Genomic DNA, 288,358 nt, shown 5'->3' with positions numbered 1-288,358 from the left:
AGAAGAGAGGCAGATGAAGTGATGCCCTCATCATGGCTAGTGTCTACCAGCCTGTGGGGGTTAGGGTTATGATCTGGGGTTGGTCAGGTTCAGCAACGTTATGTTCCCAAAGAATGAGTTCAGGTTATTCCATCAATGGAGTTTTTGTTTCCCCTGATAGCATGGGCATGCTCCAAGATGACGATGTCAGGATTCATGAAGCTCACATTGAGAATGAGTGGATCAGGGAGCATGAGATGGATTGTCCTCCACAGAGTCCAGACCTCAGCCCCATTGAGAATCTTTGGGATGCTGTGGAGAAGACTTTGCACAGCAGTCTGACTCTCCCATCATCAACATAAGATCTTGGTGAAAAATTAACACAACTCTGGACAGAAATAAATGCCGTGACATTGCAGAAGCTTATTGAAACGATGCCACAGCGGATGCATGCTGTAATCAAAGCTAAAGGCGGTCCAATGAAACATTAGTGTGTGACTGTATTTGTGTTTTCCACTGAAGGTTGACTGAGAGAGGTTATGAAAGCTAGTTCAGCTGCAACAATTAACAACTAGTAAGTCAGATTTTTTTTTTCCTACAACAAAAACAGAATAAACACAAAATGCTAAAAACAAAACAGGATGACAACTTGCAAGATTAACTTCAAAAGTGGAATAAATACAGAATACTCAAATATTAGAACTATTAAGAGCCTTCTCTTCTACAGTAGTAGCAGTGTAACAATGTTGTATAATAAGCTAAGTTCCGGTAATATATTTGTTTTGTAATATCAAGTGAATAACGGACAAACTAGACACCGTTTTTTTATTTATCTAACCATTTGGTTCGTTGAGAATAATAGTCTCTTTTGAGCATCTTGGCAAATACCAACCCGTTACTTAAAAACTGTACTTGACTAGCTTATTTTAGAAATTGAATAATATTTTCAGCATTAGGCTTGTTGCTAAATGTTTAAATGAACAGTCAAATATAGAGAGATAAGATCCACATGAGCCAAAGTGCCGAAAAACCTGGGTGTGTTTTTGTTTACATCGAGTTGTAGCTAAACGTTAGCTAAGTAGCGAGCTATTGTGTAGCAAAACGGTACAGGCACACAAAACGAGACTTAAAAAATATCCATGAGTCAATATTTGGCTAGTAAGAATAGTTTATAGGAGAAATTAAGCAAGTTTTGGTCACATTGAGGAAAAAACACCTACCGGGATGTTCTCTTCCGTGATTCAAATCCAGTAACGGAGCCCGCCGCTTCTTTTCTTCTTCGGTGGTGGTTGGCGGACATGTGTTCTTACCGCCCCCTGCTGGAGTCATGCATGGGCTTTTTTTTTAAATTACAGTAAATCCCCATTACTGGAACAATCCTAAACAAATCTAAGTTACTTAATAATCCTTCCATTTCCTAAGTGACATTTACCCCACTATAAAATTAGTGGACACTCTCACAAACTGCTTAACATAATGGACATTTCATTTTATTCACTCTCGTGCGGCTTTATCAGTTCGAGACGCCAGAAAGTCATTCCTACTCACTGCAATAATGCTGTACAGTGACTGCCCTCTGTGCAAGGAATTATCTTCTGAGAACTTTGCATATTAAGTCCTTCCCTACCTTCCCTAAGAGGGCCAAACAGTGTCAAACAGATACCTCAGATCATTTGTTCCCTCAGCTGTCAGGTTTCTAAATAAGCTTTAGGCTTGTAATCTTGCACTGTAGGCTCCATATATGGTCATGACAACACACCTGATGACATTTATTATTTATATCTGTTTTTATGTATTGTACTGTACTGTTTTATAGTATGAATTTCATTGTTGACTGTTGTTGCAAATCAAATGGCTCAAATTGGGACAACAAAGACAAGACTTTCTAAACTAAGTAATCTTTCAGGTTCAGTTATAATTTGCACTGATTTTTATCATATACTCCAAGTTTTAAGTGCACATTTGTTTGTTTCATGATATGTAAACTGCTGCAACACTGCATTTTCCCCTAAAAGATCTGTAAAGTACTCTGCATATATCTTTGATTATATCAATGTGAACCTCCATAAATATATTTTTAACCACGTAGAGCTGCAAGTCACATGTATAAGTCACTACATTCAGGTCTCACTAATTGCAAGTGTTTGGGCGTACTATGAGAAAAATATTGTGGGATGTTCAGTCGTGTAACTTCTTTAAATTTTCAGATTGTTTTAGCAAAATTCATGTGGTTTTGCATAGAAGTGAAAAACTAAAGCAAGAACAGCAACATCACTAGAGGACGCATTAATAGTAAGTTCTTTAGATTTATGTAACTACTTTTATCTAGCCAGGAAATAATTACACGTCGGATTCATGCCATTCATCTACTTTAAAACTATGTACATGAGTAAAAAAAGACATCCTACTTGCTTACCCTCATAATGCCCTCCCAGTTGCCATACATCTTTTGTCCTCTGAGGTCAAAAATGACCTCACCTGATTTGATTTGATGCATATAGTATAAATTATCAAATCTGTGTTGCACCTCTAGTCTTACATCAGTCCAACCCATTACCACAAATTTTACCCTTCATTTTGAATTTAGGGCCAAATAGACCTTGTTTACATGAACATACAACTGCAAAAGATTTTTTTGGAGTCAAAACGACCCCAGGACAACAGGAGGGTTAAAAGATGTCATATCCTGAAATATTTTGAAGGAAATGACAAAATATGCTTTTAACATGTGAATATAAGCATCTTTATTGTACAAACTGTCAGAAATGCCACAGTATCAAAAGATGTAAAATTTTACCCTCATCTTAGGTCACAATTTGCACTTTGAAATGTGCCACACAAATATGCTATACGAGGGCTATTAAAAGCAAACTGTAACCAATATTCAATAATATCTAATTCATGTGCTTTATTTTAAAATCAAAAAGTCAATATGGAGGACAAAAGTGAACCATCCATTCTGTTTAACTCTTGGACCATTAAAAGAAAAAGAAAAAACACTGTACTGTTGCCAGTAATCAGAGAGGATCAGTGACAGGCATCATCACTCCTTGTTTTTCTGCTTTTCTTTCCTCTCCTGTGCTTTCCGTTTCTGTCTGCCCAGCTGTCTGAAGTACAGTCTCTTGGGGTTCAGACCGTAAGCCTTCAGTCTCTGTCTACTGAACTCCCGGCCACCTATTGTCACCCCGGTGCTTCCACCTTGTGAACGCTTGTGGTTCTTTTTGGGCCATTTTGGCCTTTCAGTCCTGTTTTTCACTTCATCCGGCTGATCTGCTGCCTCCTCTGCAGAAATCTCGGGTACCTCCTCCTGTTTAATCCTTTTCTTTGGAATCAGGAACTCCTCGTCCTTCTCCTCCGTGTCATCCTCTGCCTCCTGAAGAGACTGGCCAAGCATCTCTTCTGCAGACTCCATCGTGGAGACTTCGTCATCTTCTGCTCCTGTTCCTTGCTTCTCGGCGTTCTTCAGACGATCCCTTCGCTTCTTCCCCACCTTGGTCTTAGCCTCTGTCAGGTCTTTAGCTTCTCTGTAGGTTAAAAAAAAAAACAGATAAATTGTCACATATTGATGCAGGAGTGATACCTCCGATATAAATTATGTGCCATTTGTCACACTCACTCAGAATAAACAGAGCTCAGGATTTCTTTCTTCTTCCTTTCATTCTGTGCTTTTATTTTGTAGTTCCTTAAATCACTCATCTCTTCTTTCTCAGATCTGAAAGAACAAAGAGAGTAAGTGTAGTAAAACAGCTTTAGATAAACAGATGCAACACTTGAGCCACTTTAAGAGCCCATACCTGAACATGCACGTCTTCTTCAGAGAGGACCAGCGGTTCAATTCACCGTCGTTAGCGTTTAAAATCTGTGGGAAGAAGCAGTCGGTCGTTAGTTGGTCGGAGAAACTACATTCACTGCTGCTGCGTCGTCTGATCACCGTGTGGTCTGCTCAGAGAGAAGATTAAGCGGAGATCATTCCCTGGTCAGAGCTGTCCCCGGAGGGAAGCAATACCAGATCAGTCACCACAACGCTCATCACAGCAGCATTATTAGAAACATTCAGTCAGCCTGCATCATCTATTGCTCATTAGAATTAACAGTTCAGGCCAACTAAATCTCCACACAGTAACAGTCCAATCACAGCTGAGCAACTTGGGACTTGTCAAGCTTTTAAAAAAAAAAAAAAAAAAAAAAAAAAAAAAAAAAGTCAAAAATATTTAAATACAAATGACTTGCATAAAATCCAGTGGGGGGAAAAAAAGTTTTCAGACACCCTTAAAATTTTACACTCAAATATAATGAAACATTTTTTTTAAAAAAAATCTTTTGTGCTTCAAAATGTGGGGCTGCGTTAGACAAATATATATATTTTTTTATTTACAAGAAAAACTAAATTCTACCAAAATAACCCAATTTCTTATTTTTATGGAACCAATCAATTTTAAGTCTTTAAGTGTATGGAGTGTCTGAATTTTTTTCCACCACTGTACAGTACTCCTAAAAAAACAAAACAAAACAAAAAAAAAAAAAACATTTAAATTATCTTTGAGTTTTTATAACTTGACTAAAAACTGAGGTTAAATTAAGGTACTAAGTTGAAATCACTAAATATTTTACTGTTTAATGATTTTAACTTGAAAGCTCAAAAACAATGTACATTTGATCTTTAAATCAATACGGTTAGGGGTGTGAAAAGCTGCAGTGTGTGCAGAAAATGTAAACAAAGCCGTTACATGCATCATGATATTGATCAGTTTACGGTATTCATACAACTACAGTAACAACTAACGGTCATTAGCTCACACTGAAACACAACCCGGTAGGAAAAAACTGGTGAAAACGTAAACTCTAAGTCTGACTTACGCTTGGGAGCCATAATGAAGTTAGCAAATGTAGTATAATCCAATGTGGCGGAAAATGTAAACAAAACCGTCTTATACTGAATACTGTATGTAACCAACTAGTTTCACTAAACCAGTTCTGACGCAACGATGCATGTTAAACCAAGGACCGGCCCGTAATCAGTTCCGACGTAACAGCAAAATGACGCAAGTCGAGGACGTCATAAACTGACAACCTCCTGTATTAGCTTTATGTGAACATGTAAGCCCTCTTTAAACAAAAAGAAAAAAAAAACACTTAAAATGGTCATAAACCAGGCTTTTTAGCCAACTCACACTAAACATGACATTACTCAGGTTGATAAATGTTGTATAGCCAACAGTATTGTAAACATGTCTTGTGTGTAAATGTTTCGTAGGTGAAGCCCAAACAGCTAAGAGGTGCAGGTTACAGTGAACCATCAGTTATTGGGAGCAGAAAATGCTCCACTTCTCACCTCATCAGTGGTCAGACCGAAGTCGTTGGCCAGAACCTGCCTGTAGCGGAACCTGCATGGAAGATCATCGATGATGTCCTCGTAGTCCAGCTTATAGTACTCATCCAGGTACTGCTCAAAGCTCTTCTCCTCTGAAACACACACGGTCTGTTAGTAATTAACTACAACCCATCATTCAAGTTTCACTCACAGGATGTTCGCTGGCACTTACGAGGATCAAATACAGGCTTGTTTTTAGTGATGACCTCCGCAAAGTGAGACTTCTTCTTCCTTTTGCCCATCTGTGGCATGTCCTCTTTCTTCATCTTCTTCCTCTCCTTTTTCTTCTTCTTCTTGGAGGCAGTTTGCTGGCTGGGGTCAAAGTCAGCATCCATCTGCAGAAGCAGAATTTACAGAAAGAGGACGGTTAAATCAGGATGAAATGAAAGAAATATCATCCAATCGACCTTCGTAAGAGAATCAAATGATTTTGGTAAAACTTAGTTTGCTCACAATGAAGTTTTCATCGTTGCAGTGAGGCTCATCAGCATCATACTCCTCTTCCTCCTCACCGTACTCCTCCTCTCGCCCCTCTCCTGTCCAAGTGTCCCAGTTCCAGTGCTCTGGAACAAACAAATAGCCGTGGGTTGCACCATCAGAAACATTTACAGTATAATTCCTGTTGCTATGAAGGGATCCGAATCCCATGAGATCATCTGCATTACTTCTGCATTCAGATAAAACAGACACATTCAATGCTGCCTCAGCTTACCCTCCAGTTCATCATCGTCCTCAAACTGAGGCTTCTCTCCTTCTTCTTCTCCGTAGTACTCATCTCCAAAATATTTCTGCCAAACACAAACCGCTGGTCAATTTAACTGTGACTACAGTTTGCTTTCTGCTGGTTGAAATGCTGGATTTCTCAAATGGGAAGCAGCTGCACTCAAAGTAATCAACCCAACGCAATGCAGCTGGAAAACAACAACAGCCAATCAGATAATAACTGACAGCGTGTTTAGCTCCGCCTCCCCTTAGATACTGTTGCTGCGAGTGTCAAGCTCTGTTCTGGTGTTGCACATATGCAGGTAGCAGTGCAGTGATAAATGAGGCACATTTCTCCCTGAAAGTAGCAGTAATTTGTGAAAGAATTGATCTTTTATTTTAGTCAGAGCTACACAAAAGCAAACTTCTCATTTCCAGACATTTATTTTTCCTTTTCTTAGCAAAGTCATATGACAACGGCAGATCTTATCAGCTGTAATAGGCCAGCTAATTAGGCTATGTGTGTGTGTGTGTGTGTGTGTGTGTGTGTGTGTGTGTGTGTGTGTGTGTGTATGTATATGTATATATATATATATATATATATATATATATATATATATATATATATATACACATATACATACACACACACACACATATATATATATATACACATAGAAATAAGCAAAAGTAATACAGAACGTGTCAATAGTGCAATGTAATATATATTTACAGTGCGGAGTGTAAATTTCACTTCCATGGAGACAGCTTTCCTTTTCTTCAAAGCACTGCCATCAGAAAAGTCTGACTTATGGTTGGAAGTTATAATGAAGGGCAAAAATTTAGCGATTGTAGCACAATCCAAGGTGGTGAGACAAAGCTGTCTAATAGTGTCGCATGACGACGTATTCATCTGTTCTGCTTGCAAACTAGTTCCACATAACCAGTTCCGACGTAACGACGAAACGCCGTAGGTTGAGGACGTCGTAAACCGAGGACCCCCTGTACTACAGAGCAAATTATAGAAGAAATTATTCTATGGAAAATGTGACCTATCTGCTTGGATTCAGGGAAAGTTCATTATTAAAAGGAAGAAATGGATGATCTTTGACACAGTGGAAGATGTTTATGGATAAACTGACACAATCCAAGATAGAGGACTTGTTCACATCCTTCCTTGATAATAGACAATCACTGACTGGAGTTTTAGGTTTAGTCAAACTTGCTTTCTGGCGCAGCTCTGTGTTGTAACTAGGGTTACTAAGCCGGGACTTGAGAATTACTTTTTGGGAAGGGTTTAGCTGTTATTCCATCACAAAAGCACACTAGGGGCAAATTGCACAAAAATCCTAACTGCGTGTTGTTGTATGTTTCACTATTGTATGTATACTGACCTGCATTAGCTGGTCGTGTTGTTTCGGATCGAAGTCTCCGTCCAAGTCAGCTTGACTAAAAGCCAGCTGCTCGTTGCCCGTCAGCTCCTGGAGCATCTTCAGCTTCTCCATGATCTCATTTCTCTTCAGGTTCTTCAGCTGCTTCAGCTGCTCCTGCTTCTGTTCTTTCTCCTGAAATATTCATTGGGACAGACGTTCATATTAGGATAATGAATGAAAGAAGCAGAAAAAGTATATGAGTTTGGCTTGGTTAAACTTTTTTAAACACCATGCCCACCTTTTGCTTCCTTTCTTTTATTTCCTCCCTTTTGCGTTTTCTGCGGTCATCCTTTGAGCGTACAGACGTGGCGATGTTGCGGGGATACGTCTTGACCTGCTGAGAGTCGGGTTCTTCGAAGCGGAAGTTGTAGCTTCTCTCAAAGTCTTCCTGACGCTCCAAGAAGGACTCCCCCTCCTCCTCAGAATCCTCCACATCATCCTGGACCACCTCGTCGTAGGTTGGGATCCTGAAAGCAGCCAGAACATGTGGTGTCAAAGCAGGGACGATATGAATGCTACAGCTTTCTTATATTTCTTTACTTCTTCAGCAACATACCGTTCATCATCCTCGTCTTCATCCAGGTAGCCTTTGTTTAGCACATAATCTCTCAGGAAACACTCCTTCTCATCCAGCTCCGGGTCATTCCAGTAGTCTCTCAAGTATTTCTGTCTCGACACAAATCAGTCTCATTATTAGCACAGTATTTTCTTTCATCCATATTTAATTTCCAGCACTCCCTCCAATCTAAATATACACTCACCATGTCCTTCACTTCATCCGGACCCTCCAGCTCAGCCTGACCCTTCAGCCAGTCCACATAATCTGCCTCTTCTTTATCCTGCAAACACACACAGACAAGTTCATTTCAACCTGTAAAACTCCAAATGAGGAGCAGCTGGTAGCAGCTTCTAACCTTTTCTTCCTGTGTTTTGATTCTCCTGGTCAGCAGCTGGGTTGCTCCTCCTCCCTCACCGCCTTCGTCAGCAGCATCATCATCATCATCACTGTCCTGGATGAACTTCCGGAAGCTGCACAGAGGTTTTTGATTTCCATAAACAGTTTACAGGTACGTCTGCATGACACCTGCAGAATGTCTCATCTTACCTTTCCTTCAGCTCCCTCTGCTCCTGCATGTAGCTCGGAGAGGCTGCTCTCTTTAAAGGAAAACAAATGTTATTAATGAAGCAGATGCTACCAGTGATTTCTAAAAGGAACTAATTATTTGGTAACTTTGTCTACCTCTCTTCTCCTGGCAGCTTCCTCGTCATCACTGTCATCATCATCTTCATATTTGCTGTAAAATGAAAGCAAAATTGCTCAGCATTGAGGCACATCTTTCCTTTCTCAGTGCAGTTTACATCGGCTGCTCCACCTGTCATATTATACCATTTATTCCATCTGTATAGTTCTTTCGGAGTTTGTTTCTGTTAAAAGAGAGTTTTTTTCTTCCCACTATCACTAAAGAGCTGCGCAATGGGAATCTTTGCATTTGCTTGGTTTATGGACTTTACGATGTAAAACGCTCTGAAATAATTTATGTTGTGAACTGATGCTATATAAGTAAAACTAATTTGAATTGAACTGAATGGAACAGATCCTTGTTTTTATTTCCACGTCTGAATCCATGAATATATCACTCCTACTTTCAATCTTAGCTTCATACTGGGTACGTTCTTGCTCTTCATAAATGTAGCAGAAAAATAAACAATTATCATCCACTTTCAAAACAATCTTGACATTACATTTGTAGATAAACAACTGAGATCATTTTTTGCCGTCTATTTCAAACAAACTCTATTTTTTCAATCTGGCTTAAGGCCTAAGAATATGACCATTGCTGTTACTTCTGTAAGTATTAATAATACGGCTGGGCAATTTATGGAAAATATCTAATTGAAACTTTACAGACAGATATTACAATTTGATTTGCAATATTTATTTTTTTTAAAGGCAAGCTTAAGTTCAATATTTACTGAAACAAAAGCAGGACTGTTTCAGTAGGAGGACACTGAGAGTTTGTAAAACCACTGACAGTGCAGTTTAAACCCAGTGAGGGTTAGAGGTGGTATTCATGGGCAGACAGTTCCACTCAAAGCTTTAGCTGCAGATTTATCACTGGACATAGTTATGGGACAACACCATTACCTATTACTACTACTAATAATAATTTTACTTATATAGCACCCTTTAGAACAGCATTCACAAAGTGCTTTGACAGTTAAAACATGCAACACAGACAATCAAACAAGACATGAGGAGACAAGTCAGAGCAGTCAATTAAAATAAATAGTAAAAATTATAATAAATTATATGAATTATTAGCTAGATTAGTAATCAAAACAAAAAAAGGAACTAGGCAGTTCAAACATTTAAGAATAAGATTGAGGGTTAAAAGTTAGAAATTAAAAATCAAAAAAAGTCAGAGAATTAAAAAATTTGAGAGGCAACATCACACCAAAGAACCAGACAGTTAAAAGTAAAATAGTAAAACAGAGAAAAAGTAAACAACAGAGAACATCTAAAATAAACAGGACACAATACAAAATAAAACACTGAAACAAATTAAAGCTAAAAGTAAATCTTACATAAAAGCAAGGTTGTAAAAGTGGGTTTTCAGAAGTGACTTAAAAGAAATTACTGACTCCGCAAGCCTCATCTCCTCAGGCAATTTTTTTATATTAAAAAACTGGGTTTCCCTGCCCTGTCAACAACATGTGATCAGTAGTTGTTCCTATTTATTTGTTAAAATACTTTACCAAACACATGCTCACTCACCCTTCCTTTTCCAGTATCACTTTACGTTCATAGTCCTTCAGATACATGGGCTTTACTGCTTTCTTCGAGGTTGAAGGCTTCGCATCACTGGTGGATGCTTCTGAAAACAACACATCAAACCACTTGATTATAAAAAAGATTAACAAAACTATGAGCGCAAAACCAGCGATTAGATTCCACACTCACCTTCTGTGTAGAACTTGGCATCTTTCTCATAGATCTTGGGGTCTTTCTTCTTCAACAGTGACAATGTTCTGTAAAAATCCCTCTCAACTTCAGGGTCCAGTTCCTGAGAGGGGGTGAAATAAAAGACAGATCAAACACTGATGTGTGTGACGTGTCACTGATATAACTGTGTTACTGTGTTGTGATGTGGAAACAGGAGATGCTAACCACTTCGCTGTCATCAGAGCTGGACTCAGACGACTCAGAGTCACTGTCATCATCTCGATCTCCGTATCGATCCTTCACTGCACAAAGAAAACACACATTAAAGTCACATATCGCAAAGAAAAGAAAAAAGCAACACTGTTGGTGGCTGCACTTTCCCACGTTGGCTAGTTAGCATGACGCTAGTTAACGGTGACACTTACGTCTCTGCAGCTCCTCTTTCTGTCGGTATTTGTCATATTTCTGCGCGAACTGAGAGTTGATTTTCAGTTCCGACTTTCCTGACATATTTTTTTTACTGAAACAAGCCGCTTTATGTTCTCTATATATCACAGGTTTACAGCAGAGTACAGAAATAATCCCTGCTGCTGGACGCGCATGTTCACTGATGAACCACGTGGTTTCCGGTGTACAAATCGGACATGACGTCATTTGACCAGCAGGGGGCGACGTGATTTAATTTTCTCATTAAATTATAATCTGCTGTAAATTCTGTCGTGTTTCGAGTCACTAATGTTGCTTTTTACATTCATAACTTTCTCATATCATTATTTTTTTTAAAAATCTGTTTGGGCTTTTTAAATCTTTTGCTTTTCTATATTGTCTTTCTATGTTTATGATGGTTTCTATTGCTTGTATTATTTATATGTTTTAATTAATTTTGACATATTGCAGTTTTTAGTTTTGCCTCTGTTGTCATTTTGTTTTCACTTCATGTTGATTTGACATTAATTTTGCCTCCCTGTGTTTGGCCTCTCGTTATCTTGCCCTTTGTGCATTCTGCTTTTGCTTTATCTGTTAAAAAACTTTGTAAACAGTGCCTGCAAATAAGTATTATTTTCACAGCTGTTTGGCCTATAAAATGTAAATAGTGCCCACGATGACGTCTTCAAATGTTTTGTTTTGTCCACAACCCAAAGATATTCAGTTTACCGTCATACTAGAGGAAGGAAAGCATTAAAAATATATATATTTAAGAAGCTGGAATCAGAGGATTTAGACTTTTTTCTTAAAAAAAAATCAACTAACTGATTATTAAAACATTTTTTTTTCTCCTTTAATTTCAACTGCATTGATTAAGGACAACCTATGGTAAAAAAAAAAATTAATAAATTAAAAAAAACATGTTTCCATAAGGTGCTTTTATTTTTTAGATTTAATAACCTATTTAGGTTTTTTATTAATTTATTTATCCATTTATTTATTTATTGTTTTTTTTTAAGAAATGTGTGTGTTTTTTAAAATTTTTTATAGCATTTTATTTGGATTTGAATTTTCACATGCCAAATACTGATGTTCCATCAAACCTGAACAGATCTCTTTGGAAAGCATTGCTAAGGATTACTAAGGGTTTCAGTGTCTTTTAAAAAAAAACAACAAAAAAAAAAAAAAAACATGCCATAGTCACCATAGCTTTAAATCTGCAGCCCACCATGACAATAATGACAGCAAATCTCCAAACACTGAAAGCTAACAGTAAAATACAACTTTTGTCTAACTGAAAATGAAGTTTGATAAAATAAAGCAATGAAATTTGAGTCTCCCAGCAGTTCACAACATCAGTAAAGTGTGTTAGTAATTAACACATAAGGGTCAATATACAAATGTGGGATGTTTTGTAACATAGTTGACATTTTTGTTGTTTTCAGGCCTAAAATCAGCATGGCCCCTATAACCAAACACCACGGCATTTTTACAGAAAGATAAGCACACATTTGTAAATACAAGCACATGTTTAACAAAGCAAGATCAGAATGTGTCTATATGATATTTCCTAATGTGGTATATGTTTGACTCTGAACACCTGAACCAGATATATAACCTTTTGAACCTTATTTCCCTGGCTGAAAAAGCCCCCAAAAATATCCCAAAATCACTAAAAATGTAAATAAAGTGAAGATTTCAGGAGGAGTTGATGTCTGAAACTCCACAACTGTAAAAAAAAAGTGTGGATTCTGAGATGGTAAACTGTAAAATCTATGAGCGTCTGATCCACTACGAACAGCTTTGATCGAATGTCGTCAGTAGCGTGATTGGTCAGGCTGTCATCTCGTGATCAGTGTGTACCTTTCAAATAAGGCTGGTCTTTCTCTGCAGCAAAACACAGTCTGAGCAAAGGTCAGTGATGGTCCAGGGTCTGCTCAGCCAGCTGACGGTGTTGGGTATTCAGGATCAGGTGGCAGTTATGTCGTATCCTCACCTGTTCAGGAAATGATTGGCCTTAACCCTGTAAAACCCACTGTTGCAAAAATACAGCATCACTTTTATTTTTGAAATAATTATTTTCTATTATATATATATATATATATATATATATATATATATATATATATATATATATATATATATATATATATATATATATATATATATATATATATATATATATATATATATATATATATATATATATATATATATATATATATATATATATATATATATATATATATATATATATATATATATATATATATATATATATATATATATATATATATATATATATATATATATATATATATATATATATATATATATATATATATCGTCTATGCAAACAAAAATAAATTCTGTCCCAGAACTGGGTGTTAGGAACAATGTGTGTCTTGTATTAAAGTTACATCAGGAAGGTTCACACTGATCAATGATGTTTATAATCACATAGAGTATAAAGCTTTTCCTCTGAGGGATAAATGACCTGAAAGCCTGTTTGTTTTGTTATCTGTGTGTTTATCTAAATGTTTATAGATGTGTCACAACATCTTTTCATTTGCATCATCATCCCAAAACTTCCACTTTTCCTCAGCCTTGAACTTCGCACGTGTATTTTGGAGGGTCTGACATGTGCAGGGTCACAGAGCTACCTCCGATAGCTGGGAAAATGCATCATAGAGGGATTTTTGAAGTCCATGGGATATATCTTACATACATTTTTATTAAAAGGGAAAAAAACTAATGTTTTTTTGTGCTCATTATGATCATGTCTTTACAAATTCTAAAGTTATTTATTATGGAAACAATCACTTATTAATAAAAAAATGACTGGATATCATTAAAATGTCAACTAAATAACCGTCCAAATTTAATAACAACCACCTTCTAATTAGCTAAACAATAATAAAATGAGTTTATTCAAAAATAGTTTTGATTGTGTTCTTTTTATTACATTGAGATAATCATGGCAGATATTTCTGTTTTGGCAATTTATCAAATTTTATATGGAAAATAGCAAATTGTATCTGTGTCCCAGAAATCACTTTCCACTAAGTTCCCCATTACAAAAACACCTCTCTAGGAAGTGTGTTAATTCCAGATCACATGACCTGCTCCACATGATGTCATTTCCTCCTGAAGAACAGACTGGCCAGACTCTAAGGCTTTCTGAGTTATTTAATATAAAGTAGTGTGTGAGATTACTACAATATCTTTAGAAATAACTTTCAATTTCAATTTTATTCAGTTGTATATATAATATTTAGAAGAATCTTTCTGTAAAACTGCCATGTGGTGTTTGGTTATAGGCAGCCATGTTGATTTTAGGCCTGAAAACAGCAAAAAAGTCAACTGTGATACCTGTCAACTATGTTACAAAAAGTCCCGCAATTATTGATCCAGCTGCTGTTATAGCTTCTCTTAAAACATCCACAAAAGATGGACTGGAAAGACTGAAAAAAAAACCCCACGGTCAATGTAATTTTAAGTATGCATTATCTTGAGAGAAAATAATACAGAGCTTGAACATCAAAATTTTTGCTTCTGTGAGAATGTGTGAAAGCAAACATGTCTGAGTCATGGGAGCCTTTCTACCCTTCTGTTCTGTTCTGTTTGTACAAATACAGTTCAGCTAAATGTGCTATATTAATGTTTCTTTTAAACCACCTCAACCTCAATTTCCTATTTAGTCAATTAGACAGACAATGCTCTGTTAAAATTGTTTATTGATCAACATGTTAAAAAAGGAAATGCTGCCAAACTATGAAAGTTTTTCTTAATGTACAAACTTTTAAAAAGATTCTTCATGCTTTCATATACGGGTTCTTGTCTTTTAATTTCACGTGTATATAAATAAAGATAAAGGAAAGACTACCCAGGTTCATTGTTTTGCTCTTTCTCCTACTCGTGGTCTCACACCGTTGGAGAATTTCTAAGAAACGGAATGGTTTTGCTTTTCGTTGTGACGTAGACACCTTCTTGGAATTAGGTCATGTTTTCAGTGGAAGAGCTACAAAAGCACAGCTTTTTTTCCCCGAAAAAAAAGAAAGAAAAAAAAGATCTCATGTTACCAGTCACGTTTGCATGCTACAAAAAATATGGCATTAATAACAACTGTGAGCAGGAAAGTAAAATATACATACAGTAGGAAGGCTTTACATGGAAAGGAAAAAGAAAAAAGCTCGGCTTCTGGGAGATCAACAAATAAAGCAAAGCACTGCTGCACTTTTCTTGAACTCTGTTAGATTTATGTGGAAAAAGTGGGTGAAAAAACAATCCATAGGTTGTCTGTAAACTGAATGCATGAAGGCTACTTTGCAAGTGAGCAGTGAAGGTGAAAAATTTGGATAAAAGTAGAAAAATATACAGCTAAGATGTGAAACATTTGGATAAACAATCGCTGGAAGGAATGGAACTTCTGCAACTCCAAGCATGAATTTAAATTAATGTAAATACGATGGCTAAATACATACAAATCCAAGCACAAGTGTTCAAAAACCACCCAGAGTATTGGTTCTATAATAAATAGAAGCATTTATTTATGTACAGCAAATGTTTAAAGGCTAAAACAACATGACCAAAAACAGTTGAGAACAAATATGTACATTTATGAACATTATATTTACATGCTTCATCTGCACTGTTAGTCTGTGAATGTAAAAAAACACTTACTGTACAGCTTCACTAGCACTCGTCTCTCATTGTAAACAGGCAGACACGCTGATTTTTATACAAAGTTCAATAGCACCAACATCTGAACAAATTATGTCATTAACAAGGCACACATTTGTCTGCAACACAAACAACTGAGCTCAAACAGCGACTGTAAAGTCTGTGTTTTCGTGAAACAGCGCAGCACATGGCATTCTTTCATCAGGAATGCTGGTATAAGGCAAGCTGGTCTTAAGGGAGCACATAAATATACATGTGTCATGGCAGAGAGCATTGGACACGGCTCTATTGCTCACACATGGTTGCATCAAAGCTTTTTGGCCTTCAAGGAATGTGCTGCTCCTCCTGGAAGGGGGCATAGGGAAGGGAAATTTAAAGATAGCTAATCGCAAATCCAAAGATTGGAGCTGGAAAAGCATCATCCGAAGCTACACACAGCTGCTGAAGGTCCTTTCTGGCCACGTGGTGATATGTGGAATCTGAAGGCTATCACACAGTAAAGTATAATCAACGCACAAACGCATTGTTTGCTGTGTTTCCTCTGAGGTTAACGACAGCAGTGACTTTAGGTCCCTTAGATTATATTTTTGCTCAACTGCTGAGAAGGTTGCCGATGTCAAAATTATACACACACATTGTTTTGAGACGTATTGAGGTCACACTGGTTACACTAGCACATGGATAACTCTCACACTTGACTACTAGATTTTGAACTTTAAAGGAAAAGCTGGACATTTTGGGAAATACACTTAGGAATCCTTCCATAATAATTCTCTACATTGAAATTTCCCCCTTTCCATTGATAAAAAAAAAATCTCAACAAAAAAAATGGATTTACAAATGACTACAAAGGCTCTAACTGGTATTTCGTTGTTTCTGCAGACTTTAAACTGCAGGTTTTACGTCAGTGAAGTGATGCAGCAATGCCAAGTTAAATTCTAAATTTGTAACTGCTACAGAAACCTATATATATATATATAATTGTTAATAATTGTTGGTTTGTGTAATGTGCATGTGCCTAAAACAACAACAACAATGGCTTTTATATATATATATATATATATATATATGTATATATATATATATATATATATATATATATATATATATATATATATATATATATATATATATATATATATATATATATATATATATAAAAGCCATTGTTGTTGTTGTTTTAGGCACATGCACATTACACAAACCAACAATAGGCACAGGAAACTGAGGTGGGACTGTGGTATGTCCACTCAGATACACATAAACAAGAATTAAAAAAAAAAAAACTGTACCTAAGAATGCATTTGAAAAAAATCAATTTAAATGACCTAAATATGCTGTTTGCATGTTGATGAGATTCCCAAATGTAGAGGAAAATGTTCATTTTGCAATATATTTAAACTAGTGTGGAGAAGTCTTTCACTGTCTGTATGGTGAATATTATGATTAGCAGATTAGCTTAGCTGAGCAAAAGACAACAATGAAATTGGTTTTGCCCAAAGCTAACAAACTCCCCCACTACCTTAAAAACTAACACATCTTATTTGTTTATTCCACAAAAAAGAACATCAATACTGTAATGAGGCATGACAAGTGATGCTTAGTGGTAATATTATTCCCACTGAACAGAGCTTGGTTGGCTACTTAGTCTCTGAACTAAGCTAAGCCAGCAGGCTAGCAGGTGTTAGCTTATCTTCTCATCTAACTGTCAGAAAGAACACAAATTAGCAGGTGCATTTCCCAAAATGTTGAGCTTGTTGTTTAAATTTGATTCAGTGATACTGTTTGTCAGGACTTGTTTTCAGTGAACGGCGAGAAAACATAGAGTAATAGTTAGTCTGTTACCACAAATTAGACAAGAAGATTCCCATCAGGAGCAAAAGATGTGAGGCAATTAGCTTAGCTTAGCATAAAAGACTGGTAACAGAGGGAAATGGCTAGCTTGACTGTCCAAATGGGCCAAACCTGTGTGGTTTTCGAATTTTGTCTGTGATTTGATTTAGAAACAAGACATAACGGACAGAGCTACGCTATTGTAGTTGCTTCCTGCTGCTTCCAATCTTTATGCTAAGCTAAGCTAATCACCTCCTGGCTCCAGCCTTACATTTAATGCACAAACATAAGAGTGGTATCACATCTTCTCATCTAACTTTAGGCTTAAAAAGTAACTATGCCTGCTCCAAAATGCAAAACTATTATTTTAAATTACAAATAGTGCAAGATATAATAATGTTCCATCAACAGCTTGTCGTTTTCTACTAAGCAGTGATATTTACAGAACTTATTACTGATGTCTTGGCACGAGTTTGACAAATTAACAATTTAGAAGTTGAATCAAATGTACTAAGCTAAAATTATGCATGAAAAGCAAGATATGCAGTTTTAAGACAGTTCTCCAGTTTATAGTAAAGTTAAAAAGAATAGACTGAGGATTTGGTATGTTTTCTTGAGGGATAAAACATCAAATGTTAACTTAAAGGAAATAAAATGTTTCAGCCTGATATTTCCACTGCAGAGCGCTTGTTCTTCTGTGAGGATATAGCGGTTGAAGGCTATCAGATACAGGCTTTGAATTCCGTATCTTTGTGCTGTGTGAGGTAAAAATGCTGAAGGACATTAAAGGTAGCTTATCGTCAAGGCTCCTCCTTCCGCTCTGGCCGACACGTTTCAGTTTTCTGTGAAGGCTGGATTGTCTGCCTCCTCATCCAAGCTCACAACTTGTCTCTGACAGAACAGCAAAGCAAATGGATGTTACATATTTAAACTAGTGCAGCTTCTATCTGCTCATTGCAACAAAATAGTTTGCTTTTATCTACTGTATAAGCGGGAATAAATTTTAATTAATTCCGATATTGTAGAAGTAACTCCTGTCAGACTTACTTTTGGGTAGGAGTAACCATCAGGGCTGTGGCTCCTCCAAATGTGCACTTGGTCCTCTGTGGTTTTCTGATAAACGGGGTTATCAAAGTGAATTGTATTGGTGTTCTTCAACCTGTAATTCCTCCACAGCAGAACACCTCCAACAGCCACCAGACAAAGGACTGCTATTTGATAGAGAGAGATCCAGAGAAATGTGACACATGATTACTGGCTGTTATTATTTCAAATAGCTGATTTGTTCTGAGTAGCAGCAGCTGCTAAAACAACTTACCCAGAGGTAAGACGATGTAAAGAGCTATCGGGGTGCTGGAGGCAGTCTTGGATATGGCTTCTGCAAATTTATGCACGACATCTGCACGGAAGGTAAGCACAGCAATGTGAGTTAATGATACATAGAGCCGATGTGCATGAGGGCAGCCAGTCACAGGGCTGAGAGCAATGCACTCAGCAAAACAGAAATGATCTTAAACATGCACTTTGGCAACTTGCCTGTAGAGGTGAACAGAGGCTCTGTGGTGGTCTGGATGGGTTCAAGCTTCTTTGGTTCAGGTGTTGTGGTTCTGACTGGAGGCTTTGTGGTTTGCAGCACTGGCTTAGCGACGGTGCTGGTGATTATGACAGGCACTGGGGTGGTGGTGCGGACCTGGGGTTTCGGTGTGGTACTAGGTAGCACTGGCGGCCGACGAGGGGGGCGGGTAGACGAAACTTGAGGTTGCTCAGGAGCTGCAGTTGTTGGCACAGCTGGTAATGTATAGAAACAAAGAAGGATGGCTTGAGATAATGAAAATATTCTATTCAAAAGACAGGAATGACTTTGTTATGACTTTGTTTTCTGATTTTCACCATTTACATACCAGGCACACATGTCCTCATATCCCTGGCCAGCATCATGTTGTCTGGACAGACGCAGGTATATTTGGGAGGATGTCTGCCCACTTGAGGAGCTGCCAGGCACAAGAATTCACAGCCGCCATTGTTCACCCGACACCAGTCCCTGCCTGCAATGGAAAAAACAATTGAACTGTTTTACATCTTTTGAATCCATTATCAACATTATCAGTTTGACATTTTGGTAAATGCGCTTACTTCTTGCTGAGAGCTTAATGAAAGGATTGCTACCAGTCCAATGTGTTAATGTTAGATATAAGCTAATGAATTATGCTACAAGCCAGTTAGCTTAGCTTGGCACAAAGACTAGAAGTAGGAAGAAAGAGCAAAACCTGACTCTTTCCAGGGGTAACAAAATCTATCTACCAGCATCAAGTGTTGGGTTATAGCAGCCAAGATTGGTCTTGGTCTCGACATTGTTCTCAATACCACTTTTTCAAGGTCACATCTTTGAATCAAATGCATTTTTAATGGTTCCTGTCATTGTATTAGACAAAGACAACTTTGGCTTTTTGTTCAAGACCACAATTGGAGGAAATTTCCTGTGCATGGTCTGGATTATCTGTTTAAACATCATCTCCATCACACGCACTCCAAGAAACTGAATGCTGAAGACAAGAGGAGCAGCCAGAAATTTGGTAATTATTGCTACCTAAACCACAAATGTTAATCTGCCAAACAGTGTCTAAAAGAAAACACATAACAGTCTGTCTATTCTGCAAAGCTTACTAAGTTGGCTGGGACCAACTTAACGTAGCAGGAAGCATAAAGTAAGGCAAGCTAGGCTAACATGCCACCATCACCAGTTTGCCTTCCAACTCTACCTGTCTGTTTTAACTGGCTGGTGGGGAATCCAAGCTGTTTACTGTCATCCCCAAATCACATAGCACATGCCTCATGGCCGGTTAATGACACAAGAGTTTCATGCTTTGAAAGACTTTTAAACAGGTGAAGGAATCTACAACACCACTTTTCAGGTACTCATGTCCTGTGAGGTGGTTTTTCCACCAGTAACACCTGGAGCTGTGTGAGTCTTGGGTCATTAACGTGCCAATACCCATGTAATTTAAAGGTGAGAATAAACCTCAGAATCCCTATCAGTCAGTTAGAACTCAGAAAGCCTCATATAGATGAAAGGTGACACATCTTCACAAACCAAAATGACCAGAAATCTCTGTACAAAAGAGATTTAGTGAGTATTATCCTCTGTATATAAAGTATGTTTCAGGGAGCTGGTTTCAGTGTTGCAATGGCTTACATGTTTCACATTTTGTCTCAAGTGTGTCACACAGTGTGAGACTCATTGGCCCCACATGACCCCTCACAGATATGGTCTCAGTACACTCTTGTTTTGGTCATGACTTTAAGTTGAAATGGTTTTAACTACAACACTACCTGCAGCTGTAAAGCTCATAATTTGCTGGAAATATACAGAAAGTAACCATTTCTCATTTTTTATCCTGTTTCAAGTATATCTAATGAGTTACTTTTATGCTCAAAATGGGATATAAGGAGTGTATATATATATATATATATATATATATATATATATATATATATATATATACACACACACACATATATATATATATATATATATATATATATATATATATATATATATATATATATATATATATATATATATATATATATATATATATATATATATATACACTCTTATTTGGGTTCCATTAGAGGCCTGGTGTATGGAGCCAACCATGCAATGCAATGGAAAGGTGTAGTATTGATGAATCATTGCAGGTATTATGAGATCTTCACCAACTAATTCACTCACACTGTAGTGTTTTAGTGGTGTAACTCTCTTACCAGCAGGTTGCTTAAGGTTATGGTAGAGAATGATGTCGTCTGGTGATGACAGATGCTCCGCCAGCGGAGCGATGTCATCACCCGTCAGCCTGTTTGCACTGAGGATGGCGCTATTACTGACATCTGTCCAGAACACTCTTTCCTAGAAGCACAGAAACAACAATGCTTGATGATCTGAAAAGGTTACATGTGCAGTGAGGAGTTTTGGGATATTGTATTTGGCAGGTCTGGATAGATATCTACCTCGAACACAGTGAGTCCCAGTGGGTGAGCTAGCTTGTGTTCATCGATGATGAGTGTGTGTCGACCACCGCCCTGCACATCGATACTGGAGAGGGTATGCAGCTTAGAGTCCACCCAGTAGAGTCGCTGGTTCAACATGTCTGGGGAGGAAGAAAGCAGGTTGGGGTGGTGGGTGGGGGGGTTAACAGGTCAGACCGGACTGATCACTGGTATTTGTGTTCACATGAAAAGATAAGCAACAACCTGAAACCAGAGAGAGGTAAGTGCTTGAGTTTACCCAATGTGATGCCATTAGGCCACTCGATGTTGTCAGTGACCAGAGCAGTGCGGTCTACTCCGTTAAGACCTCCCTTCTCAATCTTAGCTGGATTCCCCCAGTCAGTCCAGTAAACGAAGCTGAGAAGTAAAAAAAATATTGGAAATGAAAATGCTCAAATACATTGTATACATGCACTTCTACTGGTGCTGTTAGCTTACTTGCTGTGGGGGTCGACCACAATAGCGCGGGGTTTCAGTAAGTTTTGGCGGAATAGAGTTTTGCGGCGGCTGCCGTCAGCAGTGACCACCGAGATAGTGCTGCGAACGCTGTCAGTCCAGTAGAGGTTACCATGGATCCAGTCGAAGGCAATTCCTTCAGGAGCATCAATATCACTATCGATCACTGTACGGTGAAGACTGGAGTCTTCAGCTGAGTCCATCGATGCTCTGAGTTAAAAGTAAAAACAGGCATCAAACAGACGAAAAGTAAAAAAGAAACACACATTTCATTCTGATTTCATTTTTGGTCAAACCTGTAAATCTTCTTCTGGGAGATGTCTGACCAGTAGAGCTCCTTGGTGGCCATGTTCATGTCCAGAGCCACAACGTTCTTTAGACGGGGGATAACTCTTGTGTATTCACTTTTGTCCAGAGTCATCTTTCTGACTTCATGACGATTGGTGAAGAAAAGGTAGGCGATTGTACCTAAAACATCAGAGTAGAAAGGTTTTACTTCTATTATTAGTCTCCTGATTGTTTTAAGTCAAAACAAAATTTTACATATGAACCCTAGCACTGGTTTGGGCTACAGCGAGCTTCTATTAATTTCCAATCCATTTGTGATGTCATGTCACCACAAACTGATCAATGAAACAGAGACAGCTAGCCCTAAGAAGATCATCTACTTTGTGTGATGTGGGATGAACACAGCACAAGGTGTATGAAAGCTGCTTTTCACGTGGAATAACATGAATCAAAAGTAACATTCTGAGGGAATCAGCTAGGCGACATAGGAGCCACTTGAGTGAAATGCAAACTGAACATGGTTTTGTTCTGAATAGATGAATTTAGGATGTCCCCCGAAAGAGGTTTCAGCCCTAGATAAAAGAACATCACCAGCAACAAAATGATAAAAATGGACAATTTTACCACTTTTGTTCATTTGAGTTTCATTTACTCAAGGATTTGTTTATCAAATGTCAGAAAAATAAGAGAAATGCATAGATTTCTGTCAAATAGGGTAACACAAATTTATTGTCTCTAAGTAGACCAGTTATGGTTATTGATGTGTAGAGTTTTTTGAGTCAGGAAAACCCCTGGAATAACAACTGATCCTTTAGAAAAATTAAAATACAATGCACATTGGTTGTATCACAGTTTATATTTCTTAAATAGAAAATGTAAATCCAGTTCTTGTTCCTCTTTCATATGTAGCCAAGAACATTCAATGAAAGTTCATTATTTATTTAGTTATTTCTACTAATGGAACCAGACACATAACATTTGATAAGATTACTCATCATCTGTCAACATCGAACTGTTACATAATAATGAAAAAAATGTGGTGCAGAACAGTGGGAGCTCGTACTCACCTATGGCCTTGCAGGCTTTGGTCGCTGGGTCAACTTGGTAACCCTCCTCACACTCGCATTTGTAGCTGCCCATTTGGTTGATACAGATTTGACTGCAGGTATCTGGGTTGGCGCATTCATCGATATCTGATTTAAAGAAATAAGAGACTTAGAATCAAATGGAGCAAAGGTGAGTCGCTGTGTCCATGAGAATTACGAAAAACATCTTTATCTGAAAGCAGTAGGTGACAGGGACAGGTTTGCATCAGATTAAACAGTTCATTGGCATCATTTGTTAATCAGAGTGAAGTTCATGTTAGATAATAGGACAGTAAGTAGAACATGGATGGTTCATTTTTTTTTGTGCTGTAACTGTGTCAGTTACCTTCACAGCGTTTGGTGTCAGTTAGTCTATAACCAGAAGGACACAAGCACTCATAGCCGATCTTTAGGTCTTTGCAAATATGAGAGCAGCCGCCATTGTTGTACAGGCACTCATTGGATCCTGCAGTGGAAGAAGAAAAGGGTTTGAGCTATGGAACTGCAGACACCCTCATTAAATACATCAAAGCAGCAATTAAGCAGACAGTTATGAATGAGGGGGCCTCTGTACTCACCACATTCCCTAAGAGGCTCATCTGACCAATCCCTGCAATCACGCCTCTTGTCACACACCTTCTCCATGCTAATACACTCCCCACTGCGGCACTTAAACCGGGTTGGGCCCTCACAGTGGATTGCTGTGCATGAAACATAGAAATAAAACAGATAACACAGGCATAGATTAGAGATTCTGCAGTTCATTTGGCTGCCAAAGGTAGGAGGTGTACAGAAGGAGACTCATACCATTGACGCATCCATTTTCATCACTCATGTCCCTGCAGTCATACTGACGGTCGCACTGGCGGCTGCCATGGATGCAAGAACCATCACCGCATTGAAACTCATCAGGACGGCAGGTGGTTTGAGCTATAGGGATGCAGAAAGAGGTGATGATTTGAAAATAATATGGGCAGGTAATGAACAGGAAAAGCAGATGGTGAAGGATTGAGCAATCATACCACAGTTAGCTTCATCGGATCGATCATGGCAGTCAGCACCTCCATCACACTTCCAGCTACCATGGATGCACTCTCCACTGCCACAACGGAACTCCAGGGAGGAGCATGCGTGGGGAGGAGAGGTGGGAGTCTTTGCGCCACAGTTCTGGGGCCATTCGTCCGAGCCATCGAGGCAGTCGACGTCACCGTCGCAGGCCCACAGGCGAGGAACGCAAACAGAGTTGTTGCACTGAAACGATGCGCCGCTGCAGGTGGTGGGCGGGCAGGAGGCCTCGTCGCTGACATCGTCACAGTCTGCCTCATCGTCACACACGAACGAGGACGACACACATTGGCCATTCGAGCAGCGGAACTCCGAGTCTGTGCACTGCCTGGGCGCTAAAACAGATGAGATGAGATAGATTCTGTCAGAGGAATGAAAACTAGCCAGTAGATTCTCGGAGCAATGTCACAAAGCAAAGTGCTTATGATTAGGAAATGCTAAGACTAATGCCTAACTGCAACTAGTCTTTCATTGCCAGACCATTCTCCAGGGCTGACACAGTGCCATGTAGAATGGTCTGTCTGCACCTCATTACTATTCCGCTACAGGAGGCAAAAACACTGGCTCGTTTGTTTTTCTTTAAACCCACAAAATGGTGACATGCAGATAGTAGAAACTGAGAAGAAAGTCATGTTAAATGCTTGGCGAATGGAGTGCTTATACCCGCAAACTACATCCAGCGAGTCAGACTAAACTTACCACAGCTCTTCTCATCAACTCCATTCTCACAGTCGGCTTTTCCATCGCAGCGCCAGATGCTCGGTATACACTGGTTAAGGCGGTCTGCGCAGCTGAACTCTGTCGGTTTACATGTTTTAGCCGCTGGGAGGGAAAATACACAGGAAATGGTAACTGAGTTTGAGTCTTTGACTGAGGGATTATGAGATCTCTATGACAATGTAAACCATATTTATAACCGGTCTCACATAAGATGGTACTCACAGCAGGTACCAGGAAGTTCGTCTGTGCCGTCTCCACAGTCATCTGTACCATCGCACACCCATCTCATTGTGATACATTTCCCAATTCCACACTGGAACTGGTTGGGTCCACATGTTGTGAATGCATCTGTGACAGACAGGTGCAAACACACAGTTCAGCTCAGTGGAAGATTCTTTAGTTATCACCAATCAATGATTCCACTGAAACATTGTTATGACTGCAAATGAATCAGACAAGGCTATAAATGGCTACAGTTGTGATAACAGCTCTGTGGTGCAATCATTTTTACAGGGACTTGCTGATTTTTTAGTAGCATTGCTTACTATCTTTACCATCAAGGTTTAGACTGCTAAAATGGTACATTGCTGATGACATTAGGTATTTGATTAAAAACAAAAATAATGCAATAACTGAAATTTTGACTTGATCACGATGCAAACATGGATAGATATAGGACTGTAAATGTTACTACAACTCATCCTGAGAATATATGAACCAAGTTTCTTCAATAGTTGACCCTCACAGTGGCACTACAAAAGAAATCACAACATCTTCAGTGTTCATCCCCTGGCAATTAAGAATATATCACTTCAGCTAGTACAGTGGTGCCTGAAAGTTTATGAACCTGTCTGACCTAATGCATCATCAGCATTTCACAGAAGTCCTGAAAGTAGATTAAAAAAAATTGTTGCCTGTTGTCATTAGGCTGGAAAAAGTTACCAAAGCATCTCTGAAGAGTTTGGACTGCACCAATATACAGTCAGGTAGACTGTGTGCCAATTCAGGGCCATTGTTATCTCCATAGGAGTGGTCAACAAACATCAATCCAAGATCAAGGTGTGTAACAGTCTGCAGGCCCACAAAGGACTGGGGGTAACGTCTGAGCGACTAAAGGCCTCTCTGACATTGGCTCATGTTAATAATCATGAGTCTACCATTAAGAGAACACTGAACAACAATGCTGCCCATGACACGGCTAAATACAAAATGCTACTGCTCTTTAAAAAGTGCACAAACATTGAATTCCAGCAAAAGAACCTGATTCTGTCTGTGAAACATGGTGGTAGTATCATGGTTTGTATATGTTTATCTTCATCTGGCTCTATGTCAATAATGGAACAATGAATTCTGAATTTTGCCAGTACATTCTTAAGGAATAAGTCAAGACATCTGTCTGTCAAATAAATCTTGAGAGAAAGTGGGTCGTGTTGCAAGACAACAACCTAAAGCATACAAGTCTACCAATGAATGACCAAGTCAAGGTCCCTACCTCATACTGACAGAACCGTTGTAGAAAGACCTGGAGGGAAAAGCTAATGAAAGGAAACCCACCAGCATCACAGAGGTGAAGCTGTTCTGAAGGACAAATGGACTAATTTAGTAAAGTCGATGTTCAGAGCCAATCAAAAGTTACCAGAAACATGTGGCTGCAGTTGTTGCTGCAGAAGGGGGTCATTGAAGCAAAACATGAGATACTTCTGCCACTCACAGATATGTAATTAATAAATGAATGAATAATTGGTTAATTGGGCTGTAGACATTGAGATATTTCACATCAGCCTCTGGGGGGCATGAATGTAAAAAACCAATGAACCTCCTGGTGCATGCTTCCAGGGGAGTGTGAGTCCAGGAGGTAAATACTCTTGAATGACGCACACGTGACTGAACTAACACATGTGTGCGTGTATTTGCTTGTTTAAATAAGGCAGATAAATGGTTGAACTGCAAGTCAAACAGAGATATGTACAGTATCTATGTAAGTAGCCCGGCCTGCTTTTATGAGCCGTTATCAGGGAGCCGCTGATATGGTAGCTTCATAACCACAGTGGCAATCCTATTTTCAGGCATTTATGATCCCTGCCAGCAAAAGTGCCAAAGACACACAGTCACTCCCCCAACCCCCATCTTTAATGGATCCAATGAAGCCGCTGAACTGGAAGAACCAGTTAGACTGTACATGAAAGAAACAGCACTTCATGAAAATGCACTGGAGGCCATTCCTCCCTCCGGCCCTGGGGGCTCAAAACCCCATATGTCCACCTGCTTCTGACAGGGGCCAGAGGGAGGTATTTAACAGTAATACCCCCAGCAGCTCAGCAATTATCATCCTCATAGTCCCATACAGGAAAAGAAAAAACTCGCCTTTACCATAAATTTCTAATTAAATATTTATTTGTTAGCATTTACATTTCCATAGGTGCCCCTTAAGACCTCATGAACAGACGAATCATAAATTATGCATCCCAAAAAAGTATGTTTCAGCTTAGAAAACCATAATGGCCTCATAGTAAAGTCAACCATCCGCGTCATGGTTAATGTTTTAGCAGTTGTTAAAAAAAAAAAAGCGGGAGACGTTATTTCTTTGAACTTTAGCAGGTTAAGGAAATTACTTTACCGCCGTTGTAGTATTTTATATGACTCCATGATTATAAACCGTCATGTTTGGGAGTGTTTAGCTATTCATTTCTTTATGACTCCATATAGAAGGTGTGTCTTATTGCCCTTGCTGTAAAGATTAGAACCGGTTTAATATTGGCAAACTCAGTCGTATCAAAAGGATTTCCTTGAGGGTTACAAAAAAGGAAAGAAAAATGGGACAGTATTCTGAAATGGTTCTCAGGCTTTTCTTTCCCTTGAAAGTGATGCATGCATGGTGGAAGTTTTTCACTTTATCGCTCAGCTATTTTTCCCTGAAACCACTGACATGTTACCCAAATACAAGTTCATGCTGGTTATTTACTTAATAGGCTTAAAGTTCAGACCTTGACAGACTGGACGGAATGACAGCATTATTGACAGATGTGCTTGTGTTTGTCGCCAGTTGTCTGGCATCTGATGTGTTTAGCTAAATGACTACAGTGTCAAAGAGCTCATACCGTATATTTTCCAGTATCTCATCTCATAGTCCAAAAGCGGACAGAAAAACAGATAAACACAGCTTTTGGAAAGATGTATGGCCCCTTTCGTTGGACTAAACCACTAAAATCTGTATCACAGCTACATATTTAGAAGGTTTTTCATTAACAACATCCCCAGTTGCCTTAAAATGACTTAGAAGTAACTCTACATCTAGAATGTGCAGATCTATGAGGTTTCTGTCTAAACTTACTCTCATTACAGCTCAGTACACCAGCTCACCTATAGCAAGTTGCAGTATTTTGATGAATTCAGCTATACAGCTTTGAGACAGAAACATGATAGGTCAAGTTAATACCTCACTCTAGAAGTAACTGGATTGGTTCTATGGGCTTGTTACATAGAAAAATAAGTCTGAATCCATGTTTTTCAGTTTCATCCATGGCATTAAGTGCTTATTTTGCTTATTCTGTGCCTTGCAACATAAGAAAACACCACATGGACATATTCACAAGGTTAAAAACTTGATTTTCACAGGAGGATTTCTCGGTCTTTTGGCTAAGATCAAGTGTAGTATCTGTTCTTGTATATTTCCCCGAAGCGGGATCAATAAAGGATCTATCTATCTATCTATCTATCTATCTATCTATCTATCTATCTATCTATCTATCTATCTATCTATCTATCTATCTATCTATCTAAAATAGTGCATTTTGGCAACACAAATAAGGATTTTCTGTCTAAATCTGAACATAGATGACTATTTCACAACATCTTTGCGACTGGTGTGGAAATGTGAATGGGTGACAACCAGTTCCAACATGTTTCAACACACCATTTCCCAGAACCAGCATACTGGGAACAGGTCTGACGGTGATTGTACAACCCCAAAACTAAAGGAATGCAGCTTCTAAACAATGTCTGTATTTGTGCTGGAGGATGAGTTGGAGGGCTTCCATTCATTTGCGCAGCATTCGGGCAGTTCGACCTCCTGCAAACATGCTGGCTATTGCATCATGTGGGAAGAATAAGTGCACCTGTAATACTGGCTGGGACCCAATTCATCCAACTGTTGGCACTTTGGTTTTCCTTTTCTCTTATTTTGATATTCAACTGATATAAAATGCAAGTGGCGCCCATTTCTGTCATTGTAAACAGCTTCCAAAACCGGCTTTTCAGAAACCCCGCTTGACATCTTTTACACAGACTGTATTCACACATGCTCGAAGCTCATTGGCTGCCAGGAGCTGAGCGCCAGTAAATGAAAAGAGACAAACATGCTGCTTCATTCAAAAGCCGGCAAAGGGGAAGAAATGGTAAGATTACAACTGAAAACTACAGAAATGGAAGAAAAATGTTGAACAAAATATCAAAAGTGACTAATAGAGGGGTCTGACTTTTAGATTACAGCAGAAAATGAGGCTGAGTCGCTGTGGAGGTTTTTTTTTTCCTAGAAATTTCCCAGTGAAAGAAAAAAAGGGAGAGTGGGAGAGATTTGACCTACATTCTGGGAGAAGTGCGCCCTCCCCCCATCACCTTGCATCCGGTGCTGTCAGGGAAGTGGGCAATTTAAACCCAAACACACTCAATACCCCCCATAAATCTAATTAATGATCTGATTTTTTAAACCATATTCCAAGGAAACATCATCGAGTTGGAGCTCAGCAGTTTTTTCCAAATCAAAAATAATGTATAAATTACATAATGTGGTGGAAAAAAATGAAATGCATCCAGGTTGGAACTTACTTGTCTGAACAAGGGAGCAGAAGAGAAGCAGCAGTGAGGCGCAACACGGCAGTCTCATGTTTTTCTGGAAGATGCAGCTAAAAGTCTCTGGTTCTAAGTGTGAGTAAAGTGACTGTTGCTCACTCTCTCCCTGCAGCAGTAGCAGTGAATGTGGTGGTCGTTGCCTCCTCTGCTGCGGTAAGAGATGCTCCTTGCTGCTTGATCTGATGCTCCTGCTCACTGTAACTGTTTGACAACAACATCAGACTCATTTCAATGTGGTCCAGGGTGGGTGGAGCCCTGAGGGGGCCCTGGGAGGGGAGGCGGGCCCTGGAGTGGTGTGATTTCTGAGGCACTCAGCCCCAACAATTGTGAGGCGGAGCTCCCGAGGAGATGGATTTTACTATGAGTTTAACCCTTTCAGATGGACGCATGCATACAGTATCTGGATGTATTAGTTTCACTGGAGCTGCATGTTAAACAGGGGCGTAGCAGGGAGGGCTGGAGGACCTGGATGGAAATACCACGGGGTGGCTCTAAGGGAGTGTTAGAGGGGAAAATAGACACAACATTACCATGACAAAATACACTCTTTTGAGTAAAAAGTCATAATGTTAATTGTGCACCACTTATAGCTCCATCAGTTATTTGAGTTTCACATTATACTTTAAATATAAAACTTAAGGGGTTCTGCAAATTAAATTTTTTTAACTTAAACTTTTACACATTTTCAAACTGAAAATATTATAAAATAGGATATTCATTTCTAAAAATATTATGCCATCACCTTTCTAGAAATAAATTCTAGAAAAAAAATTTTTAAACTTAAAACATTACAACTTTTCTCTCGAAATCATTCCACTTTTTAGAAATAAAATTTTCTTCCATGAAAAGAAAAAATTGGAACTTAAAATATTACAGCTTTTCCTCTAGAAGTCATTCCACTTTTGTCCTCAAACTTTTTTTTAGAAACTTCAGAAATATCATTTTCTTCCACCAAAAGAGTATCATTTTAAAAAGATCTTACCAATTTCTGTCCAAAATATTACATCTTATTTCTAGGATTTGTGCCATTTGATTTCTCAAAATACTATTGCATCATTTCTCTAGAAATCCTACCACTTTTGTCTAATATTCTCCCCAAACTTTTCATTTCTTTCCCTCTCAAAATATTCTAAAATAGGATATTTCTCTCTCAAAAATTTATTCCATTACTTTTCTAGAAGTAGAACTTTCTTCCATCAAAGCACAACTACTTTAAAAAACACCTTGCCAATTTCTTTCCTGAAATATTATAACATTTTCAAGGAATTGTAACATTTTCCCCCTCTGAATTCTATGACTGCTTCTTTAAGGAAACTGGACGACTTTGTTTCTCAAACTACTGCATTGTTTTCCTCAGAATAAAGAATTACAACTTTTGCTGTTGATTTTATTTTTAATTAATAAAATCACTTTTTTCAAGATATTACTACTTATTGACTCTTCTCTCAGAATGCTATGGCATTTTATCAATAAATGGAATATTTTCCTCAAATATTGTGACTTTTTTTTCAGAAATTGTACCAGTTTTGATCAGAATTGACAACTTGTTTTTCTCAAAACATTTTTTTAAAAACTGTATCACTTTCCCACAAAACATACAAGTATATACAACAGGCTATTTCACTCTTTCTAATAAAATGCTGGCTGTAAAGTAATTTGCATGGTTTTTCTGCACATACCTGCTTCCAGAATTGAGGTCTGTGACCTCTCATAAAACTACATGTTTATGTTATGAGTTCAAAGTGTCCAACTCCTGTGGATCCATAGTTTAAATGAGATTTACATCAGAGATAAAGCACAGCAAAGATAAAAACAACAACCTTGAACTAAGCAGAAAGAGAAGCACTGCGGATAAACCGCAGAGATAGTTTGTAATTGAAAACAGTTAAATATTCCAGATGTTTCTTTGGACACGTTTAAGGGAAGAGACGCAGGAACTTTGGCACAAGTTTGAAAAACAAGAAGCTGAAGCACTTTGAGAGGAGCACGGTTGGTCGTAGTGATAAGTAAATACACCGACCCTGTTCCTATCACCCCTACTTCCCCCCAACAGTCTTTGACCGGTTCTGTTTTGTCACGTTTGACCTTCGGCGTTACGGCAACACTGAGAAATCCGCACAAACAGTTGGAATTTCAAAGAAACCTTCGAGCCGCACGAGTATGTGTGGTTGAACTGAGGTATTCTGAAGGTGAAAAACAAAACACTGGATCTGTTACTATCTCAGTCATCCAGTCAGTAATTACAGGACTCTGTTTATCTCTGCCTTGCCTCACTGGAGCTACAAATGGATGGAAACGTTTGTTGCCAGAGATCAAATATACCCAGCCAGCATGGTGTCTGCTTAAAGAGTGATGTGCTGAATTTCTGCAGCTGCTGTCCTTAAAATGCAACCTGATCGCTATGGAAGCCAGACGTACTGACAAATACAGAAATAATTATCATCTATGTTGAACATACATGTCAAATATTAACATTCTTTTGGCAACAGTGCCCTCAAACAAGCTTTTCCACCAACAGGGCCACAGATAACGTCAGAGAGCTGCCATATTCTGTGTGAGTGTCTCTCCTGAGGTCATTCCCTACAGCATCTATCAGGTTAAAGTCTGAGCCTTCACATTGTCCTCGAGGACACTTTGATACACCAAACAGCAAATAGCCTCAAAATCACAATGCTCCCTCTGATATAGTTGACTGTTAGGATGATTTTTTCCTGTTGGTATTTAGCTGGTGACCTTTTTACACTACACATTGTGCTGAATATTCTCCCCAGGTAATTTAACCATGATCCATCCAACTATCCACTGTGATTTTCAAATGCTAGACTCAAAAATAAAAGATGTAAACCAGCTCCAGAGACTCCTTTAAGCACTCAGCTGTTGCTCCGTGCTTCCTCTTTAACTCACTGTGTAATTTAGTGCCGGTGTTGGAGTCGCCACAGCAGTAAATCATCGCCACGTGCAACGATCAGTTTCACAGATGACTTTCTAACCCGTTCCAGTGTTGTCCAATTCAGCTGTTTTTGATGGTAAGTCTCCTGTGGTAGCAAGGCTCTCATCACCAGATTCATCTCAAAATGTTTTGGTTTTTTTGAAAAATAGAGTTGCTCTAACTTACACGTCCAATCTGCTTAAAATGTTTGGATTTGTTTGAATGAATGTCATTAGCCTGGAGGTTCACATACTTTTCCCAATACAATGATTTATGTGCTATCAGGGGAATATATTCTAAGTGTTCATGCCTGTAAATCAGCTCTGACCTTATTTTAAGATTACAAATTACTTTCTTTCTTGCCACTGTATTAGTGGATCAGCCTCAGCAACAAAACTACTCACAGATGAAGTGGGTATCAAGCAGTCAGTCAACAGTCAGTTATTAAAGGAAAAATGTGCTATATGAACAACTTTGACAAGAATTAAACTGTCACTTGGTCAGAGCATCTCTAAAGCAGCAGGTCTTGCCAAGTGTTTCCAGCAGTTAGTTTCTACCAAAAGTTGTCCAAGGAAGCAACCAGTGAACCAGTGACAGTGTTATGGGCCCCAGAGGCTAATAGATGTATGTAGGGAGTGAAAGCTGACCTGTGTGGTCTAATTCCACAACACAGCTACTGCAGCTCAAACTGCTGAAAAAAACTTAATCGAACGAACCAAGTTTCTTTTACATAATGTGGATGACCAGATGTGTGCACGTCCTTTACCTGCAGAAAGGATGGGAACAGAATGCATTATAGGAAGAAGGAAAGCCAAGAGAGGTTGTGAAGCGTGATGTTCTGTTGGGAAATTTTGCATTCATGTGGAAGTTACTTTGACACATACAATCTACCTAAACATTATGACACTATGTACTCCCCTTTATGGCAGCAGTACTCTCTGATGGCCTCTTTTATCAGGATAATGCTCCTTGCCACACTGCAAACATTGTTCAGGAATGGTTAGAAGAACATGACCAAGAGCTCAAAGTGTTCAAATGGCCTCCAAATTCCCCAGATCTCAATCTGATTGTACATCTGGGTAATGTGCTGGAAAAAACAGTTCCATCCATGAAGGCTCCAGCTCACCATTTCAGGGACTTAAAGGATCTGCTCCCAACATCTTAGTACTTGATACCATAGGACACCTTCAGAAGTCTGGAGAGTCCAGGCCTCAGTGGGTCAGAGATGTTTTGGAGGTGGGTTTAATGTTATGGTGGATTGGTGTATATTTATATCTGTAAAGCACAAAATCACAAATTTACATCAAAAAATCTCATTTGATGAATTTCTTTTCTCTAATCTTTGCTTTTTTATGCACAATATTGCATCAAATATTACGGAAATTCATGAAGCAAACAACCACTCCTTTAAAAAATAAAAGCTACACATCAGAATATTTCAGAGTTTTTTTCAGCTCCGAGGAAACATCCTCAACATTTTCTGTCCAGCGCTTGAACCCACCCACCTCTCACCCCACTGTACTTTGCTGCGCTTAACAAGAACTGACAAGGAATTTTCCGGCCTCTGCTATAACTGGGTCCTATGGGTGAGCGGCTGTGAATGAGGAAAGTTTTCTAATCTGTGCCCGAATTAACCTCCTACTTCCTGATTATTCAGTGTCCCCATCCCAAAATATGCACAGCACAGGGGCGGTACATGTTCTCTTTGACTCTTTATGAAACGCTGGATGAACAGATGGGTCACACCGTGGAAAGACAGGCATCCGTAATGACAGAAACAAGGTGAGCTCCTCTCGCTGTCGTTTGCTCATGAGAGTCAAACACACCCCTTTCTGTCTCTTTCATTACTCATAGTCTCTACTTCATCACCTCAGTTTCTGTAAACTATTTCTGGTTCTTCCAGTCTGCATGCCCCCACAGCCCTTTTCACATCACTAGCCCTGAAAAAACAAACAGTCTTCTTGGTAACAGTTTTTCTATCCTCGCCAGAAGGTTAAATCAGGTTCTCCCAGATGTTGCAAAGCAAGTTTTTGGCTTCTACCTCTGAAAGACAGAAAACCAGACCAGCCAGGGATACGCTGGAAGTAGAATTAGATGTCAAAGAAGGACAGATGTCTGTTTTAATGTCTACATTAAATATTTCAGACACATTTATGTGTGTGTGTGTCTGTGTGTGTTCAATGATTCATCTTCTTTTTCCACAAGAAGAGGGACACATTTCTGGATTTTCTGACTGTCGTTATGGATGAGAAGTGGCTGCATTGGTAGGGAGTGTGTCTTAATATAGATATATTTCTTGGGAGACCCAAAGACATTTTGTTGAAAGGCAATGAAACAAGAAAAGACAATAGCCGTGGGGTTTCAATCATTTAGTTCAGAGAGTTCAGATTTCTCCCAGCACGAGAGCGAATATCCTATAACACACAAGGACTGTAATACAAATAGATCTAAACTGAGGTGGTTTATAGCAGAAACTGCAAATGAATCCTGAAAAAATGGCAACCACAACTGTACAAACACTCGCTCATGAGTCTGCTGGGAGACTCAGGCTGAGGTGAGCGTTCCTCGAAATTCAGCCTTCAGGAATCATCCACGCAGCAGATTCATAGCAGATATAACCCCACATGTTTGTTCAGGTGTTCAGGCATGTGCCCCCGAGATTTCAGCAAAGTCACGTGAGGGAAGGGAGGATGTGGGCGTGTCGGGGTTGAATTTCTGAGAAGTGGGGATACTGTGGAAATCGCAAGAAGAACCCCAAATGGCTGTGTAGCTGCCAGAGGGTAACCGACATGTGAACACACACATGCTGAGTCAGTTGCAACATCTGCAGTCGTGACATTGTGTTGTGATTAAGTATGCATGAAAAAGTTGGCAAACACAACAAACAGACAAGTCATTTAGAAAGAGTTGTGGATACGTAGCTGAAATAGCTTTCTAAAAGTAATACATTCAACCCAGGTTTATTTCTATGGTGCCCAAATCCAGAGTGCAAAAAGTCAACTCATAGCACATCCAATATTATGGAGAGAATCCCAACAAATTCAATGATTAGCGTTGAGCAAGCTCTTTGGAAACAGTGAGAACTGTAGCAAAACCAGGCTCAGGGAAGGCGGCCATCTGCCTTGACCAGTTGGGATGAGGATAAAGGACAGAGACAAAAGAAGAGCAGTAAAAAAAGAAAAAAGAAAACAATAAATGTGTAAAAGAAGTAATAAACATTTGAAAAAGTGGGCCTGAAGTATTAAATTGGGGAAAAAGCTGGGATAGCTGGTAAATGACTGAAATAATTAGCTGAACTGAATAGTGGCATGGCTAAAACTAAGTCGAAACAAAACAACGTAAGCTAAAAAATACTGGATAGATGGTTGAAATAGCAAAGAGAACTAAAATAACTGAAACTATGGACAGCTTAATGGCTTAAGTAAAATGATATACTGAATGGTGACTTATCCAAAACTAGCTATGGGTAAAACAAAAACATTAGCTAAAAAAAATACTGAACAAATGCTTGAAATAGCAAAGAAAGAGTGAGCTGAAATGAATATAAAAGCTGAAGTAAAATGATAAATTTAAATTGATTAGTCAGTTAAATATAGTCAGAGTTAAGGAAATTAGCTTGATGGAAAGAGAAAACTGGAAAACCAGGTTCAGGGAGGGCAGTCATCTGCCTCGACCAGTTGGGGTGAGGGTAAAGGGAAGAGAGAAAAGAAGAAAAGCAAAAAAAAAAAAAAAAAAAAACCCAGACAAGAAACACAAAAGAAAACAATAAATGTATAAAAGAAGTACAGAAACATTGCAAAAAGTGGGCTTGAAGTATTAAATTGTGAAAAAGCTGGGATAACTGGTAAATGATTGAAATAATTAGCTTATCAAAACGATGCCACAGCGAATGAGTGCCACAATCAAAGGTAAAGGCAGTCCAACAAAATATTAGTGTGTGCGACTTCTGTTTTGGACAGACAGTGCATAAACAAGACTAACATGTGGACATGACCTGCTCTCACGAGGCCATCTAGTGGACAAATGCAGCAAGTACAAGCGTGTTGAAGTGCATTTTGGACTGAACACAGCGAAGACCACAGATTTATTATGAGATGCCTTTATTGTACTTTTTGGAATCCAGTGACACCGACACGAGAAAATGGTCCTATCCCTCCCTCCCTTTACATACACAACCTGAGAGGGAGGGGCTGCAGGGTGGGATGTACCGTGATCCCGCTTGTAGTCTTAAATTAAATACAGAGATAATAGTGAAGACACATCCAGGTGCATTTCCACAGACACGCACGACATGCATTCAAAAAGGGACTTCAACAAACGCAGTGACTCCTGGTTCACATGTACGCTTTGTCTTAAAGTAAAAGACAACAAAATTAATACCACTTAAAAAACAGCTGTTTTTATGGCCCACGATCAGTCTATAATAATTCAGGCTCTGTCAATTTTCCACTTACAGGAGAAAACGAAAAAGGCAAAGAGACACACTACTATTCATACTGGGGAAATGGTTTAAATATGAAAGTGGATGGGTCATAGCTTTTATATTTTAGTTGTTTTTTTTAATTGATTTTTACTTAATGGTATACTTTAATGAGAATACAACTGTCTCACTAAAAATCAGCTCATCTAGGTAAAACTAGGCCTCTCCACTGACTGACCCTCTGCTGTATCTAAGTAAAATATATAAAGTCCAGTCAAGGGCTCAGTGGGCCGTTGGTCCAATCAGAACTGGTTCACTTCAGTCCTCCTCGCTGCCACTGGCCGAACGCTCCTGAAACAAACAAAAAGGAACAAAGATTTACTTTTGCTTGCTAATACGAGTACTTAGAGACCACACGGGTGGGGTGTCAATGAAAAGAACTACAACATTAAATATTACGATCTAATAATCCCAACTGTAAGTCATATGTAAATGCTACCAAGTCTGACATAGTATGATTGCTTTTGTCATGATTTATGTCTCAGGCATGAGATCAAATTTGAACAAAATTTGTGTAAAAAGGCTGTATGTCTAAAAGGGGCCAAGTTATTTTTATCATCACCACAGACAAGAAAGTGCAAATGTCTTTCCTCATCTTATAGTACTCATACTTTCTATCTAGATGAATACTGGTTCAATATTTATCCACCGTTTGGAACATTCTTTTGGGGGGGGGGGGACACAAAAAACAGGGTTATACCTAATGATCATTTTTATTATCAATTAATCCGGCATTTTAAAACTATATTTCATCAATAAAATTCACAGTGAAGTCTAAGATCATGATAAAGCTCCTGTTTTCTCAGTTCAATACATAAAGCCAGCCATTTCACAGTAGCTGAAAACGGAGACAAGCAGCAAATGGATAACCAGAGAATGCTGAGATATTCTACTAGTCATCCCTTTAAAACACACTCCAAAAGTTACTGAATGATCGCCTGTTAGAGCTGTACGAGCTCCTCTTTGTTTCAACAAATTGGAACAATCGCTGTGTTGACAAGTTGCAGTTTACTTCCATATATGTCCAGATTTCAACTTTTGAATATAAAACTCCATTACTGCATCCTTTTGTCCTATTAAGGCCCCTACACACTGCGATTTTCAGCCGTCCCAGACCAAAGATAACAATCGTGAGAGAAACGTGGTGATATCTTTGGTCTTGGCTCTAAATCGGTGTTCTACATCACACTGTGAGACAAGTTCAAGGACGGCTGTTGTCATGGTTTTGCCACAAAAGACGAGCTGCGATAAAATTCTGACAGTGTCAGAAATTTGGGGTGATCATCTCAGTGTGAATGCTGCTGCGACCTACGACAACTAACCAATAGAAATGCAGTATGAAATGACGTTAAACCCAAACAGATGATTTGCGGCAACAATAGCAAAATGCATCAAAACAAGTATGTGGGATTTAAACAAAGAAGACAGCCTAGTAGAGTTGTGGCAGCAGGAGCATTGTCTTTTTGACGTGTCCTCCAGCTCCCACCACAACCAGACAAAAAACAATGAAGCATGGAAGGATATAGCGGCAGAATTGTAGCTGCCAGGTTAATAATAATAATAATAATAATAATAATAATAATAATAATAATAATAATAATAATAATAATAATAAATTTTATTTATAAGCACCTTTCTTGACACCCAAGGTCACTTTACAAAAAAACAAATACAGCAGAACAGATAAGAACCATACAAAAGGATAAAAAAAAAAAAAAACATATATGAAGAAAGAGGCAGTTAGAGAGAATAAATAAATAGTCTTGAATAGATGAGTTTTCAGTTTGGATTTGAAAAGAGGCAGAGAGTCAATACTTCGAATGTCCAGTGGGAGTGAGTTCCAGAGTTTGGGAGCAGAGCGGTTAGTAACCTAACATTAGCGGCTAGCAAACACACACACACCCACACACATAGTGGCCACAGCACTTAGTTCCTGTTTCGCTAGTTTGTGATTGTAGGTGCTCCATTTATACTTCGGTTGTTTATTTTTCATGGATGGACGGTGCACGCTTATGACGCTTATTCTTGCACATTCACGTTGACTCACGTACATCGTAAGCTGAGGCTCAGCTGCCTTTTCATCGTGCAATCTGCACAGAGCAAACTTCACGTCGCGCCGAAAGACTATTAGATTCATGTTGTACAGCGTAGCAAGCCGTGGCTTTATAAGATAAGGCTTTTAGACATCTGTGTGACATACTGTCCTAATTAGCCAATGAATTTGTAAGTTATGGCTAAAAACGTCTGTTGGCAGGTGACCTTGACCATCAGACTTCAAGGTGTTTGGAAGAGAGATGCAGATACGAACAACCAAAAAAAGTCATCTGGTGCAGAGGCATAAAAAAACCCGTTTGTACATGTATGACGTAGGGCTGCATTAAAAGAACAGTATGTTGAACATTGTTGGAAAAATTAAGGATAATGTAGGTGCAAAATTCAACTATATAACATTTGTGTTGTCCTTTTTAGATGTTTTAAAACAGTAATGTCACACAGCTTTAAAATGCCTCCGATGCATCTTGTGCCTGATTCTTCTCACCTCTTCCTGTTCCTCCTCGCTGTCGTCGTCGCTCACCACGGGTTTAGCTCGGGCGCCGCGGCCCCTTCGTCGCTGTCCTTTGCCTCCTCGCTCTCCCTTCTCTTTCCGGCTCAGTTTAATCTTCACCTTCACTGAACGAGCTGGTGGGAATTGAAAAGATGACAATCAACTTAATGTTAGAGCGCCCATCACTGCAGATACCGTTAAAGCTTCAGCAAGTTCCTGATACTCACATTCAGACTCTGAACCTTCATCGACCTCCTCCTCCTCTTCCTCGCTCTCCTCTCCCTCGCTTTCGTCGTCCTTCTCGATCTTCTGCCTCACGCTGGTGAAGACGGACTGGAGCACAATGGAATCCTCGTAGATCTGAAAGGTTTACACAAACAGAGTTAGAGAGAGATTTAAGACAGAGAATAAATAAAAGTTAATTTGAACAAATGCCAAATATATTAAACCCTGGTGAGCTTCTGTCTTCACTCACCAGAGATCCCTCCAGGTTAAAAGTCTGGGCATTCTGACACAGCAGCATCACGTCCTTCTCCAGGTCGTTGAGGCTGCGATACTTGTGGCTGCGGATCCTCTCCTGATGGGTTGGACAGAAAAAACAAAGAAGTCAGACGTGAAGCTGGCAAAAATTTCAATAAAAATCCACGTGGAAAGCGATGAGGTTGCTTTCTGTCACCTTGATCTTCCTGAAGTCCACTGGTTTGCGGATGAGCTCGTAGTACTCTGGCAGCTCTTTGCGAGAGGGGAGCTGGATGAAGACCTCACTCAGCTGTCGGCCATTACTGCAGAGACAAAAACACAGTTATATGTACAGTTTCCGGCTCGTCTACTGATAATATGCTTGCAGAGATACTGTCGCCTCCTCACCCATCCTTATATTTGATGACAGCGTCGACGATCTTCTTCATCTTCTTGGTGAGAGACGGAGGGTTGGGGGAGAGCTTCTCTGCAGGAGGGCGACCACGCTTCTTGGCTTTCTTTACCTCCTCGTCCTTGTCTCGACCGCGGCCGCTGCTGGAGCTTGGCGTGGCCGGGCCGCCGTCGTGGTCACGGTCTCTCTTGCGCTTTCTGGTGGTCTTTTTGTGGCGTACTTCCTCTTCGATGTCCTCTAGATTTCCTTCTTCTATGGCCTGTGGTGACAACGAACACCGTAAAAAAACCCAACTCATTTTCCATTGATTTTACAAAGTCACACTTTGATGAAGCTTCAGTAGCTGTACATCATCCCACCTTCAGCCACTGTTTCTCCGTGAGAGAGTCGCTGTAGTCCACCTCCTTGCGCTGGCGGGATCCTCGGCCAAACATCTTCTCCTCCTCCTCTTCGCAGGTTAACCTCTCAACCTCGGCGTCGTCTTTTAAGATCCAGCCTGGCAGATCGTCCTCCTCCATGAGGCGAGGTTTCCTCTTAGGGTTGCGGGCTTCCTCGCGGCGTCTGTCTAGATCCATGCGCTGGTATAAAAACAACGCAGTGGTGAGTTAGTGGAGTCGGATTCTAAAAACATCAAGTACAGGGGGGGTCCTTGACTTACGTTGGAGTTACGTTCCTACAGATTCCTGTAAGTCGATTTTTGCCGCAAGTCGGAATTCCGAAGAAAATGTAAACAAAGCTGTTACATGCATCACGACATTGATCAGTTCTTCATAAAAGACATGAATACCACTGATTTTCATGCATGCGAGTCATTTTACAAGATGATAACAGAATATGCTGGACTGTTTTTACACCTCGATCTAGTAATGTCGATGTTCGTTTATGTTTCACCCTGTTCGGAACGTTTTTATTAAATCTAATTTCACTTCCATGGTGTGTTGCCCTTAAGGCAGAATTATCGATGTACTTTTAGTTTGAGAAAGCCTTTATTTTGCAGTTGTCTGTTGACAGTTGTCACTTTCTGTCCGCTAATTGATGTTTAGCTTTACACATGTATGTGCTTTTCTGGATGCAAGGCTCTCTACTTTGTAAACACCACAGAGGCAATGTCCTAAGTAATTAACTTCATTTTTGGACTCACTGGTTAAGTTAAAAGGATTTATTTACATGTATTTATGTTGTTTTATTCTATTTTTGTTGCAGTTTTCACTCTGTCTGTAATGCGGATCAAGAGCCACAGTAAAGAAGTTAAGTTTGCTAAGACTCACGATTCATTTTGCAAGCATGAGTTTAACTAGTTGGATAGCTGCAGCTTTCACCATCACCATTTTCTTTGCCATCAGAAGAGTCTGACATATGCCTGCGAGCCATAATGGAGGGCAAAAAGTTAGCGAATGTAGCACAATTCAAGGTGGTGCACAACCAGAGAATGTAAACAAAGCCGTCTTATGGTGCCACAAGACGACGTATTTGCGCCACTCGCCAACTAGTTCCACGTAACCAGTTCCGCCGTCGTAAACCGAGGACCCCCTGAATCTACTAGCTGCTATGGACTAACCATAAACTGTTCAAACTCCTCTTCACTTCTGGCAATCATCTGATTGACAGTCTCATCATCGGGCACTTCGTCTTCCTCCTGCATATGAATGAAAAAAGGTGAATGAGAAGAGGCTGACTGCAGATTTATGTGGCACCTCAGAGCCAAGTCTCTGAAATAATGCCTCTCAAGTGTACAAAAAGACATCAAGTGATTTAATGCATACTACTGTCTGTCCTAATAAGCATTGTGACTGTAAGCAGCATCTGCATTCCACTAACTAAAAAGATAACCTTAAAAAAGGTAAATAAAGCAAAGAATATATTTTGCAGGACAAAAGTTAAAAGCAGAAGGAGAGGAAAAAAAGGAGCAGGAATAAAAGGCATAAAAAGGGAAAAGCTTTCATGTGAGTGTGAAAGATAAAGTATCATATTAACCATCAAAGGTTTGTGCAGAAGCAGAAATACATAAAGGAGAAAAGGAGAAGTCTGGATTGATGAAAGCTCACAAATCCTGAGAAAAGAGGGAAATAAGGGAAGGAGACAGAGGGGGAGAAAAAAAAGGAGAGAATGAAGAGGTGGGGCAGCGCACAGGCGGATGTGGGTGGGTGGGCGATGTGGGAACAGGTTCAGATCACACCCACCCACGCCCCCCTAGTGCGGCAGCCTCCTCGAGCCCCGACCTCGTCCTGCTCCTCGTGCTCCAGAATGGCCTGTAAGAAGGCCCGGCGCTCAAAGCCTGAGGACTTCTGGTCGAACATGCCGGCCTGGATGACCTTCTGGTCCACGTTCAGCTTGTACTTGGCCGCTGCCAGGATCTTTTCCTCCACGCTGTTGACGGTGCACAGGCGGAGCACGCGCACCTCGTTTTGCTGACCGATACGGTGGGCTCTGTCCTGGGCCTGCAAGTCCTGCACGAGTGTTCACAGATGATTAGCTCAGGTGGAAATATACTGACGATGGAAAATGTATGCAGAGAGTGAAGGCTTCATCTCCCGACAGTCCTTGCACACACACAGTACCTGATGAGGATTCCAGTCACTGTCAAAAATGATGACAGTGTCAGCAGACTGCAGGTTCAGGCCCAGACCTCCAGCCCTGGTACTGAGCAGGAACACAAAGTACTCAGAGGCTGGGTCATTGAATGTCTTCAGCAGCATGCCACGATCCTCTGCTTTGGTGGTTCCTATGGAAAGAGATTATGTGTGTAAGTGTTAATAGTAAATCCCAATTGTTCCATATAATCAGCTGACATTACAGGCTACTCAAGTGTTTCTATTTATTGCTTTGAAACTGTGCAGGAAGTTTCTGAAAGCTTTAAGACACAAAACCTTTGCTGAAGAATGGCCATTATCTATTACAGGGGGTCCTTGACTTACGTCAGAGTTACGTTCCTACAGATTCCTGTAAGTCGATTTTTGCCGCAAGTCGGAATTCCGAAGAAAATGAAAACAAAGCGTTACGTGCATCACGTTATGATCAGCTCTTCGAAAAAGTCATGCATCACAATAACTTTCATGTAGGAGTCATTTTACAAAAAGATAACAGAATATTGTAATGGACTGATATTGTTGTTGATGTTTAAGTTTCAATGTTTATTGTTCAGTTCCAGATTTACCTAATGTCAGTGAAGGTGTCATGTTTAGTTAGCTCACCTCTGATTGGCGGAGAGTCAGCAGTAGTGTGTGTGCTGAGCAAGAGAGCTGGGAACAGCGGCTAATTCTGGAGCTAAGTTATCGGGTTTTTATAGTTATTCTGGCGTTGGCTACGGCCCACAGTAGCCTGTGAAGGTTCAAAAAACGACCAGAGAACCAGATAAAGTCTCACTCATTCATCACAGAGGGTCACTACAATGTGTTGACCTGTTTTTAAAACTTTACCGATATTCGTATGTGTTTGGCCCTGTTCCAAGCGTTTTATTCTATCTAATTTCACCTTCATGGAGATGGTTTTCCTTTTCTTCGAAGCACTGCCATCAGAAGAGTCTCACGTACACTTGGGAGCCATAATGAAGGGCAAAAAGTTAGCGACTGTAGCACAATTCAAGGTGGTATACAAGCGGCGAATGTAAACAAAGCCGTCTTATAATGTCGCGTGACGACGTAATCATCCGTTCCGCTCGTCAATTAGTTCCACATAACCAGTTACAACGTCACGCCATACGTTACACTGAAAACCGGCCCATAACCAGTTCCGACGTAACAACGAAACGCCGTAGGTCGCTGATGTCGTAAACTGAGGACCTCCTGTAATCTACAAGTCAACAGCAAAGACATTAGTTTGATAGAGGTTTGATTTGTGACAAGTGGCTAACAGCCAATGTTAGCCTATTCAGAGGTTCAGAGGCGTCTCACCATCCAGACGCAGGTACTTGAAGTTGCGGTAAGCGAAGTAGTCCTCCATGATGGTCATGAGGGAGGTCATCTGACAGAAGAGCAGCACTTTGTGGTCGGTGGCCCTCAGCTTGGGCAGGATACGATCCAGCAGCTCAAACTTTCCAGAGGAGCGGTACAGGTCAGGGCTGCAGAGGAAAAAAGGGACAATATGAAGAGGAATGATCCACTTTGAAACATATATCCACACAATACACACATGTGCAAGAGAATAAAGATTTGAAGTTCACATACCCGGACACGATTCCACCAGAATATCCAAGATGCTCAGAGAAAGACTCCTGTAAATCAAACAAGGAAAGATTTTGATTAGTTTTTGCCACCTGCTTTTTATTTAACTCTTCTATTCATCGTGTTTAAAGTGGCAGAGTTTGGGCTTGGTACCTCAATGTGCTGGAACATGTAGGGGTGGTTGCAAATCTTCCTCAACTGCATGATAGTGTTCATCAGGGTCTTCGTGCCACCTTTACCCTGGAAAATTTACAAGAAGAACAAACAAACAGAATAATCACCTTGTGGCAGGCATTATTTTTAAACCTTAAAGTAACATTTATTGTGCTATACTATAATGTCCAAAAAATACAGTTTTACTGCTGTCATTTGAAGGCTTCATCTTCTTACCTTCTTGTCTTTTTCTGACCCATCTGTGAGTAAGACTCCCTTGGCCTGCATGTGTCTGTACAAAACCCTCTGGAGAGCAGACATGTCGCACTTGATCACGTACTCCACCTAGAAAAACAGCAATAAGGGAAGAGCTCAGAAGTGCCGCCAAATTATTTAAAAACACAATATGTCGATACATAGTTCCAATGAGCAACTGATGTGTGAATTAACTAGTTAGTTAAAGGTAATGATAATACAGTGGAAAGAAATAGCTCAATGTAATGTAAACCTGTTGAAATTATTACAAAAAAAGAAGAAAAATGCTGCTGAAGTAGCTAAAATCAATGGAAATATGGTTTAAATTACTTTTTAAAATGGCTAAGAGTTAGGTAACAGTCATGAAAAAAACTTTAAAATAGCTAAAAGTGATAAAATTCAGCTGCAATAGTTGCATTTGTTAGTTAAAAATAAAGAGAAATCATTAGAAATAGTCAGAAAAGAATAAAAATTAATATCATATATTTTAAAATAATGTATTAACCATTGAAACACTTGTAATTTTGGATAAATGGTTAATGCTCATCTTCTGCCAGTCCAAGTGGCAACAGTGTGAATGCAATTTTGATCTAACCAACTTAAACAGTGAGAATTCAATGGTGTGGAATAAAAGAAAAGATCCAACTTTAAAATTTTTTTTTTTTTTAATGTAATCAAGGACTGTGTGGTTCCACAAAACAAACAAGGTTTGAACACAGATTTAGAGTGATAAAATTCATGCAGGAGCAAATCATACAGTAATGTTGAAAGTAGCCTGACCTTCTCTGGCAGCTGGGCCTCGACTTCTTTCTTGAGTCGGCGCAGCAAGAAAGGTCGGAGCACTTTGTGTAAACGTCGAATGATCAGGATGGTCTCTTCTTCGTTCAGGTCAACCTTGAGGTAAAAGAAAAGCAAACGTTTATTTTTAAAATACTACCTGGTATGTTAAAATGCTTAAAAGCTACATCAAACCAAACCGTAACTCACCTTCTCTCCAGTCATGGCGAAGGGAGCGTTGAACCACTGTTCGAAGGTGCTGCAGCTCTTGAAAATGGTGGGCAGCAGGAAGTTGAGCAGGGCCCAGAGCTCAGGCAGCTTGTTCTGCAGCGGAGTTCCTGTGAGCAGCAAACGCCGTGGGGCCAAGTAGTGTGTGTTCAAGACCTGAGTGAGCTTACAGTGATGGTTCTTCATACGATGACCTTCGTCCACGATCATGTACTTCCAGCGGAGCTTTGGGAGGAAGACATTGTATATTTAGAGCGAATCTATCACTAATGATTAAACATTTAATGCATTTTGGATGGTGGAGAGTTTCTTTACCTTTGCTAGCACTTGCTTGTCTTTAATAATGTACTCGTACGTGGTAAGCAGCACGTTGAACTTGCCGCTACGCAAGATTGGAACGAATGAACGGCGAGCAGCTGGAGACCCCTGAAAGTGAACATAAACAATTTCTATTTATTTTTAACAGAACTAAATAGTTTAAGCACAAGAATTAAAAAGAATTGGCCTTGGTTTAAACTATGTTTGTCACGACAGCAGCATGATGTGACTATAGCACTGACACAATATTAGAAAAAAAAAGGTGCCACAGACCTTGTAGGAGACCTTCACGACTGATGGCGCCCACTTATCAAACTCGTACACCCAGTTTGATAAAGTTCTGAAAACAAAAGACACAACTTTAATTATTCTACTCCACAACAGCTCTGTGTACGTGCATTTTTTGTTTATTTGTAACTGAGAAATAAGGAGGGACTTACGAGAGAGGTACAATGATGAGGAAGGGCCCGTTGAGGCGCTTGAACTCCATGAGGTAAGTAATAAGGGCGATGGTCTGGATTGTTTTTCCCAGACCCATCTCATCAGCCAAGATGCCGTTCAAGTTGTTGTTGTAAAGTGACACCAGCCATTCCAGACCTTTGATCTGAGCGGTGAACAGGTAAAGTTAGCTTCGGTTTACTCTCATTTAAACCATGTAGTTAGATTCCATTACATGAGGGAGCAACACTAATTCCCATTCAAGAACATTCAACTCTGATCCTGGTTACCTGGTATTGCTTGAGCTGCCCATTGACCAGCAGTGAGGACTGTTTATCCACTTTCTCAGTGACCGCGTGAGCCACAGCGTAGTAGGACTGCAGGCCTCGGTTGAAGCTTGCATTGCCGTACTCGTCGTCTACATCCTGCTTGGCGTGTCTGATGGAGGCAGGAGGGGAGACAAAATACAGTCAGATGTTTGTGGACGAAGGAAAGAAAACAAGATCCAAAGATAAATCACTTGCAGGAATGTATCTTTCTATGACCAAATCTGTGACCTAACTAACTGATTACACATCAAGGACGATATTGAAGCTGATGATAACACGGTTATCTTACTCAATGATGTGCCGGACATCCACTTCTGACACGTCTTCACTGTCAGGGTCAGGAATCTTCTTCTTCTCCTCTGTCGGGGCTGCAGAGTGCTGAGGGTGCTCCTCTTCCTCCTCCTGACAAAAGAAAACACAAATGGAGCCAACTGTGCAACATGGAGTCAAAATGATCACAGCGATATATCATAATGTTTGAAAGCAGTTATGTACCTCCTCCTCCTCCTCTTCATCTGAACCACTATCTTCACTGTCTGAGCGTGGTGCCACTTCGTATCTGCAGAGGAACAATGTGTTATTGACAAGGTTAGAAACAACTAGAGATGCAAAGATGCTGCTGGAGGACAACTATAATGTTATTAAAACATTGCCTTGACGTTATGACATATAATGCTCCATGATGTATTTTAACTTTCAACCTTTAATCCAGGATACTTGCTTTTAGAATTACAATCAGAAAATGTTTTAATGACAAAGCTAACATGTCAAACCCTTGTTTTTTTTGGTGAAACTGAAGTGTTGCATTCTACATTAACTACAGAAGGTCCTCGATTTACGACGTCCTCGACTTACGGTGTTTCGTCAGTATGCCGGAACAGATTCAGTGGAACTAACTGGCGAGCGTAGCCGACGAATACGTCGTCACGTGGCGAGCGGATGAATATCCTATGTACAGTAGTGACGTGGCGCTATAAGACGGCTTTGTTTACATTTGCCGCCACGTTGGATTATGCTACATTCGCTAACTTCATTATGGCTTCCAAGCGTAAGTCAGAGTTACAGTTTAATTTTTCGCTGGTATTTTCCTACCAAGTTGTGTTTCAGTGTGAGCTAATGACTGTTTTCATTACTGTAGCTGTACAAATACTGTAAATTCACCGGAGTTCCGACTTAGGGCAAAAATCAACTTACGTCACACCACAGGAACGGAACTCTGACATAAGTCGAGGACCCCCTGTACTCCCCTTGTAAAAGTCACTCGCTTTATATGCACAATACGCAGACATGACACCTACCCTGGATTCATTTCAAGCCAGGTCTCCAGCTGGCCAGCCTTCGGTGCATCAACGCCCGTCAGGATCTTTCCGCTGTCCACATGGATGACCTTAACTGGTAGGTCACTCATTTGACTTGTCTCATCTAGAGGCTGAAAGGAGAAAGCAGAAAATAACATTGTAAAATAGTCAAGTCAAAAAGTCACAACGCCTTATTGGAGGCCATCCTTCAACGTTATGTTCTTCTTTTAAACTCACCTCTCCATCAGGTCCAAGACCAGGAGCACCACCCTCTGGAGCCTCGGGCTTCTGGACGCATAAACAATTTAAGTCAGTGTGACAAGAAAAGGTAAAATGTAAAAAGAGACACATTACATTTACCCTCAGTTAATACTTACCTTCTTTTTCTTCTTCTTCTTCTTCTCTTTGAGGGCTTGAGCGGCTTTGTGAGCACGCACCAACTCAGTGAGGTTGGCCACGTACTCGTCTGTCTGCTGTAGCAGGTAGGCCAGACGCTTGTCTTTCTTCTGGTCAATAAGTTTACGGTACCCTTCTTCATCTTCAGCCTGGGAACAAATTCACAGAGAGGTCAGATCCTTGTGCTGGACAAAACAGACAGCTAATATCCACCGAATGGCAGATACAGACTCATGATGTGTCTCACCATCAGCCTCCGCATTCTCTCCTTTTCAATGCGCTCATTCTCTTTCTTCTGCTCGCGCTCGGTGTTGGCATGATAAGTGGCGACAGCTTTGGTGGCCTTCTGGATCTTCGCTGTGATCGAGCGGTGGTACTCCTTAAAGTCCTTGGCGTGCTGCAGGATGCTATTGAGGTATTCCTGTCAAAAAAGCGAACATAAAGCTGTTGGCAAATTTTGTAGATAACTTTAATTTGCACTTCTTTTGTCAACTGTTAACATTATCACTGTTACAAAACAGTATTCTGCTGCAACTTAAATCATAAAACAAATAGTGACACCAAAAATAGGACTTGGGCATTATTAACTACAAGAAAACGACACAAAACAAGTAATTTAATGCATTTACCCTGAAATACACCCACCACAGTCTATCCACATCTGTCTTTTACCACTACATACCTGGTGTTTCTGGCGGCGTTTACGCTCTTGTTCGATCTTCTGCTGCTTCTCGAGCTTCTCAGTGATACGAGCTTCACGTAAAGACTGGCGTTTGCTGCGCTTGTAGGCTTTAGCGTTGAGGGCAGTTTCCAAAGCAGTATCACGACGCATGCAGACCACCACCTCCTGACGCAGCTGTGAGCACACAAAACATTGACACTGTAAGTATTCCACTGGGGAAAATAATGACGACTTGCCAGTGAACGGTGAATAAATAAGCATTTGGGATTATGAATATTTCTTGCAGATAATTTCATTTACCTGTCTCTGGAAGTTAAGCAGCCTCAGGGCTTTGAGCTCGATGGTGGCTTTGGTGCGCAGGTCACCAGCTAGGGAGCCAGGCAGGTTCTCCAGCTCCTGTATACGGTGAGCAATACGAGCCTGTAGCCTGAAAATAAATAGAGCAAAAAATTAGGACATAGATGAAATATTCAACCCAATGTTTTCTCCGATTCTGGCTTCATAGCAGGAACTTATACAGTGGTCCCTCGTCTATCGCTGGGGTTACATTCCAGATTCCCCTGCGATAGGCGAAAATCCTCGATGTAGTGACCATATTTATTTTACTATTTATATATATTTTAAGGATTTATAAACCCTCCCCACACTCTTGTAAATGCATTTTATTTCGATTTAATGTTCTTTTATTGTTTTATTATTTTACATATTTTTTTATATTGTTTACATTTTTAAGGCTAGAATATGCTTATTTTACCGCTAAAATAATTAAAATAATATATAAAAATACCTATATAACGTAAAATCCCGCAATATAGCGAAAAATCCGTGATACCAAATACAATTTAAAAATCCGTGAGACTGCGAAAAGTGAACCGCAATACGGCGAGGGACCACTGTTTTACAAACCAAATCAATTTGTTATTGCTAAATTTCCTTCCAAAAGTTGGAGTGAAACACTTTTGTTTTCTTTTTAACATGCATATGATTTATCTGAGAGTGTTAATCTAATAGTACAACTATAAAAGTGCAACTTCGTGGTCAACAGCAGCTTCTACAGTAATCGCTACAAAAGATAAACAGCCGTGGAATGGAAATTTTGGACAAGATTCAAACTTTGATGAATACTCTTCATCAACCAATAAATTATTTACCCACATTGACCTTTAATTAATTTCACACTAAAATTAAATCAGCTTTTATGGGCTCAAATATATAATCATGAAGGATAACCAAAGCGCCCTTTAATTATATTAAGTGGCTTTTAAAATGGAATCCTCTTCATGTTTGGCATTGCTACAAATTATTTATATAAAGACTCTGACGGTCATTACTCATTAGCTTAAAATGTATAAATGTTGTGGTGCTATGCAACAGAGAAAAACATTTAATAACATATTAACATAACAGAGCTTTATTCAAATAAGGAACCAGATTGTGTCCTTACAACTCTGTGCTATATCGTAACTTAAGAAGAAATATTTGGTGTATGATTGATCATTCGTCTCCCTTTCTCACCTGTGCTCTCTCTCCTGGAGGATCTCCACTGGGTCCAGCCCGCGGGGTTTCTGGATGGGGGTGATGCGGTTTTGTTTCTGGTGTAGCATCATGGGAGGGGGCTGTGCAGGTTGCCCCGGGGACTGTGTCTGAGGGGGCATTACTGGGGAGGCAGCGGGAGGCACGGAGGGGGGAGCAGGAGAGGGTCTGCCAGTAGGCTGAGGTGGAATCAGTTTCTGAGGAGGGTTGGAAGGGGCAGCAGCATTCACCATTGGTCCTAGAAGAGATGAATTTAGAAGAGATTTTTTTATTTGGTAGATTTTACTGGTGACAGAATTGGGCATATACATAAAAATACAAAGGGTGGAAGTTAGTGTGAAGACCAAGTTTACCTTCAGGCCATGGCTTAGGGGGTCCATTGGTAGGCTGGCCTTGCATACCTGGGGGAACACCTGCTGGTCCAGGAGGCGCCATATTGGGACCTACCATACCTAAAACAAAACAAAAATTACAGATTAATATTGAAAAAATGCAATTTTTAAATACAATTTCTAATTATTGAACAACTAAAAGACAATATCATGTTCAGTCACTAGTAGGGGTGGGGGAAATTCCCGATTCCTAGATGCCTCGCGATTCGGACGTGGACGAACCTGAATCGATTCACAAACGTCCAAACTTTGATTATTTAAATCTGTTAATTAAAGTAACACAGAAGGTTCTAAATAATATGAAATTAAGAAGTGCGGTACACATCATCTTCGGGACGCTTTGGGATGCGCACCTGGAGTGGACACGTTGACACATGCACAGAGGAAAACAAACATGGCTGACCGCCACCTACCTCGCTGTGAGATCTAAACAGCTTCTTCTAATTTAAAAGCAGACGTGTGGAAACACTTCGGCTTCTACAACGTCGACGGCGGAAGCGAACGAGACAAGAGCCATGTTATATGTAAGCTGTGCTGCGCTAAAATAAAATACTTTGGCAACACAACAAACATGAGAAGCCATGCAACTCGATTCCACCTGGCGGAGGAGTCGAGGAGACGGCAGACTGTTGCTGCTGTGGCTACTAGCGCCGCTACCGAGCCAGAGAACAATCGAATTCAACTCTTGTTTCTTATTACAAATGCACTTTTTTAAAAATTGCAAGTGATGATTGCTTATTCAGTGAAACAAAAAGAAATGTGTTACGAAAAAGTGCATCAACATACATAAATAAAAGATGCATCAATAATCATTTTAAAATCAAATCATAGCCTCTGAATTGTAATCGATCTCTGTTAAGCTGTCAAATATTCTGCCCTCTTGCATAAAGTTAAGACTATGTTAGGAGCCTCATTACAAAAATACCCTGATTAGTCTTCCTTAACTCACCGTGTGGTCTATTGTAGTTGGCCTGAGCAGGTCCTGGCCCAGCACCCGGCCCACCTCCAGGCCCTGTAGAGGGTGGCATATTAGGCATCGGCTGCGGCTGCATCCCTGGCATGGGCCTCTTCCCCTGCACAGCCATTTGCAGGTGCTCTGGTAGGGGCTGACTGCGTGCCAGCATCTTGTAGGCCATAATCTGGGCCCTGAGTTGGTGCAGCTGGTTCTGGTTAAAAGGAGTGGGTCCACCTGCGCCGCCGGGTCCGGCTCCTGCACCAGGGGGTCCACCCGGGCCCTGTGGACCACCACGGTTGGGCTGACCCATACCTTGGTTAGGGTCCCCACTGCCCTCCATAGGGCCCGACCCAGGGCCAGAAGGACCTCCGGGCATCATGGGACCAGATGGAGGGCCGTTGGCGGGAACTGGGCTGGGTGCATGTTCTGAACCTCCCAATGGAGAGGGGTAACCTGGGGACAGAACAGAGGCATGATGGTTATGATCAAACATGATTCAGGCACTGTGTGGAGATAGTTTTAAACTAAGCCAACACCAAATAGAAGTTCAGTCACAGGCGGTTTAGGTTACACATCCATAAGGGTCACAAGATACGCTTTACATCTCCCTTTCTAAGTCTCATTTTACAGCTCCCACGTACCTCCCTCTAGTCATATCCTCTTTTACTGTCTGACTGTGTTGTTGTGTGGATGCAGCTGTCTTTGTTGTTATCTGAAAGGGGAAGTCCCTGAGCCCCGCCCACTGCTGCTGAACGAACAGCAACACAAGAGGAGAAACCGGCTGGATGAGTTCACACAGACACACAGCATCTGACCGAATTAACCGTTCCTCCTGCATGTAGCTCGTCGAGGATAAGAATCCTTCAATCCACTCTTTCTTCACCCAATGTGTGTGAACTATGTGCACAATCCAGGTTACCTGACAAGCAGCAGACTACTACCACCACTCATATATTTACAGGAATATACAGCATTTACTCAGGTTTCATCTTTTCAGTGTGAACCTGTGACACAGTCTAAATGTTTGCCAAAGAATTAGACTGTATTTGTGGGTGGATGGAGGTGTATGTGGATCCAGGAGAAGATATAAGGATGCATTCTTCATAGGAATGGCCCAGTATTGCCATAAAAATATAATGTCGGTCAATATCGTTATAAATATTTTTTTGCCTATCATGAAAACCGATAAAATAATGCTGGGATTTCGCCTGTATTTACCGGACTCATAAAGGGAGGGACGGAGGGAGAGTGTGAACTGTTGTTTGAGACAATTTTTTAAAAAAGGCAAAAATATGGCTTTTCTAAAACTTAACTTGAAGTAGTTTTCTCATTTTGCACAGACAATGTTTACATTTTAAAGCCTTGTTGCATTTGAGAATGCATCCAATAAAATTAGGCATGATGTGTTAATTCCACAACAGGAGATATGTGATGTCACCTACAATTAGTCAAATAGTCAAACAGCCCACACATATCGGTATCGACTGATATCGGAATCAGAAATTGAGAGTTGGACAATATCGGCATATCAGTTGTTGGCAAAAAAGCCAATATCGGACATCCCTAATTCATAAATAAGTCAAGAAATGCATTTAAATTAAATAATATTACATGTAAGGTGAATTGCGTTTCTTTTAGTGCTATGTGACAAATAAATAACTAATAATCACTGCACCAAAAAAAGAAGCAAAAAGTCCACTTCATGCAGTAAAGTTCAGAGTCTCTCTGTCTCTCCTCATCACTGAAGACTTGGGCCAGCGTTTTGCTTGCAAGCCCATCGCAAAAATATCAGACATCAGAATGAAATCTAGGACCAAGTACAACTTTAAAATCATAGTTTCTGAATGTTTAGAGTTTTAAGAATGAAGTGTAGCATTCTTGTTACGCTTCATTGAAACATTTCTCAGTTTCAGTTCATTATGAAACTTCGGCAGAGAAAATGAGATAATGAAAAACCCTGCAGCCAATGTAAAATACAATTGTGGGTGACGTGTTACCTTGGGAATGTTGGTCCATTGGGCTTGGAGGTGGTCCCATCCCACTGTGTCCTCCCGGTCTCATGCCCATACCCTTCATCTGGCCATAGCGAGGGTCATCAGGCATTCCCTTCTCGTGCATGGCTTCCATGGGCTGCATGAAGCATACAGAACAATGAAGAATAAGACAACTATGAAGAGACTATCTTAGTTTGTAGGCTTGAAATGTGAAAGACGTAAACTCCAGGGGGTGCATTTTGATCAGGACTGTCAATAACAGATACAAAACAAATCCGAAGACAAGACAGAACCGGTGAAAAGTTAGTTGTTACTGAATAATCAGTCAAAGTCTGTTGGACAAAGAGTAAACAAAGGAATAAAACTGGTTTTGTACTTTGTGCATCTGGTGCATGTTGTCCTGAGGATATCCTGAGGGTCCCTGTGGTGGGTGGGGGTGTCCCGATCCTGGAGGTCCTGGACTTGGACCCATCATGCTGTGGGCCGAGCCCGGCGAGGGACCCGGACTTGGTCCCATCATACCTCCTGGAGATGGCCCTGGGCCTGGGGAGGGACCGGGCCGAGGTGTCCCTCCCATCGGGGGATCAGGAGTGGACATCTCTCAGGGGAAACTGGGAATGTGTGGCAGCAGCAAGTACCCCTATAGAGAGATAAAGTAAGACAATGATCAGAACATATGTGCATGGTTCTTCATTTACCCTGGTTTTTCCCACATAGATGAAGTGCCTCCTAAAGGAGATTTTAGACAAGCTCAGAGGAAAATAATCAATGCATCGTAGTCAAAATTGTGGGGGTGAAAAGGAATCAGTATTATTCATAAAATGTATTTTGTGCTATTAAATAGTCAGAAATAACAGGAAAATGCATATATTTTTGTCAAAGTTGGTAGCACAGACTCATTCCATTATTGGATGTGGAAAATCATCACTTAAAGGACCAATCTGAGTACAGAAAAACTCCCATTTAAAGAAATATTTTGCCTTTAGAACAGCAGTTGAAGTCCAAATTCAATATTTTAGAAATGCACCAACTTGCAGAATAACAGTAGAGAAAGTTTATGAATTCCAGAAAACAATTCAAATGTAAAATGTACACTTCCACAAATTAAATATGACAAATTTACAATAACATGACAGAGTCAAGAAGGAAATAACAATGTTAGAGCACAGAATCTAATTATGTTTTGCCTTTTTTTGCTTGATGAGGAAGTTCAATGTTTTACTGATCATCAGAATTGTTCCAGCCGTATTTTAGATGACAGTCATACATATTCAATAACATATAATTAAGAGTTTCTCTAAAAGTGGACCCTGAAAGCAGCTTTGCATGACATCTACAGACAATTGTGGATGTTAAATAATTATTTCAGGAAAGCGATGCTGCCTTTGTGTCTGTCAGATTCTATTGTTTGGTGCGTTGCAAAGTTACCACACAATTAAATAAATTAAATACACAAGAGGAAACACCTCTAAATCACATCTGATTGACACATAATAATTTTTTTCTTATGCTGTTGCAGGATTTAAATGTCCAAACATGAAACCAAGGTTATTCAAACTGTGACAGATGGTTGCTGAAAGTAGCTGGAACACTCTCATAACTTACACATATGCATATCTGATTTGTACAATCAACCAAATCACCGAAAGGATGTTAACTGTATCTAGAAAAGTTTCACAAAGACCATGAGTTGCCAAGAAGTGATCTTAACTGTCACTTCACAGGACAAAATTATGATCAAAAAACCTCTGTAGATGAGGCCTTATTCAACCACACACAACCCTGTCTGTACACCAACAGCAGTCTATTATTATTACATTTGCGAGAGAACATCTGCACAAAGCAAAAACTTTTCCAGTCCAGTTCTTACAATGTTTACATTTTTAAGGCAGTAACAATTAGGTTAGCTATTATTAGCATCCGGAGCTTTGCTAACGCTAGCAGGGCCTAGCCGGATTTTCTACTTTACGCTACTCTGTGTCAATAAAAGCCGTCATTTCAACTTCCCCTTTCTCGTGATATAACACAAGTTTGCTGGTGTTCACTTGACAGCCGGTTCAGTCGCAAAATGACACTAAAATGAAGGCGAAAGCCACAAAGAACACGAACCCGACTCTGTCTCTTGTGCTAACTAAAAGCCCGAACTAACACAACAACATAACGACGGCGGCTAGCGGGCTAACTAGCTAGTCGGGTTAGCATAGCCGGCCATGCTCTCCCAGGCCAATTAGAGAGAAAAAATCGCTGTTGTGCGAGATGTTTCGGGAGATGCGGCGACATGTGAAAGGTCAGAACATCCCACATCGCCGGAGTTGATTGATCCAACGCGCCTCCCGTACCCTTGGCTCAGTGCTGCGCTCTTAGCACATTTCCAAAACCAATTTTCATTCATTGCACACTGTCGCGCCACAGCAGCGCTACTGTAATGTCGGTCTCTTTTTTTTCCCTCTCTTAACAAAAAAAGCCCATATAAAAGCAGATCTATCCTCCGACGGCGGCGCAAAACACACACAAAACCCTCCTCATCCAACAGCTAAATGATCGTGGACTTACACGAGCGGCGAAAGTTGATGTTTGGACGCTCACCGGTTGCAACGTCTCTCGGTTTTTCCTCCTAGCCCAGAAACAAAGAGCGACCTACCCTAGTCGTTTTTTTCCTTCACCCCCCTCTCTCGGCAGATTGTATCGCAGGGACCGGCCTGTGCGGCTCCGCAGCGCCCCCTTCCACCGCCTCGCTTCCCGCAAGCACAGCTTAGGCTTTACAGGCAGGAATGAAAGGACGAGACGCCGGCGTGGGGGATGGGAGCTCCGGTTAGACACGATATTGTGGAAGAAATCATAAGAAATATGATTTTAAACTGCGCGGATATCGACGTGGAAATGCTAAAACACTGCCATACGTGCAGATAGACTCAATTAACCAGGCCGAGGCACCCATGGGCGGAGATTCTGTGTGAACATCAAGAGGAACTGGGTGTCCTCCCTCGGGAAATTTTGAGCGTAAAATCCTGAATTCTGGTGAATTTTGTGCACCAAGTTGTTCCATTTCTACATCAATTTATGGTGGTGGTTTATATTTATGTAGAAGAAACACAAAAAATGAGGCACCACGTGACAAATAGAAATAAAATGGAAAACAATGCAAGTATTGTTTTGCTTTCAAATATTAATTCTCCCAACGATCAAGTTTTCTTATTTTGCGTTTTTCCCGATGATTCAACACATGTATGATCTGCCCTCTTTTTGTGTCATTTGTTTGGGGAAGTGACCTAATTAAATGCACATGTGGCACCTATTCACAATGCATTTCAATTAATAACCCCCTGGACTTTAATATCTCTGGTTTTTCGGCATTATTTCTGCTCATATTCAAATCTTGATGCACAATCAGACCTAATTGCACATATCTATATTTGTCATCTTATACTTGTAGGTCCTCACCTGCAATGTTCCCTGTAATTTTTCATGAGTCTGAGCAAACACAAACTCCCTGAGCGTCCCTTGGACCACTGTGAGCAACATCAGACGTGTGCACTGTGGTCACACCAGCATCACATCCATTCAAGTTACATGGTTCATTAAAAGAATCAAATTACAGCATTTACATTTCTGTTAAAACACTTTGTCAACAGGAGCCAGTTGAAGGCTGCAGTGATTTTAGTGACACTACAATGTATAAGAGTGAAGTTATTGAATATTTGTCTCTCTTTACTGTTGCAGCGGTTTTGCAAATTGCAGACGGACCCTGTTCACTCCATAGACACCAATGTTATTCCTGTAGCTTGAAAGACAGCTACTTTTGATTAAACTGGGCTTGTAGCACATTGTCTGCCTTGCTACAATGGGAAAGAGGCACCGTTTATGTTTTGACAACCTATATCTAACGAGTTATTGATGCTGGAAGTCCGAATCTGTGAATATCTTTCCAACTTTACTGAACTTGGGGCCACTACCACCTAAGGAGTGATATATTTAATTTTGAAAAAAGCATTTAGCCATACTTAAAGCTTTAAGTGCTTTATTAACACGGAACTAAAAATTTTGTATTGTTTTATGATCACAGGTTCTGTCTGAAAAGAGGTGGCATCATTTTAAACAGTGAAATCAAACTAACAAAATGTAATGACCAACCAGTGAGCAATACTGGATTCTGCAAAAACATAAACAACTTTTTAAAAAAAATCTAAATCTTATCTTAACACAGTTAACGTATTAACTTATTTATGTGTGTATGCATGTATTTATTGATTTATTTAGTACTGTTAACATAGAGTTCTGAGTGAGTTTTTCTTAAGATAGGCAAAGGCCATTTATTGATTACATATAGGCTGTTAAATGTTTATTAAAAACTAAAAAGCATTTTTAAAAAAACAACTTAGGCATTTATTGAGTCACTAAAATACTGTAGAGTACAGATCACATCAGCATGATTATAAGCATCCTCTGGTAAATTAACAACCAGATACTGATGTCTCTCACCATATGGACTTCAGGAGATGACTGGGGGATGATAAACTGTGACCTACTGGTTGGGTTCTCTCTGTTCTCATGTTTCTTACATGTTTGTCCCCTGACAGCTGGGTCCTAATGTTTTTTGAGCAATACACCATACTATGACATTTTTACAATGATGGTTCTACTATGAAGCCAGTTTGACATGTTCAGGTGTTCTTTGTGTGAAAACTCAGAGATTTCAGGTATCAGAAGGTGGTTTTCAACTTTCTTTGTTAACTTTCTGCTTCAACTTTAAACTAAATTTCCTTCACTAACCCAGCCCTCTGGACTTCCAGGAAGCTGTGTTCCTATTGGCTGTCCAGGTGGCTGATTGGTGTTATCAGGAACACCTGAGCAGCTCAGTGTTATCAGGAACACCTGAGCAGCTCAGTGTCTTCCTGCTTTATGTGGCTGCAGACAAACATTTCCTCTGCTTCTGTTCACCACTGAACCGAGTTTGGCTCCATTGCTTTAGTTAGTTCTTTAGGCGTTGGCTTGCAGCTTCCAGCAGTAAAATTGTCTTTAATGTGTTTCTTGGTGTGTTGTAGGGCTTTGTACTGGATAGTTGTCTTGGTAAATGTGGTTCTTTAGCCACAGTTAGCACATGGTGCTAATGTGTGCAGTGATTAGTGGATTTGGTGCAGCTGAGTTGTGTCTTTATCTTGGCTGTAGTGAGTCTTCAGAGGTTTTTGATCAGACACCATCTCTATTCTTGTTTGTGAACCAAGGTTGGTTGTCCAGAAGGTAAGAGTTCCTGTCCTGATTCTCTGTTCTCAGAGGTTCTCTGGTAGGCTGCAGGAGACTTTAGCATTTGGGTTGTGCTAGTTTGGTTTTTGTAAGGTTTCATTTGGACGACTATCTTGAGGCCCCTCCATGTGGTTTAGTGAGGTTTTCTGGAACAGTTCTACATAGCAACCTGCAGCAGAAAAGACTTTGAGAGTTTTTAGGAAGTTCTGGAGACCAGACTGTAGAGCAGCAGAAACATTTGTCAGCAGTTTGAGCAGGAGAAGGTGAGCTTCAGAGTAGAAATGAGACGGAAACCTTCTTGACCCGTGTGGTGAGGTCCTGTACCAAGAGTTTGAGCAGGTTGTGAAGAGTCTGTAGTTCTTTGGTCTGAAAGTACAAGAAGAGTTGACTCATTAAAGGAGAAAACAGGAGATATTGTTGCTTTTTCTGTCACTCTGCAGTTTCCTTAGACTGAATATCAAGTTTATATTTTAAATGATTTACTATTTGACCCCAAGAAGACTTCAATAAACTCCCTCCATCCCCTGGACACGACATAGTTTATTACCATGTTAAATCTTTTTTTTTAAATGTTTTTGAGTTTTAATCATAGTTTTAGCATAGTTTTTTTTCTCTTTGCTTGTTTAGTTTTGTCATCTGTGTAAAAGGTGCTAAACAAATAAAGATGAATTGATAAACTGAATAACTGACTAACTCATGATTGTGACAACAGAAGTATTTTCATTGTGATTTAAGGGTTTATTTCATTTTTAAGGTTGGGGTTAAAATCTTGACAGAAAATTAAAGAAATAAACTACATAACAAAAAGGGAAAAAAATTTAATACAATAAAACTTTCAAAATGTTTTATTATTAAAAAGTATTTTTTAAATGTATAATATTCTTCTTGTTTAATTGAATTTTTTAAATGTTTAATATTCTTCTTGTATTTTTTAAATGTGTAATTATAGAAAATATTTTATTTGTAATTTTTAATGTTTGTATTTTAAAAATATTGTTTGATTTCATACCTACATGTATTGTATCTTGTTTAATTATCTAATTCAATATTTTGTCTGTTTAATATAGGTAAACATTAAATACAATTAAATGATATTAAACGGACAAAATATTGATATTGAAAAATTACAGATAAAATATTTTATTTTTATTAAACATTTAAAAAAAACCAAAACATTTAATTAGATTATTAAATCTTTAAAAAGACAAAACATTTAATTAAAAAATTTAATGTTTAATTAGAAAATTACATCTCAAAGACAATAAAACTTCAAATAGGAATTAAACAGAAAATACAATGAAGCATTTCAAAAGAAAATTAAACATTAAAAGGTGGTAAAACATTTAAAAAGAAAAACCTTAAAGATTTAATCGAAAAATTAAACATTGGGAAAGAAAGAAAAATTCAAACAAGCCAATAAAATATTTGAAAAAACAAACATTAAAAAGACAAAACATTTCGAAATCAAATCAGACAATAGAAAAGAATAAAAGGTGAGAAAAGAGCAAAACTAAACATTTAAGAAGAATCAAACTAAAGACAAAACATTTGGAAAGACACCAGTTAGACTTTAGAAGATCAAATTAAACAGAAGAGACAAAACGATCAAAAAGAGTTCTTGGTTTGATTGTGGACAGATTTACTAAGTGCTCATTTCAGAAAACTGCTTTCCAGATACAATCTACTAGTAGTTGAAGGCATCAATCAAACTAATGTTACCTTCTGATCTCCACAAACTTTACTGTTCAGTGAAGAGAATCAAAGTTTGTTCAGGATTTCTAAAAAACCCACAGGTGAAAGTCTGAGAAGAACTCAGATGGATGGTCTAAATGTGAAATCAAGACTCATGGTCACAAGTTTTAAGGTTTCTGTTAACCAGAAAGTTCAAACTAACACAGAAGTACTGAGAAACTTTGAAGATTTCAGTCCTCAGACTGTCTAAAGGTTCAAACTAACAGAGAACTACTCAGGAACTTTTAAAATTTCAGTCCTCAGACTGTCTGAAGGTTCAAACTAACAGAGAAGTACTGAGAAACTTTTAAAACTTCAGGCCTCAGACTGTCTGAAGGTTCAAACTAACAGAGAACTACTCAGGAACTTAGAGGATATCAGTCCTTGGACTGTCTGAAAGTTAAATCTAACAGAGAACTACTGTGGGACTGAGAAAATTTCAGCCCTCAGACTGTCTGAAGGTTCAAACTAACAGAGAACTACTCAGGAACTTAGAGGATATCAGTCCTTGGACTGTCTGAAGGTTCAAACTAACAGAGAACTACTGTTGGACTTAGAAAATTTCACCCCTCAGACTGTGTGAAAGCTCAGGTCCTGAGGACTCGGGAGGTGTGGAGGCTTTGGAAAGTCTTGGAACTGAGGGTTCCACCCTCCAGCACAAAGGCTGAAGTCCAACCTCCGGAGAAAAACCGTCGAGTCGAGACTCGAGTTAAAAAAAAAACTCGAAAACGACAAAAAATAGATGATAAATGCGCAAAAAAAAGAAGAATTAGTATCTGAGCGAGTAGCTCAGGAGGATAAGAGGATAGACTACCAACTGGAAGGTCGCCGGTTCAAGACCCACAACCGGCAATTTTCTTTCTTTGTCTTTGTCAGGATTTTGAGAAAAACTTAAGAAGGGTCTGGTCTTGAACCAGCGACCTGCAGCTCCATAGGCAAATCCTTAACTCACTGAGCTACAGATCAGATACAAAGAAATAAATTCGTCGTCCCTTTGACATCGTAGTTTCCGAAGTGACCACATGGGTGGAGCCAAGGCGGAGTCTGGGTGGAGTCAGGGCGGAGAGTAGGCGGGGAGGTGGGTGGTGGCCTCCCCCCTCTACTCCCCCACCTCCCCCCACCGCCCACCACACCTTCCCCCGCCCGACGAGTTTTTCGAGTCTCCACGAGTTCTTCGAGTCTCAACAGGTTTTCCCGAGTTTCTGGAGTTTCCACCAGGTCCGAGGCAGAACAAGTTGTCATGAAGAGGTGTTGAAGTCGGCCAGGATGGACTGACTTTTTACAGCAACTAGAAGGAAGACCACTAGAAGAGCAGGTCTTTAACCACCATCCATAAAATCCATGGAGTCTCTCCAGAGAAATGAAAGAAGGTCAACTTTTATCAACCTCCATCCAGATGTTCAACTTGATATCTTTGACATTTTTAGCACCACAAACCTTTAGTATCACACTTTATTATCAGTTATTAGGACTTTAATGGAATCCACCAGCAGATTTAGTTTTTGTTGACAAACTTTATTCTTGTCGTCGTGGGACTGCAGTATTTAAAACTCTTCCTTCTATTTGACCTCATGTTTATTAGTTTTAGTGGAGAAAGTTATTTTAGTTGTCGATTAGTCTCTTAAAAACCAAGTAATAAATTGGATTAGTCAAGAGGTTTAAATTTCTTACTTTGTCATAGTTTAAATATGACAAAAAATATAAAAATAAAGTGTCTTGAGACAATTTGACCTGTATTTGGCGTTATATAAATAAAATTGAATTTAAATTGTATGTATCTTGTAATGTTGGAGTAATTCAGCCATATATGTTGGAAAACACATTTTCTTTTTCCATTAATCTGTTGTTTTCTCCAGCAATTCATTTCTTGTTTTGGTTTATAAAATGTCAAACCCAAATATATTCAGTTTACTGTCATCAAAACCAAAAAGATTTACATTCATGATGCAGGAATCAGGCAGTTTTTCACTTTTTATCTTAGTTTAGTCAGAAAGATAGTTGATAATGTGTGAATTGTTGCAGCTTGTGAGCTGTGGAAGGTTTTTAATCTTTGGGGCCGAGTGTCAGAAAACATTTAGAAACCAACATCAATGAAACACAAAGATTTGAACATCATTTGCACGACAATGTCTAATTAAAGGACATTTATTTCCAACGTAAATGTGTGATATTCATCCTCTGGAGCTTTCTCTTCACATCGTCTTCCACCTGAACTAATTTGGTCGGGAGCATGTGCAACAAACATTTGAAAAACTGCACTTTAACATCAATGAATGACACTGAAGTTTAATCGCTACATAAATGAGACTGAGTCTGGATGTGCTGCTCTGTCATTAACTCCTAAGTTTAGGTAAAGTTCAAACAAAAGAGTTCAGATAAGACTTGAGAATGAGCTTATTTTGAACAAACATCTCAGACTTTCTGAGCTTCAGCACCTCTAGCAAGATATTTTAACAACAAGCAACTCAAGAGATCCAGAAGTTGGAGAGAGTTAGCTTTAGCTGAGCCAAAGAACATGTGGGATGCTAACCTAGCAAACATTTCAGACTTTTCTCTGTGAATTCTGAGAAATAATTTACTATTTAATGACAGAGCTCCACATCTTAACTCAGTCTCATTAAAACAGACTCTAATTCAGTGTCATCCATCCATATTAAAGTGCAGTTACCCAAAATATTTGTTGCATGAGCTCCAACAAAACCTGTCCAGGTAGAAGGCCACTTTGACAAACAGGAAGTGGAAGATTCCAAGCAGATTTATAGAAGGGGGAACCGGACTGTACTAAGTGTGGTTGAGTATAGAGGGGTGTTTTGTGGGTTTTTAAGGCTGATAATGATTATTAGTGAGACATTTGGAGTAGATATTCATTTGCAGTAAATGAAAGTATTTATAATCTTGGAGTTAAACTTAGAAGAACATAAACTTTAACAGAAAACTTTGTTGATACGTTTTTGTTTTGTTTACAGATGTTAAGTTAAAGGAGTTTTATTCGTGACGTATAACCAATCAAATCACTCCAGAAGACAGAGCGACCACAGGTAGATAAAGATTCAGAGCCAAAGTAGCGCCATTTTTAAATGTATTTATTACCGTAAATCGGTAAAAAATAAAATACTGATAATCAGTAAAATCAGTCATCCAAAGTTGTTTAAATCAATCCAACTGGACTTTAAGAAGGTTCCTTGAAGACGTTTCACCTCTCATCCAAGAGGCTTCTTCAGTTCTGGTGGTGGTTGATGTTGCCTTAGCTTATAACCTCTGTGAGGTGTGGTCAGTGTTATTCACATTCCGACGACCATTGCCAAGGCCAGTCAGCCCACAATTACTACAATTCTACAATGTATGTCTCTTTGCTTTGACTTGTTATTTGTACAATATACGATGTATATGATGGCGTTTTTTCATACCAAAGGCTATACTATGATGTTTTCTAAGAGACATACGATGCCACTCTGTTTGTTCTGGCCCTGGGTCACTGCACTCCTCCTCTGTTGTTTTCTGGATTGTACTCAGCTGCATGTCTTCGTCCACCCGGCCTCCGTTGACTCGTCCCGCCTGCCGTCTCTGGAGCTGAAGCTGGATTGGAACAGACCAAAGTACAGTCCAATCACGATGCCAGCTGCCTCTCAAAAGGCTCCTTCATCTGGCAGGTGGCGGCACTTCTTCTGAGGAGAAGCAGAGCTGGCCCGGCAGAACTTTGGAGATGTGTTCCAGTGGTTGGTGGATGTGTGGGGAGATAGAGAGGGACCTTTGAATTGTTCAGAAAGGAAAACAGGGAACCCTTTGGTAGTTTCAGTTTAGGGTGCTACTGTGGTGTGTTTTTGTTTTTTTGTTTTTTCGTATTGATTATCTTTTACGTTGTTCCTGGTTGGAATGCCCATCAATGTCAACATGAAGCTCACGTTTAGTTCTGTTTATTTATTTTTATTTTACTAACACCCATTTGTTTTTAACCCCCTCACATGTGTTGTTGTAAACTTACTCTTTCAAATAAATTCTCGTCTAACCCTCTGGAAACCAGCGTTTGGACTATTTTTGTGTTGCTCCTCACCTACTGACAGCTGTGGACTAAAGGCTATACTGTGACGTTTTTAGAGCCACATGCTATACTATGATGTTTGTTGGGCGACACGCTATACTATAGGCTTTTTTAATTGACATATTACTGTGACTTTTTTTGTTTTAGTTTTTTTTGGTTTTTTTAGCAACATATAAGAATTCGAACAATTTTAAAAGTTACTATACTTTTACTTGTGCAATGAAATTATTATTCTATGGCATTTTTTAGATGACATATTATACTCTGATGTTTTCTTGAATTACATACTATTTTGACAATATACTGCACTATGACATTTTTTGAACCACATATCATACATGACAATTTTAGGCAACATCCTATCATTTTGCAATTTTTGAACCACATAATAATCTATGTTTTGTTTTTTTTTCTTGCCAACATGCTGTACTATGAACTACAGGCCATACTATGTTATTCTTGAGTAAAGTATACTATACTTTGACGTTTTCTGAACTACATCCTATACTATGGCGTTATACACAGAGTGCTTTGGTTACATGTTGATTTATAATCTAGATTTTCTTCTGTTTTGTTTTTTGACAGGATTACCACAGACCTGACCGTGAACACCGTCGACACCCACCTCAGGGAGACGCTGTCTAAGATCTCAAGGCTACTTGGTCGTGGTCTTTCTGGCACGTACTCTTCCAAGATGAGCCGGGAAGTTTAACACTGATGGAATGACACCAGGTCTAAGCTGACAAACTTCCAATTCCTCCTCAACCCATAGTCTCTGGGAAACCTACATGGAGTAAGAAAAGTAGACAGAGAAGTAATTAAGTCTGTACACAACATATTAAAAAGAAATCATGCTAATAAATTAAGTACAAAGAACCGAATTCGCCAATATACTGGAGACCAGAGCTATTTAATTTGATAAGTATAACCTTGTTTAGTAACATTTCAATTATTTGAGAGCAGTCCTAAAGAATTGCCTGTAATCCCAATCATAAAATGGGTTTGGAGGAAGAACATAGATGGTAATCTGGATATACATGAGTTAGGCTTTATAACTACTATTGGTAATATTGGTGGTAGCAATAGCAGTGGCTAGTGGCTAACTAGTTAGCTCTCATAGACTGGAAGTTCTCAACAAGATTTCATAATGAAAAAAGAGCCAAAAACTATTCTTACCTATGAAAATTCATTCCAAGTTTCCTTGTCTCAATCGTATGACGTAGTGTGTAACTGTATGCAGCACAGTGAGCCGGCATACTTGTTGTTTCCGTTTTCACGCCGTCTACATCAACGGAATGCACTGAAACTTTGCCCCCACTAGCTTAGCCTCGCCGTAGCACGCAGCTCAAAGGGGCGTGTCCTATCTACTCATTCATATCTATGAGAACAACGGTAGCTGCACATAAGGACGCCTGTCAATGACGTTGATTAGCTGCGTAAATACCATTATATACAGTCTATGGTAAATACGTATGTGAATCGCATCATTGGCTGCAGCAGCCAGTCACCGGTCACTCACTGACTCACATTGAAAAATAGCACAGAATGAATTGTTACGTGTTTATTTTATTTAAAATTTAGGTTGGATTTTTAATTTTTTTTTTTTGTGCGCAGCCCAGATTTTCTGTGCGTGGAGACCGTGTCAGCAGTGCGCAATTGCGCACGCGCGCAGCTTAGAGGGAACAGTGCTCACCTGTTGCAGCATTCAGGGATGAATTTGTAGTGCAGTCTAACCTCTATTTTTGTGTTCCATTCATAGAATAATAACACAGAACAATGTTGAGCATTTATGGATTACTTCATACAAAAGTCATTTGTTTTCTTTTTGTTTTCTTGTCAAAACTCGAAGGATTTGCACAAAGGTTGACGTGAGACATCACTGAAGGCAAGACAGGGACATTAGGAGGAACTGGGTGTTCTCCCTTGGGAAATTTTGAGCGTAAAATCCTGAATTCTGGTGAATTTTGTGTACCAACATTTTCCATTTCGACATCAGTTCACGGTGGTGGCTTTTATTTATTTCACATAATGTGACAAATAGAAATAAAATGAAAAAAATGCAGTAAATCTTTCAAATATTCATTCTCCCAATGATCGAGTTTTTTTATTTTGCATTTTTCCTGATGGTTCAACACACATATCTGCTCTGTTCTCGTTTTGTGTCCTTTGTTTGGGGAAGTGACCTAATAAAATGCACATGTGGCACTTATTCACAATAATGACCAGTTATTTCATTTTTCTTAATTAATAACCCCCCGTACTTTAATATCTCATTGGTGTTTCAGCATTATTTCTGTTCATATTCAAAAACTTGATGAACAATCAGAACATATTGCACGTAGCTATGACATACTGAAAAAAAAAACATGCCCCTGTCGGAGGCATTGATGATTCTATGAGTACTAAATGTTAAAGCAGTTCATGGTTTATTGATGAGCACGTATCCCTCCTGAAAGATAAGCCTATGGTGGTGGTGGAACTGTGTACAGTTTTCGATGTTATGTCAGTATTGCTGTTGTCAGAACTTGTATTTGTAAGCTTGAAAAGCACCATTCAGCAATGGAGGAACTGGTTTCATTGTTCGTTAATCAGCCAGATACTTGAACAAATTTGTTGCCTGGTCTTCAAAATGGTGGAAATGCATAAAAAAGAGGCACGATTTGTGTTTAATATCATGCAAAACAAAGAATACAAGGACATTTTATTCTATGAGAAAGTACAACCAGCATTTATCCTTTAAAAATAAGATCAGGTTTTAGAAAATAAATGTTTTGTCAATCAACTATCCAAACTGATAAATTAAATAGCCCATTGCTTGTGTCCTCTTTAGTACTTCAGTGTACCACTCTTTAATATAGGTCCCTTTAATATTGCTTTTCATTGACTTAAAAGTGTGCAATATCCTGTTATATTATACTTACAGTTACCTGCATAAAGCAGACCATACTACACAATTACCTAAATAGTAGGGTGGAATATTTAATTTCATAGGCAGATGACAAATTAAAGGAAAACCCAACAAAACATTTCTTAGGAAAGTGCTGTACCACTAGAATGGTTTCAGTGTACCTTGTCATTGACTCTCTAGGTCTCTGAAATTTACTGAGATGGTGAACATCATTCGTCTAAAAGATTTTACTTGGTATTTGATCATGGAGTGCACTATCTAACACTCTGGTCAAGAAATCTCCCGTAGGTGTTCAGTGGGATTGAGGATTTAATGACTGTGAAGGCCATAGAATTGGATTTACCTTATCAAACCATTACATGATCCCTTCTGCCCAATGGATTGGACTATTGTCAAGCCAGAGGATACCACTCCCATCAGGACAGAAATGCTTCATTACTGAATAAAGATCATCAATCAGAACAAATGTATATTTATTGCAGTGACCCTTCCCCCTAAGGGGTCAAGTGGACCCAAACCATACCAGCAAAATGACCCCTACAGTACAACAGAATCATCGGTTCACCTCAGGTTTTCCCTTTAATCTGTCACCGCTCTGTAACCCTGGCATTCAGGCATACTTTTTAACTGTCTTTGTATTTTGCATAATAGCAAATTATTCTCCCCTTGCAGGTTGGAGGCCCTTTGACATGTGACTGATCAGCTTAAGAACAAGTGAGGTCAAAGCTGTGTCAGTGTCCTTAAGCCGCACTGTACACAATCCCATGCCAAGGAGCTCTTCGCACTATGTTGGTTGGTAGAAAACAAAGGAAGAAGATCGCAAAGACTGGCTTAGGTTGGATTTCTCAGAGATGACCCTCCACTGGTTGGCCTCGCAGGTTTGGAGACACCGTGTGGCGGGTGTCACCCTGATCTTGGGGGTTACTTTTCTTCTTATACTTGTGGGTACTCACCTATTGCAGCATTCAGGGTAAGTAACAGGATGAATTTGTAGTGCAGTCTAACCTCCATTCGTGGAATAAAAACACAGAACAATGTCAAGCATTGACAAATCACTTCATACAAAAGTAATTTGTTGTTCTTTTTGGTTTCTTGTCAAAGCTCTAATGATTTTCACAAAGGCTGGAGTGAGACGTCATTGAAGGAAAGACAGGAACTAGCCGTCAATGCCAAGCAAAGACCTGCTAACTTATACCAAGACCACAAAGAGAGAAGGGTCACTCCGTCCTTGGCTGCACAGGCTAAAAAGGACTCCATACACTTCACTTGGTCATACATTCCACCTGTTGTATTCCTGAAAACACACAAGACAGGAGGCAGCACTGTCCAAAATGTGCTGTTCCGCATGGGAGAGAAGGACGGAGCCACTTTTGCTTTCCCCTATTACACCTACCAGTTCAGCTATCCAGATAAGTAGGCAAATGTAACTATGTTTAGATACATAGGTCCTGAATTTTGATGTCACATGCACCACCATCAAACAATATGGAATACTGTACGGCTTTTATTTCCTCTGTTTTCAGATTCAGGGCAGATTTTGTGGATGAGTTGCCAGAAGGTTCTTCCAATTTTGACATCCTTTGTAGCCACATGCGTCTGGACATAGAAGAGCTGAGACCCATGATGCTACCAAACACCATCTACGTCACCATCCTTCGTGATCCTGTACTGACATTTGAGTCTGTTTTCTCTTGTTACACCTCAACTGTTCCTGCATTCACCTTAGCCAAAAAGGCAGCAGAGCACAGATCAGCGTTGTCGATGTTCCTGGAGTCACCAGAGTCATTCTGGGATCCTAAAGAGCCTCGTAATGGCCTTGCAAAGAATCCCATGAGCTTTGATTTAGGTCTTGACGGCCAGAAGTGGGACTCCTGGCCGACTGACCTGACTCAGCTGGAGGAAACCTTCCAGCTGGTTATGATCGCAGAGCACTTTGATGAGTCCCTGGTCCTCCTGGGGGCTCTGCTGAAGCTGGAGTTGGAGGAATTAGCCTACGTACACTTCAACACTCGCTCTGCTCAGGATCTGACTCCACTGGATGATATAACCAAAGCCAAGATACGAGCCTGGAACAGGATGGACGTGCTGCTTTATGACTTTTTCCTCCATTTGTTCTGGGAGAAGGCAGCACGGTATGGTATGGAGAGGTTAAAGAAAGACGTGGCTCGACTGAGGGCTTCCACTGACAGAATCAGGCAGAAATGTGTGTCTAGAAAAGAAGTGCCACCTGGGGAACTGGAGGACTTATTAAGACCCGTGCAGACTGATTCAGCCACCATCCTGGGATATCATGTTCAGGGAAACCTGACCAAACAGGATCAGGGATTCTGTATGAGGTTTGTGCTGCCTGAACGTCACTACCATGCACATCTGTATTTCCAGCAGTATGGCCGGGCCATGAGGCCTGTGCCGACAGCGTAATCCATGCAAGGGATTGCATGAAAATTACAACTGTGAAAGGCATTCAGAAAAGGGGGAAGCTTGTGTATTTTTAATTTCTATGCATGAGAGAGTAGTTTATATTTTATGGTAGAGGGTGTTTCATCTGTTTCTATTCCAGAATTATGCTTGTTTTCATTATTCTAGTAAAAATGACTCAAGCGTCAAGCATTGTTTGGGTCACTCATATGGCGGCTGTAATAGGCCGAACCATTTAGCAGGTCTTTGTTAAACAAGACTAAGAGTTCATGGCCATGCTAGTAGCTCTGGGAGGCAGCAGTGCTGTAAAGACCCCCGGTAGTGAAAATCAAATTTTTTTACCTTAAGATTTCTATATAGTGCTTTTTTTTTATATGCACCATGAGGGAAATAAACCGTTATCAACCCCGTGGCTGAGCATTTCACTCTTGAGACTGCAACGTATTGATGACAGTCTCAAAAACAGACTTCTAGAGTTTCATAAATAACAAACTAAAGGAATCAATCCTGCCAACTTGCATGGTGAAGTTTTCTGCATCATCATTCTTCAGAATCAGTTTCTGGTTCCAACATATGTGGCTGAATAACCCCAGTATTATTATAATTTTGTGTAGTTAGATGCACAGTGTTTGAGCAGGTAGGAAGGTGAGCTAGTGTGCTTGAGCTGCAGCGAGGGGAGAGGGATGTATAGAGCAAGAGACGGGACTTCATAGATCTGCATATTGTAAAGGAAACAACTGTGTAGTTACATTTAAGACATTTTTAAGGCAGGAAGGGATTATTTATATGGAAAAAACGTCTAAATGCCCTACACTGATAGAGAGAGAGGCGTTTTTAGGGTTTAATCAATGAAAGAGGAGAGAACTTAATCATTTTCTTATTCAGTAAACTCTTTATTTAAATAAAAGCCGAGAAAAACAATCCAGCCTTTAAGAATAATTTCAGTAAGTTTTGTAATTTTTCCTTTTTTTCTTAACTTTACAAGTTTCATACCCACAAAAGACTTCTTTCAGTATTTCTTTTAAGAGTCACATGTTCCCAAGAATTCAATTTTCTAATCCATCCAAAGTGCAGCATCCCATCACATGATCTGAAGCAGTGAGAGGCTGTGTGTCAACGCTTGCTTGAACTTTGCCTCTAGGATGAATATGCGGTTTGATATTCCTTCATGTAAACCGATAAAGTAAAATCACCCCTTGTACCTTTTTCTGGCTGAATTAGCATAGTTCGAGATGACGACAGAAAAAAAAATCAGAATTCAAAGTCCTCCAATGGAATGATATTAAAACGATAAATAAAAATACAAATGTGCACAAACCAGCAATAAAAATATAGTAGTGTTATTACTGCTACCTGACTGCTTCATTCTACAAAACCTTGAAGGAGTCGCTCCAGCTGATTGCTTGTGAACGTTGAGGACATTTGTTGTTCTTACACTCAGTAGTTGCCACACAGTGTAAATGTCACACTTATCTTTTATCAATAAACACCCCTCAGGGCACATTTGATCTTCATATTCATAAAAGAACAAACTCATCCATGCTGTTGTTAGTGTCGACTCTTTTCAGTTCGTTCTTCCTCCGTATGTAGGTGATGTTGTTTGTTGTTGTGCTGCTTCCCGGCACCTCCTCCTGACGTTCTCCTTCTGAGAATATAAACATGGGATACGTCCCTGCAGATGTGGTCAGAGCCTGTGGGAGACAGAATGAAAAATAACTCAAGTGGCCAATCGTCAGCTTCGTTAAATGACATTGGCGTCTAACCACCGTGTCTGCAACAAGACAAATATACACCAGGTCTGATAAAAATCCTATTACGTGGTCCAAAAGCTATACAGCAGCATTTCCACAAAGCTCAGCTTTCATGTATAAAGACTCAAACACTTACCTCATTAACAGCTGTGCACAATGATTCAAACTCCCTTTGTCCTTTTGCATAGAATCCTATGGTACAGCTGGGGTCCATGCGAGAGAAAGACATCTTCCTTGGATATTTACAGTGAAATGACTGCAAAGGGAGTGGAGAGAAAATAGATCTCATTACATTCAGAGACAAAACTCCTGTAGCTCTAATTTGGATGTTATTGAGTCAACATTTATGCTACAGCTAGTTTACATTGACCAGGGATGTTTGTTCCTCAATGAGGTACTACTGAGGCTACAAGGAAGTACTGTGGACAAACTTAACCAATCTGAATAAACAGAAATTTGATCACTATTTAATTAAAAATACACATCTACATATTGAGTCAGGCTGGCGGGTGAAAACAATTAGCTAAATTTAATGGACAAATTGTTGAAACAGCTAAAAGTAATGAGGGAATGGCTGAAACAGAGGGCATAAAAATGGATGAAGAGTTGAAAAAGTTGGTTAAAAGTAAATGGTCTGCACTGACACTGCCATTCAAAAGTTTGGGGTCACTTAGAAATGTCCTTATTTTTGAAAGAAAAACATTTTCAATTAAGATAACATTAAATTAATCAGAAATCCAGTCCAGACATTGTTAATGTGGTAAATGACTATTGTAGCTGGCAACAGCTGATTTTTAATGGAATATCTCCATAGGGTTACAGAGGAACATTTTCAGCAACCATCACTCCTGTGTTCTAATGCTACATTGTGTTAGCTAATGGTGTTGAAAGGCTCATTGATGATTAAAAATTTTTTGTGCAATTATGTTAGCACATGAATAAAAGTATGGGTTTTTATGGAAAACATGAAATTGTCTGGATGACCCCAAACTTTTGAACGGTAGTGTATGCACACATCGCACACCACTGACGACAGAGCAGCCATGTAAGGTGCCATCAACTTTGGATTCAATGTTTTGCCCAAGGACACTTCGACATGTGGAGGGGCAGGGGATTTAACTGACAACCTTGCGATTAGTGGACACCCCACTCATTCATCTGAGCCACAGTCGCCACAAGTAATGGATAAGTTTTTGAAATGTCTCATTTCTTAGGACAAGTTAAACAAACCAAAACACTGACGGTTAAACTATAGTTGGGAGAAGATTCTGGGGGTCTATTAACCAGAACCTAACCTTAACCCAGGCTTATTACTTTTGATGAAATTGTTCTTTATTTAACCTTTTTCTAACAAGGAGGTATCTTGAGCTTAAAGTCTCTTTTTGAGGGAGACCGGATCGATCCTGACAACAGACATGGAACAAACGTCAAACACATTAAACCACAGACAGACTGAAAACAGAAAACTAAATCCAGCCTAGGTATAGCAGTTGGAATCCTCAGTTACACATCATGATGAGAACTTTGAACTCTCACAGAGAGACAAAATCATTAACCTGTAATGTGCTTTGAGGGTTATTCCAAGAACAGAGTGCAAAATAGGAGAAGTGCCCTGTATAGCAGTCATGTAGATGAGCAAAAATCAGACAGTTGTTGGTAGATGATAGAAAATGACACAAGTAAGAAGGGAGTTTACCCAGTATTGCTTTGTAAGTAAAAATGTACCAGTGCTGCTGTCTGCTTAGGCTAAATGAGGGCCTAACCTCAACCTTACCGCAACCTAACTTGACTACTTGTGTTATAGTAGTCAATGTCTTGGTCTTGTCTTGGAATCAACCACATTTTTGTTCTGTCTTGCCCGTACAATTGAAATTTTCTTACTGTTAGCAGCCCCTTGAATGTCCCTGCCCCTATTCGCATACACTCCAAGAATGTAACATACAGGAGAACAAGCTGTAGTTGTCTGGGAGGAGATGTCAGTCAGATCTGTTATGACAAAGTTTTGCTACCTAAACCGCAAAGAGTTCATCTGCAAAACAGCACCCTAATTAAAGTACAACAGTATGTAAATTCTGCAATGCTAACTGACTTCAGGCCGTCTTGATTTGGCTGAAACCCCTCAAAGTCTTGGTCTGGTCTGATCTAGGTACACTCTGGTCTCGGTCATGACTTTAGGTGGCCACCATTGCTTCCTACACCCAAGGCTTGGAGTCAAAAGTTTATCATGCAAAAATATTTAAATAGAATATAAAATACTGGGAAGTACTTCAAAAGTTCATCTCAAAAAGCTGTGTGAGTATGTGTGGAAACCATTGATTTCATGACTGAGAACAGCTGTCAGAAGAGGAAGTGAAAGAAGAGAAATGATACCTCATACCTCCAAGGGAAAGTTCTTCTTTGTTGTATCCACTGTGGGCTGACAGTAGTGAGGGTCGAGGTACAGCAGATGGTCATCTTTTTCACAGCAGAGCCAGAGGAAGACAAAAAAAAAAATGAAAGGACTGACATCAAACAGCTGAGCACAATAATCACGATGTGCTGAGCATACCCTGGAAGCCAACGAAGAACAAAGAGTGCTTCGGTTTGCCGCCAATGATTCCAATGCAGCATTGTAACATCAGGAGTCTCTGTGGAAAAAACACACACAGAACGTTTTGGTTTTCATTGTAGCTGCAAGGCATCTTTTTTTGTTGCTTTTTTTATGCTTCTGAGCATCTCTGTCTGGATGACATTGATTTTTCCTGAACTCTGCAACCACTCAGTTGGCAGAAAGAAACAATGCAATAAGTTACTTTTGCTGAAAACTCACCGGAACAAGCACCACACTGAGAGACACTTATTTATAAATTACTCAGTTTACACAGATTTCATGCATAAAAATAAAGTTTCAATACTTTGACACAGCTGATGTAGGAGGGATTGAGATCATGTCCACCAAGTCGGACAGGAACCAGGATGATGACAGACTTCCAGGGTTGAGGAGAAGGCCGCTCGCACAACCTTCTCACATCCTTCAAGTAGACTGAACACATAAAGAAGGAAAGACATATAAAGAGGCATGTTGTCTAAATGGCTCAATAAATCCTCACAACTTCAATGCAGGCAACTGATTGAACAACCAACAAAAGGATTACAGAGCTGTACTGTAAAGTAAAATTCTTTCATTCATTCAACAGCAGACTCATTTCACCAAAATGCACCACAGGAAATCATTCTTGGCTGTGCCATCTAACTATACAATTCCTCACTCAGTGTCAGATACTACTATTTAAATCAGCTGGAACAAGCACCACCTTTTCACCAATTCCTTTCAGGACTATATTCTCTATGAGCAACAGGTTATAAATTCTCAGCTGAGTCTGACTATGTACATCTGCAAACTTGTTGAGCTGCATGTTAGTAATGCCACTGAGCAAAGCTGTACAGACAGTTCAAATTATGGTATCAGTCAGATAAAACTAGACGATAAAGCAGCATGTGGCAGTGATTGACAGGTTGCTACTGTACTGTACTATTTTCAGTCAGATCCACCTTTCACTCATCACACCTGATCTTAAAACAAAGACAGCGACGGCCACTTTTCCAACACCAAGACTTAAAAATGACAATCAAAGAAAACCAATGGGTGACGTCACCGTGGCTACATCCATCTTTTATATTGTCTATGATAATGACAGTGTTCATTTTGTCCTAAACTGTCTTTATTAACGAAACAAGAATAAACATGCTAGAGTAAATTAAATTGCAGAGGAAAGTCTAATTAATTATGAAGCACCAAAGGAAATGTGTGTGTCCTTCAGAACAGAGCAAACACTCTAATGACAGTAAATACTTACTGGTGCAATCTTGTGCAACATACACAACTAGACTGGGAAGGTCCGCTGAAGCTGCCACAGCTTTCCTGCAACAGAATTACATTTATTGTTACAGCTTGATAAAAGCTCTTCAGCATAACCGAACTTCTACAATACCACTTAAATTCTCACCGGAGAATATGTGCCACGATGGAAGGACCATACCAGTCCCCAGCCTTCTTCCCTGAGCTCTGTCCCAACTCCACGAGCTGGTGTATCCCAAGAGGAGCTGAAGGGTGATCCGCAAACCAGGATATCATACTTCTGTGTGTAGCCTCCATAGGTCTGTCCAGGAGGGAACCCAGGCTCAGTTTTCGACCTCTGGTATTTGCCCTTTCGTTTAATTTCGATCCATATTCTGTACTGTCTGAAGGGCGAAGCAGCTCCATGTCATCTTTAACCGCATGGTGACTCACAGACCAAGTCCAACCTAAAGAAGATATAAAGAAGTTATATGCGTAATGTGAGATGTTAAATAAATAAAGCTCCGATACAAGACATTTCAAACAGATAATCATGTGACCTGGATAGAGTGCTTTGTATTTTGCTTCAGTGAACAGTAGAAATCGGTTTTCATTTTTAATGTTGGGAAATTCTGTTGTTACAGCAGCAGGATATTCAACAAAGGGGTAAACAAAAAGACAACACAGAATATTAGGGTAGGGTATAGAGTGAAGGTAACATAAAATAAGAATATAAAAAATATAATATAGAAAGAAAAAAAATTAACAAAATATACAAGAATATACAAAAGTGATGCAGAAATGTGCAAATGAGAAAGTGCTTAGATGTGCAAATGACATAAGTAGGTGCAGATGAGCTACCAGATATGATGAATGGCGTTAGAATGTAAAGTGTCCAGTGTGTACAGTGGTTTAATCAGCAGGCAACTTGACTTTGACTGGACTGTTGGATTTGTGTGTGTTGTTACCTGGTGGCATCAGGTGTAGGATCAGGCCTTGTGCCAGCAGCATCTGGCCTGTTCGCAGAACACATCCCCAACCGCTGTCTGTGGTCAACGAGCAGCCAGCCAGCAGAGGGAAACCCCGTCTGTACGTTAACCAAAGCAGAGATACAAAGGAGCGACGGAAATGCTCCTTCTCCCCTGACACAGACACAGAAAATGTATTCAAATTTCCTCCTTGCTTTTACAGTCACATAAAATACATAATTTCAGATCTATTTTCCAGACTGCTGAAGCAAGAGGGCGCCTCACTTTCATCCTTGAGCTCATAGGACTTTCCAAGCATGTACACAGGAGAGCTCTTGCTGAATTTAGATTTCTGCTTCAAGGACCAGCCTGATACAATAAAAGAAAAGGAGAAACTGTTTTAACACAGAGAGCAGAGATCAGTACTAACAAAATACTGTCTCAATGTCACTTAGATGAGACTGACCATATTTCACACTGTTCCATGCCGAGACCAACTTGGACTTCAGTTTGCCTCTGTCCTCCGCCTCCTGGTCATCCCGGCTCACTTCTTGGCCCTGAGGCCCTGCAGACTCAGAGGAGAGGAAGAGCCAGTCATCGGGGAGGCCATCAGAAGACTGGCTCTCGCAGCGAGCAAACGAGGTGCTTGGATTCATAACAACTGGCGATGACCACGAGAAGAATGGCTCCTCATCACCATAGCAGCCTACATGGATACAGTCAAGAAAAAAACCCCAACACAGACCAATTCTCAGTATACGCACAAGACACAAGCAACCAAGCAAGTACTGCGACGGCATCTGATTAATGCCAACCACAGCAAAGTCAATAATTCTCTGTGGCGGTAAGTAAAGACAGACAACATGTGACTGGACCCTGTGACTTAAGGAATGTCAGACATGTCAATTTAGGAGGAACAGGAGAGCTGCTAGTTTTCTGTTCTCACCAACATCTGGCCTGATACATCGTAGCGGCAACATGTAGTCGACATATATTAATATGTGCAACTGCAATAGAAAGTATGTATCAGAAGTGAGCAAGGTGCTTAATTCAAATGAAAAATACTGATACAACAATATAAAAATGCATTACAAGCAAAGTCCTACATTTGAAATACTACTTCGGAAAAGAATATACATATTTTCTACAAAATGTACAAAAAATTATTGGACTGCAGGAAAATGGCCCATGTGACTGTACTGTGGCATCACCACATAAGCAGAACTTTACTGTGGTAGTTTACTTCAGAAACAGCTGGGTAGTTTAGTCCTGTGGCCTCTAACCTAAAAGGAAGGCACCTAAAAGGGGTGAGTAGATAAATCTAAGGGGATGAGAGATGATATATGACATAAGAACGGAGAAAAACATTCTACCAGACCAATTAGTATTCATTTTTCAGAAGTTCCCTTAGCTGTCTATTTTTTACTGATATTCAGACAAAACAACCTGAATCTTTTAGAGGAGAAATCCTTTACGATCACAATGTATATTATCTAACAATTTATATGTCTGTATGGTGTCACAAGTCAAAAAGGTTGGGAACCACTCTTTAATATTTAAAAATGCACTGCATCTTGTAAGATTATTACATGGTTTTATATAGACTGATGACCACAATGGAAAAAAATGCAATATTTCTCTCAAATATCTGTCAGAATTATGGCCACTTCCTATGAAAATTACTGTTTCACTTTGTAACATGTCTGTCTGGTGTTTGTATTGGCTAGAAGACACATTATGAGTGAAAAAACTTTTCTACTTTGAAGCTGTGTTTAGCCTCCTGGGATTTCATATGAAACAGATGTATGGAACCAATCCTGTCAGCTTGCAGGGTGGGAATTTCTGTATCATTATTTTGTCACAGATTTAGTTACAGCGTTTGAGCAGAGCTGGAGCTCCTAATAGGGAATGGAGAGAGAGGAAGGAACTTCATGAATCTGCACATTCTAAAGGAGGCAATGCTGTAGTTATTCCAAAGCCATTTTAAGGCAGGAAGAAAGAATTTTTTTAATGGACAAAAAGTCTAAATGTGTAACTTTGGTACACATGGATGAATTATTAGATGTAAATCAATGACCATAAAGGGACTTTAAGTTAAACACTAACCACATTCACACTGCTATCATGCACACAATGATAACATACGAGTGCTAAACAGGTTTCGTTGTTTTTTGTTTTTTTTTTTTTAATTTCGGGGAGGATGCTTTAAAAAAATTTTTTTTAAGAAGGGCAGTCCAATGCTGCTGTGGTAGGAAGGGATTATTTTCGTGAGAAAAACATATTACGTACAAATATGGAACTCTGATACACAGAGATATGTTTTCAGGGTTTAAACCAATGACTGTCGGACTTTAAAAGCATAAATTACCATAAAACTGAAAAAAAAAAATTAAATCTCACTATCTGAGTACTGCTTAACACTGAGTGTAATAAAATTAAGAATATCTGGCCAAAATGCAATTTTCATTGCCTTTGCATGCCAAAGCAAAAATATCAAAGACCCATGTGGGAAAAAAATAACATTACAATAAAATTCAATCACGTTAAAGGTAAAATATTCAATTTATGTAGCTCTTCGGTTCTTCTAAGTTATCGGAGTACAGTGTGTTTACAATGAACGGCATGCTTCCTGAAAATACATCACGGACAACTCTGTCAGTCATTCCAAAAATTTAAGTTACTAATTACATGAGTTAAAGTGATGAAATATCACTTTTATTTAAGCATTTGTCATACAAAAAGAGACACAGAGGAGCCATGGCGTGTTTAATTAATGCATACATTTTCAGGTTTACCTTCATTGTGGCATCTTCATTCTGTCTTCATTAATTAGAAAGAGTCGTTGAATACTTATATTGAAGATATTGGCGTGTTTTTCTCTCTCTTAGTGTCACTTCTGCTCGCTCCCCGAACTCCTCTGACTAAAGCGGATCAGAGAAAAGTCATTTACTTCCTGTTTATGCCGGTCACGTGTCGGCGCTGTTGTGATTGGCCAACGGACGACCAATCACAGCGAGCTTCGATCAGGCTCGTAGATGTTCAATGACGTTTGAGACCAAAGCAGTCAGACAGACAAACTGAGGGTTTCTCTGCATTTTATTACATCTCTGCACTACAGGCTTTTTTGCATTGATTTTTCACAACAGTGGCTGATGGACAACAACAGTCAGAGTAACAGTTGTTGTAAAAACACTTGGACAAAGATGGACGTGACGGCAATATCACAACTTCAGACTCATGGTATGACAAGTCAAAACTGCACAAGATGGGTTAGCCTCACAGATTTTGGTAGTTTTCTCGGTCTAGATGTAAAAGTCATAAATTAATGTCAGTAGTAAAGACAGTTTTCAATTAAATAAAACAAGTTTAATAAATAGAATGAATAAAAAACCAAAATAGAAATATATGACAATGTAAATAAAAATATTTGACACGACATAAAGTGCAATTTTCTCACATCACACACAAAACCACTGGTGTTTAAAGTCCAAACATTGGGTTAATGTGACTTTAAACTACTACATTATAAACAAAGGATAAAAGAAAGACTGTTTTCTGGGACTGATCTGTGTTCATCATCAAATGAATTCTGCATCAGAATTATGACGTATGGAGTGGGAGGATCTACAGGCAAACTACGTCAGACTACATATAAAATGTACACGAATCCTTCTTTGTACCTCTGGTGCCGTACAGTGTGGTCCACAAGGTGGCAGTCTAGGACAGGTCTGGTGCCTGATGTCCCAAAAGATCATTTTTAACACACAACAACAAACAAGAACTCACTGCTAAGATGCTCTTGACAAACCTACTCCTGGCTTTGTATATCATCTACTACGATTTCACAGACAAGGAGGCTCTGTTTCATGGAACTGGGCACTCTTGGATTGCATATTGTTGTACATGTAAGTACAAAAACAACAAAAACTTCACATTATCCCTAAATAAAAAAAAAAACAAAAAACACTGGCACTTTCCATCACACGAAACAATAAACTGCATAAATAGAAAAGAATGAGTGAAAGAGCGTACTCTCCTCTAAGTGCTACTTTCATTATGCTTCTTTGTCTCTTTATGACCCTCTAAACACGCTTATATATGCACTTAATAGCCTAAAATATATAATTGCACATTTCACTATGATCAGCAGAAAACAAAATGTGTTTGCCTGGCTTATTGCAACCCTTTCCCCTTGTTTTTTTCTCCCTCTTGTCTCGAGCACAATGTAAACGTAGTAATTGGGGACACCAAAAAAGTGGCATCGTTAGCACATTGCATAGTGTCCCTGTGCAAGTTCATCTTATTTACCTCTTTCAGTCCCACTGAAATTCAGCCCTTAAACAGATCTGAAGCGGATCCTCCCTCCATTCCCAAGCATTTTGGTATCTTGGTCCATTTTCCAGTATGTTGGTTGTATTTTTCAGTGCATGATATGAAAAATCTTCCTGTGCCTGATCCCTTTTAGCAACTGAAACGTGTCGTACTGAACTAAACAATGGCACTAGAGCTGATCTGAAATGTGAAATCTGTAATGCCCATTTTAAAACAGAATCCTACCTGTTTACACACAAGTTTGCATGTGTTCGGTTGAAAAGGTGTTCACAGTGTTTTCTACCTTAAGGTCTGCTGTATATTTTTCATCTTCTTTTTAAATATTCTGTCATTTTCCATGTACAGCGTCAAACATGCATCGGGACGTACGCATCGACTATATACAACATATCGTGATGAACATACAGTACATACACAGGTCTACATTGGGACACCATGTGCACACATTTTCCAACAGATGCATCTGTGTTTACATCTTATATGTCTACATGTCATCTTTTTGGTGTTTTTTTTTTTTCTTGCTTCAGGCATTTCTGTCTTCCCGTCTTTTAAAGTCATGATATGTCAGTGTGATGCTACAGTAAAAAGGCATTACATGGGAGAGTCTCACTCTTTGTGCAGCTTCTCTGATCATGAATGATACTTGGAGCTGCGACTGTTTCCTTTATCAGACTGGAGCGTACCGGCGCTGGCTGCCGTCTGAGCCCCCCGGCGGACTCCCCCAGTCGAAGCCTCTGTTTTCCCCGCCGCGCCTCCCCGCTTCTCCTCACTCGACTTGGAGGTGTCTTTTACCTTCCCCCCCTCTTTCATAGGCCCGAGCACTGTTTTGGCCACAGTTGTGAGCTGGGTAACAAAGCTGCCTTTATCCCCAGGAGACATGGGCCGGGACTTGCTGGAGCACGGCGAGGCTGCATTAGAGGAGGGAGACATGGGATTCTCCTCCAGGACCTCCAGGTGTGCCCTCTCCTCTTTGGCCCCTCTGTAGCTGTGTGTTGGCTCTTTGTGTCTGCCTACTGCGTGGGTTGGAACCTGGGTTGGAACTGGGGGTGCAGGTCCTTTCATCTTGGTTGTGTCAGTAGCTTTATCACCGATGCCTCCTTTCTCTACTGCATCTGTGCCTTTACGTTGCTTGGACTGCTCTGTAGATGACGCTTTCTGCATGTAGCCTTTGTCTGCAGTAGCTTTCCCTTTCTCCTCAGGCTTCTCCTGAGCTTTAGTTGCAGGCCCAGTGTCTGTTTGTGCACTCTGCTGCTTAGTATCCTTTTGTCCCTTTGTTGTGCCCAGAGTGGAGACTTTCTCACTGGGTTTACTCTTGGTTGCTTCAGAACTTGAGGTGGTTACATTTTGAGATTTGGTCACAGGACTGGGCTTGCTTTCTGTGGATGAGGCACTAGACTTGATGTCAACTGCTTTTGCGCTACTCCTCACAACCTCAGCAGTAGATAATTTACTTGCGTCAACAACACCGGTTTTAGGTTCTGCTTTAGGAGCGGTGCTCTCAGTTTGTGACCCAGTGAGCTCAGACGCTGTGGTTTGAGTATCTTTCTCCCTTGTTGTTAGAAGTGTGTCACGGCTGAGCGGTGACTCCTGCCTTCCCAGCCTCCTCACGGGCTTCAGGCCTCCGATCTCTCCTCCCATGGGCGGAGAGGGGGAGGAAGATGATGAGGGAGACGGGGGAGCAGGTCCGTTCTCTCCCTCCATCTCCAGCAGACTTTGCAGACTGTGCTCGCAATGGAAGGACTCTCTCCTGTAGTCCCCATGTGTCACCTCCAGGCTATGCTTGCGTAACGACACCCCTCCCATGAGAGGAGAAGGCGACGATGACGAGGAGGAGGAGGAAGGCAAGATCGGTGCTCCTAGCTTCTCTGCAGACTGCACCCGCTGCAGCAAGGGGGACCTGGGCGGCTCGGCGCTCTTGGGGCGAGGGCGGGCGACAGGAGGTGAGGAGTGCAGCTTAGCGGGGAACATCTGCGTGGTGTTGGAGCTGCCGACAGTGTGGCCGGTGAGCGGCGGAGGAGAGGAGGTGGTCGGGGACGGGGTGTGAGCCAGAGGCGACAGGGGGATGTTGCCGGCAGATTTGCAACGAGCAGAGCGGTACTGGCGGTGAAGTTTGGGAGACAGGCCGTGCAGGGAGCTGGGCCTCATGTGGTGGGAGGCTGCGGGCGAGTTGGGAGTGCTGGACGCTGGAGAGCTGCTCTGGGATGAGGTGCCTGAGGAGGGAAGAGGATATTTGATTTTTTTTGTTCTAAAAATTGTCTTTCTATGCTGTTGGGAATTCAATTTATTACAATTTTGTCACTAAGTGCTGCTCAATAGGAAATTGTTGGGTTTCTCCTTGTAATATTATAAGGCCTTGACCTTCCAATGTGCTGTGAAGGTCATACAGGAAGGTGTATATATATATATATATATATATATATATATATATATATATATATATATATATATATATATATATATATATAAAAATAAAAAAAACAGGGTCAGTAGTGCAGCAGTGGTATTATTATTAATTATGGTACTAGTAATATATAAAATATCATATATATTTTTTATTATTCTTTTGTTATGGTTACACAAAGTTTATCGGCCTCCCAGTTGTTGTGCGGAACTTTTGCTGAGAGCTCCTGTACCCTTACGTGCACTTTTAGTCACCCCACGGCGTCCTATCAATGTGTTTTTCCTTACCGCCCTTACCTCTGGCCGAGATTGTGCAGTTGTGATTTGTGTCTTAATGTTATGTAATTCCACTTACGAGTTCCCTTTCCATTTCTGATATGTGCATCTGTAGGAGCCGAAGTTTATAAGATGTACAATTTTGTGTTTTTTCCTGTCGACTGTAAAGGTATGTGTTCCACCTTGTACTGTACATCTACTGTATGCCCAGTGACTGTTTCTCGCCTTACGCAGCTGCCATTTTTGTTCATGTATTTGAAAGGAGAGGAGCCCAAGTTTATAAGACGGACAATTTTGTGTGTCTTTTTGTCTACTGTAAAGAGAGAATAAACAGAGATCGCTTCCAATGAGATCTATGTGTCAGCTAAATTCACAATGCAGAAAAAAGCCACCGGTTACATATGTATGTATATATGTATATAACATTACAATATGCATACATAGCATGCATGCTACTCTAATCTTTAAAACATTTATATAAACCGGGCAACTTTAGAGCTTGCTCTAGTGATGAAGAAGTGTACTCGAGGTCAGTGAAACGCTGCTGCTGGAATTTCTGAAACACATTTTAATTAGCAGCCTTCTTCTTCACCACATTATCCAGGATTTTGCAACACTGGTTTGCCCACTACATTCCAGTACTAAAGACTGCTCCATAGTTCTCAGCCCAATGTTGCAGCCTAACCAAAAGCAGTGCTTCTTCCACGAACAATTTGGAGCTAATTTTTATAAAGGAAAACATAAAATATCAAAGCATTTAATACACCCACTATCTGTTTTTGCTTTCATGTATTTATTTTTTAGGCCCGACTAGCTAATAACAGGCACACGTAATCTCAGCCTTTCATACTAACCCAGATAAGAGGATTCCAGGGTTGAGCGGTAACTCTGAGTGGGCGAACGGGCCGAGAGGCTGTGGGTGGGGGAACCAGGCAGACTGTCTCCGGAAGATAGAGAACGATTTAAAGAGGAGAGGCTCCGGCTGGTGTGGAGCAGGTTGGATTGCTTGGTGATTTTCCGAAACAGGGAACTGCGCTTCTTACTGAAAGACAAAAACAAACAATGTGAGGAGAATAAAGGCATTTAAAAGCTAAAAGGAGAATGTACTCTGGTGAAAAAGTGCATCTATTTTGCAGCAACGCACTCTTGCCCCTCCTTGGCTCCTGCCCTCTTGCTGCGTCGGGCCATCTTGGATTTATAGCTGGACTTGCGGGCTGGACCAACTTTTATAGAGGTGTTCTCAAAGGGAGTAGTTGTAACTGTCACCTTGTTTCCACTCTGAAGATGATATATATTTACACGAATTTAAATGAATCATATTATTTTTGAAGAAAATATAGAAATATAGTTTCAAAATTAGATATTTTTAACTTTACACTGATCTCCCTTACCTTGAGGATGAGCTCCACTACCTCAGTATGGACCAGACCATGAACTGACTCCCCGTTTACATGAGTGATAAGGTCACCAGCACTGAGTCCTGCATCCTGGGCAGGACCTCCATCCTCAACATGCTGTAAGTAGAACAGGAGATTTAATGTAACAGATTCGGCCACTGAGACAGATCAGTTCTAATACCCATTACATAGCATGCGGTATTCCACAAGGTTCTATACTTGGACCACACCACTTTTCATTTTCAGCCATATTTTGCAACAACATTAAGTCAAATTTCCTATATATGCAGATGATACTCAACTGTGCATCGCTAGACTGTCTTAAAAATGTTAAATTCCAAATTAAATGGGAGAAATTGAATAATAAGTAATGATGCTGGTTGAAAGAGTTCTGAATTAACTTAAAACAGGCTCAATCTCAGGCAAAGTCTTAATTATTGTCATAGTGATGATCATAATTACTCAAACTTCAGTATGCATATTGACTATGTCAGTAAAATGAACTTAACTGATTAATTAAAGATTAAGACTCAGATTAGCCTAATTAACTTAACAATGTTTTGTTTTTTCTTCATGACTGAAAGAGATGTAGCTTCCTTTAACATCTACAATAGACTCTCAAGTGGTCTGCAGTCATTTCATTCATTAGTATACATTGTTTTATTCATTGAAAGTTGATTTTGTGTTTTATTTTATTCCTCTAACCTGTTTTCTTGCATTTTAATATTTCTGGTTAGCACTTTTTAATTTGCATGTTTTTGATTTGTAGGAAAGGTGCTACAAAAAAGGTTTTAGACATTAGTAAACATATTTCTCCTTCAGTGTGCTGAACAGAATCATCAAGATCTCTGCATGCCGTTCGCTCTGCCTGCTCACCCAGACCATGTGATGCACGCTGTACACATCACTGTCTCCCATGTAGACTCTGATGGCTCGGAGAGTGAAACCATACTTCTTCCCAGAGCGGTGGATGGTGATTGGAGAATGCAGGATGTTGACCATGGGGGAGTAGTCTCGGCTCGGGGAGGAGTCACGAGAAGAGGGGTTGGATGAGAGGGAGCGAGGAGACATGGGGCTGGCCAGAGGGGAGGCGCCATGCTGCTCCACTAAAGAGAGACATGATGGAGGAGGAATTACATGACAGCATTAAATGTCTGTTAAGTCACTGCTAACTAACTATTAAGTTACCGCTAATGCAACCCACACATTTCCTGCTGCTGCAGCTTCTCACTGGAAATATTTAACCGCTGAAACACAAGTTAACTTATATCATGAAGTAGTCAGATAATTCCCTGCTTTTGTTACCAGCATTGTTTATTTAAAAATGGATCGACAAAACTAGACAACTGTCACGTTTCTCACATTCGACTTCTCAACAAAGTGACTAACTTTCACCCTCACTGTGCTGCCATGTGCAGCATAACATGAGACCCGGGTTGCTCAAAAAATGATGGAAAAAGTACAATTACTGCCCAGCTTCTTTATTTAAATAATAGTTTGTTTTGCTGCTCACAGAATTCTGTGAAATTCGGGTCATTCCCACTCAATTCACTGAATGCCCCACACCTGATCATCTGCAACATTATGGCACTTCAAACATTACTCCATAGACTGGCATGAAGAAAATGCCGCAAAAATAGACATGAATCCACCCCTCTTTAAGAACTTTTAACTCAAAAACTAATGTTGCCTATGACCCCTGAATTTACAAATGTTTTACTTAATAATATTCATATGCACAGAAAAAAAAATCTGACAAATATGAGATGATCAGTCGTGAACTTTTTTTAAAATTTGCTGAATTGAGGTGGAATGATCCATTAGCTATTAAACCATGCTGGCTCTTGCTTCCAGTAAACACAGATGCTGCCAAACCAACCACTCACTAATGCAGTGCAACGCATGCTTTTACCTGCAGGGATGATGACAGACAGCGCAGTAGCAGAGGCGGATTTGATAACTTTGGTTCCTGGTCGCGAGTTTCGTTTTTCTCCCTCAACTGAGAGCTGCTGGTGGCGAGCTCTTCGCAGTACCAGGTCTGTAGTGGCCCCTCTGGGCCCCAGAGGGTCCGGAAGCCCCAGAATGGTAGCACTGATTGGCAGCGGCAGTGATGCATCAGCGGGTCGCAAAAGTTTGTCTGGTAGAGACATGAAAGCCAACAGTAAATAAATGCTGATCTCATCTGTTTAAATCAAATATGTTTAGGTTTTGATGTGCTGCTTCGTCTCTTCTTACCTGTGAAGCCGTTGCTGTCTTTAAGGAAAGACCTCAGATCGCCTTGAGATGAGATGGCACCCATTGCTCCTTCCAGGGAAGTACCCCTTGCTTTCATTGGAGGTTGTTTGCTTGGAACAGGCAGCTCAGAGTCCAGCTCCAGAGGGGAGGCCAGGCGGTACGTATCCATGAGGGCGGAAAAACGTCTTCGGGCTCCAGACGGCGGGCTGGAATCGCTCTCAGTGAAGGAGGACTCAGAGCAGGACAAGCGCTTCCTAAAAGAGCAAAACAGCAATACTTTAGGTACACAGAGCATATATCCTAATACTTCCCTGTTATGTGATAAATAAATACAGTGGAACACGCTGATGCACCTGTTTTTTCTCTATTTCATTTGATTGTATGTTTTGTCTCATTTGTATGATGCTGTTATTGGTGTTATACATTTCATCATTATTTTTTTGTGATACTGAAAACAAGTACTTGATAAAAATACACTGAAACTATCCGATTCTATCCTCTGCACTCACATCTCAGGGGAGCCCGTCCTCCAGCTCTTGTCTCTGAGGGTGACACTTCCTAGGCTTTCTCTCTTGGCCACTCGATCCTCTCTGGGGACTTTGTGCTCCCGTAGAGTCACTGTGTGGGGTTTATGCTCCAGCTGGGACAGATGCTCCATGCTGCTGTACACCTTCAGGTCCACACAACATTATAGTTAGCATTTTTGGACAATGATAGTGTTTTTCCAGGCAAAAGGTGTCAGGTCCTGACCTTGCTGAAGCGAGGAGAGCAGGATGAGAAGCGATGAATCTCCACGGGCTCGTCGTCATTGGTATCGTCTTCGTCGTATGACTGCACATGATGGTAGCGCTCAGAGCGTGCTGGTGATGACAAGCAGCAAGACATCAAATCAAGAAGAGCACAAATTATAATCACACACATTTCCATCTAATGGCATTGGCCCATATTCCATGAGACTAAAGCAGTCGAAGTCTCCCCCGCTGGCCTTCTGATGCATCCAAGTTTAAAAATGTGCACTACGCTAATAAATACTTTCCTGCATCTAGCATAGTTCTCCTAATAACATGAGTGCTGTAATGAGGGTGGTGGAGAGCGGGATGATTCAGAAGATGCTGAGCTGTTTTGATGACTAAGAATTTCCCAAGCTGCCAGAGCTCTGTGTTTCCGATCCCGGAATCAAAGTTTCCCAGGGCATCCTGTGTTCCCAGAGGGAAACTTACTGTCAAAATAACTGGTGTCTTCCTCCGACTCCAGGTGAGGGATGAACTCTGCCTTCTGTCTCAGCAGGCTGTTCCAGTCCACCTCTGTGAAGAATGAGTGCTGCTTCACTTCAAAAGCACCACCTTGAGGGCAGAGAAAAGGAAAGGAAAGGATGTATTCATAGAGAAGGAGCAGAGGAAAGACAGACAAGTAGTAACTGCAGCCCTGAAGGATCTAGAGGTATTTCAACCATGACAGAAGTTGACGTATTTGGGTAAACTGAACCTGGAAGCCAACATGCAGGATGACACTTAGTGTTCTAGGTCATCAAAGATGACCAGAGGGGTCCTTCCACTGGTAGAGGAAGTATTCAGAACTTTAACTGTGATAAAAGTAGTAACACCACACTGTAAAAACACTCCATTACAAGTAAACTCCTGCGTGAAACATTGTAGTTTTGGTTTATTCAGAAAATCTAGAAAATGTATTGAAAGCAGTAAAAAAATTGACTTTCACAGTGTTACATATCATATCAATTTAGTTTAGGGATGGAACTAATGACTGTTGCTGAATGATCGATCTGGTGATTATTTTCTCAAATGACTGATTGTTTATTTGTAAAAGTTCAGAAAATTCTGAGAAATGACAATATTGTTTACCAGAGTCCAAAGTGACACAACATCAATGCAGCGTTTATTAAACCAACAGTGACAACCTCAAAATAATTACCCAAAATGAAAAGAAAAGGCTACAAATCCTCACTTTTAAGAAACTGGAATCATGAAGGTTGAGGAATATTAATATGAAAAGACTTTTTTTACATTATTATAAGAATAGCTGCAGGTAATTTTTTTGTGAATTGACACATGATTTCAGCTCTGTTGGTATATACAGCAAATATGCAGTTTAATTTATGAGCCTGTCATATGTTTCGGATACCAAATCCTTGGCTGTCAAATGCATGTATTGGAGAAAAACATGTATATTTCATACTCAAGTAAGCGTCCACAAACTTGCACTTAGTTACAGTTCTTTTGCAAGTACAGCAGCCAAACAGATCATGGAAAAATTGTGGAATAGCTCAACTAATGTGACTAAGCAGACAAAACTGACATAATGAGTCAGCTGTAATATCTGAACACCACAGACTGGAATTGAAAGTGCAGGGAAATTAGTCAGCAAGTGAGTGGAGAAAGCTCAACAGAAAAGTAACAGAGCGTTGTAATTATTAGCTCTTATTCTAAATAAATCATAGGAAAGAAACTACGAAATATTAGCGGTTGCAATCTGTGGTATGAAATAACCTTCTCCTTTGAATTTAATTGAAATGAATGCACATGGGGAGTATCTAAAAAGCATAAAAGCTAGAACCATGTCCTGTTGGTGACTGACCTGTGCCCAGCCGAACCAGTGGATTTGTCTGCAGCAGGGAGGAGATCAGGTGTTGGGCATCGACTGGAAGAGCTTCATCTCCTTCAGGCCACACGATGTCGTCTAACAGATACAGCAGAGAGAGAAGAGGGCAGGAGGAAACACATTTTTTGTTGAAAAAGTGACAATATTGTGTGGAAGACAAGAAGCACAGTTTATCTATTAGCTATGTGCGGTGTGTGTAACATCTCTTTGATCGCTCACCTGTAATGACTTGTCCAAACAGTTCCTCCGGAGTGTCTCCAAAGAAAGGCACGCATCCGACTAGAAACTCATACAGGATGATGCCCATGGCCCACCAGTCCACCGGCTTCCCATAACCCTGACGAAGAATAACCTCTGGGGCGATATACTCTGGAGTTCCATATACCTAAAAGAAAAAATACACCTGATTTGCTTTTGCTAGATTTTCTGTGAATAACCTGCAACCTCGTCTCAGTTGCAGCTATGTGCATTTGTGCAACTAATACCATTTATGTCTCATCTAAAGTAACTGTTCTTAAACCGCTGACCCTGAGTAAGACACACACACAGTACATATGGAGCATGCGTATTTAAGTCCAACCTCGAGATGCCAAGAAAACATCAAAGCCCCAGCGAGCGTTTTCATGTGCAGATGGGCATGCACTGAATGCTAACAGATTCCTGGCTGCCATGATGTATACACAAGAAATAATGAGGCTTAGACTCAAAGCATGAGCCCTGAATGAAAGGCTCCAGAAAATGAACCTTACCTAAAAGAGGAATGATTACAATAACTGAGGAAATACTGGCCTATTGTTCTGCCAACTGTTAGCGGCCTCATTTTGTCACGCTTCAGATATGCCTGCCGCACAATGATGGGGAATATCTTTGCATAGAAATGAACACACCAAAGGGCATTTCATACTGAAACTTTGCTGGGATCGTATTGTATTTGAACTGTCTACACTGGAATATTGCGAAAAAGGACACGACTGACAGCTTCCCTGCATATCTGAGTGTTGATTTGAATTCATTTGAATTTTCTGAATACTAACATTAACTACAAGTGCAGAGATGTTAAAAAGGCTTCGATAAATACGTAGTTCTAACATATCACTGATACAAGGAGTTTTTGTCATTGAGAATTCAACGCTGCTCTCTGTCTTTGCCATACCTGTTTATCCAAAAACTCCCGAGTATCCTTCTCGATGTGTCCTTCATACAAGTTGGTGGTCAGACTCATCAGACCCATCTTAGACAGGCCGAAGTCAGTCAGTTTAATGTGGCCCATTGAGGTAATCAGGAGGCTGAGGACAGAAACAGCAGAGTTAAAAAGCTTTGTTTGCTCTTTTAACCCTCGTGTCATCCTGCGAGTCAAAATTGACCCATTTTAAAGTTTGAAAATGTGAAAAAAAAATATATTTTCACAGTGAAATTTCTGATGTCCACATTTTCAACATTTTTGGGAAATCTTTGAACATTTTTTGGTGGAAAAAAGAAATGTTAAAAATGTTTCTTAAGAACATTCACAAAAAAATCAACCAAACTCCAGTGGATTTCGCTGGATTTTGGTTGATTTTTATGTGAATGTTCTTAAAGAAAATATTAGAAGTTTTACTGATATATATGTAATCACTTTAGATATTTTTAGGTTTTTTTGGAAGATTTTTACTCATTTTTTGAAAATATTTACAAGGATTTTCTTGCCAAATTTTGGGGATTTTTTCAAAATAAAACTTTTAAGGAATTACTGGAATTTTCTTCCTGAAGGTTTTGCAAATTTTCAGGAATTTGGGGATTTTTTTTTGCTGAATATTTGGATTTTTTTCAGACAAGAAAAACTATATTTTTTGGTGCCCGTAAATGAGGACAACAGGAGGGTTAAAACAGCAACATAATAGCAATAGAATAGTGTTTGTTTCATCTCTTTGGTGAAAACTCTCCGTCTTACTTGTCAGGCTTGAGGTCCCGGTGTACGATGCCATAGTTGTGTAAGTACTCCAGCGCCAGGACTGTTTCTGCAAAGTACATGCGTGCCATTTCCACAGGCAGAGCCCCGATGTTCTTCAGCAGAGTGGCACAGTCCCCACCTGCCAGCACAATTCATGATTTGATTAATCCTGCTGCTGACAGTAGCAATTACCGTGAATGTCTCCCGGTACCTCTTGTCCTCGACTATTTTAGTTTCCATTTAGGCCACTGAGCAACAAGCACAACAGGACGCAATCAAGAAATCTTGGTGAGTGCAGTTCTGTGGAGCACGATGAATCTGCTTTGCATCATTCTTGCATGGAATATTCAAGGATATCCAGCACTTCAGTATGCATTTCACTCTCACTGGGAATTTGCACTATATTTGCCCATCTGACCAACCAGACTGAAAATAGAAAAACTCATGAGCAGCCCATGCCAAGGCTCAGATAAATAAACAGTAGCAGAAGCAGTATTATTAGACCTTTCCCTGTGGTGGGAGCATGGCTCTTGGAAGGGGATTGCCAGTCGAACACTCCAGACTTACATATCTCAAGATTTTTTCATATTGAGGCTGAAATATACTGACTTTAATGATGCCGTGATTTATCCATCAGCACCACGATCACGTTTGTGCTTTTGTGTGAAACATCTCCACAGCTATTGGGTGCAATTGCTAAGAAATTTGGCTTAGATCTTAATGTTCTCAGCTACATTTAGAATGCACACAGTATGGTTTAAAATGGGCTTAAAACTGGGGTAGGCAGTATTTTAATGGCATCATTTGGCCAAAAAAATATCTATCAGAGTATTGTAATTCAAGTAGTCTGAGAAGAAAGTAGACTTTTGTACCTCCTCTCAGCTCCATTTTCAAATTGTAAAAAATCTAGGAGATTTCAGCCAATCACAGAGCTGATCAGATGAGATAGTATAAATAATCCAAAATGAGATTAGAATGAAATGAATGCTGACTTTGAGTTTGATTATTACTTTTAGAACAGAGAGGGAAGAGCTGCAGGATTAGGACTGTGTTTTTTAAAATTCTCACATTTTGTTGTTGTTTTTCTTGAATGTGCAACTTTAAAACGAGCATGTAGCTTAAATTTGGTTTACTGCTGTGCTATTTATTTCTTAATTTGTCAGTCAAATGTACAAAATTTAAAACTGTTCATATAGAATGAGTCAAAGCGCAGTTCTAGACAGGATATTTAGCTAAAGAATATATACATTCCCACCAGCAGGCTGTTCCAGTGTGTGCACCTACACATCTCCATCCCTACATCCTCACCTTCTACGTACTCCATGACCATGCAGAGGTGCCGACGGGTTTCGAATGAGCAGAACATGGAGACGACGAAGGGATTCTCTGCGAAGGTCAGGATGTCTCTTTCCACAAAGGCCTGCTGGATTTGATTCCTCAGGATCAAGTTTTGCTTGTTGATCTTCTTCATGGCAAACCGCTGGCGCGTCTCCAGATGACGCACCAAGTACACAGCACTGGTTCACACAGAGACACATACACATGTATTATTTTCGCCTTATTGGTTACTCTTTGTTGCTTGCAGAAAACATTTGGGTCAATATGTAAGTCCATGGGGTAAATATTGCATACATTTCTATTAAAACAAACAAAAAAAATATCATGCTTTTTATGTTCATTATGATCATGTCTTTACAAATTCCAGAATTATTTATTATGGAAACAGTCACTTATTAATAAAAAATGACTGGATATCACTAAAATGTCACCTAAAAAACCGTCCCAATTTAATAACAACCACCTTCTAATTAGCTCAATAATAATAAAATGAGCTTATTCAAAAATTGTTTTGATTGTGTTCTTTTGATTAAGTTGAGATAATCATGACAGATATTTTATTTTAGCAATGTATCAAATTTTATATGGAAAATAACAGATCGTATCTGTGTCCGAGAAATCACTTTCAACTAAGTTCCCCATTACAAAAACACCTCTCAAGGAAGTGTGTTAATTCCAGATCACATGACCTGCTCCACATGATGTCATTTCCTCCTGAAGAAAAGACTGACCAGACTCCAAGGCTTTCTGAGTTATTTAATATAAAGTAGTGTGTGAGTCAAGAGTGGATTTATGGCATGTCAACAGGTTTACTACAATATCTTTAGAAATAACTTTCACTTTCAATTTTACTCAGTTGTATATATAATATTTAGAAGAATCTTTCTGTGAAAATGCCATGTGGTGTTTGGTTATAGGTGTTGATTTTAGGCCTGAAAACAGCAAAAATGTCAACTATGACACCTGACAACTATGTTACAAAAAGTCCCACAATTATATATTGACCCATTTGTATCCATGACAGAGCAACAAATGTAAAAAGAAATCATTCGCATGTAAACACATTCCTGACTCACCCATATGCTCCATTACTGATGAGCTTTATGGTCTGGAAATCTGCTTCTCCTGGTGGTTTCATGGCTCTCATCTTACCCTGTGGATCAAAGATCACACTGCAGTAATTAAATATGATCCAGTGTGAAGACTCTGTCACCAGTAAACCTATGTCTGCTTCAAATATTAAATATTAAAATCATCTGCATCACCTCTCAACTTTCTCTTTGGTGATTCATATTCAAATCGTCTGTACAGATTTCCAAAAAGCTGCTTCAATTTAAGTCTCTACTTTCCTTTCTCTTCCCTGATTTTCTCTTTTGTCTACTTAGCTTAATTTTGACATTTGGAGTTGTGCCTAATGCTGAAGGGACGGCCCTGAGCTTCAAGTGGAGGGATATCCTGTTTTCAGAGGCTCAGCATAAATTAGATGGATAAAAGCACGTATGCCAAGTCATTAGCAGATGAAGCAGACATTTTCACTGAGAGCAACAACCACCTTGGCAGGCCAGAATTTATACTGTCTGAAAGAGCAAGAAAAGCCCTGAGCACTGGAGAAAAACGACCCCAGTGAGGTAATGTTTGGGATCTCACCTCTGTTGAGTCATCTGTTTCAGGCGTTACTGGTCCCTCGCTGTCGTAACTGTCAAGGTTGACCATGTCTGGGGACAAACATTCGCCCGGTTAAATCAGCTGACTGTAATTTTATTTTACAATAAGAGCTTCTGTCCCTGTCCCTCACCTTCGATCGGGTCTCTGGTCAGCCCCAGTTGGCTGATGATGTAACGAGGAATGTCTGTTTTCATCAGATGACCCTCCTTGGCGTGGTCCTCGGCTGCCTCCAGCAGATGGTAAAACTCCTCAGGGTTAAACTCCTGGAGAACAGAGCATTAGGACATTAAGTCATTGGTGTAAAAGGGTTGACACACACACACACACACAATTTTTTTATAACTAGTGATACACAACGATAAAAGCATCATCTCTGGTATTAGCTGATAACGGCTTTAAAATCAAATAGCAGCTTTGGCCAAAAATAAGCACTGACAGACTGATAAAGACAGTTTTGTTTGAAAATGTTCCATAAATACTTCTTTATAGGGACAATAAAGTCCCATTTAGGCGCTAAAACCTCGTCACTCCATCCCTTGGTGCCTCCTTGTGTTTGCTCCCAGTCTAAGTTTAGCTACTTTTTGCCCCAGGTTCCAGTTGTCCTCCCACTGTCAGTCTCCACCCCTGCAACTCTTTTTGTTCGTCGCCACGTTCACCTGCCATCAGGCGGCACACACTTCAGGATTCCCACACCAGCCATTCACCAGCAACAGCTTCCTCATCTCCAGATTCCCTGCCCTGATTTCCCTCATCATCACAAAAACTGCTTTACAATAGAGCCTTTTAAGCTTGGCAGCTTACTTTGTGTTTTGCATTTGGGTCCATAAAAGCCATCAGCTATAACACATTGTATTTATTTGTGTATCTGCCAGTGGGCCAGCACACCAGGAGAAAGCATAATAACATTTTAATTCCACTGCAGGAGAGACCTGATGTTCTCTGCTGTTAGGAGTAAAATATATATGCATGTATCAGCATCAGCAGTCAGCCAAAAGAGATTGAAAATGACATATCAGATATCACTAAAAATCCAATATCATACATCCAGGAATAACGTAATTTTATATGATCCACACTAATTGTACCACTGGTGCAATTCCTGGCTGCTGCTACCAACACTGCCAAAAACATGCAGTGAATGTTGCACATTGTCATTCAAATGCAGCCGTATGCAGATTAAATTTAGACAGATGAATCAGTTCTCCATGTTTCGGCTGTCACTCATAATGAAAAACCACGGCAGCGTGTCATGACTCATGCAGGGTGCACAACTGACACCCTGTTATGAAACACAGTCACACTGGGCTTTGTGGACAAACACACTCATCCTCAGACTGGAAGGCAGCTGAGCAGCGGGAGGCCATGGCCTGGTGTAAGTCATACTGTGGCTGGGTAAATTCTAATCTAAATGCAAATGTCTTCACCTCATTCAGACAGACTGGACCGACTCTTATACTAGCGTGTTTGCTTGTTTTGATTTTCTCCCCCTGCTGTGTAACACATCAGCCTGCTTAAATGCTTATAATGGGCTAACAAATGAGAATCTGAGCTCATGTTTATTTAAAGGAAATCAATTTGCCTTAAGTCACAGGAGCTGAGAAATGTTGTGTAATGAATAGTGGGGCTGGAGGAGGATTGTGATCATTGCAGCACAACTGTGTCAACGGGTAAATACTGAGAAGTACGATCTTACCAAACACTCCAAAAGCCTTGCAGGTCTGGAGATGATGATGAGAAGCTTTTTCACCAACTCTGTGACGAAGGCTACCTCAGTGCTCTCTGAACGCTCAAAGGCCTGACAGACAGACAAACAGAGAAGATATATATGTTAACATTTTCAAAGTTTATGAAAGCTGTGATTAATACTAATATACTAGCGCAGGCAGAGAAAATCTGTCAGTCATAAAGAAAGGCAGGAAGACAGAGTGACAAAGCAACAAGCGTTCAAACAGCTGTGAGACATGAGAAAATCTGATCCCCCAAAAACAACAGATAGAATCAACCCCGCCCCAGGCAGCCAACAGTAATCTAATCAAACCGTCAAAATGGAGATGGTGATGAAATTCCCTGATAACTGTTATCAGCTCTGGTGAATCACAAGCACAATTAGCCTCCATTTGCCACAGCTATTTCAATCTGACTCTCTACAAAGGCATCATGTGTTTGAATTAAATTAAAAAACGCTTGAACTGAATCTATCCATCAGTAATCCTCCACAGCACCACGTCATTGTGGATATTATTATATTATAGGTTGCCTGATAAATGTTCACCACAAATTAAATTTTATGTAGTTCAGCTGTATTACCTGGGTTTTATCCCCATTTTGTTAAAGCAAAGCAAATCAGGTTTTTAATGCAACTAAATCAAAAATGTAATACTAAATATATTCACCTCAAAACTGTAACAAAAAGCTTGAAATATTTCATCATCACAAACAGTTATACAAACTTTTTTAGATGCTTTTTAAGCTGCTTAATGTGATCCACCATGAATTGTTTATTCTAGTCAGAATCTGATCAAACATAAGAAAACAAAAGTACAAAGCTGACCTGATCATGATCGTACAATGTCAGTTTTCCGTACTTGACACTTGATACTTGGGCCAGTCAAAAGTCTTTGTTGTTCTTACATGAATTGTTGCCATTATTCGTCATTTGAACTCACATCATGAAGCAGCTTCTCCAGATTTTCCTGCAGCTCGAAGAAGTAGACGGAGGTGATGAGGCCCTCGCGGGCTTTGGTCAGGCAGTCTCTGGACAGCTCAGCGATCTGGTGGTGGATGAAACTGAGCACTCCGTCGGCCAGCGGTAGAACATTTTCAGGTGAAAACGCCTGCATGAACTCGGCCAGCCTCCCTTCCATCTGCGCTGTGGCCTTGTGCAGGACAAAGGGTGGGCGACATCAGAGGAAAAATGGGGGAGAGCAGAAGAAGAAATGACAGAGATTAGGTTTAGAAAAGGATTTGGTTTCTTTAGAAGAGCCAGAGCTATGTGACAGAGAGCTCAGTAAGCTGTTTCATTTGTGATTCAGACAGTGTGGCTCTGCTGCTTTACACCGGCTAAAACACAATGTCTTTTATTCCCAGTGGACTCGTGTAGGAACAAGTCCAAAGGGCTTTTACCTCAGATAACCTCCAAACTATAATGCCCAACTTCCTATAGCTTGATTTTTATCACTGTTGAAGCTTTCAGCCCATTTCCTTTTAAAGCAGCCCGCAAAGAGAGTGACAGAGAGGAAAAATTAGTCTTTATTTAACTGTTCATAGCTGTGGCAGTAGTCATAAGTGCAGTGAATAAACTTCATTTTCTCTCTGACCGCGTGAACAGGGCTTGGCAGCATCACATAATCTTGTTTGCTATGGTTTAGCAGCCCCCGTGGCTCCTTTTTTTTGGATGTATGATATTAGAAATTTGTACGCAGAAATCTCTGAATGTGCTTAATCATAAATTATATCTCCTTATTTCTGTAATTTTTGATCTCTGGATTGACGGGATTAGTTATAGTTATTGAAAAATTGAAAATGCTCTGTAGGCTTAAGCATAGGCTTACAGTTGAATGTATTCTTATAGAAGATGATGCTCATCATGGAGCAGCTTTGGATGTGTATTAGTATGTGTGTAAGTGCGTGTGTGTGTGTGTGTGTGTTACCTTTGGAAAGCGTTCTTTGTAGACATGGTTCATCATGACTATCTCATTGTCGTAGCAGGAGGAGGAGCGTCCTGGGCTGCAGGGAGAAAGAGGGTAAAAGATGTGACTTTTCTGGCCAAGAAAGCAGTTATGCACTGTGTCCACTGTAATAAGGGACATGTCTAAACTGTGCTCAAGATCAAATTTGTTCTTAAATCATAAAAATCAGAAAATATTTCATCTTCATTTGCTAAAAAAATGGGTAAAATGCAATGAAAACAGAACATTTCAAGCTTATAATTGAAAATAGTACAAAGAAAACATATCAAATGTTGACACTGAGAAATGCTATTGTTTTTTAAAACAACATATAAATTGAATGCTAGAAACCCATCTCATTAAAGTTAGGACAGGGGCATAAAAAAAAACCTGTGAAAGTTGTGTAATACTAAAAACAGCTGGTGGAACATTTCACAAGGAGTTTAACTAATAAAAAGAGGGTCGTAAAAAGTCTTTTAGCACTGAACATAGAGAGGGTTACATCACTCTGGGCAACTAGTTAAACAATTTAACGTGCTGTTCAATGTAAAGTTGTATTAAATTTGGAGATTTCTTTATCTATAATGCACAATATCACAAAAGATTCAGAAAATTTAGGGAAATCAAGGTGCAAGGACCAAAACCAATATTGACTGGCTGTGATGTTGGGGTCTGCAGAAAGCAAGATTTTTGTCGTAAAAATCTCTGCAATGTCTCAAGAAAACTTCTAAAAACCATCAAAGTTCCTCACTGCATCCACAAATGTAAGTTAAGATTCTACCACACAAACAAAACAACATGCATAAACAAGCACCTCAAACGCGTCGCCTTCTCTGGGCCTGAGCTCTTTTAAGGTGGACTGAGGTTTAGAGGAAAACTGTCCTGTGGTCTGATCAATCACAACATGAAAGTCTTTTTGCAAATGGTGGACGCCCTTTCCCTCTGGGCTAAAGACGAGAAGAAACAGCTCAACTTTGTTATCAGCGCACAGTTGAAAAGCCAGCATCTGTGCTGATACGGGGATGCATTAGTGCACATGGCAACGTGCACATCTGTGAAGCACCCATTAATGCTGGATGATACATACAAGCTTGGGAGTAACACATGCTGCCATCCAGTCAATGTCTTTATCAGCGAAGGTCTTGCTTATTTCAGAAAGACGATGCAAAAACACATTCTGCACATCGTGAAAGAGTCCAGGTGCTAAACTAGCCTGCCTGCAGTCACCCACTGATGACATATTCTGCATTATGAAAAGAAAAATACAACAAAGGAGACCCTGAATGGTTGAGCTGATTTAATCCTATACCAACTAAGAGTGGGAAAACATTTTTACTGTTCACACTTTTGCAATGCTTGAAGGGTTTTGTTCAAGGAAGAGCTGATACAACCGTTTATAAGGACAGGTGAATGATCTGTGATTGTCACCATTAGGTTTCCTGAAGAGCAGAGCTGGAGCTCCAGCAGTGCCTGGCTCCTCATAACTCCCAGTTAATACAAAAACAACCGAAGATGGGGAGTGTGAGTGGAGCTGAGGCGACAGCATCCACCTGTCACTGAAATTGGCCTCTTTCTTAAGTATGCATAACTTTAAGCCTTAATGCAGACAATTGATTTAAATGGTGATATAAATTCACCTCTTTATAGTTGTGTGCTATTAAGACCAAAATCGTTTTTTATTCCTGACTATAAACATGTTTATTTCTGCTGTAAAGTTGTACATTTTAACATGAGAATCTATGGGTAGTGAATCACTTTAGGAGCCAACCTCGAGTGGACATTTGAGGAACTGCAGTTTGTGGCACTTGTTGCCACCTGGATGCAAAACAGTGCTTAGTATACACCTGTCCTAGCTTTTTTTAAAGGTGTTGATGGCATTAAAATTAGAAAATGTACTTGTTTAAAAAAATCTAGATTTCTCAGTTTCAACATCTGATATGGTGCCTTTGTACTATTTTCAATGAAATATTGGGTTTCAATGATTTTTAAATTATAATGTTGCTATTTACATTTTACACAATGTCACAGCTTTTTAGGAAATGGTGCTGTATTGCTTCATAAAAGAAATGATCCTTAATAAAGTGACATGAAGAAACATTTTAAAGTAAAAAAAAATTAAGTCAATTATTTGTAATTATTAAGCACTGAACATGTTATGAAATATAAATCTATTGTAATTATTTCAGCTCAATGCAGCCCTCTTGGTCTGATATGACCATAAGCCTGTGGATGTTAATATTCTAAGATTCTATTTAAAAAAAAAAATCAGAAAAACTACATTACAAATAGTTACAAGTTTTAAGAGATGTGTTATAAGCTTTTTATTTGTAAGAAGAATGTGTTATTTCTTCTGTAAAAGGGAACTCAGCCCATCGTACAAACCGGGAAATAGAAGAAGAGGTTATATAAAACCATTACTAAGATCACCCAGGGGCGACCCTGTAAATCTGCTTTGACAGAGTCCTTTTAAAAAGAGGATCGTGCTTTTGGGCTGCAGAAGCCGCTGTTTAATCTCATGGGTGCTGCTGCTGCTTCTGCTGCTGCTGCTGCTGACCTGAGACTGCGGGATCGTGGACGCATGTGGGGAGAACAGCGTCCCCCGTCTTCATCCGTGATGCTCTCGGTGCTGCCAAAGTGCTTGGATAAGAAGTGGAGCTCATCCATGGTGGGCTGGAAGGGCAGCTGGTGCAGACGCTCCTGAGAGGAGCTGGAGGACTGGAGAGCAGAGGGTGGAGGAGGAAGAGGAAGCAGACGAGGACGGGGAGAGAATTAGGAGGATGGGGGAGTGGAGGGTGGAGCCGGGCCCAGAGTTGGCAGATGAGGAAAGGAAACAAGAATATTTGTGTGCACAGTTAGAGTTGGAAGGATCAAAGAGGAAAAGTGCCAGAAAATTAATGGGAACAAAACTTCAGCAGACGACGTGCAGCAACAGAAGCATAATAAGTGAAACACATCGTGCTCTGGAAGTTGAATTATTTCAGAGTCTTGTGCAGTTACAGCCATCAGTCCACATGGACCCAGACTCCATGAGGACAAACCTACAAATTAAACATTAGTAAAGCTGTCCAATAAGCCTCAAGGCCACACCTGTAAATCTGTCTGTCACATTACATTCGTCTTTCTACTTCATTTGCCTTCATCGGAGCAATAAGATTAAACCTTAACCCCCCAGTTACTAGGGGGGACTAGTTACTAGTCAGATGCCCAGTTCATAGCATCTGACTAAATTTGGCTAAATTACTGTGGAGCTCTGATGTATCACACGCCAACTTCTCCTCTCTGTGCGCCACGTTTTTTCGTGACCCTCTCATCCCACCAGCCTGGCTCTCATCTTTTTCCCCTCCTGTTCTCCTCCCCCCATCCATCTAACCCTGCATCCACAGCCAGATGGAAGCGAGGAACCGGGCCTCTGACGTCACGGTTACGCAACAAGTCACACACCAAAAGAGCAGGGAGGGGAAGAAGAAAGAGAAGTGATGGGCTGGAAATGGATCAAGTTTTAAACGTACCTCCTGTGTGTGTTTTTAGCGAGACATTTTGGCACAGAAAATCAAGGCTGCTTTATACTTTAAAGAATGCTGAACATTGATGCTGCAGTAAAATGAAATCTGGATGTAAAAGAGGGATCTAGAGATTAAAAAGCATCTGTTGCAAATACAGCTATTCATGTTCACATTTTTAGCTCCCTGTCGCTGTGAATGAATTCAAGATCCAAGCATCAAAATCACCCCAAATATGTTCTTATGAAGGGGTTGTTTTGAAACACTGTATGAAATTACAATACAATACCATTGACCTCTCAGTGTTTAATTCGCTTTGGTCCAGTTTGCATTTGTTCTGTTGCTTGGAGGACTGAGGATTCAACCATTTATCCATAACATGTTGACTGACTGTTTTGCTACTTTTATCTGTCTCCGCTGGTTATCCACTGTCTATCCAGTCACTAACAATTTCTTATTGACATTTATCAGACTATTTAAGCCAGACTTGTAGCTATTTTTAGCTTTACAATATAATTTATACACACAAGCAATCAGATTTTGGGTATAAAACACACAAAAACTCAAACATAACACAGTCTAGAGTGTGGTTGGGGTCAATAGGAGCTTTCAAAATATAGAGTATGGTGCCAGTCTACTTTATGAGAAAACTGATTTTGAAATCATGTTTTTGCATTTGTGGCCAATATTTGAACAAGCATTGAGCATTGTCACTGGACCAAAAGAAAAATTGTGGTTTTCCAACTCATAAGCCTTTACTTGTTTTGGTGAATTGAGGTGGAATGAAATTGTTGTATTCGACTGCATTACTTTTAGCTATGTGTACTAAATAAACTCGGGGTATTATTTCAATCAAACTTTCCACATACATCGAATGACAAAAGTACTCCCTCGGGTGTTCGCAGTCCTGGTTGGAAAGCTCTGAGTTATGCATAATGGATTAGAATGGAAAAGAAGTGAAGGTATTTACCGTTGAGCTGGGAGTGTTGGTGCCATATCCAGAGGAGGGCAAAGATGCTAAAGACCATCGTCGTCCATCCGCCCTGCAGAGAACACAAATATCACATTATTTAAAGCTCAGTGTGGTGCATAAATTTAGCCATAAAACCAACACATATAAGCTGCTTTGAATGTTCTTTTGTTGCATGGGGCAGTAACACAAAGCCCTGACCCTATTTCACATACTACAGGGACATATTTCAGTTTCAGCTGCACAGAAAAAAAACAACTCACTCAGCAAACCAATGACTTATAATACATCCAGGTCTCCCTGGAGCCTTCCTTAGTGAAGGGAACACAGAGGACTCATTCAGTGTGTTTCTGTATGCCTCAGTCGCACAGTGACAGGCAGGCAGACGGATTTGATAAATGAGGACAGAGGATTTACAGGAGCATCAGGCTGCCAGAGCTTCTGCTCACAACACTGACTGAAGAGAAACAGAGCTAAATAACAGTTTAATTGGCCTTCTGCACGTGCATTTCTGCCTTTAGAACACACAAGAATGAAGTCTTCCTCTTGTTAATACACACATCTTGTAGCCTCACCACTGAACTAAGAATTCCTAAAGTGAAAAACACATTCAATCATCGTTAGCAATAATGGACAAAAGGTGCTCCAATGTGCACGAATTAATCCTCCAATGTGAAGAAGTATGATGTTTCCTTCACCAAAACCATTATTTTCTATATTTGTGTGCTTTACTTGTAAAACACTTGTAAAGAGTGTGAAGTTGAAACAGGTAATGAGACTTCTTCAAAGTGCTGTTAAGGAGCTGGAGGTACATTATTGTCTATTATACTATTGCGTCCTGTAGCATTAAGATTTTCACTCACTGGAAGTAATGTCTAGTCACTTGAGACACATTCCCTGCAGTCAGATCATTTCTATTTCACTAACGGTGTGAGCATCACTTTGCTGCACCTGTGTTGAATAGGATATGCCACTTATTAGGTGGAATGCCAGTATTCGGATCTCAAAATTAATCTTCGGATACCACCACAACGACAGAATATTCGGATATTCTGGTCCAGCCCAAGTTGCTTGACCTGCAGTGTTTAGGTGGGTGGTACATATCAAACATCCACATGAATGTCAGGACTCAAGGTTTCCCAGCAGAACGTTGCATTCTAACAAGACGATTGGTGTTATTCCCTTCACCTGTCAGTGGTCATAATGTTGTGGCTCGTCGGTGTATAGTGAACGCAGCAACAACTATTTGTAACCCAACTTTCTACTTTAGAAGCTTCAAGTAGAAACAGATGCACACCAGTGTACACACACATCCCTCCTGCTTCCTTGCTACAGCAGTGTGAATAAACACCGAGGTGCTGTGAATGTAATGGCCTGGTCCAGTCATACATGAGTCAGCTTGCTGCCAGGCTGTTGTTGCGATGCTCCCCAGGATGTGTGAGACCTTTCAACACAACGGATCCACACCTCTTCTTCTCTGATGCTCACTTGTCCTCCCTTTTGTCTCACTCCGATGTGACTCCTGTGTGTCTCACTTCTGTCCCCTCCCCCCTCACATCTCTGGCACCAATACAACACTGAGTAAACAGTATAATATAGGTTTAAAGCAGAGACCTTCTGGAGGAGGCGAAGGAGAAGTGTGCCGGGTTGCTGGGAGAGAAGTTTCGTGGGCTGTCCAGAGGGCTGCTTCCTGGTGAAACAAGAGAGGTAAAAAGGATCAGACACAGGAGTTGGAGAAGTGTTAGAACATAGAAATAAAGGCTCACATAACTTTGTGAGGTGCAGCACTAAAGCAGACTAAGACAGACCCTCTGGTTCAATATGACATTGTGACTTTTCATAATAATTGGGTAAAGCTTTGGGGTGGAAAATGGTGTGAAATTGATTAAGGTTTTTTCCAAACCATAAGGGCCTGTCATTGATTTTCAGACTGTTGTAGCCTAAGATTTATACTTGTGCTGCCCTGCGCTGTGAGCAGAAGTGTTTTGATTAATGAACTGAGAAATCTGACTGGGGACTTTTTCACAGGTAAATCAATCGAACCAACAAATTCTAGGAGACGTCCTTAGTAGAATATACACAATCCTCTTTCTTTTATCAGACTCCACAGTTTTGGGCGTCTGAAAGTGTGTGACATCACACTACACCATTTTTTTCACTTTTTCAGAACAGATACAACACTTATAAAGCACTTCATAGCAATTACTTATAATTGTTCCTATTGATATGAATACAAATAATAAAAGAGATGAAAAGTAGTTGCTGCTGCCTGCTTTTGGCACTGAAGAGGGTTAAGTTTGTTCTTTTGTTTGGTTTTATGATCAATAGAAAGTTTGTTTTTGTCTGATCTTTGAGGTAAAGTGATTGAAGTTTATCATGTTTCAGTTACAGCTGAGCCACCTATTTCTTCTTCTTTGGTGAAATATCACAATTTGATGCTCATTTTTGGTTATTTTTCCTTATGGAACGTCCGATTAAGGTGCCACATCACATATGATTAGTTGAGAAACCATTTGAACGTCTTGGTTTTTACAGTTTTTTGTTGGTAACTGGTGAATTCTGGAGATTTTTTAAGAGAAAACATGACTTTCAAAACTGCCAGTGGGTTTTTGTGGTTCAGAACTATTGCAGTTACTACAACAACATAATAACAGCAGCAACGACACATGGCTAAAAGCATGTGGACAAATGTGAGTCAAAACCAAATGTGACTGCGTTAGGCTTTTTATAGATTATATATTTATAATCATCTTATATTCTACCATAAGAATCTGAATGTGGCTGTGTGGATTTGTTCTCTGTGTTCAGCTCCACAGATGATTAGTTTTGTTCTGTATTTTAATGGCAGCTGGCATCAAGAAGATTTGCGTATCTTTTGAAAGCAGAATTAAAGTGAGTGAAGTTTGTGATAATGCGCCACCCTGCTTTGATGATAGTGTCAAAATCATCAGTGGTTAATCACATTCATACATGAATCATACAGAAATACCAGCCTGATTTCATGCACGAACTATGATGATGAAAGAAAAATCGACATACATGGAAAAAAACTGCATACTGTCGATACTTGAGAGATCCCTCGATTTTCAGAGGAGCTCATATCTTATTAAGAGGTACAAGCTCCTCCTGGCTCCCCTGTAGTGCACACACTGCTGGTGATTACAACCAAAACCAGGTCAAATGTCCAGTTAAGTCAGCTGAAGATGTGGATCTGTCTGCAGGAGCTCTGTTTCTGTATTCATTTAACTAAACAAATAGTTTGACATTCTTAGAAATTTGCTTTTTTCTTCAACAATTGCTAAAACTACACTGAGAGGGTTGATACTAGTGTTATTCCTGTATGTACATGAAGCAACATGCAACATATATTTAGCTCAGGTTACAGTAACGCAGGGGGAAATAACAAGTCTACAAAACTGAAGCACAAATATTACATATTGCCGTTCACAGGGAGTTATATACAGACTATTTCTTTGCTGAGGGCAGTAATTTCCTGGAATTTTTGCTGGTTGCCTGGAAACCTCATGGTAATGATCACGAAACAATCTGCCACGTAATCCCCAGTAAAACCGCAACATGTCATTGTCACATTTGGAGTTTTATACAGCTCAAACAAACATGATATAACGCCTTAATCGCAGAGCTTTGGATGTGCCGGTAAGTGGAGTTTATTACTATTGAACAGAGGCAGCTTGTTGTATCGCCGTTTGAAATCTCCATGCTAAGCCGAGCTAATCAACGCTTATATCTAACTTAATATTTACATACAGACATGAGAGGGGTATCAATGTTCCTGCTGTCCAAGAAAGTAGATAAGCATAAGTCACATATTATCATATTCATTTCACTAACTGGATTAAAGTCTATTCCAGTTAAATGGGATTATAAGATCAAACTGGAACATTGTGAAGGAAAAATGACTCTTTCCCCTTTCTAAGGTCATAATACCCCTCCGACAAGCAAAAGACATGCCAGGATTCTCCGCTCTGGTCAAGATTAGATGTTGTCTGCTCTCACTAAGCAGACTAGTTGTCTCCATATTGGTCTGTAATCTAAATCTGACCCCTCTCCCAACTACAATAAATACCCGAAGATCAGAGAGAATCCTCAGAACTGATGTTGGCTTTGCTCGCATGTACTGCTGCTCTGTCGGTGTCGTTTCTCCTGATATCAGTAACTCTTAATCACAACCATCATCTGAGTCTCCAGTGCGTCTGTCTCCTCATTCTCTCTTGACCTCGTTGAACTTCCACAACAAACATGAAGGAGAAGCATATACCTATGTTGTTCTTTGGGAGTTTGGAAAAAGATGGTTCACGCGCCAATACATTTCAAAAACCAGTACAACAGTTTTGTTTTAATATTCTGAATTCCAAAACCTGCCAGTGAGTCTGAAAGGCATGTTATGTTTTAAAAAATCAAAAAATTTAGACTGTTTATCAGAGCCAGAAAGTGTAAAAACAGACAGACTCTTTGGATTCAACTTTCAGATGGACCATGAACTATTCGCATGTGATGTAAAGTTCCGTTGGGAAAAAAAAAAAGATTCAAAGCAAAGCTTAAAATCGTGACATTTTATTTACTCTATTCTACAAGTCGCATGTAAGAATGTACCAAAAACAGGTGCAACCAAGATGCCTTTCATCACTCAGCAACATGACAAAAATTTAGAGGCTTTTGGCTGAACTGCAGGCAGTGTAAATAGTTAAATATCTATTGTAATTAGAGTCACCACTTTTTTCCGTTATTGACAGCACTTGTGAGGATATGGACAAATGCTGTACAAGTTCATTCCAGGTTTTGTCATTTTTTGTTAAATAAGTGATACTTTTCATGATTTATGGCATAATCACTGTCATACTGCACAGAATACATTTGTTTTGTTGTGTCTACTTCCAGACATGACTGCGCTGTTTCCACTGAGGTGCAGGATATTGCGGTGAAAAATGAGACAAAATGTGACAGGAACAAAAAAAAACACCCAGAAACTGCCTGGAGGTCAGAGGATTAAAATACAGACCATTGCAAGACTTCCAAAGAAATGCAAAAAGCCAATAACAACAAGTCTTTGCTAAGTACGGATTGTGGAATGTCATAGCTGAGGCTGTGTCGCTGTACGTACCGAGGTGTCCAGGGAGAGGCAGCGGGGAGTGGGGACGAGGCAGCGTGGGAGACGTGGTGGTCAGGATCAGACTCTTCCTGTTGCTTGTACGACAACTGTCGAGAAAAAGAGAGGGATACATGTAAACATTAGGGGGTTGTTCATGTCACGGGAGAGTTGTGTTACGCTACTGTATCTGAGTCTCTGTGCTGAAATATATATGTAGAGCTGCATGTGTAATTGCAGTAAAAGACCGACATGTGCAGATGCATGGCTCACTGCAGGGAGCACAACTGTGATAAAGAGAACTCCATTTCCTCAGTCATCCATCCCTGTCTGGCTCCTCTCAGCCGAGATAAGGAATGAGGAGAGGACGGAGGTTAGAACAAGTGAGAGAGTGACAAAGTTGGAGGAGGGACGAGAGAGGGAGAGGTGAAAAAAATGACAGTTAACGGGAAAGAAAATATTGCAGAAAAATCTCACTTTTCCATGACCTCGGTTAATTACATTTGGGCCACTTAAACGCCGCCACCACCACACTGAGTCACTGCAAATCTGCCTGTGGACGCCACACACATTCATATTGCACATGATATTACGGCATCTAACTCACACGCCATTAGGCAGCAAACTGAGCAAGCTTTTTGCATTTACGAGATCCACTTATTTTTCTCAGAATCACACCGCAGTGGTGTAATTTATTGCAAAGGCTTTTCACACACGTGCAAGTCTATATAAGAGGCAGAAATAAATGCAAATAAATACAACTGGGGACAAAGAGGAGAGAGCAAACAACATGCAAACGGCATCACCTCATCTCTGCTGTCGGATGAAGAGAATGGCTGGTTTCCCCTCTGTTCTCCCTCAGCCCCGTCACATGGGGTCACATGTGAGCGGGACAGGCCATTTCTACACACAAACACACACACAAACACACACACACCTTCATAGACCCTTGCAGTGTAGAGATACAAGCTCACTGAGACAAAAATCCACACAGCACAGAGGGAGAGTTCGAAGAGAGAAAGGAGAAGCACTTTCAATGGATGTGCCATTGTTATGTTAATGATATACAGCTTTCCTCATCAGATCCTGTTGTTAATAATTTATTCAGTGACTCATTAGCTTTTGATCTCTAGAGCAATTCCATATTCAACGAGAATACTAATGAAAACTAATTTACTGATTCAAAAAAAAATCCAGGTCATGCGAGGCAGAAAGAAGAATTTTAACTCCAAACATCCACACCCTGCAGCTTCACTTGGGCAAATCTCTTTTCTTCAATCCACAAGCTGTTCCCATGAAAGCAGATGGACATGCACAGCTTGTGGTCGCGTTAACACCAACCAGCTCTAAATACTCCTCAGCATTAGGCTGCCTTGACAAACTGTCAATTAGGAGATCTTACAGTTTCTGTACTGTATTGTGGGAGAGGAACACAAAGGAACTATCTGTACCAAGATTATTTTCAGATATTTTATGGGTCAGTATATAATTTTGAAGTCCATGGGATGTATCTTGCATATATTTTTATTAAAAGTAAAACAAATACTGTTTTTTTATGTTTATTATGATCATGTCTTTAAAAATTCCAGAATTATTTATTATGGAAACAATCACTTATTAAGAAAAAATGACTGGATATCACTAATATGTCAACTAAATAACCGTCCCAATTTAATAACAACCACCTTCTAATTAGCTAAACAATAATAAAATGAGCCCATTCAAAAAATGTTTTGATTGAGTCCTTTTATTAAGTTGAAATAATCATGACAGGTATTTTTTGATACTTTTTGAGTGCCCATGTTTCATGTCCTCTGATTTAAAAAAAAAAAGCCCTCTTTCTCTTTAAAGACCCAGTTTAACTCATGCCATGTTGACCACAAATGTTTATCAAGCGTCCCAAGTTCAGTACAGTGACTGTACAAAGAACAGGCTAATCTCAAGGGATAAACAAATGATGTGCCAAAAACTGCAATTCCTCAAATGTCCACTTGAGGCTAGCGCCAAAAGTAAGTCAATCCACACAGACCATCGTGTTAAGATTCCCAACTGTATAACCAAAATAAACATGGTTACAGACTAGTAAAAAGTACTGCGGGGTGAATTTTTATATAACTCATCCTTTTAAACTGTAATAAGGCTTAAAGCTACACATGATTAAGGCCGCTGCTTTGTATGACAGGTGGATTTTTTTTTTTTACAGGACAGTCCATGACCCAGAGATGTTTGCATGACCCATCTATGCTTTATCTCTTTGCTCATTTTTTGGATTAACAGTCCGGCACTGAGATTTAAAATCTCTGTTCAAAAAATCTATATCTGATGTCATGAAGGGTTTGTCTGTCTTACAGTTCATTGTTAAGACACTTTCAAAAACAATCAGGATTGCTGAGAATATTTTTTTCCTTTTATTAATCAGATTTCTGGGGTTTCATATGTAACAAACCTAAAGAACCAATCCTGTCAACTTGCACGGTGGGGCTTTCTGCATTATTCTTCTTTAGAATTGGTTTCCGAATACAAGAGAGATGAGTTTGTAGGGGTTTAATCAATAACCCGAGAGCGACTTGGACGGTTTAATTTCTTTTAAAGAAGAATACAAAATAATCATGTAGCCATTACTCAGTGCTGTACTACATGTTTTATTGCTGTGATTGGTTCAAATGGTTGTATATGTATCTATCAAATTGTGTCTGGAATCATCCTAACCTACACCCACTGATAACGCTCCTTTGAAATCCAAAATGAACGGAGAAATTCCAGACTAGTTCACATTTGTCCGGTGATGCTAGGCTAGCCAGTGTAGTATTTTTCTTAAAAAAAAAAAAAAAAATGGAGACTGAGTGTGCAGTGGGAGAAGATCTGGGTGAAATAGAAATGAGAAAGATACTGATCCGGAACCTGGGAGGCTCTCTTAGCTCTCTTTGTGTGCACTTTGGAGCAACTTCAACCCCAAAGTTTCCATCTACTATGAGGTTGTATAAAGTGCTGGTTTTCAGTGTTGGATCGTTCAGTAAAAATAACTTAGTCAACTTTTATTTGTATGCTATAACTAATGTGATGAAAACTAGTGAGCAGAAACCTCCCAGTGCCTGTGTTTGACTGTGCTTCTTCTAGCTACTCCTGTGCATGTTCTATTCTATTGAACTTTCAGACATCACAAGTTCTTTCTCCACTTCAGTGAGTAACGATACCTGTTCAGAATATATTATCGGTTCATATCTGAATAATGTATGTATATTTGTTCCTGCACTGTGAAGTCTTTTAGATGACTAGCTGACAGGTGATTGCGTGCTGGAGTATGGCTACTATCCAATCAGACTCAATGTTTCAGATGCCTTCCTGCTCATTCCCTGATACCACGGATTGTGCCATTCAGTATGTACACATTTCGATTCCAAATCTCTATCTAAAGTAATTCAATAGGTTTACAAAACAGAGCAAGCACTATCACATCTGTCTGTTTTCATTACTTTAACTGCACACAGGATGACCTAATCAACTGGATCTATAACTAGCCTTATGGATATTGATCACATATGCCAATAGGGTGGGTTTGAAGCGCAAGTCAGATAACTGCTAATATGCCAGTTCACACTTTTCAAACCTGTATTTATTATATCTGACAATCACATTAAAGCTATTTTCTTTCTGGAACTGCAATAATCTCACTGTAGCTCACACCACGGCCAAAAGCTGATCCCAGCGATACCATTCATCTCAGTAAGTGACTGCATATCTGTGTGTACAGTTCAACATAGTTTCAGTCTTTCATTACTTCAATAATTACATCTTCAGAGTATAAAGAAAAACAGAGAAACTAATACAAGAGCAAACTCAGCAGTGGGACTATTCTTGGTTAATGGATTCTCAGTGCTGTAGGAAATCACTGGAGGCTGGTTGTAAACACACAAAAACACACAGCGTTTGGCCTTGAGTTTCCCCAGTATTTAATGTTATGTGTAGACACTTACTGGTGTGTATTTACTACCCATCCAGCGAGTCTTTGGTGCTACTGCTGATGGAGAATCCAAATTTCAGAGTAAAGCCTGGGGCTTGTTTTCTACTGGACAGTCAGACAAGATCAAGAGACGGGTGGGAGGAGAGAGAGAGATGCAGTCCACAGCACTCAGTAAATCTGGGTTGCAGTGGCCAACGGCTGGAGAGAGGGATGCAGGAAAGGATGATGCATCGAGGATAGAAGATGTACAGAGAGATAGGGGCGTTAGCTGGGACAAGCATGACATTAAAGCAAAATAAAGGAAAGTAAACGCCTAGGGAAACGGAGCGACTGCACAAATGCAGTCGAAAAAATGAGAAAAACAGGAGTCAGACATGGAGGAAAGGTTGAAAGGGTTTCCAGTGGTGCTCATCTCCCACACAGAAGGTACATATGACCCAGTTTTTTCCCCTATTACACACACACACACACACACACACACACACACACACACACACACAGACAAAGACACACACACAGGCTTCATGTATGCACACTGCACAGATATGACAGGATGCATAAACAGAGCACGTGGGGAAATATCCCTCACTGCTAGCAGATGACACAGATGGGGAAACGCATGGCTCTAACAAAGCCAGACAAACAGGAGCCTTCATCCTCTGCGTGTTCATACTCCTCCCTCTACCTAACAGCAGGGGGACCATTAATATCGATCAAACCAAAGCAGCCGTTCATATGAGACTCCACAAATGTAGCTGTGATGTACAAAGTCAAACAGAGGCAGATCTGAGGCATGGAGGCGCAGGGATTGGAGTGAAACACAGAGACAGTTAGGAAAGAGAAAGTGAAGGTTCAAAGAGAGGAAAGAGAGAAGTGGAGGGAGGAAAACACTGCTGATGAGGAGCTGGGGAGTTGTTCACCTTCATACCATGAGGACTTTAATCCAACAACTGATTTGTTGTTGGAAAATATTACATGGACAATTCAGGGTAGGGGGAAGGAAGAAAGGGATACAAAAAAAAACAAAGTACCAAATATTAAGTGGTTGTAATTTCACAGTCTTAATAAAAGTCTCTGTTTTGATTTTCTATGTTTTAATTTTTAATTTTTTTTTCAACTTTCGTTAAGTTTTTCAAAGACATAAAAAGAAAAGCAATTTATTCCTGGAACAAAAGCCAGAGGAAATTTAGCTGGCGTCTAACAACCCTGGGGGAACGTGGTGGAGAGGGGGGGAGACGTGGTCACATGATGGCTTGTTGCTACGCAGCACAAGGCAAGGAGATCTTCATAACGCCAACCAGGGACCGAGGAAAAGAATAGAAGGGAAAGAAAGACGGCTCATTAAAGAAGTCACTCAAGTTCACTGTTCGACGGGGGAGAGGCAACAAATGATTTGATGGTGACATAACTTGCAATACCAAACAAACCGTCTGCAATCAGAAAAGGGAAATATCTTTACATCATTTTAATATATGTGTGTGTGTGTGCATGCATATATATGTATAACATGCACTATCAGTCAAAAGTTTGGACACACCTTCTCTTTCAATGGTTTTTATTTAATTATTTTATACGTTGTAGATTAATACTGAAGACATCAAAACTATAAAACAATACATGTGGAATTATGTTGTAAACAAAAAAGTGTTAATCTTCAGTTTAAACCTACAAAGAAGAAAATAATACAAACAACTAAAAAGCATTGAATGAGAAGGTGTCTCCAAACTTCTGACTGCTAGTGTATGTGTAAAATATTGCATGTAAGACCAGATGTATTTGTGTAGATATGAATACTACTCCCCCCATCTACAAATGGAATTCTATGGTTCGATCCTGTCAGGGAACATCCCACACCCCAATCTAACTTTACTTGTTTGTTTTTTTGAAAAACATGTCTTCCAGGTTGCTTTAAAGTATTATTCATTCAGAACTGACAGAACTACATTTTGCTCAAGTTGCTAAAATAAATGAACATATTTTTTAAATGATCAAACTATCTTTAGAGGTAGCCATTATAAAAATTATTAAGTACAAAGACCAACAGTATGTGATTGGAAAAAACATCAATTGGTTCTCTTTGTACTTGCGGGTGGAGTCGCTCTAAGAGGAGTAAATCATAAACAAAAACCGGCAATGTAACACACACACAACCAAACCAAATGACAGGGTCTTACAAAAGAACACAATGTAAAAGGGCACTGAAAAGGAAAGAACAAACATATGCGTTAGTTGTGCTGTGAACTGGCAACATACACACAAATGCGTGATGCTGATATTGCAACATCTGGGAGATGTTTTCGTAACATAAATACACGTGAGAGAAAACAAAAGTTTTACAGTGCAATTATTAAAAGAGTATACCATAACACTAGAGCTGGATCCTTTGTCTCTCTTAACCCTCCTGTTGTCCTCATTTACGGGCACCAAAAAATATTGTTTCCTTGTCTGAAAAAAAATCCAAAAATTCAGCAAAAAAATTTCCACAAATTTCGGAAAATTTGCAAAACCTTCAGGAAGAAAATTCCAACAATTCCTTAAAAGTTTCCCTTAAAAGTTTTATTTTTAAAAAAAAAAAAACCCAAATTTGGCAAGAAAATTCTTGTAAATATTTTTCAAAAAAATGAGTAAAAATCTTCCAAAAAAAAATCCTAAAAATATCTAAAGTGATTACATATATATCAGTAAAACTTTTTGTTTAAGAACATTCACATAAAAATCAACTAAAATCCAGCAAAATTCACTGGATTTTGGTTGATTTTTTGTGAATGTTTGTAGAAACATTTTTAACATTTCTTTTTTTCCACCAAAAAATGTTCAAAGATTTCCCAAAAATGTTGAAAATGTGGACATCAAAAGTTTCACAGTGAAAATATATATTTTCTTCCACATATTCAAACTTTAAACCGGGTCAATTTTGACCCGCAGGACGACACGAGGGTTAAACTAAGAACTGATTCACTATGACTGACTCTGCAAACTTATTTCAAAATGGAACTCTTATAAAGGAGTCTTCAATGCATGCTTGAGGGCTGCATACTTAATACTTTACTAAAAGGCTGAAGCTAAAGCAACATGTCCTTGACCAGAGAAGTAAAGCTGAGTTACCGTGCCAGGGAGCCTCTGAGCCGGTTGTGCAACAGTTGTGTTGCATTGTACACTAGAGCACATAAACACACTGTTTGACCCCGTGTTTACATTTTAAGTTCTTGTATTTATGGTTTTGGAATTATAACTGGACAATCACTGTTTGAGGGGGAGGGGATTAGATGAGCAGGGAGTGCTGGTAGTTTAAACCATTTCTTGATCATCTGTACTGCTTATGATTTATTTTGGTTTAAAAGTTTAAGCAATTATTTGAATAGTGTCTGCACAAGCACTAAGGCACGACATCAGGCATAATTCAGTACAATACACAGAATGGGGTGTGCACAGGATATAGACAGACAGAGTGTATTGATGGCAATTTCGATGTCTAAATCTCTTTAAGTAAACCCAACAGCAATGTCCATGAGGTCACACGGACAGCAGTAAAAGACAAGGACAGAAGCTAAAATGGTCATGGGTAGGGCCTGAGGCAGGACACTGTCCTCACTCTGCTCCATTATATCTCCACTCCACTGCACCGAGCATTGTGTTAAATGTCAAAATCACTGCCAGGCCTGATACACAACAGCCAAGAGAAAAGTCAAACAGGCACCATGACCCTTTCTTTTGCCTTCTTCCATCCCCATTCCCTCGGCTCTCTGGGATCCCAAACATCCCTGACAGGACTTCAAAGCCCCTCAAAGACTCTATCAAGCATGAATAAATTTAGCGCCCTCCAGAAGCCCGTGTTCTAAAAAGTGTTTTCCTCGTGTAAGAGCAGCCCTGACGGCGGTGACAGTGGAGGACAAGAAGGATCAAAAAGAGCAGGAGTTCCATTACTCTAACAGGAAAGGAAAGACAATGCCCTTTACTGAAAGCAGAGTTAAGTGGGGATGTAACACCTACACTATAAGCTTCTCCAGGTTCTCTTGGGGGAAGCAGCAGCACTTAGCATGACAGACTCTACAGGCCGACCCAGGTGCCTCGGCTTCCACTGACCTTTGGTTTGCACATAATTGGTTAAGTGAAGCGTAATGGTTTATTTAGTTACAGAAGAGGGGTGTTTATGAACAGAAGACGTGGCTTTGTTAAGTGCACTCTGCTGTGATTATATTTTCATGTTTGTGCTTTCTGCCCTCCAGTGAACTGCACCTGAACCACAGCACTTGAGGGAAACACACACAAAATGTTTCTTATCATTAATTATTGCATCCATATTCCACTCACACCCCACTGTGATTTAACATCTGACCCACTGACCTTTCACTAAACCCTGCTCCCCAAACTAGGGTTGCTACTAATCTCAGAAGAATAACAATGCAACAATATTATACATTATACAGAGTCAGCCAAAATAATGTTTACACACATCAGGAAAAGAAAAACTTGCATAAATATTTCAATACCAAATTTATTCAGACATCACAAGATTAATAAAAGTTATCTTTGGCCTCTACAATTACAAGAGGTGCTCAAAGTGGTGGCCACTGGCTTCCAGACATTTCTGTTGTGTTGTAGACGTCACTTGTTGATGCTACATTCATGAGAGTAATGCCATCTGTTGGGAAAACATCGTACAACAGGACACAATGTTATCGTAATTTGATCAAACTTTGAAAGAGGAATCTATATGTATAGAAGTGCTTATACAAATTAAATATTCATGCAAGTTTTTCTTTTCCTGATGTGTGTATGCATTATTTTAGCTGATTGTATTTATTTTATTACTCACCAAGAAACAGGAGAGTTATGTGACGATTAGCATACGTTTGTCCGTCTGTCTGTCTGTCTGTCTGTCTGTAAGCAACATTACTCAAAAACGGACGAATGGATTTGGATGAAATTTTCAGGGAAGGTCAGAAATGACACAAGGACCAAGTGATTAGATTGTGGCAGTGATGTGGCTTATAGTCTGGATGCACATATTTATTAAAGATTTCTGTATCATTGCAAGATAGCAGCACAGTGTCCCTGTAACTATGACAACAAGCGAACATTACGTCAGCTGCCTGCTGACGATCACATGATTGCGATTCTACTACAAATCCACCACTGTGGGCTTAGAACTTATCTGTCGGAAATGATATAAGGAACAGTTGATTAAATTGTGGGGGTGTTTCTGAGTCCCATCGATCCCCGCCGCCTGCTACATATTTAGATCATGCGATTTGGTATCTGTACATAATGTACACATGTATAACACACGCCTGTGATCAGCACAAGCTCATTTTGTTTGTGGGTACATCTATATTGAATGGCCACATTCTACGGTGCCGTGATTTCTGCCACAAATTTTTTCAAGATTTCAGCCGTCGGAAATGATACAGTGACTGAGCAGCCTTGGCAGAGTACTGCGCTCTCTGAGTGCTTTTTTTTGTCATATAATGCAACTAAAAATAGTGCCGGATTTATGACAAAAAAAAAAAGAAAAAGGTGAAATTATTGTCAAAGTTATTTTAAAACAATTGATCCTTCACTGACAATAGTAAACATAACTAGGCTATTCAACTCTTTTGCTGGCTCAAATGAAATATGAAAACAAGTCACAAAATAAGATGTGTTTCTGAACTCTTATTAAACATCAGCATTATATGGCCATGCACAAAGGCCTCAGTAGCTGGAGGAATACAAATCTTGATGGAGCTACTCTGTCTAGATACTGTTACTGTGACTGGTTAATTGCTGTCTGGGGAGGGTTTCAGCAGCTCAGCGGTCAGTTAGACAAAACACATGCACACTACCTTGACTTACATTGATTGCTTGGAGATTTACCCAAACCCTCAACATAATTACTATTTGTTTAACTGTAATCTTTCCCTAACCATAACCTAATCTAACCTTTACCACAGTCTTCAACCACAATTTGTGCCTAAATTTATTGTCCCCATATGGAAGTCAAGTCCCCACAGTGCGATTGTATAAACAGTGTGAGCAACAAACACACATACACATACACTGAGACATTTGTATGGCTATCTAATGCTAACACAACATGTCCTCTAGCCAGAAGTGGAACCAAAGAGTGGCCACCTAAACAACTATTCGTGAAGCCTGGTAATAGGCTTCACTTCAAGCCTATTATGAGGCTTCGTGCAGTTCAACTTGTAATGTCAACAGCTTGAAAAGCATAATTAAAACAACCATTCCAGATTTTTTTTAATTAATTGAAGTTATTTTATATGTGTCCTCATGGTGTATTTCTACATGATTGTCATACCTGCATAAGCAAATGTAATGGACAAATAAAAAAGGTTGATTATTTGGCGAATCGTGATTTAGCATGCAGAAAAAAAATTAACGAGGTATCAGTTTCTGTGCCACCCCCATTACAACTATATGCCTGAACCTAAATTTAATTCTAACTCAAGTTTGAACACTCAAACACAGCAAAAGATGTGACAGAGAGGGAGGTCCGGCCAAAATGTCCTCAGTTTCCCAAAATGTTTTCCATCGCAAGGTCCTCACCAAGGCATCCTTACAAGCACAATAACGCATGGGCACACATAAATAAATAAAAACTCATTCAATATTTTCCTCACCTCTTTCAGTCTGGATGTGCAGAAAAACACAGAACAAATAAATAGGAGGATGAAATAATAAATGAAGGATAAACAAAAGAAAGGAGTGAGTGGAGAGAGCTACAAAGCTAGTATGCGTGTCTTGCATGCTCACGTAACCTTAGTGAGTCGGTCCCTAATGGAAGAGCAGACACAGATAGCACCCCAGGGCCCTGTGCTCCATCTCAGCCTCTCCTTTCACCTCTTGCACAACGTCCTTCTTTTCCTCTTCCGTCGCTTTCATCATCTTAATCACTCATTCCCTTGTTCTTCTCTTTGCTCTGACTGTGACTTTGCTTTCTCATGTTGTTGTTTTAGCAGCCGAGAAGAGAATTTTTTAAGGGAAATGTTTGAAAGTGTCTAGAAATAATCCCTGCACTACACCCCCAGTGCATTTGGTACACACGCCAGGATTTTCAGAATGTTTCCTCTTGGGTTGAGCACCACTGTAGAAGTGTAGGAGGTATTAAAAAGGCTGAGACTCCAGCATTATTTCCATCTGTCTGCCTGGGCTCAGGTGGGCCATAGCGAGAGTCTCTTCTGTAATAGAAGCCGGTTTAATCCCTAATCAGCAGGGGAGAATAAAGTCACTCTGAGAGACTCAGCACGACATCCACTATAGCTGCTGCCTAAGAGGAAACTCCTGGTGGTTGAATGTCAGCTCAAATTTTCACATTGTTGACAGCAGAGTCATTAAAACAATCAATTATAAGCACAAAGGACAGCTCATGCAATCCATTTAAAAATGTGAAAACGTAATTTCCTTATTGTTTCACTTGATACCCGCTGCGTTTCACCATATAATTTAAATCAAAATGAAAGCAACTATAGCTGACAGCGACTCAGGGGCTCTTACACAAGAAAACTTCCTCAGTCATCCAACTTCAGGAAAACATCCCTCAGCATCAGTGAATCACACACCGGAAAAATCCATTTAAAACTTGTGGCTCTGTCTGAGTCATCTTTGCCTCATGTAATCATTGACTGATTACTTCTGACGGTGAATCAGTCTACCTGCAACTCCGCCACAAATGTCACCATGATGAGTCACTGATGGAGCCAGATTATTCTGTTTACATCAAAGTCAACAAAACTACAATCAGAGTCAAATATACAGCCGTAAATCACTATAAATAACAGTCTCAAGGTTCTGTGTTTGTTAAACATCCGTATATTGCATAATTTATTGCTTGGGTATGTACCTACTAAGGGTCTACAGACATGCTACAGCTGCTCTGTCAGGCCTGTTTGGACACAGCAGTGATTAGCGGTAACTAATACAGTTAGCGTTCTAACATGCTCACAGTAACATACTGATGTTGAGCAGATCTTCTTTGTCTTTTTAGTTTTGCAACCTAGCTTGCTTATAACATTGAAAAATAATGCACATCAGGGAGTTAGAGGCACACTTTATTATCTAATTTATTGATATTTACCAGCTAGTTTTGGCTGACAACTGACACTAATATATTCCCATGTTTTTTCCACCGAACTGCAGAGAACATCAAGTCTCTCCTGTAGAGGAATTAACATAACATTACTCCTACATTTATAATGCTGGCTCACTGGCAGGTGCAGACACAAAGTGCACTGTGTACATTAACTGGGCAAAATAATGCAATTACTTCAACTTACATATAAAACAGGGCATGTTTATTTTCAGGGGCTGCACAGTGGTAGGTGGTTAGCACCGTCGCCTCACAGCTAGAAGATCACCGGTTCACGTCCCGGCCTGGGCCTGGGATCTTTCTGCATGTTCTCCCTGTGCATGCATGGGTTTTCTCCAGCTTCCTCCCACAGTCCAAAAATATGCTGAGGCTAATTGGTGATTCTAAATTGTCCATAGGTGTGAATGTAAGTGTGATTGTTTGTCTCTATGTGTAGCCCTGTGATAGACTGGTGAGCTGTACAGCCGTCGCCCTACATCAGCTGGGATAGGCTCCAGCCCCCTACGACCCTAATAAGGATTAAGCAGTGGATAGATAATGGATGGATGGATGTATTCATTTTCATGTCACATTTTTAAACAGAACCAAACTTTTAGCCCGACAGGCATCATCTGACTATCACTGATGATAATGCTGATATTTTGCATCCCATCCTTTGCAGGTGTTTAGTCAGGAATAGTTTTGGACAAGGTGAAATTATGCTATCAATTTTACACATGAATGCCCAGCCATGGAAGTATTACTTCTGCATATGTGAAAAAGATGCACAAAGCCTTCTGTGGCTCCAGACTGAGCTGTCTCCAATCTGATAAATAGACTTCACTTGAGTCAGCGCTGTTTGGAGCTGAAATGGAAACCACTGCACTGGAAAATTGGAGACCTTGACCTTCTTGTGATGACTTAAGTCATCCTCTGATGACGATGATTGTCTGCACTAAATTTCATGTTCAAACATGCTGCCGCTGTGGCTAATGAGTATTCACACATGTAAAGACTAACTTGAAACAGGTATAGATAATCTCAAATGGTTCAAGATAAAATGAATTTGGTTGCGTATCACTGAAACAGAATGAAAAGACACAACAGCAGAATAAACCCAGCATCTATTAAAAGTTATATTATGCACACACTGCCTCACACATCAGTCACACTCACACTTGTAATGTATATTGAATGCATTGCACATACAGACAAAAAGTAGAACAAGATGAGAGATTGGAAGACTGAGGGGTAAAAAACAGAAGTAACAGAAAGCCAGTCCTACCACTTCCTACTTCACAGAAAACAAGTAACCATCGGTGTACCTTTTAGTGCGTCGGAACATGTTGCTCGCTGGGTTTCTAGGTGTAGCTCAGAGCAACAGCAGACAGAAGCAGCAGTAGCAGGTCGGTGAGGGAGAGCAGTCAGAAAGCAGCAGGTCTCTGGTAAAATGTCATCGCAATGCAACGCACACTTTAGCTCCCACAACCTTTAGATGTGCTTTGGGTTCTATGTGTCCCAGGACCAAAGGAGAAAGATAAAGAGAGGGGAGAGAGAGTGCAACAGAGAGGAGGGATGGAGGGATGGAGGGAGGAAGGGCGGGTCTGTCTTTTAGAAAAAGAACAACAAAAGGCGACAGGGAATTGTGGGTCATTGCAATTTGGGACTTCTGCTTTGTGTTTTCCCTCTCAGCATTGAAAGAACCTGATGTGGCGCTGAAAGCTTTTATACTGCAGGCTATTTACACCATGAATGAAAGACAGGAAGAGTAAAGGGAGGTTAATTTATCTCAGAAGTGAGTGAAGAAATGACTAAGGGACAAGGTCATGTGGACTGTTACATAAGCGTAAAAAAACATTTTGAGTAGAACCGGTGCTTAGCTAACGATGATGTATGCCACACAGGCACGCACACACAAACTGTGAATGACTGAGTTTACCCATGAATGGATGCAGTAGGCAGATTGGATGTGAAGCCAACTCCACAGAGCTCATCTATAATGGATGGTGGACTGATAGTGTCCTACAGAGGGAGACGGGGATGTGATGTGAAGGAGACAGCGACATACTGAATCTAAATGGAGACTGTCTCAAGAGAGAAGGGCATGACGGTGAAATTGGGAGGTTGTGGGGAAAAAGGAACGACAGCGGTGAGATGGAGAGGAGCAGGCAGGCTGGACACAAACAGAGTTGGTCTACGGCTTCATTTCATGTTTGATTACCCGTGATGACTTGGGAAGAGGGGGGCCAGTGTAGAGGAGGTGATAGGACAGGGAGATGGAAATGGGTGCAAGAGAGGAGGTCGTGGGCTGTGACCACAAACAGAGACTCACACAGGGATTTATTCTCATTTAGTGCAGCAAAGACATCATAATGAAACAACTCTTATTGTTAATTGTAATATTGTATTGTATTGTATATTTTTGTAACATAGTTGACAGGTATCATAGTTGAAATTCTTGCTGTTTTCAGGCCTAAAATCAACACCTATAACCAAACACCACACGGCATTTTTACTGAAAGATTATTCTAAAATATTATATATACAATTGAGTAAAATTTAAATTGAAAGTTATTTCTAAAGATATTGTAGTAAACCTGTTGACATGCCATAAATCCACACTTGACACACAATATCTTATATTAAATAACTCAGAAAGCCTTGGAGTCTGGCCAGTCTTTTCTTCAGGAGGAAATTTGGAGCAGGTCATGTGATCTGGAATTAGCACACTTCCTTGAGAGGTGTTTGTTTGTTTGTTTGTTTTTGGTGCTGAGCCTAAGGATACTGTTTATCTACTTTTATTAGCCAAAACTGAGAGAGTGAAGTTGAGCTGTAGCATTAAAGCTGCAGGCCGTGAAACAAGAAGTGGAAAAGATGCACATCGTCATTGCATATTAAAGGTACAGTCCGCAATATCTATAGAAAGCTGTTGATATTTAGCTTTATGTTTTACACGTTTAACTAAAAGAGAACATTTCAGCCTTTATTCTTCAGTGTTAGGCGGCAGTTATTTATGAAGTGTAACAATTCAGAGAGTGTTTGAGACTACAGATAAAGAGAGACAGCAACATCAGAACCAAAGAAGTGCATTTTAAAATTATTGGTGAATAAATAATACAATAAACTGAAAAAAGCTGAAAAATTGATCCTAATTAACATGCTGGACACACTGGAGTAGTGTTGTATGGATCAGTTTGAGCCACTTTGCTTCCTGTTTACAGGCTGTGTACAAACAGCAGATTTTTTTTCCAGGGGAGACACAGAACATCCAGCAAGCAAACAGTGAAAAGACCTTCACTGAATTTGACATAAAGTGTACTAGATAAGAATCACTGACTGTACCTAAAGTACAAGTATTCCTTCTGCAGCTGCATCGTGTTGTCTTGGGTTTAGAATTAAATTTTTAACAACCAAAACAAGGTTTGAGTGCCAGAGGGAGATAAAAGAGAAGCGAGAAGAGATTAAGGAAAGAAGGATCGGTCGCTGAGGGGACCTGAAAGTCTGAGGGGGAACACGAATGGATTAATAACTGAGCGACGGGGAGAGAAGAGTGGAGATAAAGAATGAGAAAGTGAGCAACTGGAGAAAAAAAAGCAGAATGGCTTTCAGCACCATGGACAGCGTCCAGAGCTCCCAGCCGGCTTTAATCAGACTCCGACACACTCCAGCAGCACTCCAGGAGGCCTCCTCCTCCTTCACACAAGGACTACACTCTCCACACCACGAGCACCGCTGAAGCCTCCTCACAGCTCCCAGACAGAACGCACAAATCATGCTGATGACTCCAGAAAGCCCCGCAAGCCTGATGTAAGCTCAGGAGAAGAGGCCTCGCTGATGAGCGAACAGCCGGATGCACAGCAGCTGATTGTTTTTCTTCACGGAGAGTCCCAGGCTCTCCCCAGAGAGGAGAGAAAAGACAAAGGGAAGGGAGGGAGGAGGAAAGAAGAAGTGAAGGTAAACAAAGGTAACACTCACCTGCTGTTCTTTCGAGGCAGTGGCAAGTCCTTCTGGTAGAAACACAAAGAAGAAGAGAAAAAGAAGAGATCAGGGACAGAAAAAAAGCAAAGATATACTTTCACATGAAGAAGATATTACACTCTAAAATGTGAGCATTTTGAGATCATCCTTTCTCTTACCATTAATATAACCGGATGTTGTGATTTAACAAAAACACAGGAAACCTTCCAAGTCCATAGTAAGAGCACACATACTAAAAATATACATAAAAAGCTAGACATGGACTGCAATAAAAATTACACTTCAGGTGCTGCTGAGTTTGTGGAAGCTAAAGATTACAGTGCCAAAGAAAACCAAACACACAACATGCAGCTTGAATCAACTCTCTTTAAAGCACCTAAGCTTTAATGATGAAACATTTTAAATCTGCTTCTACTCTGATTAGGTGTGTGCTGCTCTTTCCAAAGGCAGCTGAGGCTCATGGGTATTGTAGTGTTTAGACCAGTCTGCAAAACCAAAGATAAAAATGCAATTCCTCACAAATATAGCTGAATTAATTTACATCAACGGCCTTAACGTGAACTGAAAGGGCTGTTACATTCTTTAGATATATATAATATTAGAGTTTAAATTTAAAAATCCAGTAGGAACACAGAATGGAAATCAACCTCATTTTATGGGCTAGGACTGTTCCTCACAGTCTCATTCTAATGCCAATCAGGTAGCAATTTCCTCATGAATATTAATGACCTTTCCCCGGCCACCCTGAAAAAAGAAAATTGGCTAACAGGCCCGCAATGCCTTGTTAGGAGGGTTGACTCATGATTGCATTATAATTGCTGCTCAGAAGTCAGGTTTAACACGACTTGCTCCACTGTGATCACAGGGCTTTTTGAAGGCCTCCTTGGGGTCTGAGGTCCTGGAGAATTTCTAAAAATAAAAAGCTACAGTGGTGCAATAATACGACAGTGGCGCATTTGTGTGTTTGTATCTGTTTGTTTTCAAAGCAGTCGGTCTGCTAATTCCTAACCACCCTCCACACTGATGTCCTGCGTCCAGATGGAGCGGGAACACTGTCCTGAAAACAGCAGCAGACACTCACTGCACCAAATAAAAACAGCGAGAGCAGAGCCAGATCTCATGCCAGCACAGCCTGGCTCTGTACAAACCCTGCACACTGAGATAGAGCCGGACAGGGAGGGTGTAAACAAGAGCTGAGTGGAGGGTGAGAGGTGGGTGGTTGGTTGGGGGAGGATTATGCATTCGTGCCTGCAGCCTTATCCTTGAGCCCCAGTATTCTGGCCTTCAGCTCCATGCATGTGTGTGCGTGTGTGTGTGTGTGTGTGTGTGTGTGTGTGTGTGTGTGTGTGTGTGTGTGTGTGTGTGTGTGTGCATCATACGGTCAGTGCTGCTCGAGCCTCAGATGGGAGCCGGTAAATAGCAACAGATGCAATTAATGCGTTAGCCGCTTCACACCTTCCCCTGTCACACGCAGGGTAATGTTGTTAAGGTGCTGTTAGCATCGCGTTGACCTCCTGCTAACCTCAGTCAATGCAATTATTAGTTTAACCTTCAGATAAAGATCGTTTCTGTGTGTGTGCAGACCCGCTGCTACTGATATCTGCTGAAGCGCCAGGTATTTTCTATACAGCCTGAAAGCTCGGTAACACAAGGACAAACCTCCAACAAAGCAGAGTGTATTTATGTTGTCAGTCACCATCCGCAAGGTTAAGCCTGTGACACAGATAACTGGTACCGAAGAGAGCGGCAAACGCTCACCTGATGAGCAAAACTGAAAATAATAACCTTGTTTTCTCTTAAGCGAGACAGACTGCATGGCTGTTTGGTCCCGAGGGTTTACATAGCAACAGAGACAAATCCCTCTTTACAAGGACGACTGAATAGTCAAAGCATTGATCGCTCCTCACTTTGTCCTCCATCGATCTGGCTAATTGACCCTGAGTTGTCAGAGCTGAGGAGAAGATGACTTACAAGAGCAAGAGGCATCAAGAAAGGCCTCCCAGTGATGAGGAGGGGTTAACTGCATTAACAAGCCCTGACCACACATGACATGTAGAGCTGCTACAGCGCCGCTATTCAATCCAGCGTAAACTAAACCATATTAACAGTCTGTCTAGTGCTCACTGTATGTTTCTGCCGTGGCAAGACTGCAGCCAGGATTTGATAAATACTGAGCTCACAAGTCTAGTTTACATGTTCTTAGAGCAAAAAAAGTCTCATCAGAAAACAACAAAATAATTTTTTAACAGTTAAAGTGTCAGTAAAAGGATAAATACAGTCACCATAGTGTCACCTATTGGTTTACATGAAATGTCAAATTTGATAGTTTAAAGCAGTTTAAATAAAAGCTGTCACCATCAATAACTCAAGGACTCTTCACACATATCAGTCTGTCAATCACAAGACAGCCCCGCCCCAAAATATACACTGTTCCATCATCTGTTGTACTTTAAGTGGGACCATAATTTAGAAAATGAGCATTATGCTTTATTAAAGGACAACTGAGGAGTTAGAGGCAGAGTGGTTTAACCCACAAAAAATCCAAAATAAGTTTGAGATAATTTTTGTGATATTTTATGGTCTAGATTTGGCAATGTGGTCTAACCCATAAATATAGCGTTACAGTGGCGCTTCGAATGTTAGATCATTCTTGAAAACACAAAATTTTGAGCCTATTTTTCCTAAAAAAAAAAAAAAAAACAGAAAGTGGGTTCGACCACTCTGCTTCCAAACCCTTCAATTAAGCCTCATCAGTACACGTGGTAAAACCTACTTAATCTGCACACTTGTAGTAGTATTTCATCTGTTTCACATTTCTGTACCTGTCCATACACTCTCAATGTATATTTTCCTAAAACGTGTCATCTATTGATACAAATATGAAAGAAACAATGAAATTACTATTGATGACGACTGATGTGTTTTGCTTACAATATTAGTGTAAGAACTCCTGAATTGAAATGAAACACAATGCAACTGAAGCAGTCAACACAAGAGCAACACAACACAAACATATATAAATAAAAGATGCACAGTCCGGCTGGGGTCTGCATGGACCCCAAATGATTTTTTTATATATACACCACAAACCTGGTTGGAATCAAATAAGCTTTGGTGTATTTGATGACAACTTTGTGGGTGACAACTACCTAAAGGGACTGAAAAATCCAAATTACAAATAAAGAAATCTGACAAGTTATATACCCCTGGGGTCCACATGAATCCCAGGTGTACTGATGAGGGTTAAACTAGCTATTGAGACTGTAAACACATCAGGAAAATACTGACTGAGGCAATAAATGAAGTGAGAAGTAGGGTCATTTTCTCATTACATTCTATACAATCAGAACCAAAGGAGTCGCCCCCTGCTGGCTATTAGTGACAATGCAATGCAAAAACAGCACTTTGTTCTCTTTGCTTTTGCTATTTCCATCTTTTATGTACAGTCTATATGTCCAACACTTAAAATTTATTCATTCAGAATGAATTCTTTTGACTTTGGTGATCGCCCTCAGAAACCACAATGAGGTTAATGTTTAAAGTTTTATTATTTATCATTTGGTACTAACATTAATGTTTTCCATGGGATCACTTTTTATCTCTCTAAACCATCATCAGAAGAAAAACTGAAACTTACTTAGGTTTATAAATGGCTGCATAGCTAATGGCATTGTCATCTGTATCAGCTGTACTTTGTGTTGGCATGTGAAGTGGTTTTTAATTGTTTATGCTGTTTATCTAGATAGAAAAGACTGCCAATGTTATATTGTTTTGTTTTTTGCACCTAACAAAAGACTACAATTTACCAACAATAGCAAAGAAAGATACACAGATGTGCTAAAACTGAAAGAAAATGGAGACAAGACTGTCTAAATATTCTGTTTGCTTAATTAGATGTATTTTGCACATTTAATTGCATGTTTACTTGGACGACTGAGCTAAAACTGACACTTAGCTTCATTAAGATCATAATACTGAGTCTTTGTTGTAGCTCTGTTGTTTAACTGTGTCTACATTGTGGAGGCTGCAGTTTGTGTTGTTGTTGAACTGCATTTCGTTGCACTGAAATTTATTTCTATTACTTGACCACTCCATTTCACTCAGAAAATATCACAGTTTCCCAGAGCAACATTTTCAAATATCAGTCCAAAACTGCTAAAATAATCAGATAATAGTGATCTACAGGGCAGCTGTGGCTCAAGAGGTGGTTCGATAATTACAAGGTTGCCGGGTCGATCCCCGCCTCCACATGCCAATGTCCTCGGGCCAAACATCGAACCCTGTGTTACTCCTGATGCTCAGACCGGCTTCTTGCATAGTGATGTGCTACCTGAGATAAACTGGAACCAGCAAATGTTTGGCATTTTCATACAAGTAATCAGTTATTTAGCTGCAAGTTGTAAACAGATTAATCATTTAACCCTCCTGTTGTCCTCATTTACGGGCACCAAAAAATATTGTTTCCTTGTCTGAAAAAAATCCAAAAATTCAGCAAAAAAAATTCCCCAAATTTCTGAAAATTTGCAAAACCTTCAGGAAGAAAATTCCAATAATTCCTTTAAAAGTTTTATTTTTAAAAAAGTCCCCCAAATTTGGCAAGAAAATTCTTGTAAATATTTTTTAAAAAATGAGCAAAAATCTCCAAAAAAATTCTAAAAATATCCTAAGTTTTTATATATATATATATATATATATATATATATATATATATATATATATATATATATATATATATATATCAAATCAGTAAAACTTCTAATATTTTCTTTAAGAACATTCACATAAAAATTAACCAATTTTTGGCTGATTTTTTGTGAATGTTCTTAAGAAACATTTTTAACATTTCTTTTTTCCACCAAAAAATGTTCAAAGATTTCCCAAAAATGTTGAAAATGTGGACATCAGAAGTTTCACTGTAAGAATATATATTTTTTCCACATTTTCAAACTTTAAACTGGGTCAGTTTTGACCTGCAGGACAACATGAGGGTTAACTGATTAATCCTAAACCAAAGCTTAGAAACACTATCACTCTACAATGTACAGCTTGCACTGAATAGGCTCTCAGTAAAGAAGTGAGTGAAGAAATGACTAAGGGACAAGGTCATGTGGACTGTTACATAAGCTTAAAAAAACATTTTGAGTAGAACCAGTGCTTAGCTAACGATGATGTATGCCACACAGGCACGCACACACAAACTGTGAATGACTGAGTTTACCCATGAATGGATGCAGTAGGCAGATTGGATGTGAAGCCAACTCCACAGAGCTCATCTATAATGGATGGTGGACTGATAGTGTCCTACAGAGGGAGACGGGGATGTGATGTGAAGGAGACAGCGACATACTGAATCTAAATGGAGACTGTCTCAAGAGAGAAGGGCATGACGGTGAAATTGGGAGGTTGTGGGGAAAAAGGAACGACAGCGGTGAGATGGAGAGGAGCAGGCAGGCTGGACACAAACAGAGTTGGTCTACGGCTTCATTTCATGTTTGATTACCCGTGATGACTTGGGAAGAGGGGGGCCAGTGTAGAGGAGGTGATAGGACAGGGAGATGGAAATGGGTGCAAGAGAGGAGGTTGTGGGCTGTGACCACAAACAGAGACTCACACAGGGATTTATTCTCATTTAGTGCAGCAAAGACATCATAATGAAACAACTCTTATTGTTAATTGTAATATTGTATTGTATTGTATATTTTTGTAACATAGTTGACAGGTATCATAGTTGATATTTTTGCTGTTTTCAGGCCTAAAATCAACACCTATAACCAAACACCACATGGCATTTTTACTGAAAGATTATTCTAAAATATTATATATACAATTGAGTAAAATTTAAATTTAAAGTTATTTCTAAAGATATTGTAGTAAACCTGTTGACATGCCATAAATCCACACTTGACACACACTATCTTATATTAAATAACTCAGAAAGCCTTGGAGTCTGGCCAGACTTTTCTTCAGGAGGAAATTTGGAGCAGGTCATGTGATCTGGAATTAGCACACTTCCTTGAGAGGTGTTTGTTTGTTTGTTTGTTTTTGGTGCTGAGCCTAAGGATACTGTTTATCTACTTTTATTAGCCAAAACTGAGAGAGTGAAGTTGAGCTGTAGCATTAAAGCTGCAGGCCGTGAAACAAGAAGTGGAAAAGATGCACATCGTCATTGCATATTAAAGGTACAGTCCGCAATATCTATAGAAAGCTGTTGATATTTAGCTTTATGTTTTACACGTTTAACTAAAAGAGAACATTTCAGCCTTTATTCTTCAGTGTTAGGCGGCAGTTATTTATGAAGTGTAACAATTCAGAGAGTGTTTGAGACTACAGATAAAGAGAGACAGCAACATCAGAACCAAAGAAGTGCATTTTAAAATTATTGGTGAATAAATAATACAATAAACTGAAAAAAGCTGAAAAATTGATCCTAATTAACATGCTGGACACACTGGAGTAGTGTTGTATGGATCAGTTTGAGCCACTTTGCTTCCTGTTTACAGGCTGTGTACAAACAGCAGATTTTTTTTCCAGGGGAGACACAGAACATCCAGCAAGCAAACAGTGAAAAGACCTTCACTGAATTTGACATAAAGTGTACTAGATAAGAATCACTGACTGTACCTAAAGTACAAGTATTCCTTCTGCAGCTGCATCGTGTTGTCTTGGGTTTAGAATTAAATTTTTAACAACCAAAACAAGGTTTGAGTGCCAGAGGGAGATAAAAGAGAAGCGAGAAGAGATTAAGGAAAGAAGGATCGGTCGCTGAGGGGACCTGAAAGTCTGAGGGGGAACACGAATGGATTAATAACTGAGCGACGGGGAGAGAAGAGTGGAGATAAAGAATGAGAAAGTGAGCAACTGGAGAAAAAAAAGCAGAATGGCTTTCAGCACCATGGACAGCGTCCAGAGCTCCCAGCCGGCTTTAATCAGACTCCGACACACTCCAGCAGCACTCCAGGAGGCCTCCTCCTCCTTCACACAAGGACTACACTCTCCACACCACGAGCACCGCTGAAGCCTCCTCACAGCTCCCAGACAGAACGCACAAATCATGCTGATGACTCCAGAAAGCCCCGCAAGCCTGATGTAAGCTCAGGAGAAGAGGCCTCGCTGATGAGCGAACAGCCGGATGCACAGCAGCTGATTGTTTTTCTTCACGGAGAGTCCCAGGCTCTCCCCAGAGAGGAGAGAAAAGACAAAGGGAAGGGAGGGAGGAGGAAAGAAGAAGTGAAGGTAAACAAAGGTAACACTCACCTGCTGTTCTTTCGAGGCAGTGGCAAGTCCTTCTGGTAGAAACACAAAGAAGAAGAGAAAAAGAAGAGATCAGGGACAGAAAAAAAGCAAAGATATACTTTCACATGAAGAAGATATTACACTCTAAAATGTGAGCATTTTGAGATCATCCCTTCTCTTACCATTAATATAACCGGATGTTGTGATTTAACAAAAACACAGGAAACCTTCCAAGTCCATAGTAAGAGCACACATACTAAAAATATACATAAAAAGCTAGACATGGACTGCAATAAAAATTACACTTCAGGTGCTGCTGAGTTTGTGGAAGCTAAAGATTACAGTGCCAAAGAAAACCAAACACACAACATGCAGCTTGAATCAACTCTCTTTAAAGCACCTAAGCTTTAATGATGAAACATTTTAAATCTGCTTCTACTCTGATTAGGTGTGTGCTGCTCTTTCCAAAGGCAGCTGAGGCTCATGGGTATTGTAGTGTTTAGACCAGTCTGCAAAACCAAAGATAAAAATGCAATTCCTCACAAATATAGCTGAATTAATTTACATCAACGGCCTTAACGTGAACTGAAAGGGCTGTTACATTCTTTAGATATATATAATATTAGAGTTTAAATTTAAAAATCCAGTAGGAACACAGAATGGAAATCAACCTCATTTTATGGGCTAGGACTGTTCCTCACAGTCTCATTCTAATGCCAATCAGGTAGCAATTTCCTCATGAATATTAATGACCTTTCCCCGGCCACCCTGAAAAAAGAAAATTGGCTAACAGGCCCGCAATGCCTTGTTAGGAGGGTTGACTCATGATTGCATTATAATTGCTGCTCAGAAGTCAGGTTTAACACGACTTGCTCCACTGTGATCACAGGGCTTTTTGAAGGCCTCCTTGGGGTCTGAGGTCCTGGAGAATTTCTAAAAATAAAAAGCTACAGTGGTGCAATAATACGACAGTGGCGCATTTGTGTGTTTGTATCTGTTTGTTTTCAAAGCAGTCGGTCTGCTAATTCCTAACCACCCTCCACACTGATGTCCTGCGTCCAGATGGAGCGGGAACACTGTCCTGAAAACAGCAGCAGACACTCACTGCACCAAATAAAAACAGCGAGAGCAGAGCCAGATCTCATGCCAGCACAGCCTGGCTCTGTACAAACCCTGCACACTGAGATAGAGCCGGACAGGGAGGGTGTAAACAAGAGCTGAGTGGAGGGTGAGAGGTGGGTGGTTGGTTGGGGGAGGATTATGCATTCGTGCCTGCAGCCTTATCCTTGAGCCCCAGTATTCTGGCCTTCAGCTCCATGCATGTGTGTGTGTGTGTGTGTGTGTGTGTGTGCATCATACGGTCAGTGCTGCTCGAGCCTCAGATGGGAGCCGGTAAATAGCAACAGATGCAATTAATGCGTTAGCCGCTTCACACCTTCCCCTGTCACACGCAGGGTAATGTTGTTAAGGTGCTGTTAGCATCGCGTTGACCTCCTGCTAACCTCAGTCAATGCAATTATTAGTTTAACCTTCAGATAAAGATCGTTTCTGTGTGTGTGCAGACCCGCTGCTACTGATATCTGCTGAAGCGCCAGGTATTTTCTATACAGCCTGAAAGCTCGGTAACACAAGGACAAACCTCCAACAAAGCAGAGTGTATTTATGTTGTCAGTCACCATCCGCAAGGTTAAGCCTGTGACACAGATAACTGGTACCGAAGAGAGCGGCAAACGCTCACCTGATGAGCAAAACTGAAAATAATAACCTTGTTTTCTCTTAAGCGAGACAGACTGCATGGCTGTTTGGTCCCGAGGGTTTACATAGCAACAGAGACAAATCCCTCTTTACAAGGACGACTGAATAGTCAAAGCATTGATCGCTCCTCACTTTGTCCTCCATCGATCTGGCTAATTGACCCTGAGTTGTCAGAGCTGAGGAGAAGATGACTTACAAGAGCAAGAGGCATCAAGAAAGGCCTCCCAGTGATGAGGAGGGGTTAACTGCATTAACAAGCCCTGACCACACATGACATGTAGAGCTGCTACAGCGCCGCTATTCAATCCAGCGTAAACTAAACCATATTAACAGTCTGTCTAGTGCTCACTGTATGTTTCTGCCGTGGCAAGACTGCAGCCAGGATTTGATAAATACTGAGCTCACAAGTCTAGTTTACATGTTCTTAGAGCAAAAAAAGTCTCATCAGAAAACAACAAAATAATTTTTTAACAGTTAAAGTGTCAGTAAAAGGATAAATACAGTCACCATAGTGTCACCTATTGGTTTACATGAAATGTCAAATTTGATAGTTCAAAGCAGTTTCAATAAAAGCTGTCACCATCAATAACTCAAGGACTCTTCACACATATCAGTCTGTCAATCACAAGACAGCCCCGCCCCAAAATATACACTGTTCCATCATCTGTTGTACTTTAAGTGGGACCATAATTTAGAAAATGAGCATTATGCTTTATTAAAGGACAACTGAGGGGTTAGAGGCAGAGTGGTTTAACCCACAAAAAATCCAAAATAAGTTTGAGATAATTTTTGTGATATTTTATGGTCTAGATTTTAATGGCAATGTGGTCTAACCCATAAATATAGCGTTACAGTGGTGCTTCGAATGTTAGATCATTCTTGAAAACACAAAATTTTGAGCCTATTTTTCCTAAAAAAAAAAAACAGAAAGTGGGTTCGACTACTCTGCTTCCAAACCCTTCAATTAAGCCTCATCAGTACACGTGGTAAAACCTACTTAATCTGCACACTTGTAGTAGTATTTCATCTGTTTCACATTTCTGTACCTGTCCATACACTCTCAATGTATATTTTCCTAAAACGTGTCATCTATTGATACAAATATGAAAGAAACAATGAAATTACTATTGATGACGACTGATGTGTTTTGCTTACAATATTAGTGGAAGAACTCCTGAATTGAAATGAAACACAATGCAACTGAAGCAGTCAACACAACAGCGACATAACACAAGCATACATAAATAAAAGATGCACAGTCCGGCTGGGCTCCCCATGGACCCCAAATGATTTTTTTATATATACACCACAAACCTGGTTGGAATCAAATAAGCTTTGGTGTATTTGATGACAACTATGTGGGTGACAACTACCTAAAGGGACTGAAAAATCCAACCTACAAATAAAGAAATCTGACAAGTTATATACCCCTGGGGTCCACATGAATCCCAGGTGTACTGATGAGGGTTAAACTAGCTATTGAGACTGTAAACACATCAGGAAAATACTGACTGAGGCAATAAATGAAGTGAGAAGTAGGGTCATTTTCTCATTACATTCTATACAATCAGAACCAGAGGAGTCGCCCCCTGCTGGCTATTAGTGACAATGCAATGCAAAAACAGCACTTTCAGTTCATACAGCATCTTTGTGTAGCATTCATACAAAGATAAGAGTTTTCCATAATTAGTTTATTTGTGTATAAGGCTTCAAAAAAATCTGAGCCTAACAGAGGAGCAGTGCAGACTATAACTCCTTTGTTCATTCATGTCTAGAAAATAAACAGAACCAGCTGGCACACTAAACAAAGTGCAGCCATCAATTGATGTCCGAGAGAATAAACAGGCATCGTGATTATAACCGTTCCATCTTCCTCATGTGATGTCTTTCCCTGGTTTGAGCTTCCACACAATAAAAAAATACAGAATAATCAGTGAGAGTCCAAACTGTGCAGTGAATATTACCCCTGTGCTACGTTAGCTCAATCATCAAATCCTCAAATGATGTGGCCCTCATTAACCCAGTAAGAATTCCATTAAAGGAGTCCTCTGCCACCCTCACTTACAGATTGATAATTCTTCACCATCACACAGTATCTGCCTGAATTCCCCTCATAATCCTCAATTCCTTTTTAATTTGAAAAAAGGTCACAAGTGACAACTTCATTCCTAATTCCAATCTAGACTCCATCGGTGGTCACCGTGCCAGGAAATGAGCTCATCAGTCTGCTTCTAAATCAACTCCGAGCTTCGCTGTGACTCACCGTTTCATCATTTCCACAAAGTAAAGAATAATATATCATCGGGGCGACATGATCTTCTCTGCATAACTTGCTCCTACAGCATATTCCGAAGCCTGCCACTTAATTCTCCAGTGGTGTAATTAGTTTGTCAGAACACCATGCGTGTTGCTCATTGCATGGCTGCGTTTCCCACGTCACTGCATGTACAAAGACCGCTGTAAAAAACGCGTCTGATGTTTAGCCGGGTTCAGACTAAATGCTCCGAGTCCCGCTAATGAAGTCGGTGTTGGAGTGTGACTGACAACAGATGGGAGGCTCTGTCACAAACATGACATGCCCACCGATCACAGATTAGAAAGCCGCACAATTCCACGCTATATTTATTTATATCTGACAGGAGCGACTGCTCCTTTTATCCAGGTTTAGCTGTGTCCTCTGGGGGAGGAAGCTCAAGTTTGAGCTTATAAATGAATGTCTGATCCCCTTTAGTCCCAGTCTGTCACAATGACAGCAGAGTGTGTGTTCCAGTGTTTGTGTAGAAGTGGGGAGACTGTACAAACATTGATGAATATTCAAAAGCTCTCACTGGAGGGTAATTGTCCTCCTGTTTTATTATGTCTGTGTTTTATGCACAAGCATTTTGCCTTAAGATCACTTCAAGTGCTGACAAATGTGAATTACTTCAGGGCTTTTTAATATCTAACCTGCACACAGCCTACTTATGTCAAAGCATGTTCACTTTGACAACAAATAGCCTTCTTTAGGGTGTAAATTCAGATCATAATGTGATTGTGTAGGGGGCTGTGCACACTCCAGGGGCCTGTTTTTGCAATCACTTCATGGTTTGAGTCACTGTTGTAAATTCAGTCAGCCCTCGGCAAAAAATACGTAGCAAAGAGGAGCGTGTTGGAAATTTAAATCCTTGTCATAATCATCAGGGATGCTGCTGGTTTCCAGGAAGTAAACTCAGTCAGGGCCAAACATTCTGATGCAGGCAATAAACCAACGGAGACCTGAAAGGACGATGAATCCTGTCTCTTAGTGTACAACCCCCGGTCATACATTAGGTCCCACCCATAAAAGCTCCTCTGCTGTTGTGTCCTTCAAGTCATATTGGCTGAAGGAAAGAAATAAAACAGCCCCTGTAATAATGAAGTGACATTAGCTGAGCTGCATGCCTATAAAGCACACTGCTGCTCCGTCAGGATGCACCGGCCAGTCCAATTATACTGTAGACACACCGCAAAGAAAAATGCACTGGAGCTGGCCTGGAAACGAACAACGGGGATCAATCAAGGAGTGTCATGCTGCCAAGAGACACTGCTGGGACCAGAAATCATCCATAGCAGGGCCTGACTAACTGATACAGGTGTGACAGATGGAACAGGCTGATGGAGATGAAGGTGGGATGAGGCACGAGTGTCACACGAGTATATGGTTGAGAGCTATTCCTTTAATTGCAGCCATTTATTTTATTTCAAATGTCTTCCATGTAATAACAAGGATTACTTTCTTAAAGTATATATATCCGACAGCTGTGGTCGCCAGAATGCTACCATAAAATTACAGTAGAATATTTTCCTCATTTACAGTAAACAAATGTATTGATGTTGTTGATATTATGGTTACAAAATGTGCTTCATTCCATATTGTTACAAAAAGTTTTAACCTTTAAAGAAATTTTAGTTTAACTTGAAAATTTACATGAAAATACCACATAAAATAAAATTTGTGACCTGTTGTTAAATATTACAACATTTTTCCATTATCACAACAACACTTTGTGTATTTAACATTGAATATATGTATTTATATTTTTATTGCTGTTACAGCTGCCATATACATTAAACCATATGTCCATTACTAACACAAAAGTACATTAATTTGACCGCTACAAACGGTATTTTTTACATGAAATGAATGGAAAAATGCTACTTGTAATAAATATTATGGCATTTTTCTATTGTCATTGCATGCATTTAAATGTGAAAACTGGTATTCTTTTCAAGAAATAAATGCAAAAATGACAGTATTGATGTTTGATTGATGATATATATATATATATATATATATATATATATATATATATATATATATATATATATATATATATTTATAAATTTATTAATTACAGCATGTTTCCATTAAATAATGGCGCGACAGAAGGGAAATGTATTTTTTCAAGGCAAAAAATGTAAAAAAAAAAAAGTCTTCTCTTGGTTGATGTATTTACAGTGATTCAGTGTTATATAACCTGCATCAAACTGTTTTAGAGTTTACAGATTTTTACCGTCATGTATTGACAGTCTTTCACCGTAAAATTTACCAGCATTTTTAACACTGCACATATAGATATATAAACTGATGGATAGTGTGGTGATTGAATGGGGGATTATGTGTGTGCTATGTGGTGTGTACGTCCTGTAGGGTGGGCATATAGTTAATATGCATTAGTGCAGTTGTGTATGTATTCTATATTTGCTATTGTGTCTACATGCTGAAGGACTGCTGATGTAAATTGATGTAAATTAGCTAGTAGCTAAATTTGGCACAATGCATCTCTTTTCCTATGAGATGAATGTTTCTGTGCGCAGTTGCACATGAGTAAATAAAAAGTAGAAGTAATGAGTATTATATAACGTGCAGAACTACTCTATGTTTCCAATCATTCTAACTATATCCTGGTAAGACGGAGAGTAAAACACCAGCTCTTTTGTGTAACTTGGGAGCAATACAACACTGAATGTGCATCAGTAAAACAGAATAAAACTGACAAAATATTGTGAAAACCGTGGCAATGCTAGAATGCTAAGCTAACCATCTTCCACTTTCTGACTGGAGTTTGTTACCTTACAGGTGAGTAAAATACAGCTTTGACACAATGGAAAATAGTGAATGTTGGACTATGATCAGGCTATATAAATGCCCATTAAACACTCTCATGGAAAACATCAATGCAGAGGGTGGAATCTTAGAAGCTGTTTCCAGAAAATGCTTTTAACCTCAGAAATTTGCAAGCGATCAAGCAATTTTTTGCCTAACCCATTATCAGATCCAATATCCGCCATTTTTATCTGTACTGTTGTGGGTTTTTACAGATTACTGATGAGATAAACTGAAAAATGTGCAGCTTTGATGCAGCTACCTCTATCTGTCTGTAGTGTCTCTAGTAGTAGTGAGTCCCACTCACAGCTCTATCTGATTACACATCAAGTAATCCCCTCTATCAACCATGAAGGGTAAATGTAGAAAGGTTGTCCTTTTGTTTAAACACACAGGTATGTAAACATATATGAACAAAGGTGTTTGTGTCAACACCAAGATTTTCAATTTAACTGCAATGTTGGTCATCGATTCCTTGATTTCTAATATCCAGTATCAGTAAAACATGTGGATCATCTCCTAAAATTTGCACTAAAGTTGCTGTTTTAAATAAAAACTGATATTTCAGAGCCATTTCAAACAATTCTAATAATATTATCATTATTTCTAGATAATTTCAGCATGCAGCGAATGAAAAACTGCTGTGTCACAGATTGGAAACCGGCAAAAAGAGCCACAGAAATCATGTTCATCCCGTGTTAGTCATACTGAAGCAATGCATCATGGGTGTGACCCCTGACCCCAACTGCCTGGGAACAGGGTGTGTCACCATATGGTGCTGAGAGAATGATTGTGTGTGTGTGTGTGTGTGTGTGTGTGTGTGTGTGTGTGTGTGTGTGTGTGTGTGTGTGTGTGTGTGTGTGTGTGTGGCAGAGAGGGAGTGACGGTTGGGATGATGAGACCTAGGGGACCGTCGAGGCCATTGAACAGGACATGCAGAGCCAATCACACGTCAACACACCGGTTCATAGACACACACACAGCCGTAAAGATAACACATGGACATAAAAGTCATGTGGATGAGCTGAAACGCGTTTAAACTCCCCGTCTCTCTCTCTTTCTCTCTCACATAGACACACTAAATCATTCAGCTGGCCTGCCTGTATCTATAAAATGCCAGCAACTTTGTGAGTGTGACTCTGCAATGATTAATTCCCTTGCAGCTCCTGTCGTACATCACAGCAGCAGAGCAGTGAGCTGAGCGGCGGGGATGATGAGACATGAAACCATCAGCACACCTCGCTGCTAATCCTCCCTTGATTCCTTCATACCCTCTCTCTCTGTCTTTTCTCTGTCTTTTCACAGTGATAAGGGTCAGTTTGGCTCCTAGCAGTAAGGAGGTGCAGTTTCCCAGCACTCTGTGACAATTCCTGGAAATTAAATATAATCTGAATGAATGAGAGAAACTGAAATGCACGTGGGGTGTGCACAAACCGAGGCCCGGTCCTGGCCGGCCTGCAGGCTGCTCATCAAGGCTCGGTTCACTTGACTGAATCACACAAAGATGGAGGGAAGAGGGGGGGAGCTGGATGACCCGTGGTTAAGCAGGCTGCTTCATAATGGATGAGCACAGTCATCTGAACATGTCAGATCAGTATGCACGAGTGGCCATTTATTACCAACAATTCATTAAAGACACTGTATAGTCTGTATACACCTAATAAACATGATCCGCCTCATAGTGATGGAAGCTGAACATGACAGCAAAGAGAAGAACATCTATTCGTTGGAAGCTTAAAGCATCATAATTAAGTTATATCCTAATAAACGCTGCAATTAGAGATAAAAAAAAGAATGAAAGGAATAATAAATTAGGCCTCTGAGAGATAAATACTTGAATTATACATGAGTCACAAGGGCCATTTTTGACAGCAATATATGATGATTGCACCGTCTATAATAGTTTCCAGTGCCAAGATATGATGTTTTAAAGGTCAAATAACTTGACAGATAGTGTAAAGCTGCACTGTATGAAAACACAGAAATGTTAACTACAGATTCTCTACTTTAACTGGTTTTCAGTGACTATTTAAGAGCTGTAAATATGATGGAGGTGAAATTAACGAGTCTCTTGGTGTCATGAGATGCTGTCTGACTGTGTGGCCTCCACCTGGAAACAATGGGGAAGATTTACAGAGGAAGGAACAGAAACTCCAGTGCGATCCAGCTCACCTGCAGCCTCCTGCGCCGTATTATCCCCGAGTCATCCATGGTTTAATGAAGAGCTCCTGCTGGGGGTTCCCCCTCTCTTAAACAACCCTCCTCTAATCTGGGTTTGGACCCAGCAGGGCTGCGGCATCCAGTTCACACCCGAACTGCAGCTTCCTGGCGCACTGGGAGCCAAAAAAAGGCGCACAGTCACACACAGAGTCCGGTGTCACGTCGAAGAGGAAAACACACACATGTCAAGCAGTCCCATTCTTTCTGTTTAAAAAATACGTGTTCAAAGAAGCAGTGGTTCCCTCAGCTCCACTTGTGTCCTGACAGTTATGCTGCTGTCTCTGCGGTCGGGAGCATCCTTGACATTTTGCCAAAGATCCGTGCGCTTTGAAGCTGTCCAGCTGATCCACGGAGGGCCTCCACAGTCACAGCGAACACAATGTCCATGTGGGATCAAACACGGAACCCAAGTTCTTCTCAAGAATCTCACGCGGAAACGTGAGCTTCCGGTCACATTCGGTCACAAAGGACACCGAGTTCAGAGCTCCGCGTTGGAGAAAACAACCAAGCGATTATTTTACACATTACTGCGCCGTGTAGTGGAAGCTGAGACGCGCTTCATCCCTTCAGCTCCTCGGTCGGACTGACATTGTCGCTGATTCGCCGCGGAGGAGCCTGTCCGGTCCCGTAAACATCACCGGAGCTGAGAGAGCTCGTCCTTTCCCTCTTTTTCCCTCTTCAGAAACACGTTAAGTTCAGACTCTGGTCCGTTTCATTCATGCAGCCGTGGCTCCTCCACCTTCACTTCCTATGAAGTGGATACTGGACAGCAGCAACGCGATATTTGTAACCCCTTCCTGGGATTCCCTCTCGCCCCTCCTCCTCCTACGCACAGCGGAGAGGCTCTCCTCGGATGAATGGAGAATGCAGAAGATACAACCAGGAGAACTCTTCACAGGCTATTTAATCTAAAGCTCTGACTATGGAGGAAACTGCTTTTAGATCCTGCATGGACGTGTGTGAATGTTTGAGCCAAATCAGCACCACAGACAGCGACACAGCTTTAACAGAATAACAGTGAGGAGAAAATTAAGCCAAAATAGGACTGGATGCACTGTTGAATGCATCAGCAGAATGAAACATGGTGGAAGCTGGAACAAAAATACAGCAGCAGTCATTATAAAAGTTAAATACATGCGTGAAAGTTGGAGAATTTAGCTCTGATTTATAACAGTTTGGCATAAATGATTATCAAGCAGCCTCTGAGTACCTGGCATCCACATATGTGAACATCTTTTTCCCCCCCAAAAACAGCATATTGTTCATAATAATAATAATATAAATAATAATAATAAATAATAACAATAGCAAGAATAATTATAATAAAAATAACAAAAACAATAATATGAACAATATAAATATAATATAAATAAAATAAAATATGATAAATATAATAATCAGATATTAGATATTATTTCTGGTCACTCCTTATCGCAAATAACTAGAAGAAATGTAAAATGCAAACCCAACCGAAAGCTCCTGGTCTTAGGAGGTTAAAAATATAGCAAAACCACCTTTTATGTCCAAAGCTTATCTGTTCATAACCATCCATGAATAATCCCATAGCCTAAGATTCAGTCCCTGTCACACTGCATTTCTTTTTATTTGATTAATTTGATATATGATTTAAATCATCTGTCCAACATTGTATAATTCAGACAGGATAATCAAATTTAACCATTTATTTCAGAACAACATATGCTTGTGTTTGGTGGTGACTCTCGAGTGATGCTCTGGAACAGTCTAAGCGAGCATGACTCAGACAGTCCATGAGATCACAAACCCTTCAGCAGAGCCTGAGATCCATAATGTTTAAATAAATACACTATGAACACAGAAACGAGGAGACCAAGTTAAATGGAACTCATAATTCAAAATCCAGTTTACATAGGTTTAGGGTACAACAGTTACGAAGCATTTGTGCTCTACAGTGCTGCGATATATAAGAAAGTGTCTCTGAATGAATAGTTCAGGTTTGTGGAGCAACTCTTCCTCAGAAAGTGTCATAGCAGGACGTGATCAGCAAGAACAGTCCAATTATACAGAAAACTGGAATTAAAGTGGGTTTTCAGAGCATAAATCCTCCTTTAAAAAGATCATTGCACATTTGAGAGTTCAGTGGTGCACAAACCATTGGCACTGGGCTACATAGATGTGGAAACAAGTGATATTATCAGACGAGTCATCCTTCACCATAGTCTTGATCCCTACAGTGACATGATCTGGTGGCTCTGTTATAGAGTCTGGAGTATTTCACAGGCATGATTTGGGTCCACTTGTCACTTTAGAGTAAGGGGTGAATAAAGAGTCCCTGAAGAAAATGTTAGACAGCGATCTCCAAATCAAAGCATCAAATGAAGAAATATGTTAGAATAATGGCGTTCTTCACTCCAGTAGATCTCCAGAGACTTTTAGAATCAATGCCAAGGAGTTTTGGTGGCATGTGGTGGCCCAACACCTCCCTAAGGCACTTTGTATTGATTTTTCCTTTAATCTGTCACCATCTAGATAGATAGATAAAATGTTTCCACCCGTCACATTCCTGACAGACTGACGAGTGGCCTTTTGGCAAAGTCATTGCTTGATTCAAAGGGGATTAGGACTTTCACACAGTTTTTATGTAACATATGGTCCTGGCTGCCCACACAGTCATGACCTCGTCAGTGCCAGACGCAGCAGGAGATCTGATGATGGAACATCCAAGCATCCAAACTCAGCCCACGCCGGCCCATCTGAAGGGGAAAGGCCAGGAACGCTGCAGGGATGCTGCTGGTGTGTGTTCAGATGACTGAGAAACTTGTTATTTTTTGAAAAGAGAAATCTGATCTGCAAAGATTACAAACCAAGAATCACTTTTTTTTTTAACAGACAGACTAAACTTTCTACCTGTAATCAGGTCAGTTGTTCTTCCACTCTGGTCCATATTTAAATATCTTAACATTAAATGGATTGACATTGGTAGAGATAATCACGATCTCCAGAAGATGTATCCTACTGACTCTGGTGATCCCTTGGCCTCTACCACCAGCTTGACATTTGCGGTTTGTATTGAAATTTTCCAGCATTTATTGAATGAATTGTGTTACAATTTGGTGCACTCCTCCTTCATGACCCCCTTAGGATGAACTATAATCACTTTTATGATCCCTTAGCTTTTGCCATTCTCCATCGTCTGTTCACACACAGTTTTGGAGTTATTCACAAGTGCTAAAACATCTTTCTCCATGTCAAGCTCACCTTATTTTGATACAAAATACACTGCCCGGCCCAAAAAAGTTGCACACTCTAATATTTTGTTGGACTGCCTTTAGCTTTGAGTACGGCACTCATTCGCTGTGGCATCGTTTCGTTAAGCTTCTGCAATGTCACAGCATTTATTTCTGTCCAGAGATGAAATATTTTCTCACCAAGACCTTATATTGATGATGGGAGAGTCAGACCGCTGCACAAAGTCTTCTCCAGAACATCCCAAAGATTCTCAATGGGGCTGAGGTCTGGACTCTGTGGAGGACAATCCATCTCATGCTCCCTGATCCACTCATTCTCAATGTGAGCCCCATGAATCCTGGCATCATCATCTTGGAACATGTCCATGAGCATCAGGGAAGAAAAGCTCCATTGATGGAAAGATCTGATCATTCAGTATCTTCAGGTAGTCAGCTGACCTCATTCTTTGGGAACATAACGTTGCTGAACCTGACTAACCCCAGATCATAACTCTAACCCCCACAGGCTGGTAGGCACTAGACATGATGAGTTCATCACTTCATCTGCCTCTTTTCTTACCCTGATGCCCCCATCACTTTGGAACAGGGTAAATCTGGACCCATCAGACCACATGACTGACCACATTTGTTCCTCAAAGATGATGGTTCTCCACTATCCTTCAGGTTTTAATAGTGCGTTCGATGGTTCTAAACCTGATTTTAGTAGCTTCAGAAATCTCCTTAGTTGTTTTCTTTGCTTGATGCAGTCCAATAATTTGACCCTTCTGAGACAGATTAACATCCTTTCCATGACCACAGCATATGTTATTATTATTATTATTATTATTATCAGTTTATTTAAAAAGGGACCATGTACAATATTAAACATAATGTTTCTATTTGATGTATTGCACCAGAGTTTGCTTTAAGCTAATTTCCATCTGCAGTCCCTTGGCAGATGGAAATTCTAACATGGTTGTTTAAGAAATGAGAAGCTCCTCACTGCATCAGCTACGGTTAAATGAGTTGTTGCAGCTGAAATGTATTCATCAGTGCAATAATTATCCAATGGAAGGATCTTACCTATTTGCTTAGTTAAATTCAGGTGAGGACTTTTTTTTTTTGTTGGCCAGGCAGTTTGCATTCAATTAAATTTACTAACTGTTCTCAGTCAGATTCACCCAATACCAAGTCTATTTTCAACATGTTAACTCATAAATTTATGTTTAAAAATTCCATATTAGATGAAAGTAAATGGGGGCCCAAAGCAAATATTAGCAAAGCAGTCCTCTAAAAGATTAATCTATGCATGGTTTCCACTGGAGGAAAGTGAACAAATGCAGCAGAATCTAGAGCATTTTGTAAACGTAGGCGATGATGCAGCATTTAATCAGTGTCTTCCAGTCACTGAGTGGTTTACGTTGCATCCCAGGATGGTGTCACCTTTCATTCTTCCTTACTCAACATTCCCCAATCCCATTTCAGAATCCTTTTCTTCACGAAGGTGGGACATTTATGACCGCTAGTCACATGATAACATGTCTGTCTTGGATGCAGTGATGTATATTCTTGCATTGCATTAGCAGAATTGCTTTCATTTTGTTTGACTGACTGAATTTATAGTTTATTGAAGGATTTCTGGTGTATTTCTTCAACATGCATGTATACAGTGAGGTAGCACAATCCATGCAGCAGAGAAGTGGCCTCCTTTTGTTAAAGAGAATCTTAGTTTATGCATAAAGAAAACATATAAATATCTTGTAGATCTTAGTGTAGATATCAGAGATGTCTAAACAGTGAAATCTAAAGACCTTCTCCCTGCTGTGTCACAATGTGTGCAGAAGCACAAACCTAGTCAGAGAAAAAAGCCCCAGTAAGCAGGCTGTTATTCGTTAGATTAAATGGAGCTGTCAGGTGCGTCTGGCTGGCAGTCAGAGAGCCAGATCGTCTCACTGCTGATGGCAGTGGTTTGCTTTGTAGCTTGTATGCTGTGTAAACCCCCACAAACACACAGAACTCTCCCAGCGCTGCCGACTCGCTCTCATGCACATAAAGCCTTGTTGTCTGTCTGCTCCTCTCAGCTCTGTCACTGCTTTGAATGCCACAGTGAAGCCGGTGGACGCATACCAGGAAAGAGACTCTATTGATCTGTGTTAAACTGAGAGCAGGTGGAAATCTGGCTGGGGAGACACACTTCAGTGACTTTGATCATTTTGCCATTATGGCTGCCGTAGAATAAACTGCTGGTGCTGGGCGGCCGCCAGAAATGATGCTGCTTTTCATATCCTCTTACGTAATGACTTTGTAATCCTTTTGAGTTTGGAGAGTCACAGCTGCTCAGTTTTGTTTGGAACAAGATTTGATGTCACTGTTCCGTTCGACATTACAAAACTGAAGGACAGACCATCCTAAATACTGAACAAATACTGCAGTTTGGCAACAAGATGAAATTAGAGAATGAGGATTCTCAACAACAGCGTGCGTCCAAAGAGCAAGGATTAGTGCTCAGACACACTGACTTCCACTTTTTATTCATTCATGGCCTGATACACAAATGAAACGGTAGACTATAGGTGTCAAACTCATTTCAGTTCAGGGCCACATTCAGCCCAGTTTGATCTCAAGTGATCAGTAAAATCACAGCATAATATCCTGTACAAAAAAGTACATTCTGAAAATGTTGACATTTTTAAGGAATTCTCTTTTTACAAAACATTATGAACAACCTGAAGTTTCTTAAGAAAAAGAAATTCATTTTCAACAACATTCAGCCTCAGTTTATCATTTACACATTACAACTTACAGATCACAGAGTGTCTACAAAGGAACACAACATTTTGTCACAGCTACCTGGAACTGATGATATAGTATCTTACTTTATGGTCAAAACGAAAAAAGTCAGACAAAAAACAACAAAAACAAGACAAAAATATGAGGCACAAAATGACAAAAATGAGACAAGTGACACGAAACAAAACAAAAAAAATGAAAAAAATTCACCAAAAAATTACAAAGCAACAAAAAATGGACACAAACAAGACAAAAAATGACAAAAAAGGAACAAAATGAGAAGAAAATAGACAAAAAACACAAGTGAGACAAAAATGAGACACAAAACGACAAAACAACACACAAGAAAACGAATAAAGCAAAACACAAAATGACAAAAATGAGACAAAAAACATAAGCGAGACAAAAAGAAAACACAACGCGACAAAAATGAGAAACAACAAAAACATGAGACAAACAACAAGTCAGACCAAAAAAGACAACAAAAACAAGATAAAATATTATAAAAAATGAGACAAAGAACACGAAAAAAACAAAAAAGAGATGAAAATTAGACAAAAAATGTACAAAGTGACAAAAAATGGACACAAACAAGACAAAACATGACAAAAAAGGAACAAAATGACAAAAAATAGACAAAAAAACCACAAGTGAGACAAAACAGAAACACAAAGCGACAAAAACGAGAGACGAATGGCAAAAGTTAGACAAAAAAAGACAAAAAACAACAAAAACAAGACAAAATATGACAAAAATGAGACAGAAAATGACAAAAGAACAATGAACAATATAGTATTTTACTTTATGATCAAAACAACTTGTCAGGGTGTAGAAATTATTTTAAATTTATAGTTCTACTAATTTACAATTTCCAGTTATTCAGATTCAGATTCAGCAAACTTTATTTGTCCCCAGGGGGCAATTAAAATGTCTTCTTTGTAATTTTTACACTTTGAGGGCCGGATTGGACCCTCTGGAGGGCCAGGTTTGGCCCGCGGGCCGCATGTTTGACACCCATGTAGTAGACATTACACGCTGCACATTGCTCAGAAACCTGCTGTCTTACGAGAACACCAAAGGTTTCAGTATTATATGTGGGAAAGTGGGCTTTTTGTGGTAGAGCAGCTTTGTTGAAACCCATCACAAAGACAAAAGAAGGAGCTGAAAACAAACGTCCACGCTGTTGTTGAAGGTGATGTGATTCCTAGTCTCCTCAGAAAGGAGGATGTTAATTCAATTGTGTGAGTTTTTTCCAGTCGTATGACCCCGAGGAAGAAATAACAAAGTGTCGGTATATATTCTACACACACACTCACACACACATACACTTACACAGGATGTGAACAGATGGGAGGGCCGAGGCTTTCCGGATCATGTCCTCACTAAAACTGTACAGCTGCTGATCCTCACTGCACTGAGCTCCTGCATCAAACTACGCATTGTACGTATTGCAAGTACATTTAATTCTGTAAAAGACTGATCCTAAAACACTTGTGAGCAAAAGTGTGACATTCAGTAATTAATACAGCCTCGTTAATCTTGCATTTAATAATGTTGTACATCAAACTTACACCACCCCCGCGGCACATAGCAGCGTTTCATCGCTCCTTTGTGATCCTGCTTTTCATTGAGACTGTCAGACGGATGTCAGAGCTGCTTTATGCAAAACACACACTTGGGTAATGCTTAACTAATGCATGGTGACTTAATGCATGATTTATTGGAGACTGTGTGTGATCAGCCTCCCTGAGCAGCACAGCAGTACTCCCAGGGAAATAAGAAAGTGTATTTATTGTATTCAGAAACTGTCATCTATATGCTGCTCCATGACCCAAACAGACCCAAATTTAATAATAGAGCTTTTTAGCTATTTACCAATATCTAGTTTTCTCATTTTCCTTTCATTTGTGTGCTGTCTTTTGAAATATCTTTCTGATTTTAATTGCTGTATTACAGTTGTTTCAAGTACCAGAAACTAAAAACACAATTATACATTTAAAAAAAAAAAAACAAGTTGCTTTAAATAAAGTCAAGTGGATCATGCAGGTATTTGCTTGTGGCTAAATATAGCCTGATCCATAAGTATTAAGGCAGTGACATCATTCATTCTTACCTCTGTACACCATCTGGGTGGATTTGAAATGAAGCAATCAAGGCGTGATTAGAGTGGGGATTTTTAGCTCTAATTCAAAGGGTTTAACAAAAATATCGCATTAACCACTTTGGACTTAGGGCATTTTTTTATATAGTCATTTTCACAGGCTTAAAAGTAAGTCATCAGACTAACACAATTATATGTGTGAGGATTATTTTTAATACTTTGATGCAAATTCATTGTGGTCGGTGACTGAAGTCTGGAAAATGTGGGGAATTGTGTCACTGTACAAAAATTTACAAACTTGACTTTATATAGATGTAGAAGTCAGAAGCTTACTTTCACTTTAGGTAAATAAATTTAAAGACATCTTTCTGCATTACTGACATTTGAAGTCCCTCTCTGGTCACTGATTAAACCACTAAAAAGTCTAAAAAATTTGCAAGTTTTGCCATGGAAATAATCCCTTCCTACCATAAAACAGTTTAGGTGTAACTCGACACTGTTCCTTCTCCTAAAAAGTGCAGGTTTAAAGTCCCTTCCTCTTCTTCACCTGCAACACCAGCTCACCTATGACTGTAAAACTGCTCTACGCTGCACAATGGCAAGTTGTAATATTGGAGTAATTCATCCAGACATGTTAGAACCAGAAACTGAATCAGAAGAATAGGAAATATTAGCAAAAGAAACACCATGTGGACACTTCAACAAGGTAAAAACAAACAAACAAAGACTTCTTTGACTTGTTTAGCTTGAGTTAAAAGTTTGAGGCAGCCTTTCACAATAGGTTCGACCAGAAATTGATGTATCTGAAACCGCATTTCTACTTAAGTAGTTTGGAGCCAGTGTTAAATGCAAACATATTTACCACAATCTTTTGTCGTACCATACTACTGTGACAACCCCTCCTCAAAGTGGCATTAAATCTTTCTCCATACATGCTTCTAGACTTTCTGTAGCACATATTCTGATCCAGCAGGGGTAATAGAAAGCTGTATTTCTTCTCTAAAGGCTGCAGCTCCTGTGATATTCTCCTGACAGCTCAGATGACCTCTTGAGTGTTTGTCTCTGAACTCGATCTCTCTGTGCTCCAGAAGTATCCCTGCTCTCCTTGTCCGATGACGAAGACCATAAGGGGAAAAATTATAAAGATTGTTTTCAATATTTAAAAAAACAACTTTGTGCACAAAATTCAACGTAAAATGCATCTTAAAAGAGCGTTTTCTATTTCAGTGACAGAAGTATTGGACAAATATTGACCAAACTGTCAAAAATGAACACTGTTTAAGGAGGTTATCCCCTATTGATGTTACAATGAAAAGCAGCATCAGCAGCAGTATGGCTTTGTAAAAATAGACTTTTAGCTCCAATACCCATATGTATGTTTTTTGGTTTTTTTTGTTTTGTTTTGTTTTTCACAAAACCATATCTGCAATAGTAAGAGAAATGTGCAATGTTATCATGTGCAATTGTGACAGTGGGAAATGTGCAATACAATTATGTGTAATACTGTCAGAGGGATATATGTAGTGGAATCTAGAGACAGAGGGGTAAGTGTTGTATAACAATGTGCAGTAATGATAGAGGGATTTGCGCAATAGCAACAAAGGGAGATTTGCAATATAATCATGTGTAAAGATTAATAATTACTGCTTGGTAGCTTGCCTTGGTCCCCATCTTTTGTCTGTTCATGTGCACTTTGTGATATTGCTTGCTTTTTTGTATGTCTTTGTTCAGTTATGTTATTTGTAATCGTTTTATCTTTAACCCGCTAATGGGACTAGAGATGGAAATCAGCCATATGGCTATAATCTCTTGTATTTACTTATGAATGTTCATTAATGCGAACTGCCCCATTTTAAAAATTAATAAAACATACAAACAAACAACCTTTCAAGGTCAAAAGCATATTCCACATCATCTGATTATCAAGCCTGTACAGCAACTAAATAGCTCTACTTATATCATGTGTATTATAGCAGAACAACACACACTGATGCAAATAGAGCGCCCTCTAGGGGATCACTATTACCAGACACGATGGGACCAGATAGGGTATATGTGATGCTTTACAAGTAGACATGATTATAACAACACAAACGAACTGTATGTGACTGTGGATTTGCCCAGCAGCAGCCTTTTTTGAGGAGCTATTTCTCACCTGTAAATTGCTCTTGTATGTTTTTTCCAACAGTCCTACAAAAGCAATTCACACCAATAATGTGTGGCTCCACTGATGTGTCCTTTTGCCTCACAATAAATCACCACTATGACTCCTTGTGGAGAGGGAAAGCAGTGCAGCAGAGACTCTGCATGGTTGTCTGATGCTTAGTGTGCCTGCAAAGGTCAACAGAATTACAAGAAGTTATCATTTTATCCCCTGATATTGCGGTTAATTGGCCACTTAGCAGCAGATGAATGAAGCTAATTCCACATTTTCTGTTTTCATACAAGGAAACGATCTGGAATTAGTACCTTACGTGGTACGCTTTTGTTTCCCAGTTGATTTAATTTGTGCCTGACTGATCCCTGAGGGGAATATCCTCATCTACGTCTAGAGCAAATCAGAGCAATTAATTGGTCTATTTTAACTCCCATTCAAAAGTACACGTCATTCCCAGCATCACATGAATTAGAGTGAGTAGTGGAAACACGACGTAATCTGTAAGACGATCACAGAGTCACACTAAGGTCGGAACTGAAGACACACACACACATGCAATCACACACACTACTGGTTAAATTAGATTAAGTTAAAGCCAGAGTGTCAGATGTTGTGTTAAACAGACTTAACACGGTGTTCTTTCATCTTTTCCTGTCTGTTAGCAGAAGAACAGGCTGTCATTGTGTTTTTCTTTCTGTAGTTCTTCCGCTAATCTATATGTCGGATAAGTTGTGGGTAAAGACTAAAAATTTACATCCCATCCTTTTTTCCCCTCCATATCTTCTCATCCCTCTTTCTTGTCTTTGTTCCTCCAATCATTAATTACACACACCTACAGACTGACGTCACCAATCAGGAGGCCAGACAGCGGCAGCAGGCACTGTGGGTAATCCTGATGGTTACTGAGTCTCATTCTGAATCATAAGGTGTCCCTCCTTCTGTCAACCTAAAGGCAACGTCCAGCAGGACATCCCCAAATGGACTCTATAATAGGATTGACCCATTCATTAAAGTCAAAACCTCCCAATCAACAAATCAACAAACATCTTAACTAGTACTTAGCTAAAGCGCAGATACACACATGTGCACTGAGACATTTGATGTATCGACATGGGCAGTTTCAAGCATTTATAGAACCCAGTTCACATAAAAAGCAGATTTAAAAGCTTTACAGCACATAGGCAACCTCTAAAAGCAACTGAAAACTTTAAAAGACTGACTAAAAGTGTCAGCAGGAAAACAAATCTGGATGCTGAACTGATATATATGTAGTAAAGTCATGTGAGCATCTAACCATCCCAGTGTACTAAACTATTATCACTACTGATGCTAAAAGCACAGCTAATGCTGATGGAAATGTTATTATTTTATTGGTGTTTGGTCAAAAACTAAAGCACAAATGTTCAGGCGAGTTATTTCAGTGAATCCAGAGAGGAACACGAATGTCTGCATCAACTTTTAAAGCAACTGAAGTGGCAACATTTTTACCAAGGTCGAAGAAAAATGAGGCGAAAACTCAAGCACAGTCTGGTGCAAAAAGGTTTCATTTGCCAAAAGGCAGCAATCAACAGCTCAAACTTTGAGTTAGTTCTGGGACTAAAACAACCACTCTTCTCTCAGAACACTGTATTTATTCTCTTTGGGGCTCCTTCTGTTCTTCTGTCATGTGTAAAGTTGAGTACTGTCTGCATCATGATGAATACATTTTCTACATTAGTGGTACTCAAAGCTCTTTACCGTTTTACAGAAACACTCGCAAAAAGATGCAGAAGAGTTGCAATAAAGTTCACTGCTCCCATAGGACACACTTCAGCTCCCTCAGAACATGTAAACACGTGCAGGAGCCAGAGATTGAACCATCAACCTTGCAATTAGTGGACAATCTGCTCTAGAACCTCACTAACCCATGATAAGAAGTCTTTTTAATCTGAAAACTATGGCGTTTAAGAAGCATATAGAGATAAAACATTATGGAACCCAGAATTGAACCTTGTGGAACTCCATAATAGGTTTTGTATTGTGTAGACTTGAACAGAGACTAACAGGCTCTTGTTCAGTAGTTATGAGCCAAACCAGGTCATGGCAGATCGGCATTATGCAGATGAAAAGGTACTTAGACAGCTCTTACAGTTCAGGAGACTTCATTTCATATGAATAGGCTGTGCAGTTTCCTTCATAGTCTGACTTGTAAGCGTTTTCTAAGTGTTTCTGCTTGGGACAATGTAAACAACACTGACGCTGAGAGAGCTTTAGCTGTCTCCTTTGTACTGTATCAGTCGATCCGTCAGAGGAACAGTTAGATAAACCAAGGACAGAAGAAAGCAGACAGAAGAAACGACAGGAACTTTGTTATATTATTCGCTAGAAGTTAACTAAAGCAATAGGGAGCCAGTCGAATCAACAAAGCGACAGAGAGAAGAACAAAAGCAGATGTTATCTAAGCAAAGTGCTTTCCCAGAACAAGAAGATGACTTGATTAAAGTCAAGGCATTTTTCATATGTGTGTGTCTGTGTGTGTGTGTGTTTGATACAGTGTGAATGGTAATTGGGTGCAGCTTCAAAGCAGCGATAGCAGAGACCCAACTAGTGTCTTTAGTCCCTCAGACAGTTGATGAAAAGACCTACCTACACACAGATAAGCCTATTATAATGACGCAGAGTCCTGCAGTAGAACACAGCAACTTTGAAAAAGCCGTACACAGCTGCGGCTTTGTGCCCAGACTGATGTAACCCTATCTGAACTCTTACGTGGGGACAAAAATACTCAAGCCTTCTGTTACATTTGACTCTTTAAAAAGAACCAAACAAGCAGCCGTGGCTGATTTGACTCCCGTGTGAATGTTTGGACTGTCAATCATTTAAAACTATGATGTGGAGCGATTAGATGCTGCAATCGGGACAGAACTGCTGCAGAGAAACCAAAAGCAGAATTTGTCTTGTCCATTGATCTGCTTCCTCTGAGGTGTCATTGCAGAAGCAGAGTTATGGGACAAAGAGTTCTGTTTGTCAGGACTTTCTTCAGCTATCCATCTAAGGCTGCAGAGTCTGTGCTTGTAATACAAACATGAATCTGTCTGGCCGTGTGTCATGTGATACATCTCCCCAAACGTACACCCACACAGCCTGAGCATTACAATGCAATTCTTGTCTGTTATCCCCTCCTTAATGTCAAAATCATGAGTCAGAGACTTCTTTCGCTTGTGATTTCCTTCTTATGTGAGCAGAGGAAATGAGATTAGATAAACCACAGTCTCAGAAGCAATAATCTGGGTATGAAGGAGATGATGAGGAGGACGCAATGTACAGAATCAGCTGCTGTGAAATATGTACATCCAGATCAAATCTAAGCGAAGCTGAAGCACAATGTGCAGATTTTTCAAAGTGATTTTTTTACACATATATTTTTTTCTGGACAAAATGAGTGTATTAAACCTAATACATATCTAAAGATGAGTGAATCACAATTTTGCCAGTAGTGAGATAAAAATGAGTCATAAGAGTAACAGCAACATGCAGTACAACCTCTGTAGAAGCACCAGACATGTTCAGTTATGCAGTGCAGAACACTTTTGAAGCAAGTAAATTTTTTTTGTGGGTCTTTACAGATTTCTACAATACAAAACGGACTTCTGTTTCAACACCAGGAAACAAAATATTACCTTTTTGACTTTTAATTTTGCCTGAATGTGTCTTTATTGAATCAATTAATAGAACTTTCATTAGTGATTGCATTTACATAGAAAACAATTAAAGAATCACCACAAATCATACTGAAACTATATTTTCAAAGAAAAAAATTGTAAAATTAAAATTATTAATAAGCACGTTAAATTTTTATTTATAGAGACTTTTTATTTGATAAATCCATTGGTTTCTTTAAACTTAAAATGAATGACAAGTTCTGGTCATGCTGATAAAACTGTTTCCTGTGGGGTTTTTGTTGTTGTTCTTTTTCTTGTTTTGCTATTTTTTATTATTTTTCTTTTTAAAAACAAGCCAGGTCTGAAATCAATACTGGTTGAAAATTGCACAGATATTTGTGAAAATGCAGCTTCCGTCCCATCCTGGATGATCCTGGTAATATCTACAATGTTCTAAACACTTAAAATGTGCATTATTTGCAATAACTGTATGTGGTGTGTATACTGTACAGATGTAAATACACTGGACACAGCTGGAATGTGGACTATGTTGATGTAGAAGGTGGGATGGAAATTGCCCAACATGTACAGATTGGATCTTGTTATCATATATGTTGAGCTATTATATTTTCTTTTTGAAATAATGTTGCCACTATCAGGTAAAAACTGTCATAAAACGTCCTGACTTGTTACATTATGCACAAAAAGGTATTACTTTTTCACTCAGCATTTATTTTACATAGGCAGGATATTACATTTTTCACTACATTATGCACAGGTTTAAGATTATGAGTTTCTGCAGTGAATCAAACCACAGTGGGGATTCTATACAAGAGAAAGTTAGCTCTATAACAATAAGGTAAGTGTTATATATAACAACAAAATACATTCTATAGGAGACCATTAATGCCGTCTTTTTGCAAATTTTGCACTATTTATTTTCTTTTTTTTTTTTTTTTTTTTTTACAGGTTACAAAATTGACCATATCTCAAACAGCAAGTTATGTACAGACTCCAAATAAATTTCGTCTAGTTCCAAATGATATTGTGCAACTTTTTTACATTTACAAATTTGAGGGATACAGCGATGCAATTTCTGTATTTTGAAACGTGAAAGAATAAAAACGATTTTCAGTTTTTTAAGGTTTTTTGCACTTTTAATCAATTTATTGTAGTAGTTAAGACATAAGTCAATGCAAATTATTAAAATTTGGGATCTAAGGGTTATTTTGATGTGAAGCAAATAAAAAAAAATGGCACTACAGCATGTAAAAATGTAAAAATATATCCTGGTGCACAATGGTAGGTCTTTAAGGGTTAAAACACAATACTTTTTAATGGCATGAGATCAGTGGTGGAATTGGATTGTGATTTGCTAATAGCATCTTAATGGATTTATAGCTAAATTAATCCGAATCTTGCTCATTAAAGATGATATGTATATATATTTTACTCTGCCCTATAGAAATAAGAGCAAGGTCAGACTGGATGGCTTCTGTTTGTTCTATTATTACCGACTCCCGTCTGGGCAGTTTGCACCGCAGGCAGGAGTCCTTGTTCATTCCATCAGTCTCCCACAGGTGTTGCTGACGTACTCTGGCACTGAGCTCAGTCTGAGGATTTGACGTGAGCAAACAAGGCCGAGTAGATAAAGAAGCAAGTTTGGGGAAAGGGCGAGCAGATGCACTGAGCTGCAGCAAGAAGGACGGGACAGTCCATCATCCAGAGAAGCAGACAGAAGCACTGACATCTGAATTCAGCAGCACTTACAAAGGAGATGTCTGTCCAAGCAGCAGCAGAAGCAGCTATGGAGCCCATCGCTCAGACAGCAGAAGCTCACTTCCAGAGGCCCGGATTGAGGTTCGCGGTCAAGCGAGGAGCTTCATCGCACTTTGTGGGGAGCACCATCGTGATCTTATCCACTTACGCCGTGACTACGCTGACCATGAATATGGGGAAGAAGATGCAGGAACGAAGAATGAGACCGAATGGCAACTAGGCTTCAACAAAGAGCTGGACTCAGCCTTCTGTCTCTGACTAGAAGAGCTGGAATGAACAGAAATGTTTACTCTGTGAGGATGTGGAGGTGGGAGGAGGAGGTTCAAAGTGTTTCACATCAAATGGAGCATCTTGAATGAATCTGCAGTGCTGCCATGTGACCACAGGATGGAGAACTGGGACTGCTTCAGTGCTGCTCATTGGAGATCGAATCTGCTGCCAGCTCACCAGCTACTTAACAAACCAGGACGGTGACATTATAGAACAACCCTTTAAATCCACTAGACAAAAAGAAAATCAAAGATTCACAAAGCTCTGTAACAAACAACTAGAATTCTGGATTTTGTCTTTCATGTTTTTGTAAAAATCACTGTCATAAAATTGCCTTTTAAGTTCCAAACTGTTTGTGTGAATGTGGAGCGAAAATGTCTGTTTTTCAAACGTTGCTTGAGTGTCTGTCAGTGGATTGTAGAGACAAATAAATCCACGTTGCACTGAAACTCTGTCTTTGAGCGATATATTCTAGTGTGCAGAATTCTCTTTTGACTTGAATTGATTTATTGTCAGCACCTGCACTGCAAGCATTTAGAGAAAAAGGTCACAGCAGAAGGTGTTAGAAGAGAAAAAAATGAAGATTTAAAGGAAAAGAGAAGTCCACTCCAGCTACAATAGCAAGTAACTTTGCATGGAACTCGTGTAATGAATTATTTTTGAAGAGAAAAACAGAAATGTGAGGTCCGTGTGTATCCAGCTGGACTCCGAGTGACATTTCAAACATGTCCTCTTAGCAAAAACCGTAATTAGAAAAAAACAACAATTTGGTATTTGACCAGTGACATTTCTGTCAAACAAAAGGTCACTGAATTTTGACCTTTTGTTGTGAGTAGCTATGAAAAATCACAGTTCCTTTTACCATTTAATGTTTCAAAGTTATGTAAACTACGGCTGGATGAGATTAAAATTGGAGGTTTATTTTCCAAATGAGCAGGTAGCATTTAATGAGTTTAAGAAGTTTTGGACACACAGTGTTGCCTCAATGAACTGGTTTTCCTCTGGATGAGGAACTGGATGGTGAAGTCTCCTAATATCCTGATGCTGTACCTGCAGTAGACCAGTGGTTCAAACCTTTCCCTGTCAAATAAACCCCAATTATACTTAAATTATACTTTAAATAATGGCTTCATTTTGCCGTATAAAAGTAGATATTGTTCCATTTTGCGTTAATGTTGAGGTATCTTGGGTGTAATCTGCATGTGTGCTAAAACCATTTGCAGTGACACAAGCTGGCTGTTTCTTTCAAACGTCTGGCTACTTTTAGCTCAGTACTACCATGCAGCAGGTGCTTTAGATGTTCGAATTCCTATTTATACCACTAGAGAGGCATCTGATCTGGATTAGATTGATTCTACTCTGCAACAGCATCATGGAGTCAGTCTGGGATTACATGGAAAGATGCTGAGGCAACCTAAATGCACAGAAGGGCTGTAAGAAAGTCCATCAAACTGAACTGAGGCTACCGTTTTGTAACTTGTTAGCATTTTTATATGCTGGAAGACGTACCGTGACTGAAATAAGCAGTCGGCACCATGGCTGAGCATTTCCATCTTGAAAAGTATAGTTTACCGATGACAGTTTCAAAAACACAGATTTAGACTTCCGGGAGGAGCCCCCACTTGTTACGATCCAACCTGAGGGGTCAACTGGAGGCAACAAAAATCACCAGATGTTATTGGTTTGGGTAAAACAACATATTGCTCAGTAGCAAATTCAACATTAAAGTGGTCAAACAAAGCAAAACAAAGGCTAATAGAGTATCTAATCTAGCTAAACACAAACAAAACTGCTAACTCCCTTGCTAAGCTTAAACAGAGAAGGATGGTGGGGATGGTGCTCTCATTTGTCAAATAAAAGTCATGTTGCCATGTCCAAACAACTCCATTTTTATTTCATTGCATCACAGAACTGATGATCAGAAGTTTTCTTCTTTGTCCAATTGCAAGCATATAAAAGAATTCTCTCAACTGCACCTCTGAGGTTGGTACTAGTTTGAAATTATGTCAATACAAAACAGCAGCCGAGAGTTTCCAGATTGCTGCTGCACTTCTTTCCTTTCATTCTGAAACTTCTCATACCTCCAACATTGCTTAGAGTCTGTGTCATCCTGGAGAAATAGGTCAGTGGAACAAATCAAAGTAGCTCTAAATGGTGGAAATGAGTGTCAGTTAGTGAGTGGACAGGAACGAAGGCTCAAACGCAGGCAGTGACCCAACCTTCTTCAATGAGACAACAACAAGGGTACACAGAGAGCAGCGATGGCCTGCTTTGTCCTCCCCTCTCTCTGTTCCCTGAATAGCTCTTGCACAAAGGATATCGTTATTCCTCCTCTAATTACCAGATGAAGAGCTGTTTGTCTGCCTCCCGCTCCTGTGCGCTCACCCCCAGAAATAAAGTGCTGTGTGGCGATGACCCTCAGCGGTTATGAAACAGTCTGGTGGACAACAGGGCCCTCATTTCCTCCCTCAGAGCATATCTTACTTGAGTCTCCTCTGAGTACTCTTTCATCTGCACTCAAACTGCGTGTTTATTTGACGGCCAATCTGTCTGGCCGCTTCCTGTGCCTTCACGGTTTTGTTGCCAAAACCAATCATGTCTAAGGCATGTCACCAATTTCGCAGCCTCGGTTTTAGGCGGATGTATCTAGGCCACAAGACACTCTCCATCTGCTCTTATGTGGCCAAAAGCCTCGGGAGGGCGCAGAGAGAGAGAGACGCACCCAGTCAGGGATTAGGTTGGCACACCAGGGCCAAGGGGAGGTGAGATTAAAAGCCAGGAGCAATAACACACACAGTGGGCAAACAACTTGTGTGCCAGTGTAACCCAGTTCAGATAATGTACTTTAGGGTCGTCACGGAGCGAATGTCTGAACTGTTTGTCACCAAACGGAGAGACTTGACACATGTATCCACTGACAAAGCATAAAAAAGCTGAACTGTCTTTATACCGGAGGGGCTTTTGCAACCCGCAGCAGCTTCCCGGTGAGTTCATGCTGTTTAGTTCCGCAGAGATTTGTGTTCTCTGTCCTCAGCATATCATACAGTATTAAATCTCAGCTGTAGCCTCCTCTAACCCTGTCATCTGGAAAAAGCCCTGACCTCAGTGTGTGTGTGTGTGGATAGGGGAGAGCCGGGGGAGGACAGGTGTGACTCAGCACCACCTGTGATGGAGCCTCTCTGCAGGGCAAGGCATCCCTTTGCATTGAAATCAATTTATATAGAGAAATGTGATTTTTTTTCCCAGTGTTTCCACGCAGAGCAGTACTTGGACGGATTGAAGGAAAGCTGTCAACAAGGAGGATTTGGTAAACATCCTATTGGGAGATTAACAAGGAGGGAGTCTTTTCTGTGTGTGTGTGTGTGTGTGTGTGTGTGTGTGTGTGTGTGTGTGTGTGTGTGTGTGTGTGTGTGTGTGTGTGTGTGTGTGTGTGTGTGTGTGTGTGTGTGTGTGTGCGTGCAAGACAGAGAGGGAGGGAGGGAGGCAGGGAGAGAGGACTTCCCAGCATGGGGCAGAGGGAGGGGGTGAGTCGCCTGGTGGAAGGGACTGAAATGTCCTTCACATAAACCGGTGACAAAGTGGCGAGCGGTGGCCCCCGGGCAGCAGAGATCACAGGCAGCACACGGAGACAAGAGGACCGGAGAGCACCGAGCACCGAGCACAACAGCCCGCCGGAGCCACAGCAACACACGCCGGGGAGACGCGGAGAGAAAAATACGCACCAACAGGGACGCAACAGAGGAAACTAATCCGGACGGAGCAGCTTTAACCCCACCGACAGGTAGAAAGAAGCAGATTCGACAGGATTTAATCTTCAAATAAAATGCAGAATTGTGAAATACCTGCTATATTGTCAGAAAAATCTACATATTTAACATATTTAAAATGCAGATCTCCTACAGCAGATGCGTAAAAATACCTGACTTTGATAAACTCACTTATAAAAACCCTTTCAACTGGCTTTTAAATGTTTAACTTGCAGCTTTTTAAATGGCAATTACCTTCTAAATTGCTTATATTTTTATATAATTATAAACTAGTCAATGCTGTTTCCTACAGTCTTGTGCGCCATGGATACAGTTTGGTGATTCAGTGCGTAAAAATGAAAAAAAAAAAGATTTCAGGTGATCATTTTATTGATGAACATTGTTGTGAAACTATAAATTCCTTGTCTGTAGCCTACAATCTTGTGTTGTTTACAAATTATTGGTCAAAAGATGTAGATTACTGTGTAAATGTCCATATTTTCAAGCCCTTTAAAAAACAAAAAACTGTTAAGGTCTATTCTACGTCTCTATTGTGTAAAATCAGGGTCATACCGGAGTTGTTAGGAGCCACTCGGCCACGTCCTGCAGATTTGTTTAATTCGTGTTATGTAGGCTACACACCGGCCTGCCGCTTGTCAGATTAAACCACTACGCATGTCATCCATCTGAGCGCGCTGCCTCAGTCCCAGCTAATTAGGCTCAACCTGCCTACTGGGTCACCACACGCAGAGCTGGACACTCCGTCTGCAGAGAGCCCACGGCATCCCATAATGATCGACTCTAGGAGGCATGAAAGCAGCTTTGATCGGGTCTGATTTTTTTGGAGAGCTCATTAATATTCATCGTCTTCATTGTCTCATTATCTCTTCCACGTTTCACTTCCTCTGCCTCTGTCCAGCGTGCTGAACTTTTCTCTGTTTGTGTCCTCAGAGATGGGCGTCTCCTCTCCACCTCTCATTTGCCTTTACGTGGCGGCTGCACTGATTGGTGGAACCCGCTCGGAGGGGGTGTGTCTTCAAGACGGCAAGCACAAGGCCACGCCCAGTCCAGAGCCGCACCTGACGGAGTGTGGACTGTATGCAGACAGTGAGTGACTGCACTGTAAAAAAAACCAATAAACAGTTCTTCACGGTTACTAATTGCAACTGTATGAACAATTTCACAGTGTTTTATTAAACTGGAGATGGTAACCAGTAAAATCACAAAGAAAAACTTATGATAGTATACAGTAAAATCATAGAAAAGAGGTTACTTTTCATGCTAATAAATTCAGCAACAAAAATCTGTAATAAACAAATAAATGAATAAACCCAATACAATAATGAAAAAACAACAGTTTTTAACTGCAATTTTTTGAGCAATTTCACAGAGTTTCACAGTTTTGTTAAAGTACAGGTAGCAAAAGTCACAGAAGAAAAAAAATACTAATTTACATGTTAACCATAAAAAAGGCCAAAATTGTAAATAATGTCCAAAAATCTATTTTTTTTAACAGTAATTATATCTTTTGCAACATGAAACCATGAAATTTCACTATTTCTACTGTATTTTACCTTTATTTTTGTACCAAAACACCAAGTCAAATTGCTTCTATGTGTAAACCTACAATAAATCATTCTGATTCTGATTTAAATTAGGGAGAAAAACATTTTTATTCTACACATATTTACATATTGTACTTAGAAATTGTAAACTTTTTAAAATTATGTTGTAGTTTTCCTTGTTTTGTTTGATTGCAGATAATATATTGTAAAATCACATTTAAAAGGTTTTATTTTACATCTTAACCTCAAAAGAAAAACTGTCCAAAACTGTAGATAATTTCCAAGTCAAAAATCTGAATTTTTGTAAATGGTAATTTATCATTTTTACATTAAACTAATATATATTTACTATTTGTACAGCATCTTAATTATTTAAAAAAAACAAAGCATTTGCATATATTTGTCCTATTTGAAAGAAAAATTGTGTATCCAAAGGATTTAAAAATAGTAAACTTTTCCAAATCACTTCATGGATTTTCCTTGTTTTATAGATAATATTTAGGAAAGTCACATTTAAAAAGTGTTCATTTACATGTTAATTGTAAAAAAAAGTAGTAGTAGTAGTAATAATAATAATAATAATAATAATAATAATAATAATAATAATAATAATAATAATAATAATAATAAATCTTAAAAGAACAACAACAAACCAAAATTGTACAAAATGTCCATATCAAAAATCCCTATTTTTACAAAGACTAATTCTTTTTTTTTTAAGGATGTGTGATCATAAAATTATACTGTTGTACTATATTTAACTTAGCTAAAAATCTAATAATTTTACAGATATTTTCCATTATTATCAGCCTCTTTGCAAGGTTTGAACATTACGTTACTCTGCTGTTTTTAACATATTCTTTCCTGCACTATTGCCAGATTTTTACTGTTGTTTTACAGAGTAGTTAGTTCATTAATTAATGGTTAATCTTTTCCACAGTGTGTCTTAAAATACTATACGTTTTATAGTCTAAAGAAGACCTGTGATGAAAATATCCCACTAACTGTGATGACAGACAGCCAGCTGAAGTATTTTCTGGTCTTTGCTGATGACAGATAGCTGCTGCACAGAAGAACACATCCAGGACATCTCGTATGTTCCCTCTGCCAGCAGTAAGAATGAACCCTGGGACAAGTGTGGCCATCTGAGCCCTGAGTAAGTCTCACCCATCCACCTTTCATTCTGCTTCACAAACTCAGAGAGAAGCATCACTCTGCAGTTCATCTCAGCTCTGTGGAGCTTCAAAGCGCAGTTTAATGTTTTCTCTTTATGGCCACAAACGTTGCTGTGTTGGTTCACTATTCCGTATATCAGCATTATTTTCAATTGCATCAGGCTGCTGCTTATTAGGGAAAAAGATCTTTAAAAACAACTGCCTGCCCACAGGGGCCTAGCCTAGAGGTGGCTACGGCTACTGCAGATTTAAGTGTGGCCACCCAACACAACCAACAGCGTAGCAGAAATGAAGAGGATTACATATACACACTCATAAAACTGGAGTTACATCAAGTAACTAATGATTTTCAGACAGAACTTTTTGCAGAATCGTTTCTCTTCATACAGACATATTTTAACGGCACAACCAACACATATTCTACCACATACAAGAAGTTTTTACCAATCAGAAAATGATTCTGTAGGAATTCCAAAACTGCACAATATTACTTGGAAAACGTGCACAGACATATAAAAATGCATCTGTTTTTAATGCAAATAAAGACTCTGTAGATGTTTTTTATCAGGGAAAGTGTGTACAGTTTAAAGGTTTAGCTGTGGATTTAGTTAAAGCTCTTGTAAAGACTCTTAAAGACTGTAGGGATGAAACCTACTTTAACCATCTCTGTAAACAAACTGCTGAACCATGTAAGACTGACCCAGAACCTGCAGCAGAAACAAAGAAACTAAAGACTGGATGGACACAGTGTGATGTCTCAGCTAGGTGAATGTCCTGAGCAGAACAGGGAAACATCTGACATGAGTATCTTACCTCCAATCCAGATTTGTAATCAGTTGAGGGCTACATAAATGAGCTGTCATATACTTCTACATGGTAGTCTTGACTACATAAGCAAATGATACGAGTAAGTGTCCAAAGAAACTGTCAAAAAATGATTATTAGGCCTACAGGGATTTACTGAAAAATATGATTAATTGGACATAACAAAAATTCCTGGCTTCCCCACTACCTAGTCAGCACTTAACCTTTAACAGATAATATTAGCGACTAGCTATAGAGGTGCTGAGATCAAACATGGAGCTAAAAGAGAGTTTCCACTGGACTTAAATTCATCATGCTGCCTGAAAATGACAAATTTGAAGATGTGTGTTTATTTCCCCTGCTACCCCCCAAAAAACCCAAAAAATCCCTGGTTTAAGTTGCTTCAGTGCAAGATTTCTTTCTCGGGTAACACCATAATGTGGGTCAATATATAATTGGGGACTTTTGAAGTCCATGGGATACATCTTGCATACATTTTTATTAAAAGGGAAAAAAAAACTAATGTGCTTTTATGCTCATTATGATCATGTCTTTACAAATTCCATAATTATTTATTATGGAAACAATCACTTATTAATAAAAACTTACTGGATATAACTAAAATGTCAACTAAATAACCATCCCAAGAAATCACTTTCAGCTAAGTTCCCCATTACAAAAACACCTCTCAAGGAAGTGTGTTAATTCCAGATCACATGACCTGCTCCACATGATGTCATTTCCTCCTGAAGAAAAGACTGGCCAGACTCCAAGGCTTTCTGACTTATTTAATATAAAGTAGTGTGTGAGTCAAGTGTGGATTTATGGCATGTCAACAGCTTTACTACAATATCTTTATAACTTTCAATTTCAGTTGTATATATAGAGGAATCTTTCTGTAAAAAATATCATTTGGTGTTTGGTTATGTTGATTTTAGGCCTGAAAACAGCAAAAATGTCAACTACAAACAAAAAGTCCCACAATTATATATTGACTCGTGTGTTGTTCCAAGGTTCTAGAAAAGCCGTATCACCTTGAAATCTGCCTGTGAAATTAACAACACATGATTTCATTGGCCAGTGGGTCCAATGGAGACACAGTACATTAGTCCCTGCAAAATAACAACAGCTACCTCGGTGGTGACGACATAAAGAGGCCACTAGCAAAGACAAATGTTGAAGTCAAACTGAAATATCATTATCAAAAGCTGGACAAACACACTAAAGGGATCAACACCATTAAACATCAAATTATCAATCAGCTACAAAATCTCTACATCTTTATTCATCTTTCTTTTCTTGTCCTGCCTTGTGACCTCATGTTCTGAGTCAGGGTCGGTGAGAGTTTACCTGAGCATCATGTTAGCCGCCTCCCTCTGTCTCCTCAGGTGTGAAGGCTTCCTGAAGCGTGTGTCCTGTTTTTACCGCTGCTCCCCCGATGCTGCTCGCTGGCCTCATCCTCACCGCCGCTCCTACATCCAGGCCGTGCCGCTGTGCCACAGCTTCTGCCGTGATTGGTGAGGCTGCCAGACACACTGCCAAGAAAAGCTGAATCAAAATCAGCGTCCGTCCCTCCGCACACTTTAGGCTGTCGAGGGAGAGATTACTGTCTTGTGTTACAGCAACACGCTGTGTGCAGACAAAGTGTCCCATAAATAAAGACTGAATGACACAAGTAAGAGCAAGGTTGAATATATTGGGGTGTTTCCTTGTAAAGAATTCTGCACATGCATGTAATGATATTTTACTAGTTGGTAACTAGACAAAATCAAAGAAAAACATATGATAGTATACAGTAACATCACAGAAAAGGGGTTAATTGACCTGCTAAAAACTTCAGCGACAAAAATCTGTAAAAATAGATGAATAAATAAATGAAAATAGAATAAAATAATGAAAAAACAATATTTTAAAAAAATCATGCGAATAATTTCAGCAACAAAAATCTGTAAAAAGAAATAAAATAAAATAATGAAAAAACATTTTTAAAAAATCATGCTAATAACTTCAGCAACAAAAATCAGTAAAAAAAATAAAAGGAAAATTAAATTAAATTAAATAATGTAAAAACTATATATTTTTAAAAATTCACGCTAATAACTTAAGCAACAAAAATCTGTAAAAATAAATAAATAAATAAAATGATGAAAAAACAACATTTTAAAAATAAATTCATGCTAATAACTTCAGCAACAAAAATCTGTAAATGAAATAAAATAATGAAAAAACAACATTTTTTCATTTTCATGCGAATAAATTCAGCAACAAAAACCTTTTAGAAAATAATGAAAGACACAAAGAAAAGAAAAGAAGAAAATAAAGAAAAGAGTTTCAAAGTTTTGTTAAATCACAAATGGCAACTAGTAAAGTTTAATCTACATGTTAACCATAAAAAAAGCTAAACTGTAAATAATGTCCAAATCAAAAGTCAGTATTTTTTGAACAGGAATTTTTTCTTTTGCAACATTAAACCATAAAAAACCACTATTTCTTCTGTATTTTACCTTTGTTTTTGCACCAAAACACCAAGTCAAATTGCTTGTATGTGTAAACCTAGCTTGCAATAAATCATTCTGATTCTGATAAAACATTTTTACTTGCGGCTGCCAAACACATTGCCAAGTAAAGGTGCAGACAATGTGTCCCATAAACAAAGACTGAATGATACAAGTAGGAGCAAGGCTGAATATATGGGGGTCTTTTCTTCTAAAGAATTCTGCACATGAATTAAAATCTGTTATCCAAATAACGGAATGGAAGTTTGATGTTTTTCCATGTCACATTTTTAAACGTGTTCACGTTTCTTCAGGTTCGACGCCTGCAGGATGGACCTGACATGCGCTCGTAACTGGGCCAGAGACCCCAGAGGACAGAACTGCACTGGAACCTGTGTTCAGTATCAGCAGGTAGGCTGTCCATTTGTCATTGCTGTTTCTTTGTTACAGGTTTTTTTTAATCAGCAGAAATCCAGATTGTTTACTGTGTTAATAATATATGGATTTCAGAGTCAGTCTGTCCACTATTGTTGTCCCCGAGTGAAACATCTCAACAGTTGTTACAAATTGCAATAGAAACTGGTACTGATATTTATTCCCTCCTCCAGATGAATTTTAAACTTTGACAAACCTCTAACTTTTTATCCACCGCTGTCATCAACTCAGATATTTATGCCTCTGTGCCAGCCAGGAGTATTATGTTTTCAGGTGGTCCGTCCTAGTCTTGTGAATGTAATATCTCAAGAGCGCCTGGAGGGAATTTCATTTATATCCGACACAAACTTCCACTTGGACTCAAGGATGAACTGACTAGATTTTAGTAATAACTATAACAAAATTTCCCACACATGTCTAAAAGGCTAAAATGATCAAGTGGTGACAGTTTTAATCCAAAAGGGTAAAGGTCCTCTTCACAGGGACATCATAATGTTCTGAAAAAAACCTCCTCAACACCATAACTCACAGAATGGCAGATTGTGACCATATTTCACATTTGGTGGGATACTGAGTTATAATCTTAGGTGCTCACTTTGAGCAGATTGAAGATGTGTAGGAAGCATTTATTACTTTTAGAATTTGTTGCTTTTTTGCACGACTACAACTTTATGTTACGTCCAAATCAGCTTTACTGGCAAACATAATAGAATTTAATGTATTAAATTGCTTCTTTACTACACATATTATATGAATGGTCAGACTTTGATGTAAACTGCAACTTGACTGGTTGACAGAGGCATACAGTACAACTGCAAGGTGGAAATTCTCGTTATTGCATCCAGTATGCTGGTTTATGAGCTAAATATCCTCAAAATTTAAGATAATGAGCTGCAGTTGTACTTTGTATTTAATGCTAATGAGCAAATGAGTGTGCTAATACGCTAAACTGACAGTGAATATGATAAACACACTGGCTAAATGTTCACTTACTTGTGGTGTCATTGTGAGCATATTGCCATAGCAGTGACAACATCTGGTTCTCTTGTTACCCAATTATAACTTCCTATATCCTCCCGAGAACTGTTGGGAAAAAAGTATCTTTCAATTTAAACTTTTTTGGGATTTCCTGCCTTTTTGGAGCTAAAACAACTTTTAAATTTTAGATTTTACAACATGCCCACTATAGCGGACAACAGAACACTTTTCCCAACTCTTTGAAATCAAGAAAACAAGAATGTCAATCCATATTATAGTGAAACTTTAAGAAACTAAATTAAAGAACAATAATATAAAATTTAAAAGGTTGCATAAAACATAGTTATTTACAACTATTTATTTATTATCTTAATTACTTTACATAGAAAATACATTCAACATCTTTATTACCCCACAAACAAGTGCCCTTTGGAGGAGAAATTTGAATGTGAACAAAGAACTAGCCAGCTAGTTAGCTATTAGCTAACTTCAGCTGACATTCATAAAGGGGCTATTATTTTGCCTGACAAAAAGTTTACCTGAACTCTGACCCAATTTATAAATTCTGTTCATAAGCAAGAGAATCAGATTTAACTTTTCTCTTTTCCTGGCAAGTGCATTTTGCTGCAGTCTCCAAAGTTCCCCTCATCCAATCCAATCACATGAGATATCATTGGAAAGGCCAGGATGTCCTCTACTGAGCACATTAGGATTCAGTAGGGTAGCTCAAATGAATCAAATGATAGAGATCAAAGCAAATGTCCAGTACAGAGGACATAAATGAACGGGCCGGGTCTCAGGAGGATATAATGGTGAGAATACAAGCAGCTGCAGAGCGTAGTCACACCTAATCCGAGGTTTTCTGGCCAGCAGAGGAGGCGTCAGAGGTTTGAATCCCCCTCTGCTGACCTCAGAGCTGGTCATCCGAGGTGCATGTTGCGGGTAGAAGGTCAGTAACTGTGTGACGGTGTGCCGGCGGTGGAGAGAGAGAGTGTGTGGCCAAGCGAAGGGTTAATAGCGCAGGGCAGCAGTGTGGGCTGAAGCGTGAAAAGGTCCGGCCCTGCTTCAGTGGGCAGAGGCCAGCTGGGTGGTTTAAAAAGGAGCAGAGTGACGGAGAGCGCTGGTGTGCAGCTGTGGCCGGCAGCTAACTAACTCCCACACATCACACACCGTGACAGTCTATCTATATATCTGTCAATCTAACACACTCTGCCTTTCTTTCAATCTCCCCATTTTTGCTTCCCTTCTTCCCTTTATCTGTTTTCCTCACACACACACACACACACACACACACACACACACACACACACACACACACACACACACACACAAGGAGAAAGAAACAGACCAACAAATGGGCACACAACCGCAGACATCAGGCCTGTTAAGGCTGTCTGGTGGACGCTAGATGATTACTGGAAATTACAGATTTGTAGTAAGAGGGGGAAACGCATAAAGAGAATATCCTTTAAGTGTGTCTATATGGCCGTGTGTCTCTGCTCTTGTGTATTTTTGTGCTTGTATCAGCCCATTTTCATGTGGGGCACCACTAATGGTGCAAAATGGGCTCCAATAAATTTAAGTAGCTCTCCAAACAGAGTGTTTTAAACAGCCGCTGAATACAAAGAAATGACTCACCGCATTCCGCACATGCAACAAATCATCCTTTTTTTTTTTTTTTTTTTTTTAAAGAGAGGCCGCAAACAAGCGCCTGCCTCTCGCTTTTTTGGAGGTCACGGCGCCGACACTTTTGTTTTCTCATCAGCCTGCAGAGATGGGAGATTTCACAGTGGGTCACTTCATGGTCTGAGCTCACAGCGCTTCAGTTCACCTCAGAGGTGCCGAACGGGAAAGAAAAAAACTGCAAACATGCACAGACTTTCTGGCATCACAGCCCCGTCTCACCTGATGTAGGTGTATGTGTGTTACTGTAGAATACACAAATACAGACAGGATTTGTAAATGCTGACTGCAGTCGATGCCAATTTGCATAGAAAGCAGCTAATACATTTAAAGGCACACATACATCCTCTGCATGCAAAAATCCCTCTGGCACTCTGTCTCTCTCTCTCTGTCTCTTTGTGCTCATTGGTAAGATTATTTGCCAGCCAAGGTCTGATTTATCTCAGCATTAGACACTCGTTCTGCTCCTGATTTTGTGGGAATGAGGTTACGTCTGTGCCGGACGCTGGCACAAAACATATCTAGTGCAGCATCTGTGCATCAAATATAATAAATTAAGGGAACAAGGGGAAACTGCTGTGGGAACATTTTGAATTTCACAGGCACCAATTGAATACTTCAAGGTCAGCAGCTATAAGTGAAGAAGCAGCAACAGATTTGTGTTCAGGAAGGACTTAGAAATAAATTATAACACAAGTGTGCTTATATAATAAAAGGTATACAGGATGTTTCTAAGTCCTCGGAAGAGTAAAAGGGACCAAAAAGCTTTTACAGTGGCTTTGCTTTTCACTTTTCTATGTGGTTCATGTGCTAGAAATGCTACAAATTGCAACCCACATTCACAATAGTTACCTTGTACATTTGTGACCTTGAACAAGTTTCAAAGACTTTTATTTAAAAGCCTGCATACCACAGATATAGGCATTTTTTCCTGACGTGTTTAAAAGCTTTGTCCTGATCATAGAGTACTGCCTCTAAAAGGTAAGAGCCATTACTTCAGCTGAGTTTCCTCATTCTGTTCAGAAAAAGTTGAAAACACAGAGAAAATTGGTTTCTGATTTGTTGAACTTATGAATAGTTCACCATAGTTACGCTTCTACCGTGTGTACAAAAAAAGCTTAAGCCTCAATCCGGTGGATCTATTGAACAGGACCTCTGGTTGCAATAATTGTGGAGGTCATCTATTATCTTGATCTCATCTGAATCTGTCAAGTCTCTAATGTGGCCAGTAAAAATTTCTGAAGTGCCTACCACATTTTGCCAAACACATAAGTTCTGTGCGAACCAGCGTCTCTGTGATACCCCTTTCCTCTTGAGAAATATGGAGGAACATTTTGCTAGCTTTCAACACACCCAACAGTTATAATGTGGCAGACTGTTGATATTATTTATTCAAAAAATGTCAGTAGATTTGAATAAAACACAGACTTATTCAGCACAGATGCTCCAGACAAAACACAGACCTGAAAGAGGTCATTTCTAAATCCCACAATGTCCTCAAGCAATATTAGCACCAAGCGAATAAGACTTTAAAGAGCCCATATTAGGATTTTCTTTTTCCTGTAGCATGTTATAACTTTTTGTGCATGTAAAAGGTCTGCAACCTTACAAAAGCTCAAGTCAACACCAAAGGAGTTATTCTGACCCACAGAAAAAACTCCACCCTAACCTGCCTGAGACACCTTGTTGGAAGTTGAGGCTCTTCTTCCTGTACTTATCTATATAATCATGCAACGCATTTGCATAATATGAATCCAGCAGTTACTTCCTGAAACTAACTGCTTCCTCACAATCCACCATTATTAGCTGCTTCTGCTAGAGAAATGTATCTCTGCCTACATTCATAGATCTTACGTTTTGGTACATGACCACTTTTGCCTCATTGTTGTTGGGCAAACAAAACAGACTGTCAGGTGGCACTTAAAGAAACAGGAGCCAGAACGAAGCGTCACACTGAGGGTAAGAAAAGGTGCTGCAGCAATGTACAGCATTAGAAAAATAATGTGTTTTTTTAACATTAAAGCATGGAACCATGTTCTACTACACACCCAATATAAAATCAGAAACATTTAAATCTGCATGTCATGGGCTCTTTAAGGGTTGTTTGTTACTGCTTCCTTAACTGCATACATTTAAATGAAAAAACAGGACAAAAAAACCTCTCTGAGCTTCTTTTCTAACAGATTTTGAAGGTCAGATGGATGTGATGCTAGTTCTCAAAACTTTATTCCAGTTTCTCTGTATTTTATCATCATTTTAAGTGCATACATATATCTAATTTATGGCTTCAGCAATAGAGCAAGAGACCTTGTTTTGTTTTCCCAAACCTAATTTTTGTTCCTCGGCTACAGTAATTGAGTATACTACGTGCTTACTCCCTAAGCTCATTCGACTTCTTTCCACAAATATGAATTTGTCCTGACTAGTGTTTCATCCTTTCAGATATTTGTGATTTAATGTGTCATCTTTCAAATGATCAGTTTCACAAATTAAGTCTTTTTTAAATTGGATTTTGTATCAATAGTATACTTTATATTTGAGCATAATTTCAAGTAGCATAACAACCTAACTTCCATTTTCCTAATTCTGATCTTGAGCCAACACACAAAAAAAAATGTATTGCAATAAACAATGTGGCAATTAATTCTGTTTTCTTTGCACATGACAATGTTCATTTGTTTTCAGACAGAGAAGGGCAGAATTATATAAGATCAGGATGGAAAGGACAGGCGAGAGCCCCAGGAAATTTCTGTATCTCACTTATTCGATCACACCATGTCGTCTAAAGCCACTTGTGCTTGTACTGAATTAGCTCTGGCAGCAAACCATGTCTGCCTGAGGAAGGACAGAAATGTTTGTGTGTCTGTGTGTGTGTGTGTGTGACCACTGTGTGTTGTGGGGTCGCTGCGATAAGACCTAAGTGTCAGGCTGAGAGTATGTGTAGTTGAGAGAAATAGCCGTCATCCTCTTTGTCCTTCGAACGCGGTAAATATATTACGGCTTTTTCTTCTCTGAGCACCCTGTGTGACTCAGTCTTAATCCCCCAACAGACAGGAGGATGAAAGGAAGCAGACGTTGGGGTGGGGATGGGGGGGATGCAGCTACAGAGGGAGAGTAAGAGAGATGTGCAAACAGCGAGTGCAGCAATAAGCAAGAGTAGGGAAAAAAATGCAACGGGGGAGATGAAGTGGAAGTTAGGTAGCAGACAGAATGAGCTATAGTAGGAGACGGTAACTTGGCAGCACATCTTAATGGCTGCTTATGGGGCGGTCATTAGAGGGAGAATGGGAGCTTAAGCACAGAATGGCACAGAGTGTGTGTGTCGCTGAAACTTTGCTTATTTGCTTCCCTAACTATCCCTGTGTGTGTACAGAATTTACAGTTAAACAGCTTAGAAATGCTGAATTGTCATTTGTTTTCCTGCTGCATCCCTCTTTAATCCGCATTCGTGTCTTCTTAGAGAGGAGCACAATTTTTCATGCTCCAGAAACCATACAGCTAATGTCAGCAGTAATTGGAGTTTTTCCCTCAAAGTGTAACTTTATAGAGACGGAGGAGCGCCGTGATGAATTTTCCAACACAAAAGCTGCTCGGAGTGACCTTTTGGATTAGTTCAGATCTATTTTGTAAAGCGTGTCAGAAGTGTAAAGATGGCACAGAGATGAAGTCTTGCGGATATCAGGGTGAGCCGCTCAAGGTCGTGTCTTGTGGTTTGTTCTCGAGGCTGGTGTCGTGGAGGTGAGGCGAGTGGGAGAGGCAGACAAAAGCCACTTGCGGGGGCAGCTGCCAGGTGCCTGCAGTCCCCTCTAACACCTGGCAGAGGTGGGCTGTTTTCAAGGCCAGCGATGCCCCGAAAGGGCAAAATCAATTATTTCAATGGCTGTTTATGTTGCGCTGTGAGGTGCAGGGGAGCATGGTGAGGCGTGAAGAGGAGAAAACATTACGCTGGCAGGGAGGTGTGCAGGAAAAAAGCTATCCGTTTATTTGCAGTCTCCAAGAAGATGGAAATTAAACAGCGGGGAAAAATGTAATTAATCGATATATGTTAAACAGCTGATGCCCTTCAGATTAATCGACTCTGTTCCTCTTCCTACAGCATTAGAGCTTCCCTTCCAGTTCAGACTGGCCTGTAAGAGTCCAGAATATGTAGGTGGCAAATTAAAACAAATGCACATACTTTTAAAGTGCTCATAGCAACAGTACTGCAGTTTGTTGTGTGACACTTTGGCAAAAAACTCCACATTCAAAATGAATGTGATGTAATTTGTAGTTATTTTGAACTATATGATCAGCAGTGATATGAATTGTGTGTATGCAGGCGTTTTGAGTAATGTAGCTGATCAGACTTACTCAGCTCATAGTTGCAAGCTAAAACAAATGTCCTATATTTCCCTTTTATTATTCCACCTTTTATTGTTTTATGCATGAGGTTTTTGAAAAATGATAATTCAGGTCAAAGTTACAAGTCTTAGAATTCCCTTTTATTACTCCACCTTTTATTATCTTGTGCTTATGAGATTTTAGAAAAATGATAATTCAGCACTATGAAAGGGACTGTAATTTGAATTCTGATGCTTTAAAAGACATTTTGCTGGTAGTATTTTAATATTTTTACACAAGCTGAATTCCAGATGGAGGATTCTGCATTTTTGCTTTTGCATGTTGCTACTTTTGTTAAAGGTCCAATATACAGGACTTTGAATATAAATATACCATTAATATATATAGATATACTGGAGAAATGGAGTCCTTAGCTGAGAATGAATTCACACTGCCTTTCTGTGTATTGCAATCACAGCTTCTCTGTTCTATGTTTCGGGCACCAATCGGGCCACATGTGTATTTCCATGTGCATGTGAGTCCCTCCCTTTGAAAATGTTTACCCTCCACACATAAACAGACCAGGAGTGACCTCCCACACCAGATTGGAAAAGTTAAAGTGCAATCCAGGGTTAAGTTGGTGCCCTAAGAACCAAAGAATTTAAAAACAAAGTGTTTTATTGGTGGTTTTCACTCAATTTATAAGTACTTTTGTTTCCGTTTCAAATCTAGATGAAAGCTTGTACTGCTATTTTGATTGTTGAAGCAGTGAGATAAAGACAGAACAGACATGAATAGAGAGACAGGTCAGGTGAAAATAATCTTACTGGACTTTACAACAACTTGTACATGCTATTAAATATACGCTGCCTGTCCAAAAAACAATCGCAACTTGAATTTAACTAAGCAAATAGGCAAGTTCCTTCCACTGGATAATTACTGCAGTGATGAATAGGTTTCAGCTGCAACAACTTATTTAACTCTAGTTGATGCAGTGAGGAGTTTCTCATTTCTTAAATGTTGGAAGACATATCCTGTGGTCATGGAAAGGATGTTAATCTGCCTCAGAAGGGTCAAATTACTGGCCTGCATCAAGCAAAGAACACAACTAAGGAGATTTCTGAAACTACTAAAATCAGGTTAAGAACCAACCAACACATTATTAAAACCTGAAGAACAGTGGAGAACCATCATCTTTGAGGAACAAATGTGGTCAAACTATGAGGTGATCGTAGGAAATCAACAATAGAACTCACAGCTATGTTTAATAGTGAAAGTAAGAGCATTTCCACACCCACAATGTGAAGGGAACTCAAAGGATTGGGACTAAACAGCTGTAGCTGTATGAAAATCACTGATCAGGGAGGCTAATCAGAAAAAAAAACTTCAATTTGCTAGGTAGCATAAAGATTGGACTCTGGAGCAATGGAAGCAGGTCATGTGGTCTGATGAGTCCAGATTTACCCTGTTCCAGATTGATGGGGGCATCAGAGTAAGAAGAGAGGCAGATGAAGTGATGAACTCATCATGGCTAGTGTCTACCAGCCTGTGGGGGTTAGAGTTATGATCTGGGGTTGGTCAGGTTCAGCAACGTTATGTTCCCAAACAATGAGGTACCGGGATATATTGAATGACCAGGTCTTTCCATGCTTTAAGTAAAAAGTTCCTCCACCAGCCTTGAAACACATAATCAATCATTTTGTCAGAGGAGGCATAACTATTGACTTAAATATTGCATGTGTGCCTACAGATGTACCAGCATGGCCGAGACCTCTGTGAGAGTCTGTGGGGCGACGCCTTCATGACGGTGGAGGATGAGCCAGAAGAGGTGGGAGAAGCCGGAGAGATCGGATCTGAGGGTGATGGCAGTCGCCCCTGCGGCTGCCTGACCCTCAGTCCCTCAGACAAGGATGTGATGGCCGCCCTCAGGGCCCAGCAGGACGACCCCGAGGAGCTGGACACCACCAAGACCGGCCTGCCTCAGTACCGCGCTCCCTGCCAGACCAAGCTGCCCGTGCAGACCGTGAGCGGCAGGAAGGGGAACTCTGTGCTGCGTAAACGCTCGGTGGAGGTGGAAGATGTGGAGGGGAGCGGGAGCGGTTTGTAGATGATGATAGATGGCAATATATTTAGAGATAACTGTCTAGATCCTAATATATAAACAAAAAACAAATCTATCCCTTGAAATGGAGTTGTAACCTTGCTCCTTTAACTACACTTACCGCCCAAACCTAAGCTCTCATTATCATCAATTATCACAATTCAGATAGAATCACTATGAGTTTTGAATATCTGTTGTATGAGAGACTGAGAGGCTTTCAGTAAACATCTGCTCTGTTATTTTTGATTGATTAGGGTTAAAGAAATAAAAGACGCCACAACTGAAAGGCAACAACTTCTATTCTGCAAGGGCTCCTACTTCAATAATAAATATATTGATATTATCCCATAATGGCTGCACAAATATCTCCTCGTCAGCTATCAAGGTGATTTTTTTTAAACAGGTTTTTGCTTCTATAGCTCAGTAAACACACTCAGCATTATAATAATGTGAGCAAGGTCTTGCACATGGTAAAGGCCCTACAGTATTAGCACTTCTGCATGAATCATCCTTAACCTTAAGATTGCTTTTCATGACAGTATTGAAAACAAAAACGTACCTGCACCAGTACTCCACCACCCCGCCACTCGTTTCAAACCATCTAGCCGACTTTAATCCGTGCGTTAGTCACTTGTTAAATGCAGATGTTGTGCTACTGTGCAGTCTACTTGTCATGATAGAAGAGAAGGTAATGCAGAGTAACCATAACAATGAATGTAACTTAGATTTTCTTACAGAGACTACCAGCCTGATCAGAATGGATCTGGTATGATATTGACAATGGAGAGGTGTTCTTAATACCTGAGGTGAGGTTTAATATTCAGAAACTAAGTCCGCAGAGGCAGCGTTCATACCAGATAAGGTCGTTCTGGTAGCTCCATCACCAATGTATTGTGGGTGTTTCTTTTATAATCATGTATTTCTAGAGTGAAACACTGTTAGATGTAAATGTTTTGTAAAAAAAAAAAGGACAAGTGATGTACGGTGAGCTTTCTGAAATGGGTGTTTCTGTGCTTTTCTTTACATTATCATTAAAGACAACATTTCTAAATGTCACTTTGAGCCCTGTTCCATTCAATTCATTTTCATTTTCATTTATAAAGCTCCGACTGACAACTTAATCATCTCGAGGCCCTTCACACAGTAAGGTCAGGACTGTACAGTATTATATTATAGGGAGAAGCTCAATATAACAATTCCCTGCGAGCAGCACTTTCATCTGTAACTCCCGAAAACAACTAAAGATTATTTATTATCCCAGATACATTTATTTGCTTATTTATTTATTTTTATTATTTATATTTGATAGGGAGAATGCACATTAAGGAACATCTATTTAGACAGCAATAGATGTAAATTGCCGGATTATAGCAAAAATACTAATTTACATCCACAGTCCCTAGGCAGGTAAAAAAAAACAACAATGAAACATACAATGAAACATAGGACAATAAATCACAATAAAAGGACAATAGGTCACATTAAAAGCACATTACAAAAAATACACAAAGAAGTTAAAGGCCAATATACACTCCCATTCAAAAGTTTGGGGTCATCCAGGCAATTCCATGTTTTCCATGAAAACTCACACTTTTATTCATGTGTTAACATAACTGCACAAGGGTTTTCTAATCATCAATGAGCTTTTCAACACCATTAGCTAACACAATGTAGCATTAGAACACAGGAGTGATGGTTGCTGGAAATGTTCCTCTGTACCTCTATGGAGATATTCCATTAAAAATTTCCAGGTAGAATAGTCATTTATGACATTAACAATGTCTAGACTGGATTTATCATGAATTCAATGTTATCTTCATTGAAAAAATGCTTTTCTTTCAAAAAAAAAGGACATTTCTAAGTGACCCCAAACTTTTAAACAGTAGTGTACATTTTCTAGACACATTATTAGGTACACATGTGGAGTCTAATGCAACACAACACAACTGTTCTGCAATAAATTCTGCTTTAATGAAGCTTCTGCATTTCTGGTTTTTGTTGACGTTGTGAAGGAAGTGATGATTCGGCTTTATGTTTATTCCTGAGGTCACAGTGGGTGATGGTGGCGAACTGGACTGCATTACAATTTAATGTGGTCCTTTTGTTTTGTTTATCCCATTAAAATACATGAGGGGGGCTAAATATTAGGAGAAGTTTTTAATGCGCACCAACACCACCCACTATGACCTCAATAATAACCATAAAGATGAATCATCACGTTTTTGGCAACATCAACAAAACCGAAAATAGTCAAGCTTCATAAAAGTCAAAGTTATGGCAGATCTGTTGTTATTGCATTACATTTCACGGGTGTATCAAACAAGTTGAAGGGTGTGTGTATGTGTCTGTCTAATCTTTGTTTTGTAGTTTACTTGACTTTATAGTCAAGAACATCACTTTAGGGTGCAGGTTTTTGCATGGCGGAAACATTTTTAGAAAGGCTTGTATGTTTGATTTTATAATGAAAAATAAGTCACTTATTAATGCCGTGTGAGTTATAAACCATGGATAAAAATGATTTTGCTATTGCCAGATTCTATAAAATTCTCCTCCAGTACTATTTTGTTGGCATCGACTGTCCAGTAGTATTTATAACTGGAGACAAGATATATTATTGAACCTTTGATTTATTAACATCTGCAACTGCAGAAAACTAAACTTCTAATAACTCATGGAAATGACAAAACTCCTTTGTTAATGTTAAACCAGCATTTATAGTTTCACTTCTTATGACTTACCATAAGTACTTTATTATTAGTTTTGAGGTGCACAGAACTGCATTATTAAACAGAGACACATCCATAGCACACTAATGCAAGAAAAGTTTTATTAAAACTACAGAATGAGAACCTAAAAATATCACATTTACTGCATTGTTTTCTCTTTATTTTTACCGTTTAAAGTGTAACATGCATATCAACATCATAATGTAGTAGGTTGTAAATGATATCAGGTAGTTCATGTATAAACACTCCCGTTCAAAAGTTTGGGGTCACTTAGAAATGCCCTTAATTTTGAAAGAAAAGCTTCACTGAAGATAACATTAAATTAATCAGAAATCCAGTGTAGACATTGTTAATGTGGTAAATGACTATTGTAGCTGGAAACAGCTGATTTTTAATGGAATATCTCCATAGGGGTACAGAGGAACATTTCCAGCAACCATCACTCCTGTGTTCTAATGCTACATTGTGTTAGCTAATGGTGTTGAAAGGCTCATTGATGATTAGAAAACCCTTGTGCAGTTGTGTTAGCACATGAATAAAAGTGTGTTTTCAAGGAAAACATTCAATTTCCTAGGAGACCTCAAACTTTTGACCTGTCGTGTAATATATAAACTATATAATATATACTATCGATATAGAGTATACATACTAATGAATTAAAGTGCTAAAAATGAGGCTTTTAACACTAACTTAGTTGTTAACCATGGCTTAGAATTGATCTGTAAAGTCATTAATACAGCTTATGAACTTGTTGAAATGATGTTTTATCAGCTAGAGGTGCTGAAATATTTCATGAATTTATTTGGGAATGCTTGAAAGCAACAGAGAATATTTATGGATTTTGACTTTATCAGAGAATGTGGATTCTTCAGACTTGTAGCCTTGTGCAAAAACAGCAGAACTCAGATAAGTTTATTCATGTGTGTTCTCTGTTTGTTGCACCGCTAATGGCTGCACTGGAACTTAACTTGTCACCAATTACATTTCCATGGGTCCACTTCTAATGAGTTAAAGGGAGAAGGTTATTTTAGCGTGATAATGAGGCATTTTGACATTCTCCTTGTTGAGATGTCTTTAAATCAAACCCAGCAACAGCATATATCACCCTGGGATTGCTCACAAACATTTGACTGCAGTGACTGGAAAACATGGCCTCCACCTCTCATTACAGCTCTTACTGTCTATGCGATGTCTTCACACCACTGTCAGCCACCAATTTACTGATACACCATGACAAGTGTGTTTACCCTCGTCTCCAGACGGCTGTCATTCTGGCTCACCCTTTTGCGACCATCGCTTTGAGGGAAGAACCCAAATGCGCTCATACTGAAAGCAGTATCAGGACGATTTATTTTAAGTCTGATTTTATCGTACGGGCCCACATATGAAAAGCCTTTCGGGCTTGGCAGGACTTAAATCTCTCCAGTGATTCAGCTTTGCAGCTCTGCATCATGTGAAGCAACCATTCATAAATCACAACCACTGAAATTAACCAACACATAATCATCACAATGTTGCGAAAAATCTCATTTTAAAAGACTAATTTGCAGATTTCAACACACAAATCATCTCTGTGGAACAGCGTGTGCCCTCTGCAGGTGAAAATGCAGGCGACACAAACTGTGCATCACGCTGATAATGCCACACACCACTTGACATTTGTCTGTTAAGGGCAGACAATGAGACACAATGTGTGTGTAGCTGTTCCTCACTCGTCTGTGGTGAACTGGGGCTTCTTGATGATGCTAGCTAATAGCATGCCCTCTGTGAAAGTCATTATCATCAGAATAAATGACAGAGCAGAACAGAGAGGGTCATAAATGAGTCTGACTCCACTTACACACACAAACACACACACTCATGTCTGCGAGGGAGTCAGGGCTTCAGTGATAACACAAACTGTAACACAGATGAGACAAGGTTATCTTTTTAATTTGTTTATGCAAAGCCACAATCTGACCTTCAAAGGCCATAAAGGAGGAGCACGGATTTTCTTTTTCTCTCCTCGACTTACTTACTTACTTATTCTCATGCTAACACACACACACAGTACAGATGAGTGACTAACTGTGTGTTTGTCGGGTCTCATTCCTGTTTTTTTATCTGTGCAATGCCCTCACATCAAAGAGGAAACATTCTGCGGGACAATACAGTTGATATAATGCTGTATACAATGCAATATGGAAATATGATACTGCACTTTAGGGAGTGTATGTAAATTATCATCGCAGGGAGGGGTTGAATTTTGTGGGGAAAAAAATAACATACTGTGCTGTAATCCTGGAAGCTTTGCAGACAGGCAGATATGCAGCTATAAATGTAAATAACACCACACTCTCTCTGCTTTAGTGATGACAATAAAGAGTCAGTTAAATGCAAACCTTAATTTTGCACACATTATTATAAAGTGAGCTGAAGCTTAATATTGAAGCGGGACGAGAAACATTTTCAACTTTAAAGCTCAAGTGGAAGCCAGGTACATCTACGTGTATTTTGCAGTAAAACACGTTTTAAATCACTACCAGTAGCAATGCAATTTACATGAACCAAAAGAAGATCTGAACAATGGAGACACAACAGACAGCAGTAACCGGACATCCATGAAACATTTCAGATACTCCAGATAAAAATAAACTTTAGAGGGAGGATTCCAGTCGAAAAAAGAGACAGTGAGGCATACTGTATGTCAAAGCGTGCATCAACAGTCTTTGTGTAATTCCTCTCTCTGCCATAAGGAGGAGACAAAGTACCACACTGCAGAATTCAGTAGGACATCTAATTACACTGACAACAACAGTTCTATGCAGTACCTAGGAAAAGTATTCAACCCCCTTTAGAAGTTTTAGACTTTTATTCATGTTGAAAATTGAATCATGGTCAGTATAATTTAGGGTTTGCTTAACTCTTTAATGTCAGTTCTTCTTTGCTAAGTTTTGTAAAGAAAGCCACTTCTTTTAAATTGGATTTTTTTTTTAAATAATTGATATTATCTTGTAGAAATCTGTTTTCACTTTGACATGAAAGAGTCTCTTTTTTATTTTTTATTTTTTTGCCAAGAACAGCCAAGTTGACCCAGAAAAGCAATTAAAGGGGGAAAATTGCAAAGGGGGTGAACACTTTTTACAGGCAGTATACCTCCTGCAGACAAAAACTGAGTTGTTGAGTCAAATATCAGATTACAAATAAATGCATATCATCATGTCCTGGCAGACCAATGTCAGGTCCAAGGTCAGAACTAGGGGGGTGATAAATGGAAAGCTCTGAGGGTGAACTTAGGCCTGAGAAAAACCACCAACAAAACGACCTGAGACTGCACGTCACATATTTCCAGTTCATTTCCACTGTCACTGTATAATGTTGGCCAAAATGGTCAAAAAATATGTTGAAGATAAAAATAAGAGAAGATAAGAGAAGATAGATAGATAGATAGATAGATAGATAGATAGATAGATAGATAGATAGATAGATAGATAGATAGATAGATAGATAGATAGATAGATAGATAGATAGATAGATAGATAGATAGATAGATAGATAGATAGATAGATAGATAGATAGATAGATAGATAGATAGATAGATAGATAGATTTGCACATCTCTGGCTGAAGGTGCTGCTATTGATCACCTTCAGGGCATGGAGCAGGTGTGTAGGTTTGGTCATTACTGAACCCAGTTTATTCAGAGTTCTGGCCTCTGCCACCTGCTGGACTACCTTCTCCCCAACAGGTCACAGCAAAAAACAGAGCACTGGCCACCACTGAATGGTATACACTGTACAGCAGGGGGTTGGCAGAAGTTAAATGACCTTAGCCTCCTTAAGAAATAGAGTCGACTTCGTCCCTTCCTGTACACCACCTCCATATGACTCTTACAGTCCAGTTCACTGTAGTAGGCTCAGGATGACTGATTTGTAAAGGTTTCCTCGCTGAGTTTTAAGGATCTGTGAATTTTAATAAAAGTATACACAAAAATCTCCTAGTAGACCAAACAAAGAAACACTGTGTTATTTCTCTGGTGCACCATCAAAGCATTCAAACCTGTACATTTAGAAAACTCTGTATAATGTTGCTTGTTTTAAAAAAATCCCCATATAATCAGTATCCTCTGCTCATGCAAGGATCTATACTATATCATTGTTCATCTACTTATAGAAAAATGATGTGCAATGTCATTAGTTTTCCATTATAAGAGCAATCTGTGCAATATCAACAGCACATATGTGTATTTATTTTCTTTTACTGATGTCCTTTGCATTTTTGCACTATCCCTTTTTGCTGTCATAACACTGCAAATTACACATATCTTGTTTACTAAACATCTTAACACCTCTCAAAAGTCAAAACTAAGAAGGATTAATGAAATATAAACTACATCCATTCATTCAAATGTCAGTCTTTAATAGGGATCAGCACTTATTTTTTTACATTCTTATATATATCTAAAAGAATGTCATGAATAAATGGCATTATTCTATAAAGAATTAGAAAGGTATAGAAATCTGTGCTATATATTTGTAGTACTGTGTGTGTATTACTTACAGGAACGTTGCTGCTAAATTCCAACTGTTCTTTTTAGCTGCTCTTCCAGTTTACCTCCAGTAGATGGCGCTGTGCCCCCATTAAAACCCCCCACAGACTTCACAGTGACTCCATGTGTGAATGCAGACCTGCTTTCTATGCCACTTCTCTGCTGTAGTGTTAATACACCAACATACATTAGAATGTAAGCATACATCAACAAATGCTGTTTAAATGCCAACACTATGTTTTCTATATATTCAGCCGCAACCTTCACAGCTTTGTGTTATGTAACAGTGAGGGCCCCTCTGTGAGGCCCTGATACCTTACTGTTAATGGCAACAGTTGGTGAAGACCTATAGATTTATATATGAGACACACGTAATTAATGAATCACAAATGTTTGTCAAATAATGCATTTAAACATCCCATTTAGGCCAAAGCAGCACCCGCTTCTCCACAGGATTTTCCATATTTGTAATACAGTTTTTGTATCATTTCATGCGAAAAACTTTCCTCAAACTAGGCCACAAGAGAATCACACCCCCTCCCCAATATCAGCTCCTAATATCCGTCTAAAACTAGTGATGCAACTCCTGCAAGAACCTCAGATGGCCGCGGCAAGGTGGGAGGAATATTCATGGTTCTCGAGAAGATAACAGAAGATCGGAGGGAGAGAATGAGTGAGAGAGCCAGGCAGCCAGGCCAGTGAGTGTCTGTGGGAGGGGAAGGGGGCTCGTGGAGAGGAAAATCAAACCCACCCAGAGCTCTTCATACGTCACCGTTCACATCACAGATGTTCCCACAGACACTCAGTGTGGGTTGTGGGCCGAGGCGTGTGGAGAGGCAGCATGGCTCGAATTGACTTTATTTTGGAGTGTTTGCGCGGAATCTAATATGTAGGCCTGCTGTGTGCGTAAATGGAGACTTGAGCTTGATGTTAAACGCGTTCAGAAAGAGCTGAGTGATGCTTGTGAGTCGACAGTATTTTTGCTCCAAGTGCGTTTTACTGTCAGACCTTGATGTTTCTCATAATATGTAGGTTATTTTAAAACCTGAAGAGAGAGAGAGAGAGAAAAAACACGTACATCCCCTTAATAAATGTTTCTCGATAAAAAGACACAGAAAAAGGAGAACTTGTGTGGGTGTGCCCGGTTCTGTTTCCACGTCCATGGCAAAAACTAGGGCACTTGTTATTGATGGAAATTAGACTACTTAAATACGTGTTAGATGAAAAGACTTGAGAACCTTGCTCTCCAAAACAGCTTGAGGTGAGAGTGCGCTCAAAAAAAAGAAACCGCAGCCTCTCCTCCTAGACTCTTTTGAAGTGGTTTTCGTGCGTACTGAGAGAGAGAAAAGGCTTTTTTCAGCTCAGTTCTGCTGTCTTGTTTACTTGTACGTCACCAACTGCTTCTACAGGACAGAAATCCCCCTTTAGGTTTTTATTAGACCACTTTGTGCACAGTTTCCCTCTCAGCCAAGGGTCACAAAAAGCTGTTTTGAACACCAACGTTTCTGTGGAAGCTCCAAATGCCCCCCCTGCGTAATGCCTGGTTTCTGCGCTATTCTCGCGTCGTCATTAAAAATCGTTGTTTTTTTTTGTATCTGTGGCCCCTGGAAAGTTTTGGTGACCCTTTTGGATGAAAGCGCGAATATCTAATGAGTCATTCACATCTTCTTAGCGCGGGACTTTTCCCCCCTCTGTCCATCTTTTTGAGATTTAGCTGCCGCACATATTTGGCCAGTGATGCGTCCCACCAGAATGTTGTCCTTGGCAGCGCGCAGGGCTTCATCCATCCGCACAGATGCTCCTGCGCGCTCCGGACGCCCACTCTCGCCTACTGCTCCGCCAACCGGCGTGGCATCTTGAGACGCCCCCGGCATTCCTGAAGCCACTGTCACTTCCCCTCATGTGCTGTCTTTCAATTACAGACCACTGACACCTCAAATATGCCCTGTGACGCTTGAGTGCCACCGACAGGTTGCTTGTTTGGATGTGAATGTTACTTTATAGTGGCCCTTATACTGCAGGTCACGGTGAAAAGAAAGTTTCGCCGCTTCTCTATCACTTAGTTTTTCTTTCATATACATCCTGTTCTCTAAGAAGGACTTTTATCCATGTTTCTGATAAGAAGCTGCACTTTGCTCCGTCTCTGTGTTGCACAATACCTAAAGGAAATTCCACCACCCTCGTGAAGCCTTATCGATACAATACAAGGAGAAATTGAGGTGAAGCTAGTTTGTATTACCTGGGCGGGGGTTCCCAGAAATCCTCCCCTGTGACGAAGTATTCACCAACATGCCCATATATGGACAAGCCCTTGCGCAATTAGGAAAAGCCTACGTACGCACTCTACGCTCTGTGCGTAAAAACACTGAAACTAGAATCTGCTTGTGTAAGGGCTTCTCACCGGGAGCTGTAATAACTGTTATGGTAACAATATGCTAGGAAAGAAACCTTGTATATCCTCCTCTGCCTTCCCACTCTTTCTCGCTGTTTGTGTATGTGTTAAATGGCAGCTTATAGAGAGAAACAGAAAACAAACAAAGCATTTTTCGTTTCATTTTTAAGACACTTTACTTAAATACACATCACAAATTTAAAAAAAAAGACACTGTAAACATTGGACATCATCAGTCTGTCTGGATCAACCGGACAAACAAAAAATAATTTACACAATGAATAAATGCAGCATTGCATGACAATATCAGTTGCAAAAAAGTACAAAGTAATACGATAATCATTCCCATTTTCTACCATTAGTAAACCCGACTCATGGGCCTGTGCCCGCTGTGCTCAGTGTCTGCTCAGTCTGGATGCTGCCCTGGTTTTAGGGTTGAATGGTCCTGTGAGCGGTGCCCAGCATCCGAAAGTACCATTTCACCCTAAACAGCCTACAGAGGTGTCTACACATAGCCCTCAGCCCTGTGCTGCTGACAACACTCAGCCGGTAATCCAGTGCTGCGCATGCAGAACATGACTCCAGTGTTATTACTTTTCAGTCATTTAGAAGTCTCTGTAGTTTAAAACGCCTCCATCTTGCTTGTGAGCATCAGCTGACAGCCGCTGCTCACATGTGTCAGGACCTTCTGTTTGAGCTGGGCGACCTGGTCCCGGAGCACCGACGCTGTGTTGGAGAGCCCCGCGTTGTCGTTCTTCAAAACTTTCACCTTCTCCTCCAGCCGGGCGATGCGCTCCAGCTTGCGCCGCCGACATTTGGTGGCGGCTAGTCGGTTCCTCAGCCTCTTGCGCTCCGCCTTGATCCGCTCCTGGGACTCCAAGTCGATCGGGGACATTGGAGGCGAGCCGTCGCTGCTGAGGAGGTCGGGCACGGTCTGGGGTTCCTCTTTCAGAGCGACCAGCCGCTGCGGATGCAGCCCGGAGCCCGGCAGGGAGTGGTGGAAGGGGTGCGTGCCGTGCGTCGAGGTCTGCGGGTGGCTCTGCTGGTGTGGCGGCAGGTAGCTGATGGTGGCTGTGGGGTAGCTGGATGCGGAAGAGAGGTTTGTGTTCGGGCAGTAGGCGTTCAGTGTTGTGTAGATGGGAGGCTCGGGCTGCAAGGCGGAGCCGAAGACGCTAGAGGCCGCCGCCGAACACGTCGTAACTCCACCGGCTCCGATGGACACGTTAGGAGGGGGCATCTGGTTCATCTTGTGGAGCTCGTCCAGCGCCTTCACGAAGCCCTCCGCGAACCCCTCCTGCTCATCGGTGATGCCCCGGTTGTAGAAGTACTGGCCCGGGGTGGGAGTGGTGATGACACCGTTACTGTTTTGGATGATGAGTCTCTCAAGCTCTGGTGATGCGAGCTTCAGGGACCCCACGTCCTGCTGCCCCCCTTGGTACGGGTCAGCCTCGGCCCTCAGCTGGGATTTCAGGTTGCGATAGGGCTCTGTCAAGTTCAAATTCATATTCTGCTTTAGCAGTTTGTAGTCGTGCATTGCTGCATCTGAGTGGCCGTAAGCCGACAGAAAAGAGTCGTCATGATAAAAAGGCTGTTCCATCTTTGTAGACATAAAGTCGTAGGAAAAAGGAAGCTTACCAGCTGCTATAGATACACAGTCTCTGGATAATCAACAAAAGTCAGCGTCAGCAGAGAGCATGCATCAACTCAGGTCTTCTCTCAATCAACAGTGTCCCCAAATGAAAACGGAATTAAGAAAAAAAGAGTGAAAGTCCAATACAAGCTGTCTTCAGTTCAGTGTCAGCGGGTAAAAGTCTTTTCCGGGGTCTGAGAGCTGGTTTTTCTGTCTCCTCTTTGGGTAAAAGTTAAATCTCGCAATTCCTGCTGGGAGGATGTGCCGCTCTTTGCGCTTGTTGAGGTGTGTTCAGGAGAGGTGGTGTGCGCCGTTTTATATAGGAATAGACACGCGGCTCGCTGCCAGGGGGGTGCGGCGTCCTGATTGGTCGGGCGGCTCCGAGGCCACGCCCAGTGAGAGCGTTGTCAAGTGACGCTAATGCCGGGAAGAGGCGACTGTAAACAAGCCTGTAGGCAAGAGAGCGCACCGAGGAGGGATCGCAGCGGAGAGCAGTCAGAAATAGAAAAGCCCGCTGTATTTATGCACGGGTTGGCGCTTTTATAGGCTCAATATGTGGTTGTTGGATAAGCAGGGAGGTGAGATTACACTGCTGGATCAAATCACTGCGTTGAATTCATGTTGTTCATCCATTCATTCATTCATGCGCCGTCAGGATGCGCCGCTTTGGGTTCAGTTCTTGTAATCAGGGCTTCATGAAGTCCTCATGAGTCTAACCGCCTGCTGGATTTACTACATGTGAAATACACACAGAACATTGGGGCTATTGTAGCGTTTATTGTGATCCAGCCTGCGGAGGAAGTCAGGTTGCCTTATATAGGCATGATGACGAACCAGTTCCTCTCTGGAAGAACCGGGAAGCCACGCCCACTCCGGCCTCATTCCAGCAGCAGCATTCCTGCTCCTGTATAAACTCGGTCCATGTGCGAGGTAGTTAGGGACTTTCTATCTCAGCGGGGAGGAGAGGTGAGACATCCATCTGTATTCACACACAGCTTTAAATCAGCTGTCTAACGCCCCTTTTTTTTCCAGACATGGGTTATAGAACGTTGCTGGCTTCATCAATCTGAAAGTGAAGGCACATAGGTCACTTTTCTGGTTGTTCCTCCACAGCTTCATTCTGATATCCTCTAAGAGAGCCACAGTATGATTGACTGATAGACTGAACAGTACACCAAGTGATGTATAATATATATTAACCCTCCTGATGTCTTCATTTACGAGCACCAAAATATATTGTTTCCTTGTCTGAAAAAAATCCAAAAATTCTGCAAAAAAATTCCCCAAATTTGTGGAAATTTGCAAAACCTTCAGAAAATTTCAATAATTCCTTAAAAATTTCCCTTAAAAGTTTTAGTTTAAAAAAATTCCCCACTTTTGACAAGAAAATTCTTGTAAATATTTTCCAAAAATGAGTAAAAATCTTCCAAAAAAATCCTAAAAATATCTAAAATGACTACATATATATATATCAGTAAAACTTCTGTTTTCTTTAACAACATTCACAAAAAATTGATTGAAAAAAGATTTTTATGTGAATGTTCTTAAAGAAAATATTAGAAGTTTTACTGATATATATATGTAGTCATTTTAGATATTTTTAGGATTTTTTGGAAGATTTTTACTCATTTTTTGAAAATATTTACAAGAATTTTCTTGCCAAATTTGGTTGATTTTTTATTTTTAAAAAACTTTTAAGGGAAACTTTTAAGGAATCATTGGAATTTTCTTTCTGAAGGTTTTGCAAATTTTCAGAAATTTGGGGAATTTTTATCCTGAATATTTGGATTTTTTTCAGACAAGGAAACAATATTTTTTGTTGCCCGTAAATGAAGACAACAGGAGGGTTAATAACCTTAGAGGAAACCCTAGTACAGACAGCTGGAAGCAACAAATTAAACCTAAGATCCTGTTTTGTCGACGTTTAGTCAAAACATCCACTATTGGTGAGTTTTTAATCCCTATTTTTACAGTATTAAATCTTTTTTTTAAATGGAAATTTCAGCTTGTAGCTACTAAGATTGTCACAAGTTTTACAGAAAAGTAAAACAGACATGACACATTAAGGTGCCGTCAGATGAATGCAAAGGAGTGCCTGTCTGAAAAGGGCTACAGAAGCTAACAATAGCCTCCTAAATGATTATTTGTCATTCATACTCACATGAATTTATTCAAATGACTGACTGCCTCAGTCCCAAATGACGCCTGAAAGCACACAGCAGTGACACACACCACTGGAGCAGAAAACTCTGTGTGATCATTTACAGAACAAACGCTTCGTCCTGCAGCATCCTGACAACTCTGTGAAGTACTGCTGATGTTGGGTGCGACGCCTGAAGTTACCTGCTTTGATCATGAACAGGAAATAGAGGAAATATTGTCCAACGCAAACCAGAGCAGGAAGACTCAGGTTCAGTAAATTACCCTTTTGATCTGTAAAGCACATTTCACGAAAATGACCTTCCATTTCTCTACGGTTAGAGGAGTTGTGGTTTGCTCTTGAGGAACACAGAGAGGAAATGTGATTCCTCAGTAGTGCACCTGTCTCAGTAGTGGAGAAGGGAACCTTTGTCTTCTGTTTGTACTTTTTCCAACGCCCACACAAATATGCACAAATGCCTCCACCGCTGTATCCCATATCCCTCCGCAGACAAAACAAGCCAGGTAGGATGCTTTTCTAAATCCTCTGGCTGCACCTCAGGGATGAATCTCTGATCACGTTCGACAGACGTTTATGCCAGGAAACATTAATATGAATTCTCTTCTTTACAGATGTGCACTGAGGACGAGACAGAAGCACAGCACATATTATAGGGGAACAAGACAGAGATGTTCTCATTAAAATGAGCTGATGACAAAATCCTACAACCCTATCAAAAGCTCACACCACCCACCATGTTCCAGATGTGTTCTCATGAAGGGATTATAAAATAGGTGTTACTTAACAATATATGAAGGCTGCTATTGTTACCATCATTTTTTTTCCAAGTATGCATTTGTGCTGTTATTTAAAATTGGAATTAATATTATCAATTATTTATCCATCACCGGAAGATAACAGTTTCTGTTGGCAGCAGCTCCTTTGAGTGCAGTGAGCTATGGGGTGTAGCCTTGGTTGATCAGACTTCTTCCTACATACACTACCAGTCAAAAGTTTGGGGACACCCAGACAATGTCATGTTTTCCATGAAAACTCACACTTTTATCCATGTGCTAACATAACTGCACAAAGGTTTTCTAATCATCAGTGAGCCTTTCAACACCATTAGCTAATACAATGTAGCATTAGAACACAGGAGTGATGGTTGCTGGAAATGTTCCTCTGTACCCCTATGGAGATATTCCATTAAAAATCAGCTGTTTCCTGCTAGAATAGTCATTTACCATATTAACAATGTCTAGACTGGATTTCTGATTAATGTTATCTTCATTGAAAAAAATGCTTTTCTTTCAAAAATAAGGACATTAGTAAGTCATTCCAAACTTTTGAACAGTGTATGTTAGATTAGATTTGCAACACCGTTGGCTCTTGGTCATGTTCCTCCAGCTGTTACCAGGCAGGATTTGGGATGTGTTGAAGCACATTGTCCGGTTTGCATGTACATTTTTTATGAACATTTGGAAGTATCTGTTTCTATTTACTTAGAAAAATTACAAGAAAAGGAAAAAATTAAGAAGGGTCAATATATAATCAAGGGACTTTTGAAGTCCAAGAGATATCTTGCATACATTTTTATTTAAAGTTTTAAAAAATGTTTTTATGTTCATTATGATCATGTCTTGGCCAATTCCATAATTATTTATTATGGAAACAATCAATTATTAATAACAAATGACTGGATATCACTAAAATGTCAACTAAATGACCGAGTTTAATAACAACCACCTTCTAATTAGCTAAACAATAATATAATGAACTTGTTCAAAAATTGTTTTGATTGAGTCCTTTTATTAAGTTGAGATAATCATGACAGATATTATATATAAAATTTATATGGAAAATAACTAATTGTATCTGTGTACGAGAAATCACTTTCAACTAAGTTCCCATTACAAAAACACCTCTCAAGGAAGTGTGTTAATTCCAGATCACATGACCTGCTCCACATGATGTCATTTCCTCCTGAAGAAAAGACTGGCCAGACTCCAAGGCTTTCTGACTTATTTAATATAAAGTAGTGTGTGAGTCAAGTGTGGATTTATGGCATGTCAACAGGTTTACTACAATATCTTTAGAAATAACTTTCAATTTCAATTTTACTCAATTGTAAATGTAATATTTAGAAGAATCTTTCTGTAAAAATACCATGTGGTGTTTGGTTATAGGCGGCCATGTTGATTTTAGGCCTGAAAACAGCAAAAATGTCAACTATGATACCTGTCAACTATGTTACAAAAAGTCCCACAATTATATATTGACCCAGAAAATGCTTGCAAATTTTGCAAAAAAAGTTTCTACTCTTGCATGAGGAAGATTTATGGGCGAAAAGTACAACTTACATTACTAAAAAAGGGCAAAGTTTTGCTTGTATCTGCTTCTTTGTTGAGATTTTTTAGCAGTAGGAAAACAACTGCTTTTGTTTCCAGAATCTTCTACTCTTTTTATTACAGCTAAATGTAACGCAGCCCATACTGTCACCTTTAGCCTGATTTATTCCCTCTTTTATTCCTTTATTCACTTTAAATTCACTCAACTCCTGTTTAGGTAGATGACACACGCGAACATGACGACCACATGAATGGCATGACCTAAGGCTTCCCAGCAGGAACATTACATTTAACGAGATGATCAGTCTTATTTACTTCACCTGTCAGTGGTTTTCATGTTGCGGTTGATCAAACAGGAATACCGTCATATCTGAATATTTCATAACAAGTGCAGCCCCACCTTTGATTACTTAACCTTTGACGTTCTCATCTCTACCTGTGCCAGAGAAAGGGGGGCTGGATCGAGCTTTCAACAGGTCTTCCCTTTGGCAGAATCGTCACAACTACCCTGTAACAACAGGTACTTGTTGTAAAACGCACATACGGAGATATTTGCTCACACAGATCCTGTTATCATGTTAGGGCCTAAAGGGAATACAACTGTTTACTATGTTCAGGCTGAGGTCACCACTTCTAGGGTCTCCATGCCTGATCATAATTACCTCATATCAGGTAATTCTCTGGTATTCAGAGCGACTATTTTAACTCTATGCCGTTTTGTCAGTATCCATGGGAATATGGCTAAACAGAAGAAAACAGTTCCTGGCAGTGTTGTGCCTCCACTTTGCCACCTCCCTTATAAATTCTATTCTCTGTGCAGCTGCCTGTTTCTGATGCTGTTGTGTTTCTGCTCTGCTCCGCTTGGGTTTAGGTTTTATTCAGCACTGCGGTTCGAGGTCGACCACAGTCCCAGTGACATTTTGGCACAGAGCAGCCGTATAGGGTCCACAGTGGTGAGTGTTTACGGGAACACTCGTGAGGTGGCACCGTGCCATCCTGCCAAATGTTAGTCAAAAGCACTCGTGTTAGCCAACCAGTGGGAGAAACAAATGTGCGAACGTTGAGACAGATGCATGGCCTGTTTAATATGTGATGTTGTTTTTTTTCCCCCCCGAACAATCTCTATTAATCACCCCCATCAATTATAAACAGCCGAGCTGCGAATTCTGGGTGGATTTAGCTCTAAACAATGACGTGGTGATTAGTTCAACACTTATCAGGTTTCAGCTTTTGAGAAAAAAGACAAAAAAGTGTCGGACATCTTAGTCACATCTCGATTAGTCACATCTCTGTTTAGTCTGTTTAGATTTAGAGTTGTTCTGTATACTTTTCCCTACAGAAGTTCTGCTGATAGCTCTAGGATTTAGTGATGGGTTTTTTTTCTTTTTCTTATGCATATTTTTTGGGCAAACTTTCAAAGAGTTGCAGGGCAGGACGAGCTGCTTGGCAACAGACTCGGTTTTAACAGTCAGGATCACATGGACGAGTGCCAAAACCAACTGAGTGTTACCTGCTCTGGTTCCTGGGTGAGTTTGGGAAAGGCAAGGCCTGAGGGTGGAAGGAAGCTGTTTACCGTAAGATTAAGAAAAGTGTGTGTGTGTGTGTGTGTGTGTGTGTGGGAACGAGCACGTATATCACTGAGGGTGGAGTATGAGTGTGGAGTTTGTTTGTTTTTTTAACCACAGTATGAACATCTGCATGCAGGAAGACGATAACAAAGATAAATATTTTCTCTGGAAATTTTTATCTATTGTCTCCCACACCTCCTTTTACTTGTTCTGATCCCATGATAAATAATGTAAGGTGAACTGTCAGGAATAATTTATGTTGTGTGCAGAAGAGATTATATATATATGTTTTTTGCAATATTAGTGCACAAACAAAAGGAACGAAGCACTTCTTTCCCCTCCTCTCTCGCACAATGTCATCAGTTCCTACACAGGAAAATCCCCTTAATTTCTTCACCGTATAGACTCTGTGTTTTAACAAAGCAGGCTTTCACAATAAGGTGCTTATGGTGAAGATTGAGCTCTCCTCACCTCCTCCTCTCAAACCGTCCCATTGTGCCTCGCCACCTCTGCACAACTCTCCTTTTGTTAGCAGCCTACATATCGTCTGCCTCTCCACAACGCAGCGGCCTTTTGGGTTGGCGAGATGGTTCCATGTCTGTGACTCAGAGCAGCAGGGGCCAATCCGAGGTCAAAGCCCCGAGCTCAGTCCTCACTTCAGAGTCTTTCCCCTGACCTTCACAACTCCTCCAAACACCCACTCAGCAGAAAAGAGTCCGGGCCGAGCGGCAGGGAGAGCGGGCGGGCAACGGGGGGGAAAGAGAAAGACAGCCTCAGTCAGATGAGGTTGTCTGTGAAGTGCCCTCTCGACAAAGCGTCTGACTCCTTCATTCGGACATAATGGGGCCTCTCATCCATAGCGTTGCTGTGCTCCTTTGTGACTGTGGTCACTTTATTGCCAGGTCTATTAACGGCGCGATCCATCATCGTCCACATCATCATCCTCCTCATCCTCGTCAACATCACATGATGCCCCGATGGTGTTTTTCTCCGCTGTTGATCACAAACGGCCGACGTCGATCCACTGACACTCTGGCCTGGTTCAGCCGTTATGTGCCACTAATTTGAAGGCTAAAGTTCATGAGCAGTTTAATCGGAGAAGCTTGATTGACTTCGAGTCTAACACGCATCGCTGCATTGAACAGTGCACGACAGCACTGAAGTAGGGGGTAGACCTGCAGCAAAGGCAGCATAGCGATTGGCAGAATACCTGCCAAAATAAGAAAACTACTTCAACTTAAGTTATGGAAAAATATGTCCTATTTTTTTTTTTTAAATTGTCTCAAGCAACAGTTCACACTCTCCCTTTCTCCCTCCCTCTATGAGTCCGGTAATTTCTGGCAAAATCCAAGTATGATTTTATCAGTTTTTATGATAGACAAAAAATCCAAAAACGATATTGACCGATATTACATTTTTCTACCAATGTCGACCAATCATATCGGTGGACCAATATTATCTGACATCACTAATTATTACAATGCAGACCAATCACATTTGTTGGTTGTTGCAGTCTGTGTCGCCACGGCATGTAGTTAGGTTTCTGACAACGTGCAGACCAAACTACGAACGCAGAAGTATAAATTAAGCTTCGATCTGGACGGGCAGAAATTGAGTATTTTGGAAACGCAGAACTCACATTTGCTTCCTCATTGGGTCTTATGAGTCACTACGTGTCCTTCCCTGATGGCCGTTTACTGGAAGAAAGCATCAACTCCCAATCTATGTTTTCCACCAGCAGGATCACCTGATATTTGTGTTGCTTTCAGTAACAGTTCAAGCAGCTAAATCATACTTTTGTCACTGGTGGAGATTATTTCTGAAACGGTGCAAAAATATGATCATCTGGACAGAAATCGTTAGATCGAAATGAAAATGTAACAGTGTGGATGTAGCCCTAAGCACTATTCAGACTGATATTATTTCTCTTCAGGAGGATTTTAAAATGAGCTTTGTTTGACAGTAATATTTTCATGCCGTTTGTAAATCATATGCGGGTATTTTTTCACTCTCCCCACAGTAATAAATACAAAAGTTGCCTTTTATATTTTGCCAAATTTGCCCAATATGCACTTGCACTTTCAATGTAGATTTCTGAGTGATTTGTCTCCAAGAAGAGCTTTTATCAGTTCAATGTGATTTTTGGCTTTTGGATGAAAGTCAAGTAGTTTTTCTCTAATGTGAAACACCAGCAAATAGGCCTGTTCAGGAACATGTTAGCCTATTAGGATATGAGGGAAAATGAAAGCCATTTAGAGAGCAGAAGTTCACCAAATATCATCTGCAGCAGACAGGTACTGGTGCTTTTTGACTTGAAAAAAAATCTCTGGATGTATTTTAGGACACATTTTCACTCTGGTTAAAATTAAATGCTCATGGAACACAGTATTTTCTTCTCCACCTCCTCCTAAACAGCACTTTACTCTTTTGTATTTTACTTCGACTCTATAAATAAGATTTATTAACACATTTTTGCCACAAGGCGCTCGACTGAAATCAGAACCAACATCAGGGTTATCAGCAGATACATGCGAGACTCGGTGATGGACACATACAAAACTGGAACGCCTGCCAAAAGCAGAATGGAAAAAAGATCTTGCTGATCTTGCATGAGGAGATAGTTGGAGGGAAAAATATTGCACCTACACCCATGCCTGAGGCGGTGTACTGAGGGAGAGCACAACATGTCCAAATGAGCTGCAGCGCAGAATCTGTACACAAATCATGTAGAAACACATTTTACAATTTATGTCACTGAAATTTTGAAATAGTTCATCTTTGCCTTTAATAGACATGTGGCATGAAATCCATGCTGACACCGAGCTACTTTACATTTTTGCCGTTTTTCTGCAAGTTTATCTTAACAAGACAACACTTTAGCACAAACCTTTGATAATTTTAGACTCAAAAAGGACAGCTTATGTCTGCAAGACTTGTTAGCTCTGTGTGTATCAGCCCAAACTTGGCAAGGCAAGTTTATCTGTATAGCACCCTTCATGTCCAAGACAATTCAAAGTGCTTTCCATAAAACATTAAGGGTATTACAGTGAGGTGCAGATAGTGAAATGATACCATGCAGATTTCATGCATAGACAAATGAGAAAAGAAATGTTTTTAACCTGGATTTAAAAGTGTCTACATTTGGTGAAAGTTTAATCTCCACTGGCAGTTTGTTCCACTTGTTTGCAGCATAACAGCTAAATGCTGCTTCTCCATGTTTAGTCCGGACTCTGGCCTGGACTCGCTGACCTGAGTCCTTGGATCTAAGAGCCCTGCTAAGTTTATATTCTCTGAACACATCACAGATGTATTCTGGGCCTAAACTGTTCCAGGATTTGTAAACAACCAATAAGGTTTTATAATCTATTCTGTGACTGATTGGAAGCCGGTGTAGAGATTTTAGAAGTGGTATGATGTGTTCAGATCTCTTAGTCCTGGTTAAAACTCTAGCAGCAGCGTTCTGGATGAGCTGAAGTTCTGTTAAAATACCATTACAGTAATCCAGTCTACTAGAGATGAACGCATGGATGAGTTTCTCTTGGTCTCTCTGGGAGATGAAACTTTTAATTCTGTTGATGTTTTTGAGTTGGTAAAAAGCTGCTTTGGTGACAGCTTTGACACAGCTGTTAAAGTCAAATCTGAGTCTATTAACGCTCCAAGGTCACCAACTTGGTCGGTGGTTTTAAGAGTCCGAGTCTCAAGATGTTTAGGAATCCCTCTTCTCTTTGCTACCAAACAGAATAATCTCAGTTTATCTTCATTTAGTTATAGAAAATTCTCTCTCATCCAGGTGTTTATTTGCTCCAGACACAGTAAATCTGTTGGGCTGCAGTCGTCTGGTGACAGAGACACATAAAGTTGGCTATCGTCTGCATAACTGTGATAATTAATGTTAAATTTCTGTAGTATTTGACCCAAAGGGAGCATATACAAGTTGAACAGCATGTCATAACCTCTCGCTGCTTTTTTGAGCTAAGAGAAGGGAGGTGAAAAGCCTGTTGGGTAGCAGCACAGCCTCACGCACAGCGACCGTGCTAACTGAAAGGACTCTGAGATGTCCTTGGCAAGCTCCCATGTCTATCCTGCTCAGTGAACCTGAAACAGCCTGTAAGAGCTGTGAGTCAGGTAGCCGACCGGAGCTGCAGGGGGCAGCGTCGCTGGCAGGCAGTGGGCTGCAGAGCAAGAGAGACGGAGTGATAGAAAAAAAACTGTTAGTCAGTCAAAAGTGTGGGTCAGTGATGTTTCACGCCAGAGGTCAACACGTTTGGCTGTGTCCCATGGCTCCGTCCAAATCTGTTTTGCTCAGTTTACGCCGTCCTGTCCTCCTCCTTCCTCCCTCTGTTCATTAGTGTGTGGAGCAGAAAGCGTGCAATCACCTTAATGAACGCAGAAAGTGCCCTTAATGATCTTGCCCTATTCGGAGTTATGAGTTAAAAGCCACGGAGCCTGTAGCGCAGGAAGACATTTAGAGCAACGGAGAGGAGTTTGGGGGTCGGGGCGCCGTGGCACGAGAGAACAATTGACTCCAGATCTCTCCTCGGTGTGAGAGCATCTGTGCATCTCAGGGGAGGAAGGCAGGGATCTGAGATAGCTGACATTTTTATCCCCACAGTCTTGAAGTGGCAAATAAGATATACTGCACGAATCCCTCTTCTCCACTGAAGTCTGCGCACATTTGATCCCACTGTGTTTGCCGTCTGCCAAACAACTCGGAGATTTTCTTTGAGTGGGTCCTCTCAGTGATGGTTTGGCTCAGTCAGACAGCCACAGCCGCTCCGCTAGGTTCTTTATCTGCCACATGGCCAAAACATGGCTTGGCTTTTATTAAAACAAGACTCCTCCACAGTATTGCCATGTCAGCTTCTGTGGAACTCATAATCAGGGCTTTTTAAAACAGTTATTTCCGTATTTGGAGATATATTTTTGCCCACATGGGCAAATTGAAAAGCAGCTGCTCCATCGGCTTCCGCTCTGACTTTGATAACCAATAAAACCGTCTTTATCTGAAATCTCTGAGTGTGAAGGAACCACGTATGCTTTGCAAAGCTCCCCCTTTTCCACTTATCCTGTCAGCAGTTGTGTCTTGCCTGTGTTGAGTCTCTTCTTCGGTGTCTCATCCACTTCCTGGTTTCCCTCCTCGAGTCCAAATAAACACGGCGGAAACTTTGCCGTGCTAGACGACAGGACGTCATGATGTGGGTAAAGCCAGACCAGGGAATCCCTTCAGGGGGGATATGAGTGATGGGAAGGTCACGACCCAGATGGGGGTGACGTCAGTGACCGGTGAGGACGCAGAGGTGCAGAGTTCAAAGCAATGACAGACGAGTGAGTAAGTTTTAAGTCACACACACTCCCTCGGTTCTAATTAAAAACCAATACAATCACTCTTACTTCCACATGTGTTATTAGTTTATCGTTGTGCAAGTGCTTGTGTGACAGAAATCCGCTGGGATCTTCTCAGGTTAGGGGTAGTTCAGAGAAAAGATGCAGTGGCAGCAGTTTCTGGGCGCAAACACTCACATGCAGGTTTTACTGTCAACATAAAAGACCACAGATTTTCTGACTTTGTCTGCGTCGGCAACTCCTGTTAAGCCTCAGGGAGCCTTTGCGTGATCCTGTAACTGAGCGCCTTTCCTGACGCCCGGGACCCGGCACGTCTTAAACAAGCCTGGACACGGATGCCCTGGAGTGAATCAGGGCCTGTAAAAATCATCCAACTCCCCCACAAACTCCCACATATTTTATCCACACACACACACACACACACACACACACTCTGCTCTCCACTCTCACTCAGTCACACTCTTACTCACATATGTAAATGCACTTGCTGGTGCACCACCTTGTACACAGCTTGAGCCCCATGCCTCGGCTCAGCCTGCTATCAGGCATGTTTTCGCATCTCACCTCAGCTGACAATTACTGTTTGCGCTCGGACGAGGATCTCGCGCTGAATAGACGTGGAGGTCGGTGTTAAGAGCTGTCTGCAGGTCGTCATGGGTGGAGGCGAGCAGAGGCAGCCACAGGCAGCACAATTAGCAGTTTGTGGTCTTTTAGTGGCACACTAATTACTTCACATTTAATGTAGTTTACCTTAAGTACTGTGTTCGGAAGCTCTGCACCAAATATAGACTCTCTCTGGGCAATTTTAGAGTCTGCTTGGTCACAAATTACTGTTTAATTGTTTGCATGGCACAGTTGTTTACTTCAAACTGAGAAGATATCCGGCTAGATGTGAGGCTGATAAGTTCGGAGGTTGTCACAATAATTTGGCATGTGCAGAAATATTCTTGTTTCCTTTTTTTATTGAGAGTTAGATGAGAAAGCTGGTAGTAATCTGGTGTAGCAGTTAGGAAGCTACAGTGAACAGCCGGTTGGCTTGGCCTGGAAACAGAGGGCTCAGCTATCTTGGCACATAACCTCACGTAAAGCCACAATGTGATGCTTCAGTTTTTTGTACAGATTAAAGGAACAAGATCTGACACATTAATTAGTGAGATTTTTTTTTTATTTCTGACAGCTGGGTATATTTTCACAGCTGCGTCCTCCATGTTTCCAGCTCACCAGCTGCTGGCTGTAGCTTCATATCAAGCAAATGGACACGAGAGTGGTATCAATCTTCTCATCTGACTCTCAGCAAATGCAAAACTAGTCCTTTAATCTTGCAATTTTGCCCAATACATTTGTTTTAGCTTTCAACTCACCCAAAACCAGACCCTTTCAAGTTGCAGAGAATGCGGTCGATTTTAAGGGAACCAGCTGCACGCAGCCACCAAAACACAGGAAAATACTTACAGAAGCCTGCAAGTAGTTTTCCCTGAAGTCGAGAACAAACAACATCTTCCCCCCTTCATATCTCACTCTGAAAGTTTGGACTTAGTCATCTTCACAGTGCCTGTCAAACAGTTCGCTGCTTTGTCATTCCTCATCACCGTGTCAGTCTGGGCAAAGTCAGAGATGTCCTCATTTCTTATCACATCCACCTCAATAACACAGAAAAGTTCGTCATGCTGCATGTTTTTTCTTTTTGTTTTTATTTGCAAAATTACATGCATTTCATCCCCTGATCTTGTTAGTGGAACAACGCTAAAGAACTTCAGACGTCGCCCTCAGAAGCCACATTTCAGGATTATATTCTCCACATGAGAGAAAGGAGATGTTCAGAGCCTGATGTTTCCTGTCACGGCTGCTCGTGTTTTGAAGCACCGGTTTTAATGGGGCTTTTGCTCGATGTTTCACTGTAAAGCGCAAGGACAGAAATAGCTAAACAATGCCTGGCGGCTAGAGGCTCGCATCCATAATGACCCCAGCCTTGTGATTGAAGAGGCCCCTCTAAAAGGCAGAGCAGGTGGAAGTGTAGGTGGTCTCCCCCCCAGCACTCTCCTCACACTGCATACGCACACACACACAGCTGCCCCACAACCTGCACAGCACACACACACACACACACACACACACACGCACTGCTGGTGTATGTGCTGCTGTTCCTGCTGCTGCTGTTTTCACATCACTCTTTAACACTCATAGTTACACACACTTCTAGACCCCCTACACACACTAAGTGTCTAAAATGACTGTTTCCCATGAAGAAGTCTATTGTTAGTCTTACTTTACTTTATTTCTCAGTCTCTCTCTGGCTTCCCGGGTATTTTAGTGTAATCTCAGCATGAGAGATTTACACAAATCACCAGCTACAAGTCAATTTTATTTTACAAGAAAGAATTCTTGCATTCTGAAAACAAAGCATCTGTAGGGAGCCGTCGACTTTCTCTGCTCCTGTGAGTAATAACGAAAGTTGTGCTCCCATCTCATTGACGTTCTGAGACGGCGATGCGGTGCAAGTGACTGTTTGCTAGTATCTCCATTCATCTATTTGAAATGCTGCAACGCCCCATGACACTAAAGAGGAAAACGGGTTTCGGTGTCAGACGTAAAAGAAACTTTAAGTGCAAACTTGGCCGGCATCTTTGCAGTCATTTGGCTTTGTCGTTATCCCACCACAAGATAACTGACTTGTCCGCTCACATAGAGATCTGTTCCAACTGCGTATATATATATTCAACGGTTTGTGTTTGTGTCCAACTTTCATTTTATGTTATCTGGCGCTCATTTCTGCCAAGACCACGAGCGTTTGCATTCTGTGACTCATTAAACAGTCTTGACATCTGATCCTGAATATGTGGACATGTGTTTGGTTTAGTGCTGAAGTGGAGAAGTCGTTTTGGTGTTTAAGTGTGGTACTGGATAAGCAGATGGGTTTCTTTGTGGTACCGACAAATAATTGCGGATGCTGTATATAGATGATTGCATGCAGGTGGATCCACACACAGATGTTTCTCTCTGCTGAGTGTGTTTGAACACACACACACACACACACACACACACACACAGTGGCTGTTTCTTCCATCTGCTCTCTCTCTTTCATGCATGTTCTAATGTTAAATATTCAGCATCTTTCGACGAAACAGCAACTGAGGTATCTGAATAGATGTCAGTATTATCATCTAAGCAATAGTGGATTGACTTTTAACCATTTCGTGACATTAGGCTGTAGGTCTACATGCCCGGCTGTGATCTGACGGTGTTTTTGTCGGAAAAAAATGTCTCAGTTCTCAAGAAGTGATGCCTACTAATGAATTTCCACAACTGTCACTTAGATGATCACTTCAAAGAAAGAAAACGGAGATGTATTAATGTGACAAGCTGAGAAACAGGACACTAATAACCTCTGAAGATTTTATCAGTGACATGCACAGATTGCCGTGTACGTTGGAGAAAGTACGAATCTTTAAAGCAACAGAAGTGAGTAGTGTACAAAATCACTTAAATATCAAATGATTTAAAACTGTATCTCCTTGCAGTAATTGCATTACTCCTAACTTAAACAGTTGTTCTTGTGAGAAATTAAAAAATAACTGTTTAGATTTACTATAATAAAAATACAAGCACCACAGTCAGAACTCATATTCGACCATATCATCACACCGCCACCCCCATGCTTCACTGTCAGGACTTTACATTCACTGTGTTAGTCCTGACTAGATTCATACAGTATGTTTTAGGTTTTGTTTGTTTGAACTGACCAAACAATATACATCCAACATTCAACAGGCTTCTTTTAATGTTCTTTGGCAGAGATTAACTTTGCAATTTTATACCAAACAACAAGCAAAGAGTTCTTTTCTTTCAGCACTACCCACAGAGGTTGGCATTACATCCATCGCACTGTCTGAGCTCTTGTAGTAACATAGATTTCCATTGATAACCCCCGTGTCAAGTCTGTGTTAGATAGTGAAAGTAGTGCAGTGTGTGTGGCGCCAGCTCTCAGTAGTGGTACCATGACTCGTTTTATACCTCCGGATTACTGCTGCAACTGTGTTTTGACTGTTTTTATTTGGAAACCAATCATCCTAGTCAACACATTTCAGTCATCCAAACCTGACAAAGGTCTGATGTTCACAGGTTTATTTAATTCAATGTTCTTGCAGTCAGGCTGATGTAGTTGTACTTTCAGTGATCACAGGTGTATTCACTGCTGTTGCTCTCAGTTTCTACTTCGACACTGCATTTTCATAAGAGTTAAAACTCTACTTGTTAACTTAAAAATCATGCAATTACAGATACAGTTTTGATTCATTTAATAATTAATTTAAACTAATTTCTGTTGCACATTGTATCTATGCTCTCATGTCTGTTGTTTGCTGCCCTTGTTTTTCCCCTTCCCTGCCTCCCTCTCTATCCCCATTTCACCCTTAACTATCCGCCTTTACAACATGCACCTGTGCTTCAACTCTTTCACAATAAACAAGCAGGCTTACTATCTCTGGGCCGCTCCCCGGGATAACACAAACCACCTTGCCAATAGCCTTGATCAGAGGCACCATGTGCTTGCAACTGCATTCGCTCACAGCAGGGGCAGCGCTTCAGACTGATGCATGCGTGAGTGCAGCCACTTAAACTGGGCCATTCAAAGCCATGTGTACCCAGCAGGTGCTTCTTCCCCCGTTTCCTCTGAACGCACCAAACCCCCTTTCTTCCCTCCGCTTCTTCATCTCCCCTTGCTAGCTAGCCTTAGCCATCCACCCACATCCGCGTATCAATTAAGAAGGATCAGAGAGGAGAACAATGCCCTGAGGCGAATCATCTGCAGCATCAAACTTAATCACATTGGTACGGATTCTTTCACGCAGGTTAGTACGCTCGCTCAGCTGGCTCGGTGTCTCATGTGGTAATGAATGGATGCTCTCTAATGCCTGTCAGACGCTTTTCAACTCGGGGCTCGCTTAGGCTGCGAGAAGGAAGTTGTATTGAACCTAAACTCTATTAGTATTGATTGCAATATTTGCATCAATTCTTCATTCAGCTCATCTCGCCGTGGCGTCCCCATCAAGTCCTAACCAACCCCCGTGCCCTTCCTCACAGACGTGACTTCCTGCACTGCTGCGGTAGTGAGGCTTTCACACAGGATGTTGAGGGGGAAGAGAGGATGTTCGAACTCTGATCGCATCCTGTGGTTGTGCGCGTCTGTGTGTATGTCTTTTACTCAGTTCACTGGAAGACACAAATGGTACATGACAAACGTAAACACTGAGGTGTGAAGCGATTGTGCCTCTGATAGGCTCACAGTGTTCCACTGCTGCCACAGCTGTACAGCTTATTAACGTGTCATTTACCAGAGGTCAGTCTTTCCATCTCCTACCATTTTATCACAACTGAGGTGTTCTGTGGGTGTATTGTAGGTCTGTGTCTGACATTTTTCATTTGTTAACATCATCTGCAGCTGGGGCTTACATCTTTGTCCACACAGAAGCAGAGGAGCTCCAGAAGCCTTGTTTTGCAGCTGTGTGACTTTAACCCTTTATTTTTCACTTTGGAAAGGATCAACATTGGAGGAGGAACTGTAGGAATAAATATTGACAGTTTTCATTGTAATTTAAGCATATTTGCATTCATCAAATGGGCTCACAGCTGTATAATCAATTTGACTGGATAAAATAGGTAGAGAGACATAAACATATTCATTAACAAAGATCAGGAAGAAACAAACAAAAGCAAGATGCACAAACGGACAGAAGTGGAGACAGTCGGGTTTACTGGCAGAGACAGCGGCATTGAGGCCGAGGCCCAATGAGAAAAGGCGACAGGAAAAGGATACGGGTCCACAATGGCTGCTCTGCCATGGTGCCAGAATAACAGAGAAATAGGAAGAACGCCATGAAAAGAAAAGAAAAGACGGATCACGGGGTCAGACAGTAGACCAACCTCAGACTGGAAGACTTTCCACAGGTCCCAGTTTTTAAGTAGCCTGTACTTTTCCTCTTGTGCCATTGTTACTGAGCGAGGCCTGAAACGCCAGGTCTGAAAGTCCTTCGACAGCTTCACTTAAAAAAGGAGAGAGATCGTGTTTTTTCTGACAGAAGGCCATTGAGTCAGAGGTGATTATGTTGTGCTGCCTGCAGATGATACCAGAGGGTTTCACAGGAATGTCAAGAATGTCTGTTTTAATGTATCGCCATTCGTTTGTGCATTTGTGTGTGAGCTTGTGTGTGTGTGTGTGTGTGCGTGTGTGTGTGTGTGTGTGTGTTGCTCGTGCATCATAGGGGAAAACATGTGTGGGTGTATTCTAAGCCCTAGGAATAGCATTTGCGTCGTAAATGCTCTGTTTAAAACAATCAATATCCACTCTGGTTTATACACAATAAAAGATCATGAAGTGTGTGGTTTGATGTGTGTGTGTGTGTGTGTGTGTGTGTATGTGTGTGTGCACTTACATGATGGGAGCCCTGATGCGGCAGGGTGAGGATGCGTGAGCGTGTGTGTGGGCTGCGGGGCCACCCTCTGATCGTCTCCTTGGCAGCCGCTGTGCTGAAGTGCTCTCTGGGTGCTGAAGAGGCCTCCCAGTACGAGAAGAAACACACACACACACACACACACACACACACACACACACACACACACACACTCTCCAAACTCTTTATCAGAACTGACAGCCTCTTTTTCTTCTCTACACTTGCGTTGGACCGGCATAGCCTAGATGCATCTCTGCAACATTGTGCCATGTTGTGATGCACGCACACACACACACACACACACACACACACACACACACACACACACACACACACACACACACACACACACACACACACACACACACACACACACATATGCATGTACACATGAACCCAACACAGCTCCCTCCCCGCCTCCCTCATTCGCCTCCCCTTGTGTTTGATGTGGTCTTTGGAGAACCATGTTTAAAGAAATTCTTCTCCAGCTTTGAAGTCGCTCTGTGTTTCCCACTCTCTTTCTGCGCTGTTTCCTCTTTTATCTTCTGACAGTGCGTGAGTTGGGAGGGAAACAGGCCAGGATGGAACAAGATACTTGCCCCACATACTCTATTTACCATGTGTTGTACCTGTGAACTTGAGAAGTTGCTCGAATAGAAGCTATTGTTTCTCGCGAGATACAGGTATACCCCAGCAACGCTTGCCAAAACAGCACAGCGGCTTTTGACAAATGCTTCGGGAGCCAGGTTTTGATCTCCTGGGCATTTATCGAACTCCTTCTATGAGGAAAGCGACACTCAACTATGTCTGGTATGCTTAGACAAACACCGTGTGTCATTATGGCTTCTCGCTATACAAAGGCAGAATTATTTCAAAGCATTCATCTGCAGCTAAAGACCCACGGTTCAACCAACACGTACATTTAAAAATCATTTACAACAGGACTGACAACACAAACTTTGTTAACTTGCAAGAACAAATGCTCCACTAATGTGGACGTGTCTTCTTTCAGAGATCAAAATTATGACACATGTTTTTCCCGGATAGGTTAACGAGAAATTAAACCTACCATATGATCCAGATGTTGCAACATTATGATGACTCCTTCCCTTGAATTAGGTTGTTGTGCAAAATCCCAGCTGGCTAAAGAAAACACAGCTGCGCTTACTGAGTAAACTCCCTACTTCAGGTTGCTGCAAAGATTCATTCACTCTCAACAGAGCGTAAAATTTACATAAAAGCAAATTCCTATGGAGGCGATTCAAACCATGATTGAAAACTAATGTGCAGAGTTCAGACGCGATGCTTCATTATGCAAAATGTTCTCGTTTGATCCTCTACTCTGGTCTGAAACACAGTGGACCAGTAATTACAGAAGTGGCCTGTACTTTCGCAACGACTCTGAGGTCTAATTTGCTCTGGCTGACTTGTGCTGACCTCCCTCACTGCAATGCGCTGGTTCATCTCACAGGTCAGCGGTGCCCACACTTATGTTTACAGAGCACAGATGCCATAAATTATTAATTACGGTGTGCTGGTTGATCTGTGTGGGCTACATGAAACAGGACAATGTTTGGGTGACAAATTAAAGGAAAAGCCTACATAAAGTGTCTCGGTGAGGCGTTGGACCACCAAAGTACAGCTGCAATGCACCTTGGCATTGATCCTCCAAGTCTCTGAACTCTGCAGGAGGGATGAACACCATTCTTCCCTCATTTGGTGTTTTTTTGATGATGGTACTGCCAGTAAAATATCTCCCAGAGGTGTCCAGTAAGGTTGAGATCTGGTGACCCTGAAGGCTACAGCTTATTATTCATCAAGAGATCACTCCCATTAGGACGGAAATGTTCCGTGATAGGATAAAGGTGATCGCTCAGAACAACTTTGTATTGATTTGCAGCGACTGTTCCCTTGAAGAGGACAAGTGGACCCAAACATGGCAGCCAAATGCCACTACTCCATAGCAAAGCCACCACAGGCCCTCATTGTGGAAGTCAAAGGTTCAGGTTATTTCATTATTTAGTCTCTGCCTGAACACAACTGAATATGATACTGCTTGTTTGACAGGATCTAAATCAGGATGATTTGCCAAAACTTTCCTGCACAGTTTTTTTTTTTTTTTTTGGTGCTCAGAGGAGTAATCTCAAATTACAATCCTGTGATTAGTCATCAGTTACAGAACAGAAGTTTTAACTTCGGGGTGAGGTGGAGTCAAAAATGATGAGAAGTGCAGATGCTGGTGACCTTTTTTTTTAAAAAACACTTTTGATCACTTTTCTAACAAGAAAAGCACTCAGAAAGCACAGTACTCCTCCAAAGCTGCTCAGTCTTTGTATCATTTCAAATCTTATCAAATCGTATCAAATCTTTAATCAAAAATGACCTTGCGCTGAGCCCAGGCATCTGCTAACCCTAACTCTAACCCGCATCTTCTAGGGTATCTGAAACATAAAAAATATACATTTTCCTATGTATGGAAACTTACAGCCCACCCTGTATTTGTAAAGTGTGGTATTGTTAATTTTACATAAGTACAAGATGTGAGTATGTCCTCCATTGATGTAGAATCATGATTGATACATCTGACCATGTGGTCCAACAGAAAAGCCTGACAGACACAGCAACAGCAGCTAAGTTTGGCGGGACGTAGGGAGTGGTCAGTCTAGTTTGGGAGTACTTTCAGACTTAAAAAGCTTGAGAAGCACTCATGTAAAGCAAAAATAGAACTGCAGGATCACACAATTCAAGGGGGCGGCGGTTACCTTGATGAACAAAAGGAAACAGAATGAAGCTCAGCACATTACTGCTCCCTCCTGAATGCGTTAATTACTCCGCAGAACGGATGATAATAACATTTACCGAGGTCTCGCTGCTGCTCCTGTTGCTATTCTGAGCGCTGTTTATCCACTGAGCCCGATGTCCACTTCAGGGCCACTTTATTGTCATTAGTGAGCCGCCTGCCGCCACCAACATCACCCCTACCCCTTCCTCCATGGCAACCCAGACAGACAAACAGGAAGCAGCTGTTGCCAGGGAAACAGCCAGAAGGTCTGCAGAGCTAAAGTGTGGCAGAGAGTGTGAGCGAGGTAAGAAAAGAGAGAAAAATGTGCAGGGAAAAAGCATTGCTGTGGTGGTGGAATCTAATTAGACTGTGAGAAGGGGGATAAAACGGGATACTTCCAGCTTCCAGCTTGCAAGCGAGAAAGTGTGTGTTTTGCGAGTGTGCGCATGTGTGTGTGTGTGTGTGTGTGTGTGTGTGCGTATATACATCCTCTCATTTGCGCAAATACTGAAGGCTACCTGCGTCTGAGCCTGGGAATAGGCTGATCTGACTGACGCACAGAATGACAGACAAGCTCCGAGTCCTGGCAACCCGGCTATTTCTCTCTCTCCCATCACCCTCCTCTCCCTCCATATCGTCCCCCCTCTCCTCACACACCCCCACACCTCCGTCTCATCATCTCTCATCCCTCTGTCTCCTCTCTGCCATCGCTCCTCCACGTCTGTCTTCTCCCTTGGCATAAAGTGATTGCATATGGATCGTCACATAATCCGATGCTGTCACTGAGAATAGCTTTGCCTCCACGGGCCCCTCATTTCCTCCAGAATGTGAATTTGGATCACTTATCCGTATAAATTAACGGGATGAACCCACAATCATTACATTAGCATTCACCGTGTTGCTGCAAAGGCTCAGTGTGGGAATTAGTTTCATGGAAGCTGACACGGCTTTCACCTGTGAAATGGTGTTACGGAGTGGAAAGTGGTTTTTGGATCGACATTAAAGAGCCTCGTGCACTCTCCTCCGGGTCTTTACTCAGCGGTGACATACAATGCGAAACCCTCAGAGCTAATTTTAAGGCCACCCGACTTTGATCGTGTGCCCAGAAAACAAACAGGAATCTATCAAAAGCTACCCACTTGAAAGCCTTGCACGGCTGAACGCACACACAAACACACACACACGAGAACAAGACCTGGATGTATGGAATCAGATAACATACAAGGAATGTCAAACAATCCATCATTTTTCATGTGATCTCCATACCATCATGTTCTGTATTAGTGTCAGTCACTTGACTTTACACAGTATTTCTGTTTCATAAAGGACTAATCGTTATTTGTTTACTTGCCCTCAGGAGCTGAATGCTGTTTCCAATGGAACGGCCATGAAGCTCCAGGATTTTTCCCTTGTTTTGGCAAATCGTCTCTTCCTGGCTTTGTCTTTTTCCATCTTTCTCTCAAACAGCAGCGGACCACACTCTCTCGTTTGTGCTCTCCTTGCCTGGTCAGACGCCCTGAAGCTTTCACAACGGGTTTACGAGAAAAACCCTGAAAGCAGCAGCTCCTGTGGCAGGATGCTGAGTCCAATACGCTCTCGCTGCGCCTTCGGCAAAAGGCAGCAGCGGTGCATCACAAGGCACAGGAATTTGGGTGATAATGGAGTTAAACTGTTTACAGGGGTTGCAGAAAATATATCAAACCCCAGAGAATAACGCATTATCACCACAAGTCATGGCAGTAAGACTTAAAGTAACAGTTTAGTCCATCAAAAGTGTTCATCAAATTGTGAAACAGCGTATGCACTCCATTCTTCAGGTCTTTTCAGTGTTGAATTCAACAGTCTAACTGAAAATGCGCACCTTTAAAGCCGTTTTTAAACTACATTATGTCTCCCTTCTCTTTAAGATAATCGTCTTTTAGCTCTCTGTGCATTAATTTTCTCACAATGCTATCGTGAATGTATAAAAACCAACATAGAAGTACCTCCAACCTGCAGTCTTTCTAACAGCCAGCAGGGGGCGACTACTGTGGCTGCAAAAACGTCGGATTGTATTGAAGTCTATGAGAAAATAACCCTACTTTTCCTTGATTTTTTATTCCTTAGTAAACATTTTCCTGATGAGTTTGTGGTCTTAATAGCTAGTTTAAAGACTTTTTCAATACAGTATGGTGTTTGTTTTTAAAAGTTATGGCCCCGTTTAGAGTAAAATAGGCAATAAAACAAGGTATCTTATCGGGATTGAACCTCCGACCTTTCGATTAGTGGAACGCATTCTATCATTTGTTTAGCTGTAGGTTGAAAAAGCGCCAATATTGATTAGTGTGAAGGTATCTGTTCAAAGTTTTATTGCACTAGTTGCTAAAATGTGGTCTACACAATGACGGAATTTCAACACATTAAATATTTCATATAAAATGCCATAAATTTGGAAGTGTATCAGCTTTGTGCTGCCAACAAGATGCCTCCATACATGGCAATGAGACAAGAAATTATGCTTTTGACACATATATATAAGTATTCAATGGTTCCAACTTCAACAACTCTAAAAATATAATGTACATTCTGCCATTCTAGTATAAGAATATAGAATGAAAACTTTTACAATCACAAATCGTGTTGAAATCTGATCTAAATATGAGTATTCAGTCAACATCTTCAAATAGTGAGTGAAAAAAAGTCTAATTTTGGAATGTCTTTGCATCTTTTCAGTGGAAAATGCTCCCTGAAATGACACATCCTAATTGCATGTACCAAACTTTGTGGAAATTCACAATACTGATGATGTGAAATCACAAACGGTCAAACCAAAAACAAACAGTCAAAGGATTATTCGTCATTAGGAGCCATGCATATCTGTATAAAACTACACAGTAATATATCGAATAATAGTTTCCTGCCCAAAGTGTTTACCAACTGGAACAACCCAGTGAAACCAACTGTCTGATATAATCTCAACACAAAGCTTTCATCCTTTGCTTCTCAGCCTTGAATGCAGATCATTTGACTATATTTTCTCTTCCTCCTGTACGTTTACATTGTCGTTTATCTGTTTGCGGTGTTCAGCTGATTATCTGGAATGTTTTTTCCTTTGCAATTCACTGCCTGACTTGACACATGCATCAGGAGTTTTCAGAAGTCGAGTCATCAAGCTCAAGCTATGTACGTCAATGAACAATGTTGCTCAATCATTTCACAAACCACAGCCCATGGAAGCTGTGACCTCAGCACAATTCAGGTTTGTGCACATTAGCAGAGGAAAAGAACAATAAAATACACAGTGCAATGTATTATATTTCCAGCAATAAATAAGTACCAAGAAGAAGTAGGAGCAAATTTAGTCATGAGGCTGCTATAGAGGCTTTTTTTACATCTGAAGAAAGTGGCATTGAGCACATATTCATAGCCTGCAGTTGATAAGTTCTGCACAATGTCTTGATAAGACTTTCACAGGACGTATTAAACAATCCTGATTTTTAAAAAAATAACACAGTGATGACATAAAATAATGAACCACTGTTCCCTCAAACTACGTGTCACCTCTTTAGCACGCAAAGGTCATGGGCGGATCTAACCACAACAACGTTATTTTTGGTCAATTCTATGACCTAGTCTGCTAATAATAAACCCAAAAGGAAGTGGGATCTTTCAGTTTTGGGCTCCAGTATCAAGAAAAGCTCACCATTGACGACTAACAATGTCACATGTTTCTTCCTGTCAGTCATATGGAGCAAGGGCCACCTCTTACCTTTAACCTGGACTCGTCTGATTAAAACATTTTCCTAACCCTGTAAGACCCAAATCTAGAAAAAAAAGATCAATAAAAATGAAATAAAATCCATCCATCCATTATCTATACACCGCTTAATCCTCACTAGGGTCATGGGGGGGGGGGCTGGAGTCTATCCCAGCTGACTCAGGTGAAGGCAGGGGACACCCTAGACAGGTCACCAGTCTGTCGCAGGGCCACATACAAAGACAAACAAGCACTCTCACATTCACACCTACGGGCAATTTAGAATAATCAATTAACCTCAGCATATTTTTGGACTGTGGGAGGAAGCCGGAGTACCCGGAGAAAACCCACGCATGCACAGGGAGAACATGCAAACTCCATGCAGAAAGATCCCGGGAAAGCCGGGACGCGAACCAGGGATCTTCTAGCTGCAAGGCGAAAGTGCTATGAAATAAAATAAAACAAAAAATATAAATAACAATGATAATTATAAGAATATAGATATAAACCCAAATCTAGAAAAAAATAGCAATAAAAATAAAATAAAACTTTAAAATATAAATAATAATAATAATATAAATCCAAATCCAGAAAAAATAGCAACAAAAATAAAATAAAACTAAAAAATATAAATCATAAAAGCAAATATAGATAGATAGATAGATAGATAGATAGATAGATAGATAGATAGATAGATAGATAGATAGATAGATAGATAGATAGATAGATAGATAGATAGATAGATAGATAGATAGATAGATAGATAGATAGATAGAATATATATATAAATATAAATGTATTCATTGGCTCTGAACAGATCCAAATTAAGTAGTAAAATTTGTGCCTGCTCCTGCTAAAATAAAGTTTTTTTTTACTTTGTTAGCATGTCCATATGGTGATTTTATATGCTAAAAGGCATATAATGAACAAAATAAGCATTTCTACATTAAAACTGCAGTCTACTCAGTGTTCCAGTCTCAAATTCAGACAGTTTCATATATATAACAAAACTAAGAAACCAATGCTGTCAAATTGCATAGTGGGTTTTCTTTCTTTCTGCTTCATGATTCTTTAGAGCTGCTTTCTGGTTTAAACACATATGACAGACTTACACCATTATTACAACTTGCCACAGTGTAATGTAGAGTAGTTTTACAGTGTTTGAGCAGAGGTGTAGGTGAGCTGGTGTGCTCGAGCTGCAGCGAATGGGGAGATATGATTGGAGAGACATGCAGGGATTACAAAGATCTGCACTTTGCACAGAAAGCAACAGTCCAGAGTTATGTCTAAGCCATTTTAAAGCAGGTAGGGATTATTTTCATGGAAATATGTAACACTGATACATGGAGATGACTGTTAAAGGGTTAAATCCACAACCAGAGAGGCGCTATAAAACTGTCAATCAGGTTTAATTGTTTTGCTTAGTGCAAGATAAAGCTGGAATTTTAACCTGATAATCTGATACTTAATGATGATTTGACAGTAGAGGAGCTGAACGCCTTTTAAGACCAACTTTATTTGAGTCTGACACTTTATTCATTTTTTCTGGCCTGTTATTCTAGTAGCTTTGTCATTTTTCAACTACATATATCAATTAATTATTCAAAAAATCTGACAGTTCATGTATGAAAACCAATCGCTACTGTGCACATTTTGCCAGTCACTCAAAATATACATGTACGTGTGCGAAGAATAAATAGACCATACAGATGGTACCTTTGCATAACACTTCTCCTCGGATCTCTTTCATAACCGGTACTTTTACAACCAGGAATGCAGGTCACTGGGTGTGTGTATTTCATAATCAATAACCAATAATTTTCTGTGAGATGCTGCAATGACTGAGTCTGGCTCCAACAGCCAAACCATAAAAATTCCAAAACATTCAAATAAACACTGAGCGTGCAACAGCAAGCAGTGCTACTGTGGTTTCTGCTCCTGATTTTGATCACTTCTGTCTTTACTTTAGATCTTTGCCAGATTTCGATGTGCTTTGGTGTCAGAGAAACTGCAGCAAAACCTTTTTTTTGCACAAATAAGGTTATTCACTGGCTGATTCAGAGCTGAATGTTTTTTCATGTTCTGGCCCACTGCCTACAAGTGTTGGTTTTCCGCTTGCAGCGCGCTGCTGGTTTCACTTCATGCTTGTACAGTATGCAAATCCAACAGTAGAGATTTGAAGCTTGTAGGGACCAGTCTGTCACCGCTGTTCATTTTCTTTAATCTGTATTTTTACTGTGAGCAAACAAGCAGTCCTGTTCTATATTACAAACTTGACTGTGTATGGAAATAAAAACTCAAATTAAATGGAATGTGCTATGTCACTGAATAGCTCCTCAAAATATACCATTAAGCTGGATTACATACTTTCTTGTATATGTATTTACAGTTGTTTCACTTTTTGCACAGTGTTGCAGATTTAATTTTAAATGGATAAAAGTGAAATTTTAGCTCATCAGTTTCATTTATTTATATAGTGCCAATTACAATTGAAATTGTCTCAAGATGCTTTACAGAACCCATATGCCTGAACCCCCAGAGCAGCCCTAAGGCGACAGTGGAAAGAATAAACTGCCTTTTAATGGGAAGAAACCTTGAGCAGAACCCGGCTCATATGGGAAATACACTGAAAAACTTGTCATGACAAAACATGTTTTTGTTTCACACATTTAGGCTGAATCAAAAGTGGAAAATTCCCATTAAAAGGAAAAAACATTCAGGCCCTTCATTCGGTTCTTTGTAGGAGCCTCTGCCAACTTTAAGTCATCTCAGATAAGTCTCACACTTGCAGTTAAACACAGTTAGGTTTTGCCACAGCAAAGCGTCTCACTAGAGTAAAAATGCAGGTTTTATTCAATTAAAACAAAAACTGGGACGGACAGTGTTTCTTTTGGTGTCAGTGGGCAAAACTTCCATGCTAACGTTTGAGCATATTATAACTCAAATGGTTTGAGAGGGAAAGAGACTTTTGATCCTCGTTTTGGCTTTAGTTAATGTAGTTCATGACGGGAGACTAAGATTTGAAAAAAACCAACATCAAAGTCACCAGTGAGAGTCGGATGTGATGGCTCAGTGGGTCCAGCAGACCAGACCGGGTCTGTTTCAGAGGTAGATGAATGTTGGCTTCTGGTTTGACTATTTTTGCATGTTTAAGTGACTTCTACATGTGTCAGTGCTGTGGTGGAGTTTATGTTCTAGCTTGGTTATATTTCTTTAAACCAATCACAATCAGTTGTTGGGCTGCACGGTGGCTCGGTGGTTAGCGCCATTGCTTTGCAGCTAGAAGATCCCCCGGTTCGAATCCCGGCCTGCGTGGAGTTTGCATGTTCTCCCTGTGCATATGTGGGTTTTCTCTGGCTTCCTCCAACATAGCAAGTCTTGCAAACCTGCATCTTGGAATCTTTTTGGTGTGGAAGGTTTCTATCCTTGGAATGATATTTGGAAACCTCTCTTTGTGTTTCCACAAAATGTCAGTGGTTTTAGTGTAAAGGGCTTGGTCAAAAACTACCACTAGACCTTTACATTTTTAAATCAGTCTCAAATAATACCCAAGACAGCTCACAACGCACCCACAGTCATAGCAACAGTGTATACTCAGCCAGTTCATGCAGTAGGAAAAACAGCTTATTAGAGGCGTACAAAAACTATAAAATATTAAAAATTTATGCAAATTTATGAGTTTAGATGACATCAAGTTATGTTTTGAACACCAAGAGCCATTCCAAAATGTACTCTGGAACATTTCTGGAGATGTTCAAGACACTCTACCCAAATTAAAGCAAGGAATAGGCTGGTAAATGCCTAGCCCTTTTGCTCTACTGGGACAGTCTGCGAAAACTTGCGGCTTGCTTAAAATACATTCAGCTGCCACTTTGAAAGGTCTATCATATCAAATTGATAAATGCATGGGTAGCACAATAAAATGGTCCAGGTGTCAGTTTGCTCCCCTGAGTGGTACCGACCAACCTATCTGGCTCACGGACGAACAGTCTAAAAACATAGAAGCAAATGGAAGTGGCATGTTTACACCCATAGTCTACATTCTGGTGAGTCAGACTACTAATATTCTGGTAAAACCATTTGACTAACCTTCGTCATGGCCGTTGTTCAAAGCCTGTAATTAAAATGTTAGTCAGATTCATCTCACTTCTGTGCTACTTATGTTTTACATCACAAACACAGTGTCTAGTCCGCAGAGCACAGTATTTTACAATAGATTTTAAATATCAATGCAGCTATTTGTAAATTTTAAGATGTATAACAGGATACAGTATCTTCTTTATTACTGGTATTCAAAAGAACATATAAATGATAATAACTATGTCAGAATCTAAAGTATATGTTTGTATTAATGATATTCTAGATACAAGGTGAGTGCACTCAGATATCATTCCGAGGTCGAACTTTTTTTATACATGGGATAAATGTGTTGTCCCGTATTTCATTTTCTCCTTTTTTGTGTTCTTGTTCTGTCGTTAGGCTTGTTGCTAAGTTTATAAATCCAAAATTCTCACTTTTTGGTAAAAAAAAACGGCTGGGAACAGTCATCTTTATTGACGTAGGAGATATGGGAGGATACTGACGAAAGGTGAGGAATTCTTGAGCTCATTCTGATCTTCTGGCATCACACCTGCTGCTATTCTGCAGTCGACTCTGTGAGTCAGAGGTGAGGTGAGACTTTGACATGAGCACTTCATTCATTTTTAAAATTGACTTTCTCTCCATTTTCAAGCGTCTACAAGTTTATTTTTGCACCCTGCCAGCAGAAAATGAAATCAGTGGATTGAAACTTCTCTTACTACACCACCAGTGCCACCACAACTGTAGCTTTTATCTTTGTTTTTAATCTCTAAAGGGGCCCTCATAGCATGACTCTCCTTTAGTTACTCATGCCAGGTGAAAACCCTTCTGTCATTCTCTTTCTGTGTGTCTTCCAGTTGATGCCTTCACTCCTCCTTATTGACCCGGAGGACCACACGGGTGTCAGACCACCGTGGTGATAATGTCAGACCACCACAGATGCTGAAGAGAAACACAAAAAACAAAATAAAGGGGGTCAGGAGAAGAGTAGAGAGGTGTGCAGGGAGAATAGCTCGGTCTGATCGGTGACTGTAACTGAAAGTCAGTCAGGCGGAGAGTGGCTTACCAGTGAGCATCTGAAATCTAGTTACTGTACAGTCAGAGGGACAGACCCGGCTCTTCATGTCCTACTTCACTGAACAGCGTGGTTAACCAATCTGATGTAATACAGTAGCTTGAGTTGTGATGAAGATAGCATGCTCAAATAAACAGTGAATGTGAATGTGTGGGTTTTTTTGTGTGTATCTGTGTGGCTTTATCAAGACAGGCCGATGAAACAGAGACAAATCCCAGATGGAGCCTCAGCGGAAGTAATATTCTCCGCACCAAACGTCACTGAATGTCCTGAATAACAGTGCTGCCGTCGCTAAAATACAAATCATGAATATTCACGTCCATATTTTGTGTGTATTTCTATCATTTTGTTTGCGTACCTGTAAATAACATGTGCCAGTGTGTAACACATACTATTTGCACATAAATTGAGAGTGCACATTTGAATCTCGGATGAGTCGTCCGATGTGCATCCATGTGATTCGCGTACGTGAGTCATGGGTGAAAACCCAGAGTCCCATGGTCCTCGTCTGGTACAAGGGGCCTCTCCCTGGGCTTTTTCGACAGGATATGGGAGAGCTGGGATCGCTTCTGTGGAATCTGTCTGTTTTCTATTTATGGCAAAACCTTCTCACTTCCTTTTACTGGCACTAACCTGACATCTGACTCACATGGATGCACCAGAAGGTGACATTCAATTTACAGATGAATTTCCTGTTTCTATTGCTTATTTATGAAGCCACCAGCTTCTTAATCAAAATCCATCCATCACACTTCAGTGCAGTGAAACCTTATTTTACTGTTGTTTAACTACACTTTCCAAGTAGCTGGCCCAAAACTGTAGTTCATCACGATAACAGGCAGATTTAAAATTCTGGCTATTTTTTAAAACAACTAGCTCTCGTTTACACCTTAAAACTGTTGTTTGCAGATGATATTCATGCTGTATCAGTGGCCAGGTAGGGTAAGCTAATGTTGACTTTTCAACATTTTCAGCACGATAAAAAGACACTTAAATGTAATTTTAAAAAATGTAGGTGTTTTTAAAGCTGATTTTGACCAGCAACAGCAGGGTTTTTAGGCTTTTGCTCTCATGTTCATCTTATTAGTTTTCATTTTGACAAAAAGATTTGATGATGATGATACTGCTAGTTTAGCTTGAGTTAATGGAGCTTGCCCAGAGGTTAAGGTGACATTTGTGATTTATAAAAATAGTTGTCTTGCTTCATACAAAATACACAAACCAGGCATAGATGGTGCAGGTAAGAATGCTGCTGGGAAGTTTATCTGTCAGTAACAGCATCTGGCTGCTCCTTCCTGGGGTTATTTATTGCATGTTTGTAGAGTTGTCTGTATTTTCTGCATAGGTTTTACAGATGTTCATGTCTTCCCTGACTTTGCTGGTTTGCCAACATGTATGAGGAATGTAGTGTCACAAACAATGAGCCGCTAATCCGAGTCCAACATCACTTCTTTCTGTTTTTAATGTTGATCAGTTGTTTCCATGCAATTTATATCATTTTGAGCCTTTAAACTCGCTCACTCGGGCGCCTCAGCTGTGACGTTAGGTAAGCGTGTGAGGGTTTAGTGCTTAGGCCTTAAGGTGAAGGTTGGGTTTTGGACTGTCTGTACATAGTTATGATTGCTAAGCTGTGAACAATCATGGTTTTAGGGTGGAGTTTAGAAAATGGTCAGATGTACCTGGACCTGTTTAAATGTCCTAATTTGCTTTTCACTTTATTTTCTCAGTAGATTCATGTTACAGTGTCTGTGTGTGAGTGAGTGTGTATGTGCGCATGCATGATAGTTGCAAACTTATCAAGGGAGGGAAGGAAGTAATAAAGAAAGATGAGTGGAGAGGATGGATATACAAACAGATAAGACTTTATAGCTCTGTAGAGGAAATGCAGGCAAAGCCATAGGAGTTGTAGAAAGGAAAGACTTCCTTTGGAAATGACTTTTTAGAATCTTCTTCTTTCCTGCTGTGAAATCACAAGGCTCTGCATTAATGACCTACACATGCACAGATATTAAAATCATTATGGCAATCATGTGGCGTACCCTCCTTCTCTCTTTCTTCCTCTCGCTCCTCCTCTGAATCAGCCACTCCAGGCCGCAGCTGCCAGCTTCTAATGACTTCCAGATCTCCATCTCTTCCTCCCTTCATTCCTCATCCCCGTCTCCCTGCTTTTCTGCAGCGTCTCAGATGAACGGGCCAAAGTGGAAGTGGAAATCCGCTGTACTTCAGCCAGTGAGTCAGCCAGCAAAGCACCCGTTGGAAGGAAAACCACAGGCAGGGGTTTGGAGAAGTAATGGATTTTGTTTTTCATAAATCACGTAGAGGTTGTTGAGGTTTTTTTATATATATATATTTCAAACGGAAGGCCTTTGATGAGTGTATTAGTTAAATATGTGTGTTTATACACAAGGGAGCACATTCAGAGAAGTGCTGTTGAAATTATTTACCTTTACTGGAAACTGGAAGAAGCTTGTGTGTAATTGCTGTGGGACGGGATTTGTGCTTTTAACTTAATGCAGGCTTAATAATGCGGCATTAAAAGTGTGTGTGTGTGTGTGTGTGTGTGTGCGTGTGTGTGTGTGTGTGTGTGTGTGTGTGTGTGTGTGTGTGTGTGTGTGTGTGTTAGGGGATCTGCACTGTGTGGTACACAACAAATATGGAAAGAGAAAGAGAAAGTTACACTAAAATAGATTTAATTTCACTTTCAGTCATAAAAATAGTGCACTGTTTTGGGTAACGTGTGCGTAAAGGGATTTTATCTGTTTTTTATAACATCTATGAAGTGGAGGGAGAGGGGAAGTGAAGCAGGGTCACCATTCAAGCTGCTGTTATGAGTACAATGTGTGTTCATTGCTGATGATGGAAAAATGCCTCACAACAACAACTGGCACTTATACAAATGGATCGTGACAGGTGATGCGGAACCAATAAGGCCTGTATGTCACATCCACACTCGTTAACATGGAGCACACACACACACACACACACACACACACACACACACATAATTCAAGCTGTATATTTTGACTGCACACATGTAGTGCTTTTAACCAACTGTGCACAGACGCAACACAAACAGACTGACCATCTACCACAGCCGACGAAGGCGAGAGACGCTCGTCCGCAAGAGCAAACACTGTCTTATATCAAGCGTTCGATGACATTTTAATGGTAACAACCATCTCTGTGAGGCCGGCCGGTTTCTACGAGTGTTTTGATTACTCACTCTTAGTCATCGGTAGCAGCGGCAGCAGCAGCAGCAGCACTGAGGCCTCATGGGCCACATACCACGACGACCACACTGGCACAAAGAGCCCAGTAAGACCGAGGCCTATCAATCACGTGAGGTCACTGCGGTCCAGCTGAGAGGCGAGTGGGACGGCCGCTCCTTTGTTGTACGTTGTTGTGTTGCGGTCGCTGACATCACCCTTTGTGGAGTGTGTCATTAAAGAGTGATAAATATCGTGTGTGTGTGTGTGTGTGTGTGTGTGTGTGTGTGTGTGTGTGTGTGTGTGTGTGTGTAGCGTCGAAACAGCGTAGAGAGAGAGAGGCTCGGCCCCGGGAGCTAAAAGGCCCCTAATAGAAGGCTTGAGGGTGTTATTGTGGCGTGCAGGGGGCCCTCTGGGGAGAGTCCCTAACCACAAAATGATGTCGACAATCAGCTAGTGGAACAGAGCGCTTTAAGGGTCACACAAAAGAGCTGACAAAAATAGGAGAAGAAAGTAGAGCAATAAAATATGCGGTTTTCTCTATGAGAATTTAAGCACTTTCCATTATGGGCTGCTCCTGAAACTGCTGCAAAAGCTCCTAAATTTGGGCACAGTCATCATTTTACAAGCGTTCGTCAGCGTGTTATTGTCACACAAGACGAAGTTAGCGAGTAATAAATTCGCAGCCTGGTCGCAGACATCCACTGAGTCATCGCACCCACTGTAATTGACCTGATCATTTGAAAGTGTTTAGCACACTCACACATGTACACCCTCAAGAACAAACCTGAGTGACAAATGGAGAGTTTGAACAAGCAGAGGTTCAAGTTGTTGCACGTATGTTTAGTTTTTTTTTGTTTTTTTTTTTTTTTTTTAGTCTTGTTATCTCCTCGGGTTTCAAAGTGAGGCGTCTGTCAGCGCCGACAAAGAGAGCTCCTGTCGGTGACGGCAGTGCCGACAGCTGCGACTCTGGCAGCAGCGATCAACATGAGGCACTTGACAAAGCTTGAGAGGGAACCATTGAAAGCATGACGGGGCAATCTACCGTGGAGGTATTCAAGCCGCGCTGTGCGATGCCAAATGGGGGAGAGCCGGTAGAAAAGAAAAAGTGATGACTCACCAAACTTCCCAAAATCCCCCTCCCTCCCCTTTCCTGGTTTACTGGAAAAGGAATGCTGTTTTTTTTTCCCCTTCAGTCTCAGACGTTCATCTTCTTGACAAGCTGCGGGGTCAGGGCCTGGGTTAATGTTTGTCTGTGGGATTGTTTCATCCCTCTCTGTAGGGGCCAATCCGGCAAACGGGTCTAATTATGTGAGGCGGACAGTTGAAAGTTTGTTAGCAGTGCGGGGGAGGGCGTGAATAGATACTTGCTTGTGAAACAGATAAGCCTTTGTTCTGCATCATAACCAGGCCTTTTATACCAGTGATTTATACTGGTGAGGCTGGGATTTGCCAACTGTCAAATTAATTCACTGTTAATCTAAATCGGATTAGGGGATCAATTGAAATGAGCTCCTTAGTTTTATGTTTCTTAAAGAGATTGTAATAGACCGCACTGTTTTAAGCCTCCTCCTTGGTTTCATAAGCTGTTTTCTTTGGCTTGTACACTATTAAGAGGCAATTCTTGGACCCTTGAGGTGGAAACAAAGCTGTTTACAAAAGAGTTAAATGGTGATTTTTGGGAATATGTAGCTCCGTACATGCGGGGAACCACAAGCTTGTTCAGTAAAAGTAACACCATCAGCAATGCAATGTAGTCCAGTACAATAATATTCCTGAAAATTATGTGCAACACATGACAAAATCCTTTCAACTCAAGGTCAGCCAACTGGCCTTTTAGCTTTTTATCAACCACATCTCACTGTCCTCATCAGTAAATAAAACTGTCCCACTTGTCATTACATAACCCATGTGTGGGTCCTCACCAAAGACAAGGGTTTGTTGGCATCACATGTGAATGTCCTCCTTGATCTTCCTCCGGCGATGACCTCTGACCTCTGCCCAGTGAATGCTGTTAGCACTTTGGGTCAGACAGCTGACGTTGTCTGCTTCTGGTGTTCATTAAGTTCCTGGTTCAGGACCCCCGCTGCTTCACCGAAGTTTTGTTTCCCACAGCTGTCTCGTGTGATGTCATAATGATGTCATACACCACTCAGTCATTCTCTCTGGGGGCGTCTTGTCTTTAGGGTGAACCAGGGTGTTCCTTAAGGTGTTGGTTGCAGGAGGTCTGTTTTTATTTCATAATGATGTTTTTTCCAATGACTCTTTTATTTCAAGTCACTTTTAATTTAGCTTGCAGACTGCAGCAATACACCGATCAACCACAACATTATGAGTCAGTGAATAACATCTTTCATCTTGTTATAATGCAATGTTTTGCTGGGAAAACCTTGAGTCCTGACATTCATGTGGATGTTTGACATGTTTCACTCCCCTAAACATTGCAGGTCAAGCAACCCCCCATGTCAACAGCAGTCCTTAATGCCAGTTGCCACCCTCAGCAGGACAATGCACCCCGACACACTGAAAAAACAGCTCAGGAGTGGCCTGGAGAATACAACAGAGCTAAGGTATTCACCCGGCTTCCACACTCCCTAGATCCAAATCTTTTTGAGCATCTGTTGGATGTCCCAGGATAAGCCTGATCTAGGTAGGTCCCACCCTGCAATCTTCAGGACCCACAGAATTCACTACCACAGGACATCCACAGAGGTCCTGTGTCCATGCCCCACTGGATCAGAGGAGTTTTAGCAGCATAAAGGAGACCAACACAATATTAGGCAGGTGGTCATAGTGTTATGCCTGATGAGCGTAAGTCTGGTCTTTCTGCTGCACATTTTACCCGACATTCTCTTCCTCTTACATGATCCATTTGTTACCATTTTCTAATTTCCAGCAGCCTCTGGCTAAAAAAGCAGGGGTGCTTGTTTTTTTCAGGTGAATGACCAATTTTAAGGACAGTCCTCACCTTCTTGAGTGCATTTATCTGCAGATGTAAATAAAGATTCAGAAACTAGCATGTTTTATTTCAAACATTCATTTGACAAGGCTACGTGCAGTACCTGTTTAACAGGTACATTAGCTACACAGGTTTTAAGTAGACCAGTATTTCAGCAGTAGCTAACAGTTAAGCTAGAATATTCTTGTTAGCATTTGTGCTTGTCAGCAAAAGACACATACACTGTCTGTGGTCGCTCAAGCCAACAGGGCTTAGTCAACGGAACATAAAACACTAAGGGTCTGGTTAAAGCCAATTCATGACTTATGCATGCCCATGAGGGCTACAGTATACTACAGTATTCAGTATGTGTTGGCGCTCCACACAGACAGTCAAATTGCCCCTCATCAACACAGAAAAAACACACAGAGCACAGCAGTGTTTCTTAAAGGCTAGATGTAACTTTTTGCTTTTAACAGGATAAAGCAGCTAGTTACAGTTACAGATCAGACTGTGGCACTGTGTCAATGAACATTCATGAGATGTGCTCTCCACAGTGGGAGGACATATCGCAGGATTTCCTGAGGAATTTAAAATTTCCCACTGTGTTCTGTTGATAGAAAGCATGCCACTAAAACCCCAAGCATCTCAAAAGGCCTGCAGTGACTACTTTAATTACAGCTCTTTTAATTATACTTTATAAAGGTGTGGATAATATCAAGTCCACTTGTAGTGTCTGTCCTCTAAACAAGCTCTGTTTGTTTTCCTGCAGAAATATTCACTGTGCAAGCGGTTTGCATGATCACAAATTTTTGTCTACAGAAGAAGAAGCCTTTATTTGTCACAAATGCATTTTTACAGCACTGTGAAATGTTGTTTTTGCATACCCCAATTTTGGTCAGAGCGCAGGATCAGCCATGGTACAGCGCCCCTGGAGCAGGAAGGGTTAAGGGCCTTGCTCATAGGCAGACAGTGGCATCAGGGTTTGATTCTCTGACCTTCTGATCAGTAGCCCAGAAACTATCAGGGGAGAAATTATGGGGAAATTCGCAAGGGTCAGCACAACTGGAGTGCGATGGTTGAGCCTCGCCCTGGGTGAACCACCGTCTTGATCAGGGTAGCTCCCCTGCCACATAAGTATGACACTCTGACACTCTGATGTCTGTAGAGGAGCCCATATGGATTCTTGTGCACAAATTTCTATCATGTTTACGCTTGTTGCAGACCGTCACAGACGTGGATGCAAAAAGTATGAATTGGCCTTTACACTCCGTTGCCAACACAGTTGCAGAAAATTTGAATATGACCGAGCAGCAGGTGTACCATTGCCTCCATGTCCTCCATTGTTGTGTTGCGTTTGTGTCGCACACAAATGACGTTAAGGGACTTTCGGGCTGTCATGCTATGATGACTCCACCTACGATGAGGTGGTACTCAATGTAATGGAAAACCGCCTAAACCAAGTCGAGTCGCGTACAGTAGAGTCGAGCCGCGTCGCGCCGAGTAGGTCCTAAAGGAAAAGCGCCATTGGAGTCTGCTTGTGCTGGTTCCATTCATGCACAGTTCTTGCCCTTGTAGTGTAGCTGCAGTCACAAAAACACTGTAGGGTGTGCAAATGTCCACACAATGTCTCACATGTACCCTTCATTTTGTCACGAGAGCCCTAGTAAACCCTTAAATACTTGCAGATGAAAGTATAACAATATTCTAACCCTGCCTCTTCATTCACAACTTTAACTAGCTTGTTGGCTGCTGGAAGATTTTAACTTAGTCACATAATTACTTATCACATTATGACTCTACTTAATAATGAACACAGGGAAACCACCTTTGGAACCATAAACTGTATAAAGAACCACTGTGACTAAATATTTTCAGCTGCTTTTTAACCTCACTTATTTTCTCATGTATTTAACACCTTGAAATTTTCCTCTGTGATGACAATAAAATCCAGGACGATTACCGTCATGTCATCCCAGAGTTAACAACAATAACAGCGGTGTAATGTTGAGCTGTGAGTGGGTGTGAGATCATGAGGCTCTGCGGTTAAGGAGAGCTGCTGCAGGCTCCGAGCTGCGAGGAATTCAGGCCGCTGACCCTCTACAGCGAGTTGAAAGGTCATGAGTTATCGTTTCAACAGGGCTCTAATCCTCCATGACAACTGCTTTTTCAAACACCACTCAAAGTCAAACTTCATTCACTCTCCTGTAATTATCTCCCAAACCACAGGTGCTATCGCTTCTTCTTTGTGTGTATATCTCTTTGTAGCCCATGTGTGTGACAACTGCATGCCTTTTACTTTATGTTTACCTAGTGATAGCCATCGCTACTTCAAAGGGGCTGCGTTCAGAGTAGGACTCGGCTTCTCAGTCACCGCCGTGGAGATCAGAGAAGCTCAATGCAAGTTCATGCCGGATGATGGATCCTTAAGAAATGAGACAACTTGTGGGGTCAGCAACTTTCGCTCTTTCAGGTCATCAGCCTGCCGTGTCTATGGCGTGTCAGTCTGAGGGGACACTTGGTTGACTCGTGTCCAGCTCGCTCACTATAGGTGGCTGTCTGAATGGATCAGTCTCAGCTGGACAGTCCTCACTAGTTTTATGCTGATGCTGCTAAAGACAGACGGATGAGCAGCAAGTGGGGAACTGTTCCAATGCATGCAAACATACACTCTCTGAACATTTTGTTAGGAACACCCGCACAAATTAATGCAGTCTTCCTTTACAAACCCTTAAAACTTTCCAATATTTGTTTGTTTAACTACTTGGTGTCATTGCGAACGGTGGACTACATCATATTGACATATGTTTCTAATATTTTATCTCCTTTATGTTTGTAAAAGAGGTTGGAAAAACAAAAGATAACCCCTTTTAACATAATTTAATGTAGTATATGAACACTAAAATCACCATTTACCTATTAATTTTTGCGATTTTTGAGAATTGAGACATGCAGAATAAATTGATTTTGATATAATTTTGTGATTTTAAGCTGAGATTTGGTTATTTTTTCCAGATAGAGCCGCCAGTCACACATGGTTAAACTCAGGACAGTCAAAAAATTGAAAATCCAATAATTCTTTCATCTTTCAAGTTCCTTGGTCAGATAATTTGCGCATTTTTGGTGATATCTTAAAGACGAAATGTCTTTCAAACACAAGTGAAATTTTTTTCTTTTGTAAATGTAGAATTTATGGCTCTTATGGCTTTATTTACAATATTTTACATAGAGATAATAGAAATCTAAATTATCAAAAACAAAAACAACTGTCAAAAAAGATTCACAGTGAGTTTTTTGTTCTAAATGTTGCAAAAACAATAAGAAAACAGTCCCACAAATGTGAATGCACCTTATATTTTACCTTTTGCAGGGTTAGCATCTTTCATTTCCATTTTGACTCTTTGTAATTGCAAAATTGAATTATAATTTGATTTGCTGTGCATTATGTGCAAGTGCTGTGTGTCGAAACGGAGGCTGCAATTCAATTTAACATTTTTAGCCGGGTAATTTATGCAGATGCTTGTGTTGCGTGTGCCCCAGTGTTCGTTCTGTGCATGAATCATCCGACAGATTCATTCGCTGCCTTGTACGTCCAACTGAACACACTCACGGATGAGGATGAGGAAGGACAAAGATGGAGGGAGATGAACCTCCCTTCCTCTCTGCTCTCCCCTCCCCCAGTCAGCAGAGAGGCGGTTAACAGTGGAATTACAGTCAGGCCACATGCAGCAGTGTTGATTGCGGTGGACAGGTCCAGTAAACACTGCCTGCGTGATGCTGAGTCAAGTGGATTGTCACTCTGGGTGAAGGGCCAAGGCTTCACTCAAGCCACACTTGTTGACAACCCAGTCTCTGCCCTCAAAGCCCGGCTGTGTAATTTAGGCTGTTAGAGGGAAGGGCATCAATTAAGCTAGGCTGGCTGCAGAAGATTTGAGCGCTGGACAGAAGGGTGAAGATCGTTTGGGTGTGTTAGGCGGGAATGCGCACACTGAAAGAATAGGGAAGTTGTGCAAGGCTGAAGGTGTGGTTGACATTTTTGGCGTGTGTTCATAATTCATTAGAATCTGGTCTCACACCCAGCAAACGGTCAAGAATGGTGACTTTTGCATTATTGGTGCTAATTAAAGGATAAGAGCACATTTTTTTCTGATTTATGTACAGTGAAACAATTATCTGTGGCTCTAATGGTTTCTTTTGTCTATACTGGGCATAAAGAGATCCCTTCCTTATGTCTAAAGACTGTACTTGAGTATTCTGTGCATGGTAGCTGTGTTGAAAATGGGATTTAATGGCTGTTCCTTTAACCCTCGTGTCGTCCTGTGGGTCAGAATTGACCCTTTTTAAAATTTGAAAATATGGAGAGAAAAAAAAATTCACAGTGAAACTTCTGATGTCCACATTTTCAACATTTTTGGGAAATCTTTGAAAATTTTTTGGTGGAAAAAAAGAAACGTTAAAAATGTTTCATAAGAACATTCACATATAAATCAACCAAAATCCAGCGAATTTCACTGGATTTTGGTTGATTTCTATGTGAATGTTCTTAAAGAAAATATTAGAAGTTTTACTGATATATATGTGTAATCACTTCAGATATTTTTAGGATTTTTTGAAAGGTTTTTACTCATTTTTTGAAAATATTTACAAGAATTTTCTTGCCAAATTTAGGGGATTTTTTTCAAATAAAAATTTTAAGGGAAATTTTTAAGGAATTATTGGAATTGTCTTACTGAAGGTTTTGCAAATATTCAGAAATTTGGGGGATTTTTTTTTTTGCTAAATTTTGGGATTTTTTCTGACAAGGAAACAATATTTTTTGATGACTGTAATTGAGGACAACAGGAGGGTTAAAACGAAGCTGAAGACCCACTTGTTTATTATTATATATGAATCTTAAATTGTTCGTTTTACTGATGTCTTTTTTATTGTTTTTGTTTTTATAGTTTTTATCTGTTTTTGTTGTTTATGTTTCTATGTACAGCACTTTCACTGAAAGCGGTTTATAAATAAATTCATTATTATTATTATAAATCAGTTACTTCCCTTTGCAGTTACCCCTGAATGCAAAATGCAAAGTGTTCCTTAGCATGAGCATCCGAACCATCTGCACCAACTGCCTCATCCTTCAAGTAATTGTAGACATTCAAATCTAAAAGCACTATAATTTTAAAGACCTCTGCTTGAATATTTGAACTTGAACACAGATTGAAGTCTGTGGATATCGTCCACTAAACTGTCAGAAGAAGCATTCAAACCACCCAACGAGTCTTTCAGTGCACATGTAGGCGTGTTAGTGTTGTTTTAAGAAAGTGAAGAAAAAAAACGTGGTCTTATCCTTCAGTACTGCACTGACCTAAAACAGACAAAGAAACACAGTCACCATAGCAGTAACTTTACTCTTCCATTGCATTTTACTGACACTGATTTCTGGCTTTACTGGGAAAACAGGCCTTCCAGCAGGCCCAGTCTTGTTAACCACACGCCCTCCCAGTGCCGGTCCAGCCATCCACCGCCTGCATGACCAGGCCACCGAGTCCTGCACATGCGGCATCCCTGTAGGACACACTATTTTGGAAAAGGGTGTGTATTTGAAAAAGCAAATAGGGTGGAGGAGCTATACACCTGGCATGTGCCGGCGAGGTGGAGCATACCGCACACTCCTCTATTGTTACAGTTGACCGTGGGTGCACGAGGTGTGTTTGCTGGTTTGTGAACATGTGCTGGGAGGAGCACGCTTAAGTATTGCTCCTCTGACATGTTATTAGAGCCACACGGTAATTATTGCATTCATGACCACTAAATAACACCATGTTCAAACTCCTTTTAGCCACATTTCAAGAGAGGATACTAGCAGATGTTTTATAGTACATACCTGATGACAGCTATATGATGTGACGGCATTATGCCAATAAAATTAATAAACACAAACTAGCAGGCCTGAAGGGGCCTGTGTAAACAACTGGTGTTTAAAAGTGAGCAATACGGCTGCTCATCTGCTGTGAAAAACACAGCATGAAGTCATTACAAATACTTTGATGTGTCAGAACTGGAATTCACAGCTATATATACACGTTACATTTAGACAAATGCCAAATTATTGTCAGTAACAGTAAAAGAAAACACGTGCCATTGCATAGTAGTTAGCTGTTTAAAATCTCATTTATTTTTAATCTTGTTAGTTCTACAGATGATAACTTGAAGGACTGAAATATTAAGCTAAACGCACAAGTGCAGTTCCTTAAATGGCCACTTGAGGCTGGCTCCAAAAGTGGGTTAATCCCCATAGATCCCCATACTAAAATGTCCCACTTTACAGATGAAATGGCAGATAATAAACATGTTTACAGCCTTGTAGATAAACCAGTCTTTGTCTTGATGGCTAATTTCCCTTTAATGACACCTGTACAAGTGATGATTTTTCACATACTCATCTGATTAAATTGTATTAAGGCTTAAAATTCCACACGATTAGAGGTGTGACTGCTTTGAGTAACAGGTGGCTACCGTGACAGGACAGTACATTTTTGGATTAGCCAGGAGTTTGGTGGAGTCAGCCGATGCCAAAGTGGCACAAGCCAGAGCCGACACACTGAGCCCCAAATCCTATGGATGGCATCATGGAGAATTTGTCAATCTTTACTTACAGCCAGTGGTTTGGTTAGTTGGTTCATCTTTTTGGACAGCCCTACTGATTTTTGGTGCCTTTCTAACTTTAATTCTAGTGCCTAGATATATGGTTTTTGTCTTTTAGTGAAATGTCATGACAGCTACTGCATGGAATGGCATCTTTAGTCCAGATATTTCTGCTTCCCAAATGATATTTTTGAATAAATTTGGTGACTAGCAAATTAGCAAATGTTCACATGCAAACATGCTGAGCGAAGCTGGTACATGCGGTAAATAATACATCAGCATGTTGGCATCCTGGCATTCAGCTCAATACAAATGGGATAGTTTTGACAAGTGCAGAATGATTATATATTTTTCTCTAGCCAGTCTAGTTCATGATACTGTAATCATGAAGGGGGTAGCAGGCAGCGTTTGTTGCCTCTGGGCAGGTCACTGCTCTGTGCATGCCGTCTACGAGTCCATGTCAGCTGTTGCATCCTTCAGAGTCCCAGCGTCTCATAGAATATGCTTCAATATTTGTATTTTTAGATGCACATTTGTATGTCAAAACTGTGTCAAAACAACAAAACACTGCGATTGGACCCCACTTTTTGTGCCCATGGAGTTCAAGTTGCTGAAAACCTTTAATAACTGATAGAGCCTGTATCATCTTCCCAGCGCATTGTCCACTTGGAGACAATAGAATGCAAGTCTCACGTTGCCCAGAAGAGTAGAGCACCTGATACACTCAAGGGGATTGGCCCTAATCACAAGGACACATGGAGGGACTCTCCCTGAGAAGAGGCACTTGTTACCAGTCCACTGTGACTCACTGGCGCTGGCCATGTGCTGCCAGTTTGTGTGTTCGAGAGAGAGAGAGAGAGAGAGAGAGAGAGAGAGAGAGAGAGAGAGAGGCTTCAAAACAGAAAGCGAGACTTAACGAGGCAGAGGGACTCGTGAAAAACACAAACAAGGAGCAAATCAAAACCTAATGGCACAGAGAGAGCCAAAAACAAGCAGAACACACCCATTATACACACACCATGACAATAATAGACTGTGAGGGGTTTCTGCTACCACACCACAGCTGATCCCTCCTCTTCCTCCTCTTCGGCCTCTGGTTTGATGTTACAGTGGGGCTAACTTGAAAAGAACAGAGTGGGGTTGGAGTGGCTGCAGTCGGCGTGAGTCATGTAAAGATTCAGATCAATAAGTATCGAGGTCGTTAAGTGGCTGTTGCGCAACACGAGTAAAACTTAGCTGTTTTTTAAGAGGCACAGACACAACAATCCCTGAGTCACCAGCGAAGGGCACAACTCACTGGCTGTACGTCCATATCGTGCTGGTGAAATGTGTTCAACACGCCGCAGTTCAGCTGGCATTTCAGAACTGGTTTTTAAAGGCACTTTTTAATGGCTGAACAACCAGTCTGTATTTGTGTACTGTAATACAAAATGTACAGTCCCAGCCAAAGGCGAGGTTATTATTGACTACCTGCCCTGCGTTGATGACATAAATCTATGGTTCAAGAACAAGGGAGGAGACAGCTGATAAAGCAGGCAGGGCCGTAAATCTCTCTTCTTTCTTTTTTTGTTCTGTGTTTTACATGTCCTGACAGCATGTACCTATACGTGACCTAATGTCTGGAAAGGGGCTTTCTAATCAGACTCCCGGGTGTTTCTCACCTCCAGCTGCACGCCTTCGCTTACATTCGAGGCCTGTCCATCTCTGTTCCGCGGTTTTGTTGTTTTCCTTTCCCCGTAACACCTGGGAAAGCTGTAGGGGAAATAAACCGCTGCCAACACATTCCAGCACATTCCAGCTCCAAATGCCTGGGCACAGCCGCAAATCGTTGGCATTCTCTTATTTAAAGGTGCAGCGTTTCTTTGTCTCTCTACAGCCACCTAATACAGTGTGTTCCCATGCACGCATGTGGTTTCACAATTAATAACTGACTTTCATGGCTGAACTCTGACCTTAAAATGGCTGAAGGAACAAAAATAATCTCCTTAGAACTGACTCCAGACATGTTTTAAGACATTTAAGACTGTACTTTAACCCGATTGTCCTCATTTACCAAAAAATATTGTTTCCTTGTCTGAAAAAAATCCAAAAATTCAGAAAAAAAATTCCCCAAATTTTGGAAAATTTGCAAAACCTTCAGGAAGAAAATTCCAATAATTTCTTAAAAGTTTCCTTTAAAAGTTTTATTTTTTTTAAAATCCCCCAAATTTTGCAAGAAAATTCCTGTAAATATTTTCAACAATGAGTAAAAACCTTTCAAAAAATGAGTAAAAATATCTAAAGTGATTACATATATATCAGTAAAACTTCTAATGTTTTCTTTAAGAACATTCACATAAAAATCTAACAAAAATCCAGTGAAATTCACTGGATTTTGGTTGATTTTTTTGTGAATGTTCTTAAGAAACATTTTTAACATTTCTTTTTTTCCACCAAAAAATGTTCAAAGATTTCCCAAAAATGTTGAAAATGTGGACATCAGAAGTTTCACTGTGAAAATATATTTTTTTTTCCCTACATTTTCAAACTTTAAAACGGGTCAATTTTGACCCGCAGGACGACACGAGGGTTAAATAATTTTATGTATCTGATATGATTTGTCCCCAAGAGTCCAATTACCTGGATAAAGAATGCTGAAAAAGAGCTTTTTTTCCACCATCGGCATCTTTAAATTTAGTTTCTCTCTGTGTTTTACTCATTACTTTGAAGTGGGCAATGATTAATTTAGCTTTTGAATGCTAGAAAATAATTTCAAAGTAACCTTTAGACGTGATGTTGCTTATTTAATGGCGAATATTTGGTTTTGTCAAGCTACACCTAAGATATGAAGCCAATATTTGGGACTTTAAAATTATACATTCTATCTACAAGAATCTACAAATGTGAAAATATTATTTTGATCTTAAGTTCAACTACTGTAGGCATAAAATACGCCTAGTTTCAGTAAGAATTTCTATTTTCATTGTACATCAGAGGCATTGAGTTTCTACATTCCTCTTTAAGTTGTATAATTTGCTGCTTTAAAATCAGATTTCAATTTTTAAACTTTGCTTTTTGCAGAAATGTGGTGGAATACACCATTCTGCACAATGAATTCCAAGTGATCCGACATCAAGAAATAAAAAAAGAAGAAAAATGTGAACCATCTGAATTTCAGCTACTATGTCCTTGTAGCGTTTAGAATGCAGTACATAGTTTGTTCATCGCACTTAAAGAATTTTTGAAAAAAAGGAACTATCCCCATTTTTTTTTCCTAACAACAAAACCACAAACTTCAAAAAAAGAAATAATTACTCAATCTTAGCTGCTGGCCCTCCCTCCTCCACCCGTCCAGTTCCCCCTAGAGGGAAGCAAGTGCGTCAGTGAGGGGTTGGAAAAGAAGAGAAGTAAAGCCTTTTGACTTTCAGGAAGGAAACACATCTGGGGAATAAGGAAAGAGAGAACGGGTGAAAAGAGGAATTAGCATGGAGGAAGAGGAGCCGGCCAAAAATAGTCAGCCTCCGCTCGAGTCTTGCCTTGCCAGAGCCCCTACCACACCTCCTGCCACTCAGGCATTAGTCAGCCCCGACCTATCCCTCCGCGAGTGACTAACTTCTCCACTGAACCCCCCGAGACATGGACCTCGCTTCCTCCAAGGTGTCTGAATCCGGTCGGGGGTTACTCAACTTAGACCCCCAGTAAACACACACTGCTCTTATATGTCTATAAATCACTGTGGGCTGTCAGGGCAAGTATAAACATGTACAAACTGTATAATCTAAATGGAATAATGCAACATATATAGTCAAAGTTTAACTAGGATCCAGTGAAAGATAACAGGAGTCTGTAGGAGTGAGGGAAAAGTTATTCAAACAACAGTTAGTGGAAGGGAACGGGTAAACATGTGCATTCCTCTGGCTAGAAAACCATCTAGAAAAACAGGAACTCTGGCCGAGCAAATATGGTAATGCCAGATGTAAGGTGGTGCTGTGACCAGACTGGTTTCTGGATGGGGAAGGACCGGAAGTATGACAGATATTTCGCTCTGTGCAGGTGTTCAAGAGGCACAGTGGACTTGGTACAGAGAGCAAACAGGAAGCAAGTGGGCAGCTTAGCGACGCGATTGGTCACCGACGTTTGATCTGTGACGCAGACGAAGAACGGAGGAAGAAGATGGAAGCAAAAGGGGAGATATGCAGATTAGCGAGGAAAGGGTGTACGTGTGTGGAAGCATGTTGTGAGAGGAAGGCTTCTGACAGAAAGCTGCTAAAGTTTATTCCGAGCCGTAAATCACAAAGTCCTGTGAAATAGCACAGTCACACTCTGAAGACCTTCTGATGATGTTTAAGACAGTTTCCAAAAGCCTAAATGTGGACTGCATCAGTGGGGGAGTGTATCGAAGTACATTTACTTGTTTGAAGTAATGTACTTAAGTGCAGTTTTGCTGTATACTTGTACTTTAAGTAAATTTTCTAATACTTTTTCACTCTCTGTTCTGGAGGGAAATATGATAGTTATACTGTTACATTATATAGCTTCAGTCTGCAGACTCTGATTAATAACACAAATCAAATAAACACAGGTATATCATTGCAGATTAAGGTACCCAGCAGTATGTAAAGTAATAAAAAGTAGTTTCAGGTGCAATCTTAAAGTGGTCTGAATCAATAATTACAACCTAATAATATAATATGATTCTGAAATGGGGCATTCTGCATCATGTGGACTTTTACTTGTGGTATTTGTGGTGAATATATTTTGATGTCTATACTTGTGAGTAGCATTTTTACACTGTGGTGTTGCTACTTTCTTAAATAAAAGGCTCTAAATACCTATTCCACTTCTGGAATCAATACAGAAGATACATTAACAAAATTCATTGAAAAATCAAAATGATTTCTTGATCTAAACTGAAGGATTCATTTGAATTTTCCCTGCTATGTTTTAAAATTATGTCTTACTAGAAATATTTTGTATCTATAACAGCAGTCATACAGTACGGATTGGAAGCTCTGGTGCAGCCAGTTGTGCATGAAGCTGTTTCCTATAGCTGTTTGTCAACTAGAGCCATCCAGTGGTGCTTTAAGGAAATTTGAACTGAGCAAAAAGAAAACAGTGGGGCCTTCTGGAGAGATACTGGACGTTTTTATCGTTGGGATTTTCTTCGTATTATATCAAAAAAATGAACTGAGCAGCAAAGAACTCCTGCTCTATCAATAAACTGGGTGGCTGCTGTTTGTAAAATATTCCTTTCTTTGATTTAGGGTTTTATATACTGTATTTTATTTTGTATACTTGGGCAAGTCTTGAGTGGTTTAAAACACAATTATTTATCAAAACTCTCAAGTTTTAGACTGAAACAAGTGTCTGTCTGTGTCTAGCTTTCAGTGTTTTTATTCAATCCTGTTGAACGTAAAGGAAAACTGTGTCTCTGCCTGCCTGATGTTTAAAACAAATGTTTGGCATTGTTGTATATACCAGAAGCTGGTACACTTGTGTGCAATATTACTTACATGTCAAATAATTCAAACTTCTGTTATCTCTCAATGATAGTATTATATAAGTTAACAAGTAAAGTGTTTATTTTTATTAGCAATCAAGATCAGATACTTTAGAAAGAGCCTATTGGATAGAGGGTAAAAAACGTCTGCAACTTATGTTCACTGACACAATTTAGAAAATTTGTGATCATTGAGGAAAAAAAACTAGAGTACGCTTGAGATAACCAATGAGCCAAACTGCAAGATCATGGTTATAAAATGACACCAGAACTTTCTCAGTTGTGTAACTTCGGGCTGTGTCTACCTGCATGTCTGCATTATGGCTCTAAAAGAGTTGCCAGACAGGTTGGAGAGTCTGACCGTGGGACTTAATTATATAATAGTTATATAGACTTAGTTATAATTCGTAATGTACCTAACTATGCTAAGTGCTGTGAGATGACATATGTAGCACTTACAATGGAGGGCTAACGGCTAGGCTAGGCTAAGGTTTGACTCTTGGAGCTGTGAGGATTGATGAGACAGACACAGAAATTATGTAACCGGTAACATATGAAACATTCAGTCAACAGAAAACACTTGAAATATATTGATTAAAAACAATGATCAAAACAATAAAGTAAAACGATAAACACAAAATTCAGAAACTCTAATATTGGCATAGGTTTTCAGTACACCTTTAAGTTCAGGTATGTCAGTACTCAAACATTCACATGACATTCACCTTTCCTTCAATCAAACATTTCAATCCATTAAATGGCATATGACATAAAACAATTTCACTTTAATCAATTACAGTGACTAAGTGCTAGGTTTGAAGTCAGTGATGCAGCAGCAGTTCTGGGTTTAGGTAAAAGGTGAAACGTTGCTAATGATCTGCTAATCAAGGTAATCAATCAAACAAGTCCTACCTTTTCTTGGGAAAAGGCATGGGGGTGTTGGTCTTGAGGTCTGCCAATGAGTGGAGTGGGGTGGGTAAAGGGGTGAATCTTCTCAGAATTTTCCAGTTCTTTAAAAAGGGTTGCTCACCATCCATCCAAGATTTCTTTAACCACATAAGTCTAACCTGTTTAGTAAACAATCATAAAAATCACAATCATCATCATCATCATCATCATCATCACAACAATCACAATCATCATCATCATAACAATCACAATCATCATCATCATAACAATCATCATCATCATCATCACAACAATCACAATCATCATCATCATAACAATCACAATCATCATCATATCAATCATCATAATAATCAAAATCATCACCACCACGACATTCACAATCATCCTCATCATCACAATCATCATCATCATAACAATCACAATCATCATCATCACCATGATAATCACAATCATCATCACATCATCATTATAACAATCATCATCATTATCATAACAGTCATCATCATAACAATCATCATCAACATCACAACAATCATCATCTTAACAATCACCATCATCACCATCTTAACAATCATCATCATCATCATTTTAACAATCATCATCATCACAATGACCATCACCACCATCTTAACAATCATCACCATCTTAACAATCATCATCATAACAATCACCATCATCATCATCTTAACAATCACCATCATTTTAACAATCATCATCATCATAACAATCATCACCACCATCATCATCATCTTAACAATCACCATCATTTTAACAATCATCATCATCATAACAATCATCACCACCATCATCATCATCTTAACAATCACCATCATTTTAACAATCATCATCATCATAACAATCATCACCACCATCAGCATCATCATCAGTTTCTCACCAATGTTCAGCCAAATGTTTTGGCTTTCTTGGATTTCTGGATGCCACCCCTGTGAACCAAACGTTTGCTTCATGGGGGTGGCATCCAGAAATCCAAGACATGGTTGTAGTGGTGAAGGCCTGTTAGTATTAGCATGAGCATTAGCTATGATACTAAACAGCTTCCACCTGGTTTAAGATGAGATTTAACGTGCCTTGATTCTCCGGTTTCCAGGAATCAGGTTGTTAATGGTGAAGGGTTTTCCAGTGCTGAGTGGTGTGGGGTGATCCTGCTGCTCAAGTGGCTGTTGTGTGTGTCTGAATGAAGCTGGATGTGCTTCAAACAAAGGAAAGGTGGTGGATTTCAGGTGGGAGAGACTGCAGGTGATTGGCTCAGGTGTTGTGAGTGACAGTGAGGAGGTCCAATACTAGGGAAGTGACTGATTGGCAGTCGTCTGTTCATGTTGGGATTCCTGATGGCCAACATTGTGATATGGATGAGAATTTGTGGCCCAACAGACAGGAACGTCAGGAGGTGTAGGAAGACTGCACTGTAATTCCTACAGCACTGCATGTACAGTTTTCCCTAAGGAGATTGTCCTATGTTCACATTTCTAATTTTGTTTTTTTCTTTGTGCTATGCAGTGCTGTTTTAGTTTCTGTATCGCAATGACGTGGTCTGTCAATAAATTACAACATTAAAAGCGTAAATGTGAATCTTGTCTAGTCTCTTGCTATCAATCTCCCACATACACTAAGGTGTAACTTACAATTTACAATAACTGTCATGAAAACTTTAGCCATAGTTTCCATCAGAACATCCCTCCAGAGAACACTGTTATAATGACAACATGACTCAGCAGTCTGACTGTCTGATCCACACAATGACACAACGACTTGTCATTCTAATGCCACTGACATGTTCATTGACACAGATATTTACTTTTGAGAGATGAACTAAGGATTTTGAGCAAAAGACTGGCTTTTGCAGGTAATCCATGGTGTTTTGCTATTTGTACAAAATGTTTTGAGAAATGCACTTACTGTTTTGCAAATGTCGAGGATGATTCGAGAAATGTACCAAAGCGACTGAGAAAAACTGTAAAAGGGAGTTTTTTCTTGCTGCTGTCGCCTTAGGGCTGCTCTGGTGGTTCAGGCATATGGGTTCTGTAAAGTGTCGTGAGACAATTTGAAATGTAATTGGCGCTATATAAATAAAAATGAATTGAACTGAATTAAAGTCTAAGTCAAAGTCCATAGTAACACTAATTAGAGTCACAGTAGTTGTCCTCTTAGGATGGACGCCATGGACAGTGCCCTACTTTCACAATCCAACTCTGAAAAACCAACAATCATGTACTTCAGACTTGGCACAGGGATTATCAGCTGGAATCAGGTTAGGATGGTATTCAAGAAAAACACCCATGACTACTTTTCGACACAGAATTGTAAGATTAACCCTCGTGTCGACCTGCAGGTCGAAATTGACTCGCTTTAAAGTTTGAAAATGTGTGAAAAAATAGTTTCACAGTGAAACTTCTGATGTCTACATTTTCAACATTTTTGGGAAATCTTTGAAGATTTTTTGGGTGGAAAAAAAGAAATGTTAAAAATGTTTCTTAAGAACATTCACAAAAAAATCAACCAAAACCCAGCAAATTTTGCAAATTTGGTTGATTTTTATGTGAATGTTCTTAAAGAAAATATTAGAAGTTTTACTGATATATATGTAATAACTTTAGATATTATTAGGATTTTTTGGAAGATTTTTAATCATTTTTTGAAAATATTTACAAGAATTTTCTTGCCAAATTTGATGGAATTTTTAAAAATCAAACTTTCAAGGGAAACTTTTAAGGAATTATTGGAATTTTCTTCCTGAAGGTTTTGAAAATTTTCTGAAATTTGGGGAATTTTTTTCACTGAATTTTTGGATTTTTTTCAAACAAGGAAACAATATTTTTTGGTGCCCGTAAATGAAGACAACAGGAGGGTTAAACTTTGCAGAAGAACATGAAAAGAAGTGAAATGAATGCTGGGAGCAAATTCTTTGCTCAGATGAGACCAAAATAAATTTGCGTGGCTCAGATGATGGCATAGTCCTGACAGTGAAGCGCATGGATGGGGGTTTTGATGATACAGAGCTGCTTGAGTTCAAAAGGCATCGGCACCATAAATGTTTGTGGATACACCAGTATACTAACTGTCAAGATGACTGCCCGTCTGCCAGAGCTTGGCAGGAAAAGAATATTCCAGCATGACAGCAAGCCAGAGCACACTGCCAAAACACACAAGCGTTTGTAAAGAAGCAAAAAGTGAAAACTCTGACCTAACCCAGTGTGTTATCTGACTTTAATCCAATAGAACATCGCCGGAGTAGTTTAAAGAGAAAGGCAGAGAAACACAACCCCTCCAGCAAAGAGAGCCGACAAAAGCAAAAAACATTTCTCTGGAAGTTTGGTATCCTCCATGCTGAGGAGGATTGAGTCTGTCATCAGAAATAAAGTCAGACATATGAAGTATCTGAAAAAAATAAAAGATTTGTAGCAATAAATGGTAGCCCCAAGTTCCTACTGTGAAGCCTATATTTTTAATAATGCTTCTAAATTTAAATGAATGCAAATTCCTTCTTGTTTCATTTGGTGATTAAATTTTGAACCATTTGACATTTAAGTGCGCAAGAGTGTAACACTTTTGTTGTTAACTAAGGGGATTTTTATGGTTTTAGATGTTCATGTGTTGTTTAAAATTGCCATGTAAGTTGTTTTTTGGTTGTTGTTGTTGTTTTAAATTATAACAAATAGATAGAACGATAGAACGATAGATAGAACGATAGATAGAACGATAGATAGAACGATAGATAGAACGATAGAACGATAGAACGATAGAACGATAGAACGATAGATAGATAGATAGATAGATAGATAGATAGATAGATAGATAGATAGATAGATAGATAGATAGATAGATAGATCGATAGATAGATCGATAGATAGGTAGATAGATTATTAATCCTGAGGGAAGTTCAAATGTTAGTAACATTAAATGTCAGTATATACTCTGAAAAACTTGCTGCACAATACTAAAAAAAACACTTCTAATTTTAAAATCTATAGAAATGCTAAATGTATTAAAGGTCATTATACAGTATTTACACATTTCGAGGCACCGTGACTTAAAGGGATTTCAAGTGGCTTTGACAGGTGGTAAGACAACAGTCTCATAAATAATTCCATAAATAAAATAAATAATGATCATCTTTTATAATAACCTCCTCTTTCATTCAGATTTTGTGGGATTTTATGTGCGTCTCAGCAACATTTACTGGTTAAATAAAGAGTAAAGAAATCAAAGCTCGCCCAGTATTTAAGCCAACATCATTACGAGAGCTTTAAAAAGCGGGTTGTCACTGCCATAATTGTTATTATTATTTACTACGACCAGACACGCTGACCCGAAACATAATCCGTTTCCATGGGAACGCTCTTAATACGGAAGCTCACTGGGATAACAGGAGCCGAAACGCGAAGTGGGTATCGGAGCAGCGGGACAGCAGAGGCCGTGGCCGCATAATGACTGACGTGGGAAGGAGTCGGAACTGAGTGAGAAACTTTCGGGGCAGAACTTGAGGGCAGAACCCGCCGCTTCCCTGCGAGCCGCCGCCGGTTTCCACTGAGCGCAGCGCAATGAGTCTGGACAAGGCAGAGCTGTGCGATTCTCTGTTAACCTGGGTAAGTTTGACGTTAGCGGGCTGTCCGAGCCGGGCTAACCGCCGGCTAACAGGTGACAGCAGGTGGAAGCAAATTAAGAGGAGAACCAGCGTTAATTTTAGAAGCTACTGCCCCCACGTAGTTGTTAAACTCCCGCTTTGTCGTGTAAATAAGTTAACGTATGAGCAGTTGACGGGTGTGAAAGTTGTTTGGTTGTAGGCTAACTGTCGCTAGCCAGCCCAGCTAACTAGCTAGATAAACACTTCGGAAGTTTGCTCCTGGTGGTCTGCTCTACCTTGTTATTCAAACTGACTGCACTGTCAGCACAGTTGACTGCCACACAAACACACGCAAATAGCTCAGGGTAAGCTGGGAGACTTAAACAGTGGTGTTAAGCTGTCCAACATAGTGACTTTCTCCTCAAGGTAAATCCACCTTTTTGGCACCTTTCCACACAGAAGAGTGGGGCTATTCTAAGGTAGCAGCTAGTATTAATAGCATGCTAAGTAGGGCTTTAAACCCCCATAACTGTTGAGTATCTGTTATTCAAGTTATGTTTAGAAAAGCTGGCTAGATTACAAAAAAAATCCCACTATTTACATGTTGTTATATGCATATTACTCTGTAGTTTATAGAATACTGGAATGTTATTTTCTTATAGGTACAGAACTGTATGTTACTGGAGAAAACTTGTGATATTCTGGTTTTCAGATAGATTGATATGAACAGATACATAGATTTGCATCAGATGACTTGAATAACTCAAATTCATTTTAGTTCAGGGGCCACATTCAGCCTAGTTTGATCTAAAGTGGGCCGGACCAGTAAAATTACAGCATAATAGCCTATACATAACCACAACTTCATATTTTTCTTTTGTTTTAGTTCAAAAAAGTACATTCTGAAAATATTCATATTTAGGGAATTATATTTTTAGAAAACATTATGAACAACCTGAAATTTCTTAAGAAAAATAAGTTCAATTTCAGCAACATTATGCCTCATTTTTTTAATTTACACATTACAACTTACAGATTGCAGTTTATCTACAAAGGAACACAACATTTAGTCACAGGTATCTGGAACTGAATGATTAAGTATTTTATGTTATGATCAAAATGAAGTCTGACAAAAAAAGACAAAAAAACAACAAAAACAAGACAAAACATTACAAAAATGAGATGCAAAATGACAAAAACGAGAAACAAAATGACAAAACAGAGACATGACACGAAACAAAACAAAAAAAAGACAAAAAATTTGACGAAAAAGTTACAAAGCGACAAAAAAATGGTCAGACGACAAAAAGGAGACAAAAAATTACACAAACAACACCAAAAATTACAAAAACGAGAAACAAAATGACAAAAAATGAGACAAACGACACAAAACAAAAAACATACAAAAAATTAGACTAAGAAGTTACAAGGCAACAAAAACTGGACAAACGACAAAAGCAAGACAAAAAATTACACAAATGACACCAAAAATGACAAAAGCGGGAAACAAAATGCCAAAAAAAAGACAACATAAGTAAATGATAACTATGCAAGTTTTTTTAGTATTAAGCTGCAAAAAATGCTGTAGCGTGACGAATTTGAGCTGTCTTACTTCACATTGCACTTCCATATGACGCAACTAACGCACAAGAAAACATTTCCATTCTATTTATTCATGCTTACGGAAGCTTTAAGCAGTCAGTAAATGTTTGTGTACATCAAATGTGTACAGTTTGTTTAAGGTGTCTAATCCTTCATATCTTCATTCTCAGTTGCAGACATTCCAGGTGCCGTCATGCAGCAGCAAGTACGACCTGACAAGTGGAATAGCCATCGCACACGTACTGCACAGAATGTAAGCAGAAGTAGTTCAGGTCTTTTCATTGTTTTGATATTCTAAGAGCACAACCTGAGCTCAGGGAAACGGCTTGTAGAGGAACCTACTCACTGAGATTTGCTTATCTTTCTCATTTGCACTAAACTGACTCTAGGATTGTGCACCTCAATTGTCTATGCAAAATTTAAAACCAGTTAAAGGATATAATCTGGAGTTAGTGAGTGTGATTTTTGAGGATGGCAGTCAGCTCCAGGTCTAATGATCTTTGTAACTTGTGATTGGGTATCTCCGTCCCTTGTGTCCATCCGCATGTTTTAGCTGCTTTCGAAGTGTCAGATAAACCATAATTATAGCACAAACAGCTGGCACTCTAATACAGGCTTAACTACTATGAGCTTCGGTTCAATCAGTGATTTAATGGTTGACCTGAACTGTCAGAAGCGTCCCAATAGGTGGTTTTAGCACCTGTTTACCAATCAGAGAATTCTGTAAATAGATACTTAACAGGACAATAATTTGCAAATGACAATCAATTATGAAGGATTTGCTTCGTTCAGAATTCACTTTACACATGAACAGAACTTTTGAAGTTGCACCTTTACATGTAGAAGTTTTATCAAGCAGCTGTTGTGTCCTCCATGATGGAGATACTGATGTGCACAGGCTGATTAATGCCAAACTGAGCTTATTACCTCACAGTTGAGGATACACTCTGATTGCGTTGCTTTGTGCAGGAACACCCACCGATCACATTTTGAAACTCAAAAAACAACACAAATGTCTCAAAAACCTTTTCAAAACAAACAATGTGCTCTGTCTTGAATTTTAAGGTCACTTTAGCCGCTCCTTCATTATTATTCCTATGTCATGTAACTTTAATGAACAGTTTTACTCAAATGTCATTGTGCTTCGAGGAACACGGGCACAGCGCCTCGTTGCCCCGTGGCCTCCGGTAAATCTTGACGTCCGCAGTTATGTCGTCTGCGTCGTCTTCACTGTTCTCTTGTGCTCTCATTAACAGAGACCCCTCTTGGTTTAATGAGACATGGCTAGGCAGGATCAAGGAGGAGAGCGGGGCCAACTGGCGCCTCAAGGTAATTTGTGAAACAGCAGGATATGACAGAATACCCTACAGCTATCCCGAATGACCAAAATGTCTTGCCTTGATTAAAATGAGGATCAAGATAGTAACTCTTGATTTCTTTCCTTCTTTCAGGTCAGCAACTTGAAGAAGATTCTTAAAAGCATGCTGGAATATTATCACGATGTAAGGAGATTTTCTTATATTTATATATTTGCCACCTCTGGTACATTCAAGCCGAATTTCTCACCTCGCTGTCCCATCAAAAGGTACTCGGTCACCAAATATCGGACGAGCATTTGCCAGATGTGAACCTTATAGGCGAGATGGGAGATGTCACTGAACTGGGCAAGCTGGTGCAGCTCGTACTGGGCTGCGCCGTCAGCTGTGAGAAGAAACAAGGTAAGCTGCCTGCTGTTGAAGGAAGCGAAAGGAAGCAGAGGCAGTCAGCTGTAGAAATAGCACACAGGATTAACTGGAATTGAAATCACATGATTCCTGTTTCAGCTATGGCCCGAGCATCACAAGTTGATAAATTGACCACATGCTTTTTTTCCCCTTACTTACAGAAAATACTGCAAAAGAGCAAAAACTCATCAGGTTATTGTTATTGAGATATTAGCTCCATGAGGACTGGTTGTCTGAAAATAAACACGGTGCCGCTCAGTGGTATTTGTGTTAATCTGCGTTTGGCTGCACCTTCACGGGGCTTTGTTGTCTTTTCCTAAACGCAGAGCAAATCCAGCAGATAATGACACTTGAGGAATCTGTCCAGCATGTTGTGATGACAGCCATTCAGGAGGTGAGTGAGCCTCTCTGCTTATCCTCTCGGTTCTCTCTACTTTGCATTAATCCAGCTCTTAGTCACAGTTAATTCACAATCAAAGAAGTGGGGATAAACAGAACACTGAAACCTACTCGGTGCTATTTCAAGAATATGTTTATTCTTTAATAGGCACCATTAGGAACGTCAAAACACAGAACATCTTTCTAAGTTATCCAGAAGATCAAATAAACCTGCTTTGGCAACAGGCTCCTTTGTATTTTTCTGTGTAATTTGAGCTTGCTGCGTTCATTGACTGTCTCTCTTGCTTTGTTTAAGCTTTTATCAAAAGAGCCTTCATCAGAACCAGGAAGCCCAGAGACCTATGGGGACTTTGACTACCAGGTGAGTCCTGCAGCAGATTCTTTCTTTAGTGGTTTCATTTGTGTTTACTCTCTGCTGCTGTGATTAGTGTGCCATGTCCTCCGTTTACACATTCTGTGTTTGCAGTCCAGGAAGTATTATTTTCTTAGTGAAGAGGCGGACGAGAAGGAGGACCTGAGCCAGCGCTGCAGAGACCTTGAACATCAGGTTGGTTGGCTAAATTAGGTTTACAGCCAATTAAAGCAAGATACTACAGGCAAAAACATGTTGTTGTTTCTTAGTGCGCTGGTCAACGTTGAGATTTTTCCTTCATTACATGTCGTCTGTGGGAAGAAAACAGCAAAAACATACATATTATGTTAAATTAGTGCATATTAATGATATATTACCTCATTTTTACAGCATAAATATAAAATTTTGCAAAAACCTATGACACAAAACACAATTATTCAATCAGCTCGATTTTACAAAACTTAGCTTTAAAGGCTGTTTGCTTCTACTCCAAGTCAGAAATCTCTACTTCTGCAGCTTTTATTTGCTCCAGATTTCTCATTTTAATTCCAGTCTGTGTAATAAAGGTTGTTACTTAGTTCATAAATCATTCATAGCCTGATTTATAAACATTTTTCTGGATGTTGACAGTATTTTAAAAGATAGATGAGATCTACTGTATTCATCCCAGAGGAAATTATTTTGCCAGAATACAATACAATAAACAAAGGTTAGTGGAATATACACAATTACACAGAGGTAGTAGTGAAATAGAAATAACAAAGAATGCAAAGTACAAAATACAAGTTTCTAAAAGTATTTGTGTGAAGTGTCTTGAAAAAATTAGAATTAAAATGAATAAGAAAAATAAAATAAAGTAACACAAGTGCAAGATGTAAACTTGATGAAAGATTAACAGAAAATGAACTGAAATAAGAGTAAACAGATGTATTACACTAGATATATTCCACTTGAACAATGATAATACGGATCTGTGGCAGGCAACCGTCCACAACAGCACCGGAGGTCAATTTTTATGATTTGTGGAGTGATTTTAAAAAAAGACAGATCCAAAATTCCAGATGTTAAAACCTGTAACTCTAAAATGTCAACAAAATAAACATGAATTTTGCAGCTGCTCTTATATCTCTTGACAGGACAGACGGACAATGTCACATTGGTTTAATAATTAAGTTGTTCTAAAAAAAAAATAATAATAAAAATCAATATCATACTACAACGCATGCTTTGAAACTCAGTCATAATAATAATTAGAATAACAATAATATCTACAATATATACAAGAATTTAGACTGAAAAATGAATAAATACAGTATTACTACTAGATGTAATACTGAGTCTTGGGTTTGCTTTATCTTCTTTTTTATGAAGAGATGCTGACACTATCTGAAAAGGCAAACTAATTTGTGCTTTAGTGTAAGATAATGCGCTTTCATCTCTATCTTCCTGACTTTCAGACACTCAGGGGCTTCTTTTCTCTGTACTGTGGTTGCAGCATGCTGCTGAATGTGTGCGCTTGCCAGTTTTGTGCTTTGACCCTTATTGATTAGCCCGCCGGAGACTTTATTTGTGTTCCTGTGGCTTGTTTTTTGCACCGCTGACTGCAAAGGGACTAATTTAGGTTTTTTTTTAAAGACACATTTTAGTCAATAGTTGCATAACATCAAGATAAAACTGACACATTGCCTTGGGATGGAGCAGTAGCCAACAATAATTTGTACTGCTCTCAGCCCACCTGTTTGTTTACTTGCTCTGCCCACGCGTTAGGGATTAGTCATTTGTGTTGTTTTGAAAGCTATTTACTGTTACTGGCCCGGTGCTAAAGCATGCAATCTGTCCTTAAAGTTCAGTGAAGGGTTTTGCTGTGTTCAAACTGGAAAGATGTCCCGCAGGTAAGTATGCAGCCCCATTTTTTATACTGGAATGCAAGCTTGCCTCACTGTTTCAGTCCGACACAAACGTTTTGCTGAAACTACACTTGTCTCCTTTCTCAGTCCAGCCAACTCCACCAGCCTGCATTTAGAACTTTCACTACATGTATTACTTACGGTCCTCAATGAACTGCACATATTCATCTATTTATATCACGAGGGTAGGGTTAGACCCCGAGGGTAACGCTAACAACTGCACTACTGACAAAGTTACATCCGCCTGAGACCAACGCAAACCAGCTGACTAATAAGCTTTTGACGACAGAGCATGTGAAGTCAGAACAGAGCATGTGTTTAAGGTCCTCTTGCATTAAAAGTGGTGAGTTTGTCGCTGTGTACGTCGTGTTTTTCTCCTGTGAATCTGTCCTGTAATTTTCTTGTGTGTATTTTTTGGAAAGATTTCATTTTTTTGTGCCGCCATCTTGCTCATACTTCCAATCGGCTTTCAAGACTTTTCTTTGTGTGCATCTGCTTGCTTGTCTCTCGTTTGTTCTCCCTTTTTGTGGCTGTAGATCGTCTTCCATCACTTCTCTTTCAGTAGTCCGTTAGACTCTCAGTGCTTCGTTTCTCTCCCCATTCAACAGCTATCAGCAGTTCTGGAGGAGAAGTCGTCCCTCCAGGCGGAGACCCGTTCCCTGAAGGAGAAGCTGAGTCGCAGCGACTCTCTGGACGCCTCCACCACTGCCATCACTGGCAAGAAGCTGCTGCTGCTGCAGAGTCAGATGGAGCAGCTTCAGGAGGAGAACTACAGGTACAAGTAGTACCCATGCATAATGTTGGACTTATTAGAAAACCAGCTCAGGGTATTCTGGGAGATAGACAAACATTCTGAGGCCTCTACGTGATCGACATGCTGATGTTTACGTAATTTGCTTTGCTTTTCAAAAAATGTCTCCTTGCTCCCTTTTGTATGTTACAATCCGCCCAGTTACATAAACCACTGTATATCTCAGACTAGAGAACAGCAGGGATGACATGCGTGTGCGAGGGGAAATACTGGAGCGCGAGGTGTCCGACCTGCAGCACCGAAACGAAGAGCTGACCAGCCTGGCACAGGAGGCCCAGGCCCTCAAAGACGAGATGGACATCCTCAGGTGAGGCCAGGTTTAGAAATAACCCTCTAAAAAGTCCCGCATAGTCATGTTTAATTAGTCACGGAAACGAACACGCACATCGAAATAATTGTACAATGATTATTATATAATGAATTGTGCAGGCCCTTTTACACGGTAACAAGTTTGTACTCAGAGAAACTGTAGAAAGTCACGCTTGGTGGGCGTTTAGTCACATGGACACTGAGGGTTTGTGTTCATGCTTTGCAGCTTTTTTCAATGCAGTTCATTCATAATTTATAATTGTTTTATATACAAAGACGTTTCCATATGTGAAAATGTGAAATCCATACATTGCAATTACTGACTGACAAATATTGTGGAGCTGCTGACAAAAACAAAACTACCAACAAAATGGCCAAAACTAACAATGAATTATTGTTACTTAGTCTTTCAAGGCTTTGATTGACAATATCAAAAAATGTTGAATATCACCAGCCTTTTTATTGTCAATTTACACTCACAGAAACAACCCCCACGCTGCCCACACACAGACGTCCATTCAGCTCCTCTCTCTGACATCTGTGTTGATAATATGAATTTCATGCATTGACACTTGCTTGCGTCAGAGCTGTTGTTTTCAAGTAGTCAAGTAAACGTCCACACAGATGTATTGTGTTCAACTAAAACTCGTATTCCTGCGCCGGTACTCAACACCTCCCACACTCTCCTCTCTGCCCTCTCAGGCACTCGTCTGACCGGGTGAACCAGCTCGAAGCACTGGTGGAGACGTACAAGAGGAAGCTGGAGGATCTGGGCGACCTGCGCAGACAGGTGCGCCTCCTGGAGGAGCGCAACACGGTGTACATGCAGCGCACCTGCGAGCTGGAGGAGGAGCTCCGCAGGGCCAACGCTGCCCGCAGTCAGCTGGACACCTACAAGAGACAGGCAAGCTGTGGGCTGGGAGGAGGAGGGAGAGTGATGCTTGTTCCTGTGTTGACATCCAAGTGATGTTAAACACAGTCTGGCTTCTGCACGTGTTTGGAAGCAGTTTGATTAGATCGCTCTCGCCGACTCTTTGCTCTCTGAATTTCAGGCTCACGAGCTTCACACCAAGCACTCGGCAGAGGCCATGAAAGCTGAGAAGTGGCAGTTTGAGTACAAGAACCTTAATGACAAATACGATGCGCTGCTGAAGGAGAAAGAAGTGAGTTGACGAACACCGACAGGACATTAACCCTCCTGTTGTTCTCATTTACGGGCACCAAAAAATATTGTTTCCTTGACTGAAAAAAATTCAAAAATTCAGTAAAAAAAATTCCCAAATTTCTGAAAATTTGCAAAACCTTTAGGAAGAAAATTCCAACAATTCCTTAAAAGTTTCTCTTAAAAGTTTTATTTTAAAAAAAAAAAAATCCCCCAAATTTGGCAAGAAAATATTTTGAAAAAATAAGTAAAAATCTTCCAAAAAAATCCTAAAAATATCTAAAGTGATTACATATATATCAGTAAAACTTCTAATACTTTAAGAACAGTCACATAAAATCAACAAAATCCAGTGAAATTCACTGGATTTTGGTTGATTTTTTGTGAATGTTCTTAAAAAACATTTTTAACATTTCTTTTTTTCCACTAAAAAATGTTCAAAAATTTTTTTCCACATTTTCAAACTTTAAAACGGGTCAATTTTGACCCGCAGGACGACACGAGGGTTCAAGATTCGCTACATCACTTCTACAGGGTGTGTCCATTGATGTTTTATTTTGGATGTTGCAGCCACACATTAAAGCCCCGTCATACTACTCAGTGTGTAGTGATATAGTTTTTAATTCAGTGATGACAAATGTTCTGTAGATCAATATTTGCTGTGACCATTACACGACACACTTCCCTGCAGGAGAGATCGTTGCCAAGCAAATTTTTTTATTTTTTTTTTTAACTATTCTTCCTTGGACTCCCACGTCCTGTGCCAATTCTAGCACCTCCTGCAATCTGACAGGAGTGATGAATGTCCTCGGTTACTTGTCAAAGTAATTAAGGGATACATAATGTACTGACATGTAGAGTGTATTTATACCGATCGGCAACATTCAAAGCGCTGGGGCGTGAAGTGGCTCACATGGATCATCTCGCTGCAATGCAATATTCTGCTGAGAAACTTCGGATCCTGGCGTTTATGTGGACTTTGACACGTACCACCTACCGAAACATTGCTAGAGACTAAAGCACTCCCAGATGGCAGCAGCCTCCCCCAGCAGGACAATACTACACCACAATAGCTACTCAGGAACCACTCAAAGTGTTGACCTGGCCGATTAGGCACATGGGGGATGTACCGGAACAAGCCCTACAACACACAGGACCTAAAGGATTCGCTGCACAACTACAGGACACCGTCAGAGTTCTTGCAGCTGTTTTAAATTTGCGGATGTTCGGTGTACATCACTTTATCCATGTGTTACTAATCACATCTATGTCGTGAGAGTCAGTATATGAAAACCTCTGGCTACGTAGGTTTTAAGGTCATGTGCAAGTGTTACAGTGTGCTTTCTTTTGCAGCGTCTGATCTCAGAAAGAGACACACTTCGGGAGACAAATGATGAGCTCAGGTGCGCACAAGTCCAGCAGAAGTGTCTCAGCGGAGCAGGTGAGCAGCTCATAATTACACTCAGTCTAGACGCAAAGTTGCAAGTTGGTAAATAACCAAAGGGATGCATTTTTTTCCTCATACTCTCCAAGAGAAGTGTGATTTACACCAATACAAAACAAAAGTATTACCTTTTTACAGTTATCGTGATAATGGAGGCTAAGTCATTAATCCAAAAATGATTGAAATGCTGTTTCTTGTTTGCATTGAAACAAAAATAACATGATCAGGCTGTTAAATATAATCTGTAAAATGTACAGCTGACACCCAGTTTCTCTCTCTGTCTTTGCAGGAAGCTTGGTTGACAATGATGTCACAGTGGGAAGTCTTGCTTCAGAGATTATGCCTGAGCTCAAGTATGTCTATTGTTATTCTGTATCTGTCTCCTTACAGGCTGCACATTAATGTGAGCAGAGCAATTAAATATAACATGAAGTTTGCATCAATGTAGCTATCAATAGCCCTGTTCTCTGTGTTCATGTGGCTGACACAGCCACAAAAGTTTATTTTTAGAAGTTGAATGCGCAATTGGCCCGCAAATAGTGACACATGGCACATTTGGCTTGGGCGTTGTCGCATAGACGTCTCGGTCATCTCAGCAGGACCAGTCTCTGACCCGTTCACTCTGTCCTCCACTTTCCTTCGCCTCTTATTTCCCTAAGCTTTCATCATTGCGTGTCTTTGCCAGGGAGACGGTGGTGCGTCTGCAAAGTGAAAACAAGATGCTGTGTGTCCAGGAGGAGACTTACAGACAGAAAGTAGTGGAGGTTCAGGCTGAGTTGGAGGAGGCTCAGCGCAACAAGAATACCCTGGAAACTCAAAACAGGTAGGAGTATGTGTTTACCAGATATACAGTCCAACTACTTTCAGCAGTGTTAAATAATCATTCCCCTTCTAGGCCACCATATTGTGTGTTCCTGGACATTAAGCTGCTTGTTTGGCTGATAGAACGAGTGATATCTGCCTAAATGTCAACTCACCCTCTGGACTGTGTGTTCGACTGAGCTGTGTGGGCTGGACTGGAGGAACGACAGCAGAAAGCCAGATTGTCCCTTGACTGAGTGTGTATGTGTGTGTTTACATGCCTGTGGGCATGTGGACATGTGGGTGGACTGTGTGTGTGTGTGTGTGTGTGCTTGTGTGTGTGTCCATTGCAACACCAGGCCCAGGGTGTGGGAAGCATCCCCAGCAACAGTAACAGGAGGAGAGGAGTGGAGTGAGCATGCTCAGTGGAGCAGAGCAGTGAATGGCCAGGCGGCACATTCGTTCCAATGGATGGATGCAGTCTGTGGCCCATGAACAAGAATCCACCTGATCTCTTTAGAACAGGGGTGTCAAACTCATCTTAGTTCAGGGGCCACATTCAGCTCAACTTGATCTCAAGTCATCAGTAAAATCACAGCATAATAACCTAGAAATAAATAACAACAACTCCTAATTTTTCCTTTGTTTTAGTGCAAAAAAGTACATTCTGAAAACGCTCACATTTAAGGAATTATCTTTTTACAAAACATTATGAACAACCAGAAATTTCTTAAGAAAAATAACATTATGCCTCAGTTTATCATTTACGCATTACAACTTCCAGATCACAGAGTGTCTACAAAGGAACACAACATTTAGTCACAGGTATCTGGAACTGAACAACACAGTATTTTACTTTATGATCAAAATGACAAAAATCAGACATAAAAAAAAGATAAAAAAACAACAAAAACGAGAAAATAACACAAAAATGAGACAAAGCGACAAAAAAATGGACGAATGACACAAGCAAAACAAAAAAAGACACAAAACAAGACAAAAAACTATAAAGCAAAACACAAAATGACAAAACTATGAGAAAAAAACACAAGCGAGACAAAAAGGAAATACAAAACTATAAAAACAAACAAAACAAAAACATAACAAATGACAGAAGTCAGACAAAAAATAGACAAAAAAAACTACAAAAATTACACAAAATATTACAAAAAATGAGACAAAATGACAAGAACAATAAGCAATCTAGTATTTTACTTTATGATTAAAACAACTTGTCATGGTCTGGAAATTATTTTAAATTTATAGTTTTACAAATTTACAGATTGCAGTTAATGTCTTCTCTGTAATTTTCACACTTTACAAAGTCGTCCTGTGGGCCGGATTGGATGCTCTAGAGGGCCGGTTTTGGCCCGCGGGCCGCATGTTTGACACCCCTGCTTTAGAAACATCTTCCACCCACAGCAGTTGCAGCTTAATAACTTTGTTTCATCTTTTACCGCCTTCCTCACTTTGGTTTATGACTCGTCCTACTAATAACCTTTTCATTCTCTATTAATTCTCTCTGTTTTTGCTCTTTCTCTTCCCACCTTCTCGTCCCCTAAATCTGTTTTTCCCGTTTCCAAGGTTGAACGAGCAGCAGGTTTCAGAGCTGCGTTCTCAAGTGGAGGAGCTCCAGAAAGCACTCCAGGAGCAGGACAGCAAGAATGAGGATGTGAGTGGAGAGAGCTGCTGCCTTCTGCTCCGTACACTTGAATCATTTTAACTCCTCTCAGCACAAATATTCTATACACAGTGTGCAAGGAAGCTGTATATCTTCACTCTCACATGGAGGAGGTGAAGTAGAAGGCATATGGTTCAGGAATTTTTAGTTCTTGTGTTACATATACTGTGAAACTTTATTAGCAAACTCGTATTTAACCCTCCTGTTGTCCTCATTTTCGGGCACCAAAAAATATTGTTTCCTTGTCTGAAAAAAATCCAAAAATTCAGCAAAAAATTCCCCAAACTTCAGAAAATTTGCAAAACCTTCAGGAAGAAAATTCCAATAATTCCTTAAAAGTTTCCCTCAAAAATTTTATTTTAAAAAAATCAACCAAATTTGGCAAGAAAATTCTTGTAAATATTTTCAAAAAATGAGTAAAAATCTTCCAGAAAAATCCTAAAAATATCTAAAGTGATTCCATATATATCAGTAAAAGTTCTAATATTTTCTTTAAGAACATTCACATAAAAATCAACCAAAATCCAGCGAAATTCACTGGATTTTGGTTGATTTTTATGTGAATGTTCTTAAAGAAATATTTTTAACATTTTTTTTTTCCACCAAAAAATGTTCAAAGATTTCCAAAAAATGTTGAAAATGTGAACATCAGAAGTTTCACTGTGAAAACATATTTTTTTTCCACATTTTCAAACTTTAAAACGGGTCAGTTTTGACCCGCAGGACGACACGAGGGTTAAAGGATAGCTGTATTTGCATGACACACTGAGTTTATTGAAAAGAGCACCGTTGAACACACTCTGCGTTTGAGTTGTGCCGTGTTTGCTACATGTCGTGTGGGACTTTAACCCATGTTTGCTGTGGTGATTCACTGTTAACGCCTGCCCCTCTCTGTCTGTCTCTCTCCGCCTGCCCCCATCGAACAACTGCCAAAATCAGGCCATCGTAAGTACGGCCCGCCCTCTCTCCACCTGGCCCATGATTTGACTCTTTGACAGCTTGACTTTCACAGCTTATACTGTGTGTGTGTGTTTGTGTGTTTAGAAAGTGTTTGGAATTTTTAGTTTAATGTTTTTTTTGCCTTTCTTTAAAGTCCTCCTTGTTGAAGAAAAAGCTTGAGGAACATTTGTAAGTACTCCTCTGCTGCTTACAGATTATTTATTCGTGTGGGTTGAAAACAAAAGTGAATTCACACACTCTTGATGTGTGACTATTCCAGAGAGAAGCTCCACGAAGCCCACTCAGACCTCCAAAAGAAGAGAGAGGTCATTGATGACCTGGAGCCCAAAGTGGACAGCAGCAGTGAGAGAAATCACAGAAATACCATCTCAGGCTCTCTGAATCTTTTAACTGCTACTTTCTTCCCTATTTAAACACGAATGTACTTCTCCCTCTCAGTGGCCAAGAAGATAGATGAACTCCAGGAGATTCTGCAGAAGAAGGATGAGGACATGAAGCAGATGGAGGACCGATACAAACGCTACATGGAGAAGGCGAGAACGGTCAGTCCCCCCAAATAGAACGCTTCCTCCTCAGCATGTGGCTGTAGCGGCGCTGGTTAAAGGAGTTCACCGCCATTTTTACACATCAAGTCTGTTCACTATTACTCACCGGAGCAATTCTCCTCAATTGCAGCAATTAAATGAACATGATCGCAGTGATATCAATGTTTAACATGGGTGTTCGGCTCATGCAAATCTGCGCTAGGGTGCTTCCTAAACTCACAGCCATCAGGGAGTGACAAAGGTGTCTAACCTCACTTTTGGGGAGCTGTCATTCCACTATACAAACCCTTCCTGGATACTGTGACTGTAGTTCAGAGTAAAAGAGTGACACACAACAGAAAAAGGAAAATCAATTATTCTCCTCCAAAAATGCCATTTCATTGAAGTTCATTTCATTCACAGCGCAAAATGTAAACAAAGGTTTACATTTTATAAAAAATCCACCACTGCAGACTTATCTGTCGGAAATCATACAAGGAACAACTGATTAAATTTTATGGGTGTTTCTGAGTCCCATCAATTCCCGCCGCCCACTGCATGTTTAGGTCACATGATTCTGTATTCATACATAACATAAACATGCAGAACACACGCTTGTGCTCAGTGCAACATCATTTTTTTGTGTCATCTATATTAAATGGCCACATTCTATGTTGCCGTGATTTTTGATCATCAATAACTAATAAAAAACAATGCTGCATTTCTACAAAAATATGCTGCATTTCTGATAATGACACATGGGGGAATGAACGGCGTTGACGGAATACTGCGCTCTCTGAGTGCTTTTCTAGTTTTGTTCTGTGATAATTTAACCCTCCTGTTGTCCTGGGGTCATTCTGACTTTTGGCGTTGTATATTTTTATTTAAACAAGGTCTGTTTGGCCCTAAACTCCAAAATGAATGGGAAAATTTGTGGTAATGGGTTGGACTGAAGTAAGACTAAAGGTGTGACACAGATTTGATTGACAATTTATACTATGTGCTTTAAATAAGTCAAACCAGGCGGGGTTATTTTTGACCCCAGAGGACAAAAGGTGTGTGACACCTGGGAGGACATTACGAGGGTTAAAGTACTCTCATACATTGGAATCTTGGGTTTTTGGAAATTTCTCAACTGAACCGAGTCCTACTTGGCTGTTGCCACAATTTCCTAAACTGTAGCAGAACAATGACTACAGCCAATTATTTAGCAGTGAAATAAAGTTAGAAAAAGACATGCATCGATTAAAAATAGTGATGTCGGCGTCATCGATTATGCTAATTGCCACTCTAATGGTCAACATGTCTCTGTGTCAAAGAAACACCACAAACTGCTGCACAATAGATTCACAAACAGTTTGGGTGCAGATTTATCAATATTTTGTCTCTCGGAGCTGTGCTGTTATAATGTAATAAGGATCAGTCTTATTTCAGTGCAAAGATTTGTGCATTAATGCAGCACAACATGGAAGTGGAACTGTGAAAGAGCAATAACAATAATCATAGTCAGTATTGATCAAAACTATCATGATTATTATTTTGGTCACAGTCCTATCTTGGGGTTAATTAGGACTGAAGACTACTACAAATCAGATTTTTGAATTCAGAAGTCTGAAAATCCTAAAAATCTGAGGTGGAGTTGAGATTAAAAGACCTCTAGCTAACTTCTCGTCTCTGCTGGAGGCCAATAGCATAATATTCCAGAGTCAAGTTGAGTTTAATTGTGAGCAGGAAGGCAATAGGGAGAAAAAATGCTCAGTCAATAACATGTTTGTTTAAAGAAATATCTTGTGTGTGCTTGCAGGTGATCAAAACCCTGGATCCTAAGCAGCAGCCGGTCACTGGGACTCCTGACATTCAGGCGCTGAAGAACCAGCTGACAGAGAAGGAGAGAAAAATCCAGCATCTGGAGGTTTGAACCCTTTGACGTTAACAGATAAAAGTGGTTCTTATTTGATCTCAGTGATGCATCGTGGCTTCTCCTCTTCAACAGCATGACTATGAGAAGAGCAAAGCCAGACACGACCAGGAGGAGAAGCTCATCATTACTGCCTGGTACAACATGGTGAGTGCGCAGACAAATGCTAGGCAACAGCTTGCAGAAGACACATGCCCTCGTTCTGCATATCCCCCACCTGGCTCGTCGCTTTTTCCCTTCATCTTTCTTCTATCTTCTGTCTCCTTTCCTTCTCAGGGAATGGTGCTGCATCAGAAAGTGTCTGGCGACCGGCTGGCTCCGTCCAACCAGGCCATGTCCTTCCTCGCCCAGCAGAGACAGTCCACCAACGCCAGGAGAGGACTGACACGACACCACCCAAGATGAGATAAAGTGATCTACTTCACCTGATGAACTCCCTGTATCTCTGCCTTTTATGCCTTCAAAACCTCAGTTGTTCTTCGTGCTGCTGCTGCCCCCTGCTGGCTCTTCACGATACGAGCCCTCAGAGGATGGAGGTACTACTGACAGGACCGGAGGAGGACGAACTGTAGACCATAAACAGAGGCCGTCTCACCTTTTAAGGTGATCTTTCCTTTCTCTGTAGCCTCTTGGACTCACTCCTGTTTCTTCTTTTAGTTTTATTTCTTTTTTATGTTTTATGTCAGTTAAAATGTGGTAGATGAGGGAGGAGTTATTATGGGTCTTAGAATTACTACTGAAAGTGCTCAAGAAGACGTTAAGCTACACAAACTATCCCTTTAACAGGCCGCCACATCTTGGATTAGTTTGTCGTGAATTTTCTCATAGCTTTTACTTTTATCTGAGTTTTTTGAGATCATGAAGGTGACTTTTGTTTTCATTTCTTTTGATTTTTTTTTCTCTCTACAACTTAATCGAAGAATTTCTCACAAAATACACCAAAGCACTTTCTCAGTAGAAGGGTGGATTAGTTCGGTGCCTCACAGAAGACTAAAAATACTCCTTTTATGGATGAGACTGAAGATCAAGATACTTGCAGTGTCAACCTTATCTCTTTTTTTTGTAGCAGAAATGGATTTTACTTCATGATAACGTCACACTGCAGGTTGATGCTCAGATGTCTGACGATCGAAGACTTCTGTTCCCGTTTGTCGCCTCTAAATGTAATTATTAGCTACATGAAGCCTTTTTTCATTCCCATCCTTCTTCCCAAAGATTTGAAACAGGGTGTCTAGTTGTGGGTTGGACCTGACTGCACAAACCACTTTAGACTGAGGGGGTTCTAATCCTCCTCCTTTATCAGCTGGGAAACAGAATGAGTCCCTGATGATAATGACACTAAATATAACGACTCAGCTAACTGTTGGCTGTTGACTGCTGCTAGGCCTCATTTACAGTTTAACTGAACTGGAAGGAGATGTTTTCATCAATACACTGGAATTCTTTTGTCATCTGCTAACTGGAAGCAGATGAAAAGCCTGGAATAGATTTATCAAACACTACGACTGCCTTTTATTCACCGTTGTTTCTTTATGATAGTCCTTTTAGTGTGTCCCATATCAGAGCTGCTGCTTTGTGACTTCCCTGGAAGCGTTTGTGCTATGATCTACACAGACCAGAATCTTGCCGTTTGTGTTCGCACACGTTTCTACTCATGATCTGACTTTATATTTATGGTGTGAAGTGATTTGCATGGCGTGAAGGGTTTAACTTTTTACTGTTTGTTTGCATCATTGTGCTCTCAGTAGATTATAGCACACAGGGATCGGAAGCAACTTAAAGATTTGTAGTTCTCTCTGTTCGACTTTTGCACTACAAATAAATGGGATCTTAAGATAAAGACGGCATCTGCTGATCTCTTTTTTCCAGTCCATTTAAAGTGCACTCAGTAGAAACAATTCCCCAGAAGGATCCGAGAGAGAAGACTGACTCAGGTTTTATCACCGTGGTCCTTCTTGTGGGTACACTTTAGTTCTGTCACAATGGAAAGGTCAAACCGATTAGTCAAACTTCTCACATCCTTTGTGCAACTGTCGACCACCTGAGTGAAGTGGTGAAGGCATTGTTTATCCATCACACCAGTTTTCACAAGCACGTCTCGACAGCCTACAGCGAACCGGCGTACCTCAGTTTAACCAACCAGACGAGACGATGTCAAGTAACTCAGCGAGAAAATGGCACGATGGAGACGTACACACTGCTTAAGTTGTTCTGTTTATGTGATTTACAAATGAGTTAAAATGTTAATCATTCCACTTGAAATCCTGTGATGAATATTAAACGCCCCTAACAAACAAGCTCACCACACCTTATTCTCCAAAGTCCTGATAACAAATCAAAGATAAGATTTTTTTGTCAAATGATTAGATAGCACACAAATGTAGATAAGTACTAACTTGTGGTAATGTAGTGAAACTATTGTGACACAGTGAACCTTAACAAATCTATAACCAACTGTAACTACTCCGGTCTGATATAATGAAGGCCACGCTTCACACAGATGTCTTTTAACAATTATATTCTCCTCTATCTGCCAACAATGTCAAAAGTCTTAAAGAGGTTGCTTGGAAACCAGAAGTGACCCCTGTACTGGCAGGAATAGCAGAATCCAAGAAGAATTGTCCTTGAGTCTGAACAGTTCAGACAATGAACAAAGATGCTGACCTTTAGGCCAAAATGTCCAAAATTCCAGTGAAAGCATGCAAAAAGCTTCTTAGAACCATGCTTGTGCTCAAGATTGAATACTGAGAAGATGGTATTTTAGTAAAAATGCATAAACATAAGAGTTAAAATTCATCATTAACATCCCTAATATAATGTTTTACTGTCTTTTGTCACTTATTCATTTACAGTCAGAAGAAACCTTACCGGTTAAATAAAAATATCACCATAAATCAAATTTTGGCTCAGCTATGAATAATTCAGGGTTTAACTGTATGAGACTGGAGCTGGTTGGACGCTCTGGACAAGAAAAACGGGGCTAAATAACTCAAAGACGTACAAACATTTCAGATATAATACAATGTTTCCCAAAAAGTGTCTCTAATTAGACAGATTCCAAAGGCAAGTCTTTCAAGCCACTTTTCTGTCATTAGACAGGTCCAATATGCTAGCTTTTGACAACAATGTATTAAACTGTCCATACTTAAAAGCACCTTAACAAAATAATGCCAACAGATTTGAAATAAATAAAACTTATAAGTCACAATTACTGTATGCGCTGTATTGCATCTGATCCACAATCCCACAGGTGTGACCCGTAACCAAACTGTGGTCACGTTTCATCCTCCATCAAATGAACATTGTAAAACAGCACTACATTTTAAACCAAACATCAGTTTTAAAAGGTGTACATTATCAACTTTACCTTTCTTAACATATTATTTACTGTGCTTTTAATTAATTATCCTTATGAATTCAAACATTTATGAAATGAAGACAAAGTATAATAACTAATTTGAATCTAGAAATCTCAAAACTACTGTCTTTTCCAACATCTTCCAAAAGAAATCTGCAACCCAGGAAACCAAAATTCAAATTAAAAAGCGCCCATTTAGGCCACATCATATATTCAATTCAGTTCAATTCAAATAACTATTTCCCCACAAGGGGCGATTTAAAGGGGCATACAAGCATTTTATATTATGATTACCTCAGATTTAAAAAATAGTGCCTAGAGTAAATTTGGTCTTAGTGACACAAAAAGCATGCAGAACATTTTATGCTGGTAGAAGTAAATTTTAGTGTTTCACCTCAAACACAGCAGTACAGCATCAGCTACACTGATGTATTCGCAAGTTTTTACCGTAGACTGTATAATTAAGTATAATGTGTATTATACAGTCTATGGTATTTTATTTTCTAAACTCGACTTCACTTCCGGCTCAGCAGGGGGCGCTAGAGCCGCAGAGAGAATTCAACATGGCCGACCGGAGCTGATGGACGGCGAAAGTTAGCGATGAGCGTCGGTAAAAACCTGCAAAACTCCGTGTGTTTGATGTAGATATTTCAACTTTGACGCGCACCGAAACGTTATTTTTATATCTTGATACGTCCCACACATGAACTGGAGGTTAAAGTTGAGTTTGTTCGTCTCTAAGGGCCTTAAACCGGGCGTTAGCCACGTTAGCAGCGCCTGCTTTTGTTTTTGCCCGGAGGAACGTTTCTGCGCCAGAGGGCTTGTATTGTGGAGCCTTTTGCTTGTTTTTTATTAACTTCCCCTTAATTCTGTAAAAAAAACAAACAACAAAAAAAACCAAAACGCTTCTGTAAAGTGAAGAATAACTCCAGGGCTTTTCTTATTGTACTGCGGGTGGGGTTCAGCCGGACTCTTATCAGGCCAACTCCTCAACAAAGCCATACTTATTATTAAACGGACAAATACTCGCTTAAAGCCGCCGGACTGTTTTTTGATTTACGCCACCGGGAACTATGGATTCTAAACGCGCACACGGCAAACCTCAGTCGAGCGGCGGCAACAGCGGCGACTCCAGCCCCGCGTCCCCCTCCGGCAGCCCCGCACAGCCTTCTAGCGCCGCCCCGCTGCCGGGGGGCAACGCGTTCGCCAACGACGGCAGCTTCATGGAGATGTTCAAGAAGAAGATGGAGGAGGAGAGGAGGAAAAAGGAGACGCTGCAGCAAACAGGTGGAGATGCCAGAGCTGCTGCTGCCGAGCACGGACAGAGCCCAGTGGAAAAGAAGGCCCCTCCCGTGACGAGCTTTGTAAGGGGTTTGGCAGTTGTAAGATGAGATAGTTGAATCCAAACTAAAGCACCAGTCTTATCACTTTGTGAAATAATGACCAACATTGTGGTTTTTAAATTACCAGTAGCATTTCACACAGCTATGGTGTTGTCATTTGGTATTTTCATAAACACACATTGGCAATATGTAACGAATAGCTGAGAAAAGACTAGGGATGCTCCTCACTGATGATGGTTTTCGCTGGTGGTGCGACAGGAGTCTAAATGTAGACCTTCTGCTCTGGTGTAGTCTCCTTCATTGGCAGTCCACCTGCAAGGGCTCCTATAACGGTTTCAGTCTTCTATCCCCTAACCCAGGTGGGGAAGCGCAGAGGCGGTGTGTTCCTAAAGACCGGCATTGTTGCGAAGAAGCAGAAACAGGACTCAGAAGTAAGTGGAGATTCAGTGATGTCGACTTACACGTACGCCCTTGTTGACTGCCAGGTCGTAACCTTTACCTCCTCTCCTCTCCTGCAGGCTGAGCCAGGCAGGAGCGATGCTTGGTCAAAGTACATGGCTGAGGTGAAAAAGTACAAAGCCCACCAGTGTGGCGACGACGATAAAACCAGGCCTCTGGTCAAGTAGGCTCCAAAAGGGGAACATGAAGCAACTGTGCTATGAGGAGAAACCGCCTGGGAGAAGCTCCAGCCAATCCCGTCCTCCTCATACTGCCAGTTCAAGTTATCCTTCACTTTTAAGTCTCTCACAAACTGCTTACCCTTCTCCTTTTTTTTTTAATTGTTGTTTTTTTTGTCCTACTTATTTGTTGGACTCTGGTAATTCGATCCGGTTTCACAAGGTGTTTCATAAACTTGACATTGATTGTTGAGTATTTTCAAATTCGTCATGTTTGGGTTCATGGATAGTTTGAAATGGTTTAACAGCCAAATGAAGGTTTTAATTAAATAGACACTGCCCAATAATGTGTTTTACCTCGGTCTTCTTAGGTCAAGGTGACAAATGTGTGTTCAGGATTTCAAACTTGCATCCAATTCCTCTGTTCAAGGGAAAGATTTTAATTAAAAGTCAGCTTGAGTTCTATACAGAAAAGAATTCATTCCAGAATCCAAGCACAATGAAAATGTGTACAGCTCTCATTTAAAAAAAAAAAGCTCAAATTCAACAATTTGCAGTTTACATTTCTTACAGGTATCAGTGATAATTACATTATGATAAAAACAGCACCAAATAGACACACTGACCATGCATCAGAGAGGGAGACATCAGACAAAAGGCACACAGTCCCGCCAACTAAACAGCTTCAGACACTCACACACACACACACACACCCTCACACACCTAGAAATCCCACTCATTCGTCCTCTCCGTCCACAGTGATATAGGTCTATCTTGTAAACATTGACAGCTGTCGTTTCTTTAACAGTTCTATGAAGAATAGCACTGAAAAGTTATCAAATTGTTTTAAAAAAGTTATATTGAGCTGTGGTATTGGTGAAAGTTCTCAGATGAAGCGATGCTCAGTGTGTGTTTGAGACTTCTACTATGCCTCGTCCGTCCTGATTTGTCCCAACATCTGGGTGATGAAATCCAGCCGGATCATAGAGTCTTCCTCTTAGCATCTCCTCCCTGGTTTTGACTGACATCTGGACAGGATATAGGACAGTACTTGAAAGCATTGCTGGACAAAACACATTCAGAGACGGGACAACAGCTAAAGTAACTACACAAAAGGCATGCGGCCACCGACAGATGAGCAGAGAACAGATGGAGAACCCGAGACGGAGAACACCAGACAACTGAAAGGAGAAAAGAAAGCAGGGAGGAGAGGAGGAGGAATGGAGCAGGCTTTTGGAGGTGGAGGGAGGGTCAGATTTTACCTGAGAAAGCGAGCTGCAAGTGAGGAGGCAGAGCAACCTGAGACCCTGACTGGAGACTCTTATACAGATCTGAGGAGACAGGACAGGGCGACAAGAAACAAGGAGGGCAGGAGGAACAAATACCAACAGAAGAGGGAGGAGAAAAAGAAGGAAGAAGAGGGCAATGGAGGCAAGAGACAGCCAGACAGGAGGGATAAAGGCAGAAATATGAGGCCAGTGAGTGACAGGGTGAGGAAATAACCAAAACAGAGTTGGTAGAAAAAGGTTGAGAGATTTGGGAAATGAAGCAAACAAAATGGAATAATGTCGTACATTAATTACATTAAGCTTACGCACAATACGGTGATAAAACAAATGAGGCTCTAACATACAACACAAAACGAGGCCTAACACGGGAACGCTCAGACAACAGCAGACAGTCTCTCACACACACACACACACACACACACACAGGGCCAAACTAAACGTCTTTTTTCCACATCATTTTATCTATTAAACTGTACACAGCGTCTTCTTTAAATCGAACATAATGGTGTTTGTGGCCCGTGTGCGTCACTCACTCTGGGTCAGGGTGGAGAACGGTGCGTTGCTACTGGCTGCGGAGCTGCTGGCTGCGGTACTGGAGCCTCCTGTGCCCAGTGAAGGCAGGCTCAACAGCGAGGGGAACTGGAAGGGCAGGGAGACAGGCACCAGGCCTCCCAGCATCCCGAACCCCAGGGGAAGAGACGAGGCTGAGCTGAGCAGACTGCCACTTCCTGCCGTGGAGACCTGAGCAGGTAACAATCGTTGAATGATTACAGTCAGGCAGGAAATTTACAACATACTTGGTCAGGAAAACACAGATTCAGGACCACATCTTGATAATGTCTTATTCTAATACAGTTTATGCAGTTTCACAAAATATTTCATTAGGTTTTTTTTGTATTTTTTTTTTTTTTCAGTTCACCCAAATCCAACAATACTTTAATGCTCACTGGCGTACTGAAATTAGTGTTGCAATACCAAATTGTATCCCTACTCATACAGGACAAAAACTCTTGCATTAACAACCCGACTTCTTTTTTTTTATAGAGAAGATTAATGGGTGAGAAATGGGGGAAAGCTTCATTCACAACACTGTGTACATGAGGGTTGAGTATTGTATTTTATCAATTCGGCTTCTGAGGTCCAGGTGGTTTGGGTCACTACCACAATAAAATCCTGCACAAGTAATAATATAATGTTCTAATATATTGTATTATAGAATAACAGTTACAGATATTTTTTAATCTGCACTGTTTGTGTTTAATTTCATAGTACATTTTTCTGATTTTACTGTGAGAGTTTTACAGTGTGACATTTTTACTTCCTCCATCACTGCCTATCTCTGTCTATCAAGGTTTAGAGCAAAGGTTAGGTGCTGTTTCTGGTCCAGATCTGGAATGAAGATAGGGTTGTAAAAGCTCACAGGGTCAAAGAATCAGACTAACTGCTGGGTAGGTTTTCTGTGGGCAGACGAGGAAGAATCTGGGTTAAACTCCTTAAACAGAGTTCATTTTTGACAGTTTGATCAACACTTCTGTCACTGAAATAGGACATGCTCTTTAAAGATGCATTTTACATAGATTTTTTTTGCAAAGTTATTTTTTAATGTTTTACATTTTCCCCTTATGGTTATTTTCTTCACACTGGACATGAACAACATCCTAACTACTAATTCTAGGAGTTTAAAATGTAAATTACTAATTCTATGATTTTTATCATAGAATTAGCAGATAGTTTAACTGGCTGAGCAGGCGACCCGTAAACAGGGGCTATAGTCCCCGACGCAGCAACCTGGGTTTGATTCCAGCTCTCGGCCCTTTCCTGTCCCTATTTTTCTGTCTGCCTCTCTACTAGACCTAATAAAGCCAACAAAAGGCCAAAAAATATCTTCAAAGAGAGAAAAACAGTCCCTTTTTATGCCATGTCACGACAATATCCTCCTGCCTTCTACATAGCACAGTTGTGTGAAACGCTTCTTTCCAGGGATAAATTTCATCAGCAGGAACCAGAAGTTAGATAAAGTAATTGTAATGACAGCGACACCGGTCTCTTTCCTAGTTTTTTGACCATTTTCATGTTTACTTCAGCTACTTTACTGTAAAAATAGAGTCCAGTCCCATCCTTGTACAGCATTTGTAGCAGTATTTGCTAAATTTCCATTACTGTGAGGCAGCAATCTATGTGTTCAGCTGCTAATCAAACAGCTCAGCAACAGTTCAGTAGATTTACTGAGAATTATTCCCCACTCACGAGTCATTCAACTCACATAGCTAATAGTGCAGAAAGATAGTGGTAGATATACTACAGCTGTTGGTCATTAGCTGGCGATTGGCTAGCATGATTGAAATCTGTTGAAGAGCTTATGGGTTGAATAAAAATTCAAATCTGAATACTTGGAATCAGAGCATTTAGATCCAGTTCCTGATGCCCAACCCTCCTGTACAGGAGCTGAATACTGACGCATTCTGACACGCTGCAGGTTACTAATCAGTACAAACCTGTGGTAACTGAGACGAGACGGATGATGATGGGACAGACACGACTGGCTTGGCCCCCTGAGGTGTCCCACCCCCGGGCCTCTGACGCTGGCCTGGGGTAGCAGAGGCTGCTGCGGGGGAGGCACTGGATCCTGAATGCTTGTTTATGGATGAGGTGTTAATAAGGCTGGTGTTGGTGGCGCTGTTGTTGTTAGGGGTCTTCTGGCTGCCTGGAGGAGTGTAGCTGCCTTGCCCCGGCTTGGTCGCTCCTCCTTGGGCACCTGAGAACGGCGGGCGGAACCCTGCTGGGCTTTTGGCGGAGTACTGGTGTATGGAGAGGGTTGCCTGAGACCTGGGAGAAATTGAAGGTGAGGCTGAGGTGGTGACGATGGGGTTGGGGGTGCGAGGAGTGAGCTTAACGATGGGTGGGATGCTGCTGTGGGTGGACTTGGTGAGGGTGGCGTGCATAGGGGTGATGAAGTTAGACTGTGGCTGAACAGTGGGGAGTGTCTGGATGAGAGAGGGGGAGGATTTACTCTGTGGGGTCTGGGGCAGGCGAGGCGTCAGGAAGGTTTTGGGGGTCATGAAGGAGGTTGATGAGAGGGTGTGAGGCCGAGATTGAGGCGATGTGATGATGTGAGCGTCGCCGCTGTTGGCTTTATTATTGCTGCCTTTGAGGAGGCCAGAAGGGGGAGCGGAGACCCCCGTCTTTGATCCTGGGGCCACTAGCGGGGATGCAGTGGGTGGAGGACGTGGCTTAGGGGGGGACACTGAGGCAGGCATGTTGGCTTTAGTCACACCCACACCCAAAGGTCTCTGAGTGTTCAAAACTGAGTGTCTGTGCGCCTGCGCGGTCCCCTTAACAACCCCCATCGCATCCACCCTCACTGAGGGCAGAGGAGAGGACGTGATGGAGGAAGGCCGAGACACGGAGGTGGAGGAAGACGAAGAGGTAGAGATGTAGTGAGGTGCATTGGAGCTGGGAGTGCTGACAGAGTTCTTTTTCTGATGCTGCATGATTGGCGAGGCGTGGAGGGTGGAGGGGTTGGTGGTGGTCTTGGGTCCATCGGGGGACGGGGGGCTGTCCCCCTGGGCCAGGCCCTTGGCTGCGTTGCCGAGGATGGCCAGGGCCTGAGAGATCGAGTCCAAGGAGGGAGCCTCGTCGAGGGAATCCAGACATATGGGCTCCGACGGTGAGTGAGGTGGTCGCTTGGCAACCTGGGCAGCAGGGGAGGGAGTCGCCCCCGCTGACGGCGTCGACCGCTGAACCCACACAGTCTCCTGCAAGCACAAATGACACAAAAAGTAACAGCTGCACAACATTTGAAACAAACTGTCTTGATTTGTAGTGATATTAAAGGAAAAATACACTTTTTTTTTTTGTTCAAGCCAATCTAAAAACATTACTCACATACACCTGTGTCATCTAAAATATTTCTCTTTCCTTTTTTAAGTTATTTTTTGGGCCTTTTGTTGGTTTATTAGATATGTAGAGTTGAGAGGCAGACAGGAAAGTCGGGAGAAGAGTCGGGGGGAAGACACGCAGTAAAGGGCCGTGAGCTGGAATCGAACCCAGGCTGCTGCATCGGGAACTATAGTCCCTGTTCATGGGTCGCCCGCTCAACCTGTTCAGCGATCTGGGTGCCCTCTCTTTCCTTTTTCAATGCATTTTGTTGTCACTTAAAACTGGGCTTTTGAAAAACTGTCCATGGTAAAGATATTCAGAAACTCCACTACAGTGTAGTAGACAGGGGAAAGAGTTTTTGTGCACCATTATCTCCTTGTTTACAATAATGTGTAAATAAGTATAAAGTCCTGTTAGCAGGTGTACCGGTAGCTCAACAGGTTGAGAGGCTGACCCATAAACACAGTGGTTATGAGTTCAAATCCAGCTCATGGCCCTTTGCTGCAAAAAAAAAGGCCAAAAACATCTTCAAAAAATAAATCCAATTAGCAAGGTTGCTTCATGTAGTTACTCCTTCACTATACTGAGGTTCAAAGGTTTCAGAATCAGTCTACACGTCCCTGTTCCTCAAAGTGGTAGTAACACACCAGAATCAGTAAAAGCATTTCCCAGGCTTCTATTGGCCAATTATTTTGGTTATTTTTTTTCATTTTTGCATTACAATTCCTAAATGTTTGCACTATTTTTGCTGCTGGAACAATGCAAATTTCCCCACTGTGGGATTAACCAAGGCTTATCTCATCTTATCTTCCATGGCTTTAGGGTTATTTAGCCACCTGTTGTTGTGACATGTTCAAAGCAGCACTTCAAACTTGTTTATAATTTCATGAAGACAGTTTCTTTGTCTGTGGAAAACATAACAAACTCAAACCATATTTACAAACATTGTCTACCAACAACAAGCGAGTGTTAAACACACAACACACCTACATGGAAGGAACTCTGTAAAATAGGACTCTCCACCTGAGGTCTTGATACCAACACAAACTTATGATATATAATTCAAGGAATTCAATCAAAGACATCGGCTGATCCTTCATGTTGACTTCCATGCTTGGGTGGAAGCCTCATTTCTATTGGCCATCTGGGCATTTGTCACAACTAATAAAGTCTGCTGGCTTGACTCGACACACAAACAAAGCATCATGGGACGGAGGAACCCCCTAGAAATAACGGGTTTCACAGCGCAGCAGCACTGATGTCACATTCTGTTTGAAAAGCCCCTTTATTGTTTGTGAAAATTCATTTCAAAGTGCTTCTAAGTTACAGAATAATTAGTAAGTAAATGTGCACTTCAGTGCAAAATTCACCTATTTTGTTATTCTTGCTTGCTAGCTATGTGAGAGAAAAACAGTAAAATAAAGTGTGCATTTATACTCAGACAAAGACTGTGGATTTTGTTTCTTGCACAACTTCTTACCAATCACTCTATATATATTCACTTTTATGTATTTTAAGTCAGATTTATAAAAAAAAATCTGAGTATGAATTTGTCATTTAACAGAAAATCTCAGTTGAGTTTTGGATGCAAGTACCTCAGTTACGTACATCCATATCTTTATCAGAGATTGAACTTATAAAGGTTCATAAAGAGGACATTTATCAGAAAACACATTCAGTATGACAGATACTGCTACAACTAACCTTTGGCTTGGCCTTGGGAGTAGAGACCATCTTCTTCTTTGCTCTGGAGCAAATAAGAAAAAAAGGGAGTGAGTCGAAGTACGTCAAACATGCAGCAAAAAAAAACGGATGAAAAGTAAGTCAGATGACTCACGTGTAGCCTGTGAGATGACCGTGAGCCATGATGCTCTCTTTAAACAACATCCTGTTGACAGGATGATGAACACAAGATACATTCATGATCACAAGTACAGATTATACGGGCTGCAGTCTTTCTAGTTGAAGCTACTGACATACAACGCAGCTAGAAGTTACTGTAATTATTCTTAGAAAGACTCACACACCTGGCTTGCATCCATCCTTTAGGCCAGAGAGGTTTAACTTCAGTCTCCATGAAGGCTTTGAGGTAGTCTTCTAGAGACAGCGAGTTCTTGCCTTCCAGCTCGTAGCAGGTGAGCTTCACCCGCACCAAGTTACACAGCAACGTCCTGGAAAGCACACGCACATTCAATTACTCCATTATTACTGAAAGAAAAGTAGCAGAACCAAGAAACTGACAAAATTGGAGACCACACTCACATATTTTACAACTGCCCAAAGATGAAACTATTTTGGGAGGGGATTCAGGCAGAAATAAGATCCATTTTAAGGGTTGATTTGCCACTTGAACCATTGTTCTATGTAATTGGTTCTATTCCAGAAGAAGGAACGGATAAAAAAAAAGGCATATCTATTCCACATCGTACTACTGGTGGCAAAGAAAATGAGCCCACTACCTCCCACCCTCCACCAATGGAGAAGGTGATTAAACAAATTGTACATAATGGAAAAAAATAACAGCAGAACTCCCATTTGAAGTTAGGTTCCTTTTTGAATTTATGGGCTCCTGTTATTGCTTACTTGAATTTAACTTTACATATTTGACAGGCTGGAGGAGATGTAAAGAGATTTGTGTCTGGATTTTGTATTTTTACATGTTTTATAACCCCTTGCTGCTCTTTAATTGAATTTATCTTTAAACTTCATTTGAAATTCTCCTCGTTATGTGGGTTTAGATGATGCCATGATATTGTATATTTGTTTTTGTTCATCATGTGTATGTTTTTGTTTGTCCATTTTTGAGCTGCATATAAATATGTATAAAAACATCTAGTTTAAATTAAAATTTGGTGCAAAAAAAAAAGAAAAGTAGCAATCATGTTTTGACAATGTATGCATATTTCACAGTATTAGGAATGATCCTCTTTTAGTCGCTGAAACTGACCTGAGTTTGTCGTCCCAGACAAACTTCTTTCGAGGCCCCATCACCCTTTTCCCTGGTTTCTCCTCATCATCATCCTCTGACCCATTTTTCTCTCCCTCCTCAGACTGCTGCCTGCGAGCAGAGAATCAAACATCACTTATCAAAGCATCTGCGTAGCTGCAAGCTATGTTCAAAATAAGAGCCACATCTGACTCCTTACTTTGCCACTTTAGCAATGCAGTCCATGTTGTATCGAGCGATCTGCTCCGGCATCACGCTGCACACTGCCAGCTTCAGCTTCAGCAGGGGCGTTCGAAGTCGATCATCCTAGGCAACGGGGATAGGCACAGTCGGAAAAATCACACATACACATCCAGGACGGCGCACTCACAGGCTAAATATAGAATCAGGTAATGGGCACACGGCCAGCAGACACAGAAACAATGGTTTCCACACACATTTAGACACACCTGATATTTCATAAGCTTATGTCTGGTGGAGAACAGGATAATATAAACCTCTAGGCGTCATTTAATCAATTAAATGAAAGCTCCTGCATTACACAACCTCTGTGAATGACTGTTTTTAAAACACATCAGATATCCAGGCAGAATTCACTGTAGTCTGTATGAAAATATCTGATACTGATCTATCATTCACCTGTATGTTGAGGCTGAGCTTCTTAAGGCGTTTGAGCAGAGCTTCTTTATTGCAGGGCACAAAGGCCTCCAGGTGAGAGTAAACGGCTGAACGCACCTCTGCAGGCTGCTCCTGAACCTGCAACTCGATGCTGACAAGCAGATACAGACGGAAAATTACTTTTGTTTGATTTTATACCAAGAGGACACAAGAAAGAAAATGTAAATGGTACTGACTCCAGGAGGATGTTGTTCATGTCCAGTGTGAAGAACTTCTTCCTGCCCTCCTCATCGAACAGACGGGATGCCTGTGAGAAGAAACACGCATTAGACAAACTGAAACGTGTCTTTTGATCTGGAGAATGGGCCACCTTCTTGAAAAGCATGGTTGCCAATCATTAAAATCCTAAAAATCTAAGCAATAACAGATCTGCATTAATGTATCACGGCGTACTCACACATGTGAAAGGTACAAAACGTCAGTATAATGCCATCCTTATCGTGGATAATTTCGAAAGAGTTAAGCTCTTCATACCCAGACTTGTGTTAACCAACAGTTCCTAGAATCCACATTAAGCTGGGTGAGACAGTTTAACGCAGAAGGTCTGCCAGAGATCTTCTGCAGTTGTTTGTAAATATGCAAATTTGGGTCTAGAGCGTTTGTGAATAAAAATTTTGCATAAGAAGCTGGATGCTGTCCTTTTGTAGTTGGTGATGGCTTGGCGATATCAGGGAAATTGTATGTTTTCGTGTCATTAAATTATTGTTTTGACATTTTTTATGGTTTTATTTAGTTCTTTGGCATTTTACATCTTTTATAACTGTGATGAAAAAGTTATTCCTGGTTTTTAATGGCAATTCTGTTTTGCACATTTGTGTTATCTGCATCTATATGTTGTTACTCATTGCTTATCTGGTCAGGACACTCTTGAAACTCCCTTTTAACACACAGAAAACACAAACTCCCTTTGAGCCAACTACTGTCAACACAGCCGTCTACAATGCAGCAGTCATGTTGTGAACAGGATTTGTATTACGAGTAATGATGTCCGATATTGACTTTTTTGCCAATCAACGATATGTCGATATCGTCAAACTCAACCGATACTGATATATGTGGGCTATTTAACTAATTTTAGGTGACATCACATATCTCCTGTCATGGAATTAACACATCATGCCTAATTTTATTGTGATGCCCCATTGGATGCATTCTCAAATGCAACAAGGCTTTAAAATGTAAACATTGTCTGTGCAAAATAATAAGAAAACTACTTCAACTGAAGTTATGGAAAAAATGGCATATTTATGCCTTTTTTTTTAACTGACTCAAACAAAAAAACAAAAGTTCACACTCTTCCTCTCTCCCTAACGTCCTCTATGAGTCCGGTAAATGTCGGCGAAATGCAGGAATTATTTTAGCGGTTTTCATGACAGGTAAAGAAACCTATAACGACATTGACCGATATTACATTTTTATGCCAATATCAGACATCCCTACTTATGAGCATTGTACGCCACATTTTATTGTACATCAGTGGAATAGTGCAGTTCCTACCGCTCTTAGGTCTTCAATGCGCTTGGTGAGTGGGCCCGGAAGTCCGCTGGGCAGAGGAGGAGGGGTCATCACGCCACCCTGCGACACTCTGTTACCGCCCGTTTTATGTCCCATCCCAAAGGAGCCGTTCTCTCCCTGCGCAGGACTGGAGGGCTGAGGCGAGTCCAGCATCCCGAAGTCCAGGTCCCCCATCATGTCCTGCAGCACGTCGTTGTTGGCTGAGCCCAGCAGCGACATCACGGCCTGGTCGGCGGTGAGGTCGGCCATGTTACAGTCGTTGCCGCTGGCAGCCTTGGGGTGGGCGTTGAGGAGCGCACTGTTGGTGTTGGGCACTTTGGCGTTGGGTCGTGGCAGGCCGGCAGCAGCCAGGTTCTTCTTGCGCATCTCCTCCTTCTCCCTGGTGAAGCGACGCAGCATGTTGGCCAGGTGGAGGGAGTCCTTCATTAGCTTCTTCCTCTTTTTCTTTTCAGGCCGGTGGACATTCAAAGCTGAAACTCTGTCAGAACAGAAGACGTACAAAGACGTTTAAAGTATGGTGAACATACAGTGCTTAAAAAATGTATTAGACCAGCTGTCATCAAGACGAGAAAACACAGATATTCTGTCAAAAACTTGTTTCAAACTAAAAATTGTATTGTTATTAGGTAAATAACAAATCGGAACAACTAAATAGTCCTTATTCACATTTATTAAACAAAAATCTTCACACTGGAATTCTCAGAGTAGTCAGAAATTTATCAAGAACAACATACAACCATTAAAATAATTTTTTTCTGTTCATGAATGCCAGCAAACAACTGTCATTTTGCATCTCAATCTCAATCATCTCAATCACATTTGAAAATTCATGGATGACAACAATAACAAGAAAAGCACTCAGAGACCACAGTATTCCTCCAAGGCTGTTCATTCCCCCACATGGTATTGTCAGAAATGCAGCATTTTGGGTTTTTTTTTAGTTTTTTTAAAGAAATGTAGCATTTTCTTATTAGTTATTGATGATCAGAAATCAAGGCAACATAGAATGTGTCCATTTAATATAAATGTACCCACAAACAAAATGACGTTGCACTGAGCACAGGTGTGTGTTATGCATGTGTACGTTATGTATAGATATCAAATCGCATGACCTAAATATGTAGTGGGCGACAGGAATTGATGGTACTCAGAAACACCCCCACAGTTTAATCATTTGTTCCTTGTATCCTTTCCGATGGATAAGTTCCGATATGTCCACAACAATGGATTTGTAGTAGGATCGCAATCATGTGATCGTCAGCAGGCAGCTGACGTAGTGTTCACTTGTCATCGTTACAGTGACACTGTGCTGCTATCTCACAATGATATGTAAATCTTTAACAAATCTGTGAATCCAGACCATAAGCCGCATCACTGCCAAAATCTAATGAGTGTCATTTATGACCTTCCCTGAAAATTTCATCCAAATCCGTTTTTGTATAATGTTGCACACAGACGGAATAACAGACAAACGTACACCGATCATCGCGTTCCATGGCGGAGTTATTATATTTTAGCATTAAAGATATCATTCTAATTAAAGAGCTTGCTCATAGTGGCTGATTAACCATTACAGAAACATAAAAAATATTTTGGCTATCAGCAAACATCTTGCACTGGGTGACAGTCTAATCAATTGTAGCACTGAAGCACTGTATATACTGAGCCACACACCAGGAATGATTCTGCAGCTGTTAACTCATTGTGAGAGTAAAGATATTGATGGGAAACACATCTGACTAACTTCAACCGAAAATGTATTTTTGTATGTTAGATTTGCTGCACAAACTATGAAACAATTAAATCAGTGCTTGAATGAAAATCCTAGATAAAGTAAATATTAAAATCTCACCCTGGCTTTGGAACTTTATTTTTTCTGAGTTTCTTGTCCTCCAGAATTCCACCATCTTGCTTTTTCCGTCGCTTTTTAATCACTCGCTCTTCACCATCTTTCATCTTCTGCAAAACGGGCAAAATAAAAACCTGCTTTATTACTTTGACATAGCAACATTAGATTTCAGCACATCAACACGTTTAATACTGACATTCTTATAGAAGTGCTTTTATTTACAAAGTGTTCTGACAGGCAGAGTGTGGTGAGAAGCTACCTTGAAGTGATTATCGTCTGTGCCTGCGTTTTCTCCCTCTGAGTCGGATGCAGGTCTGAACTGCAGAGTGCCTGTGTTGATGTAGAAGCCTCCATGTTTTGTGGTGAGAGACGCTGGCACCAGCTCATCATACTGAGGTCGGGAGAAAATTACAAATACTGTAAGTTTTCTTCTACTGCTCTTTGCTGCAAAACCTTTTAAGAATTGTTGCTTTCTTCAATGTATTACACACATTAATACTGAGCTGTATTTACGGTATATTAAATACTACAGTATATGATGTTTAAGGAAGTTAATGAGAATCTCACGTAGTTAGGGATCTCTAACACCCAAAATGACATCAGGTGAATGCAACTGAAAGAACCAGTGGGTAGGATTTAGGTGGATCTATTAGCAGAAATGGAATACGGTAGTTGTAATGTTTTCACTTGTGTAAAATCATGTGTAATCACAAATTGCTGTGTTTTCATTAGCTGGGTCAATACATAATTGTGTGATTTTTGTATCATAATCGACATTTTTGCTGTTTTCGGGCCTAAAATCAACATAACCAAACACCACATGGCATTTTTACACAGATTCTTCTAAATATTATATACACAATTGAGTAAAATTTAAAGTGAAAGTTATTTCTAAAGATATTGTAGTAAACCTGTTGACATGCCATAAATCCACACTTGACTCACACACTACTTTATATTAAATAACTCAGAAAGCCTTAGAGTCTGGCCAGTCTTTTTTTCAGGAGGAAATGACATCATGTGGAGCAGGTCATGTGATCTGGAATTAACACACTTCCTTGAGAGGTGTTTTTGTAACGGGGAACTTAGTTGAAAGTGATTTCTAGGACACAGATACAATTTGTTATTTTCAATATAAAATTTGATATATTGCCAAAAAGAAACATCTGTCATAATTATCTCAACTAAATACAAAGAACACAATCAAAACAAATTTTGAATAAGCTCATTTTATTATTGTTTAGCTAATTAGAAGGTGGTTGTTATTAAATTGGGACGGTTATTTAGTTGACATTTTAGTGATATCCAGTCATTTTTTCTTAATAAGTGATTGTTTCCATAATAAATAATTATGGAATTTGTAAAGACATAATCATAATGAAGATAAAAACATTAGTTTTTTATTTTTAATAAAAATGTATGCAAGATATGTCCCATGGACTTCAAAAGTCCCCCGATTATATATTGACCAGCTTAAAATGACTCATATCTACATAGGGAGTGAATCCTCTTCCACAAAGCCTGCCATGTTTCTACAGTAGCCCAGAAGAGACAAACTAAATACTGGCTCTAGGAGGGGAGTTTTGTGTTTTTCCAATGAAGTGGCAGTCACTGTACATTCGCCTGTTCGGCTGGTTGCAATCGGCCACTAAATCCTAAACACTGGTCCTTTAAGAAAACTAATGCTACAATTAAATTTAATGTTGTCAAGGATTAATGCGTTTAATTTTTTTCTCTCTCAAGCTTTTAGTGTGTGTGCACAATTACTCTTTTCCAGCTGTGTATGCAATTTCCATTGTAAGACAATAGTATCCTCTAACACCACATTCAAAACAAAAACAAGTAGATACTGATAGAAAACAAAGCTGACAACTTTAGTTAAACTCACAGCCTCTGAATTGTCTATGAAAGGGTCGGTCTCATCATAGCCGTAGCCGATGTCAATGAGATCCTGCATCCTGTCCTTTTTCTTCTTCTTTGTCGTACCGCCCTGCAAACAAAGGGAAACATAACTATCAGAAAACCTTTAAAAATATAACAGACATACACATACAGCTATAACAGTATATTCTGATGGGCCCCAGAATTAAAACCACCTGAATAATATTGTGTAGGTCCCTCTTGTGCCATAAAACTGCTTTGATTAGTCAAGGCCTGGGATTCACAGACCTCTGAAGGTGTCCTGTGTTAGCAGCAGGAGCTTTAGGTGTGATGGAAGGTTATAGTTGTAAACTGTGTTATGTTCCTCAAAGTATTCCTAAACAATGCTTGCAGAGTGGCAGGGAGCATCATCCTGCCAGCAGGGAATATTTCTGCCATGAAGGGGTGTATAAGGTCTGCAACAACGTTTAGGATTGTGGTACATGTCAAAGTAATATCCACCTGGATGCAGGACCCAAGGTTTCACAGCAGAACATTGCCCAGAACACTGCCTCTACTGGTTTGCCTTATTCCCATAGTGCATCCTGTTTTTGTTTTGTTCAATGACAGATATCAGCATGGATACGCCTTCTGGGCGGCAGCTATGCAGCAAACTGTGATGCTCTGTGTATTCAGTCACCTTTCTGTCACTACAGTTTAAACTACAGCAGCTTTTCTCTGCTTCTCTACTTTTTCTTCCTTGGATCTCTTTTGGTAGGTACTGATCACTGCATATTGAAAACACCCGCATGACTTGCTGTTTTGGAGATATTATCACCCAGTTATCTAGTTATTACAACTTAGTTCTTGTAAAAGTCTCTCAGATCTGTCTGTACGCTTCCTATTTTTCTTTCTACCAACACATCAACTACAAGAACTCACAGTTTACTTGCTGCCTGATATATCCCAGACCTTGATAATTGTCCTTGTAACGAGGCAACTTCAACTCTCAGTGGTTTTAAAGTAGTGGCTGACCAGAGGATACTTGGGATGTCACAAAAAAAAACTTCAGTACCAAGCTAATGCCAAAATTCAGAAAATGCGAGTAGACATATTGTTAAATAGTCCTGAAAGTACAAAAGGTACCACATATGCTTCAGGTTTGGGACAATGACAACATGTAGACTGGCAAAACAGTGTCACAGAACATTATATTTATCCAAGAGGCTCAAAAACAGAGATGAAGATCTGCACACACAATTTAGTGTTGTCAAAATGTTCAAACCCTGGAGTGATACCATTCTAAAATGTGACAGCTGCATCTGTAACTTTTGTTTTTAAAAATAATAGTACTTTTAGAAGTAATTTCTTTCACTGACATACTTCTTTTGGTATCAAATTTGTTATACAGAAACATGGAATGAAAATCATACTGTTAAAATCTCTGTTAAAGTGCCACTCTTTGTATAAACACACACACGTATCTTGAGACTACTTACGTATTTGTTCTCAAATTTCCTGGCCAGCGCTTCTACCTCCCGTCTCTCCTTGTCATCATCAGCGAAGGGGTCGTTGGGGTCCAGCGGAGGAGTGAGTCCTTTAGGTGCTGTGGAACTTGCAGTCTTTACCTGAGAAAAAAAATAAAAATAAATAAACGGGTGAAAAAATTGGCATAGAAATGGAATGAAGCTTTTTCATTTGTTTGTAAAGCTATGAATCTCATTAGTCTTGCTTTCCTTGGAGGAGACTCCACTGATTCTGCACATTTAAATCAATATACTCATTATAAATGACTTGTAAAAGGTTGTATAATCTCCTCTGTGGTTGTAAATGGTGACAAAACAATTCTTGCAATGTAAGCAGAGTTATATGTGACTCCAAATGAAAGGCTAAGTTTCAGACTGAGAGTCTGTCATTACCATGTAATACCAGAGATACAATATTCTGACTTGTAAATAACATTTGTGTCAACATCTAAGTTATATCTATGACTGGGAGACTTTAGACTTCCTGAAAGGCCTAAAATAACCAACTTGGCATTTCATTATACAACAGGAGAATTGCATCGATCAATATCTGTCATTCAAAACGACTAAAACCAAAGCACAGTATTTTAACTCTCATTTAACCAACTCTGCAAATCACTAGAATTGTGCTGTTACATGACTGCTTGCAAGTAGTAAACACTAGTATATCTCCCTCCTTTCCCTTCCATCCATCCCATATTATGTGAACACAGGATTAACCAGGCAGCCAGCGTTTTTGGAGATTCACTCATACATTTGACTAACCAAGACAAACTCAGGAAATGCCAGTTTTCTCATTTTCACACAAGAGCAGCTTCTTCCCCACTGACATCACCTTAATAAACAGCCTAATAAACATTCCTCCACACCTGTACAATACACAGTATTCCAATGGATAAAGTTTCATGCAAAATTATTCAACCCCCTATAAGCAATGCTCTGTAAATACAGATAACTGCAGTACAACTCAAATGCCATCCACCTGTATGTGTACATTTTGAGGTGAATTCAACAGTGACACCTGCTAAACACTGAGTAATTTTCATGCCTATAAAATGGGTACACTTTGGGTCAATAGTCCTCATATGACTCCTGAAAGCAGCACGGTTAAGACCAGAGAGATGTCCCTGAAGTTTAGAGAGGAGACAGTTGCTTTGCAAAAGAAAGGAAATGGGTACAAGAAGATATCCAAGCTCCAAGCCCCTGAAATAACTGTTCACCTCTTATATGATCTAGTAAACACATGCAGTTGTAATGTGGCTCATTTTGCCAGAATGTCAAAAATGTCGGGGGGGGGGGTGTTAATAATTTTGCATGCAACTGTATATGAAATACTTTTTGCATTATGATCAGCATTCTCTGCTTTTTCCCCTGTATCGTCATGTACCAATTATCATTTTTGCACTACTGTGTTTCTATATTCCTTTGTAGCTTGTAAATATCTGTATATATCGTGCTGTATTTATTCTATTACTACTATTTCCCCCCTGTTCTTCTTTCGATAGTTTCTTTTTATGTTTATTATTATTATTCCTGGGGTGACTCAAACAGCCGAAATCAAATTATTTGTATGTTGTGTGGCCATTAAGGCTGATTCTAATTTCTATCTCCACCAAAACAATACAAAAAAACCCCATAGGATTGGTCCAAACTCAGAACAAATACATATAAATGTTGGTAATAACAGTTATTATTCACTTGTTAACAGAACACGTCCACATAAACAGTGCTAACTATCAGCTCAGAGTGACATCTGCTCCCCTCCTGAAGTTACTGCAGGTTGGGCCCCTGAGCCATCATGGTGTCTGTCCTAACCTGAGAAACAGTTGAGTGGACCAGCTCGCCGTAGTTGAACTCGGAGGAGCTCCGGTCGCTCGGCTCGGTCAGCGGAAGGTTAAGGCGGACGGTGGGTTTCCTCTCCTCGGTGTCGGCGTCGCCTCCTTTCGCGTTGCCGAACGGACCCCCGCCACCTCCTGACCCGACCGCCGCGACACTTCCACCTCCATCTTTCCCAAAAGTGATGTCGACGACCTCGTCTTCGCGGCGGCGCTTCTTGCTGGACTCCGGGGTCGACGGCGAGGCGTTGAAGGACGAGATGGTGACGAACGGCACTTTCCTCGGCTCTGCCATTTGACGCTCTCCGTCAGACGAGCGGGCACACAAAACGCGGAGCGCCACGCTCCTCTGAGCCGCCGCTGGCTGGGGAGCTGCACCGGAGATGGTCGACAAGTACAGCTAGCTAGTTGCTCCGCTAGTTAGCCTCCTCGGAATGAGTGCTGCAGGCGACACAATGACTTTTATCTCCTCTCCGCCCGGTTCAATCCATATAGTGCGACCCGCGGCACGGCCCCCGTCGCCTACGAGGGACTTAAACAGAGGAAAATCGCAGTTTTGAGTGCTTCCATGAAATTGGTGGTTAGCTACCGCAAGGAGGATTGTGAAGTAGCCATCTTGATCATTATTATCATTATTCAGAGGCTGGGCGTGCGCGTGAAAAGAAAGCGGAACCCGGGGAGGAAAGGGAACCGCGTCCGACCAATCAGAGCGCAGAAACACGCCCACCTGACTGACGAGCGCGAATGTGCAGGAGATGATGGTTGAGCACAGGCGGGATGTCCGGACCTCAGCGCATCTCCTCTGTTTACTGCAAGGAGACGGGCTATTTCGAGGGCTCCTCTGTCCTGATTTCTAGTACAATCCTTAAAGCGACTTGAACCATTGTATCACGCTTCTCTGCGTTTCATTTCCAGGGACAATATATGTCATTGCTGGACTTTTTGTAACATAGTTGACAGGTATCATAATTGACATTTTTGCTGTTTTCAGGCCTAAAATCAACATAACCAAACACCACATGGCATTTTTACACAAAGATTCTTCTAAATATTATATATACAACTAAGTAAAATTGAAATTGAAAGTTATTTGTATTGTAGTAAACCTGTTGACATGCCATAAATCCACTCTTGACTCACACACTACTTTATATTAAATAACTCAGAAAGCCTTGGAGTCTTGCCAGTCTTTTCTTCAGGAGGAAATGACATCATGTGGAGCAGGTCATGTGATCTGAAAATAACACACTTCCTTGAGAGGTGTTTTTGTAATGGGTAACTAGTTCAAAGTGATTTCTGGGACACAGATACAATTTGTTATTTTGTGTTATAAAATAACACAAATGACCACAGAAAAACACAAAATGACTCAATGAGACACATTATCATATGAAGATGCAAAATGATGAGACACAAAATAACTACAAAAAGTAGCAAAATGACCACAGAGATGCACAAAATGACTACAAAACACCTAAAATTACCACAAACAGACTGAAAACAGCCACAAAGGGTCTCAAAATGACCATGGGTCAGCTGACTACCTGAAGATACTGAATGACCAGGTCTTTACATCAGTGGAGTTTTTCTTCCCTGATGACATGGACATATTCCAAGATGACAATGCCAGGATTCATGGGGTCACATTGCGAATGAGTGGATCAGGGAGCATGAGATGGATTGTCCTCCACAGAGTCCAGACCTCAGCCCCATTGAGAATCTTTGGGATGTTCTGGAGAAGACTTTGTGCAGCGGTCTGACTCTCTCATCATCAATATCAGATCTTGGTAGAAAATTAATGGATCTCAGGACAGAAATAAATGCTGTGACATTGCAGAAGCTTATCAAAACAATGCCACGGCAAATGTGCGCCATACTCAAAGCTAAAGGCAGCCCAACGAAATATTAAAGTGTGCAACTTTTTTTTTTTGGATGGTCAATATATTACACTTCCATCGCCGTGCTTCACTGTCAGGAATGCATTTACTGCAATAGTTCTGACCAGGTTCACACCAAACATACTGAGACTCAAGGCTTTCCTCTCTTTTTCTTTGATAACTTCAAACATTTCAGTTTTTGGACACTGATATAAGGCTTTTTATTTCCCAAAATGGAAGCTACACGTACCTTATTTCAGAGTGAGGCAGAGAACTTTTTGAAGCATCTTTGTAGTTACAAACTAACTGCATATCGCAATTTCAGTGTCTGTCAGAAGTTACCATCCATTGCTGGGTGTAAAAAAATAGTTGAGACCCTTTATTACTGTTCCACATTTAAACATCAAAGCCACACTTTTATTTCAAGTCTCAGTGCTGGTCTTTGTATAACTAATGATGGCACAGTCCAGTTTTTGTCGTCGCTTTACCACTGTTGTTTCTATGTGTGGGTGCAATGTGATAATTACCTCTGCTTGGAACTACTTCTTTTGCTGACTAATGTTATGTAATTGTACTGATATAATAAACTGTTCTTTGTGGTTTGTTGTGAAGGTTTGAAGTTTCAGAGCACTGTGCTGTATGGGAGTTTTCTTATTAAATCATTATTCATTACATAGAAAATTAAAGTTTTGGTTTCTCAAGTAATAAGTTTCTGGAAAAAAACATTCAATTCTTTGATTCAGTTGCGTTGGCATTTCCTTGCCTCTAAATTCGTAAAGGCACAGATTGGCTGTAGACTGGTGACAAATTAAAGGAAAAAACAGTGTCTTACAGCTTCAATGCACCTTGCCACTGATTCTCCAAGTTTCTGGAACTCTAATAAGGAGATAACCACAATTCTTCTGACAGATATTCCCTCATTTGATGTTTCAATGACAGCAGAGCACTTGCTGACACATTGGTCCAAAATCTACCATAGGTGTTCCACCGGGTCGAGATCTGGAAGCATCAATGCCATAGCATGATTCATTTTTTTTTATCAAACCACTTCACAGCCCTTCATCTCCTATAGATGGGGACATTGCCAGCCTTCAAGACGCCACTCAAGACAGGACTGTTCGATCATAGGATAAAGGTAATCACTAATAACCCTAGATTGATTCACAGCAACTCTCCCAAAGCAAACCCAAATCACATCAGCAAAACGCCTTCTAGACCATAAGAAAACCACTGGATCCTTTCAGCGTAAGAGTCAGAAGTTCAGGTTTTCCTTTAGGTTGTTCCACGTGTCTATTTGTATTCATACACACAGAGGTCATGCTATGTCAAGTGCAGTAAACACTCAAGTGATCTATTCTCCAGGTCTGAGCAAACACCTGAAATTTTCAACATTTAAGCAACATTATGCATCAAATACTCTAAGTTGTAAAGGCCATATAATCATATCCAACACAGAAAGCACTGAAGTACAGCTAAATTACATTTGTCAGACACCAATCTGGTAATGATCACCTCAGCCTGATGATCATCACTTGCATGAGTGTTCAGTGTTTTCCAGTTTCCGTTCCTTCAACTATTTGCCACAAATATAGCAACTTCCAGCATGATGTCCACCCAGTAACCATGCTTGTCCTTTACAATGATGTATTCTCAGTAACAGAATTCACTGCAGTGTTTCACAAGCTGCAGTCTCCTTACTGTTTTGGCTTCAAAAATTATAAACAGCAGATAACCTACAGTAAATATGAAATTAATAAACATGATGTTAAAGTGGAAAAAACACTTTTATTGTTGCCATGGTCCGTTTTAAGACCAGTCAGATGTGGCGCCACCCCAGTCAGAAGCCTGAGCAGTGGGTGCAGTGGACCAGTCCTCTGTGGCAGGCTGATTGCTCCAGTCCTCTGCTGTGGGGGGAAAAAAAACACACAAAAAACAACATTGAGTGTCAATTAGTGGCTGCGTGCCAACACTATATGCATGTTAGACATGCATATAATGTCTATAAAAACTCACCAGAAAATACTTCACCTGGCTTAACAGCTGCAGCAGCTGTAAGAAAAAGAAAAAGGTTGTTTAAACAGCAGTTTAGTAGCAAACACCATTTAAAACTTTTTAAGTTTGAATAAATGTGTGCATCAGAGGAAACTAGTGGCTTTACCTGCAGGGAACTGCTGGATGGGCACAGATGGAACTGCAACACCCTCAGACCAGTCGGCCACTTCAGTCTGGGGAAACTCAGCTGCAGGAGCGCTCCATTCACCCTGGAACTCCTCCTTTCCAACAGCCTTCTCAGCTGCAGCCTGCTCCTCCTTCTCAATCTGCAGAGAAAAAAAAAATGCATTAGCATGTAAGCAGGATGTACAACTATGATTTATGTATATTTCATACAGCAGCCTTAGCCCACTGTACATTTAGCATATAGCACTGCAATAATCTTACCTCCTCAGGGTCTCTGTAGAAGTACAGATCAGGCATGACCTCCCATGGGTGCTCCCTGGAGATGGTACCCCTCATCCTGAGAACCTCCCTGGCCAGCATCCACCACATCAGACCCACAGAGTGGTGACCCTGAAGTAGTTGCAAATTTGCCATAAAAATCTACCCCTGCTGACACTATATAATGCTTAGTTAGCATAAATATCTACAGAACCGTTTGCATTTTGTGGCTAGACCTTTATCCCCAGCCTCTGTGTGGTTCAGAGAAAGAAGATTAAAGATCAGGCATTTTCATTTAGCACACATCCTACACCCCGTACTGCACAGCCAGGACAGCACCGGGCTCTAACAGTGTGCACCAAGCAAACATTCACCACATTCATCCATTCAACGTTAGCCATATGTGCATTCTCATTTTGCTCGTCTCACCTTGTTGTTACAGGGGATGGAGATGTCCACGTATCTCAGTGGGGAGTCAGTGTTGCACAGAGCAATGGTGGGGATGTTGACGTAGGAAGCCTCAGTCAGTGGCTGATGGTCGGCACGAGGATCAGTCACAATCAGGAGGCGGGGCTCCCTGAAGGCTGCCTGGATCTGATTGGTGAATGTACCGGGGGTAAACCGACCGTGGAAGGTGGTGGCACCGGTGGCAGAGGCAAACTTCAGCACTGCTCTCTAAAATGGACACAAAACAAGTTAGAATTAAGGTCTTACTTTAATTCTTCTTATTATTTTCATTTAATACACTAAAGTGTGGCTCAGGTCACTATCAAACCCCAGTCATGGGACAGCTGTCCTCATGGTGTTAGCGAAAACCCGGCCCAATTTCTCTCGCACACTTCCGACACCTGAACACCGACATCGGTGCCCGGCTTTAACAGTGTGCACATTAAACTTCAAGGACTTATGGCCCAGTGCAGAAACAGCAATCACTGCAGAGTTTAAAAAGACTCTTTACCTGTCCAGTGTTCCTGGAAGAAATGACGCACACATCAGCTGGGTTTTCAATGGCAACAATAGCCCTGGCTGCCAGCAGCAGCTTCTCCCAGGTCTTCTTCAGGTTAATGATATACACACCTGGGGTACGAAGGAGAACCAGTCAGAAATTCTTACTTCAGTTTGAGTAACACCACAAGCAACGATTAATATATAATAACTTTTGTGTTAATATTCCACAACTCACCGTCGCTTTTTCTCTTGTAGACGTACTGCTCCATCTGGAAGTCCAAGTTGGTGCCTCCCAGATGGGTTCCTGCAGCCAGGAACTTCAGCACATCCTCCTCCTTCATTTGAAGGACATCCAGACCTCCGGACATCGTGACCGCTTTCCCTGCGTTACGAGTTTGATGGGAGAGCTGGGGAAAGGATGACAGACACAATTCGGTTACAATCACAGGCAGGTTTGCAAAGTGAATGTCAACAAGTACATGCCATCAGTTTAAATTAATGATCTGAGCCCTTGTCAGACATGCACTCATTTCTGTTTATCACGTATGATTGATCACCCTGATCGCTTGACTGTTATAGCTGAGACTAAACTTCTTATGTCATATTTCAGTATTGCTTTCAGCACTGTAGATTATTCAATCTCAACAGAAAACCTTTTGAAGGGGTAAAAGGCAATCTGAACTACAACTTAATTTCTTGGCAATGAGGAAATGGCACAGGGAAGAGATAAAACTGTAAAAGGAAAAGTTCATTTTGTCTTGTGCACTTGAACTGGATGAGGCTTTAAATAAGAGTGGTAGAGGATGAACTGATGAAACTCAAAGGAAACACAGGCTAATAAGGCCAAGGATGAAAAGAACTAACTGGTGCAAGGTGGCAACAAGATTATTAAAAGGTTAAAAACAAAGGACAGGTACCAAATAATACCAGTTAGTGTTTTCTTGCACACATTCGACAAGATCTGCACACGGAGCAGTCTGTTTTTGCTAAGGTAAGAGCACTAATATGGGAAGACAGTACACAAGTGATGTTGAGAGAAGAGAGCAGAAGACAGATGGTGACCAAAACCATAGAAAACTTTTCTTTCTCACTTAAAGTTCAGACTGAGACCTACTTATGCATTGGTGCATTATTACACATCTATCACTTGATGTACTGTCCAATCCTACGTGGATTTCTTACTGTTGTCTTAGTAAAGCCCAGGTAAAATTGATATCTGCATGACAGGATCCTGAAGGAAGCAGCACTCATGCCTGACAAGATCTTCTATGCATTAAACTATTCGGAGGTCACAAATATTCTTGATTTCTTCAGTGAAGGAAGGCAGCATTGTTAAATCACATCTTAAAACCCACTTTTATAAACTCGCTTTCCAGTAAAGTTCTCTTTTATTTCTCTTTGTCACCATGATCTACCTGTCAAAGCACTCTGTGAATGTTGTTCTCAAAGGTGTTATACAAATAGAATTGTTATTATACAATCCTTTCAAGTGGTCAGGATTTGGTGCTTTGCTATAATCAACTACAGCCGGAAAAACGAAACTGCATCCGGGTATTTGTGGCCTTTAAGAGCGTTTAACCGCTTTTTAAGTCAAGTAATTCATCAATTTATGTCTCCTGATTGTTTGTAACGGTTTTTATTCGGGTAACTACGAACACTGCTCGGCACTTTCCGTCCGGCGCGAGGGGAGCAAAGCGAGAGGAGCGCGTGTTCGTGGCTAGCAAGTTAGCTGCTAGCGTTAGCATCATCAAAACCTTGGAAATTTAACACGATAAAGACCTCACAGGCAGGATTTGAAGCACCCTTCTGTGCTCTCGTTGGCTTTTCTATCACCGCGTTGTGTATTTAGCTTTACTTTATGTATATTTTAACTGAAATATGAGCGTTTTAACTCACCACGAAACAACGCCGTATGGAAATCTGCCCACACGGTGAAAAAGAGGACGCTGGAAGGAAATGACGTGCTATTTATACCAAACTGCCGAGCCTGTGATTGGCTGGTTTACTGCGAAAAGGGTGGGATTATAGCAGGTTGTACTGTTTATGATTGGCCGCTGGGTGGTGCTGTGTACAGACCGCTGCGGAGGTAATAGCAGGTCAGCTCCCTCACTGTCGGATGAGGATCCCATATTAAGACAATGGGGATGGAAAGACCATATTAAGACAATGCTGAGACGCTGACTTCTCGGTGAAAGACTGACCTGTGTCGCAACTGTATTTGCCATAGATAAAAAGTTCCAGGCAAAAGGCATCATAATGTGTACACAATGACAGAAAGTGAGTTGTGAAATTATTTAAATCTCTAATGTGCAGAAAGTTGGTGCAGAATATTGTAATTCTGTGAAGTCAGGGGTTACAAAATCCTGAGTCTTTATGATCTTTTACGAGTGGCTGACAGTGACAGACACACGACCAAATAAGTAGGTTAATTGGCAATAGTGTGTTGACTCAAAATCTAGGTTTGCATAAATGTCAGGGACATGATGGATCTTACAAATAAGGCTAAAGAAACATGGGTGTTGTATCAGCAGAGGGCATGAGATGATGTGGCTTTGATTTCTGGGAAAAAGTAGAAAGTAAATGCAAAACAACACAGTCAGTGTTTGTTCTAGTTTGGATGTGACATGTTGACATAATTCACTTTACTGGAAACACCGAAGAATCCTATCTAATACAACAGCTCAGCCTTAGATTCTACTTCTACAAAGCTCCTTTATACATTTTTAGTTTCTTCTTGATGTTGTAAGAAAGTTGCGCTCCCTCAAGTATGTCAAAAGAGTAAAAAAAAAAAAAAAAAACACCTTTAAATATAATCCAGTCCCATGTTTCATCACCACATAATGTAAGTTCACTAATAAACATAAAGCAGAATTACCATCTTCAACTGAAAATGACAATATAAAAGCTTCATGAGATCAGAATTTATTTATGGCAGAGCTTTTGTATTGGATTGCATTGGATTCAAGAGCTGTATGTAATTAAGTAACTTGTCAATATGTGTCATAGAACTGTCAACAAACTTTAAACACTGAGATTATTGTTCCAAAACTTCTAAATACATGAGGTACATTTAGTGTATTCTCTGCATAAGAGAGGTTTATGTATTAGATAGTCTGCAAACTCAAAATTTGGATTCTAAATGTAATAAAAATGAAAGTTTCTTTGACAAGAGTCTTTGTAAGGCGTGTATTGTCTGTAAGTAGCTGCTCTCCATTAGTGGAGAAAGTATTGATGTCCTTTCCCGAAGTAAAAGTACTAATACCACATAGTAAAAGTGCTGTGGTACAAGTGTATCTTTAGATAGACCTTTAGATTATTATTAGTCATGCATTCATATAAAAGCAGGATTTTACTGTTGTAGTTGGCTGAGGTGATTTTGAGCTATTTTCAAGATTCAAGACATTTATTTATCACAAACAAAATTATACATAGTATAAGGTGCAGTGAAATGCATTGTGCACCTGCTCCAAACTGAAACAGTAAGAATAAAGAATTAAAACTCACAAGAAATAAATATATATTTATATATATATTATAGATAGATAGATAGATAGATAGATAGATAGATAGATAGATAGATAGATAGATAGATAGATAGATAGATAGATAGATAGATAGATAGATAGATAGATAGATAGATAGAAATAAACAAAATAAATACAAATAAAAGTCCCAAATAGTGCAAAGTAACATATATATATATATATATATATATATATATATATATATATATATATATATATATATATATATATATATA

At 40.2% G+C, this 288,358-nt stretch overlaps 13 protein-coding genes, 2 non-coding genes and 1 pseudogene across 27 annotated transcripts in view; 5 read left to right on the top strand and 11 right to left on the bottom strand.

The window, feature by feature from the left end:
• spc24 (SPC24 component of NDC80 kinetochore complex) overlaps nucleotides 1–1,280 on the bottom strand; it is a 5,949-nt gene extending 4,669 nt beyond the window's left edge. Inside the window, exon 1 of the mRNA XM_023266991.3 lies at nucleotides 1,200–1,280. Within this exon, the coding sequence (XP_023122759.1) occupies nucleotides 1,200–1,279 (80 nt within the window). The 5' untranslated portion in view covers nucleotide 1,280. The remainder of the gene's footprint in view (nucleotides 1–1,199) is intronic.
• A 1,418-nt stretch (nucleotides 1,281–2,698) lies between these two features.
• On the bottom strand, nucleotides 2,699–11,039 carry kri1 (KRI1 homolog). The gene is made up of 18 exons (XM_023266960.3): nucleotides 10,855–11,039; nucleotides 10,655–10,731; nucleotides 10,448–10,550; nucleotides 10,262–10,361; nucleotides 8,726–8,780; nucleotides 8,591–8,640; nucleotides 8,400–8,514; nucleotides 8,247–8,324; nucleotides 8,042–8,151; nucleotides 7,724–7,952; nucleotides 7,447–7,617; nucleotides 6,063–6,138; nucleotides 5,804–5,913; nucleotides 5,523–5,685; nucleotides 5,312–5,442; nucleotides 3,774–3,838; nucleotides 3,596–3,691; nucleotides 2,699–3,503 (listed from the first exon to the last, which is right to left on the bottom strand). Exons 1-18 carry the CDS (start codon nucleotides 10,937–10,939, stop codon nucleotides 3,023–3,025), a joined length of 2,295 nt encoding a protein of 764 aa, XP_023122728.2. The 5' UTR covers nucleotides 10,940–11,039; the 3' UTR covers nucleotides 2,699–3,022.
• On the bottom strand, nucleotides 3,919–4,017 carry LOC111566412 (Z30 small nucleolar RNA). Its single transcript, XR_002745990.1, has one exon. It is a non-coding gene; the product is annotated as a Z30 small nucleolar RNA (small nucleolar RNA).
• A 6,022-nt stretch (nucleotides 11,040–17,061) lies between the features above and the next one.
• ldlra (low density lipoprotein receptor a) lies at nucleotides 17,062–30,076 on the bottom strand. Of its 2 annotated transcripts, none has more exons than XM_023266946.3 (18): nucleotides 29,857–30,076; nucleotides 25,255–25,380; nucleotides 25,012–25,134; nucleotides 24,270–24,647; nucleotides 24,055–24,177; nucleotides 23,826–23,948; nucleotides 23,594–23,713; nucleotides 23,230–23,355; nucleotides 22,171–22,342; nucleotides 21,857–22,084; nucleotides 21,657–21,775; nucleotides 21,380–21,519; nucleotides 21,137–21,278; nucleotides 19,273–19,416; nucleotides 18,908–19,159; nucleotides 18,690–18,770; nucleotides 18,419–18,582; nucleotides 17,062–18,262 (listed from the first exon to the last, which is right to left on the bottom strand). In XM_023266946.3, the coding sequence occupies exons 1-18, from the start codon at nucleotides 29,912–29,914 to the stop codon at nucleotides 18,206–18,208; spliced, it is 2,676 nt and encodes an 891-aa protein (XP_023122714.2). In that variant the 5' UTR covers nucleotides 29,915–30,076; the 3' UTR covers nucleotides 17,062–18,205. The 2 variants fall into 2 exon arrangements, with proteins under 2 accessions (XP_023122714.2, XP_023122715.2); XM_023266947.3 differs by having other exon boundaries at nucleotides 18,419–18,579.
• Nucleotides 28,652–28,753, top strand: LOC111566411 (U2 spliceosomal RNA; annotated as a pseudogene).
• Nucleotides 30,077–36,892: 6,816 nt separating the features above from the next.
• smarca4a (SWI/SNF related, matrix associated, actin dependent regulator of chromatin, subfamily a, member 4a) lies at nucleotides 36,893–57,322 on the bottom strand. 2 transcript variants are annotated; one of them, XM_023266943.3, is made up of 34 exons: nucleotides 57,167–57,322; nucleotides 54,990–55,253; nucleotides 54,617–54,749; nucleotides 52,614–53,072; nucleotides 51,626–51,724; nucleotides 51,255–51,510; nucleotides 50,040–50,166; nucleotides 49,740–49,913; nucleotides 49,305–49,478; nucleotides 49,039–49,206; nucleotides 48,899–48,949; nucleotides 48,662–48,792; nucleotides 47,859–47,922; nucleotides 47,653–47,765; nucleotides 47,325–47,472; nucleotides 47,037–47,200; nucleotides 46,870–46,936; nucleotides 46,594–46,704; nucleotides 46,261–46,503; nucleotides 46,054–46,167; nucleotides 45,256–45,363; nucleotides 45,019–45,105; nucleotides 44,869–44,915; nucleotides 44,596–44,762; nucleotides 43,264–43,427; nucleotides 42,886–43,152; nucleotides 42,264–42,341; nucleotides 41,065–41,283; nucleotides 40,702–40,964; nucleotides 40,511–40,616; nucleotides 40,310–40,411; nucleotides 40,062–40,194; nucleotides 39,829–39,968; nucleotides 36,893–37,580 (listed from the first exon to the last, which is right to left on the bottom strand). In XM_023266943.3, the coding sequence occupies exons 2-34, from the start codon at nucleotides 55,209–55,211 to the stop codon at nucleotides 37,548–37,550; spliced, it is 4,932 nt and encodes a 1,643-aa protein (XP_023122711.1). In that variant the 5' UTR covers nucleotides 55,212–55,253; nucleotides 57,167–57,322; the 3' UTR covers nucleotides 36,893–37,547. The 2 variants fall into 2 exon arrangements, with proteins under 2 accessions (XP_023122711.1, XP_023122713.1); XM_023266945.3 differs by having other exon boundaries at nucleotides 42,925–43,152.
• Nucleotides 57,323–69,332: 12,010 nt separating this feature from the next.
• Nucleotides 69,333–72,239, top strand: LOC111566390 (galactosylceramide sulfotransferase). The gene is made up of 3 exons (XM_035946677.2): nucleotides 69,333–69,502; nucleotides 69,634–69,945; nucleotides 70,056–72,239. Exons 1-3 carry the CDS (start codon nucleotides 69,384–69,386, stop codon nucleotides 70,951–70,953), a joined length of 1,329 nt encoding a protein of 442 aa, XP_035802570.1. The 5' UTR covers nucleotides 69,333–69,383; the 3' UTR covers nucleotides 70,954–72,239.
• LOC111566401 (cysteine protease atg4da-like) lies at nucleotides 71,820–80,435 on the bottom strand. Its single transcript, XM_023266969.3, has 11 exons — nucleotides 80,282–80,435; nucleotides 77,953–78,192; nucleotides 77,772–77,855; nucleotides 77,487–77,660; nucleotides 76,688–76,985; nucleotides 76,538–76,602; nucleotides 75,596–75,723; nucleotides 75,250–75,328; nucleotides 75,079–75,155; nucleotides 72,838–72,957; nucleotides 71,820–72,641 (listed from the first exon to the last, which is right to left on the bottom strand). Exons 2-11 carry the CDS (start codon nucleotides 78,140–78,142, stop codon nucleotides 72,468–72,470), a joined length of 1,389 nt encoding a protein of 462 aa, XP_023122737.1. The 5' UTR covers nucleotides 78,143–78,192; nucleotides 80,282–80,435; the 3' UTR covers nucleotides 71,820–72,467.
• A 129-nt stretch (nucleotides 80,436–80,564) lies between these two features.
• LOC111566393 (microtubule-associated serine/threonine-protein kinase 1-like) lies at nucleotides 80,565–142,046 on the bottom strand. Of its 6 annotated transcripts, none has more exons than XM_055005197.1 (27): nucleotides 141,213–142,046; nucleotides 132,182–132,213; nucleotides 108,936–109,030; nucleotides 105,428–105,503; nucleotides 103,814–103,886; nucleotides 101,898–102,058; nucleotides 99,326–99,401; nucleotides 98,342–98,551; nucleotides 97,369–97,470; nucleotides 95,806–95,938; nucleotides 95,658–95,725; nucleotides 95,087–95,163; nucleotides 93,981–94,189; nucleotides 92,673–92,811; nucleotides 91,896–92,028; nucleotides 90,962–91,127; nucleotides 90,719–90,820; nucleotides 89,347–89,469; nucleotides 88,877–88,986; nucleotides 88,636–88,796; nucleotides 88,127–88,380; nucleotides 87,804–88,028; nucleotides 86,768–86,997; nucleotides 85,886–86,008; nucleotides 85,639–85,772; nucleotides 85,349–85,536; nucleotides 80,565–84,028 (listed from the first exon to the last, which is right to left on the bottom strand). In XM_055005197.1, the coding sequence occupies exons 1-27, from the start codon at nucleotides 141,249–141,251 to the stop codon at nucleotides 82,449–82,451; spliced, it is 5,019 nt and encodes a 1,672-aa protein (XP_054861172.1). In that variant the 5' UTR covers nucleotides 141,252–142,046; the 3' UTR covers nucleotides 80,565–82,448. The 6 variants fall into 6 exon arrangements, with proteins under 6 accessions (XP_054861172.1, XP_054861171.1, XP_054861174.1 ...); XM_055005196.1 differs by lacking the exon at nucleotides 132,182–132,213 and adding an exon at nucleotides 124,925–124,956; XM_055005199.1 differs by having other exon boundaries at nucleotides 132,182–132,210; nucleotides 141,213–142,045.
• Nucleotides 142,047–160,723: 18,677 nt separating this feature from the next.
• rtbdn (retbindin) lies at nucleotides 160,724–177,563 on the top strand. The gene is made up of 6 exons (XM_023273596.3): nucleotides 160,724–160,986; nucleotides 161,903–162,058; nucleotides 163,573–163,672; nucleotides 165,884–166,012; nucleotides 167,305–167,401; nucleotides 176,157–177,563. The coding sequence occupies exons 2-6, from the start codon at nucleotides 161,905–161,907 to the stop codon at nucleotides 176,511–176,513; spliced, it is 837 nt and encodes a 278-aa protein (XP_023129364.2). The 5' UTR covers nucleotides 160,724–160,986; nucleotides 161,903–161,904; the 3' UTR covers nucleotides 176,514–177,563.
• An 8,739-nt stretch (nucleotides 177,564–186,302) lies between these two features.
• Nucleotides 186,303–188,092, bottom strand: junbb (JunB proto-oncogene, AP-1 transcription factor subunit b). Its single transcript, XM_023273594.3, has one exon. It carries the CDS (start codon nucleotides 187,759–187,761, stop codon nucleotides 186,775–186,777), a length of 987 nt encoding a protein of 328 aa, XP_023129362.1. The 5' UTR covers nucleotides 187,762–188,092; the 3' UTR covers nucleotides 186,303–186,774.
• A 52,761-nt stretch (nucleotides 188,093–240,853) lies between these two features.
• On the top strand, nucleotides 240,854–258,481 carry hook2 (hook microtubule-tethering protein 2). 2 transcript variants are annotated; one of them, XM_023273592.3, is made up of 23 exons: nucleotides 240,854–241,069; nucleotides 242,820–242,902; nucleotides 243,906–243,978; nucleotides 244,101–244,151; nucleotides 244,235–244,367; nucleotides 244,700–244,767; nucleotides 245,068–245,133; nucleotides 245,239–245,319; nucleotides 247,640–247,806; nucleotides 248,009–248,149; nucleotides 248,854–249,055; nucleotides 249,204–249,314; nucleotides 250,667–250,754; nucleotides 251,047–251,110; nucleotides 251,443–251,580; nucleotides 253,143–253,230; nucleotides 254,179–254,184; nucleotides 254,333–254,367; nucleotides 254,459–254,541; nucleotides 254,638–254,741; nucleotides 256,528–256,635; nucleotides 256,717–256,788; nucleotides 256,918–258,481. In XM_023273592.3, exons 1-23 carry the CDS (start codon nucleotides 241,025–241,027, stop codon nucleotides 257,044–257,046), a joined length of 2,136 nt encoding a protein of 711 aa, XP_023129360.2. In that variant the 5' UTR covers nucleotides 240,854–241,024; the 3' UTR covers nucleotides 257,047–258,481. The 2 variants fall into 2 exon arrangements, with proteins under 2 accessions (XP_023129360.2, XP_023129361.2); XM_023273593.3 differs by lacking the exon at nucleotides 254,179–254,184.
• A 2,060-nt stretch (nucleotides 258,482–260,541) lies between these two features.
• trir (telomerase RNA component interacting RNase) lies at nucleotides 260,542–262,212 on the top strand. Its single transcript, XM_023273584.3, has 3 exons — nucleotides 260,542–261,363; nucleotides 261,702–261,773; nucleotides 261,861–262,212. The coding sequence occupies exons 1-3, from the start codon at nucleotides 261,073–261,075 to the stop codon at nucleotides 261,966–261,968; spliced, it is 471 nt and encodes a 156-aa protein (XP_023129352.1). The 5' UTR covers nucleotides 260,542–261,072; the 3' UTR covers nucleotides 261,969–262,212.
• A 169-nt stretch (nucleotides 262,213–262,381) lies between these two features.
• Nucleotides 262,382–279,991, bottom strand: ubn2b (ubinuclein 2b). Of its 2 annotated transcripts, XM_023273582.3 has the most exons (17): nucleotides 279,318–279,991; nucleotides 277,476–277,604; nucleotides 276,005–276,106; nucleotides 274,376–274,507; nucleotides 274,120–274,226; nucleotides 272,250–272,745; nucleotides 270,929–270,999; nucleotides 270,714–270,843; nucleotides 270,274–270,380; nucleotides 270,075–270,185; nucleotides 269,155–269,298; nucleotides 268,965–269,015; nucleotides 268,832–268,874; nucleotides 265,744–267,003; nucleotides 263,782–263,989; nucleotides 263,222–263,290; nucleotides 262,382–262,987 (listed from the first exon to the last, which is right to left on the bottom strand). In XM_023273582.3, exons 1-17 carry the CDS (start codon nucleotides 279,630–279,632, stop codon nucleotides 262,941–262,943), a joined length of 3,522 nt encoding a protein of 1,173 aa, XP_023129350.2. In that variant the 5' UTR covers nucleotides 279,633–279,991; the 3' UTR covers nucleotides 262,382–262,940. The 2 variants fall into 2 exon arrangements, with proteins under 2 accessions (XP_023129350.2, XP_023129351.2); XM_023273583.3 differs by lacking the exon at nucleotides 263,222–263,290 and having other exon boundaries at nucleotides 279,318–279,989.
• A 2,988-nt stretch (nucleotides 279,992–282,979) lies between these two features.
• Nucleotides 282,980–286,636, bottom strand: rpsa (ribosomal protein SA). 4 transcript variants are annotated; one of them, XM_023273588.3, is made up of 8 exons: nucleotides 286,495–286,636; nucleotides 284,834–285,005; nucleotides 284,609–284,727; nucleotides 284,080–284,325; nucleotides 283,654–283,782; nucleotides 283,373–283,532; nucleotides 283,228–283,263; nucleotides 282,980–283,118 (listed from the first exon to the last, which is right to left on the bottom strand). In XM_023273588.3, the coding sequence occupies exons 2-8, from the start codon at nucleotides 284,964–284,966 to the stop codon at nucleotides 283,021–283,023; spliced, it is 921 nt and encodes a 306-aa protein (XP_023129356.1). In that variant the 5' UTR covers nucleotides 284,967–285,005; nucleotides 286,495–286,636; the 3' UTR covers nucleotides 282,980–283,020. The 4 variants fall into 4 exon arrangements, with proteins under 4 accessions (XP_023129356.1, XP_035805546.1, XP_023129357.1 ...); XM_035949653.2 differs by having other exon boundaries at nucleotides 282,980–283,115; XM_023273589.3 differs by having other exon boundaries at nucleotides 283,243–283,263.
• Nucleotides 284,400–284,539, bottom strand: LOC111570700 (small nucleolar RNA SNORA62/SNORA6 family). The gene has a single exon (XR_002746293.1). It is a non-coding gene; the product is annotated as a small nucleolar RNA SNORA62/SNORA6 family (small nucleolar RNA).
• Nucleotides 286,637–288,358: the final 1,722 nt, after the last annotated feature.

This window comes from Amphiprion ocellaris, chromosome 19, assembly GCF_022539595.1.
Source record: "Amphiprion ocellaris isolate individual 3 ecotype Okinawa chromosome 19, ASM2253959v1, whole genome shotgun sequence".
Taxonomy (NCBI): Eukaryota; Metazoa; Chordata; class Actinopteri; family Pomacentridae; genus Amphiprion; species Amphiprion ocellaris.
Note: the sequence above shows the minus strand (reverse complement) of the source record. Positions and strands in the feature narration are given on the sequence as shown.

Coding starts and splice junctions, on each gene's coding strand:
- ldlra (XM_023266946.3), bottom strand. CDS start 29,914: ATGAGACTGCCGTGTTGCGCCTCACTGCTGCTTCTCTTCTGCTCCCTT. Junction 23,949..24,054: donor TGAAAATGGATGCGTCAATG/GTATGAGTCTCC, acceptor TTTCATGCACAG/CAATCCACTGTGAGGGCCCA. Junction 21,520..21,656: donor GCCTAATGGCATCACATTGG/GTAAACTCAAGC, acceptor CTTCCTCCCCAG/ACATGTTGAACCAGCGACTC.
- LOC111566393 (XM_055005197.1), bottom strand. CDS start 141,251: ATGGATGACTCGGGGATAATACGGCGCAGGAGGCTGCAG. Junction 95,726..95,805: donor GACCAGAGACCCGATCGAAG/GTGAGGGACAGG, acceptor GTTTGTCCCCAG/ACATGGTCAACCTTGACAGT. Junction 95,164..95,657: donor AAACAGATGACTCAACAGAG/GTGAGATCCCAA, acceptor TTTGATCCACAG/GGTAAGATGAGAGCCATGAA.
- LOC111566401 (XM_023266969.3), bottom strand. CDS start 78,142: ATGAATCCAAGCACCTCGTTTGCTCGCTGCGAGAGCCAGTCTTCTGAT. Junction 76,603..76,687: donor ATCGTGGCACATATTCTCCG/GTGAGAATTTAA, acceptor ATTCTGTTGCAG/GAAAGCTGTGGCAGCTTCAG. Junction 75,156..75,249: donor GTTCTTCGTTGGCTTCCAGG/GTATGCTCAGCA, acceptor GCTGTGAAAAAG/ATGACCATCTGCTGTACCTC.
- rtbdn (XM_023273596.3), top strand. CDS start 161,905: ATGGGCGTCTCCTCTCCACCTCTCATTTGCCTTTACGTGGCGGCTGCA. Junction 166,013..167,304: donor CACAGCTTCTGCCGTGATTG/GTGAGGCTGCCA, acceptor ACGTTTCTTCAG/GTTCGACGCCTGCAGGATGG. Junction 167,402..176,156: donor CCTGTGTTCAGTATCAGCAG/GTAGGCTGTCCA, acceptor GTGTGCCTACAG/ATGTACCAGCATGGCCGAGA.
- rpsa (XM_023273588.3), bottom strand. CDS start 284,966: ATGTCCGGAGGTCTGGATGTCCTTCAAATGAAGGAGGAGGATGTGCTG. Junction 284,728..284,833: donor CTACAAGAGAAAAAGCGACG/GTGAGTTGTGGA, acceptor TTCGTACCCCAG/GTGTGTATATCATTAACCTG. Junction 284,326..284,608: donor CTTCCAGGAACACTGGACAG/GTAAAGAGTCTT, acceptor TGTCCATTTTAG/AGAGCAGTGCTGAAGTTTGC.
- trir (XM_023273584.3), top strand. CDS start 261,073: ATGGATTCTAAACGCGCACACGGCAAACCTCAGTCGAGCGGCGGCAAC. Junction 261,364..261,701: donor CCCCTCCCGTGACGAGCTTT/GTAAGGGGTTTG, acceptor CCCCTAACCCAG/GTGGGGAAGCGCAGAGGCGG. Junction 261,774..261,860: donor AGCAGAAACAGGACTCAGAA/GTAAGTGGAGAT, acceptor CCTCTCCTGCAG/GCTGAGCCAGGCAGGAGCGA.
- junbb (XM_023273594.3), bottom strand. CDS start 187,761: ATGTCTACAAAGATGGAACAGCCTTTTTATCATGACGACTCTTTTCTG.
- hook2 (XM_023273592.3), top strand. CDS start 241,025: ATGAGTCTGGACAAGGCAGAGCTGTGCGATTCTCTGTTAACCTGG. Junction 249,315..250,666: donor CGCTGCTGAAGGAGAAAGAA/GTGAGTTGACGA, acceptor TTTCTTTTGCAG/CGTCTGATCTCAGAAAGAGA. Junction 251,111..251,442: donor GAGATTATGCCTGAGCTCAA/GTATGTCTATTG, acceptor TGTCTTTGCCAG/GGAGACGGTGGTGCGTCTGC.
- ubn2b (XM_023273582.3), bottom strand. CDS start 279,632: ATGGCAGAGCCGAGGAAAGTGCCGTTCGTCACCATCTCGTCCTTCAAC. Junction 277,605..279,317: donor TCCACTCAACTGTTTCTCAG/GTTAGGACAGAC, acceptor TTTTTTTCTCAG/GTAAAGACTGCAAGTTCCAC. Junction 262,988..263,221: donor CTTGCAGCTCGCTTTCTCAG/GTAAAATCTGAC, acceptor TATCCTGTCCAG/ATGTCAGTCAAAACCAGGGA.
- LOC111566390 (XM_035946677.2), top strand. CDS start 69,384: ATGACCCTCCACTGGTTGGCCTCGCAGGTTTGGAGACACCGTGTGGCG. Junction 69,503..69,633: donor CACCTATTGCAGCATTCAGG/GTAAGTAACAGG, acceptor TTCTTGTCAAAG/CTCTAATGATTTTCACAAAG. Junction 69,946..70,055: donor CAGTTCAGCTATCCAGATAA/GTAGGCAAATGT, acceptor CTCTGTTTTCAG/ATTCAGGGCAGATTTTGTGG.
- kri1 (XM_023266960.3), bottom strand. CDS start 10,939: ATGTCAGGAAAGTCGGAACTGAAAATCAACTCTCAGTTCGCGCAGAAA. Junction 8,641..8,725: donor AAGCTGCCAGGAGAAGAGAG/GTAGACAAAGTT, acceptor TTTCCTTTAAAG/AGAGCAGCCTCTCCGAGCTA. Junction 5,443..5,522: donor CAAGCCTGTATTTGATCCTC/GTAAGTGCCAGC, acceptor TGTGTGTTTCAG/AGGAGAAGAGCTTTGAGCAG.
- smarca4a (XM_023266943.3), bottom strand. CDS start 55,211: ATGTCCACTCCTGATCCCCCGATGGGAGGGACACCTCGGCCCGGTCCC. Junction 43,153..43,263: donor GTGACTGGAATCCTCATCAG/GTACTGTGTGTG, acceptor ACACTCGTGCAG/GACTTGCAGGCCCAGGACAG. Junction 39,969..40,061: donor TGAAGGTTCAGAGTCTGAAT/GTGAGTATCAGG, acceptor AATTCCCACCAG/CTCGTTCAGTGAAGGTGAAG.